At 44.1% G+C, this 288,358-nt stretch overlaps 1 protein-coding gene across 1 annotated transcript; it reads left to right on the plus strand.

Moving 5' to 3' along the window:
* The first annotated feature begins 19,570 nt into the window (after positions 1 to 19,570).
* TNFRSF19 (TNF receptor superfamily member 19) lies at positions 19,571 to 231,795 on the plus strand. Its single transcript, XM_078657098.1, has 10 exons — positions 19,571 to 19,681; positions 60,490 to 60,583; positions 70,795 to 70,905; positions 118,127 to 118,305; positions 131,418 to 131,503; positions 196,577 to 196,738; positions 199,816 to 199,941; positions 222,805 to 222,907; positions 223,450 to 223,849; positions 230,677 to 231,795. Exons 2-10 carry the CDS (start codon positions 60,515 to 60,517, stop codon positions 230,683 to 230,685), a joined length of 1,245 nt encoding a protein of 414 aa, XP_078513224.1. The 5' UTR covers positions 19,571 to 19,681; positions 60,490 to 60,514; the 3' UTR covers positions 230,686 to 231,795.
* The last annotated feature ends 56,563 nt before the right edge of the window (positions 231,796 to 288,358 follow it).

The following is a 288,358-nucleotide window of genomic DNA, read 5'->3' on the forward strand; positions in this document are numbered from 1 at the left end:
CAACAGGTGCAGTAACACCGAGACCCAAAGCTCTAGGAACCCCTCTAAACACAAAGCATTGCAATATTTTACCGCTAAACAGGCAGTCACAAGTGCAGTTACCTTACAGTCAATAGGGTCATGATTTGAATGGTGCAGCAGATGTAGTGGCACTGGGGCAAAAAGTTGTCAGAACTCCACTAAACACCAAATATTGCTATAGTTTACTACTAAACAGGCAGTCACAAGTGCAGTTAGCTTGCAGGCACTAGGGGCATGATTTGAATGGTGCAGCGGGTGCAGTGGCACCAGGCCCAAAAGTTGTCAGAACTCCTCTAAACACATAATATTGCTATTGCATCAATGATTTCTATTATTTGCCTCTTTCATTTCATTTTTCAAAATGTTGCTATTACTTACCTGCACTATACCACTAGTAACAGCACAGTGTAGTGCCTTTTTGTACATAAACAAGTCATAACACCTCAACAGACTTTCTGTAACTTATATTGTACACCTACTCAGAAACATACAACTTACAACAAAAAAACTGCTTGTTGTTAATCACATAGGCAAAACCTAATACATTTACCAATGCTTGTTACAGATTGCTACTGTGACTGTATGATCAATTACTCGATTTATTGAGACTCGGATGATTTTCATGAACTACTATTTATGGGGATTCTGCTATTTAAAATTTGGCTTTGAGTTTTATGCTCCTTAATCTCACTCTTTTCGTTTTGAACTTGAGCTCGTCATGGGTTAATCTAACTCTGAAAATCTGGTCAGAACTTTAGAATAGGGTTTATTTCTTTATGGAACATGCTTGATGCATTATTTTTTCTATTTGGTCCTAACCACACTTTTTATGAGATTTCCGTAAAGTTACTAAAGATGTATTGACTAAAATGAAAAAAGAAAAATAATAAAAAGACCACTACTAAAATCTTAATGAAAATTAAACTTTTTAAATGTATCCAAAATGCTCATTATTGACTAAACTGGTAATAGTATTTGGAATTTGCTTGTTATGCTGAAATAGCTCTTTGAATCATAAAACAGTGCAAGATTTGTCGTCGTCTCGAAAGGAAGAGACCGGCACGGGGATGGGGCTTAACTCTGTAAGTGATGGTATTTAACCGCATGCGTGCGGGCGGAATTCCGCCCGCACGCTGGGTTTTTCGTAATCGCACTTTACGTGACGAGCTGGGCTCGTCATGAGCGTGCGAGGAGGCTACGCCATGACGAGCCCAGCTCGTCATGAGCGTCGAAGGGGTTAAAACAGTGATCAATACACTTGAGGGCTTGAGGAGTTTTAAGGACCTGCGTGAGCTAACTCCCCACCAGCTTATGTAGCATGCGAAAAAAGCCACAGGTCCGGATTGGGAGGAGGTTAGTATGTCATGCAAGGAGGGGGATTCCCTTTTCAGGACAGTTCCCCTCACACACCAGAGGTGTCATGCTTCATCATGGGGGTGCCTCCTCACACGAAAGACCTAACCTTCATGTGGGCTTCAACCCCCTCCCTACGAGGGAGGAGCTCAGGGATGTTTTTTGTTGAATCAGGCAGGGTGTACTAAACCCCTATGTGAGCTGGTGTGTGTATGTGTGTGTGAAAAAAGAGTGCATTGCTGTAATGTGAGAGGTTAACACTGGCTATAGGTTTAGCTATATTGTAACTTTATTCATCTATCTGGTGTGAGGATTAAAAACAGTGAGGAACTGATGACACAAGTGCCGACATTAGAGACAAATGTGTAGGTAGACCAACATGTTTCAGCCAGGAGGACCTAAATAGTGTTGCAGCCTTCTTCAGGGTCAATTTGTTGAGCTACTGCAGATATAAAGTGTAAATACGTGAAAAAACATAAAAAACACATGAATAAATCAAAGGTTTGATACTGAACCAGTAGTTTGACTGTTCAGTATGGACTGCATACAACCTATATTAAAGACACAAAACCAATGTATACATAGCATGAGTCAAATATACAGTTACTAACTTCCTACATTATATCAATTTTAAAACACATAAACATTTTTGATCAATGTGTAATTTACAAAGACGTGTGACTCACCGCAGTGGGTTGCGCAATTCACTATATCTGTCCAGGCGTATTAGTCATGTGGTACGTGCACCAAAACGTGCCAAAAGAGGTATATGGTTTGTTTTAAACACAAGAAACCCCAAGGGAGGGATTAAAGATAGAGCAAAAGTGCGACTTAAATTATGTCAGATGGCCTGTCAATAGATTTTAGCGAAAAAGTGGATCCAGATTCGCTGTCATTGGGTGTCATAGGTGTGGCTATAACTGCAGACTAGAGTGAGAGCCAACAAAAAGCATAGGGCGTCTGACAGCACTGGGCTTCTTTTGTAGACTGGCGGCAAGGACCTAACAAAGACTGAAGCACAGTTGAGGGACCCCAGGGATGCGTGGGATAGTGACAAGAGGACGATTGAGGGCGCCACACACTGTTGGATGATAGCCAGAGGGGCCCGGTATAGAACTTGCCAGAGCTGGAAGAGGCCAGGGTGGTTGCAATCCAAGGTGTGCCAGGTGTAGTGACACACGGCGTATGGGCCTCTGTGCCACAGCCTGCCAAGCGTGAGAACCAGTGGGTGGGGCGGACTGGTGAAAAATGGGTGAGCGCATCAGTGCTTAGTGGCGCTTAAACAAATGTGCCTACCGGACAACCAGCAAGATGTGGTGGCCAGCAGGCGGGGTGGTATGAAGGTCAGCGATTGCGAGGGGGAGAACCGGTGTGTGACGCGGTGTCTCCTTGAAAGGCGTGTGGCAGTAGACACCAAACCCGGCGTATCAGTGAGGAAACTGCGGGGTGGAATGGATCGGCGCTTAACCATATGTGCCTACCGGGCGACGAGCAAAGTGGTGATGCCCAGCAGGGGGGATGGTTTGGAGGTGAGCGACTGCAGGCGGGAGTGTGGAGAACCAGTGTGAGATAAGGTATCTCCTGAAAGGGCGTGCGGCAGTGAACGCCAGGGCCGGCATATCAGCGAGGAAACAGAGGGATTGGACGGATCAATGTCCCTCCTCAGTGATTTGCGACCTGGTGTGGCCTGACGAAGCCTGGCCTGGAGTGTGGCGGACTCCCGGAGGACTTGTGGATGCCTACGGCTGTGCAGCTACTGGAAAAACTAGTGTGGAGACGCTGAATCGCTGTGGTCATCCTGCGGGCATTCGCGGATGTGATTGCGGGTCGGCGGAGGAATCCGAGAGCTGCCGCGCCGTGAGTCTGGCTGGGGGAGATGGGTGAGACGGCCCTGCGGAACTGCAGTGGTGAGTGGAAGCGAGAGAACGCGATTGGCGGGAGGTGGTGCGGGGCGCAGAGTGGCTGACTGCTCCGAAGATAAGAGGACCGTGTCATCAATCACCGACCCCCGGGTGCTGGCTGCATAATCGGACACTGCCTGTCTCACTGTGGGCAGGCGGCCGGGGTTTGCCTCGGGCGGCCGCCATCTTATGCTGTGCACGGCCGTTAACCAGAGCCTTCTTCGCGGCTGCTGCCTGAGGTCGTAGCGGTTGGGGGGCCCGCTGTGCACCTTGCCGCACAGCATCAAATTTATTGGCCAGAGCTGGGTGACCGTGACTGCGGACTACTGTGGCATTGGGCCCCCGTTGAGGGCGGTTCCCATCCACTCCAGCGCTTCTCCTAATCCTGGGAAGGACTACAGCCCGCTGCAGGCTGCCCGCGGGTGGGCACGGCAGTCCTGGGAGGTGAAAACCCAGTGAGGCGCTTGCCCACGAGTGGCGCTGCAAAGGTGCACCACAGAAAGAGCGCTTTGATGGCGCTTTTATCAGGAGATGTGGCCGCACTGAGTGGGTGCTAAGCAGACAGTTTGGAAGTGTGGAGGTATACTTTATGATATCTTCGGACTGAATTCGGTCCTCAATGTAACCTAGGGAGTTGGGAATCCGACCTAAGTCGCATAGCTAAGTGAGAGCGTATATTGTGGCAGAAGTTAGCCGGATTCACCGAGACACGCCCCACATCTGAGCAGAATTGGACGATCCCACATGCCTTGGTGACTCTGGTGGTATGTGCCAACACTTTCTTGCACACCTGAATATCGGGAACGCGGAGGGACATACAATTGGAGAAAGATAGGCGGGGGCAAACCATACGGGCCGTCCTTCTTGGTAGTGACGACGGAACAACTGGGTCACATATAGCGTGTCGCAGAGCCCTTTTGCTAAGACTGCTGGTCGTATTGTTTGTTAACACAAAAGTGCAAGCATGGGAAAACCGGGAACACGCCAGCCTAAAATAACCTTTGACAAGAAGACTAACAAAACTGGTGACGCAGATGGAGGACAGCGGGACCAACCCACGGGCTAGACGGTGCCACCACCGCCTGTGGACGACATACGGACAATGTTTCTCAAGCTTAAATCAAGCCTACAGGGGATTGATAACAAAATAGACTCCCTGGCTGAAAGAATGGATGGTATAACTCAACGTATGGAGAAGCAGGAAGGTAGAGTGAGCGTACTAGAGATAAGGGTCACGGAAACTGAGGAAGGCCAAACGGAAATGGAATAGAAGCTGCGAGGAATGGATGGTGTGCTTCACCTCATAAAGCAAAAGAGCGAAGATTTAGAAGCGAGGTCGAGAAGGAACAACATCCGTATCACGGGAATTGCAGAGTCCACCGACATACAAAATATGGAGAAATACATTGGGGGGATGATGCGGGACCTCTTTGGGCAAGACCTATCACAGATGTTCCTAATAGAAAGTGCACATCGCTGGGTAGGCCCGTGTCCGAAGCGGGGAGCTCCAGCAAGACGGATACTGGCAAGAGTGCTCAACTACAGAGACAGGGACACGATACTCAGACTAGCCAGGGAAAAAAGTGATATCCAATATAAGGGCAACAACATAGCCTCATATCCAGACTTCACTTTACAGGTGCAGAACGCCCGCAGGGAGTTTCTCCCAGCCAAGAAAATCTTTCAACAAATTGGAACTCGGTACGCCCTAATATACCCTGCCAAGTTGAGAGTGCAAGGGCATGGAAAACCTCTGTTCTTCCCGGACGTTAAAGCTGCACTCACAAAAGCAAAGCAGATGGCGAAAGAACACAAACAGCGTGAACCGTCGCCGGACCCACTGGAGGGAAGGACACTAAGTGATGTTGAATAAAGTGCTAGATCCTGTACGCTGGATACCCAGATAAGTACATATGTGTTTGCACTGATGTGATTGGGGGAGGCAGAGGTGGCCTTTCGGTCAGTATGTGTTAATGCCTTAATTTACTGATTTGTATGCGGAGTCGGCTACGCTATATGCTATTATTGGATGGGCCGGTCTGGGTGCACTCGCTGGGCCGGACCTGGGGTACATGTCGCAAAGTCGGCCACCCTGCCAAGAGTGCAGGGGCGTATAGCCGGCAGACCTGCGTATACCCCTCCGGTATGTTTCCCACAAATTCCCCACAGTGGACAGTTATGTTTTGGGTAGTTGGTAGGGGGGGGTTGTCGACACAACCTGATTGGGTGGTTGGTGTGGGTGGGGGAGATGGGGGTATGTATTCTTTCAAATTTAAACTGGTACACACTGCTTTGAAATGTATGCGATTGATACAGATACGTGAATCTGCCGTGCCCACACGCTGGTACCACATGTACGGTATAGATGCCTGAGAAAACTGACACGACTGGACATTCCACTCGTGTTACTCCACCTACATGTATGTCCTGGAATATACGGGGTTTGAACGATCGGAGGAAGGTCAGACTGGTTCAGTCCTATCTCTTGCGAAAGGAGGTAGATATATGCTTACTCCAAGAAACACATTTGCAGGATGCAGCGGCGGGAGTTCTCAGGAATAACAGATGGGGTGAGATAGTGACTGCAGGCTACTCGTCCTATTCTAGGGGTGTTGCTGTCCTGATCCACAGAGGGTTTCATTGGAAAACACACCAGACGATAATTGATCGGGAAGGGAGATTTATTCTACTCCAGGGCCTACTTTATGGTACTCCAATGCTGATCGTAAATGTCTATGGTCCAAACACGGACAGCCCCGACTTCTTTTACAATATCTGTCAAAATATACAAGCACAGGGACCAGCGGAAATACTCTGGGGAGGTAATTTTAATGTAGTACTGTACCCAACACTTGATAGGGTGGGAGTGTGACGGAAGCATCACCCCAGAGCTGCAGAGACTCTATTAGACACCATACAAGAGCTCCATCCGATAGATTCATGGAGGACATTGCATCTCACAGTGAGGAAAGGAACATGTGTTGCACACCACAGAAACTCTTGGTCGAGATTGGACTACTGGTTGCTATCAAAAGATTTGCATACACGGGTTGTCAGTGCAGATCATTACCCACGCACTTTCTCAGATCATGCACCCGTGGTGGTAAAATTGCACATACCCGAGCCATATATTACACCATTTGCTTGGAGATTCCCATTGAGTGCTCTGCTAGATCGGGTCTTCCGCGAAGGGGTGAGAGAGAAAGTGGACGAATACTTCACACTGAATGAGGGCTCTGTTGAATCACCTGGTGTACTTTGGGAGACATTTAAGGTAGTTTTACGGGGCAACTGTATGGCGTTACGGTCAAGAGTGCTGAAGGATATTCGTGCTACATTGGGGAAGCTAGAAAGGGAGATTGGTTCATTAGTGGGACTACCAGGCGCACCCATCCCCTACAATTGCAGCTTTTATTAGGATTAAACTGAGAGCATTTCAGGAGGAAGCGGAAAGAGAAACTGCCTATTTACATAAGTACGCACAGGCAAGGCGTTACAGGGAAGGAGACAGGGCAGGGAGGACATTGGCGGGACTGTTGCGCGTTCCGAAAGGCGCAGATTATATCACTCAACTACAGAGGGTTGATGGAGGGATAGCTCGGGCACCACAGGATATCTTGTCTGAAATGGCCTGTTACTATCAGACCTTATACTCGACTAGCACGTGCCCATCAGAAGGTGACATAGGGGACTATTTAGACACAGTGGAGCTTGCATGGTTTAATGATGGGGAAAGGGAGTATATGAATCTACCAATTACGGTGGAAGACATACGTCAAGTAATTAGTAGTATGCCGTCGGACAAAACCCCAGGGGCAGATGGCTTGACAGCTGCATTTTATAAAGAATATGTGGATCTGTTGGCCCCTCGTCTGTTGCAAATGTATGTGGAAGCCATGGAAACGGGCACGCTCCCCGCCTCCCTTAGGGAGGCTATGATCATAACATTGTTGAAACCGGACAAGGATCCAACTTCCCCTGATTCCTATCGACCCTTGTCGCTCATCAATCTAGACGCAAAAATATATGCGAAGGTTCTTGAGAACAGACTGCAGCCAATGCTCCCACTAATAGCACTACCGGACCAGTCCGGATTTATATCTGGCAGGGAGACGTCGCACAACCTACGTACGTTGTTCGGTGTCCTGCATTATCTAGCGCCCCAAGTTCAGGCAGTGGCGGCACTTTTGGATGTCACAAAGACATTCGACTCACTGGAATGGAAATTCCTCTTTGTGCTATTGGCTCGGATGGGCCTGAGCCCCCTCTTTATACAACAAATTCAAGTCTTATACGTCAATCCGAGGGAGAGAGTGAGGGTGAATGGACAGGTGTCTGACTCGTTCGCCATAACGCGCGGCACGAGGCAGGGATGCCCGCTATCGCCGATACTTTTTGCTATCGCTACCGAACCTCTAGCGGCAAGATTGCGTCAACACCACACGCACAGGAGTATCAGGTTCACCTCCAGGGGCCTACTGATCTCCATGTATGCAGACGATATGACCATCTATATGGTTGACCCGAAAGACAATTTCAATGTACTCATGAGAGAAGTGATCAGATATGGGGGCCTCACTGGAATCCAGGTAAATTGGTCTAAATACACGATATTGCCACTCACAGACGAAACTGTCCCATGTGACACAAACTTTCCTATCCAGTGGGTGACGTCAGAGACACGGTACTTGGGTATTGTCATCAGCAGATCCATGCAAGACTTGTGGTTGGCTAACTACGGTAGGGTTATAGACTGGATCGGCACCAAGGTCCAGAGATGGAAGCACCTTCCACTTTCGCTACTGGGGCGCACAGCCATTACGAGGATGGTACTGCTTCCTAAATTGCTTTACCTCTTCGTGAATATACCAATGCTGATTAAGAAACATTTTTTCAGGCAACTCAAATCGGCTGTTCTCGAATTAGTATGGGCAGGCAGACAGCCTCGTGTTTCCTGGAGCTTGTTGACACTCCCTTTTGAACAGGGTGGGCTGGGAGTCCCTGATTTTGAATTATATACATATAGCGCACAGGCGCAATTCCTTCATTTCTGGCAGCACCCGACCCCGTTCCAACCGCACATAGCTATAGAAATAGATAGAATTGCCCCGATTCCATTTAATGCAGCAGTATATCAGCGATATCACAGAACTCATGGTGAAATAGACACGGTTGAGGCGACCAGATGGGCATGGAGCGGCATTGCGAAGCGTGCGGGTGTGAAAGAGTTATATGCACCATCTATGCCTTTGGGTGGTAACCCGTTGCTAACCCCTTTGACAGACAAGGCGATTGCCTTGCGGGCACAAGCACACGGATTGGTGAAGGGCGGAGATCTTCACCCTGATACCACATTCTTGACTCTGCAACATATGTGCAATGAACAACCACCGACACTTTCGGACACACTACTCTATTACCAGCTTAGGGCGGCCTGTAAGGCCTGCTACCCTGACTACCCCCATGAACCGCAAACTATTCCTGCGTTAGAAAACGTCCTATCAAACTGTTGAAACTAATTGGGGGGCACTACCAACCAGAATATAAGATCCTTAAGTATTGCCCGGCGGTGTCGCCTCTTGAACCCACAAAGAAGTTAAACTATTGAAGAGGCAGGCGCTGGAGACTGGAAGGCAGGAAACAAGGTTTTTATTCTCTCCGGAGGAGAACACAACGAAACGGACAGAAGGTATCGTTCTGAGGTGCTCTAACTGCATCCCTGAGGCCTGGCCTCTTATACACAAGTTTATGACTTTATTGTACATTACACATTCATGTTAAAGCTTTGATGTATGAAAAAGACATTCCCGGAACTCCCTTTGAGCCCGTTCCCACACGCATTTACAGTCGAAGTCCCCACCCTAGTCACAACAGGTGATGAGTATCACGCAGCTGGATATTCCGCCGATTCACGGAATGTGGGGGTTTGATCGGATCTCATGGAGTGGGGGCTTTGATCAACCCGGGGATCCTTTGATGGGGGGAAGCTTTCTATTGTACGGGGAGGGGCAAGGGATGGTATCGGCAGAGCTGGGTGTCGGCCTGGGAACGGGGAAGACAAAACGGGCACACGGGGAAAAAGGGGGTTTGCATCTAAGGGCCGGAGATCATGAAAGGGAAGCAGGGAGGTGTCGCGCTGGGAACAGGATGAGGGCCTGGGGCAGAGCAGCGCCGAAGAGGGGTTTATGACTCAAGGCAGGTGCAAGCAGGGGGTGGTCAGCGTGCAGGCTTAGTGAAGGCGAAAGGCTATGTCAGGGGCCAGCGGCATGCAAAAGGGTTCGTTCTGATCGGGGCATCTAACAAAATGGCGGGCGCGCGCGACAAAAGTGTGGCATCAGGGGGAGAGGCAAGATGGCGCAGATAATGTTCACCGAAACGTACTAATTTTCAACAGTCCTCCCTTTAACATATTCAAGACATCTTGCTGGTTCATTTTCTACTCGGTTCTATTGTGGTGGGCATGAGAAAGAAAACGGTAGGAACCCTAGATGAAAAGAGTCGTAAACAATACATTTTAACATTTCTAGTTTTTAGGAGGTGGGCCTATTTGATAAACTTTGATCAATTTGTCTAGCAGGAAAGTCATAGAAATGCAATACAAAAACGATTCTGTAGCGTGAGCAGCAAGTACCTTTCATACTGGCAGGTGATTACATATATATCAGGTTCGGATTGGAGCATGATCAATACAAGGGCGGCTGGGAGAGAAATGAGGTCTAGCAGAAACGGCGATTGGGGATGTCAAATGTTCTTTGCTGCCTTTCGTTGGCGCTGTTGAGCACCGGCGGTGGAGCTACGAGTCCAGCTCGGTTCTAAGTTCTGCGTTGCAGGGCACGACCCTTTCCTCGCGTTCCTGGTCGGAAAGGTCCCTTTCGCCCTGTGTCCTTTGAGGTGATTGTCAGAAAGTTCAGATGGAAGAAGAGCGTTCAAAACAGTCCATAGGGTAGGTCAGAGGAAAAGGGGGATGGAGCAAGGCCAAATTAGGAACAAACTAGGGGAACGAGAGACTTCCAATAGGCGAGCGTGTGACCGAATTCAGAGAGCGGGGACTTGTCGACAGACACTGGACATCGAGCAGGGGCATCAGGTCGACCCTTTCTTCTCATGTTGTCGAAAACAGTGCCTCGTCCTGCAGCTCTTTTCTGTCGTGGTCTCGCCTTGGCTAATGTCGCAGGTGTTCCTTAGTCTGCAGTCAGGCCTCGTGCTCCCACATCCGGTCCTTCTCTCCTCCAACAGCAGTACCCTTAAACAAGTTTGAAAAGACAGTCTTTAGAGAATTTGCAGATGAAGATAATCAAAAAGTCTATTTCTCTCCCAGCTCCAGGCAAAGAATGAAAATGCCCGTTATATTGGTGTTCACAACTGGCATATGAATGACCGGAGACGGGCTTGTTGGATTTACTATGACTTTCCTTTACAATTATTTACTACGCAGGTATTTTGCCGGGAGACGAACATGGCTAAACATTTCCTTTCTATTGATGCATCCTGCTTTTCAACTACTACGGGGTTCATTTTGCTGATTTCTTTACCTTGGACTAGTCTGTTAACCTTGTAAAACATCATTCTGGATCCTACGTAACCTTTTACAGCCCGATTACTTAATTAGGAAGGACAGGGGTTTTATGGGAAACAACCAGGGACATAGGAAACTTGTGGTAAGGGCATAAATCGACCCATCTCTCACAACCGGAAATGAGGGGTAGTTTCATAATTCCAGTTTTTGGGTGGCTGATACAGGGGAGGTAACAGGGGTGATCATTTTTCCGGTTTTGGGTATTGCGACATTTCGGGGAGGGGAGGGTCGCGTATTCTGAGGTCCTTGTTTTATACCATAGGAGCCGTTGACCTGTAGTTCTCTTATTTCGGGCCAGATTAGGGAACCTCTGTCGCCTTACCTGTCCTTTCCCTTACGGCCCAACCTCGGTTCATTGGCTTCTAGCGGAAAAGGAGAGGTAATGACGCGGTCTCAGGGTGATTGTATTAAAGACAAGTTTTTGTGCAAATACTGACGGTATTTGAAGCCAATTAGGTGGTGTGCTAGGGGTGGCAGTCTGCCAATTTCGGGGCTAATCACTCGGAAGAGTGGGAGTAAAAAAATAGAGGGAGAGAGAGAGAGAGAGAGAGACAGAGAGAGAGAGAGAGAGAGAGAGAGAGAGAGAGAGAGAGAGAGAGAGAGAGAGAGCGTAACGGCAGGCTAAATAGTACACGTGCAACAGAGAGGGTGGCAGTGTATTCAAGAAAGGCTATTTAGTGCATTACGCAGTAAAGGGCATTCACGGGTCTGCGTTAGGATCTTGTAATCATGCAGTTTGAGCATTAGACAGGGTAGAGGGGACGTGCTTTGAGAAAAAGGAAAGAAGAAAGGAGGTACCATGTTGTCGCACTTCTCGCATTCTCGGTCCTTCGACCAGTTGGGTCGACGCCTCAGTCACACACACACATTCCCTCATAGTTTCGCATCATACGTGACATGGGTTCATTCGTCCAGTCTGGTTTAAGGGTGATCACTTTTTATCAGGTTGTGCTAATTTTTCGGGTTTGTTCGATACGTGAGTAGTTTGCAGGCGTGCTTAGACACCACCTTGCGGCGCTAGTCCGCTTCGTGTATTAGACATGGCAAGGCTTCGGATCTTCGCCACACCTCGGCTGTAATTTCTGATGTAACCTGCAGAGGGAGGGAAAAAAAAAAAGGGGGTGGGGGAGACAGCGTTCGCGCACATTCAAATACATGGATTCATAAGTCCTTTACTTACCTCTTACTCGTCTTTCCTCCTCGGGGCAGGGTCCCCGGGGATATGGTTTCTGGAGTCGGGGGGGGGGTAGTGTGTCCATACAGGTCGTGGGCGGGGAAACGTAAAAAGGAAACCAGAGGTGCTTAGTGCGAGGTATCTAGTCAAAGGATGTATCTCACTATCGGGATCCTTAAACCTCTTTCAACGTTGTGGCGTTCTAAGGTTTTTCGGTTCTTGGGTCAGCTCCGTTCCCTGGTACTTTGGAACGTTGTACTTTATAACATTTACATTATTTCATTTCACCCTCCCTTTACATTCCTTCATTTACACCGTTCGTTTTACCCATCCTTGGAGGTCAAGGTCTTCCCCTACGCGAGAGTTCATGGGTCAGTCGCGTACTTTGAAGGCGGAGTGTCGTGTTGTCGATCCGATCCGTCCTCCAGGGCTGGGCAACCATCTTCTTTTAACCTTAAAGAGAGAGCAGAGTAGGGTGCACAGAAAAGAACTTTCCCACCGATCCCACATTTTTAAAATAAAGCATGCAATACCCGTCCATAGTTTCAAAAACTTTATTTTGCAAAATCATTTCAGCATGTGGATTATGAGGGTGCGGTCGTATTTGGCCGGTCGTGGCAATGGCTAAAGTGCGTACAGTGGGGGGTGTCGTTTGCGGCAAAAAAAACATCGGAAAGTTTGACTCATTCATTTGTAAGAAACTAAAACGTCTATTAATTGGCTGGGGGTTCGGGGGCATTTATTTTCATAATTTAGAAGCATAATCATAATGGTTGTAATCAGATTTCCTATATGCATACCGTACGTGTACGTCGTAAATGAGGTTTACATCAGTTATAAAAAAATATAATACATTTGTACATTTGTAATCAACATTTGTAACGGGGATCCTTTCATACTGTTCGTCGAGTGAGTTCTCCTTGTCTTTTCTAGCCAAGTGTACAAAGGATCATATAAAATCTCAGAACATCAAGTTTATATCAGTGCGAAGGAACACCACGAGGTGTTCGTAAGTTCCGATTGATACCAGCGCCATTTTGGGCGGGGCCGGCTCAGTCCGGAAGCAGCATCAGGGGGAAATGTTTCCCATTACTGGCAGTTTGGACCAGAGTCCTTTTCGGCAGTTCTAGAATTCATGCTAACAGAAGGAGTGGCAATGTCATGTTTGTTTCGTTGGCGATCAAGGCAGCCGTCCCTTACCGGAAGCCTGCAAAGGCCGAAGGTTCCGCCGGGGACCTTTGTAGGATCTTCAAGGCTGTGGAGATGCTGTCGGAGATGGGGGCTCGTGCTCCAGGGGGCAAATGTTCGAGTTATGTTGCTGGTCAAAGTTACTCTAGTGGCCGGGGCCCGCCTTCCAGCGGACCCAGACGCCATTTTGAGGCCCTACAGGGGCCACTCTCGTCGAGTTTGCAAGAGTGGGAGAGATCCTTCGGAGTGAAAGGAAGAGGTCTCTGTTTTGTGAAAGCGGGACGTTCGGCTGGGGTGCAGCTGTGATGCCCCCACCTGGGGGGGCGAGGGAGACTGGTTCGCATCGTCTCCTTCTCCCGGTGCACTCCAGGCCGCTCCTTTTCATCGCCCCGCATGAAGGTTTCTCCACATCCGGTGTTCCCCAAGACCTGTGCTCGGTGCTGTGGGAGTATGGCCACCATTGCACGTTCGGTGCTGTGGAAGTATTGGCACCATCGCCTGACTGGGGGTGTTCGGCGTCGGGCCGGGGGCTGGGAAACCTCCTATCGGTGGAGGTGGGAGAGGCTCGTCCGCGTCGCCTCTCCCTCCCAGCCCAACTTGGACAAATTGTTGTGGAGGTACGTGCAGGACATCCCGCCGTCCAGGGCTGCTGCGGCTGTGACGGAAGAGAAAAGGAAGAGGTGCCTCGTTCTTCTCTGGACATGTGGCGGGACTGCTTAAGTCTATCCAGGCCCGTTGCGGCTGGCCGAGGAGACATGTGGCGGAACTACCTACAACTGCCCAGGCTGCTGGCTCCTGCCTCTCCTCCGGCTCCCCCATACGTTAAGATCTCCTGACCAAGAGTTGGCGGCCGGGCCCGCCTTATATGGGTTGCCGTTGGTTGGGCGTAGCCGTAACCCTGCCCTACTTTGGAAGGTTCCAGAATGGGGGGGGGCGAATGTTCTGTTTGACTTTCATTTTCTACAGTTTACCGTTATTATTCCTTGTTTGTTGTGTTAAATTAAAAGTTCAAGTTCATTAATGGTCTACGGATTTTGTTTTACCATTTCTTTCTTTTCAGGTTGCTTTTATGCTAAGTTTCTGCTAACAGAGGTTGAGTAACACGGAAACACGTGTAGAGGGATGACGCAGATTTGTACATTACATACACACAAACTCAGACGGGGGACAGTACAAGTACGACATACAAAGACCCAAGACGAATATAAAACAGTTATTGGTCATAATTATCTCTTTCCGTCTGTGAATTTGAAACGAGGCTGGGTTCCCGTCTTGACGTTGCCCGATCTAGGAGAACTTGAGCATGCCGCTGAAATTGTCCTGGCGAAATCTGTGCCATCGGGCATAATCAAACGTGGTGGTTCTGTCTGGTCTGTCTATGTAAGTCGGGTTCTTCTTTGTCTCGCGCTTTTTCTCGTACTGCCGGTCTGTCGTTCTTGTCGGCCCTTTGCCTTTACTCACGCTCAGTAGAGTCGGGCATTGGGCTTTCCAGTGTCCGACATACCTACAAAAAGCGCATTGGTTTTGCCCTAAGTCTGGTCGTCTTTTGCATAGTGTCGGGGGATAAGTTGTGGGTAGCGGTGTCCTGGGGTTGTCCTGTCGGTATATTTCTCTACTTGGTTTGTCCTCGTCTTTTCTCTGTCGTTGCATAGCCTCTCTGCGCCACATACCGAGACTGTCGAGCATAATCGGCGTTGTTTTATTATTTCGAAGGGCTATTTCTAACGTTTCTATTTTATCAAGGTCAAAGGATCCTGCCAGTGGCCACTGTTTGTCTTGACTATCTTCGGTATACCTGTGCCACAATTTATTATAGGCTATGGTGACTAATCCATAGTTTATGAACATGTCCTTATTAGGGGTGCCTTCTAGTGGAGCTATATGGTCCACCTCTAATACACGGTCCGGGCTAAACAGGCTATTAATCAGTGGGGAGAAGACAGGCATGACGGCTCGTAACGAGGGACTAAAAAGTCAGCACTGCCTATCTTATCACTAGGTGCAAAGACTGGACAGAATATTTCTATTCTACGTTGTTTGCAGGCAGTGAATACCTCATGGATCAAAATAACAAAAGACCAATAAATAACAATGGGGAGAATGAGTAGGTCCGCAAAGATCTGCGTTACCTACCCTTTTCACTATCTGCAAAAAGGGTGGTCTCTTCCCTGTTTGCAGACAGGGAATCTCCAGGAAACAATAGTTTGCGAACAACAGTTCAGTTTCAAGTGATTATTGAGTGGGGGAGAAAAAATAAGCACGGCTGTTGCCCTACCTATCCTCCACTGCTTGCAAAGAGAGAGCCCGTTGTTTCTCCGTTTGTAGACAGTGAATCTCCAAATAAATAAAGAGCAATACTAGTATTTTTAAACAATCAAGCAATCAAGCAATTATTTCGCAACTTGTCGTGATTACACGACCTTACCCGGACCATGTGGACAGTTTCTCGTCTTCCGAATCCAGCGCCCGATCGTCCTCTTTTTCTCGTATTTCTCACGGCACTCCTGATGGTCCCCAGTCAGGACCGTAGATCACTCGAGAGAGGTCTGTTCGGAACTAGTGAAGTTCGGATGATCGGCTGCCAGACGAGGGTCTATTGGGCAAGAGCTCTCCCGATCGTTGCAGTCGTTCACTCTGTCGTCGGGACCTCTCCCACTGGATCCACGAGTCGCTGATGGGCCCCACGCTTGGGACGCCAATTGTTGAAACTAATTGGGGGGCACTACCAACCAGAATATAAGATCCTTAAGTATTGCCCGGCGGTGTCGCCTCTTGAACCCACAAAGAAGTTAAACTATTGAAGAGGCAGGCGCTGGAGACTGGAAGGCAGGAAACAAGGTTTTTATTCTCTCCGGAGGAGAACACAACGAAACGGACAGAAGGTATCGTTCTGAGGTGCTCTAACTGCATCCCTGAGGCCTGGCCTCTTATACACAAGTTTATGACTTTATTGTACATTACACATTCATGTTAAAGCTTTGATGTATGAAAAAGACATTCCCGGAACTCCCTTTGAGCCCGTTCCCACACGCATTTACAGTCGAAGTCCCCACCCTAGTCACAACAGGTGATGAGTATCACGCAGCTGGATATTCCGCCGATTCACGGAATGTGGGGGTTTGATCGGATCTCATGGAGTGGGGGCTTTGATCAACCCGGGGATCCTTTGATGGGGGGAAGCTTTCTATTGTACGGGGAGGGGCAAGGGATGGTATCGGCAGAGCTGGGTGTCGGCCTGGGAACGGGGAAGACAAAACGGGCACACGGGGAAAAAGGGGGTTTGCATCTAAGGGCCGGAGATCATGAAAGGGAAGCAGGGAGGTGTCGCGCTGGGAACAGGATGAGGGCCTGGGGCAGAGCAGCGCCGAAGAGGGGTTTATGACTCAAGGCAGGTGCAAGCAGGGGGTGGTCAGCGTGCAGGCTTAGTGAAGGCGAAAGGCTATGTCAGGGGCCAGCGGCATGCAAAAGGGTTCGTTCTGATCGGGGCATCTAACAAAATGGCGGGCGCGCGCGACAAAAGTGTGGCATCAGGGGGAGAGGCAAGATGGCGCAGATAATGTTCACCGAAACGTACTAATTTTCAACAAAACCCCTCCCCCAAAAAACTGATCACACGCATATACAGCGCCACACAAAAGACCTCTCCCATAACATCATATAAGTCTAGAGAGGGCTGGAAAAGAGATATCGCAACACCGATCACGGAACAACAGTGGTCATGCTGCTGCTTGCAGCTGGAGCACCTGTCACCGAACTACCGACTTCGGTTAATACACTTCAACTTTTTGCATAGGATGTACTGCACACCGACGCAGCTGCATCATATGGGTCTCCTCACAGACACACACTGTTGCCGCTGCGGGCATTCAACTGCATTGTTTGCAAATTTGGCATGGTTCTGCAGGCCGATAGCTAACTTTTGGCTGGAAGTGTTCAGACACATAGGAGAAATTGTTGCCACTCAACTTCCACTCACCCACTCACGGCGTTGCTGGGGTATATTCATGAGGTCCCTAGAAACTCCCGTAAACTGGTGGCGATGCTATTGCTCTTGGCCAAGCGTCAGGTGGCAATACATTGGAAGAGGAAAAGGCCGCCGACGGATGCTGGTTGGTTGGGTACCGTAACCTATTGTAAAGATCAACTGACCAGGTACTGGGAACTTCAACCGAGTCGTTCCAGACCGGTAGATATATGGGAGCCCTAAGTGTCATGGATGGCAGCGGGGGGCGTAGATCATGGTACGAACGTAAACAATTGAACTGTATATTTTCTGGAAGAGTGGAGGCAGGTTATGAGGCACGGTGGTGTAATTTGAAAAATTGGGGTGTCGTCAATGTTCTGCACAACCACCCCCTTGACCTGGGTGCCGGTATGTGTTATATGCGCTGTGGATGTTGCGATCTGTGTCATACTGTATAGTTATGAGTAATTTGGGCAGATGAGTGAAGTTTGGGAGGGTGGTGAGGGGTATGTATATGGTTATTCTCCTGAGTATGAAGATGCAGCAAAGATATTTGACATTATTTGCCTTATTTACCCTTTTCTTTGGTTCCGGTGACGGCTTATGAAGTTGTGGCTATGATCTAGTTGCATTCGCTGCCGAGCCCCCGGGATGTCTGTGTAGAAGCTGTGTAATTTACTTTAGCCGAGTACTGACTAACGCCTGAACAGATGTAGTGAATTGCGCAACCCATTGCGGTGAATCACAAGTCTTTGTAAAGTACACATTGATCTAAAATGTTTATGTGTTTAAAAATTGATATAATGTAGGAAGTTAGTAACTGTATATTTGACTCATGCTATATATACATTGGTTATGCATTTGGTGACATACATGCCTTTCTGTCTTTAATATAGGTTGTATGCAGTCCATACTGAACAGTAGGCTACTGGTTCAGTATCAAACCTTTGATTTATTCACATGTTTTTCATGTTTTTTCACGTATTTACACTTTATATCTGCAGTAGCTGAACAAATTGACCCTGAAGAAGGCTGCAACACTATTTAGGTCCCCCTGGCCGAAACATGTTGGTCTAGCTACACATTTGCTCCTCACTGTTTTTAATCCCGACACCGAGTAGCTGAATAAAGTTACAATATAGCTAACCCTGTAGCCAGTTTTAACCTCTCACATTACGGCACTGCATTTTTTTCCACACACACCCACCAGCTCACATAGGGGTTTAGTACACCCTGCCTGATTCAACAACAAATATCCCTGAGCCCCTCCCTCGTAGAGAGGGGGTTGTAGCCCACACGAAGACTAGGTCTTTCGTGTGAGGAGGCACCCCCGTGATGAAGCATGACACCTCTGGTGTGTGAGGAGAACCGTCCTTAAAAGGGAATCCCCCCTCCTTGCATGACATACTAACCTCCTCCCAATCCGGACCCGTGGCTTTTTTCGTGTGCTAAATTAAAACAGTGAACCATATTATTTAATTTAGGCGGCAATCTGCGCTATCTTATGTTCAGCCAACATTTGTTTTGCCAATATACTTGGGGCTCTCTTGAGGCTGAAAAGGTTGTTGTACAAGTAAGAATAAATTTACAGTCAAGTTGAGGCAATAAAGCTCTTTGCACAATATGACTTAAGCAGAGCACTGCAGTTCACTCCTGGGACACCGCAAAAGTGAAACACACAGAAAAAAGGTGAAACTCGAGGAGTGCTGCTGGCCTAGTCCTGGGACAAAGTAATAGAAATATTCACTTCATTCCTATCTAAATGTTTGTGTCACTCAAGCTAAATAATGCTCAATATACACAAAAATGTAATACGGGAAATTCAACTCACACAACACTAGACGTGATTTCCAGTCATAGTGTACACGCCATCGTGTGTAGTCTTTAGACAAACAGACAGGGGGAGGAAATCCATATCCATTATTTGGTACAAACGAAACATCGCAAAAAGTCTCAAATGCAACTACCATCACACACGATCTCCCACTTCCTCGCCAAAATACAACATAACGTGTGTGTTTGCAAAGAACGCATTCATCCTTGGGTGTGCTAAACAGCAGATGTTCTCTACGTCACTACCCCACATAGCGCTCACATGGAAGATAAGTTTTGGACAAAAGTGCTCGCTGCTTAAATTAAATTTAAGTCGGAAGCGGACCCCAGGGATCAGGTCTCCGGCGTCCTTCCCCCTTTCAAATGCTTTCCAAAGTACTCCCTTAGATTAGAACCTCCGCTTACACACTGTGATGAGCCGGTCGGGGTAAAATTCGGCTCGGTGGGCGTGGCAGATCGCTTTGCTGGCGGTGTCAGTCCTAAACGGGACGCCGTGATAGGCGGCTGCAGCGGGCAGGAGGGGCGGGGCAGTCTCCAGGCAACGGAGCGCGCGGCTCAGAGGCAGCATCAGCGCGAGGAGTCAGTTCATAGCTGAGAGCGGGGAGGCGCTGTCACCGCAGCAGCAGCAGCAGCTCCGAGGACGGCAGCACCGCCCACCCCAGCAGCAGCAGGTGAGAAGAGCGGCCGCCCGTGCATGCTAGGGTCCGGGAGGGACCGTGGGCGCAGCAGCTGTGTGCCAACAGAGTCCCTGCTGCTGCTGCGCCCGCTAGAGAGGACACAGCCCCATGGATAGAGCGAAGCGAGCCACGAGACTTGTAGTTAAACTCCGCTCTACAGAGAGCTCTGGTCCTGTGAAGTAGCGAGCTGCACAAGCAGCTTCAGCACCCCTGCTGCCAAAGTTCCTACGTTGACTGACTTAGGACACCAATGCGCTTCAGTTTTCCAAATCGGTGCAATCTTTTTTTGGCAGTCAGTGAGCACCCACGCTCTTGCACTCTGCACATCGGCGCATGCTCATCTGTGGCACCCAGTGGGCACCCACTCGGTTGCATTCTGCACATCGGTGCGTGGTCCTCTGCGCTACCCAGTGAGCACCCACGCTGTTGTACTGTGCACATCGGTGCATGCTCTTCTCTGGCACCCAGTCAGCACCCACGCTCTTGCACTCTCCACATCGGTGCATGCTCTTCTCTGGCACCCAGTGAGCACCCACGCTCTTGCACTCTCCACATCGGTGCATGCTCATCTGTGGCACCCAGTGGGCACCCACTCGGTTGCATTCTGCACATCGGTGCGTGGTCCTCTGCGCTACCCAGTGAGCACCCACGCTGTTGTACTGTGCACATCGGTGCATGCTCTTCTCTGGCACCCAGTCAGCACCCACGCTCTTGCACTCTCCACATCGGTGCATGCTCTTCTCTGGCACCCAGTCAGCACCCACGCTCTTGCACTCTCCACATCGGTGCATGCTCTTCTCTGGCACCCAGTGAGCACCCACGCTCCTGCACTCTGCACATCGTCACTACTTTTAGTTCCTCATAGGACTATGCATGTCCTCGGCCCCGAAGCACTTGCATGACTGCAGTTCTCCCGAGGCCTCTCCAAGGACAGTCCCAGCAGGGATAAACATGCCCCAACATCTGCCAACATCTGGCCCTCTGCTTTGGCTGGGATACATACAGCGGAGTTGTCCTTTCTCCCCTCTCACTGCGCAGAAATCATAGGTGCCCACAAGCGTTGCTACTCTTCCCGCGTGCATATGCCCTCACAGAGCATCTGAAGTGCGTGCTATGTTGTGGGCACACGTGCCTTGGCACCACTACGACTGACCCCAAACTTGCATGTGAGAGCACCCGCTGGTGGAGCCCTTGCATGGCCGACCTGCCCTGTCAGTGCTCGAGCATCTACAGGTGACTCAGTCAGTCAGTCAATCTTTATTCGGGTACCACAGTACCCATACAAGCACAATATAAAAATACATTACATACATATTAAAAATACAGGTGACTCATGCCCTGGTACCCTTACACCTTCTAGAGCCCTTCAAAGGGCATGTGCCCAATGGTCTGATCCACAACTGGAACCACCATAGGGGTGGGCACACATGCCTTTACACTTCCATATGGGCCTAAGTTGTCCTCCTGCTGCTAGAGCACCTGCAGACGAAACTAATGCTGATCAACAAAAAGTATACACCCCTCATATGCTATGCTATCGGTGCCAGGCTACTCAGTGACGAGCTGGCTATACTACGCCAGCGGTCGCCAGCTTCAGGCGGCACAGCTAGTGAATTGTTCGCTTGGGCAAGTGAGTTAGAGCGTGCCCTGGTGTCTCCGCCAATCAGGCCGCGCGCCCCGGAGATGCTCTTAATTGGCAACTCGTGACCCAAAAGATTCCAATTAAACGTGTTCGTGTCCAGTCTCCTTTCTATAATCGCTTCACTCGTTTCACGTTTCTTTGTTTTGCTAATTAGATAGAACCAGGCTGCCACAGTTCGCTGCATGTAGTTGTTGCTGTACGTTTTTGTGGTTTTTTTAAAGTATTTTTTTCAAACCATTCTGGATTGTTGCTGTAATTGGAGCTACCGTGCTATCTATGTTTCCTTCGCCGGTCGCAGATTTTAAGTGCTGCTTCATTATTGTTTATTGTTTGCATTGTATTTTTATAACTAAGGCAATTATTCATTGTTTAATCAGTCAAGTTGATGTTTTGTGAGTTGTGGAACCACTAGTTAGCTTTTCTTTCTTCCGAGGAGGATACATTGAGTTTCAGTTGGATAATAGCAATACGCTTTATTTATGGCTTTTTTTCAAATGGGTGAAGTTTGCCTAAAAGTGGTATATAGTTATTATAAGTTCGTATCAGTAGATAGTAAAAGATTTGCTTACTTTTTGTATGATGACTGCACAATCGTGTACTGTTAAATCTGGTGGCCTTGAGGTTGTAGTTTGTGTGTTTGCACATTTGATCAACTTCATATATAAAGCTCATATTCACCTTCTTTTGTTGTGGCCTGCACCAGTAATGGAATTAAAGGTAGCACTCCATGGAGGTTCACCTTAGGTTAGAGGGCTTAATCTCTAAATCACATAAAATGCTGGATTGAAGAGGAAAAAAGAATGTCCAGCTAAACAGTTTTTACATGTGAGCGGAATTTCCCTGTCCTCATTCACATAATTCGGATCCACCATCTTTTCCACTCGTAGATCAGATATACTTTACTTCTGCTAGTTTTTCTTACTGTCTTAAGCTTCAAACAGGCGAGAAAAGGAGCATTTCTGGATGATTGTACTGATAATTGTGGTGAACCTTCACAAACTTATAAGGTAGTGGGCATTTACAAACATTTTGTAGGTCCTTTCACATGTTTGAAAGTTACTCCTGCAAAGAGTTAGGAGTAAGCCCCTTTCGTAGGTGGAAATGTAATGGGAAATTGGCATTATTTTATGGAAATGCATATTTGCACATTTCAGCTTTGCATATTGCAGCAGTACATATTACAAGGGACTGTCTGCCGAGCAAATTGTTCTAAAGGGTCAAGAAAAGTGGACCAATAGCATGCCTGCAAATCTAAGATCTTCATAGATTTGCATGGCCTACTCATTTGGCTTCTGTGAAATAGCTGAAAGTGTGCAAGTCTGTGCAAATTGTGGGCATAACTCTACAATGCTTTAGTTAGATGTATGCACTTTGTGGGATTCAGGACCAGTGAGTTTATGATGGCAACACCCTCTTGTCTCACTTGCTTGTCCCTTCCTTTACTTATAGACTATCATCCTCTATAATCAAGGCCCAGTCTGCAGCCAAGGTCTATTTAGATCTTTGTAGTTCCTCTCCGAGGCTTACAGTCTGACTCGTTTATGTAGTTGATATTTATAGAGCCCACCATCTGCCATTAACACATCCTCATAGCGCTGCTGCTGTTCAGAGATGCTTCAGCATGCAAGCGTGGGGTTTCCATTACAGACGGGGATCTGAGAACCCGAGTCGCCTGTGAAGATAATGTTGCAGTTTTAGTTCTCTGGTCCAACTTTGTTTCAGTAGCGGTGTCATGTTCCATGAGCTGTGGTGTGTGATTTTGGTGTCCAAGAGGTCTGTCAAGGGCAATTAACAGTTGCTTATGCACAGTGTTTTAAATGGGCTGGTACTGAGTACCGGCACTTTTTTATTTTGAGAGGGCGAGTACCCGCACTTCTCAAGAGAAACTAAATACTTTTAATTGGAGAGTACCGGCACTTCTCAGAAACAAGCAGGTAGTCTGATACAGAGTACCTGCACTTCTATTTTTCCATTTTAAGCACTGCTTATGCATCTGTTAGGCAGGTAAATTGCTCTCTGATGATTAGGGATACCCTGTGCCTGGTGCTCCTGGCTTAGAGGTAAGTGCTGTTGGGACCACTGTGATATCCTTCGGTGGGGCATGTCAGCACTGTGTTGGATGGATATCGACTATTGTGTCTCACACTTAACCCTCTCCATCCAACAAGTGGCAGTGCTACGGATGACTAATCAGTGGCTTCTCTCAGCAAAAGTTCTATTTGACCTTCCAAAGGAGCCTTGTCTCCTCGACTGTCACTTCCGTACCTAGGTCTTCTCCTTCCAGCTCAGGAATGTCAGCAATACACCTCCACTGTCTGATAAAACAACATCCCCTCCATCATGTGCACAGGAATAGGCCAGAGGCTTCCAATGGGATGGCCCTAAACACAGCCCATGTACCGCATTGGGCAGATACACAAACACTAACAGCTAACACTTGGGATTGTCAGCGCTAGCTACCTTTGTATCTGTGGTTAAAAATAACCTAGAATGTGATTAGGTGACATGAACCATAAATCTGACCTTGCTTTGGCTCTCTGCCAGTGCCAAACAACTCCTTTTAGGGTGTCAAACAATCTTTTAGTGCAGTGGTGTTAGAAAAACGAGAAAAGATCATTACATGAGATTTTCCCCTAAAGAAGGAATCTGCACCTCCTTCTCTTGCACAGTATATGGAGGCCCTGTATCGAGCTTGGGATACTCCAGGCAGTTTACAAGGTCTGCCCTAGGCTTGGCACACAACAAGCTCAGGCTGGTAATGTTTGAATGATTTGCACACTCGGACTCGCACGTTTAAGTAATCTTCCCTTACATAGAGCACAGCTCAGTCTTGTTTCTTTATACCACTTTACGTCAGACTGCACGCTATCTCAGAAAGGCTCTTTCTGCTATATTCCTAAAACGCTGCTTGAAAAATGTACTTTAACTTACAACTCTCGATTGATTCCTCTGCCTCATTTCCTCAGTGACCCTTTCCTGCCTTCCATAGCCATCTCTCAGTCGCATGCCTGTCTGCCTTTATCACGGTTATTGTAGGTCTGCAAATGGCTCACACTTAAGTTACTAGCGGCCACATGCATCATTACACCCGTTTGCGATTCCTAAATTGCGAAAATTAAGGAATCGCAATTTAGAAATCGCAAACTGCAATGCATGAAAAATTCGCATTTTTTTTGCGATCCGGTATTTTTCCTTAATTGCGATTCACAATTTGCGAATCGCAATTAAGGAAAACCCTTCCCATTGATTCCTATGGGCCAAAAGGCCCATAGCAATGAATGGGAAGGCATTCACATTTTGCTAATTTCAAATTGCGATTCGCAAAATGTGAATGCAATTTCAAGGGTGCAGGGTGGTCCAAAGAACCCCTCCCTGCACCCCTGAAATGTAACTTTAAATGCAATTTACACACACACATGCCCCAAGGGCATGTGTGTGTGTAAATTAAAACTTTCAAAAATGCAAATTGTGCATATTTGTAAGTTTTCGGTAAATTAGAATGAAGGTCAACTTCATGCTAATTTACCACTTCCAAATTGCGAATTCGCAATTAAAAAATGATCATGCATTGCATTTAAGAAATCTGAAATTGCGAGTTCTTAAATGCAATCGCAATTTTAGAAATCGCAACATGGTTGCGATTCCTAAAATTGCGAAATGCATGATGCATTCCAAATTAGTCAATTGCAGTCGCAAACTGCCGAAAATTGCGATTCGCACCGTTTGCGACTTTGATGCATGTGGGCATTGATCACAAGCTCTGCTTCTTTAAAACCCCATCTGTGCAACCTAACTATACCTAATCAATGCTAGCCTATCTACTCATTGCACCATCCATTTTAATGAACCCACATAGACTTAACCAACAATCGTACCTAACTCCTAGTAACTTAAACTACCACAAAGAAACATGAGTAAATGCGTGAAATGGTTTCCTGAAAGCAGACGACTAATCCTAGGAACCAACAATAACCACTTTATTAACCACTAACCTTGGGTTCTGGAGTAGTAGCTTGCTATTCTCCGTAAGCACTTCAAGCCTCGCCGGGGGTAGTACGGGCTATAGAAATACAATTACGAAATACAGTTGGCTGTGTTTTTGTGGTTTCATGGTGGCGCACGTTTGGATTATTCACACTGGATTTGCCCACGCAGCACAAACCAACTCAAAAGGCAACGTAGTGCTGCCCATGAATGCACTAAAGGATCAAAACCACAATAGGCCCGTTCCATTAGTCCAGATTATGACGTGAGAAGACACCTATGCAGCCTTTGCAAGGGAAGGGTGCAGCCTATATTTCTAGAACATTCCATGCATTTGTGGACATGTATCCTAATCAACACAGGTAGCTACAAGGGTGAAGTAATAAGGATTGGGGGTATTTTCAAATATGTTGGTGGAAATGCAGGAATTTTGTGGTAACGTGCCTTTTTGTTTTTTTTATCTTCAAGTTGCGGCCACGGTCGTGAAGTACTTAATTTGACATTCCATTTTTCATACATATGGATTGTTGCTATAAAGCCCAGATGCCATGTTACGCGATGCCAGTCACACATATCCTGTGTATTTAGTGTCTATTGAAAACAGCTGTAGCAGAAAAAATGATGTCATCGTTCTCGCTTTCCCTTTCTCATCTGTATCTCCGACTCTCTCGTGCCCTACTCCCTTCATTCTATTTCTCCTTTTGTATGTATCTCTTTCTTCCTGTGTCTATCTTTAGCCATCCCTTCATCCATGTCTCTCTTGTCATTCTTTCTCTCTTTCTTTTCCTCTCTCTCTCTCTCACGTCCGCCACGGCTGGCCTCGCTTTGATGCCCATTTCGCTGCCATGGCTTTCCACCCAGCGGTATAACTCTCTCGGTGCGCCTGTCATCCTGGTTCATTTTCCGTCCCATTGTTTGTTGAGGCGGGCGGGTTTCATGGCAGATTTAGCAGTCAAAACACGCTGAACATCTTTTAAAAGCCTGCTGTTTGATTGTCTCCGTGTATCTGGAAAAATAAGCCTTCCCTATCCGACGAGCAAATATTTGAAGTCGGGCAGCGCAGATAGAGAAAGGGCACCATTTATCTGCACCAGGCGCACGTGCAGCCAGAAGGGATGGACACGCGCCAGGTGGCACACTTCGAAAGGCAGGCCCCAGGGCGGCGGGGCTCTTTCCAAGAGACTATGTTCAGCCAGGGGACACCAGGTCATCAATGGTCGCGTTTTCAATAAACATTTGCATGGCAGAGAAAGGCTTGACGCCGTGATAGGTTAGCCTAAAGTACAAATCATTTTGAAACCTTATGCTGGACTTTCTGAAAGCAGTGAGTGTCTAGCAGTGCACACTGAGACGTGCAGAGACGGGTCAGGTGCTTTCTCGTAAGATACTACTTCCCTTTACCCAGGGCTTTAAGTGGGATGAAAAAACTGGGGGGGGGGGGGGTGTCTCTCTCAAGGGGGCGTGGCCAGTGTAATTAAGGTCGTGGCTTAAAAACACACAAGCTAAAAATCTGTGCTTAGCGTAGTGTACCGCCCGACTGGTATTTTGCTGTTTCTGTTATTGCATCCAGATATATGATACAACAAGTAACATCATACCTACAACAAGTTAGGACTATTGGCTTTGTCAATGGTTGTTAGTTGCATGAGATAAATAAGCAGCTACTGTGGCTTGTATATAATATTGAAAAAGCTTACACATAAAGCCCCGGTGACACCACGTTGCTGCCCCTAAGCTCCGAAAAGAGAAGAGAAATCCAGAGAGAAAATGAATCTTTAAGGGTTTCCCTTCCCCTCGGAAAAAAACGAACCGCCTGGGCCAGGGCACAAAACAGAGCCCGATAGAGACCCGTTTCGAGGCCTCCTCAAAAAAACTGCCAGTGCTCAGACCCGGTGAGACCCGGTGAGAACCGGCGAGACCCGGCCCACTTAAAGCCCTGCCTTTACCTCAGTCGGCACACGTTATTTATTTAGAATGTCAGTGTGAAGCCTCTTCATTGCGCTTTGTTCGCACGTGACTGCGGGCGCAGCCGACTTTTGAAGTGTTATTCTTTCAGGAGAGAAGTAAACCTAGACTGGCCTGTACGCTGATTAAGGGCAGAGTGAATGTCGAGACTCTGCATATTACAAATGGCTGCACACGTATATTTTTGGGGCTAATAGTTTGTCCCCTCTCCCAGAGTTGGGTAGCGCCTATTTTAGTGCTCGTGTTATTTTTAGACAGCACCTTTCCCGCCAGGGAGCTCCCAGGAAGCGAGGGCCTCTGCCTCCCGCAGGCCGCAGAGCCGGGCCCCGGCTTGGACAGACACCGAGGCCTGGAGGGCTGGCGCGGGCGGCCGCGGGCAGGCCCACGCCGGGGATCGGAATGCCGGCCCATCCATTGAAGGCGGCGCGGTGCTGTGAAGTGAGCGCCCCAGATGTTCACGGCTCCACGGCGGGGGCCGTCAGGAATGCGTCCAGGCCAGATGTGACCAGGAGGGGGCTGTGCTGTTGACGGGGGCAGCTACCATATAAGCAGCTAATCCAATAACCTTCCAGCAGCCTTTACAGAAGTTTAATCAAACCAGCCGGACAGGGGAGCTGCTTGCGGCGGGAATGCATTGCGGGGTCACCTTGCGTCTATGTGGATGGAGACTGGTTTGCCCCAGGACAGCCTTTTGGCTGGTGATAAACTGATACTTGTAACTCTAATCACTAGTATATGCAGTAGACCTTTGTACTCTCTACCATCCCTATGTGACTCTTAGAGTATATCCATTTGTATCTCTTACTTGAGTGACTCTACTTTTTGTACATTTGCAATTTTTCTATCTGTTTGTGTCTCTTCCTTTTGTGACTTTACATCTTGTACATTTGCAATTTTTTCTGTTTGTATCTTTTATGTAACGCATGTAATCCTAAATCCTTATGTTTTGCAACTGGTTCTTATGTAAAGCGCTCTAACACCTTTGGGTAAAGTTTGCGCTATATAAAATCGCATTAAATAAAAAAAAATAAAAAAAAATAAAAGATACACTATTTGTATCTCCTAACACTAACTCAGAGGAAACCTTATCACCAAAACGCTTCTAAAATTAAGAAAAAAAACATAATCCCTATGCACTCGTGCAATGGCTACTTCACATTCTCAGTCATTAATATGGCTCGTGCAGCAAAGTATAAAATATAAGCTGTGAGAGCAAGAAGTATTAAATACGTAGGGCCTCATTTACAATGACTTGGAGTTGGCGCATTGCAAATGTTTTTGCGGCGCTGCCCTATGCCAAATCGAAAGGGCATGAATGCACCGTATTTTTGAGATACAGTGCATCGTTTCCTTTCAGCCAGTGCACAATAAGGTGCTTAGTGCCAACACAGGCACCCTGGGTGTCTGCTTTGTTGACAGGATTGTTTTTGTATCCTTTCCTGCACTAAAACAATCTATGGAGGTGTTTTCCCCTTTATGTGTGTGCTGCAGAGTGCAGCACACACAGAAAGAGGAAAACACAAGGACAAAGAAACATATTTCTCCCTGTTAAGCATGCCCTGGCAGTGGCTTAGCTAGGGGGGGGGGGGGCAGGGAGTGGCCTGCCCCAGACGGCACTGATTTTTGGGGGCCCCAGAAATGAGCAAATCATGTCTGTCGACTGCCACCAAACCCAGAGAACAAGTCTTCCGTCACCAACCAGACCACCTGCCCCAGAAGGAAAAAGTCATCCATCGTCTGCCACTCCCTCCCACTCTTACCTGCACTGGGCTGCAAACTTACGGTCCGCCCCCTGTGGCCGTAGGTCTAGCTGTGCCACTGTGCCCTGGGGAGGCATACCGTTTTGACGCATTCCCGGTTTACAGATCCTTGTAAATCTGGTAATGCGTCAAAATCCATAGGTGTTGCATGGCAACACCCACCTCAATGCCCATGGAACGCCTTCCTGGCACAGCATAAGGCAATGCAGCGACTTGCACTGTGTTGCCTTACCCTATAACCACGCAAAGTGGCTTTGCCTGGGCTCGTAGATATGGGTCTGCTCTCTGCACACCTGGAGCATCACACAAAGTGATGCACCAGTGGCACAAGGGGCTTGTGAGTAAGCCCTGAAGGGTATTTATATTAACATACTCAAATCACCAGAATAGTGTGGCAATGAAGGACCAAATTATGCACCAGGGATGACTAAGTGGCAAGAAAGACAAGTTCACCAGTGCTTAATATTTGTGTCTTACATGTAAGAACATGCACGTCCTTTCAGTAACACCGCCAGTCTACCTTTCAGAGTAAATTAGATCGAGTGAAGAATATATAGTATCGCGCTGAGCAGAAACATGGCTGCCAACTTGCACATACTTTTAGTAATAAATGGTGTGCCTCATTTATTGATCGCATTCCAGCTTTGTCATTAACTTGTCTTCAGTTTTATGTTTGCCGTGCATTAACTAACATAAGAACATTGGAATTTTGAGCGCTCCATTGAAGACAATGGAGTGGCTCAGGGATTATAATGGCTGGTATAACCCCTCTCCTCCAGCATTTCAACGTTTGTCCTTCTCTTTATCCTCTTTTAATTTAGAATGTTTTACCATTACAGGGTGGAATGTTTTAATAGCTTTATAGCCCTTTTTGGCTCGAGCTATACATGTTGTTAATGTATACCTGTACACTCTACTCTGTATGTATATACATTCTCTTCCTAATAAAATCATTTGAAATAAAATTAAAATAAAAAAAAAGGTGCTCAATCTCGTTATAGGTCCCGCCTGCGGCTCGGGCCTATAACTTGGGTTCAGAGCCTTTAACAACTGGTATGGCCCTTGGCTGTGGGCTATAAGGCTGTATTATAGGGCCTCCAGAAGCAGCTTCATCTATTAAGAAAAAGTCCCTGGCAGCAGTGTAGCACATTTATATTTAATTCTTCTAAAGCCTGACTGCCATCTTGAAGTAACACCTACATTTAGAACAGTGTGGTGTAAGCTTGAGTTTGTATGTACGCGTGGTATTTATGTAGCACAGATCTAGCCGAAAGACAGGAAAGAACTGTACATTGTCAAAGGCAGAGATACAGGCAAAGGTTGCTTGAAGGGCTAGCTCCGGTCTGAGAGTAGAAGGGACTGCTAGTTGTGGTGATTTCGTGTTCTTTAAAAATAGAGATTTTTTGGAATGAAAATGGAGAAATAACATTTTTTTAAACATTACTTGCATTGCATACAAGTAATTAAGGTTTTTGTTTATTGCTTCAGACAGAAGCCCTCCCCCAGTCGGCCAGACGGGGATGTTTACACAATCTGGGGTAAAATTGGCAATTCTTGAAATGCCCAGGTGCAGCAATTAACAAGGACGAGTAGTAAACTTTTCCAGTGTCAGTGGGGTTTAATTTAGATTCCCACCCAGGTGGAACACACTACAAAAGGCAGCCACAGTGCAGGGGAGATGAGCTACCCTATAGGCGACTGATACTTTTGGCTCCAGGCAGAACACGCTGTGATGTTATTAAACACCTGCAAGGGAGCCTGACATTTGTTTGTTTCCCTTTGATCGTTAGCAGCTTATATTACAAACGCCCCAGGCTGATTTTCGGTCATTTTATTGCAGTGACTGAGTTTCAGAAGCTTGAACGAAAATTTCTTTTTAAAGAGCAACATATTTGCAGTGTTCAGTGTTTTTCTACCTGACTCCTTGGCGTGGACGAGGCCGCTCTTCTCATCAGAGCAGACCTTCTTGTTGATATTAAGTTTAATGTAATAAAACAAATCATAAATAGATGATACATAGAGACGGGCATCCAATCCAAAAGGACGAAGGATTAGGTAATGGCGTAGAGCTTCCACCTCAATTCTATATCACACTAGGGTTCTCATCACTTTCGTGATGCCCACGTTCTGCATGAAGGCATAGTCACACTCCTTAATTCTTCTCCAATAAGTTCATGCAAATAAGACATGTATGAGTAAAGATTGGTTTGGGTCAGCCTTCTCCATCCATTGGTCCATTTAGCTGTCATTCACATTTTGCTTACACCCACCACAGCTTACACCGTGGAGCAATGGGTCATCTCACTCAGCCACTGGCTCTTTTGCACTGTGAATGTTGTTTTTTTTCTGATCACAGACGCACATTGATTGAAAAAGAAGTACGCTTCACTGCTATGGCTGGTGGACTAATACATTTTTTCCATCCTTATGTTCTTAGTTATTGTGTGTTTAAAGTATTTCTTTAGCTTACAGTAATTCAAAGCCAATAGTACATTTTCTATGACCAATGAGAATCATATTGTCCTATGACGTGCATTAAAACTTACATTTTTTTGCTTGTTATGATTACTCCTTCTAAACTGTTCTATTAAAAGTCTCTGCAAAAGTTATTTTAAAAATGTTACATTTTTATTGTCCGCTTAAGGCTTCCACGTTTAGGCAGCAGTGTGTTTTCTTAGTCGTCTTCCTTTATTTTTTTGCCATATGCTTGGAATACATCTTTTTTTTAACGGAAAAATAGCCATCACACAAGCTTTGCAAGGTCAGACCTTTTGGCTTTGCCAGTACATTTTTTTTTTACCCAGGGTACATCCACAAATTACTTGTCCCCTTAGTATGTGTGTCACTTCAATTCAGCCCTGGGGAAGGAGATGTTCGGTAATATATATATATATAGTCAGCCTCGAAAATGGGCTGCGCGGGGCGCAACAGACTTTGCATTTTGAGTAACCGGGTTTAATTTAACTTCAACGATGTTACCCAATGGAGGGTTGAAAAACCATGACAAATGTGAACCACTAAGACCACAATACATAGCGCGCCAAGAAAAAGGCGGGGACAAAACTTTAAATAAAAGCACAAGCAATGTGGTTTCACAGGAATTTGAAGTGACGACATACCTTTGAAAAAGTTCGAGTGTGAACGAAACATGTCAGGTGGACCGCCGGTTTGATTAAACAAATGCAAGCTCCGTTGCTGGTGTGCGGCTGATTTCTTCTATAATGAGGATGTTTTGGTGATGTATTTCGGCGTGGTTCTGCCGCAGCGACGCACCTCCAGACAGAGCGCCGTTGCCTTCCCGCATTGAACCCAGGTGTGGATTTCGTGGTAGCGGAGAAGGGAAGGCTGGTGAGCGCCAAAGACTGTCTTTGGTATGGACCCCGAGTCAGCCTCGAAAATGGGCTGCGCGGGGCGCAACAGACTTTGCATTTTGAGTAACCGGGTTTAATTTAACTTCAACGATGTTACCCAATGGAGGGTTGAAAAACCATGACAAATGTGAACCACTAAGACCACAATACATAGCGCGCCAAGAAAAAGGCGGGGACAAAACTTTAAATAAAAGCACAAGCAATGTGGTTTCACAGGAATTTGAAGTGACGGCATACCTTTGAAAAAGTTCGAGTGTGAACGAAACATGTCAGGTGGACCGCCGGTTTGATTAAACAAATGCAAGCTCCGTTGCTGGTGTGCGGCTGATTTCTTCTATAATGAGGATGTTTTGGTGATGTATTTCGGCGTGGTTCTGCCGCAGCGACGCACCTCCAGACAGAGCGCCGTTGCCTTCCCGCATTGAACCCAGGTGTGGATTTCGTGGTAGCGGAGAAGGGAAGGCTGGTGAGCGCCAAAGACTGTCTTTGGTATGGACCCCGAGTCAGCCTCGAAAATGGGCTGCGCAGGGCGCAACAGACTTTGCATTTTGAGTAACCGGGTTTAATTTAACTTCAACGATGTTACCCAATGGAGGGTTGAAAAACCATGACAAATGTGAACCACTAAGACCACAATACATAGCGCGCCAAGAAAAAGGCGGGGACAAAACTTTAAATAAAAGCACAAGCAATGTGGTTTCACAGGAATTTGAAGTGACGGCATACCTTTGAAAAAGTTCGAGTGTGAACGAAACATGTCAGGTGGACCGCCGGTTTGATTAAACAAATGCAAGCTCCGTTGCTGGTGTGCGGCTGATTTCTTCTATAATGAGGATGTTTTGGTGATGTATTTCGGCGTGGTTCTGCCGCAGCGACGCACCTCCAGACAGAGCGCCGTTGCCTTCCCGCATTGAACCCAGGTGTGGATTTCGTGGTAGCGGAGAAGGGAAGGCTGGTGAGCGCCAAAGACTGTCTTTGGTATGGACCCCGAGTCAGCCTCGAAAATGGGCTGCGCGGGGCGCAACAGACTTTGCATTTTGAGTAACCGGGTTTAATTTAACTTCAACGATGTTACCCAATGGAGGGTTGAAAAACCATGACAAATGTGAACCACTAAGACCACAATACATAGCGCGCCAAGAAAAAGGCGGGGACAAAACTTTAAATAAAAGCACAAGCAATGTGGTTTCACAGGAATTTGAAGTGACGGCATACCTTTGAAAAAGTTCGAGTGTGAACGAAACATGTCAGGTGGACCGCCGGTTTGATTAAACAAATGCAAGCTCCGTTGCTGGTGTCCGGCTGATTTCTTCTATAATGAGGATGTTTTGGTGATGTATTTCGGCGTGGTTCTGCCGCAGCGACGCACCTCCAGACAGAGCGCCGTTGCCTTCCCGCATTGAACCCAGGTGTGGATTTCGTGGTAGCGGAGAAGGGAAGGCTGGTGAGCGCCAAAGACTGTCTTTGGTATGGACCCCGAGTCAGCCTCGAAAATGGGCTGCGCGGGGCGCAACAGACTTTGCATTTTGAGTAACCGGGTTTAATTTAACTTCAACGATGTTACCCAATGGAGGGTTGAAAAACCATGACAAATGTGAACCACTAAGACCACAATACATAGCGCGCCAAGAAAAAGGCGGGGACAAAACTTTAAATAAAAGCACAAGCAATGTGGTTTCACAGGAATTTGAAGTGACGGCATACCTTTGAAAAAGTTCGAGGGTGAACGAAACATGTCAGGTGGACCGCCGGTTTGATTAAACAAATGCAAGCTCCGTTGCTGGTGTGCGGCTGATTTCTTCTATAATGAGGATGTTTTGGTGATGTATTTCGGCGTGGTTCTGCCGCAGCGACGCACCTCCAGACAGAGCGCCGTTGCCTTCCCGCATTGAACCCAGGTGTGGATTTCGTGGTAGCGGAGAAGGGAAGGCTGGTGAGCGCCAAAGACTGTCTTTGGTATGGACCCCGAGTCAGCCTCGAAAATGGGCTGCGCGGGGCGCAACAGACTTTGCATTTTGAGTAACCGGGTTTAATTTAACTTCAACGATGTTACCCAATGGAGGGTTGAAAAACCATGACAAATGTGAACCACTAAGACCACAATACATAGCGCGCCAAGAAAAAGGCGGGGACAAAACTTTAAATAAAAGCACAAGCAATGTGGTTTCACAGGAATTTGAAGTGACGGCATACCTTTGAAAAAGTTCGAGTGTGAACGAAACATGTCAGGTGGACCGCCGGTTTGATTAAACAAATGCAAGCTCCGTTGCTGGTGTGCGGCTGATTTCTTCTATAATGAGGATGTTTTGGTGATATATATATATATATATATATATATATATATATATATATATATATATATATATATATAGTTAGGATTTTTTCTCTATGGGATTTTTGAAAATTCTATGTCTAATAACTTTGGCGTTTGTGGACGGAATTGGCTGAAATTTGCAGGAAAATGGAGCATTTTGTTTCTGAGCAGCCCCTGAAAATTTGGGGGGTTTTCGTCAAGGGGGGGCCGAGAAAAAAGGGGGGTCCCAAAACGCGTTTTTCCCATTCATTTTTCCCTAGGGCGGTTGGCCTCACTTTTAGCCCGAACGGCTGAATGGATTTGCACGAAACTTGGCAAAATTGTAGGGACTGTTAGCCCGATGTGCCTTTGCTAGGTCTCAATATATGTGCTCCAGTGGATTTTGATAAATTAACGTTAAAAAAAATATATATCTGTAACAGCGCTCCGGGTAGCGCTCCGGTTCGCGTACTTGACGCGTAACGGAACTTCGCGAAGCGAAGCTGATTGGCTCTCCGGTGTCTGTCAACATTCTAAACTGTCCGGAGCGGCCGCCATCTTGTCTCTCGGTAGGATCGAGAGACAAGAGGAGGCCAAAACAAAGGGGGAAATGACCATAAGGGGGCATAGTAGATCCTCCCTGACCCCCTAGGTTTGATGTGGAGGCTTTAAAAGGGCCCCGCGGCAACAAAAAAAACAAAAACGTTTTTTTTGCGTGGGGAGCGCCCGGTACGCTTTTGTGCAATGGGCGGTGGTAATCTAAATGATGAGGGGGGGGGGGGCAGCGTTCAAAGCACATCAGCGTGCATAAACACGAAAATGTTAGGGTCAAAAGCCAGGGGTATAGGAGTATGTAACAAGCGAGCCATTTAATTGAAAAAACTAAACGTGACAAACGGTTGCAGGATCAGTGAAGGTTGATTTTATAATTGAAAGTATAACAGGATCAGTTACAATAAAATCGTCCATACGCACACCATGGGCGAGTATCATGGGTAACATTACTTCGAAGCTTTATTAATACAATAATCAATAATGAAAAATCGACATCAATAGGGTTGTCCGTATTCCCAGTCAGTACCCTTCCCCGCCCACCATGTGCACAAAGACCGCATACATCCCACATAACGTCAAGGCTAAGTAAGTAGAACGTCATAAGGAGTTGCAAGTCGTTCCCATACTGGCGCCATTTTGGTCGAGGCCAGGCAGGTCCAGAGTATAGTTCAATGTCTCCAATAAGTAGCGGCAGGACCAGAATCCCTTTCGGCAGTTCTGGCTTCGTCATTACGAGCACTAGAAAACAAGACATTCTGGGCAATACCACTCTTGACGCAGCCCTTTATTCTACAAGATGGTGTCTTTCAAAAGCCAGGGGTATAGGTGCCGCTGAAGCGGTGAAGCTGGTGCCGCTGAAGCGGCTGGATCTGCGAGGAGACGCGAGGAGAGGACGGCTGCGGGCAAAATGGCGGCCGGAGCCCTGATGAGAGCGCCGATGACTTCAACCCTCAGTGGGAGGTACGCTTGATGGGCGAAATTTGAGGGATGCAGGGGCTGCCTCTAGTTGAGGATAGTCTCGGGGGGCCTCTGTAGCGGCAAGACACCGGGGGCGGCCCCCGTCACAATCTGCCTTCCCACGCCTGCCTGACCTTAAAATGGCGGCTGGGTGTGACATGCAACTATCGGTCGGCGCCTCTACTTGACCATCTGGCCCCAGCGCTTACTGCCTCTCCCATAGGCGACCCCGCAAGCTCTCTCTGTGTCTCATACCTGAGGGGGTGAGCCCTCCTCAAGGATCCTTGGCGGTGACCCTTGCCTGCATCTACCTCTGCATCTACGATCTACCGGACATTTGCAGTGCCTTATTGTGAGATGCCCACCCGACGATAACAACCCGGGAGGTAGGGTCGCTGGCTGTTCGCTGATTCCTAGCGGACCCTCCCGCTAACATATCGCACCAACAGTGTCAACATGGACTTCACCACCTGGCGCAAGCTCACCCCCACCGAGCCGGTTGACCGCAAGCTCTCCAAGATGGCGACGCGCCTGCAGCTGGCCTCCAGCTTCATCTTCCACCTGGACTCCCACCTTCTCTCCTGGACTTCTTGGTCTGTCCTGGCTGACACTTTGCTGCTGTTTTCAGACAGTTTTCTCTGGACTATAGCCCTCCTTCCATTCCGTCGCCCTTTAACCCCTTATCCCCGTGGATGATCCTCAAATGTTTTCTCCCTTTTCTGCTTTCCCTTCTTTCCTTACCCTTGCATCCCTCCCACCCTCCCTTTTTGCTGTGACTGCATCCACACCTTTGGAACTCTGCTCTGTGATTCATTGAAATGACTCTAATCACTGGTAAATGCAGTTGACTCTTAGAGTATATCCATTCATTTCCCCTCCCTATGCATATAGGGATAACTCCAATCACTAGTATATGCAGTAGACCTTTGTACTCTCTACCATTCCTATGTGACCCTTAGAGTATATCCAGTCATATCCCTCCCTATGTATATAGAGATAACTCTGACTAGTCTCCTATGTGACTTTTAGAGTATATCCATGTGTATCCCCTCCCTATGTATATAGAGATAACTCTAACGACTAGTCGCCTATGTGTCTGTTACAATATATCCATGTGTATCCCTTCCCTATGTATATAGAGATAGCTCTAATCACTAGAATATGTAGTAGTCCGCGTTGCTCTCTACCATTCCTATGTGACTTTTAGAGTATATCCAGTCTTACCCCTTCCCTTTGTATATAGAGATAACTCTAATCACTAGTTTATGCAGGAGTCCGCTGTGCTTTCTACCATTCCTATGTGTCTCTTAGAGTATATCCATGTGTATCCCCTCCCTAAGTAGATAGAGATATCACTAGTATATGCCTAGATTTTATCCACTTGTATCTCCTCCTTGTGTGACTTTATCTCTTGTACATTTGCAATTTTTTTCTGTTTGTAATTTTTTATAAAGCATGTAATCCTAAGTCTTTCTATAACGCATGTAATCCTCAATCCGTATGTTTTCAACTGGTTCTTATGCAAGTCAACAATTTGCAAATTCTTTTTGTACCGTCAGTCCTTATGTTTGAAACTGGGTCCTATGTAAAGCGCTCTGACACCTTCGGGTAAAGTTCGCGCTATATAAAATCGCATAAACAAATAAATAAAATAAATAGGAGTATGTAACAAGCGAGCCATTTAATTGAAAAAACTAAACGTAACAAACGGTTGCAGGATCAGTGAAGGTTGATTTTTTAATTGAAAGTATAACAGGATCAGTTACAATAAAATCGTCAATACGCACACCATGGGCGAGTATCATGGGTAACATTACTTCAAAGCTTTATTAATACTATAATCAATAATGAAAAATCGACATCAATAGGGTTGTCCGTATTCCCAGTCAGTACCCTTCCCCGCCCGCCATGTGCACATAGACCGCATACATCCCCCATAACGTCAAGGCTAAGTAACTAGAACGTCATAAGGAGTTGCAAGTCGCTCCCATACTGGCGCCATTTTGGTCGAGGCCAGGCAGGTCCAGAGTATAGTTCAATGTCTCCAATAAGTAGCGGCAGGACCAGAATCCCTTTCGGCAGTTCTGGCTTCGTCATTACGAGCACTAGAAAACAAGACATTCTGGGCAATACCACCCTTGACGCAGCCCTTTATTCTACAAGATGGTGTCTTTCAAAAGCCAGGGGTATAGGAGTATGTAACAAGCGAGCCATTTAATTGAAAAAACTAAACGTGACAAACGGTTGCAGGATCAGTGAAGGTTGATTTTATAATTGAAAGTATAACAGGATCAGTTACATTAAAATCGTGCATACGCACACCATGGGCGAGTATCATGGGTAACATTACTTCGAAGCTTTATTAATACAATAATCAATAATGAAAAATCGACATCAATAGGGTTGTCCGTATTCCCAGTCAGTACCCTTCCCCGCCCGCCATGTGCACAAAGACCGCATACATCCCCCATAACGTCAAGGCTAAGTAACTAGAACGTCATAAGGAGTTGCAAGTCGCTCCCATACTGGCGCCATTTTGGTCGAGGCCAGGCAGGTCCAGAGTATAGTTCAATGTCTCCAATAAGTAGCGGCAGGACCAGAATCCCTTTCGGCAGTTCTGGCTTCGTCATTACGAGCACTAGAAAACAAGACATTCTGGGCAATACCACCCTTGACGCAGCCCTTTATGCTACAAGATGGTGTCTTCCATTCAGAAAATATTGTTGGCAGCATTTTGAAAGGAAAGATAAACGGCCGTTCTCCTAGTGAGTCTCACATTGTTACATTTATGAAGAATGTTGAAGTTTAGTATGTTGAAAATCTGAAGCCATCGTTCTACAAACTCTCAACCAGCCTTGGATGGAAAAATCCTGAAGAATGTACAAACTGAACCAGTTTTTGTCTGCATAGCATCAGCAGCAACACTTGAGTCAGCTTTGTGTGAAGCCGCCATCTTGATCCAATCAATACCGTCCCCCCGCACACATTCAGGGACCAGGCCGCATTGCGAGGGCACCGCAGGACGTGTCTTCAGGTCAAACGGATTGTGGGACAAGGTCCAGAATGGAAGAGTCACCAAAAGGCTAAAAGTTCCGCCGGACCCCGGGAGCCGGCCGCCTATGTCGGGGGCGATCTCAGGCCACACCAGGGCAACAAGACTTGGGGAGGGGGCAGGAGCCAAGCGCCCCCTCCGAGTCCGCGCCACCACACCGCCCCTCGGGGGCCTCCGTCAAGCGGCTCAGGGAGGCACCGCAGGCAGCGGTTCTTCAGATCAGTGGCTCTCACCGGCAAGGCTCCCCTCCGTCAGCAGCGATCGTTGGCCCTGTGGTTGCGGCCGGAGTCCCCGCCTAGTCAATGCCCCGGCCTCTCCATCTCGTAGGCCGCAGAGTAGTCGGGGAGAAATCCCGGGAACGGCGGCATGCATTACACATCACTAAGATGGCCGGGCCTACGATCCTGGGTTTAAGAGTCTCATGCTCGATCGATTGAGCTGGCCGGATCAGGCAACAAGAAGGTGGGGGGGGCACCTCTTGCTCAACCACCACCTGAGGAGGTGGTCCTCTCTTCCTAGGAGGTGGTGGTGGGGATGCACCAGCTGAAGCTACAACACTTGCCATTGCTAAGTCATGAAAAAAGGTCTTCCTCTCACAAAGATGAAAGTCAGAGTGAGGAAACAAGGAGGGGTTTTCATCATTTGGGACAAAAAATAGTTCTAAACCAATGAAAAGTGTTATTTTTAGGTCACATGACCTAGCCTTACATCATTAGGAACCCAAAAGTGAAATGAACCAATGAAAAGTTTTATTAACAAGTCACATGACCTGTTATGCTTACGTTACGCGCTCCGCGCCCCGGATCGCTTCCGGGAAGCTGCGCTTTGCGCCTCGCGCACCGGAGCACTTCCGGGTGCGCTAACGCGGCGCGTCATATGACGCATTACGCGACAACGCGATATGTCGCGGTTACGCGACGCGTCACGATGTTGTTTTCTAACGCGGCAGTTGCGGAAACAGAACATTTATCGGCCGGGCATATGGAATACATACACATTCACATTCCCAAGTCTGTGGAGCCGACCGCCATTTCGTGAGCTCCGTGGCAGCCGCCTGTCGCTGTACCGCAAGAGTGGGTGCAATTCAGCCGGATGGCGGGTGAGACGCTGTAATAGCAAGAGCAGGCGAAACTCAACCGGCCGAGTGAGGCACTGTGCCGCAAGAGCGGGCGCAACTCAGCTGGCCGAGTGAAGCGCTGGGGTGCAGCTGAGAAACCTCCACCTGGGGAGGTGGGGGAGGCTCGTTCGCGCCGCCTCTCCCTTCCAGTGCACCCCACGCCGTCTCCTGGCGCAGGTATATGTGATGGTCGGACCAGGGCACCGCAGGACGTGTCTTCAGGTCAAACGGATTGTGGGAGAAGGTCCAGAATGGAAGAGTCACCAAAAGGCAAAAAGTTCCGCCTGACCCCGAGAGCCGGCCGACAATGTCGGGGGCGATCTCAGGCCACACCAGGGCAACAAGACTTGGGGAGGGGGCAGGAGCCAAGCGCCCCCTCCGAGTCCGCGCCACCACACCGCCCCTCGGGGGCCTCCGTCAAGCGGCTCAGGGAGGCACCGCAGGCAGCGGTTCTTCAGATCAGTGGCTCTCACCGGCAAGGCTCCCCTCCGTCAGCAGCGATCGTTGGCGCTGTGGTTGCAGCCGGAGGCCCCGCCTAGTCAACGCCCTGGCCTCTCCATCTCGTAGGCCGCAGAGTAGTCGGGGAGAAATCCCGGGAACGGCGGCATGCATTTGGATCGATGTTGCAGCAGGCTGCCATGTAAATAGTTATTTAATAAAACGTTTTACCCTGTTACTTTGCTGGTGTGTTGTATATATTTATAATATTTGCATAGGGTTTGTCGTTATTTTGGGCGGGGTGGGCGGCGGAGCCGAGCTGTCTTGCAGCCATCATGGCGTCGAGCTCGGTTCCTCTCACTAGTTTCATATTTCTCATGAGGGGTTGTTCCTAATGTTTCTATTTTAGCGAGGTCAAAAAGAGATCCCATTAGTGGCCTACTGATTTTGCTTGATTCCTTTTGTTTTTTCTGATGATTTTTCACTATCTGTAAAGACTAAACAGAGTATTGCGACTCTGTGCTTGTTTGTAAATAGAGAATGAACCAAAGAGAACCAATTCCAAAACAGTAAATGCTTGGATAACAATCAATCAAATGGAGAGGGAAGCAGGCACGACGGATTACAACGGGGGCAAAGGCCTGCGTTACCTACCCTTCACTATCTGCAAAGAGAGAATACTCCTAAAAGAAAAGAGGGGGGGGGGCAGCGTTCAAAGCACATCAGCGTGCATAAACACGAAAATGTTTTTACCTACCACGTACTTGACATTTTAAAGCTTTTGATATTTGCTATTAAAAAAACATTGAAATTCATTGAAAAAACCATAGGTTATAGACCATATATAGTTAGGAATTAGCATTTACAAAACCTTGAAAATTCACTGAAAAAACCATGGGTTATAGACCATATATAGTTAGGAATTAGCATTTAAAAAACCTTATTTTACTCACACAAAACCATTTGAAATTCCATATATAGTTAGTTGCACTAACTATATATCGCGCACCTGCAATCCACTGCTGATGATGTCACATATTACATCATTCATGACATGGTCAGTGACATCACTGATGACATCACTGATGACATCTCGAATGACATCACTGATGACATCACTGATGACATCTCAAATGACATCACTGATGACATCTCAAATGACATCACTGATAACATCTCAAATGACATCACTGATGACATCCCTGATGACATCACTGATGACATCACTGATGACATCTCAAATGACATCACTGATGACATCTCATTTGACATCAATGGTCACATCACTGATGATATAATTCATGTGACAATACAATGCATCTCCTCACACTTTAATATAACCTCTGTTACACCCAGTGTTAAATACAGAATATCATTTTTTAAACCATTGACACACCAATACTAGTTACTACATACGCACTCACTGATTCCTATGTCTACACACACATTCACTCATTCACCCATACAATCATTCATACATACAATCACTCATCTTTACAACACTATCATATGCACTCATACACCTATACAGACACTCACACTCTGCCACTCATCCATGGAGTTACTCACACACCTAGTCAGTCCTGTAAAGAATCAATCACACTTCCATTTTCTAATCTATACAGTTAAACATAGAGTACCTTACATTTTCAAACATATACTAACACATACTTACTCTCTTATACAATCATTGATACAAGAACACATTGATCTGCACAGAGTCACACATCTCCCAGCCAGCCACACACACACTCAGTCTCCCATACAAATACTTGGACAATCAATCAATAACCCATATAGTTACTCATATAGCTACTGATCAACACATGCAGCAGTTTACAGAACAACAGACATAATGATGCACAAATTAAGACAGTTTAGTCACTAACCCATGCAGACACATTTAATCACTCACTCATACAGTCAGTCACGCACCTACTAAATCCTTCATCCAGACACTTCTACATCTACTCATTCTTGAATATGTAAAACATATTTAAACTTTACAGAAACACACAGTCACTGGATGATGTCATCAGTGATGTCATTTGAGATGTCATCAGTGATGTCATCAGTGATGTCATTTGAGATGTCATCAGTGATGTCATCAGTGATGTCACTGACCATGTCATGAATGATGTAATATGTGACATCATCAGCAGTGGATTGCGGGTGCGCGATATATAGTTAGTGCAACTAACTATATATGGAATTTCAATGGTTTTGTGTGAGTAAAATAAGGTTTTTTAAATGCTAATTCCTAACTATATATGGTCTATAACCCATGTTTTTTTCAGTGAATTTTCAAGGTTTTGTAAATGCTAATTCCTAACTATATATGGTCTATAACCTATGTTTTTTTCAGTGAATATATATATATATATATACATACATACATACATACATATATATATATATATATATATTGCATTTTTAGATTATTTCTGAACGACTCAGTGCCCGGTGATCCTGGCATTTCTAGCTGGTGTTAAACACTGTCTGGTTATGCTGTGTACATTCACAGACGTGTACATTTACACATGCCTTGCAACCTCCTCCCTCAAGCTAGATTTAGTATATCACCCAGTCCAGTCCCGAGCAATATGCGCACCACAACATGCTTACTTATGTTGGACGTTTTTTTTCAAGGCCTTTCGACTATCACCTGGCTTGCTTCCAAGGAGACAAGCACACTTTTTCATTTGGTTTTCCTGGTATGTCAGTTGACCGTTTATGTCAGAGCCTGCTTATGTCATGTGAATGCATGTGTCTGACCCACTTGATTTGCATGATCCATGTGACAGGGGCTTTGCCCTAAATTTTCTAGCACTGGATTTAAAGTAACCATTTTTTTAATCGACTACTGGGACCACCTCTGATCTTCAATGAAGGACTCAAGATCATCCATATTTGAACCTACAGCCTCCCTTGTCATACTCCATGACATGTCAAACATTGTTGGAGTAGCAAAGCACTGGAGATGGTGGCTAATGGCTCCTATGGCAGTAACAGGAGTCCATACGCTCAGGAGACACACAGCGTCTAACTTGCCTACTCATTGTGACTTACTCAACAGGTTAATGGCAGTGGCCTCTCAGGAGAGGTCAATTTACACATTGATTGATCAATTGATCAGATGACTATTTTTGAATGTATATGAGGACCTTTCCTTTCGAAGGGCCCAGATAATTTAGGCTGATCGCCTTTATGAACTCAAATGAAAAGCAGGTATGTAAATGGCAGTAAATGGATAACAGTGCTAAATCTGGAGAGGGACACCTGGTCTTTGGCCTGATATTCCATCTTCTCTCTCTTTCCCATTTCTATAACTTCTATTTCAGTTCTTCCTTTAATTACAGCCTCCTCCACCTTGTACTTTATTGTTATCTGCATAGTCACCCCTTATCTCTCACCCTTCCCATTCTTTGCTTCCTTTAAATAGCTCTGTTGTGTTGCTTGTTGTGAATATTTATTCGGATCAGTTACGGTACAGTTTGTACCCCACAAATGTGTGCAACCACTTTTGTGAATTGAGCCGTTTGTATCAAGGGCAATGTGCTTGTATATTTGTGAGGAGCATAAGGAAGTGACTTAGAAGTTTCTCTCCTGATGACACTCTACAGCACTACATCTGCACAGAATGTATCCCTAACTTTCAGGTACCGGCTGGATGGATTAGGAACACAAGGGTATATTAAGTAATTTGGATAAGTAAAGACATATAAAAGCAAGCCATAGCAAAGGCAATAATTCTGGCATTGACTGTAAACGTATTGGCTTTGCTAATGTCAGTTTTGTTATGGGTTCTATAAAACTCCTTTGTTGAGTGAGCTGCCATGTCCTGGCCAATAGGATAAAAATCTTGGGTTAAAGTAAAATTATTGTTTTGGTGTCAGATATCGCTCCTCACCGCAGCAGTACCTGGTACTCAACGGAACAACTTTTTTGTGTGGACGCGCTCCTTGTGAGTGAGCGGAACACAATCACTCACAGTGGAGTTAGCCAGTGACTGATGTGAGCTGACCCAGTGCCCCAACCTACATAATGTTGCTGGTGGAAGATAATTGTGAATGAGATAACAGCAGACAATGAATAGAAACAGACTAATGAGTAAAATAAAAAGAAAAAGAAAATAAAAATAGACTAATTAATAAAATAAAAAGGTCGCTGCCAAGAAATTAATTGATCCGTGAATGTCTAGAAGTGGAACTAGCCAACCACATAGCAAGAAAAGTGTAACTTTTTCAGCGATTTGCTTTCGATTCCTCACTTACTTGGCAGTGTAATTTGGGAAATTGTAATGTCTCCTAAAGCGGAGGTGCTGCATCTATTTTGAAGGAAATCTTAAGGGTCAAGCTAAACACTGGTTAGAGAGGCAATAAATAATGCAACAATGTTCTTGTATCTACATATCATTAAGATTCTACATCTATGGTAGTAGATTATTTGCAAAAGTAAGAATTGTCTAAAGTTCCATAGTTCTATTCACAGAGGAATCATTGTGTGGTCATATTGCTATAGCATTGCGTTGACATCCTTCATGCTATATATTAAACCTAAAAACTGCGGAACTGTCACAAGGAAGTCAAAATCGGTAATGCCTACATATTGCAATTTCCCTACGCTGTTTGAGTCAGTGCCATAAAGTTTGTGTAAACGTTTGACACTAATATAACCTGATACAAAAGAGGACTCCATTCTGTGCAATGACTTCACAAAATGTTGACCTCCATGTTTTGGTCTTGTCAGTGTTTTGATTTTCATAGCCCTGTGCGGAGAAGCCTATTCACTAACAAAATAATGTTTTGGCCCATCAAGACAAGTGTAGTCACATCAGGTTTATTTTCACTATGTTTCATACCTACTGTAGAGTATTGCTGCATATTACATGGTATTTGCTGCCCCCCATAATGTCGTAGGGAAAAGAGCAAGGGTTCAAGTCCAGTCACATATGGTGGGTGAATTTCTTATTATGCTGCCCTTGATCGTATTGAAAATACTGTTAGAAGATGAATCTGAGTAATTCAGTTTCAGCACTTTTCTTAATGGCGTGTTGGGTTCTGAGCCAAGGAAATGTTGAGGGTATTTCACAGCCTTGGTTGAACCTTGTACGCCAAGGGATATGCTTCTGTGCTTCGCCCTTTTGAATTAGTATTGCTTAATCAAGTTGGCAAAAAATAAAAGGAGGCGCCTTGTTGAGGTGTAGTACAGAATTACAATCTGTAGATAGAATCTGTAGATATTTTAGGCCTTTTCCCCAGAAGGTGCTGTCGGTATTCAAAGTACCTTGACTATGATCCTGGCTTCAACTGGCAGCTGGTGGAGAGCTTTCAGTGCAGGCTGGTCTGTGGAGGCTAAGGCACATTATGTCTTCATGGTTCTGAGCCTTTGGAGTCTGGCATATAGATGCTGAAGTCACTACCTATGCCTCCCAACCACAGCCTGCCACACCTCCAATACCCTCACCCCTCGCCCACAAACACGTCCACACCTTGAATACCATCCCACTCACTAGCACCGCGGAACCCCTCAACAACGCTAGTGTACCCCCCCCCCCGATACCCTGCCTCCTCTCCAGCTCACTACTCCACCACTCACCAACGGCTCTCTCCACCAACACCTTCCCCAATGACCCTCCTGACCTGACTTTATCCACCCTCCAACAAGTCAAAGAGGAAATCTTACAAATCAAAAAAGACGTCCATGCAATCAAAGTCCTTCTCTCCTCACAGCCCAGTCTACCTCCCACCACCCAACTACCCTACAAACGACGCACCCTCCCTACATACCCTCGCCCTCGACGACACCAGCAATGGCCTACTATCCCCGTTCGCAATAATTCCCACCGCCCCCGTCGTGTTCTCAACCCCTTGTCGGACCGCGACCTATGCTCTCTCCTACGCTCTTATGGCCCAGGTCCGGTAAAAGTCTTTCCCAACTCACACATCCCCATACCCACAATTCTTACTAACCCTCTGAGGCTCCCAACACTCAACAACAGAGGCTCCGTCCCTAACAACCTCAGAAAAGTTCCCCTCACACTAGTAAGCTCGACCACCCTTCTCTCTCCCAAACTCAAATGCATCCTACTAAACTGCAGATCGGCCCAGAGACATTCCTCCGACATCGCGGATCTCGTCTCAGAAAGGGAGCTGGACCTAGCCATTCTAACGGAAACGTGGCTCACTGAAGCCTCTACCCCGATTATGGACATACTAGTCCCCCCCAACTATCACATCATTAGGCTGGACAGGTCTCCTGGCAAGACGGGCGGGGGAATTGCATGCATTTTTAGAAGCAACCTTTCCGTTACTCAAGTCACCTCCCCCTCCCTTTCCTCCTGTGAACTCCTCTGCCTCGACATCACTAGTGAGGGCAAACAAGTCTGTGCTTTACATCTCATCTATCACCCGCCTGGTGACAATCTCATATTCACCCAACAATTCATGGACCTGATCACTTCCAATGCCGGTCGGCAGACCACTCAAGTATACCTGGGTGACTTCAATCTCCACTGGAACGATCAGAAAGACACCGTGGTGAATAGTCTCAAAACTTTCCTCAATGCGCTTGACCTCACCCAACTATGCGATAAACCAACACACGACAAAGGCGCGATACTCGACCTCATCATTGCCAAAGAGAACGCTATTCAACTGGAGGCGATTCTACCCTGCGATTGGTCAGATCACCACATTATCACCTTCTTTATCAACGAAAAAGTTAAACCTAACCCTACGCAACCAATCAAATCCAAAACATGGAAAAGGGAATTGAAGAATCTTAACCCCTCCACACTACCTCCCCACATCGGCAACCTCCTCCTTCCCCCTTCAGGTGCCTCAGATGTTCAATCACTGACTGACCACTACCTTGACTCTATGAATACAATAGTCAATGAAGTCGCCCCTCTGCAACTGAAGAGAGTCTCCACCAAAATTTCTAACCCCTGGTATGATGACAGGCTCAATGACGAAAGGCGTAATATGCGAATGGCAGAGCGCACCTGGAGATCGGACCCTTCAGCACTGCATCTCAAAAAGCTTAAGAACAAGAGAAATGCCTACTTTAGGAAAATAAAGCGCACAAAGTCTGACTTCTTCAGCCGCCAGTTGGACCAAGCGAAGAACAGGCCAAGAAAGCTGTTCGAGCTAATCAAGACCCAAACAAAGGCACAACCCACGCAATCAAACAGCACAACAAATGACACCCCACACTGTGAAGCCTTCTCTGCTTTCTTTAAACTAAAGACTGACAACATAAGAAATGACCTCATCATGGATGTAAGCCGATACCCCAACCACACCAGAAAGGCAGACACTCAACCTAAAAACAAGGCATCCTGGCAGTACTTCGATACCTATTCGGAAGAAGCAATACACAAACTGCTCTGCACCTTGAAGCCCTCTAATCACCTCACAGACCCTCTACCTGCTAATGCTGTAAAAGACTTTATCCCCCTGCTCCTCCCTCTCTGGACCAAGATCATCAACAGCTCTTTACAACAAGGCCACATTCCAGACTCCCTTAAGGTGGGGCAAGTCACGCCTATACTCAAGAAACCTACAGCTGATCCGTCTGACCTAAACAACTATCGGCCCATCACCAATATCCCCACACTGGCCAAACTGCTGGAGAAATGTGTCCAACTCCAACTAACAAAACACATTGATCAATTTGACCTCCTCAACCCTCATCAATCAGGCTTCAGAGCGAAACATAGCACTGAAACAGCTATGACACACATAATTGATGACGCCCTCCAAATTCTGGATCGCAATGAGTCCTGCCTCCTCATCCTTCTTGACCTCTCGTCTGCATTTGACACGGTCAAACATGAGAATTTGCTGGAGCTGCTAAGTACTAGAATGGGGTTATCGGGAACTGTTCTCAAGTGGTTTTCGTCCTTCCTTCACAACCGGTCTCAGAGGTTCAAGATTGACAATGTGCTATCTACACCTGTGCCTGTAGATCTAGGTGTTCCACAAGGATCCACCCTCTCCCCTACACTGTTCAACCTCGTTATGGAACCGCTCGCCACCTTGCTTCAAGCATCCAATGTACAATTCCATATGTACGCCGATGACACACAACTCTATCTAAAGTTACAATCCCCGGAAGATATCAAACATCTGAACTCCACGCTTATTAACACCCAAGCTTGGCTGGCCGATAATCACCTCAAACTAAATGCTCTGAAAACTGAGTTCCTACTCATCTCACCCCCGGCGAAAATCTCCACCACCCAAACCTGGCTCAACAACCTAACAGCACTCAATGTCCAACCTACCATCGTGGACTCGGCGAAATCCCTAGGCATCACACTCGACGCTAAGCTCAACATGCAGCAGCCCGTCAGCAAAGCCACAAAAGCAGCTAATTTCCAAATTAACACACTGAGGAAAATTAAACCCTTCCTCCCGGCCAAAGACTTCCAAACTGCTGTACAAGCTTTAGTCATCCCTCGAATAGACTATGGAATTGTGGCCCTCAGCGGTCTCCCGCTATCAACAACAGCACCCTTAAGAGCCTCCCTGAACGCTGCCGCGAGACTCATTACTGGCTCTAGAAAGCATTCGCACATATCCCCAGACCTAAAGTCTCTAAAATGGCTGCCTTTTGAAGCCAGAATACAGCTAAAAATTGCAGTTATGACACACGCGGCCGTGCACCACAAGGCACCTAACTACCTCGCTCAAAAGCTGTCTATATCAGGAGGTTCGAGATCCAATAGGAGCACAAAAAATCTTCTCCTGAAACCCCGTAGATTCCGGAAAGTGAAAACTTACAAGCGCTCCTTCTCAGGGATGGCTCCCCGGATCTGGAATGCGCTCCCTCCTGAAACCAGGCTGATCTCCTCCACTGCACTCTTCAAGAAAGAGGTGAAAACCATCCTTCTGGCCAAGATCTCCTGATCGTTATAGATGTTGGTACAGAGACTCTGCATTGCTGTGTATCACTGCTCACCCTATCCCCTGGCACTATATTCTACTTGTTGGGGGCACTACTACGCTACTCTCTTACTACCGACCAAGATATGATACACATTGGTTTACTGATCCACCTGTACACCTCTGTAGTGTGATCAATGACCTGTGCTGTTCCTATATTACTCCCTTACCTGATTGTATATGGATTGGTTTTATGTATGTTTTTATTATCCATGTTATTACCATGTTATTGCCTATTATACTGTCTCCCATTATCTCTGTTGACTCCTACTGCCCCTTCCCTGTCTTTGTGAAGCGCTCTGATATCTGTAAGGATCCTGTTCGCGCTATATAAAACTTTGAATAAATAAATAAATAAATAGATGTATTTGGGGAGGCCAATGTAAATGATCATGGAGTAGACCAGGCCTTCTGGGAGTGAACTGGGCAAAGATGTGATTATTCCTCTTACATGCAGAATCTCCAGGTCAAACAAACATCATGAACACCCACCATGTCAAGGGGGAGTCCCACACATTTTGTTATCTGGACATGAACGTATGCCATCCTCCCGCGATCTCCTTGAGGGCAACCTGATGAAAGTCCTCTCTTTTCTCAGGCCCTAAGTTGCATTTTGGCATTCGTTCCCTTTTACAGTACAGGGGAGGGTTGGGTTATTTAATATGGTAATGCTTCAGAAGTTGCTTTATACCTTTGCAAATGTAACGATCCCCATTTCCCGCAGGGTGTTCCTTTTGCTAGACGGAATGCTCGCGGATCTGATCTGGAATAAAGGGAGACACAGAGTTTTGCTAACTGCAATTTCCCACAGTGGTCAAGGGCCTTTGAACGTTACTGTTTAGCAGCACAATTGCTATGGCTAACCCGCTGGCTGCGGGGATGAATTTAAAATAGGTGACGGCAGTGTTTGGCAATGACACCTTGAATAAAGCATGGGTGTTCCTCTCATGAACACCCTAACGGCCTACTCCGTGTAGCTTACATGTGCTATAGCAGAGCCCTGAAATTCACTCCGGGCACACTTCTGTACACACTGGACGCCCCGTTGAGCTCCCTGGCCGTGTATTAGGAGGTGGTAGACAGGGAAGAGATGGAAACATATTAGAATGCAGGGGTAGACACACACAGAGCTTTGTTCCAAGACCATATGCTGATCCATTTTGATGTATTGTTGAGACAAACGGACTTGCCATCGGGACAGTTTTTAATGCACAGGCGCCTGACTGTCACGCATCCACTGATGCAGATACTCTTCACCCTGGGGACTGGGTGACAACACCTTTTCTCATGGATCGTGAGAGCCGTCCCTGATAAAACAATAGATCCCCTTGCTGGCCTAAGATTTCGGTGGGAACAATATCTGGGACTCCCTCTGACTCCCACGGAATGGAAGAGGGTGCGTAAATATTCATGCATGGCCTCACGCAATATTCACTTCCAATACATACAACCCAATATCCTACACAGAGCCTACTTGACACCGGCCAGGCTGCATAAAATATATCCCAAGATATCCTTTGCATGTGGTCGACACCCTCAGGCAGACATACTGCACACATTTTGGGACTGAACTATAATGCATACCTTCTGGTACACAGTTTGTACAGTCCTCCAGAGAGTCACAGGTTGTTCGGACCTGAACAGCCCAGACTCCTGTCTCTGGGGCCTCCATGGCCATGAAAAGGCGGGAGGAGCAATTACTCAATGTATTGATCTGGTACTTTTGATGGCCAGATGCACACTTATGATGAGATGGAAACCTGCGTCTCTCCCAGGGACCCCACAGTGGTAAGCTACAATGTTACGTTGGGCTGCAGTGGAATCCACGGCACTGCTTAAGGAGGAGCTACGGGTCCTACTGAGGTTGCATCCTGGACAAGTAGCTGTGCTAGGGGCATATACTTAAGAAAAGCATGATCCTTAGGGGATACTGCAGGATATCCTGTGTCTGGATGATTCTCCTATTCTAGTCCTGACTTTTTGACTGAAGTTAGAAAGAAAAGATCAGACGCAATGTGTAGTCGAACCAATATTCTCTTCCATTTGCCTAGCCTTTCCAGCAATAGTTTGTCATCAACAGTGTCAAAGGTAGAGAAGACATCTGTAATTGTGAGGGTTGTTTCCTTGCCTTTGCCCATTGAATGGAGGAGCTTTCTTTAATCTGCAGTGGCTGTTTTGTGCACCTCAAGGGTCTAAATCTAAGCTGTGGTCATGGATTAAATGCGTTTGTTCCACATAGTCTTAGATCTGCCTAGTCACCTTCCTTTCCACAAGCTTCCTGAGGAAGGGGAAATTGGGAATGTTTCTAGCTCAAGTGTGGAGACTATGTAGTCACACAATCCATGTCTTACCAATGCCTTTGCTGTTAGGCGGTCATTGTCTTGCACAGCATATGACTGTACCCATTAAATACACATACCACATGATGCAATATCATTTACCGGGAGCACGACTACCTCCACTTTTTGATTTCAACCCATTGGAATGAGAAATACAACCGAGCCTCCATATATCCAGAGGTTCGTAAGATGATAAAGTTAAGACTAAGGTCCTTAGTTAACAGTTTGGCGGAGAGGGTATTCTGTCAAAACGTGGTGAATGTCCTGTCTGCCTTATTCAGAGTGGGATTGACTATAATGCACGTGTAAAATGGTGGACTGGACATCTGCTACTTTTTTAAAGAGAGTACCTTTTACGTAAAACTACAAATAAGATCCTCAAGTTCGTGAGGGCAAGAACCTTTGAAAAATGTTCACCCCAAATGCCGTAACTCAACTTTTCTGTTTATTTGGCTCATAACAATGCTGATAACAATATAACATTACATTGATCCTGTACTGCATTCATCAGTTATCACCAAACTCCCCCGTTTTTGGTAAAATATGATGATAATTTCAACATTAATCAGTGTTGAATAGGAATGCCTTATATTTACAGGGAGAATCCATTAAGTTCAGTGATGTGTGTGGGTGGGGCGAATCTGAGACGGATCCATTGAGCAGAAAGGGGGGAAGAATGCAAGCCCCATAAACCATTCCCATTTATAGCGTTTGGGGTTCCGCCCCCTCCACCCAATTTGTGTATCACATATTTTGAAAAATGCAACTTTTTTTTACCTTATGTGACAAAATGTTTTTTCATAGTGTAATTAAAGTCTTTCATGCCCCCGGACCCAAATGGTACATCTAAAATTTATAACCGTAATTCTTCAGAAGAACGAATTATTTCCGTAATTAGGCTAGCAAAATTATTTATTTGCACATTTTCCTGGCCAACAGATCACTTCGGCAGTCTCTTTAATGAACCTTTTTCAGAATAATCAGTGGCAATTTTAATAGGTCTGGCTTATAACTAAAAGTGCAACGTTAGTCAGTGCAGAGTTAAGGTACTTACTACATGCACAGTGTTACTCAGCCTTGCACACGTGGATCCATTCATCCACCCACTTGCTCATTCTATTGTTAAAACAGTTCGTTATCGATTTTTTAATGTCATACATGGTTAGGCATTGGTAATAGTGTAACATATTATATATCATGAATATATAGCATATATAGTAGAAGGGAGAGGGATGGCGAGAGTGTCCTTTCATATATCCGAATGGTTGAATACTGGAGCCATACATGTGTGGATGTGAAATTCAAACCACCCATGTTTTCTGGTGTGTCCAGGTCTGGAAAGATGATAACTTTGTTCAATGTAACTGATATGATGTTCTGCATCATCTATATATTGTACACTAGTATTATGTAATATCCTATAAGGGAATTTTTCACAGGATGCCATTTGAATTAGTTCATTTAACCACTCCGCAGGTATTCTAGACTTCGAGTGACACAGGGGGCATATATTTGCCACTGTCAATGAGATGGCCACCCATTTTTGCCACAAAGTGGATCTTCCATTTGCTCATTCTTGCATTCATTCACTTATTCATCCTCGATATAAAAAGACACACACACAAAATTCAACAGGCACATGAAAGGTAAATTAAAATAGTAAAGTAAAAAAGAAAACATTTATCCGCCTAAATGTGGTCAGCATATGCTGCAATAAATAATACAATTATAAATAACAACAGGTGGCTGCCTTGCCATTAGCATATAATTATTTTCAAATTTCAACATGGCTGTCAGCTTTATAAGCCATTTGTTTCACCATCTTGAAGTGATAAAACTATGATAGACAGTGCAAATAGGATTCCAGAATGCTTGCTCTATAACAGAGCAGTGGGAGCCCCTCTTCGCATGGCATTGGGCACAGTGCATCATTGTTGCCGATCCCAGATGGCAGACACAATGCTCTTAAAAGTGGCAACCATCTTGGAATGGTAAAACAATAATACCGTATGGACAAAAATAGCCAAAGATGGCTAGCCGGTATAGAAGCAGTGGTCATGTGGAATGCAGTGCACTGCAGATGAAATGAGTGGCAATCAAACTGCCTGGTTGTGATTAACACAAAAAGAGCTTTAAGAAACACTATTGAGAGAGGGCCTTTTGCTTCATCCACACGTTTCTGTGTGCGCTTCAGTTGAAAAAAAGTTCATGTAATTTAGTTTTTGATATGTGGGAAAGTTTATCCTTATGCTCAACACAGCTGCTTGAGTTTGTTATTCTTACAGGCGAATGATCAAGGACATAGACATAGTCCATTCACAATGAGATGTTGGTCAGTAGATCTGCACTCTCTAGGACATCTACACTTTTTGGTGCTATAGTAGAGAACAGTAGCATAGTCCAAATGTGCTTCTCCTCCTCCTACCATGACGTTTTAGATGCTTTTCTCTTGATCCTTTACAGGGTTCTTTCTACGGAGACACATTTTTGACCCAACAATCACTGCTCAAACATTTACCATTTCATTACTGCCTAGATTTTTTTAAATAAAGCAAATCAACTCAACTAACACATAGATACCCATAGCCCACTCGATCCACACCAGGGATGCAGCACGGAAACAGCGATGCTGAATATAACAGATGACATACACAAATCCATAAACACAAACAGATGGTGCCTGCTCATCCTCCTAGACCTATCAGTGGCCTTCAACACGGTGGACCATAAGCTATCTTGGACTCCCTGCAACAGCGCTTTGGAACCGATGGCACAGTTTTGCAGCGGTTCTCCTCATTTCTGCACAACACCTCACAACTAATAAAAATAAACAGCTCCACATCGGATTTTTTTTACCATCACCCGAGGTGTTCCCCCAAGGCTCAGTCCTCTCTCTGACACTCTTCAACATCTACATTGAGCCCCTCACTGCAATACTCAGACAAGCAAAACTTGCCTTCCACATTTATGTGGACGACACCCATCGTTACCTAGAAATATCCTCTTTAAATGATTTATGCTGGCTTAATGCTACGCTCATAGAAGTTCAGACCTGGCTATTGCACAACCACCCCAAACTCAGCCAAGAAAAAACTGAAATTCTTGTTTTATCCAGCCACGGCCGATCACCCCAGACCCAAGAATGGTTAAATAACCTGGACACTCTGAACTGCAAGCTGACTGTAGCACACTCCGACAAATCTCTGGGGATCTCCCTGGATTCAAGTTTAAACATGAGCACACACGTAAGGTCCACAGCGAAGGGTGACTTTTATAACCTGAAGCTCCTCAACCAAACTAAGCCTTTCCTCCCATCAAATGACCTAATATAGCCACACAGACACTGGTTCTATCCAGACTAGACAATGGGATGCCTCCCTCACAGGCGCACAGGAAGCATACTTAGCCCCCCTGAGAGCCACTCAAAAATTAGGAAGGTCACTGGAGCAAAGAGATATGATTACATCTCCTCCTCTCTGAAAAAGCTAAAATGGCTTCCAATCGAAGCACAATGCTTCTTCAAAACTGCTTGTCTCACCCACAAAGCTCGTCACACTGTTAACCAGACTACCTAACATCTAAACTCACAAAAAGCAGGCCAAATGAGAAATCTAAGAAGCTCCAACACACTTCTTCTCATTCTACTGAAATAACATAACCAAAAGGCCCTCTATCACTCTTTCTCTGGCATTGAACCCACAATCTGGACCACTATCCCCAGTACATATCAGAACAAACTCCTTCTTCATGAGCTTCAAAAGACAATTAAAAGATCTCCTCCTAAATCAGCACCTCAAACCTATGGGAATTGACTCCTAACGCACACTGGAAAGCGAACACATTATGCATATCTCGCCCAAGGTCCTTACTATGTTTTGAGACTCGTCACTACAAATGTACTGTATTGTTATTGATTGATGATGATTGGACTCCTGACACTACAATTATACTGTATTGCTAATGACTGCTAATGCCTTACGATGTTGTAAAGCACTCTGATACCCTGCCAGTGCTATATAAAACTCTCTAAATTAAAACTTCAATTAAATGTGTGTGTTCATTAGTTCAGACACCACATAATTTGCAGGGCTATCAACACAGTGGTTAAGAAACTCTTAACACAATCGGTCCCAGTTCTTGAAAATAATAGACATTATATGTTTATTAATATATTATAATGCAACAGATAACACCCTTTTCCTTTTTGGGGAGTTAAGCGCTTAAATCTGACTGCCAGATCTCTTGGAGAGGTTAACTTATTCTCCTGTCTGTGTAACTCAAGGCTCAGAAATTAGATGATGTCAAAGTGTGTGCTTTACAGATTTTCTCTTTTCATCTACTTAATCATTCCTTGCTTACACAGCGCCTAGATATGCTTCACAGACTGTGGACTGAGGACATCATGATTTCAGTATTGAACAAACGTGACACATTCTTCACCAACTTAGATCGTTTTCAGCAGACTTGCTCAGACCAAAGTAATCATGAATTTATTTATTTTTACAATTTATGAGAACTACTACTTCATAATTGATACAACATGGAGTTTGACGTAGGTTTTCGTGCTCTTTAATTTGAAGGCAAAGTCCTTCAAGTAACCACATCGTGTCATCAGGTTTTTCTAAAACAACAGTGGGTTTAGGAACCAGAGGATGTACTATTTTAGAAAAAAGATGAGCCGATGATGGGAAAAATCCATCCTTCCGCTGTTGGTTCTTAGCGCAGCCACACTCTAAGTACTAGTCTGTGGTATCCAACAACCTCAAGACTATAAATATTTGCAGAGTTAAAATAACGTGGGCTTGACTCACCAAGTGTTTTACATATGTAAATGTTACTTAGCCCAAAACAAGTCAAATTCCAAGCACCTATAATGTTAGAACAATTCACATCACTACTTACTTCAAGAAGATGTAATTTACATTTGCATAATGTTTGCAAATTATCATAAATTGGACACTGGAGCATTTAACTTGGGTGTGTAGAAGTTGTAACTTCTCAAGGGAGCGTCCAATTGGTGGCCTGTGGCATGCATTGGAAATTGGCTGCACAAGCAAAAATAATTCACAGAACTTAACACATTCGTTTACAATACTTATCTTATCATTTAACATATAAGCAAATGGACGTAAGGGGTGCAGATAGAACAATAAGGTGCACGGATCTCTGCATGTTTTTTAGGATGTTTGAGAAGAGGTAGCAAGTATAGGAAAATTATTACTTTATCAAATAAGGCACTTAGGAAGAAAATTGTTAAAAAATACTCCTTTTGTGTCAATGTATTCTGAAATATAGAAAAAATCGAATTGTGGGTGCTGCAGCAACCCCATTGTGAAAGTTTGCGGATTGCAATTACAGGACCACAATCTGCAGTGTAGTGCAATTATTTTAGCATCCTTGTTTTGCAAATGTTCTTCTTTATAAAACCGTTTTTTGCAATTTTAAGTCCCACACTTGGATATGTTAAACATTTTCAGTTGTTTTGACGCACTCTCATTGCTCCATTTTTGAACTAGACTGTCCACAATTAAATTAGAATATGGTTATCACCTGGCAGCTTCACAAAAGAGCAGCAGGAAAAATAATCTATCTAGTGTAAAACCATATCCAAGATAAAATCTTGGATATAAAAATACTGACAGGGATGGAAAGCTCCTCATTGTGCCAAGGTTGAAAAGAGAGAACACTGTTTACAATAGATTTACAGTGAGAACTAATGGAAGTCACTTGTAAATAAAGATTATGAACTAGAGAGTTAAAACGAGATAGACATTCTCAGAATGATTGTAAAATATTGATCTAACCCCAATCCTATAAGACAACTGCTGTATGACGCATATAAACCAGTCATGAGGACTATGGTGTAACAGGGATTTAAAATCCTGCAAACAGTTTTTCTGTTCTTGATGTAAGATTAGCCAGTGGTATCAGATCAAACTGGAATAAGATGCACGGGATCCATTGAATAAATCCTTTATCCAAAATATGATAAGATTTTTAAAGTTTGTCAACAGAAAGGGGAACCTTTTAATAAAATCACCAAAACTCGGATGTAAACTGGCGAAAGAGTGTTTATCAACTAATACTGCTCTGTAGTTTTGTTAATTTGCAGCATGAGTGTATGAAACTACGATTACTAAACAAAGAGTGACTTTATGGCCCAGATTCCAATGATGAGTTAATTATCAACAAGGAGAGTCTTTTAGATACACCCAATATAGAATTCAGGTATTAAAGATAACAAAGTCAATTATATATTTATCTGATAATAAGGCTTACAGAACAGTATAAAGTGCATGGTGTTTTGGGGTGAGAAGGAATCACAACTACAGAGTTCTAGATCTTCAACTTTATTCCAGCACTGGGATATTACCATTATAAGGCGTGGTTCAATCATCACACATGATTTGAGTATAACATAGTCCCATACAGAGGGTTTACACAATTCTCTAATTTCTCTCTTTTCTTGAGCTAGGGCCAAGTGATGGTTTTTAACCCATTTTAGGTCAGCCCAAACAATCTGATCAGGAGACACATACAGCTCTGGGCGTCCTATTTCTGTGAAGGAGAATTTAATGTACCTTAACCATGGAATAATACCAACCTTATCTAGGTTCAGACATTCCTTCATTATGGCGGATTAGCCCCAGCTCTGTGTTTGACCATACCAAAATCCATCTGAGCAGGTGCCGCATGGCAAGTCGATCTGATATATATCAAACCACAAATTCCTTGTAACTGATACAAGAGGGGATAGAGAGTGGTATGGCTAATAAATGTCTCATAAACCACTTTTTTATTATTTGTAGCTCAGTGGTATCTTTGTATCCCCAAATGTCACTGCTGTAACTTTTCGTTGAAATACATTTGGCTTGATAGATTTTAATCAGAGCTTCAGTTGGTTTTACACTCATTCTGGAGGCAAAGTCAAACACAGACGTAATCTCCTTAGTTATTGAATTTACTTTACCCGCTACTAGTGGCACCCCTGACCCTCTTTTGTGAAACAAGACACCAAGATAAAAGAAGGCCTTCACCCTGGAGATCTCAGTCCCCTCCATAGTGCACCTTCTCTGTCCAGTGCCCCAGGTCACATAACCCATATATGATCTAAACTTAGATGTCACTGGAAATACATATTTAAATCACTCTTTCGATGTTTAATAGCTATGTCACTCGCCCTGTAGAGGTAAACCCTTGTAACCCTTGACTCCCAAAAACAAATAGTAATATATAGTGTATTTGCCTCCAAATCGCTATACAACTCTTTTGACGTAGTTAAGTGTTTCAATAACTTGAAAACACTAACAAGAAATTACATTTTCACTTGTCCTCACTTCCAGATGCATTCACTTCAATTGGAAGAATGCCAAGAAAGTATCACACCATTATATATGGTCGTGGTTTACTGTTCACACCAGTGAAACACTAATATCATGAATGTCCCCCATTTGAAAAACATTAGAGGAAAGAAACTCCTGAATAGAATGGATCTCTTCCACCAACAATTGAAACCACCTTGAGGTCTTTCTGACCATTCCTCAAGCCCAGTCTTGCAGTTTCATCCTTCATATTAGGTATCTACATACCACCTAAATTAAACCATCCCTACTCTCTTCTTAAACTGTGATTTAGTTAACTGCATATGCCTGCAATAAACTGACATTCTATAAGATACAAAAAAGTACTGGATCACATATGGTAAATACAAACTTCATACCCCTCCTAATATCTATTCTTTTTTTCTTCTCTTTTTATTTCTTTCTTTCTTCCCTGCTCCTCATACTCTCACAAATGTTACTTCGATTCTCTTCACTGACATTTCTTTTTTTCCTTTACTGGGCAAAATGCATGTTTATAGAGTTTCCAGTGACTGATAGTAGTACTTTTTCTCACAATAACATGTGTTTGACATCGCATTCACTTTATTTTAGAAACCAAATCTTCACACCATTTTCCAGTCCGTTTGGACAATGTTGTGAAGTTCCTAGACGATATCTAATGCAGCACTTCAATCATTCTATCAAAGACAATTTTGAAATGCTAATAGAAACGTTCTTTATTTTTAATATATGCCCCTTTGCTTTAATTTAATTACAAATTCTTCAAATTAGAAAAAAAATGAGTAGCACAAATACTTTGCAGGGAACATTCTAATTGTGATTTGGTGATATTTTCTAGTTGCAGATAAAAAGTTAGATTTACAATTGGAGTTTTACCAGACGTCTGCTTGTTAATTGAGTGTTCTTGAGTATGATTTGGGTAATTTATAGTACGCATAAGCTCTTTAAATCTGATTGTAAACTTTTACAAAACATTGATTAGGTGCACTAATGCTCAACTCTAAAACTCAATTTCCATTACTTTTCTTTGTTTAGCTCCTACAAATTCTGCCTGAAAAAAATGGACTGTGAAGCATTTGAACGCAAAGGTCAAATACTGAAGCTGTTAATATTGCTTGTTGCATATATGGTAAGTGAACATGATCTTATGTCTTAATTCCAGTTAATGTAACATTTGTCCTTCGTGATATACGAATTGTGTTTTTATTGGGTTAAGTCATCTATTCCCACATCTGAAAGTTGCCTTGCTACTCTTCTTTTTCATGCCTCTCATCTTCTGCATTATTTGTTTGTAATATATACTAGATAAACACACATGTATATAAATATACATATGTATTGGACATATTGACTGCAGTTGAGGTATATAGAGTATGTCAGTGAACCCAGAGGGAAGTCAGTGTTTATATATGATAATAGTGATCTCCAGTGAGTCGATAAATGTGCAAAATGTATCCACAAGTTCAGTCCCTATTAAATTAGATTGCTGAACAGTACATATCCACTTTATTTGAGTCAGTGGCTGTGCTGTTGAGTTATTGTGTTGTGATGTGGTGGTTTAGGTTTCTGTGTCTTTTTTTTCTTCCTGATTGTTTATGTTTTTGTGTTGTATTGTAGTGTATTGCTTTATTGTAGTGCTGTGGGTTGTTGTTGATATTTCCTCGTGTTTGTTTGTGGTTTTGTTAAGTTGTTTGTGTTCTGGTGTTCTTTTGTTGAGATGTCATGCAATTGTGATGTCTTTGGACCTGTCAGGCACCAGGGAAATTCCTAAGGGTTTGAATTTTGCATTGTTGCCGACTGATCCATTCATGGTGACGTCAGTTAATAGGTCTACACTATGTCGCTAAGACAACCACACTTTTTGCTACTCTTGTAATAATGGCACTCTCACTGATACAAACCCAAAAAACATCAATGAGAGAGAGAATGAGAGACGGAGGGAGGACACACAACTGGTAGCCATGTACATGGTCGTATATTGCAGTCGAAGAGTTCTGGTGACATTATAAACTGATAATTGCGACATTTCTCCTACAGCCTTGTATGGCATTATTGAATCATAATACATGCGGAACTCATTATTTATTTTTGGCACTGCATGTTTATTTGGGGATAGCTAGCATGACAATTGTGTTTTATAGCAAACAAGGAAATGTTTATTGAAAACAGTAAGTGAAATGCTAGTCTTTTTTCCAGTCTGTGGTAACGAGTAGAGAAAAATATTCCAGTATGGCATTCTGGAACTGTGGGTCTAGTAAAAAGAAAAATGTTATACATATATTTTTGTAAAACACATACTGTATGTTGAAGTGAGAGATTTGTGGAGCTACTTTCTGCAGAGTAGAGCTAACAATAAACTCTGAAGTTCAGATTGTATATGCCTTTAATTAATAGAGTTCTGAATAAATAAAAGGCAATGGTATAGAGCTGTAAGTATCTAAATCCATTGTTATGCTTGGAGTTAATTAGCTACAGATAATTAGCTAGAATCATGGAATTCAGACCTCCAACGAATGAAATCTGTATTTCACTGAATTGATGTCACAGTGAGGACTTGACCAGTATTCCGAAGGGATGAAATCTTTACAGGAGTGGTGTCATGTCTATGAAATGACATTCCTTGCCAGCAAAATATAAGCTCTGGATCTAATGCTTTTTGTGCAATAAAAGCCATCAAAAATATAATATACAGACACAAAATGGCAGTTAAAAATCCAATTATTCTTGGATATCACATATCATTTCCACGTTCCCTTACTCATCACAAATGGCCTCACAAGTGATCTAATTTATGTCATCACTGGTGACATCACATTTTACATTATCAGTGTTAATCGAAATGGAACCCCTAAGGAGACATGCCAGTCAGTCAGTCATGAATCCTTTTTTTGTGTGATTAATTAAAATCATTACAATGTTTATAGAGCAGAAAATTATTTACAATGAAATTATCTGTGCAAAAAGTGGATTAAATGTGTTCCGTTTGATGCTCTAAAAAAATAAAAGCCTTGGGTTTCCATCAGGCATATAAAGTGCTCGGCAGTGCAACTGCAAGTTACAACAGTCATCATAAAGTGCAAACTATCTAAACGGAGCCTGAGACCATATCAGCGGGTATAGCCATCACACAAAAAGTAAAGTGCCTAGTGGTGCCTGAACATCTTATAGTGTACGATGCATAGTATTGCACAATTTCAAAAATGAGTACTGCTTTCCGTCGAAGGCTTACTTTGGTAGGGTTTGACTTTCCAGGCTGAACTTAGCCTGTCTTATAGAGTTCTTTAAGGAGTTTCTGTATTTATTTGGCTGATAAATTTGCCAAATTTGGCCAGGTCGTGTGTCTCCGTATTGTGAAGAAGAAATTCTCGGCCGCATTGCAAGTTCTTTTTCTATGGGTTAAGAACCACAAAGCCTGCAGTTCACAATCATGGAAAGGGATGGCCCTTTTGGTTTCATTTCTTTGATCTGGTGGCCCATCGACCTTGCAGCCATGATCTATTCAAGGCAAGCTTTCCCAAATGAACACTGAAGGTATGGTTGTGGTCTCAAACAGGGTGGTTGCTTGTTGACATATGAGAGTGCCTCTACTTCTAGTATCGGTGTTCTCTTCAGTTTAACCATATCGCTGAGCATTGACACTGATTTTGTCTGTTTTTTGAAGATAGTTTTAAATGCTGAATGCAAGAACAGGAGTTTATTCAGTTCAGACAGATCTAGTTGATCTGATTCCTTTAGGTATTTGGTCTAGGGGATCTTTGAAACCTATTCTCCGGCACATCTTCGAAACAGAGTGTTGGGCACGGCCTTTATGATCCTGTAGTAATATTTTGGGAAAGCATCCATATTAGCCCACACTTGGCCCTCCAGGCCGAATTCAAGTCTGATCAAACAGCCTCATATATTGGGGCATGCGAAAGACCCTCTTGTACGCTTTAAGGTGCAGTTTTTCCATTATTTTATTGAATTGCCCCGGGATAGCTTTGTGACCGTAACTGATCGCAGATGGGAGGGTTGCCCTGAGTATCCATCGTATTGGGACTGAAGAAGGGCTTTCTAATACTTTGTTGAACTGACAGAGTCTGATGGTAATTAGTTCAGCATCATGATGCACCTTTGAAGTGGCTCAAATGATTTTTTATTCTGCCATTTGTGGGCAACATGCCCCGATAGTTGTATGATTTTGTCCCTTTGATTTTTAAAGTGCCCAAGCTCCTGTCATAGGTTAGGTTCTTGGTCTCCCTCTCGAAAGTTATAACTTTTGTCTTCGCCTCATTTGCCGTCATTTTTTTATCTCGTTGTATTTGTGGGGGGCATTTAAAGCTTTCTGGATCCCAATTCTGGAGTGATCTTGAAGGACAATGTCATCTGCATATTACAGTATGGTGACATTGACATCTCTAATTTTTGGCGGGATCAGATTAGCATGTTTTAGAGCCAAAGACATATCCACACTTTATGGATTAAATAACAAGAGATCAAGGACAAAGCCTTGCTTTACTCAGTTGTCCGTAGGAATTTTCCTTCCTATGACCGTCTCAGATTGCTTGACCCTCAACCAGGTTGAGGAGTATGGTGATATTATTTCCCTCAGAGCAAATTGTTTGGAATGCCCCAGTCCTGTAATTTCCTCCTTAGGGTAATTCTGTCTACTGAGTCGAACGCGGCAGAGTAGTCGACAAAACATTCATAAAGGAGGGATGACTTCTGACTGTCAGCTTGATGTATTAGATAGGAAAGTGAGACTATATTATCCATGATCGAAGAGTTTGACCTAAAGCCAGTTTCGCAAAATGTAACCATCTCATTTGCCACTGTCCAAAACTCCAACTCTTTTAGGAGGACAGAGGCGTATACTTTAGCTTCAATCTCAAAAAGGGTGATAAGGCGATAGTTGGCTATATCCTACCTATTTCCTTTCTTGAATATAGGATGCACGATTGATCTCCTCCAACTTTCCGGTCCCTGACAAGTCACTGAGCATGTGTGATACAGTGGGAGGGGTATTGTGAATCAGAGGTTGATGTCATCCTTAAAGACGTGGGCTGAGATGCCGTTTGGGCCCGGAGCACACGTTGCTCTGAATTGACGCAAGGTTTTTTAAATAATATTGACCGTGAACATTAACTCTTGGTTTAGGAAGTCAGCTGGAGCACATGATTTTCTTGAGGAGAAGACATTTGTTGTTTTTGGTATGTATAACTTATTTACATGCCGTGTCCACTGAGATGCATCAATTACATTCATTCTTGTCCTTTCCTGACACATTTTAATTTTTAATGTATCTCCTTAAGTCATCCTGACTACGTTTGCCCATTAGTGGATATATGTGTAGCCAGTCTTTGTACTTCTGTTTGCGTTTTGTGGACCGAACCAGTTTTATTATGGCCCACAGCTTTGACCGCAGCTCTGTTTTGCAGATTTTGTGTTTTTGGCTTTTGTTTCTGAAGCCTGCGAATGTTCCGCTTACTTTTCATTGTAGGAATGGATGTCTTTGATAATGGTCTCCTAGTTGGCTAACAAATATTTACAATTTTGAATCATGAGGGAAGGGCAGCTGATTGATTTAAAAAACGTTAAGTTTTTGCAAAGAGACTGGTCCCCAATGTACACCATAAGCACACTGCTAAAACACCAGCGGGATCGCCCCTAAGGACCATGGTAATTGTAGTTCCATTTTCTGCGATGCATCTTCTTTCGAAATCTAGCGTATCTTCAAATCTGCGCCATCCCTGTACACGTGTTTCGGGGTATTTACCCCTCATCAGCAAGGATTAGGCTATCTTCTGGGGTTGCTGCGGGCCGCCAAATATTACCAGGTATAGTACCACACAAAGGCGTGCAGGTGCGGGGTCCCGAGCTCGTCAGCTCCAAACTCCAAGGAGCATAAACATTCACCATATGGGGTCGCACACTGCTAAAACACCAGCGGGATCGCCCCTAAGGACCATGGTAATTGTAGTTTCATTTTCTGCGATGCATCTTCTTTTAAAATCTAGCGTATCTTCAAATCTTCACCATCCCTGTACACGTGTTTTGGGGTATTTACCCCTCATCAGCAGGGATTAGGCTATCTTCTGGGGTTGCTGCGTGCTGCCAAATATTACCAGATATAGTACCACACAAAGGCGTAGATTAGGTGTAGATTTTCAATGTCTTTTGAACCACCCAATAATTTATGACATTCACGCTTAGTCGAGCATAGTTTCAGCACTGTGCCAAGTGGAAGATGGTAACTCTGTTGGAAGAATTTCAAAACTTTTCAAGTGCTCAAGATTTTATCCCAGAAAAACACGCAGTCAAGAGAGCTTATTCCCTTGAATGTTTTGGGAAATTTTGAGACTACAGATGTGTTTTCAGTTGTATGTTGAATGGACTTGAGGCTGTGTTTGTTTAGCAAACTTTGGAGCAAGTTTCAAAGTCACTCTCAACCCCCTACCCCCCTCCCAGGCAACAGCATCCATGGCCTTGATGGTCCAGCAGCGTCCTCCTCGTGACCCCCTCCTTTTGGCATGCTCCTCCTCGTTGCTGACGTCTCACGTCACGATCCACAATCAATGAGTGTGCATCTGTGTATATGTGCTCATTGTACATTTTAACATCAATTGGCAACATTTATAAATACTTTTTTATTCTCACTATAATGTCAGCAAAGATACCCTGTTGCTGACGGTGGTACTGCAGCGTCACAGCGGCATTTGACACCAAGGTGTATTTCTTGTAAGTGTTTTAATGTCTCTTCTCTGTGTTCTCTGTTCTATAGTACATCTAGTTGTTGACAGTGATTTTGCTCTCCCTGACACAGTCCCCATAACCTTCTACCACCGCATTCATCCCCATCCAACAGGCATTGGACAGGGCTTGGCTGTGTCGTTTCCCTGTCCTCCTATCACCAAAACCCGGTGAGCGCTACTGGCGGGCAAACTTCCTCTGTCATGCCTTATGCTGACGCTGCGTTTCTCCGAGGTATTTCTGCATCACCTCAGAGAAACATGGTGGTGTTCAGGGACGCCCTCCCTCTGCAAGGAGAGTTCACGGTGGCACACACACTCGGCTGTGACGGGGACAGTATCTCACAGCCCTCCCCGCTGCTCCGAAGGCTCTTAGCACACGCTGGCACTCGCACTCTGTCTGGCAGCGTGTGTAGAGGGCTCCTATGATCCGGCGAGCTGGAGTCTCTCTCCTGACTATCGGTTCCCGACGACCATCTTGATGCTCCTGAACTGCATCAACGCCGGGACCGCACACATCGCTCGGGTCCAGCCGGGGGGAGGCACTTGATTCTGTCACTCACCCGCTACGACGTTAAGCCATTTGGCCCCGTTCTTCCTTTTCCGGCTGCATCCGGACCCTCTTTTGTTTCCTTTGCACGCTCCCAACGCCTCCCAAACAATGTCGCCGGCTCCCGGGCACCCCCGCAGGAGCAGCACTTTCCCTTTGACCCGCTCCCTCCCTCCCGCTCCGTGGCAGCCCATCTCCCTCCCTCCCTCCCTCTTATGGTTGAAAAAACGGAATAAAGGAGATTTATAAGCTGATTATGAAAACAGAAGGCGCCACAACTGGAGCACGGGAGGTTCCAAGATATATGTTTTTTTTAAAAAGTAAAGCACGCGGTTTGGTATATGCGGCCACGCTCGGTATAAAACGCCCCACTTTAGTACCTTACAGGTGGTGTTTCAATTCTATGTAAACAAACGTTGAAGTGCAGTGCGATTAAGGAGTGCGTTTTTCGGCGAAGCCACTGGATGACATGCGCAAAGTGCCTGTTTAGGTAAGGCGCACGTGCAAGACAATTTGACCTGCAGTCGAGGTGACAGAGAAATGCAGCGCGCGAAATGCTATGGCTTGATGTCGGCGCAGTGACGTCAGAGTTGGTGGACGCTGTTTGTTGTGCTCCGGAACAAAGAATGGCAGCCCGCGGTGGACCCGCAGCTTCATCCGCGCTGGGTGCTGCACCTTCCCACTTTTCAGCTCTCTTGCTTCAGTTCACGGCAATTACAGGTGAGCCAATGATTGCGGGGGAACCTACGTGTGAAACTGGGTGGGGGGAGCAGATGAACAACAGTCTTTTTGAGGAAAAGTATTATTTGAACCCCTAAATAATGAGAGAAACGCGAGCCACGCGGAGAAGCGATGGAGATGGAGTCTTATTTCTGCCAGGAAGGAACGGAGAAACATCTGCAGTGTCAACAAAGTGGAGGGAGTTTGGAAGAAACTGTTTGTGTTTAGGAGCTAATTGGAAGGTTGTTCTGTGGGGAGAACAGCAACATTTGGAAGGGAAAGGACAGCACTGTCTGTGTGTGTGTGGCTCTGTCTGTGTGTGTGGCTCTGTGTGTGTGGCTCTGTCTGTGTGTGGCTCTGTGTGTGTGGCTCTGTGTGTGTGTGTGTGGCTCTGTGTGTGTGTGGCTGTGTGTGTGTGTGCCTCTGTGTGTGTAGCTTTTTTTGTAGGTGGTTCTATGTGTGGGTGGCTCTGTGTGTGTGGGTGGCTCTGTGTGGGTGGCTCTGTATGTGTGTGTGGGTGGCTTTGTGTGTTTGGCTCTGTGTGGGTGCAAATGCAATAGGTCTCGCATTTGCGAGCGATTAAGCTATTGGCGTTGTAAATGACAATGCCATTTATTTATGTTTTAAAAAACAAAACATAAATACAAATAATGTCATGAGCAATGCCAATAGCTCTAACTTTAACAATGCCGAGACCATTGCATTGTAAATGCTTGTTCTAATGAGGTGTTTGTGATCCTTGAAGTTAAATATGTCCCTATTACTTTCAACAAAATGGCCGATCGGGTTATTTGTTTTCTCTTCCAACTTTTAATACTGTTATTTTTGCTGAACCTAAATGGGTATCACAGCCTGTGGCTGTCAGTTAGCTTCCTCCTATCAGGTTTCTTCTGCAGAGAGCTGGCGAGGGGGCGGGCTTTCTAATGCTTCTAATCTTTGCTATGCCCCATAGCTATGCGCGCCTTTATGTAGTATTTATTTTTCACTACCCTGACCTCTTCACTGTTACTTGATCTCTTGACCAGAGCTGCATTCCAAACCAAGTGTCTCCCAAGTTGGGGTTGAAATTATCTCACACGCCCTGGTCAAAAAATAATAAAGGCAGCTGACATTTCTAAGTCGCACAAGCTTACGTATCCGGGTACATTCTCCGAGAGCCTTTGCAGTGGGCGCCTGTCTCCATCGTTACAGGTCCCACAGCACCGACCCTCGGCGGCCAGGACACCTTGCAAAGCGCCAAAAATGCCCTGGATTGGCAGCTTCTGAGCGCTTTTTTGCATACAGTACAGTTATACATAAATTCAGTGGAGAAAAACAATGCGTGGATTAATGTAAACCCATATTGGTAACATAGATTGCATTTAATTCAGTTCAGCTGGCCTGATTAGCGCAGATTTAGAACATGCTATCCTATTGAAAGTCAGCAGGATGAGTCCGGGATGATATCTAGAAGTGCACCACTGACGTGCTGATTGGCTGTACATGAGAATATCATGGGGAAAATATTGATACACGAAATATCCTAGCTTCCCCATATACTTTCCTTCATAATAATTTGTGTACTCGTGATTTAAGCTACAGTATTTTTTCCTATTAATATTTTGTTAGAGAACTGAGATCTCCCATCGGTGTAATGCGAGTGCCACATGTCACATCCGCAGCAGCCCAGATTATTTAAGTGTCCTGGTCGTGGCCACGAGGTTTCCATCAGTCGCCTCTTCTTTCAAGCACTTCTCCCTGGTGTATGCATTAAGCTGCAGTCTGGTGTTGTCATCAAACTCCCACTGGCTTCACAGAATTTAATTTGGCGTTGGACTTTTACAAAGGCTGATAAAATACCCTCAAACATTAGGATGCCTTTTTAAAGTATTGTATTGTCCTAATTCACATATTTGATTCGATCATTTTCAGGGCTTAGAAACAAAGGTGAACGCTGGTAGCCTTTTTTAAACTAATATCACATATTCCGGCTTTAGGTATTTTCCGATATATCATGTCCCTTCCACAGTGCTTCCCTTCACTCGAGGAACAATGTGTTGGTGACTGGTTGCATAGTTGCCTAGTGGCCTTAGTACTCAACATTCTAGGCCATGACCTTTCACCTTTCCCAGTAGAAGAATCGACCTCCAGTGGCACAGTGAAGGGAAAGCACCTTTGGCTTAAAGGCCAGGACGGGCTGAAGGTGCCCTTTATGACATTAGGCTATGTGAATTCACCAAACTCGACGTCTTGAGTTTCCTCTTCATGTGGCATACCATACGGCTGTCAGGAAAGGTGCAGCTAAATTGTTGAACCCATCCCTATATAAAGGCTGCTGTATATTATGTCTCTCTACATTGGTCATTGCACTGTTGGTGTTTGTTAGCCAAAGGGGGCGTCAAAAACAAAGTGATGGATGGAATACATGAACTAATCTCCTCCACTGGCGATTGTTCGTGGCCGCACCTCAGTCCACCCGGGCGATTGTCAGTGGGCGAGATGAATTCAAGCATTCCATCCATCCACTTATTGTAGTTGAGGCCTTCAGTGCGATGGGTATTCCCACACGTGTACCCTGCTCACTGTTCCATTGGTATCAAGCTGCTTCTGGTTGGTGAGCCTTTATAAGGAAGAATCCGGTGCTAGGTTGCTTGTATTCCGGTGCAGGGAGGACCTGGCCTGGCAGTTCGGGCTGGACTGTTCCCATTGGAGCATGGTCAAGACTGGTTTACATATGGCTGGGTCCAAACTTATGTGGCATGGTGGGCCAAAAACAATGGATTGGAAACCGTCCAAGCGATTCCTAGTGGTTGAAATTAATTCAAGCATTCCATCCATCATCACCTTGTTGTTGTTGGCATTTATTAGCCAGAAGCATAAATAACATCAACTAAGGTTTGAAATATATGAAACACTTAAAACAAATAACTCTTCTTAAACCATTAAAGGCATTTATGTATTACAGTGAAAGATTTTCCTACTCAGTAAGACACTTCTGCTGCTATAGAGCACTTTACCGACTTTATGCACCGTTAGGCACTCTTGTGCCATTTCTATGACAATAATAAAAGTAACTCATTAAACTTTTTTCTACTCAGAGGCAGTATTCGTCAGTCGGACCAGGTCTGCTGGCCTGATTCTCAACCTTGGCTTCGAGTGGCGGGCAGGTAGGCCTGTTGCTTGGTGGGAAGTACTTGGAGCTATAACTTCTAGGAGGTCATTCACTTTGTCAGGGTAGAGCCATTTGTAGGCCAGCTACCTCTTACTGTAACGGAGAGCATTTTTAATGGTAAAATATACTGTTGGAAGGTTCTTCACAGACCTATAAGTCTAACTACCTTTTTCGTTTTTTTTCCCCTTTAGTCATGTACAGTAAATTGCGAGACTGGAGACTGCAGGGAACAAGAGTTTATGGACCATTCAGGGAAGTGTATCCCCTGCAAACAGTGTGGACCAGGCCAGGAGTTGTCTAAGGTAAAGTACATTCTAGTTCATTTCCTTTCTATTGTTAAGCTGTATCAGTAAACTCTAACGCACTGTTTATATATTTTGGTTTGGCTCTTCTGTGACAAGTTTTACCCATAAATTATAACCTAGGCTATGTGGGCAAGTAGTTCTGCCCAGAAGTAAACATTCTCCTCATTGGTTCACCAAATGTTTACCTCAAGTGTGTCTGGCATGAGAAAGCCTACCAGAAGACCTACTCTACGATTGTGTTATCAGTGAACCTCGGTCCTGGTATGATTGTGCAGCAAAACTCTGCATTGTGAAATATGCCAGCTGGGCAGATAAACTCAAGATGGACTGAGATGAAATCCATCTTGTTGTGGCTGCACCTTCCTTCAAAAGAAGAGGGAGAACTTGCCAATGCTTGGCCTTGTCCAGATTTACAGATTAATTCATGAAGAACTTGTATGGGTTGCGTGTCTGTAGAAATGACATGTTATCACTGCATGGATCCCCACTGTCCCTTGGTCCTGCCAGTGTGCATATGTGTGCTGGACATCGGCGCGTGTCTTCCATGCTGCCCACCACCTAGAGCTGGGTCAGAGCCCCTTTGTCAGTTTCAACCATAGAGGCACAGGTTTATTCCTGAAGGGCAGCTGTTGTATGCCTCATGAAACCTTTGGGAATATTAGTAAATTGTTCTGGAAAACACTACTACTAGTTGTTTTAAAATGATGTATCTATTTAAATTTGTAGAATGTTAAAAAATATCTTTATCGTCAAGAAAATCTGACCAGTTTATTTATTATATGCAGGGAATTACTTTAATCACAAAGAATAACCCTAAACTTTTGTGCAGTTATTGCAGAGAACTAACATTGGAAATCTAGACCTAGCTATTTCGCAGGTAGTTGTAGTTCTCCCTATGAGTGGTCCTCTCTACAGAATCACACTTTAAAAACAGCCGTCTAGCTCTGCATTTACGTGGAAAGATCTCTGGGAATGATTGGCTCCAGAATCTTGGTGCAAGTTGATTTCTTTCTGAAGGGAGGAACCTACCTGAGGCATGTGCACACTGTTTGCCTAATTTCAGTGGCAGAAGAATGATGATCACACAATTTGATAAAACAAGTTTCACTGGACTGTATAAATAGCAAGTAAGACAATAAAGTGTCTCACAAGTTTAAAGGATGTCTAGAGCAAATCAACTTAAGAAAAGCAGGGTTAGAAGATTCTGCTTCACCAGTGTAAACTTAGAAACATCAGGTTTGGCAGTAGCGTGGTATGGCATAAGCATTTTCCTGGGCATCTCTTTACCCTACAACAGGGCACTGTTCTAATACTTTATGGTAGGATTCCAGAATCTTATTTCTGGTGAGTTGCATTCAAGAGTATGGCCGGGTTGAGCTCCCTTCTAGGTAGAAAGCAATAGTACACCTCCATATCTTGCTCTTTTGATGTTTACTCTTAACAAGCCGTTTAAATCTGTAATATGTCTGTTTAGAAGGTGACCATCAATAACACAGCCCATTTTGCACCACAAGCACACGAATCATTGCTTTAATGGATGGGTTGACAGTAAATGAGTAATGACTTTATTCTGTGATTTAGTGAGTCGAACCACTTCAATAGAACATACTGCAGCCTGCATTGAACCCTGTATTTACACCTTTCCACTTTGCTATGCACACATGCCTTACATACCATTTACAATCCAGTCTCTAATCATTTAAATCGAGATCTTGCTTGATTTGCAAAATATGATTTGGTACATAGCCATTATTATAAATTCCAGGTAGATTTGCAGTGTCCATTTCATTTTTTTTAAAAACATCTATATATATGGACAAAATGTGTATTATTGATTTTTTCTGTACCAAATAACATAGTGTAAAACCACGTAGTGGGAAGGATGTTGCGTGTCTCTAGTTCAGTAAGGGGTCCACTGGTGTCTCTGCATCTCCTATGGTATGCGATCAAGAGCATCTAAGATTCTCACTGTTTACACATCGATACGCACTTCTCTCATGCCTTTTGTCTTGGACTGCATGTCCGGGTAGTGTAATAGTCTTGGCTTCCCTGGCATGGTAATGAACATTGATTTACCAAAATGCCGGGGAAAGTGAAAATGACACCCCGCCCCATCAGGCTCCAGTGAGGTGCTGCTAAGGGTGTAGCGCAAGGTTCCCCAAAGTCGGTCTCGAAAGGCCAGATCCATGCCAGATTTTTAGCATATCCCCATTTAGATAAAATGTAGTTATCTTAAAAACCTGGCATAGATCTGGCTTTCCTGGATTGACTTTGGAGAACCCTGGTCTAGACCAAGGGTGAGGAGGGTGAACAACCTTTACAACGCAACTTTTACAACGTAGTGCCTTTACAACGCGGTATTTACAACGCAAACCATTCCAACGCATTGCGCTGGGGGGCGCTCTAGGATAGGGAATAGATTTAATTTACTATCCAACACCTTCCCTACTATCCACCGGGACTGGAGTTGGAATAGTAAATTAAACTATTCACTATCCAGCGCCCCAAAGCACTATGCGTTGTAATGGTATGCGTTGTAAAACTCGCGTTGTAAAAGCATGCGTAGTAATGTCATACATCCGTGAGGAGTGGAAATAAAGAAAGTGAACATCGCTCGTACCTTGCTACCTTTTTTTAATGGTACTATTTAATTTGATAATTTTTAGGCCACGTGCGGATGCCAATGCCTCCCTGTTGGACCTAGATTACCCAAGCCTACATATGGTAGCCTGGCACAGTAGTGGTCTACAGCTAACTCAAGGCGTTGGCTAAGTACTTACAAGTCTTACTCACAGTAACACAGTGATGAACCACTAAAATAAAGACACAACACCTCTGTTTGGAAAAATACCGTTACCTTTTATAAAAATAATATACTTTCTTGTTCTTGTTTAGAATAAAAGCAGTGTATAATTAATTTATACAGTTCTCATAGATTTCAAATCACATTCAATACTTTTCCAGGTCAATATATGAGATTCAAAGGTACATTACATTTGTGATAAGTGGCTATCTATGGTACAAAACACTATTCCACTATGAGGTTACAGATAGGAGATTGCACTCTACAGTTTCAATATGTTATTTAACCACTCTTAAGCAGGTACATTACCCCTCAGCTCTAAGCCTTCTTCTCAACTCAACAGACCTCTACCACAGGGGTGGATCTTCTCAGCATAAACCCCCAACCATGTGGCTAAAAGAAGACAAAGCAGAATCAACAAGGTTCCCCCCTGGTCAATTCACCGGCTGCACCTTACTGGTGGAGGTTCTACTTCTTCAATTAATAACAGGCTATAAGGGTTTTTACTAGTGAGCCTTGTAATTTTCCCTGCACACCGCTCTCCCCCTCTTATCTAGTTAGGAGATAGATTTTAAGTGGTCTGGGCAGTTCTGTAACTCAGTTCCTCGTATGTAGTTCTGGCGGCTTTCAAGTCAATTGCCTTGTTTTGAAATCCCCCGCTTTGATGTCTTTAGACACCCGATGCTTCCGCCTCCCGCTCCCTCTCTACCCGGCTTACTTTTAGGTTCTGGTCAATGCAGCTGGTGTTGCCCGGGTCACGCGGTGCCAGGGAAGTCTTCCCGCAGATGTCGAGGCGTGTCCGAGAAGCCTACCTCAGACCGAGGCGCTTCACAGAGGTGACCGATGCGGCGCTTCTGCCTCTTCGGTGTTACCGCTGGCTGGAGCTTTGCCTTGACGCACCTCCGATGACGCGACCGACCTCTCCTGACTCCGCCTAGCGCCCGCCTCTTCCGACGCGCTGGGTCCTTCTTGCCGGTTCCGGCTCTGCGCACCTCGTCCGATGCGACGGCGTTCCTCACCACCTCGCAGGCGATCAGCTGGGCTCTGCTTCGCTTCCCGCCTCTTCCGGCGCCTCAACGGAGCTCTTCAAATGACGAGGCAAGACAGCTGGGCTCTCCCTCTTCCGATGCCCTCACGTCAGGAAATGCTCTCGGCGGCAGCGTCGCTTCCAGGTAGGGACGTCAGCTGGTTCTGCCGCTTTCACCCACAGGGGAGGGTGTTGAACTGGAGCGCTGCAGTCACGCGTATCTTTGTCTGTTACCCCCTGAATTTAGGGTCAGTTAGCTTGGGCTGGGTCTCAATTGAACTCTATACCCACGACCTTCAGGATGGGTGGAACAGGTCCCTGGTAGCCACACTTCAGGGATGTCAGTCCTTAACGGACTCGTCGCAGAGTCTCTGATAACTTGAAGATGATTGCTGAAACAGTGGGGTTTGGTCAGCCAAGGTGGGGGCACTTCCCAGTACAGCGACAGCCGGCCCCGCAGGTCGATCTTGTCACAACTAGTGCACAATCCTCCTCCTCCAGTCGCCTCTCTCCACACTGGTCATTCCAAGAAATGCACAAAATGGCTGCTGGTCACTGGCCTTTTATAGGGTGGCCTGGGACCTGCAGAAGTCACTGGTTGCTTCTAGAAAATTCCCTATGTTAGCCTATGGCCTGTTTTCCAGTAGTGTCCGTTATGGCAGTTGGTGGACACCATTTTAGGTTTCTGGATGTCCCTAGATTTTCAAGGGGCCTGACTAGGCCTCACAGGTTATAAGGGAAAAATGGCGTCATCGCCAAGGAGCACCTAGCCCCCTGACAGCATTGAAAACTCCTGATGGACACATGTAAAAATAAAAATAGAAACCCTGGGAGGCTAAGGGGGACAAAAAAAAAATAAATCATGGTGGTTAGAGTCTTCCCAGAAGCAGACAGGTCTAACACACGTCCCCCCCAGCTGAAAGTGGGGAGAACTACCCAACCCCTTGGGAGTCCTCATCACTAAGGCGGAAATACCTGGATAGACCGTCTGCGTTGGCATGGTCCGCCCCAGGTCGGTGTTCCACCCTAAAGTCCATTCCCTGTAGGGAGATGGACCACCTTAGCAACTTGGGATTCTCCCCCTTCATTTGCATCAGCCAACGAAGGGGGCGATGGTCAGTCTGAACTAGGAAGTGCGAACCAAACAGGTATGGTCGCAGCTTCTTCAGAGCCCAAACCACCGCAAAGGCTTCTCGCTCAATTGTACTCCATCTCCTTTCCCTGGGGAGTAGTCTCCTGGACAGGAAGATCACGGGTTGATCCAGGCCCTCATCATTTAGCTGCGATAACACTGCCCCAATGCCATGTTCTGACGCATCCGTTTGGACAATGAATTCTCTAGCAAAATCAGGGGCCTTGAGAATGGGAGCGGAACACAATGCTTGTTTCAAGGTCATGAAGGCTCGCTGGCAAGCCTCCGTCCAGACTACCCGTCGGGGTTGCTTCTTGGAAGTAAGCTCCGTGAGGGGGGCCACGATAGTGCCATACCCCTTCACGAAGCGACGGTAGTATCCAGTGAGGCCCAGGAAGGCTCGGACCTCTGTTTGAGTCTTGGGGGGCTCCCAGGCGATGATAGCCTCAATCTTTGCCTGGAGGGGCTGCACCGTCCCTCTGCCCACCAAGTGACCTAAGTACACCACCGACCCCTGTCCGATCTGACACTTGCTGGCCTTGATGGTCAATCCAGCCTGTTGCAGGGCATGCAGAACAGCTTGCAGATGCTGCAAATGGTCCTCCCAGCTGCTACTAAAGACAGCAATGTCGTCCAGGTAGGCAGCAGAAAAAGCTTCCATTCCAGAAAGGACCCTGTTCACCAACCGCTGAAAAGTGGCAGGGGCATTCTTGAGCCCAAAGGGCATCACCCGAAATTGGTAGTGTCCCTCAGGTGTAGAGAAGGCTGACCTTTCCTTCGCCTCCTCGGTAAGGGAAATCTGCCAGTACCCTGAAGTTAGGTCAAAGGTACTTAAGTATTGGGCAGCTCCCAGCCGGTCAATAAGCTCATCCGCCCGTGGGATAGGATGTGCATCTGTTTTAGTCACTGAGTTCAAGCCTCGGTAGTCCACACAGAATCTCAATTCAGGTGTGGTGCCTGGTGGGGCAGCTTTTGGTACCAAAACCACCGGGCTAGACCAAGGGCTACCAGAAGGTTCAATCACCCCTAGTTCCAGCATCTTGGCGACTTCACTTTTGATGTTGGCCTTCACCTTGTCCGACAGCCGGTAGATTTTAGATTTCACAGGTGGGCTGTCTCCTGTGTCCACGTCATGGGTACACAGGTGGGTCCTACCTGGGACAAGGGAGAACAGGGGAGAAAATTGCTCCAGGATCTGGCGGCAATCATTTTGCTGTTCAGAAGTCAGGGTTGGCGAGAGAATCACTCCCTCCACTGATCCATCTTTTTCTTTGTACGAGAGAAGATCAGGGAGAGGTTCACTTTCTTCTTCCTCGGCTCCATCGGTCACCAGCATTAGGACAACCTCGGGCCTCTCATGATGTGGCTTGAGACGATTGGCATGCAGCACCCTGAGGGGCTGCCTCGGGGTCTTAAGATCCACCAAATAGGTAGACTTCCCCTTTTTCTCCAAAACCTCAAAGGGGCCTGTCCAACGGTCCTGGAGGGCATTTAGCTCTCCAGGTTCCATTACCCACACTTTCTGTCCAGGCTCCAGTTCCACTGGGTGAGCGTTGTGGTCATACCACTCTTTCATAACGGCTTGGCTGGCCTCCAAGTTGTCTGAAGCCTGCTTCCACAACTTAGCCATTTGGCTCCGGAAGGCCAGCATGTAGCTCACCACATCCTGGGGAAGCTTCCTGGGAGTCTGTTCCCATCCGTCTTTCACCAGGCTGAGAGGTCCCCTTACAGGGTGCCCATACAAAAGTTCGAAGGGGCTGAAGCCCACTCCCTTCTGTGGCACTTCCCTGTAGGAAAACAAGAGACAAGGTAGGAGGATGTCCCATTTCTTCCGTAGGCTCTCAGGAAGACTCCGTATCATACCTTTCAAGGTTTTGTTAAACCTTTCCACAAGACCATTGGTTTGTGGGTGATAGGGAGTAGTAAACCGATAGGTAACGCCGCACTCCTTCCACATGGCCCGCATGTATGCTGAAAGGAAGTTAGTCCCCCTGTCGGAAATGACCTCCTTGGGGAAACCCACTCTGGTGAAAATCCCCATCAGGGCCCTTGCCACTGCAGGTGCAGTGATGGTCCTCAGAGGTATTGCCTCTGGGTACCGGGTGGCATGATCCACCAAAACCAGTATGAACCGATGTCCAGCTGAAGTTGGTGGATCCAATGGCCCTACAATGTCGATGCCCACCCTCTCAAAGGGGGTGCTAACGACGGGTAGTGGTTCCAGGGGAGCTTTTAGCTTCACCCCAGTTTTCCCACTGGCTTGGCAAGACACACACGTCCGACAATATGTATCCGACGCCACTTTCATTCGAGGCCAGTAGAAATGGGGGACAAGCCGGGCAAAGGTCTTGTCCTGTCCTAGGTGTCCTGCCAATGGTATCTCATGAGCCAGTTCCAGTAGAAAGGCTCTAAAGCATTGAGGGACCACCAAGGCCCTGGATGATCCATGTCCAGGTGCCTTGGGCTCACTGTAGAGGAGTCCATCCTCCCAGTAAATCTGGTAGCTCCCTGCAATGTTTCCTGCTGCCTGGGCTTTGGCCTGTTGCCGCAGCCCCTCGAGAGTAGGACACTCTTTCTGAGCTTTGCAGAACTCTTCCCTGGAAGGACCTCCCTCCACATGCCATTCAGTAGGGATGGGTAGGTTTTCCAGGGAAGCAACATTCTCCCCTGTGGACTCCAGATCCACCTCCGCAGGTGGTCCAGTTGTCTCACGAGGTGGAGATGTCGAGGCAGGGTCCTCCGGCCTCCTGTCCTTCTCCTCTCTGGCAGCCGGCTGGGCCATTGTTCCAGGCTCCAGCGTCAATGAACTCCCCCTTCGGGCAGTCGCGGACCTTGTGCTGACACAAGTCCAGTCAGGGGGTCCCAGCATCTCAGAGTGAGTCTGGTATTCCACCCTCCTCCAAGCATTGTGCTCCATATCATTCCCTAACAGGCAGTCAACAGGCACGGCAGGGCTTACGGCAACTCGAAGTGGACCTGCAACCCCTCCCCACTCAAAGGGAACCTCAGCCACAGGATAGTGGCCCAATCTGCCGTCAGCCATTACGGCGGGATGGAGTACATCTGGGATGACCTGCTCCGGAGACACCAGCTGACTCCTTACCATAGTCATGCTGGCTCCTGTGTCTCTCAGAGCCTCCCCTCTACGGCCATCGATGGTGACCCACTGCTCATACTTAATGGTATTAGAGGGCAGCTGGGTCTTGGGAACCATCTCCTTATCTCCCAGGGACACTAAAGTGACACCCGCCCGCTCCCCTCCATTAACCAAAGGCATCTCCTCCCCGAGCACTACACTAGTGATTCCCGGGGCTTTTCCTCCAGTGGGAGGGGGTGGTCTTTTTGGGCATCTCACATCTCCTTTATAGTGTCCCACACCACCACACTCAAAGCAATGAACAACCCTTGGCTGCTGGCTTTGGCCAGGGGTAGGGTTGCGAGGGGGGTTACTCTTGGGGATGAATCCTCTGCCCCTTCCTTGCGAAGTATTTTGTGGCCCTTTTGAGAACTCCCTCTTAGTTTCCCCTCCCTCTTTCTTCTGGGGGGCGCCCTGTCCTTGCTTCTGGGAATTCCCTCCAGTCCCCTTAGTTGACACCCGGGTACTAACCCAGATGTCCGCCTCCTCAGCAAGCTTCCTGGGGCTGGTCAGCTTGCTGTCCACCAGATGCTGTCTTAGTTCGGGAAGACACTTCTCGAGTAGGTGTTCCTTGAGTATGAGGTCATATAGTCCCTCATAGTCTCCTACTTCGCTGCCTCTTACCCAACCCTCCAGGGCCTTCCTGGCGTAGTCCAAGAAATCTACCCAGTTTTGCGTGCCCAGCTTGTAGCTACCCCGGAACTTTTGCCTATATTTCTCAGGGGTCAACCCAAACTTCTTGAGCAGCGCTGATTTCATAGCCGGATAGTAGGTCTGTTCACTCTGGTCAAGAGCCAACAAAGTATCCCTGCCAGTGGGGGGCATGTATTTGTATAACCCACCTCCCCAGTGGACTTCCAGAACCCCATGGGCCCTTAGCGAGACCTCGTAGGCGGCTAGCCACTTAGCAATGTCGTCACTGGGTACATAACAAGCCATAATATCTTTTGGTAGGTACGGTCTAGGTTCTTTGATGTTGGTCTGGGTATCGCTGCCACCATTCTCTGATTTGGGGGATCCTCGGTTTAGGGCTTGTAAATCCATCTCTTTGATGGTTCGCTCATGTGCCAACCTCCTATCCTCCCTTTCCATGTCCATCCTGGCTAGTTCTATTTTCAACCTCCTCTCCTCCCTCCTATCTTCCAGCTCGGCTTCGGTTAAGCCCCTGTCTGAAACACTGCTGCTTGCCCTGGAAGGTAGCCTGGGACCTGTCAGAAGATTCCCTCTCCCCATTTGGTTCAGCAATGCAGCCTCAGTAACAGTGTCCCCATCACCCACTTCCATTTCTGGTTCCTCCCTTAGGCGAGCTTCTAACCATGCCCTTATGCTTGTCAGCAACTCTCCTTTCTTGGCACCTTTATTGAAAAATACCCCGTTCTGCTGACACCAATCCCTGAGTTGGGCCACAGTATTGGCTTCCAACTCTTTAAGATTCACCCCTAGCTTTGCCATGGTATAAAATTACTCACAGGGGAAAACCACGAAGTGACTTGAGGTTAACCTCCACCCACCACCAGAAGTAAATTTAGAAAAATCAAAAAGATAAATTAGGAGGGCCGCAGGGAGAAAACTCCAGGTGAGGTCTCGTGGTTGGCACTGCGTTACTAATAAGTGAGTGTAAGTACAAATCCGTGATCCCACCGCTGAAACACCAATTATGTTGGACCTAGATTACCCAAGCCTACATATGGTAGCCTGGCACAGTAGTGGTCTACAGCTAACTCAAGGCGTTGGCTAAGTACTTACAAGTCTTACTCACAGTAACACAGTGATGAACCACTAAAATAAAGACACAACACCTCTGTTTGGAAAAATACCGTTACCTTTTATAAAAATAATATACTTTCTTGTTCTTGTTTAGAATAAAAGCAGTGTATAATTAATTTATACAGTTCTCATAGATTTCAAATCACATTCAATACTTTTCCAGGTCAATATATGAGATTCAAAGGTACATTACATTTGTGATAAGTGGCTATCTATGGTACAAAACACTATTCCACTATGAGGTTACAGATAGGAGATTGCACTGTACAGTTTCAATATGTTATTTAACCACTCTTAAGCAGGTACATTACCCCTCAGCTCTAAGCCTTCTTCTCAACTCAACAGACCTCTACCACAGGGGTGGATCTTCTCAGCATAAACCCCCAACCATGTGGCTAAAAGAAGACAAAGCAGAATCAACAAGGTTCCCCCCTGGTCAATTCACCGGCTGCACCTTACTGGTGGAGGTTCTACTTCTTCAATTAATAACAGGCTATAAGGGTTTTTACTAGTGAGCCTTGTAATTTTCCCTGCACACCGCTCTCCCCCTCTTATCTAGTTAGGAGATAGATTTTAAGTGGTCTGGGCAGTTCTGTAACTCAGTTCCTCGTATGTAGTTCTGGCGGCTTTCAAGTCAATTGCCTTGTTTTGAAATCCCCCGCTTTGATGTCTTTAGACACCCGATGCTTCCGCCTCCCGCTCCCTCTCTACCCGGCTTACTTTTAGGTTCTGGTCAATGCAGCTGGTGTTGCCCGGGTCACGCGGTGCCAGGGAAGTCTTCCCGCAGATGTCGAGGCGTGTCCGAGAAGCCTACCTCAGACCGAGGCGCTTCACAGAGGTGACCGATGCGGCGCTTCTGCCTCTTCGGTGTTACCGCTGGCTGGAGCTTTGCCTTGACGCACCTCCGATGACGCGACCGACCTCTCCTGACTCCGCCTAGCGCCCGCCTCTTCCGACGCGCTGGGTCCTTCTTGCCGGTTCCGGCTCTGCGCACCTCGTCCGATGCGACGGCGTTCCTCACCACCTCGCAGGCGATCAGCTGGGCTCTGCTTCGCTTCCCGCCTCTTCCGGCGCCTCAACGGAGCTCTTCAAATGACGAGGCAAGACAGCTGGGCTCTCCCTCTTCCGATGCCCTCACGTCAGGAAATGCTCTCGGCGGCAGCGTCGCTTCCAGGTAGGGACGTCAGCTGGTTCTGCCGCTTTCACCCACAGGGGAGGGTGTTGAACTGGAGCGCTGCAGTCACGCGTATCTTTGTCTGTTACCCCCTGAATTTAGGGTCAGTTAGCTTGGGCTGGGTCTCAATTGAACTCTATACCCACGACCTTCAGGATGGGTGGAACAGGTCCCTGGTAGCCACACTTCAGGGATGTCAGTCCTTAACGGACTCGTCGCAGAGTCTCTGATAACTTGAAGATGATTGCTGAAACAGTGGGGTTTGGTCAGCCAAGGTGGGGGCACTTCCCAGTACAGCGACAGCCGGCCCCGCAGGTCGATCTTGTCACAACTAGTGCACAATCCTCCTCCTCCAGTCGCCTCTCTCCACACTGGTCATTCCAAGAAATGCACAAAATGGCTGCTGGTCACTGGCCTTTTATAGGGTGGCCTGGGACCTGCAGAAGTCACTGGTTGCTTCTAGAAAATTCCCTATGTTAGCCTATGGCCTGTTTTCCAGTAGTGTCCGTTATGGCAGTTGGTGGACACCATTTTAGGTTTCTGGATGTCCCTAGATTTTCAAGGGGCCTGACTAGGCCTCACAGGTTATAAGGGAAAAATGGCGTCATCGCCAAGGAGCACCTAGCCCCCTGACAGCATTGAAAACTCCTGATGGACACATGTAAAAATAAAAATAGAAACCCTGGGAGGCTAAGGGGGACAAAAAAAAAATAAATCATGGTGGTTAGAGTCTTCCCAGAAGCAGACAGGTCTAACACTCCCCCAGACAGGGCGATGGCACAGAGCAAAACAGGGGTAGCAGCTTTTACACCCGGTTTCCCTTAATTGACACCCACAAGCATACTAACCCTAAACATAGTTTCAAAGTGCGGACCGCCGCAAGGGACAGCTAGACGGGGCAGCTCAGGAGTCCATTTCTAATTCCATCGAAACAAGAGATGCTGGCTGGCCGTGCTTGTCAGAAAATAGCAGCGACAAATTTACAAAAATAGACCTAGAAGGGCTAAGGTAGAGGAATGGAGGAGATGTAAACAGGGATTGAAAGACTGAAAACAAACACCAGGGACTCGCGGAATGGAGACCTGTAGCCAAGAGGAGAAATAGTGCCTGGTGTCACTGGGGAAATCCGACGGCCACGAACGGGGTGGGGTGGGTGGGATGGGGTGATGGCGTGGGGGGGGGAGGGGACTCTTCCAGCAGCTGCTTGCTTTCTTTCAGAGCTTTATGCATTCATTGAGCTTGTCCAAATTGACTGTCAATTTTCAGTGTATGGATTTGCCTGTATCATATTCTAGAAATCAGTTCTGCATAGCCCTTCTGGTTCTAAGTGAGTTATGTCTTCCGGTCCTTTCATGGATATTGTGGGTGACTGACATGTGGTGGAAAGAGTTTGGATTGAGTTGGCAGTCTCACCAGCCCACGCCTCCTCCTTCGTCACAGACTCTACTGCACCAGCTGCCAGTGGAACGTGGCTCAGTTAACATTGGCCTGAAACACTAGGAAATAAGGACTATTTTACAGTTCTTTTAATTGATTTTGTCCTATACCTGGCATCATTCGTAAGTGGAAACAGACTGAACCAGATAATACGTGTGCAAACAGATTCATGCTTTGAAGGCGCCCTGACATTTTCACATTTAGACGGGATAATGTTTGGAAATAGTCAAAAAAATTGAGAGAATGTGGTTATTTTGTGTTACTTTGTATTTTTACAGCATAATTCTGTTTGCTATGGCCTAGTTGCGGTGTAGGCTTTCTCAATGGTGTGTTTCTGCTGGGGTGTTGACATTGTAGCAGAATACAATTTATTTTGATAGGACAGTGAGTGTGTTTGTATTTCAGTGCCTGTGTGTTCCAGGGTCTATTTAGCTACTTTTTATGTCTTCTGTACAGTTTGTATCTTGGAATTTATGTGTGCTCCATTGTGTACTCCATTGCCTTTCTCTCCCAGAGTCTCTGTCTTCTAGTGTGCAGCTGTTATCTATCATTTATTTATTATTTACCATTTATCAACTTTCAGCTGTTGACTTTTATCTCGGAAAGAGAGCTAATCTCTTATCCTGGACATTCTTGCTTACAACCACAAAAAAGCTTCCCACATTATCAACCCACCAGCTACAGATCAGCCAACTCACACGGTGACACACAGGTGCCACTGGGTGTCACGATTACGTGTCCCATCACATGGTCACGCGATGAGGAGCCGAAATCACATAATGACAGGAAAAACAAAATGAAAACCACTGTAAACGGTAGATTGCCAGCTCATTTTCGGAGGCAGTATCCATCGGATGTTCATTAATAGGTGTGAAAACACCCCAGAACATCGGCGATAGCCTCAATAACCAGTTGTTAGGTTTTTTTGGGAGGAGTATGGGGGTTTAGGTAGCTCTCCATATGAGGTCCCGCCCCCGATGGTGACATTAATTTGTAAGTTGGCAGGTATGTAAGTAACAACTTCGCACTCGCCATCACCCAAGAAACAAGTTCTCACCCGCCAAGATTCAGCATCAACTTTAGGTTAAGATGGCTTCCATCTTCCTTCTCCTACAGCCAGAACTAGCCCCATCATCCTTAATATCAGACACGTTGCTTAACTGAACCATTTCTCTTCCAACAAATGCTATCTACAGTCATGAACCAATTATCCAAAATTCTACAACTATCTGCAGTCATGAACCAATTACCCAAAATTCTGCAACTGACAGTGTGGGCTAAGAACAAGGGCGCACTGGTGTAATATCAGGACAATTCAATTAGCATACTCTCACACTCAACTTTAAGTGGTCACACTGCCCCAGGGCCACGCTCATGTAAAATCCAATTCTAGAAAAAAAGGAGCTTGTAAAAGTCCATTCTTGATTTGTCTTGCCAAAATTTAAAGAATAATACTGTTCATTCCTTAATTATCATCATAATTAAGGAATGAATAGTATTATTCTTTGAATGTTGGCAAGACAAATCAAGGATGGACTTTTACATGCTCCTTTTCTTCTAAAATTGGATTTTTCATGAACCAATAATGTTTGTTGAATGTTCTGTAAATTTAACAGGGCTGTCAATTGGCCACTTTGGTGAAGTGGTGTGGCTCACTGGTTAGAGGCGGCAGACCCGGAAGCAGAGAACGGCCCGGGACCAGGGTTCAATTCCCGACGCGGCAGGGTCGTGGACCAGGGTCAGCGGACTCGACAATTCTCGCCTCGGTGCCTACTCTAACCAGGGATCACACTCGGCAACTCTGGGCATTAGCTTGCCTCATCTCTACAACGGCCCCCCACATTCGCTGGGGATGCCTGGTTTCACCTTGGAGATACCCAGTAGGGACCATCTCACAGGGATAGCCAGGACGGGTTCCCCAGTGGTCTACAGCGCCAGGACGCCTCAGGGCAGCAGTGCGCTTTACAAGACACATACATTTACATTTACATTTACTTCCTGCCATGGTTGAATTAAGCTAACCAATGCACACAAGGGGCATTTTCGGGGTCGAGGGGTTTACGTGTGTTTCTCAAGTGTCTTGTTTTATAAGATACTTAAAGGCATCCTAACAAGTGCTTGGAAGAGGGTTGCTCAAAACCACTTGAATGCTATGGGGATTTTTCCCCTGTGCTGGAAAAGCCAGAACATCATTGTTCATGACGAGCTGGGCTCGTCATCAGTGTAGCAAGAGGCTACTGCATGACGAGCCCAGCTCATCATGAGCGTGGAAGGGGTTACTCAATGCAAAGACGGTTCTTAGGAACTGCTGTTAGGACATTATGACTAAAATATAGATAATCTCACATTTGATCTTTATCCATACTTTTATTTTGATTTCTTGTGTCCTAACCCACTTACAATTTCCGGCTGATTGGCTTCCACACGAGCACAGCATTGTGGGTATACATTTCATCTCATTTGCAGCCTGTTACAGTGGATAGCCAGATCATTGTCAGATAAATGTCACAATGCACGGTGTCAGAGTGAAAGCTGAAATATGATACGTGACCCTTGCCCCTTAACCTGTCGTTCCTTTCAAGTCACCCCTACGTGACAAGGTGAAGCAGCAGCCGTCAGCACTTCAACGCCGCAAGCTAGGACAGGTGAAAGGTGACAGCTTGCACCTGCACGTCACACTGCCTTAGTAATTCAACCAATTGTCTACACGTGGCTCTGCTTAACAAACACATGGCAGGGTTCCTAACAATGTCTGTCAGTCTGGTTTATAATGTGTTAGTTGGATTGGAATATGTCCTTAGAATCACAAGAACCCAGTAGGAATACTTGTGATATTCCGCTAGTCTGCAAAGATGGCTTTGTAAGTTAAAAAGCTCATTGCTGACATCTGCTGTGATCTGCAGATCACAAGTTCAAATCCTCACATTGTCAACGCAGCTTTCCTTACTTTAATTGTCAGATTGAGCGCTAGAAAACTATGTATATGTGCTCAGAGTGCGTAGAAACGATACTGCGGGAATGCAGCGCTATGTTTATTATACAACAACCAATACGCCTATAACTGACCAGAAGTGAGATCACATTGCCCTGCTGTGAATTGATAGAGTAATTCATCTCATCCCCGGCCGTCTGCTTACAAGTTGCAGCTTTTACAGATACAAATCCAGCATAGGCCGAAGTGGGACAGGCCCGGCGGCCGCTCCGAGGGCAGAGGAGGAAGGCCGAGATTGAAAACAATTCCAACAATTGTTAAGCAGAAACCCTTCCCACTCTCTCCTTGCGAGAGCTGCTGTTTCTTTATTTACTCTTGCAACAGATGCTCGAGGCACTGTTACCAGGATGGAAAGACATTAACACTGTGCACTCAATCCTTTAAAGTTCCTAACGAAAATAGTGTGAACAGCCGTAAGAACCGACTCAAACTCGCCTCTGTCCCTGCTTCCAAACATGAACATTTTTCGTCACAGTTCTGAGTTAAAAAGATATGTGTCCTTACTCTTCCTTTACTGCTTTTGACGAATTATCATATTGTTTTACGTACTCTGTTTAAAGTGTATTTTTCGACCAAATCTTAAAATGGTACAACTCCCGAAGCTGTTTCCAAATGTTATTTATTGTAGCTCTGAAATAATGACTCGTGCGTTTTGCTATCAGGACGGGGCAATCCTTTTAATCCGCCGGGCATTTCCCCGGTGGGCTGGAGCCTTTAGAGGCCAGTTTTAAGAGCCCATGGCCTGCTGGTGCCTCTGTCACTTCCCCCAGGTCCCTGAGGCTAACTGCAGCAGGCACGGGGAGGGTTCAGGAGAGGGGGGTGGGAAGGTAGGGGAAAGCAGCCAGAGAGAGAGACAGTGGCATAGCATGATGACACAATGGGAGTGAGCCTGGTTTGAGCAGTAGTGTGGGTGGGGCCACAGGGGCAGTTGCCCCGGGCGCAAATTTGTAAGGGGCGCAAAAATATAAACATTTCCATAAAATCTAATAGATGTGCTTGGGGTTGAGGGTCTCCATACTAGACTGGTGGAAGGGACTCGGGAAGTGCTAATAGTCCAACCCACGCAACGCCGCTGAGGTTGAGCATCTTTGCCAGTGTTGCTTCTGGTTCCCCCTCCGGCCCGGTGTAATTTTCAGCCATGGTTCGTGCTGCTGTGAATAAGATCGCATTGGAAAGGTGCGACCCTCATGTTAAGGTTACAGAGACCCTGCCCAACACGTTGTCTGGCCCATGCATTTCAGTGTAGAGTTTAGACTCCCAGAGGAGCACAGGGCGATGGGTTTGATGTGCACTTGGAATGTTTCCCAGAAGTGATGACCTCCCACATGACTGCTTAAAACGGCAACAGTCAGGTGTTGATTTTACTTCCTGTGTGAACACCTGCAAATGTTAAACTTCTTAAAGATGAAATGGAAGAATGTGAAAAATGCCGCGTGTACAATTCCGAACAAACACTCCTTTAAAGTAGAGTTTCTGGTGAAAGCCTGATAGTTCCCTTTCGGGTACCTGCTAAAGTTCTTGGCAGAATGTTATTTCATGCTGCCCATGCTCCAGCATCTCGGATCTAGGAAAAATACTCTGACGCATCGGTGCACGCTCTATGAAATGTGTATTGCATGTTTGCTTTACCACTTCATTGACTGTGGGGCAGATTCACAATGACCCCCCATTCTGTGACTTGCTTAGATTGCCAACCCCTTGCGGATTCACAAATCTGCCCAGGAGTGTGCATGTAAACCACAGCAAATTGTACATTTCCAAGCCTAGCGCTGATGCCCTATACTCACTTCAGTGGATTGTCAGGATACTGACAATTGCAGGACCAAATATTGTGGAACTGTGCAGTAGTATTTTCTTTTCTTCCCTTGTAGAAACCCATTCACTCTCCCTCCATGAAATATTTCTTGCTAAATATTTTCATTTGCATACTGACAATCACTGTTGCTCTTGCATCATAGTGCATTCTCTATTCGGGTGCCCCTTTTGGGCGGGTCTGGGAAGGATTGTGTACGCTTTTCTATCCTCAAAAGTCACCTTTGCCTCTCTTGTGTATGGATAAACATGCATGAGTTTCAGAGAGGGAATAGAAATGGAAAATCTTTGAATGCCTACAAACGTTTGAGTCTTCCAGGCTGTTGCAGGGTTTATGCACGGTCACTTATGTTCCCACTACTAATCCTGCGATGGCTACCATAAAATCAGGCATAGACGCTGATATTACTCACTAGCGTGCAAGATTTGCGGTGAGAAAAGTTCGCAATCCTGATACATTGATTTTAAATGCATTCAAGTAACGCCTTAACTGAGTGAGCAAAAATGTTTGAGGAACCTAGCTATTTGTCATCAGCTTTTCCACCCCCAGCTTTCCAGTTAGTTTGAAGACGACTAATCAATGTGTTTTCTTGAGCACACAACAATTCCTAATGTACTCCCTGATGCTCAAAGTAATCGCTAACCTCATCCTTATTACTCTTTGGTACCCACTTCTTTTAGTTCATTCTGTGGACTGAAAATGCACTGGTTGACTATCCTTTGTCAATGCTCTGATCCTTTTAAATGTATCCACATCTGCCTCAATTGTACCAGTGAAAGGCCTTTACACTACTTTTGACTCGTGCCATTTACAATGGCGCCTTTATATATTTTTTCATTTCACCAGATTTTGGCGTATAAGATGCCATGTACTGTGTGTGCGCACTTTGTGGCAATGTGATGTCTTCTCTTGATCCTGAAGGACAGTGCTGTTTGAAAAGAATTAACAACACCAAAGTGTTGACCTATTTTCGCCAAGTGGCTCTTAAAATCCATGATATCTTTAGGAAGAGAGCAACGGTTAAATTGCAGTTGTTATCAATTGGTGGTCTCCTACTAATTGAAATGTAAGTGTTGTCTTAATGCTGTGTGCTAAAAAATCTAAAGTCCACAGAAGGCAAAAGTAACCTTCAAAAAATAGCCAAGGACAAAAAGACAGAAATCACAGACCAGAGTTTTTCTGCAACAGGTGATCAATAACACGGACCGCCAGGCCTCTGTTCTTTCTATAAATCATTGCGAGTCAACTTTCCTTTGGATGCTTATGCGAAAAATAAATGATTCCTGTTTCTCTTCCCTTTAGTTTAATTATGACATATTGCTGTGTATGTCTTTGAAACTGTTTCTCCTCTGGTGTTTATGTGCACTTCTCTGATGTAGTGCTGTCTATGGTTACAGAGAGGTCCCCAAATGATTTTAAAACCTCCAGTTTGTGTAGAACGTCAACTTCCAGAGAAGCAAATGAAGCAGTTTGCAATGTGACTATGAAACATTGCACTACGAGGAATATGGTACAGCAGCATATATGCAAATGCAGCATATTATGGTTTTATATGTAAATAGTTCCATAGGAATGTTCCAATCTACTATTGAAGAGTGCTGATTGTACAGGGTGGGAGATGGACGGATGAGGAAGTAAGGGAATGAGGCACTTCTGGGCACCTGGGGGCTACTAAGAGGTTTATTGTTAGGAGCAGTGTCCTAATGCTGCACCCGCTACAGTCCGAAAAAAGTTATCAGACATTATTGGAATAGTGTATTGATTGGGACAGCTGAATATTTTATTTAGAAGCTCTAAGGCCGTAGAATCTCCTATTATTAAACATTTATCAATGTGAAGTACACATCAAAATAAAGTCCAAAGAATATTTGAGGAGGGTGGTCAGAAGAAAGACTTCCCTGATAATTATTCAGGTATTTACCTCAAACCTCTTTTAAAAATGCATCTCTGTCTCCCACAGCAAATGTGACTCTTCAATGTTGCTAAATGTCTTAGTTAATTTATCCTGTCGTCAATTTTAGGAAACACTCTACTTTGTCACTGTTGTAAGAAGATCTCCTTTACATCATGGTCTTTTGTGTCCACAACCCTACACCATAGTAGGTTATCCCAGCTTCCAAGGTATCATTAAAAAGAAATCCTGTTGGACAACATTTGAACTCCACAAAATTGGTAGGTGTATTCTGTCAAGTATCTCAGTTTGTAGACGTGCGAGTGTGTTGTAGTGCACTAGCACAAGGGAATAAGACCCTACCTCTGCCTTATTTCACATTCTATCCTCTCTAATTGTTTCATTTTCTTTTGAGGCCACTGTTTTTATTAGGACAATCATTTGCTTCAGGGTGGAAGTGAGAAATCTTTCAATTTTTAGTTCAAGATATCGGGTCTTCTCTCTTCAGTTTTGACACCCCAGGGTGTGGGGGACTCTTCCACTTCCAGGGATACTTTAGCACTTGCAGCTGTGGAGGTTGGTAGTGGTTTAAACATGTGTGCTTTTGGTTGTTATGTTGACATCCCTCAAACATCCATGACAGTCCTATTGAGTCTAGCAAGTCATTAGACGTTATACGCGATCTGTCTACATGCCATCTTTGAAGTCAATGTCGACCATTGTATTAGCCTACACCGAAGAGGGTTTTATTGCAGAGGTATGGAAGGATTTCTCAGTGAGTTGAGCTTTGTTAGCAGCAGTGATCTGAAAGGTTACGAGTTTGAATGGCAGCAAGGCAAACCCCGCCTTTCGTTCGACCAAAGTTATTAAAATTGAGTACCATTAAATTTGGTATTAATGACCTCAGTTATTTATCGTGCCTGGAAACAGCAGAAGTGTTTTAAGACACAGCAAGTAAAAAAACATATTGTTATAGAAAACCTTTTTTCATATTTGATGGCAGTTCGATTTCCTCAGAGAAGGGATACAATATCAAAAAGTCAGATATCTGTGTGTGCTGAATGTCATAAGCTGTCAATCAGATTAAGTACCTTTAGGCACACTGACACGACTGCCAATAAAACAAGAAAATACCCTACTATTAACGGATTGGTGACACATAACTCAATTCTGCAAGGTTTAATTAAGCGTGTAAAAACAAGTCTCAGTGCAGTCGGACGCGAGTAGGCGGGAATCACACTGAAAGCACGTGACAAATTCTATAGTAAAATGAATTTGGCTATGAATGGATGTGTTAAAGGGCCATTTTTAGCATTCCTACCTCTGTCCAAATCTTTGCTTTGTAGATGTATACTGTTTTTACAGATTTTGCTGTAACATGGCAAAATATTGCTCAGTGTGTAAAAGTACCAGGAAGCTTCAAGTGTGGAAAATGGAAATCTGGTAACCTGGGATAAAGTGATTCTGTTACATTAACTAGAAAGAGCTGCTTTTAGCTGAATCCTTTATTTATTTATATTCCTGTTGCGTGTAAATCACGACCTCTCAAGCACCAGAGCACTCTGTACACCAGTCCTATTAACTAACCACAACAATTGTTAACAATACTTACATGATGAGCAATAACTCATCTGAAAAATTGGGGCTTAGTTTGAAACGGAAACTTCACTAGTCATACATAAAAATATACTGAAAAAACAGCACAGCTAAGAGCAGCATAGGTGCAAAATGTTACACTGCGAAATAGCTGACACGTGTAATTCTTAAAAGATACAAACTTAGATTGGAACTCTCGTGTGCGTATTCCGGTTATAAAAGGAATCCCCTATGCACAGGCTTTTATAAAGTGCTTGTACTAAGGAATATTAATGACTTCCAAACCGTGTTGAGCCTATCCCACTCAGACTAGGTGCAGTGGATGAGGATAGGATGATGAAGCATGACACTGGTGGTGGGTGAGGATCCTACTAATATATCCATGTGTTGCAAGAGTCGCACCGATTCACCTGGGTGCAGATCCCTTTCCACTTTGATATGTATTGACACCAGTAGATTTGACCTCTTAAAACGTTAGGAGTTCATCAGTTGTGAGGCTTTCCCTCTTTTGTGTACTTTTGTGTACTGATTACAAGGTTTAACCCCTTCGGTGCTGATGACGGCTCCCGGTCATCATCAGTTACGGTGGGCGTGTGCTGATGACGACCGGGAGCCGTCATGACCACGCCCGCGATCGGAATGTGCCGCACAGCCGCAGAATTACGGCCGCAGCCAGGGGGTTAAGGGAGGCTGAGGGTTGACCCAATTAAGCTTCCCACCTCCCTTGTTTTTCTACATAATGAAAATACATATACTTACGTACAGTCTGTCAGTGAGCCCACTTTATTCATTGGTCTGACGAGATGTCATTCAGTTTTTGCTTCTGCCCATTATAGCATACAGTGAGGGGCAGTGGGTGACCGTACTTCAACCATTGGCTGTCGTGCACTGTGAGTGACGGCATATTACCTGATCACATGTACAGAGCCTCCTGAAAAGGAGTGCACTTCAGTTCCAGTGATAGTGTTCATGACCCGCATATTTTTGCTAATGTTTATTTTTTGACATATAGCATATCTTTGCAACAAAATGCATGCTTTCCAAGACTAACCCAGACCTTTTGGCTTTGTCAGTGCTTGTTTATTTTGTGATGTGGACTGCAAGAAGCCACCACTTGCCTTACATCTTTACTCCTAATTGTATTTCTTTGAGAGACGGCAGAATGAATATTTGCATTTGTTGTACCCAACAGTGCAAGTACCCCAGTGGATCATGGATATAAGCCGTAGATGTTAAATGTAGTTCCTTTAATTATTTATTGGGGTCAGCAATGCACTAACCTGATGTGAACATTTGGGTGCATATGAAAATGTGTCTAACCTGGGCTTTGTACTTTACTGCAATTGTGCAACTCTAGCACACTCACAGTAGTACAAGAATACTGTGTGTCCAATGGGAAACGAAAGTGCAATCTAAGTCATTTGACTTTTTTCCAGTGTCCTTCTCCAGTTCTCCTCCAGCATGTCCCATTTACATGGTTTCTTGCGTTTTGATGTCTCTCTGCCCACTCCGATCCCTGTTTCTTCTGCTAGGCACATTCGCCCAGGAACCCTCACGAGACTAGAAATGTATTGGTTGTCACCCTTGTAGTGAAGGCCAACACTTATGGGGAATTCCAGAGGTAGCTAATCATCTGTTTCAGAAGTTTCTCTGTCTACCTTCACAGGATTCTACTTCTTTAATAGTTCCAGGACTTCTTTAATAGCAACTTATGAAAAGAAGCCACATGCTAACCAGTCATGCTAACCAGTCTTTTTGAAATAGCCCCATTCTCTCGGACTGGGATTTGCTTGTCATTGCTTTTCTTGGTTTACATTAGGAAAATAGCTGGCTTGACCATTTTTACTGCCTGCTATTTAAAAAATGTACAGTTAGCTTAAAAAAACAAGAGCTCGCTTCCTTGCTATTGAACAAGTCTGAGGTAACCGTAAACTGTGGTGTTTACTTCGACAAGTGGTATATGATCCCTCAGAAAAGATGGAGTCTCGTGCTGTCACCCAGAAATGTGATATGGTGAAGATGCGAATGAGTTTGCACCTTGTGTGATATAATTATGGGCAAATATATGTCTTGACTGGTGCCCTGGAGCAGGGGCGTAATGTACACAGGTCCCAGCATCCTCTTGCGTTCCAGCCTGAGGCCTTTGTATGGGAGTGAGTCAGCCAGCATCGGTTACATTTCACACGGGTCCCCATCTTTGTTTTATACCTTTGCCACGATCTCTTCTGCTATCAAATGTCCATACCACAGACGCTTTTTGGGAGATCTGAAGCAGCCAGTTTTACAAAACAAAGGCCTGCATGCTGGGCCTTGCTGCATGCAGCAGCACCAGGTATGGGTTAAAGAGTGTCTGCAAAGTGTACCCAGCTTGTGATGCATGCTTCAGGCATATGCTAACAGCATTAAAACAAACATCCTAGTGATATTTTAAATATATTATTTTTTGAATAAATATAATTCCTGAGTCACAAAAAAAGATGTAAAAGTCCGGGCACAGTTCTATGGTACAGCAGGAATGTATCTTTCCACTTTTTGCGATTTATAAAATAGGTGTGATGGTAAATTTGGAAAACCTCACAATGTGCAGGTTTCCAGATATACTGTTGCATCTGCCAATGTGACTTTCAAAGACTCCCCTATTACCTTGGTGTATATTTGTACATATCATAAATTTCACTTAGTGGACAGGGCTGCTGAATAGCCCAAACCCTTTTTTTCCCCTCGGTTCTCCTGTCCAGCTTGCCCGCAGTCTGCTACCCACTGCTGCCTTAGGTTCGTGCCTCCTCTGCTCATTTTCTGCTTCCTTTTCAGTCGCTTTCTGCTTGTATTTCTGCCCACTTCTACTCTCTACATATACCTCATTTGCTCATTCTGCCTTAATTTTTTCTGTTTCTGCACGTTTCTGACCTTTTATTTTTCCTCTTTCTGCTAGTTTCTGACCTGGTTCTTCGACAGAGGCGTCACAAATACAGCACCCAGATACCGCTAGGCATTACAGTACTGCGCTATACAAATACTGATTGATGAAAAAAATCCCCATGTAGAAAGCTCATCACCTTCACCTAGAGTAACCCTAATAAATCTGGGGAGATTCCTTTCCCCTTCATGTCCTCGAAGGTGAATCTTTACAGACCTTGGCTGAAGTAACTTTCTGACCACTTCTGGGGTGGGAAAGGACTGGATCAGAGTTTGTGAATGACCACAAATATACATGATTTTGGGTGTTCGAAAACCTACGAGTCAAATAATATCCAGGGGCGTAGTACAGGGGTGGTATTTGGGGTGTTGCACCCCCAGTAAATGCATTCTGTAGTAAATTGATGGGTACAGGTGCTTTAAGTCGAGTATTGTGCAATCTTTGTCCGATTTCATATGGGATTTTTGCATACACACACAGCCAAAAAAATACAGCCTCTCCTCTCTGTTTTAAAGGTCTTAAAATTGTTTTCTTTTACAAAACGATTGAGTTTTAAGTACCCCTAACAATCCACACTACTCTTCCTTTCCACTGCTCCTTAACTCCTAAAGCCCTCCTCATGCCCTGCATCTCATATCATGTATTTTAACCACTTTGATTGTTGGGAAATCTGACCCCCAATCCCCCAAATCTTACTGAAAGCTGTAAACAAGGTATTTACGGCCATGAAGATACATTTTCATCTGACAAAACACTTGTGAATTGAGCATAATATGTCTAACATCTCATTTAAAAAACATTAATTGGAAAGACCAGTGGGGGCTCCTCCACTAAGGCGGAGGGCTGTCGCCCCATTACTTTTCAGCAGTGTAAAAAAGTAAAATAAAATGATAATAACATGATTTTATTATCATTTTATGTGTTCCTGCTGTGGCAGCTTTACAGGAGCGGCGGAGTGGGCTCCTCACACATGAGTAGCGGGAGGAGTGGTGGGCACACTGTAAGTATGCATGAATGTTTGGCAGGCAGTCTCGGCCCAGCCAAACTTTCATGCGCACTTTGCATGTTCCCCATCCAGGCTGCATTACAGCCTGGGTGGAGAACGTACCTAGGCTTCCACTGCCTGTCTGAGCGCCGAACCACAGCGCTCGGACCAATCACAACGCAGCTTTGCAGCATTGTGGTTGGCTATGGGGAGCCTGGATGCTTCCTGCTTACTGTTCCGGCCAGGAGAGACGACGGAGGAGAGACACGGTTAAAGATAAGTGCATATTATGTTTTCTTTCTCTCCTCCCTCCAACCCCCGCTCCACCCCCACCCACAATCCCTGTCAGCCGTCGCTGGGAAAGACAATCTTGACTTTAAAAAAAAGTTTCTACTTTTAATATGTACAGTGAACCTTTCAATAGCTATCGATCATGTGCTGTTCCTTGGAAATTGTGAGATTTGTTGTGTCGCTCACTATCGTGTTTTCCCTTTGATGCATTTGGAGTGCAGGGTAAAAACGTATGACTTGCAACCCTGAGTTCTTTCAAATGGTTCTGCAAAGACAACTCTTGGTGTTATGTTAAGTACACAATTAGGATTCTCTTCGCTTCTTTTTTCTCAAAATCAAAGGTTGCTGGAACATAGGAGAGATAAATTAGTTATGGATTTTCTGTCAGTTTTGCTACTGAAATAACAGCTGAAATACAAGAAGCAGGCAGTATTTTTTCAGCAATGTTGTTTTATGAGCAAGGAAACTTTACTGACTGGGATAATGTTGGACGGTTTGCATTGTAATAAGTGATGTATTTTGATATTAGCTTGTTGCAGCATTTAATGCCATTTTTTGTGTGGAATAGAATGGTTATATGAGGGCTTTCCAAGGTACGAGTGACAGGCTTGTCAATAGGTGGTTGATGTTAATAACGTTTCGAGATTGGGATGTATTTCAAGTCAAGTGTATGCTGGCGAAAGTTAATATGCCACGCATTTAATGTTGCCATCCAGGTAAAGAGTGTCATACACTGTTTATCACTAGGTATGTGCATGTGGATTCTTTTTCTGGTTATTCACTTTATGTGTTGAATTGAATCAGGATCTTTTCATCCATATGTTATATGGTCACTGAACAAGAGTATATGGGAGAATTGTGCAATTTGATCTTTAAGACTGTACCTTTTTCATGATGTCTGACATCTGGTTGACCAGCTGGTACCCTGAGGCGGAAAGCCGGGGTGACTGGGCTGCTACTAAACTTCATGTAATTTTTTAAAAACTTTGCTCATTTGCACTTTGTACTTGTTTTTATGCTGATTGATCCTTGCCATAACGCACTTTAACAGCGCCTGAAAGGGAAGACCTCAATTTCCCTTTTCAGCGTCGCTTCACCACGTGACACGGGGCCACGCCCACCCTCGTTAGCCACGCCCACTCCAGGAAGTATATTTTCACCGCGCTCGTCTGAAGCCGGTGTTGACCAGCTGGTACCCTGAGGCGGAAAGCCGGGGTGACTGGGCTGCTACTAAACTTCATGTAATTTTTTTAAAAACTTTGCTCATTTGCACTTTGTACTTGTTTTTATGCTGATTGATCCTTGCCATAACGCACTTTAACAGCGCCTGAAAGGGAAGACCTCAATTTCCCTTTTCAGCGTCGCTGCACCACGTGACACGGGGCCACGCCCACCCTCGTTAGCCACGCCCACTCCAGGAAGTATATTTTCACCGCGCTCGTCTGAAGCCGGTGTTGACCAGCTGGTACCCTGAGGCGGAAAGCCGGGGTGACTGGGCTGCTACTAAACTTCATGTAATTTTTTTAAAAACTTTGCTCATTTGCACTTTGTACTTGTTTTTATGCTGATTGATCCTTGCCATAACGCACTTTAACAGCGCCTGAAAGGGAAGACCTCAATTTCCCTTTTCAGCGTCGCTGCACCACGTGACACGGGGCCACGCCCACCCTCGTTAGCCACGCCCACTCCAGGAAGTATATTTTCACCGCGCTCGTCTGAAGCCGGTGTTGACCAGCTGGTACCCTGAGGCGGAAAGCCGGGGTGACTGGGCTGCTACTAAACTTCATGTAATTTTTTAAAAACTTTGCTCATTTGCACTTTGTACTTGTTTTTATGCTGATTGATCCTTGCCATAACGCACTTTAACAGCGCCTGAAAGGGAAGACCTCAATTTCCCTTTTCAGCGTCGCTGCACCACGTGACACGGGGCCACGCCCACCCTCGTTAGCCACGCCCACTCCAGGAAGTATATTTTCACCGCGCTCGTCTGAAGCCGGTGTTGACCAGCTGGTACCCTGAGGCGGAAAGCCGGGGTGACTGGGCTGCTACTAAACTTCATGTAATTTTTTTAAAAAAACTTTGCTCATTTGCACTTTGTACTTGTTTTTATGCTGATTGATCCTTGCCATAACGCACTTTAACAGCGCCTGAAAGGGAAGACCTCAATTTCCCTTTTCAGCGTCGCTGCACCACGTGACACGGGGCCACGCCCACCCTCGTTAGCCACGCCCACTCCAGGAAGTATATTTTCACCGCGCTCGTCTGAAGCCGGTGTTGACCAGCTGGTACCCTGAGGCGGAAAGCCGGGGTGACTGGGCTGCTACTAAACTTCATGTAATTTTTTTTTAAAACTTTGCTCATTTGCACTTTGTACTTGTTTTTATGCTGATTGATCCTTGCCATAACGCACTTTAACAGCGCCTGAAAGGGAAGACCTCAATTTCCCTTTTCAGCGTCGCTGCACCACGTGACACGGGGCCACGCCCACCCTCGTTAGCCACGCCCACTCCTCTTTTTCCTATTACTATGCCCACTACCCGACAGCGCTGCGGTCGAGCGCAGCGGGCACACCTTCAGCACGCCGAAGACACGCCAAAGACTAGCCCGTCTGTGCCCGTCCGTGTCAGGACGGGGCACGAGGCCGAGGCTCTCACTCCCACTGCACCTCCCAGATTGGTAAGAACTTCCTCCGCTTTGAGAGCGCTGCGCCCTACCCCTAAACCAAACTGCTCTCTGTCCAACCTTCATATAGTCGGAACCCATGTTTGCTCCGAGTGTAAACTATCCACTGACGTCCGGAAACCCTACTCTGACCCACCTAGGAGACGCAGGAAATGTAAAATCCCACGTAATAATGTACAGCCAACATACGTATTTTACAGTACAAACTGCAGATCATTGCCCAAGCACAAGCATGAAATCTTTAATCTCCTCATTGAAGAATGTCCGAGTGCCATCTTCCTAACCGAGACATGGTTACATGACAGTGCTGGCCCAGACGTTGCTATTGCCCTCCCTGACAATTACGCCATTGCCAGACTCGATAGGGAAAAACAGGTTGGGGGCGGGATAGCCATCATTTTTAACAGAGACTACAAATGTACTTTGGAACCTGTTCTAATTCCAGATTGTGAAGCGGGTCTTTTTAAAATTACCTTGAACCCCAATTTCACTATGTCAGGCCTTCTGATATATCGTCCACCAGGTAACCCCTCTCAATGGGTATCAAACTTCGCAAATCTTATTACCCCCTACTATATGTCATCTAGCAATTTCTCTCTGCTAGGTGATCTAAATTTACACCTGGAAGATCCCACCATCCCCTCATGCCATAATTTTCTGGAAGATCTAGCTGCATTGAATTTATCTATTATCAACTCCAGCCCCACTCATACAGCTGGCCACTTGTTGGACCCCATAATAACTAACATCAGTGAACTCACGTACATCGCCACCGTACCTTCTGGTTGGTCCGACCATCACCTCATCAGCTTTAGCATCTCTTTTCCACCCTCCCCTAGAGCGAAACAAAATACTACTGCCACTAATCGAAGGAATTGGAAGTCAGTCGACATAGACGCCTTAAATGAGGCACTCAAACTAAACCCTCCTAGCCCAAACTCCAACATGGACCACGTAGCAATTGAGACACAAAATTGGCTAACATATGCCGCTAATAGCTGTCTGCCTTCTACTCAAACCAAAGGGAGTAGACATCGTCCCCCGGCTCCATGGTTCAACGACAGCCTTAAAACCGAAAAGTCAAGATGCAAAGTATTAGAACGTAAATGGCGTAAAAAGTACGACCCTTATGCCAAAAAATGCTATCATGAAGCCAGAAACCACTATCACGCGGCATGTACAAAGGCAAGAGCGGCCTTTGTCTCAAAGGCAATCACCGAAGCAACTAACATGCCCAAAACTCTTTTTACCAAAGTTAAGGAATTGGCGGGCGCACATACTACAGCCGCTGCACCCCCCTTAAGCGCTCAACAATGTCAGGCATTAGCTTGCTTCTTTACTGAGAAAATCGACAAAACTATCTCAGACATCAATACTAAAATATCTAATGATGATCCTCCCCCTCTGTCTAACCCCAGCCTACCTCAATCCACTACTGTTGGCAACAACCTGCTGGAAGCCTGGCCGAATCTCTCATTAGAGAATCTCAAAGGAATCCTAAAAACTGTTAAATCCGGTTCCCCTAGGGACCCCATCCCTATTAAAATTATAAAACAATTGGATGACCAGTCCCTGAATATCATTGCCAACCTCTTAAACTTGTCCCTCGACCTCGCCACTGTCCCGGCCTTATGGAAGCACGCCATGGTGACACCCCTCTTGAAAAAGCCTAATGCTAACCCAGAAATACTGGCCAACTATAGGCCTATATCTCTGCTTCCTGCTTTTTCTAAGTGCCTCGAGAGACACGTACACTCCACGCTAGCCACTTTTGCAGAAGAAAACCTCCTACTCCACCCTTCGCAATCTGGTTTCAGGGCTGGTTTCTCGACGGAGACCGCCCTGTTAGGTGTCACTGAAAACATCCGACAACGTCTTGACCAAGGCCAAACGGTAGCACTTGTGCTGCTGGATCTAAGCGCGGCGTTCGACACCATCTCCCACGAAACGCTCCTTAGAGAATTACACACAAATGGCATAAGAGGAAAGGCTCTGGAATGGATCAAATCCTTTCTGGCAAACAGAACCTTTCAGATCGCATCAGAACAGGCCGAATCAGACACCTTACCCGCAGCTCATGGAGTACCACAGGGGTCCATTCTGAGCCCTCTGTTTTTTAATATCTATCTCAAACCATTGGTAGAACTTGTTGAGAAGCTAGGGCTCACACTCATGAACTACGCTGACGACACCCAAATCATTTTTTCATTGTCTAATTCTTGTCCCCACTCCCCGTCACTACTCAAGGAAGGATTACTAAAAATACTGAACTGGATGACAGCAAACCAGTTAAAACTGAACGGGGACAAGACGGAAATTCTGATTTTGGGAAAAGACAAAGATCTCTGGAACCCCGCGCATTGGCCAGAACAGATGGGCATTCTTCCTACCCCGGTGTCCCATGCTCGAAATCTGGGTTTTGTACTAGACAACGCCTTATCCATGGATAAGCAGGCCAGCAAAGTTACTGGAGTGTGTCTCACCATAACCAGATGGTTGAGAAAAATCCTATGGATGTTGCCTATGTCAACTCAGAAGACCGTAGTCAATGCCCTTATCACATCAAGGCTTGACTACGGCAACATCCTATATTTAGGCGCAAATAAATCTGTCATTGGACGACTACAAGTGGCGCAAAACGCTGCGGTTAGACTCCTGTGTAAGATTCCTAGGAACGCTGGTGTCTCGAACCATCGCCGAGACCTTCACTGGCTCAGGATTGAGAACAGAGTTCGCTTCAAGGCCTTGAACTACATGTTCAAAATAAAAACAGGAGGAGCCCCAAAATACCTCCAATCCCTTGCTTGCCTTTACACACCTAAGAGAAACCTCCGGTCCCAGACAGCAGCACGGTTCTGCATGCCAAGGTTCAAACGTGTAAGATCAGGGGGCAGATCTTTTGCCTATCTTGGACCCTCCCTGTGGAACACGCTTCCTCCAAGCATTCGGAAGGAAGATAACTACCATAGCTTCAGAAAGCTTGTAAAGACCTGGCTGTTCGAACAATAATCCCTCAATGTTCCCTCCGTTTCTGTCTCTTCGCTTCTAGCTGTGTCTAGGCGCCGGGAAACCCTTCTTGGGTAGCTGTTGCGCCCTACAAATTGACAAAATAAATAAATAAATAAACATCATGTCTTTGTCAGACATGTAGAGAATGGCAGAAATGACTTGAAGAAAAGAAAAAGGTTTGTGATAGCTTTAATGAAAGATTTTCTAGGAGCTTGATGTTGGCACTGACATATAATGAAGTTGCCGAATGCCAAGGCTGCCATGGTGTCCCACACTCCTCGGCTGTGATTAGGCTTGAATCCCAAAGCATTTTAGAAGGGTCTACAATCAGGATTTACTGATTGTGCTGAAATGAAAGCATTTCTGATACATTACAATGGGACAACTAAGGAGCTGTGAATATATCAACAGACACACAAATTGAGTGTCCTTAGTGTTAGGTTCTTGATAACAACTGTCCTATTGATTTCCAGGAATGATAGTATATCTTTTGGAGATGTGGCAAACTACTGACTCAGACAATGAAAAGCGGATTTTTTCAGCCATTTAAGGAGATAATACAAAACCGTCTCCTCCCCAAATATAAAAAAGTTCTATTAGCAATCAAGGCACATCTTAAAAGAAATACATATACTTATTGCTCGGATATTATGTATACAAAGACATTGTGATTCTTCACATGTATGATAACATATTGTAAATATATGTTTGTATATATTGTGCATAATTTTGATAGGAAATCTAGAAAGGTACAAAGTAACTGTCCTTGATAGCTTCGCATCTGACTTCTCTTTATACAGTTTGGACATGTAATAATGGTGGCTCTAAGAAGTTAACAGGTGACAATTAGTGCAAGCTTTTATAGACAATCAGTTGATCGATCCCTATTTGACATTTTTCACACTTTAGAAATTGCATTTACCCTGTTAAGATAAAGTAACAGGGACTACCCTATGCATATAATGGTTCCAACTCATTCCTCTTTCTGCCACCATTCTACACTTCATGTCTCTTCACTCATTCTTCTAGGTTTATTTTTCGATCTTTGTCTTCATTGTTCCTTCTCACTTTTCTACTTTTCTCTCTCTTACTCTGGGTCAAAGTCTCAGAATAAAGTATATATCCCAGGTCCAAATCACAAGTTCCTGTTCCACTTACAACCACCAGCATAAATTAATCTCGAAGGCTCCCTGTGGCACATCAAGTTTGAATCCTCCAGACTGTGCGGTAAAGGGGATTGAAGTATTAGTCCAATAATTGTTCAGCTAGTCATGTGCATGAGGCGAAGAGCACTCGTAATATATGCAAAAATAACACTATGCAGTTTGACACATGCTTTCATAGATCATATGTTCTGCCACTTTGAGAAGTACTATTGGGCAGAAGTGAGCAAGATTAACCTGCCCAACAGTATTTCTTATAATTTAGCTGGAAACAAGGTTCAGGAGATTGTTGATTGGCAGCAATAACACTCCAGATGCTGGGATTGATTTTGGCAAAAAGGGATCCCTAAATTAAGAGTAAAAAGTTAATTAAGGGGCACACGGAAGTTGATTACTGGAAGTGCAAGATGTTGACTCATTTTGGGAAGAGATTGGTTATTAACAATAAATAAATGGCTAATTTGCCTTATGTTATATACAATTTGCAGTTTGCAGCGGTGTCTCTTAAAGATATATATTTAATGTAAATAATATAACCCTAAGTATGTTTATGTTTTGCATTCCAGACATTTTATGAAGTAGTGTCTTTGAGGCGATGGTGGGTGACCAGGTCCTTTTGCCTACTTCATATTGGCTCTGAATAGGCAGTAATAGATCTGGAGACTCATGAAATATCTGCTGATTGTCCATTGTGATCTTGTTGGGTGGACTATCCATAGATGATGTGTCTGTAAAATGTATTGTACAAGAGTTAATATATTCCATCCCCAACATATGATTAGGAGGGATATTAAGTAAAGGCGTATGCCCGCTATCTCGACAAGGACTTCAGATATGGCATGAATAGTATGTTCACATAGAAAAGCCACATGAATAAGAATGATTTGAACATGAACATTATCTAGATGGGACTGTATATCAGAATATCTATAGTAAATAATGGCCAAATTATTGTTAATAAAAATACAGATCAATCAATCAATCAAACATTTGTAGAGCGCACTACTCACCCGTGAGGGTCTCAAGGTGCTAAGGGGATAGGGGTGTGGGGGAGGGGGTGCTGCTACTGCTTGAACAGCCAGGTCTTGAGAAGTCTCCTGAAGGTCAGCAGGTTCTGGGTCTGTCGCAAGTGGATAGGGAGGGTGTTCCATGTCTTGGCGGCGAGGTGTGAGAATGATCTGCCGTCGGTGGTCATTCGGTGGATGTGCAGGATGGTGGCGAGGACGAGGTCAGCAGAGCGAAGCTGGCGGTTCGGGGGTAGAAGGTGAGTCGTTAGTTGAGGTATGTTGGTCCGGCGTTATGGAGTGCTTTGTGAGCATAGGTAAGGAGCTTGGAGGTGATCCTCTTGTTCTTGTCCTCAACTTCTACGCTCCCAAGCGCCACCTCAGATCAACCAGCCACGCCCTCGCCGCCGTCCCACGCATCCGAAGAGCGACAACAGGAGGAAGGTCCTTCTCCTACCTGGCCGCCAAGACCTGGAACTCCCTCCCGACCGACCTGCGCCTGACCCAAGACCACCTCTCCTTCAGGAAGAAGCTCAAGACCTGGCTGTTCGAGCAGTAACGGCACCCCCCCCTCCTAGCGCCTTGAGACCCTACGGGTGAGTAGTGCGCTCTACAAATGTCTTGATTGATTGATTGATTGATTGATGGCGGAGCCAGTGCAGGTTTCTCAGGTGGGCAGTGATGTGGCTGTGGCGGGGGATGTCGAGGAAAAGGCGTGTGGAGGCATTCCGTTTGCGTTGAAGTCTTTTCTGTAGTTTGACCATGGTTCCCGGGTAGAGGCCGCTGCCGTAGTCCAGTCTGCTGCTGACAAGGGCTTGGGTGACCGCCCTTCTGGTTCTGTGGGGATCCATCTGTAGATCTTGCGAAGCATGCGGAGGGTATTGAAGCAGGAGGAGGAGATGGCGTTTACTTGCTGGGTCATTGATAGTGATGAGTCCAGGATGAACCCCAGGTTGGGTGCGTGGTCGGTGGGTGTCGGTGCAGCTCCCAGCATGGCCGGCCAACAGGAGTCGACCCAGGCGGAGGGAGAGGAGCCAAGGATGAGGACCTCCGTCTTGTCAGAGTTCAGTTTCAGGTGACTGTTCTTCATCCATTCGGCGGCGGCCTTCATTCCTTCGTGGAGGTTGGTTTGGGTGGTGGCGGGGTCCTTGGTGAGGGAGAGGATCAGCTTTGTGTCATCGGCGTATGAGACAATGTTAAGGTTGTGTGATTGCACGATGTTGGCAAGCGGTTCCATGTAGATGTTAAAAAGGGTCAAGCTGAGGGATCTTGGTGGCTTTGGACCGGAATGGAGGGAGGCGGACTCTCTGGGTTCTGCCGGTGAGGAAGGAGGTGATCCAGTCCAGGGCTTTGTCGTGGATCCCTGCGTCGTGGAGGTGTGTGCGTAGGGTGTGGTGGCATAAAGTGTTGAAGGCGGCCGAGACGTCTAGGAGGATGACGGCCGTGGTTTCGTCATTGTCCAGCAGGATCCTGATGTCGTCGGTGGCAGCGATGAGGGTGGTTTCGGTGCTGTGGTTGCTGCGGACTCCGGATTGGGGCGAGTCCAGGATGTTGTTCTCCTCAAGGAAGCGGGTCAGTTGCCTGTTGACAATCTTCAGGATGACCTTCGCCGGGAACGGGAGCAGGGAGATGGGCTGGAAGTTCTTGAGGTCCTTTGGGTCCGCCTTGGGTTTCTTGAGTAGGGTGTTGATCTTGGCGTGTTTCCAGCTCTCCGGGAAGGTGGGGGTCTCAAAGGAGCTGTTGAGGATCTTCAGGCGTTGGGGTGCGATAATGGAGCTTGCTTTGTTGAAGATGTGGTGAGGGCAGTGGTCGGATGGTGAGCTGGAGTGGATGGTGTTCATGATTTGGATGACGTCGTTGACGTGGTTCCAGGAGAGCAGGAGGCCGGTGTGGCTGGGGGATGGTGAGTCTGAGGTGTTGGCGACTGTCGGGGAGGTCTGGGTGTTGAAGCCGTTGTGGATGTCTGCGATCTTGCAGTGGAAGATGGTGGCTAGAAAGTCACAGAGGTCTTGCGACTGCAGGATGTCGTTCGAGCTGGGGTTGACGAGTTCCTTCACAATGTTGAAGAGCTCTTTGCTGTTGTGCGCGTTGTTGTTGATGCGTCCCTTGAAGGAGGTCCTTTTGGTGGTTCAAATGAGTTGGTGGTGTTTGCGGCTGGCGTTCTTGAGGGCTGCGTGGTTGTCCGGTGTCTGTTCGTGGCGCCACTTCTTCTCGAGTCTTCGGCAAGTCTGCTTGGATGCCTGGAGATCGGTGGTGAACCAGATGGCTCTTCTGTCGGTGTGTCTGTTTGAGGGTTTCTTGATCGGGTGAGAGTGTTGGCGCTGTCGTCGATCCATTGTCTGAAGTTGCGGGCGGCTGTGTCTGTGGGGTTGGTTGATGGGTCTTGGGCGAGGGTAGTGATAAGATGGTCTTTGGTGACCTTGTTCCAGCTGCGGTGGGGGATTCATTGTGGGTGGTTGTGCGTGGTGTGTCTCGAAGGAGAAGTGGATGCAGCGGTGGTCGGTCCAATGGCGTTCGGTGGTGTGGCTGAAGGTGATCTGGTTGCTGGTGTAAAAGATGGAATCGAACGTGTGTCCGGCGGAGTGGGCGGTTGTCGTGACGAGTTGTTTGAGTCTGAGGTTGGCAAGCAGGGTAGTGGAGTTGCTATCGTTGGCGTTCTCGAGGTGGAAGTTCAGGTCTCCGAGGAGGATGTAGTCTGTGGATGCAAAGGCGTGCGTGTGACGATGACGTCGGTGATGGAGTCGCTGAACTGTGGCCGGGGTCCGGGGGATCTGTAGACGATGGTTTCTCTGAGGGTGTTGTTGGAATCGATGTGGATCTGGAAGTGCAGGCGTTCGGCAGCGCTAAGGGTGTCTATTGGGATCTATTGGGTGTAGCTTTTCTAGTATTAACTTTATGGGGTAGAAATATTTCTAAATTATATTTAGGACTCAGTATTGTTGTACTATACACTAGATTCATATCCTGTGAGTTTTTGAGACCTATCACATTATATCATCCTCAGAACATGTTGCTTTTGGGAAAATGTATTGTATTGACAGACTTTAAGTTGGAATCTTGTTCCACATGTATGCTGCGATGTGTGTTCAGTAATGGGGCTGGCAGTGGGCTAGTGCATTCCCACCTTCTTAACATGAACTTCGCTATGGTGTATTCACTGATAGAAATTGTGGATATACTGTAGTATGAAGCACTTCTAGTCTGCAAGTGGTAAACAGCTTTTGGTCTAACGGGTTTCAGGATTGGAATGGAAAAGTACACTTTGTATAGTGCTATAATAAGGTCATATTGACGCAAAGAATTGGTTACCACAGGGGAGAAAATAAGAACAGAACAAAGTAACCAGTGAACAATTTGTAGAAACAGAAGTTATTTATAACTTTTTTGAATCTGAGAAGATTCTTCTTTCTTGATATTAAAGGAACTTCATTCCTCCAGAGTGCACCTTTCATTCAAAGGATCATTTTACCCAGTATGGAAAGGATAAAAGGAGCGACAGCCAGTTGACCATCGCCGTCCCCAATTTTGCTTCCTTATATTTACAGATCTTAAGCTTGCTTTTGACCTAGCCTTTTGCCTCGGTTTGCACTGTAGAAATACAATATAGATGGATATACACTTACAAGGCATGCCAGGGTCCAATCAGAAACAATGCAATTAAGGTTTGTTTCATTCATAATCTTTTTTTTTTTTTTTTTTTTTTTTTAAACCTTTATTGAAAAAGAAGGGTAGAAGTACAAGCGCTGGCCTACAACCACAGGGGCCGGCCGCAAAGTCAGGAGAGTCAAAAAAGAAACATAGCAATGTATACGACAGGATGAATACAGGATGAATACAAAAATCACGACATCGCCAGCGCCAGGATATAGAGGTTTCATTTTACATTACTTAAAGGAGGTAGCAACCATATCTACTAGCGCGTCATGCAACATATATCGAAAAGAAAAACGGGGGGGGCGGGAGGAAGCAGCCCCCCACGCAAGCAGATGACACAGTAGGGCAGAGCCCAAAGACCACACACGCCCACATCAGGAGCAAAATAGACAAAGAATACCAACAAACAAATAAAGTGGACGCCATACGTACAGCCCACCCGCCCCGAAAAGGAGAAGGTGCAGACGCTAACGAAGAAAGGAGCGAACAACAAGGGATACAGCCCACCCCCTAAAGAAGGCAAAAAAGGGACCATAGAACAAAACAAACTAAAACAACAAACACCCCCCCACCCTACATCACTGTAATGGCTACGGTCTACCCCATTGAACAGCGTGCCTGTCGCCCAGATTCACCCGAAATATAGAAAAAGAAAAAGAATAATAACGAGAAGAGAGAGGAATAAGAAAAGGAAGAGAGAGTAGACATCCAGGAAAGCTGAGCCCATACAATTACATCACAGCGTGAGCAGGCAAGAGCGTATCAGGAAACCAAGCGTTAAAGCAATTCCAGGCAATATGGCGGGTACGAATAAAACAACAAAGTCGCCAGTATAGCAATTCCACGCCATGTACAGAGCAGCCCACTCCCTACACGTCCCTATCCTGGACCAGAGCAGAAATTAGATAAGAAAAGCGCAGAGAAATAATAAAAATAAGGCCCATAGAAACCAACATGAGAACTAAAACCTACCCCCCACCCTACACCATCGCAGAGGCTACGGCCTACCCCCCCCCCCGCAGTGTGTCTATCGCCCGCTAAAGAACCCGAAATATAGACAAAGAAAAATGAGAGGGAAAACCCTAAGAAAAGAAAAAAGAAAAAGGTCACTTTTTGGAATTAGGGAGAAAGAATAGAAAATCCTAATCTATAACTCCCAAGAAAGAAAAAAGTGTGGGGAGGAGCCCATTAAACACCGAGTCTCTCGGACACCCCATCCATGTAGCAACTCCCATCCTATATATCACCTAAGGAGTATAATTTGTGCAGTATGAAACAAAATAGGGAGAGATCACACGCAACAAAGTAGTACGCACATAAAGGGCGTCTCATCCCGAGGCCCCACCCGCCTAACAAGTCTAGTCGTCCCATCCCCCATGTGTACCAACAAGAACAACGCAAGGAGAGTTACAGTCGCATAATGCATGAATCATTGCAAACCGAGATGTAGTCAGCCAGGAAGACAAAGTCCACCAAGAAAGTCCGCTAACCCTGACCAGTACGTATTCGCCCCCACAGCCAAAACCCTCGCATGGCAGTCCAGACGGGCTGAACAAAGAGACAAGATGGCCGCTCTCGGCAGGAAGATGGTGGTCCACAACAAAATGGACGGGTCCGTCCACGATCAGTTCCATGTATCCCACTAGACAGCGCCAATGGTTGCTCACTGGACAGCGAGAGAATGAATAGCAGCAACAGGGCCAGATGAACATGGGCAAGCAGATCTGCTAGCTGCCGCGCCCGCGACGGCATCACCAAAGGTAGCAAAGTCTCGAAGGAAATTGTGAGCACTGGTGGAGGTAGCAACATTGTAGCGCCGGTGAAATAAATAGGCATCAATTTGTGTCCGCCAACACTGCCGGGAAGCTGAAGGAGAGAGCAATTGTTCGGCAACAAAGTAGCCTGGACAGGAGTAACGACAGACACAGCTTCCCAGTGAGAGAGGCAGATCGGTGATGTGCAGGTCACCACGGGCGCAGCAGCCCCAAGCCTCCCATACAGTGATAAAAAGCCTACACGCATCTCTGCCCACAAGTCACGGACAGCAGCAAGAATGGAGCCATAAGTTGGGGCCGCCGGGGGTTCCATATGCGTCTCGATCACAGGCGCCTGACCCCAGACAAGACAGCGTCCAGGGGACCTTAACAGAGTCCAGGGCTTATCCGAGGCAGCGTTAGCAGGAGATGCAGCCAGGTTAGCCAGTGCAAGAGCCCCGCCGGGGGAGCAAAGGGGCGCAGGGGCGCAAGTGCCACAGAGAACACAGGGATGTAGGTCGCTGTCCGAACGCAGACATACAATCAGTGGGCGACCCGCGATGAAAGGCTCACGGTGGTCGGGATCAGGCTTGAGGGAGAGCTGCGGTGATTAAGTGTCCGCCATCATGGGGGTGACGCTGCGTACCTCACTTGCAGAGCTCGGCAGTGGAGGCGCCCGAGGATGTTCCCGGTCGGCAGGCACTCCGTGCATAAGTGAAGGGCAGGCGCAGATAATCGCAGGTAGAGGCGCCAGTCAGGGCGCTATAGGCACTCCGCCTCCATAGCCTCGGCAGCTCCGGCAGCCGCCATGTCAGCGCGTCCGTCTGGGTCTCGGTCTCAGGGTAGAGATGAGCTCCGCAGTTCTCTCGGCCGTGCAGTGGGTTCCAGGCAGGTAGGAACAGCGGGAGAGCACCAGTCAATTCCGCACACCGTCTCCGTCCCCTCGTCAGCGTTTCGCAGCAGGATAACGTCAGGATTTCGGCGAGAGGAACAAAGGATCGGGGAGCCGAGAGACTTCACGTCCGTTCACATCGCCATCTTGGCTCCTCCCATTCATAATCTTAATGATAAACGTGTGCAGCTTTCATGAATCACTAATACCACATTAAATGGAATTCCCACAGCAACTGACAATCAGTGCAAGACTCAAGACACCTGCTTACTCAGGCTTCCAATCACTTATTACTACATTTCCAGCCTGCTGGAGGGACATAGATGTATTTGGTAAATCAATAAAACATTGCAGTAGTCAAATATAATCTATCATTGTTTCTGCTACTGTGCCCTTGTCTGATTTAGCAGTGAATAGGAAGATTTTATTTTCACAATGAAGTTGGAGATGCATTTCATTCATTAGGCTCAATGTTAGCATAAAGAAATGAATCTAATAAAACATAAAGATTGTTAGTCATTTATTCCATTTGTCACGTCTTATCAAATAAACAAGTTAATGGATGCTTTATATGGGTTTATGATGTTTGTCAACAAGTCTGATTCAATTTAAATCCAAGCAAGATGTGAGTGCCCGATATTAGGGGTAAGCTATTCACTGCCAAGTCGAGCCGAGATTCATTGTCGTACAAATGGCGACCCAGCACTACATTGATGATCTAATCTGGTAGTAGGACCTTGTAAATGTTAAATACTAGATACATTGGTGATTGGTTTAATATGCTGTTCACATATGCTTTGTTCTGAGACAAACAATGGGCAGATAGTGTGACAGAGGCGTTTAAAGGTATGCGACCTGGGACCTTGTCTTGAGTAAATGGATTGTAAAATGTCTATGTTATCCCTCCATCCCTTTTGTACCCTGCACCCAGCCCCCTCGCTGTTGATGATACACTATTATTTTGTCATGCCTTTTGTACAACTCTGCGACTCTGTAAAGCGCTCTGACACCCTAACGGGTCAAGTTTGCGCTCTATAAAACACAAAAATAAATAAATAAATAATAAATAAATAAATAGCTCTGTTCTGTAAGGAGTATTCCTCTGATGACCTTGAGCAGTTCTTAAACAGATAGCTTTAAATACTCTTGTCCTTGATTTTTTTATGTGAGGGATATGACCATGCTATATCCATTAAAAAGCTTGTTTTAGACCCCAACCGGACCTTACATAGGACGCGGTCATAATGATTATTTGCAATAATATTAAAGCGGTGATGCTGCTTTATAATATTGAAAAAAAAAACACATGTCACTATCCCTGAATATAAGATGAAAAGAGATTTAAACCGGATCATTAATTCGAAGCTGTTCTGAGCAGGGGCCCGAAAATACCTTTTGCCAGGGCCCCCGAAATCCTTAAAATGTCCCTCCCTGTTGTGTGAGTGTGTATACAGGTGTACCATTTCCACATGTATGGTGGATTTTTCCCATTTCCCCTTATATGTTAGAATATTAACATATTTATATATTAAGTGATCTTAGTAAACAGCACAAAGTCCAAAAAAAGACAGGCCACAATCTTATTGTAAATCATGAAAATCACTATAGTGAATAGAAAATATGATAATTATGGTACCTGCCTCTTCTGTTGCATTGCTAAACCGTGGATTCAAATGATTGTGCGATCCTTGAAACACAAATGAACTCAGATATTTATGATTATCATTTTCATCTTGTTTTGTTTCACAAGATCATCAAACAACTGTGTTTCTGTGACAACGTACTCTGGTTCACCCAGGTTGACTTTTTCCAGACAGCACTTCATTCTTTATTAAGTCCTATCAAGAACTGACTTGCCAATCTCAACATTCCATTAAGTTTCATTTTGGATTGAAAAATAAAACTAGTTTTAGAATCAGCTTTCTCTGATTAACATAGTTTAAAGTTTTTAAAAATACCACAAAACACCTATTTAAAATGTGATACCTATCAGATACCACAAAACACTTTTTTAACGTTTGATAGATTTTACCGCAAATAAAAGAAAAGAACTTCAGAGCAGACTACTTTTCCTTGGGGCTGCTGTGTCCTGGAAACATGATTCACTATAATGTGCAGTTTATGAAAGGAAGTTTGCTTTTTCAGATTATTATTGGATGGCTTCCCTGAAACTAACTGAACCTTTGGCAGCACCCACTGTAATTTTGAAGGTTTGAATGAAAAACATTGCACCCTATATTTAACTGTTATATATGCTTTGTAGTGGATGATATTAGGCAATAACTGAATTTAAATGAATAAAGAAAACATGAAATACTTCCAAGTTTCATCCAGAACTAATTGTATGGCTAGTATTTGCAAAGAATCTCTTTAATATTTAAAACTCTTTTAACATTTGGAACAAATTTCTTCATTCAGTGAATGCTAAACACATTTCTTGATCGCTATTTGTTTACTGTCCCCGTCTATGACAAGTGCAGTCAAAGTTTCTTTCAGAGCTTGTGGAATAATATTAAAACCATACATCCGCAGACTGCGCAGAAATGTAGAACATAAAGGGCCCTATTTGGAGTTTGGCGGATTAGGACATACTCCAAAACGTGACAGATGGGGCCATCTGCTATGTTAAGTGTGTATTGTCTTCAGTGACATTATAAATATGGTGGACACAACATCCACCACTGCTTGGTGGATATTGCGATCTGCCAAACTCTAAATAAGTCACTGGTGTCAAACGTTCATGCCTCATATATCTTCCTATAGTGGTGCGAGTCCTTACTAATTTCTGGCTGGTGGTACACCACTGCTGAGAAAACAACAATATAGTGAGTATTGAAACTATCTGAAAAAAGCTGTGACTGGCCTCCCTGGGTAATTTCATATTGTATATGAAATTGTCTTTACGTGGCCAAAGTGCATATATTCCAGAGAAATTCCTTTCCTCATAAAACGCCCTGAACTTCATCTTTCTCTTCATCATTCTCGTTCTTCTTCATATTATTTCTCTCAATATGAGATCTTTGACTAGAGCTCATCCCCATTATTTCCCTAGAGAATTACTTCAAGGTATGTATTTGGCATTTGTGCCATTTTTCCACACTTCTAAGATTTTTCTGTCTTACTTTGACCAGTGAATGCATGGCTGGATGAATGTGAGTGCAGTGAAATAAAAATACTTTACAACACTTTATGCATTAATGATGTTGAGGGGAACCTAGATATGTTGTGTACTTTATTCAGAATAGTAAGTAAAACGTATTGTGAGGAAACATTTCTCTTTTCAGTAAACTGTTGTGAACTTGTCCATTATTATGTTTTGATCCATGGACATTGAATTATATTCTTGCCTGTGGTCTATTCAATTGAAAACAGTTTGTAAATAAACACAACAAAAATGTAATTGGCGAAAATGTTGTGTGACACAATCTTGTCCTAAACATTGTTTACAAAAATATCATCCCATTTGGTGTAGATCATCTATTATTGCGCTCCAGAGGCAATATATCTCTAAAAAACATGCTTGGTCCATGATTCTGGTTCTGTATCTTGTAAATTACCTCCTATTTTGGGGCTGGAGTATTGGAGTCATTTATGCATCCCTCTCAAGATTTTAAGCTTGACAATGAGGGTTGGAAGCACACTGTGAAGTAAGGCCAAATTGTGTAGGTTGCTGTATTTTTTCTTTTTTTGTTTTGAAAATTCATGCATACTTACTTTTAAACAAACAAAATATGTGTCACATTAATTGAGTCTAGAAACTTCAGTTCAAGGTTCGTCTCATAACAAAACCTAAGAATCCAACAGAACAAAGGAGGTGGCAAAAAAAGTATTTCCAAAATTGCCTGACAATTTTCCAAGTCACAAGACATGATACATTGTTCTACTTGAGTATTTCATTATGGTAGCTTGAATTTTTCAGGCAAGCTTGCAGTTTTGTAATTAATTGTAGTACCACCTCCTTTAGTTCCAGAGTATTCTTATAGTTTTTATAGATTCTTCAATCGTACATCCCTGTAAAGAAGTTTTCCTAACTACTTCTCTTCTCAGTTAGGTCTAATAACTAGAAATTGGCATACCTCCCTCTCAGGGACATGTCAGTTAGAGGAGGAGCTGTAATCTTCTCATTGTGCCGGCCAGATTCAGCTTGCCGCATGGGATACCGAATGAACAAATCCCTCTTCAAAGCTCCCAACTACTGATTAAGGTCAGCTGATTTTCAGGAGACCTCACATAGTTCTGACAAAATTCAGAAATCTGGAGGAAAGATTTTTCATCTTTCTCTATAGGCTGCTTCTCGTGACAAATGTTGTGGGTATGGTAGGCTGATTATAAAGTTATTGCCTTTGGGGAATGTTTGGTCTGATTTTGTTTCAGAAGTGACTATAGATTTTTTGTGCCTCAGGATTTTGAGCATTGAAGGGGAATTTGAGACCTTGCAAATGTCTGTGTTTTTATACCCACAGTTTAAGAATCATGCAGTAGGTGGTAGGTTCTAGCAGTGTTGAATAATGGGTGGTGTAGGTGGCATCCATAATGCCGGTGTGCATAATCAGTTTTGTATATGAATGAGAGGCGCTTGTCATCATACTCTCTACTGGTGAGATGCGTGTAGATTAGGTTGGGTTGGAGGCACATGAAGGAGGAGTAGGCAGTGAAGGTGGTGATTATGAGGTTTCATTATGGGGTAAGGCGGAGCAGGGGGGTACGTCTTTTATTTCATTCTTCTAGAGGCAGGTAGGGCTACCCTCCCTTTCTGCACAGAATATGTCTTCATAGGTCTAAAAGCACTTTTCTTGTGGGGTTCGAGTGTTGCAGAACCACCAATCAAATTGAATTTTTTAAATCAATTTACAAATACTAAAATGTCATTGGCCAAGACGGTTTATAGCAATAATAAAGGTAACATCGAAGAGGCTGGACTCCCTATTGTGTGTCAATGACATTAGATATGTGTTGACTGGCATGTAGATAGAGAAATGTTGGTTTCTAGGGATGGCTTATGTTAAAGGTCAAAAAATAGAGTTTGAGAGTGTTTTGTAATTCTTCCTAATGCGTTCTCTTGTTCCCTGTCTTTCTCGATTCTTTGTGCATGATTGCGGTGTGGTTATTAAAGATGGATGCTATTTTGTACCTTCAGGAACAGCCTAGTTGCATTCCTCTGCATCTGCTGTGGTCATGGAAAATGCTGTTGGAGCCACTCATAGAGTTATCTTTCGTGTTTTTCTTCCTTTCTATAAAATGTATTAGAAAGATGAATAACTTTTAAAAGTGTCGTCATGTGGATATATACAACATATACATTGTCTATCACAATTACAGGATATTCATTGTGGATATCTTTAGAAAAGTAACTGCCATGGAAACATAAAATAGCTTAACAATCTGCGAATGCACAGGGCCTTTGTGAAACTGGGGGGAAAAACTGTATCTTTTTGCATTCTTTTGAATGTTACAAAAACATATTCTATAGAATGTTAAAGTCAAGTGTTGTTTGTATGAACAAAGCTAATGTGGGCCATATGTACTAAAGCATTTTCCCTTAGGGTCTTAGGGTTCCTAAAACCCTTTGAAACATCTGGCCCTTACGTTGCTAACATTTATTTCTCATCAGTGTGAAGCTGTGGGTACCCTCGGGTCATCAGTGCTGCGTGGTTGAGAGTGATCTGAGAATAGGGATGTTCATTGGAGAGTTAGTTTTTATTTTTGTATTTAGTTACCCTGCCTAATCCCTTAATGCCCCAAGGCACTTGGGGAGGAGGTGAGGTCTTTAAAATAAATGGTGTGACCCAGGGTCAGGATACTCTTCTTGAGGTATGTATTTAGACCTTACAAAAATGCACAGAATGTCAGTGAAATTTAATTAAAAGCTATATTTCTTTCTCGTCCATAAGTCTTGCAGTAACCGGATAGGTACTTTTCAAGTTTACTGTGCTTCAAGTTCGTACATGCATTTGTGTTTTTTTTAACTCCTCTGTTAGATTTAGTTGTACATTTTGGTTTTGTTGACACCAGTTCGAGTTTATTGACGTATGAGCCCGTGGCTCCCCAGCATGGCACGAAAGAATCGTCCTTCCCTGTTTACAAATGGGCAATAAATTTCGTTGCCACTGTGAGAGACAGTACACTTGGGCAAATATTACACACACTTTGAAACGCAGCTCTGAAAAAAGGAGACCAAATAGGTTTGTCTGATCTTGTGATAGGGACTGGAGTAAACAGATTATGCTTCACTGCATAATACAAAAATGCTTTTTGCAGAAGGGTAGAAATAAAGGAATGGGTTTGAAAGCAGCTTTGGTTTCACACGTGTAATCGAGGTTTTAACATAGAAACTCAACTCAATTAAACGTCTTAAACAAAATACAGCACTCCTACGGTGCGGTGTTTTTACTAAATACATAGCAAAACTCTTAACAAATTCTTGTTTTTCTCCATTCCTTATTAAGTAAATAATGAAGTAGTGGGAAACCAGTTTGCTCGATTTTTGGCTTTGCTGCAAAACTTTGTTAGGGCGTATACTGTTTGCTCCATTTTACACATAGAGAGGGTATGGTGTAAAATGTTTTGCTTCATTATTGCGCTGGTGAATACCTGCACATAATACATCCCACAGAGTCATAATACATCCCACAGCGTTTTGAATAAGCTCTTTTGTTTTTACAGTATATTTCATAGCTCAGACCATGTCCACAAAGGCATCAGAGCGCTGAACAGGAGAATAGACATGGAGTTTGATGCAAAGGATGCCAAACTGCACAATTGCAATTTTAACACATCTCACAAAAGTTCTTATAATACATTATGTAACAAGAATTTAGGTTGCCTGGTATAATTCTCAGAATTCTAATATGCTGATTAATAGAGTTATCCTCCAAAATGCAATTTACTTGTATTTGGCATTTTCTTATTCTCTTAATTAAGATTATTGGTTACTCAAAATCATATATTTTTCAGTATGAAATAAAATCGTAAAATATAGTTCATTTGCTTTGCTGCCACCAACAGGCCATCTACACAGTCTAAATAACACATATAGGAAGCACTAAAAAATCTTACTGAATAAAAGTAAAATATTTTAAAAAGGACCGGGTCACAGTGTTGAGTTAGGCCAATATCATCCTGCAACATTATTATAAAATGCAGATTTCACCCTTTTTACATCCTAAAATTAATCACTGCATCTGATGTTAAATCACAGATAGGGACTGATTGTAGTATCTGTGTGCAGGACCAAGTTACAATGATACTGATGATATTGCGATATGCACAGAAGGTAGGCAAAGATAAGTTTTCTCACTGAGCAAGGTTGAGTTAGCTGTCGCTATCACGAGTTCAAATCCTAGCAAGGCAAACTCACGCTTTCCATTGTTCCAAGGTATGTAAACTGAGTACCATACAATTTGGTAGCGTTTAGAAACCACAGAAGTGAGTATGAGGCACTACATAGTACAAGTTCTTATTAAAGTTTACTTTGAATAGATTGAAGTTAGGCAGATGCATTTGGGCCATTGAAAGACCTTGGGTGGAAGTCTCTAGATTGGGTTGGCTCTAATTAGGTTTGCTCTTGGCAGCCCACATTTCCAACGCTGCCTTGTTAGTCAGAGCAAGCAGGATTACTTTGCATGTGATCACTGTGCTTCAAGGGCCATCAATGCCAGGGAGCTCTTTCCAGCAATTAACTTTGTTCAGCTTAGCCATGGACCTTAATATCAAAGTGCACCTTGGCTGTTTCTGCGACTGAATGGTTGTCTGAATACCAGGCTTGCACTGGGACTCCAAACATTCACATGACTGGTTTAATTGGAAAACAGACAGCTCAATAATTCTGCCATAAGCTTGTAATAATGCAGCCATGGGGGGCTCCCGGGGCTTTGTTCACTGAAGCGCTGCTTGCTTTCTCGAATAAAGTGGGTGACTCGAGTGGTGCTTGATGAAGTAAGAGAGATGATTAGCGGTGGGGGACACATTTGAACCTGAAGAAAGGGCGCCTTTGTCTCCTGAAAGGCTCCGCCGTGGTTTCACCGGCTCTTCATTTCATACAGGCCCTTGCTCCCCATTCAAGCTGTACAATGACCGAAGGGCTTGTTTAATCCCTGCAGGAATGCGGCTTTGGCTACCAGGAGGATGCGCAGTGCATGACATGCAGACCAAACAGATTCAAGGAGGATTGGGGCTTTCAGAAGTGCAAGCCCTGCCAGGACTGCGCGCTTGTGAACCGCTACCTGAAGGCCAACTGCTCCGCCACCAGCAACACGGCGTGTGGGGACTGCTTACCCGGGTGAGTCCAGCCTCCCTGTTCAGAAGGAGCCATTGCTCTTTGTATGGTTAACGTTTTCTAGGTTGCCTTGGTCTGTGACATGTCAACACCACCAACATTTTCATCTTTTAAGTGTGAGCAAAGATCTTAGCTCTTCATCATGCTCAGTGCACTAGATATGGATGTCAATTATGAGGAGCCAGGGGTAGTGGTTCAAACTCATGGTTTGCAATATGCTACCACAAAAATTGCATTTGTTATTCCTTAGTTTGGTTATAAACAGTGGTGGGCCTGAGTTTCTCAATTCATCTGTGGAGCAACATTGGGCAAATGAGCTGAATGTGAGCCACAGATGAATCATGAGAAAAGGCGGATTGCAGGCATTTTGTGTGGTTCGTGTGCTTCTCTTTGGCCAGCAGACATGGGCCAAAGAGGACCACATACACAACTGCAAACCCATGAACCAGGCAGTGTCTCAGTTGAAGGCAGTTTGTTGGCTGCCTCCCATTTATTGTAGGTCTCGCTACCAAATAGCTTTTAACTCTCTATATGCAAAAGCCTTTTAACTCTATATGCAAAAACATACCAAAAACGTACAGTTGACTTGCTTCTTGCTCTCTATTGGTTGGCTTTATTGGCACACTTATTCTCTTGTTTCTCATTCGATGGCTTGTCTTCCTCTTCTTGGGTATGTCCCACCCCTGGAGCATAGGCTCTTTACCATCCTTCATCCTTTTGATTGCCTAACTTGTATCCTTCCACTGCTCATATTTAGGGAACTTATTGTTTTCTTTTTCCTGAAGCCCTCCATGAAAGTTCTTATGTTTTACAGCTCTCTAACTCGTGTGCTTCTCCCCCCAATTACTCATTTCTTCTCACTCCATGTTGCTCTCTTCTCCCACAACTTGCCCTTCTTTCTGCTTTCTCCCCCACCTGGCTTTTTCTTATCTTTATCTAATGCCCGTATCCACACCCCCCTACTATAACCTCCTGCTCCTTCATTGCTGCCCCACACCTTGTGGCGGTTTTTCTTTACATTTTGTGGAGGGCCTAGCAGCTCCCATTTGCTGCAGGACCGCTTTCAATCAATTGGCATTTTCTAAGCGGTCAGCTGCTTCAAACAGACACGTTCCGGTGCTCAAGCAGACAACAGAGAGCCAACCGTATTATCTTAATAACTAGGCTGCAACAAACAACCATGCTTTAAGTTTTCTTTTAAGGGTGGCCAGCGACTCAAACAGTGCAGTTTAGGTGGCAGACTGTTCCATAGCACGACGGAAAGAACTGTGAATGATCTTTCTCCGTGGCGTGTCTTCGAGAATTTTGGTATTCGCATCAAGTTGAGGTTATTAGACCTTAGTACTGTCTCTTGAGTATACGGGGTCCATCTATTCTTCAAATAGCCGGGGACAGCTCTGCTGAAAGCTCTAAAGGCCAGCGTCAGAGCTTTAAATTGAATGCTCTGTGCTACAGGAAGCCAGTGCAACTGTCTTAAATGGGAATCGATATCTTGACGTGGGGGACTCTCCGTACAAGACTGGCTGCTGCGTTCTGGGTTAACAGTACCCTGTGTATCAAGCTCGCAACTATGCCGAGGTAGAGACTGTTCGAGTGGTCCAATCGAGAAATTACTATAGAGTGGACTACCGTTTTACGATTCTCTTCTGGGACCAAATGAAGGAAATTCCTTATGGTTTTCAGTGTCAGGAAGCAGACTGAAGAAATCTGTTTGATCTGAGTGGCGAAGGAGGGTGTTGCATCAAATATGATGCTGTGATTCCTGGCAGAAGGTGTCAGTATTGGGGGGGATTACATTCATCGGGCCTCCAGAAGTTGGACTGCGGCGGCCCTCCTTGACTGCAAGGCAAAACTTCTGTTTTGTCAGAATGTAGTTTCAGACAATTTGACTCCATCCAAGTCGCAACTTCTTCAAGGCAATCTTTGAAGTTGTAAAAGGCTGCCTCCGAGCCATCTTGAAAAGAAAATAGTAATTGGGTGTCGTCTGCGTAAAGCACTACCATTACACACCAGGTTTCGATGAGATTAGCCAGCAGGATGAGGTACTATTTCTATAGAAGCGAGGTGACGGCTGATCCCAGTGGTACCCTACTCTCAGTGGTTTAGATTCTGAGGAAAAAGAGTGTAGGCACACACATTGGTATCTGCCGTCTAGGAAGGCTTTGAGCCACAAGAAGGCCTTGCCCTGAATTCCTGGATGAGTGAGTCTGTTCAAAAGGATGGAATGGGCCACCGTGTCGAATGCAGCCGACAGGTCAAGAAGCAACGTCATGACAGTTGTGCTAATATCATGATTCTCCCTAACAAACTCTGCATTCGGCCTTTTAAGATGCTGCAGAAGAGGACATGTTTCCAAAATGTAGGGAAAACACTGAACGTCAAAGAGGAAGTCCAGATTGTATTACGGTAAGGGTTGAGATACTGGGCCATCATCATATAAATGTGCAGAAGACAGGAGTTATCTGGGGAGCCTGGCTCACACTTTTTAAGTTCATTTAAGGGTCCCATTCCGTAAAGAACTGAGACTCACAGGTGCGATGGAGGGCATATCCCCCTTGTAAGACGGAATGAAATCCTTGTCCCCTTTAGATGCCGCCCGGAAGGTGGCATAAAGATTCAGAATTTTCTCATCAAAGAAAACCGAGAGTTTATCACAGAGTGCGGCAGAAGGAATGATGGCAGTTTTAGCTGCCTCAGGCGAGATGAAAGATTTTGACAATTTTGAACATTTTCCTAGAAGAATTAGCATCTGTCTAAATACGAAGTGCAACATAATCTGTCAAGGTGTTATGCGTTTTCTTGCGGTATCTGCTTTACAGAGCTTTATAGAGGGTCTTAGCATTGGGGTCATACCGTTTCCTCCAATTACGCTCCAATTAGTAGAAGAGGCTTTCTCAGGCCTTAGGGCATGGGACAACCAAGGGGCTGAAGGTCTAGATCTTTTCGCCACATGCTTTTTCAAAGTAGCTAAAAGGTCCAAGGAGTTTGTGATCCATTCATTGAAAAGAGTGAAATCCGAGTCAACTCTCTCTAGAAGGGTCGGCGAGGAAGACCTGATGCACTGAGCAAAGGATTCTTCTGAAAGATTCTGCCATTTTCTTTTCATCTCCGGGGGTAGAGGGGAGGAATGTAAATGAGATAATATAGTGATCAGACCAGATGCTCTGGGGAGTTAAACTACATACTGGGAAAATTAGAAAAATTCAAATCCAGCCTATGTCCGGCTCTATGAGTAGAGGCATGGACATGTTGTATAACATTCAAACCAGCACGCGTTTGAATACGCTGGGTGGCTTGGGCACAGTTGGGGTCATCTGCCTGAACATTAAAATCTCCCAAAATGGTAAGATTAGGGCACTGCAGGGAAGATTGTGCAATGCTGTTAAATAGTGCGGTATAGCAGCTGCTGGGGTAGTCGGGAGACCTAAATCCCAGAAGGATAGAGAAATAGAAGGAGGGTGTCCATTTAATACTGAAGATAAGACCCTCAAAATGTCCACACTGGCTTAAAGGTGAGGTGAACGCTACAAATTTACCCCTGTAAACAATTGACACCCTACCACCCACCTTGTCCCCACATCGGTTGGCAGACAGACTAAGGTAACCTTGCGTAATCGCCATGGCCAGGTCCAGATTAGAACTATCCCATCAACCATGTTTCATTTAGGAATACAAAATCCCATGTGTTGTCAATCAAGAGGAAGAACATTTCGTACATATGTTTGGGTAGCGACCTGTAGTTAATGAGGCATGTCTAATATCCTGCAGGGGCTTGCAATTCAGAAGCAGTGAGGGAACTCCAACCTCCCGGGTATTCGGCTCCAACTCAGCAGTTCCATTAATGTTTAAACGTATGCCACAGACCTCACAAGAGTAAATTCTCTGAACCCCACAAAATGGAGAGTGCATTCTGAGAGCAACAAGGATTGACATTTTAAGGTGAGAAGGGAATCTCTAGAATGCATGCTGACCTGATGGGTGGAAGATTGGGCAGCAGGGTTGGCGCTGGCTGCGTTCCAAATGCCAACGGGCACAGACGGGCTTGCCTTTGGCGCGCCTGTAGCACGTGTCTACTTCACAAACACAGTATATCATCTCTTATATGGAGAGAAAGGATCCTAACGAGCTCTAGGGCTAGAGCACGGAACCAATATAGTGCCTCTACGTGGCCCGAGAGAAGAAGTGAAAATGGCGCTCCTCTCTCCGAAAACTGTCATGTGATTCAGAATTTCAAGTTTTGACATGGGAGTCAATTTCAATTTTGGCAAAAAAATAGCCATTCCCCCAACCACCAATACAGTTGCGCCCCCGGTGATAAAGTGCATTGTGCAAACAGCAAGGAAGACCTAGCTGAAGCTCTCTTTAATAGCAGCTGGAATGTGGTGATTTTTACAGAGCTTTCAGAAATGTGATTTCGCGTATGAGAATAGTTTTTTCTATTTAGCACTCCAATTGACGTCCGCCATCTTCAATCAGTAAATAAAGAAGTTAATAAAATGGCGCCTACTTCATTCAGTAGACATGTACATCTGTCATCACTCGTGTAAGCAGACATGTCATTGAGCGTGTGTGTGCGCTTTGTGAATAACACAGTTGCCAGCAGCGTTATGACTCAGACGTGCTCGTGTGCACATCATCACATTTTTATTCTTTTTTTGTTTTTTACCAATGCTGTAGAGCATTGGCAAAAAACATAGGCAAAGACAATAGGTCACAAATGCCAAAACCCATGGCAGGTAGAAGTGAATCAGCAATATACTTCAGAATCCCCAACCAGTAGCTCGTGAGCTACTGTAGCTCTTGAGCTAACTCTGAGTAGCTCACCTGTGTGCAGCCCAGCTTATTAAATTAGAAAGATTTTGCTTGGTTTAATTAATATACATATAAAGAAATTATACTACACTAATAATATTAGTAGCTGTTAATGTGTTTTATTGAACATAAGTAGCTCTCAATACAGAAAAGGGTGGAGACCCCTGTCAGATTTACCTTCAATAACTACAGAATGAAAACACAACATTTTGCCCAGCCTGCAATATCAGAAATTATATAGGACTCTCTGAGTCATCTTTACTTTCTGTTTTTCCCAATGCATCCCTTTTCCCCCTTATCCCTTTTGGCAGAGGTTAAACAGCTAAAGCTGGGACAGTGGTCCACATTTTTATGTTATAAAACTTAAAGGGTATGTAATGTCTGCCACTTCTGTCAACTCTTGATGTTTTGATGAATTGGCCTTCATGACTGTACCATCAACCTATTTGTGCAGTCATCTCACTAGCTTGACGTTTACAGTGCTTAATTTGTAATGAAGTTAGTACAGGTGCTCAAAATATACTAGAGGCACTGCCAAAAGCCAGGGTTGCCAAATACCAAAGTTAATTTAGGAAACTGACTCTCTATAAAGTGTACTAAAAATAAGTATACTGTGTAGAGAGTCCAGTGGGTCCCCAATTGTTTACAGAGGCTAAAGTAGATAATACTAACGCTCTCTTTTGTGGTAATGTGGGCGAGCAGTTAGTTTTATCAGAGGGTAGCGCTCCGTGTTGAGAGCGGCGCCCCACTGCTTTTGAGCAGTGCAAGAAATAAAAAATAAAATGATAATAAGACAATGTTAATATCATTTTCTTTTTCTGTGCTGAAGCCAGTTTTGGGGAGAGACTTGGCTGTCATCACAGCCAGCAGGGGGAGGAGTAGTTGGCGCACTTAAGTGCGCATGATGGTTTGGCCGGCCATCTTGGGGAGGCCAAACAGTCTTGCGCACTTAGCATATTCTCCATCCGGCTGTACTTCACAGCCTGTGTGGAGAACATGCACAGGCTCCTACTCTCTGTCTGAGCGCCAAACCAGGTCTCTCAAACCAATCACAACGCTGCTGTCAAACTGATGACAAAATATATACAAGAAGACCCGGAATCCCACTTTTCAATATAATGATAACAACACTATATTCTTTTGTTGGTTAGGCTATATTCATCAGCCTTTTACTTTTTAATTGTTCAATGTTTTTAAATAGGAAAAAACTCATCAATTCTCAGAGCCACATACAATTGATACAAACTCAACAAGAATTCAAAACAAATACATACATTACAGCGAAAATAAAATAGACATCAAACATATACAGTGTACATCAATTGTTCAATTGCTCCAAATTTCAATGTGCAAGCGCTACTCAACATATTGTTTCTCAATAAAAAGTGTACCTACAATCTGCCTATTTGTAAGGTACTAAAACAACCGAATTTGTTGTGAGTATACAACTTTTTGAATCAATATACAAAATTTAATTGGTTCCTGCACTTCCACATATCAGAATCTGCCGACGCGTTTCCAGCACCGTATAACCTCTTCACGGGCTTTCCTCAGGGCTTCTTACTAATGGTAGACTTGGTGATCTATGAAGCAAATGAAATTTAAATTAACTATTCTGCACACCCTTCATTACCCTTCTCAGCTACCATCAAGTGTGTAAAAGCTCCTACCTTCTTGGAGCGTCTTAATCTATGGGACTTTCTGGGCGATTGACCATGTCAGCGACAACCTGAAAATTGAAAAATCCTACAATGACTTCTCGTATCCACCATACGGCGAGTGAATCCGCTATCTGTGGACCAAAAGGTGTAGCCTACCTTGAACGACAGCTTGTTGCAACCAGCGGTAGAATTCCAAGATATTTACATGACCAATGGGGGGCACTGTAAAAACACAAGCCAAACCAAATCTTTGTGGATCTACTCCCAATGGACTTCCTTTCTCATTTACTCAATGATACAGGCACTGTCCTACCTTAACTTGTTTACTCGAAGTTCGTGGACCCTACTGCCATCCTCATGCGATCGGTTCTAGTTCAAATGGAGATGTTGGATATTCATAATAATATTAAATCTCCCTTCACTTGCCGCCAACCTACCATTCGTATACCTGGCGTGCCCTCACCTTTAAATAGTGCAAGACGCCCCTGGCGCCTCTCCCCGTACTTTTGCTCCACTGTATGCACTTAATGCAGCGCTTCCCCGCGATCCTTCATTGCCGTTCTGCAATACAACGGCGTCATAATCAGTAAGTGGCTCACGCACGCAAAGCAGACTTTTGTATGTCCGTTTAAAATCTCACCATACCTGAGCGCTTCTAGCCTTCCTCTCCGCGGTCCTCAGCCAGTTTGTGAAGAACCCGGAAGTAATCACTAACTATGTAGGTTTCTGTGCCGCTAAGCACACTGGGACATGTAGTCCCGTGGTTTGTCGTACTTCACTCGCTTTTGCCCGTATTGTCCTGAAAATCTCCAATTTCAAAAAGAATCCCACTAGTTTAGTGCAACAACATGAGGCTTTTAGATAGCTTAAACGTTCGATTATTAATAAGACCCACACAAGGTAATATGATCTGATCAAATGAAATGAAATGCCGCCGAATTATGCAAAAACCACTTGTATTGTACTGATTATGACCTCTCCATTTGAACTAGGACCGATCGCATGAGGATGGCAGTCGGGTCCACAAACTTCGAGTAAACAAGTTAAGGTAGGACAGTGCCTGTATCATTGAGTAAATGAGAAAGGAAGCCCATTGGGAGTAGATCCACAAAGATTTGGTTTGGCTTGTGTTTTTTACAGTGCCCCCCATTGGTCATACCTTTTGGTCCACAGATAGTGGATTCACTCGCCGTATGGTGGATACGATAAGTCATTGAAGGATTTTTTAATTTTCAGGTTGTCACTGACATGGTCAATCGCCCAGAAAGTCCCATAGATTAAGACGCTCCAAGAAGGTAGGAGCTTTTAAACACTTGGTGGTAGCTGATAAGGGTAATGAAGGGTGTGCAGAATAGTTAATTTAAATTTAATTTGCTTCATAGATCACCAAGTCTACCATTAGTAAGAAGCCCTGAGGAAAGCCCGTGAAGAGGTTATACGGTGCTGGAAACGCGTCGGCAGGTTCTGATATGTGGAAGTGCAGGAACCAATTAAATTTTGTATATTGATTCAAAAAGTTGTATACTCACAGCAAATTGGGTTGTTTTAGTACCTTACAAATAGGCAGATTGTAGGTACACTTTTCATTGAGAAACAATATGTTGAGTAGCGCTTGCACATTGAAATTTGGAGCAATTGAACAATTGATGTACACTGTATATGTTTGATGTCTAATTTATTTTGGCTGTAATGTATGTATTTGTTTTGAATTCTTGTTGAGTTTGTATAAATTGTATGTGGCTCTGAGAATTGATGAGTTTTTTCCTATTTAAAAACATTGAAAAATTTAAAAGTAAAAGGCTGATGAATATAGCCTAACCAACAAAAGAATATAGTGTGGTTATCGTTATATTGAAAAGTGGGATTCCGGGTCTTCTTGTATATATTTTGTATTTCTGGCCCTACCTGGTTCCCGTCAATGGGCTAAACGCCTTTTTGGTCAAGCTGATGACAGCAGCATTGTGATTGGCTTATGGGAGGCTGTGTGCTTCCTGCTTCCAGGAAGAGAAGTGGAGGAGAGACGACAAAGGGGAGATGGCGGCCATGCAGAGTTAAGTGACATTTTTTTCACCTCCCCTGCCTTGCCTCCCCCTTTCCGTACCAGCCGCAACTAGTAGTGCTAAGCAGTTGCTGTACTCACGGATGCAATAAATGAGACACACACTAACATTTTTTATCTGATCCCAAATTAGAAAAATAACACTTCTTTTTATATATGTTTTAAAATCAAGAAGGGGAGTAGTACGTTATTGTAAATATGAATTCTTGTTATTTATCTTTAAATCCTTTTTTTAAATTAAATAACTAATTGGTAATTATTTAATAGAATGTTATATGTAATTATTTTGATCTAGGTCGTAATCTTTCAAGTGTAATTTATTTTTTAAGCAATTGATGAGTAATTTGTAGTCTAGTAGCAAATTGTTGGATTGTATGGGATTAGTATGGGAAGCTATTTTTAGCTTTTTGTATGTTGTTTAAATCATTAATTTAGTATATCAGCAACAAGAGAGAGAGGGTATGAGTAGACACTCCTAGACCCCGGGCTAATTCATAGAGAAACAACAGAGGAGTGACTTCACACAAGAACCTAAAAAAGGCAACCTCGGTTCCCTTAATGTGTGGTGATGGTTAAATAAACTAACACCCCTTTGTGTACTGTGTCTTAATCTTAAATAACGTGGTACTACCTGTTCCACTAGTATACCAACTGGTACATAGCTCACCCTCTAAAGGTAGCAATCTGCAGTGGAGGAGCTCTATTCTTTAGAAGGACCCTCACTCACCACTAGTTGGTGACATGCTTCATCATCGGGTCCCCGCTAGGGTGACCGAGTATCACCCTAGCGTGCTACAACGCCTGACTACAGCGGAGCAGGATGTGGTGAGTGGAACAGTGCCCAAATTAGAAGTGACTAAACGTGTAGTGTTAGTGCAGTTTAAAAAATGCGTAGGTTGTAACCAGGTCAAAAACGTTTAATGATGGTCAACCCGCATTGGTTAAAAATTAGTGAGTGGACTGAGCAAGGTTCTGAGTTAGGGAACCCGAGTCCTAAAAATTGGTCGACATGTTTCTGCTGTTTTTTAGTGCTTTTTGCTCAGCATTCTTCAGGACCTAATATCTAGTCCTCCGGTGGTGTGCGCGCGCTAAGGCGTACCCTCCCGAGAGGCTCTAAATGTGAAAAACAAATTAAATATAAAAATGTGTGAAAAAATCATCACACATCAGTAACCATGTTATCTCATGCCATTTGCAGAAACAATCATAGCAACAAGAAACGGGACATAAACATGCCCCTTCGGTGAGGGTGGCGCGGGTATACTTCACGTGGTGGCTTTTTCTGCACTCACGGCTCCCCGCCCGTAACCTGCTTTCTGGTCCAATCCCTCCCGGAAACGATAGTTATATTTAATTTGTTTTTCACATTTAGAGCCTCTCGGGAGGGTACGCCTTAGCGCGTGCACACCACCGGAGGACTAGATATTAGGTCCTGAAGAATGCTGAGCAAAAAGCACTAAAAAACAGCAGAAACATGTCGACCAATTTTTAGGACTCGGGTTCCCTAACTCAGAACCTTGCTCAGTCCACTCACTAATTTTTAACCAATGCGGGTTGACCATCATTAAAAGTTTTTGACCTGGTTACAACCTACGCATTTTTTAAACTGCACTAACACTACACGTTTAGTCACTTCTAATTTGGGCACTGTTCCACTCACCACATCCTGCTCCGCTGTAGTCAGGCGTTGTAGCACGCTAGGGTGATACTCGGTCACCCTAGCGGGGACCCGATGATGAAGCATGTCACCAACTAGTGGTGAGTGAGGGTCCTTCTAAAGAATAGAGCTCCTCCACTGCAGATTGCTACCTTTAGAGGGTGAGCTATGTACCAGTTGGTATACTAGTGGAACAGGAAGTACCACGTTATTTAAGATTAAGACACAGTACACAAAGGGGTGTTAGTTTATTTAACCATCACCACACATTAAGGGAACCGAGGTTGCCTTTTTTAGGTTCTTGTGTGAAGTCACTCCTCTGTTGTTTCTCTATAAATCATTAATTTGTCATTAGTTGGGTAAAATATTTAGTTTATTAGTGCTTAATATATTTGTTTAGTCTAGTGTGTGATTTGTATTTTTTTATTTAAATTTTCTACAGTATTTTGTAATTTAGTAGCAGGTCTTTGAGTTTGTAGGGGATTACTTTAGGAACGGATTGAAATTATTTATTGTTTTTTATTTATAATGAATTTTCTGGGGTAGTTAAAATATTCGTTGATGATTAATATTGTAATTTATTTGATTGATTACATTTTATGTTAACTAATTGACAAAAAACAAATATTTAATAATTCTATTTTATTCAATCTTTTTTAAATGATATGTATATGTATTGTTTAAATGTTATTTGTTTTGTTTTTATAACTGATTTAAGAATAATAATGTTTTATTTATGATTTTCATTTACCTTTTTAGTTTTGTGGGTTTTTAGTAGTCGGTATGGAAGTGTATTTATTTTAAATATTCTTTTTTTAATTATTGTTGTATTATGAAATACATTACATGTAATTGTATTTATCTATATTGCATATATTTAATTTAAGTGTGTTTAAATATTTTTATTTTGTTATGTATGTAATTTAAAAACAAAATGTTCTGCAGTTGGAATGGTAAAACTCCTCCAAAGCCCAACATTTTACCAACTGTTGGTTAGATTGGTCTAGGAGTAGTAAATCTAAACCCTCCATAGCCCTACACTTTGCCTAATGTTGTATAGATTGGATTGTGAATAGTAAATCTGTCCTTCTAAAGTCTAACATTTTCCCTCCTGTTACTTAGATATGAATGGGAACGGTAAATTTGACCCCTTCAAAGTCCAACACTTTCCTTACAGTTTCATACAATGAAGTGGAAATAGTAAATACAACCCCATCAAAGTCTGCCGTTGTTTAGGAGTGGGAATAGAGTATCTAAGCCCTCAAATGTGCAACTCTTTCCCTATTGTTGCGTGGATTGGAGTGGCAATAGTAAATCTAACCCCTCCAAAGTACAACACTTTACCTACTGTTGCTTGGATCAGAGTGGGAACATTAAATGTATCCCTCCAAATTCCATTGCTTTCCCTACTTTTGCTTAAATTGGAGCTAGAATAGCAAATCTGAATCCTTCAGAGTCTAACACTTATGCTAGTGTTATTTTTATATTTTTGTTTAATTGTTACATTTTTTATAAAAGAATTATATATTTTTATTTAAATATAATTGTTTATGCGAATTGAATTTGCTTTTATTATTTTTTAATGTAATGTATTTCAATGTTTTATTATTTATATATAAAAGTAATTGACAATAATTCAAAGTATTGTTTATATTAATTTTATTGTTTAATGAAGTTTCATATGTTTTATTATATGTTTGTTAATTTGAGTTCTTTTAAGTATTAATAAGATTAGTGTATCTTTATTGTTTAAGTATTGTTTTTGTATATTTTAAAGAATGTATATATTACATTTCTACTCCATGTGCATTTTTTTTATTTAATTTACATTAATGATAAAACTATTTTTAAATATATTATTATTGTTTGGTGTAATATTTTAAATAAATTACATTTAATGCTGTGTCTATGAATCCTTCTTAATGCTTGCTTTTTTAAAGATAGTCCGCGCCTTGTATTTTTGACACAGTATTTTGGTAGTTTACATACAGAGTGGCGTACTACGATGTAGTGCGGCCACCTGTGCAGATACGGGTCCGACTGACCGCCTAATCACGATTACGGTCGTAAACTGGCCTTAGCACAAGCTCCCATAGAGAAATAGGAGGTTGTTTTTATCCCTGCACCACGTGGCAGGCACCTCATGGTGCCTGCCACACAGAGAAGGGTGCAGGTTTCAACAGGGGGTTACCATCAGTGCCCCCTCAGCCACCAACTGTAGGCAGATGGTTGAAGGGAGACCTGGTAGGTGCCTTCAAATTCGCTTTCCGACAGGCTTTCCAAGTCGGAAAACCCGGCATGGAAAGCCTGCCGAAAACTGAGCATTGTAATCTGTCCATATGAATTCCGGGCTGATCCCCCGTCAAAAGCCAGCAGGAAGGACTGGCCGGTTTAGCTTCCAACCGCCTAAATTGTAATTAGGTGGTCGGAAATGAAACCATCGATCTCAGTCGGAAAGCCTTCGACTTAAGGTCGGAGTCTTTCCGACCAAGATCGTAATCGGCACCAAAGTAAGCAACCCTAATATTTTTGTTGAAAATATTTTTGACACCATATTCTTGTGTCACAAACCTTTGATAAATTATATTTTGTCAAACAAATATGGGGTTTCAGGCTAAGGGTACACCATAAAGCTGTTGTAAATAATGAAATTGAAGAAAATGCAGCACTTTAGTTTTAATGAATTGTAAGATCACTTTTTGCATCGTGTTACCAAAGCTGACATACTCAATTATAAAAATCCCAACTAAAATAATATTTTTAGATGCATTGGTAAAGAGAAAAACATGTTCACAGTTTGAGCCATATGTTGCTGCTTTCTGTCTATGTGGTAGAATCTGTGTCGTGTGAAAAGGGAACTTCTGAAATGTTGTGATAGACTTGTTTACTGCAGCTGTTAACTTGGCATTGCTCCATCTCCCTTTAGCTTTTACCGAAAGACAAAGTTGGGTGGATTTCAAGACATGGAGTGCGTTCCATGTGGTGACCCGCCTCCTCCTTATGAGCCTCACTGTAAGTACATGTTGATATTATGAATGTGTATCCCTTTTGTATAAAGAGCTTTAAAGCAAAGGTGATTTGTTACTTTCCTTTTTGTTCATAAACAAAAGATGTCCCATACATTGCCCCAGTTGTCTGACAATGCATTGTTGTTTCACTTGCTATAAAGGCATAGTGTACACTTAGATGTACTGAGTGTGATATGCAAGTAATGATCATTATTGAGTGTAGGAAGGGTCTATGTCTTAAAATGCATTACCTTTATTGGGTCATAACACCCCTCAGCAATGGTAATTACATATTACTCTCAGCAGATCCGAAAGTATGGATTAAGTTATTAGTTTTCATGTGTAGAAATTGTAAACAGAGGTATTAACCTTGAGGAAAAGGAGTTACCTTTGTGCTTTGAGGTAAATCTCACTATATAGGCCAGGTAAGCATGGTAAAATGATTTTAACTGAGAATGTGTGAGTCTGTAAAGAGTAATTTTTTAAGTTAGTTAAGCTACGCTGTGGTAGTGACATAGAATTTGGTCTTTTAACTATAGTAATAAATGTTTTAATGTATATTTAACAGTGATTTGAGCCAAAGAAAATGATTTATAGGAATGCATTTTTCCTCTTATAGCACAGCTGTTTTGTGCAACTCTACAACGACTTCTTGATGCATAATGTGGCACAATGCTTGCACTTATATGTTTAGGGCAATTGTGGTAGAGATGATAGCGAACACCCCTAGTATAGCTTTAGATTTGGGGAAATGATTTTTGTCTTTTATAAAGAGAACTATTGTATTTTATTTGAGATGTACCTTGCATGATCAAAGAATGGGAAGCTAGATGTTCAAAGGTCTGCTTATTACAGCTTATTCGTTAAAACTCTATGCCTTTTAGCTGTCAATATGTAACACATTTGACTATTTCATCTTATACCTTGTTCATATGTTTGCATTCCAATGGATTTTGCACAAACAGATGATTACAAATTGACTGATAAAGTGCAGAGTGTTAAATAACAGTGCGTTCTATTCATTGATCTACCAGCAATGTTACACATTAGTCTTTGTAAAAACAGTTCAACATTACCTCATTACATAGTCTAATTTTTCATATCTTAAGGATTACACAATACTGAATTATAGCAGTGACAAGGACTTACAGGTTATCCATAAAAAGTGCAAAGTGTTGGATAGGAGCTTAGTGCATTTTTTTAGATTTGTCTTAGATCCTGATCATATAACTAGCCAACATCTATTAACAAGAAAATACAACTTGTCTGGTAAGGAGCAAAGTGTCTGAAAACTGGTTGTTCGAATTTCAAAGTTCACTTTGGATCATGTTCCTATATCTAACAAAGAACTTGATTGATAGTTCTTCATTATTGTTAAAACAATATAATGCTGCTTTATTGCATGTTCGTATTTTTTTTATCTTGATTATTGCAATTAATAAGATTTTTTGTTCCCACGCAAGTTTTGGGCAGTAAGTGGCTAGGTCCCCTAGGCTTTTTCTATAATAATTACAAAATCTGCTGACTGAATGGGGTCGTAGCTATTTCCATATTATTTTTATTTTCCCCCACCAAAAATATAGGGCCTATTTAGAGTCTGGCTGTGTTTGACAGCCAGACTCGCGGTGGCTGTCCTGCAACTGCCATATTACAAGGAAGATTTTTGGACCGTCCACTGCTGTGCCAGGGAATATCGATTCCCTGGCGGGTGGTGCAGCAGACAGGCCTATTCAATAGACAAGGCTCGACCACCGCAGACTGCCGAGTATTTATAGTGTTCGAGGCATGTGGGCTGCTAAATTCATATCTTAGCATTAGATCGCCGCCTAGTGTTGGGTCCGGATGATCGCACATTGTTGTCTTGGAAGAGTCTTCGAAGTATCCTGAGATAGGTGACTCCTCCCCTGGACTACAGTGCGCATGGGCATCGGCTCCATCCCCAGATTGTTTTTTTCCGCCATTGGGTTCGGATGCGGTCTTGACGTCTCTCTGTCGGAACCGAGAAAAACTAGCTTTTTTACGGCCAAAAGGCCTTATATTCTTTGCGTCGGTATTGTTTGCGCACGGTCTCGAGTTCTTCCGTCTCTTGGAGTCGGAAGCAGCGGAGTAGTTTCACTCTTCGGACATCGAGGCCCTCTCATCGCGACACGACCGCAACTTTTCAGCATGGAGCGGAGTCCGTTTAAGAACTGTCCGCTCTGTGGGTCCAAATACCCACATATAGACGTGCACCCGGTCTGTAACAAATGCCTTTCACCAGACAATAATGAAGACAACTGCATGGCCTGCGCAAGATTCAGGTCCAAGAAGACACTCAAGCTTCGGCGCGCGGTGCGCCTTGAGGCCAGACAAGCGGCCCCGGATCCAGAAAACATCTTCGGCGACCAAGAAGAGGAGGACCAGAGCCATCATCTTCAAATCTCCCCGCCCGGGACGGAGGTCGAGGCAGATCCGGAAGACGACGACGGAGTCGTGGGTCAAGGCCTTGAATACGTCGACGAGGTAGGGGACGTCGAAGAGGTTTATGGGGCCGCGGAAGATAGCTCAGGGGACGAGCTATGCCCCGAAGGTTACGAAGATCGAGATCGGGTCACGGGATCGCCTGTCGGCCTTACCCAAGACCCCGTACCGCAAGCCACGGCCCCGCCTTCAGGCCCGGCCACGGACATACTTGCTGCGCAGCCAGTATCGAAACCGAAACTGAAACCTACGGTATCGACTACACCTAAAATGGCCGACCCAAAATCGAAACCGAAACTTATGGATTCGAGCGTCCCTAAGATGGCGGCCGTACCACCAAAAACGGCTAAACCCGCTGCTTCATCGACTCCGTCGGCCTCCGGTCCACAGAAGTCGAAGAAATCTGTCGATTCGAAATCGGCGCCAGAGGAGGGATCCTCTAAGAAGGGTGGTCGGCACGGGTCAACCGCTGCGACGCCGGCAAAGCCCGCCAAAGCCAGCGACACGGCTCCGGTTCCGACTGGGACTGCGTTAGTCGGACGCGTGGTGGAAACGGAGCCGACAAAATCACAAGGATCGAAGGCTGGAACATCTGCGCATCGGTCCAAGGACCCTGGGTCGGCGGCTGCGGCATCATCGTCCAAAACACAGAAGGGCCGACAGGACGTCGGATCCGAGGGCAAGTTCAAGACCTCCTCGTCGGTGCCAAAGGCCACTGTAAGTGACGCGTCCCTCATTGCCTCTTCACTACAGAGAATCAGGGAGAAGGCCTCTGCTACGTCGGCTCCGATGCCATCGCCACAGAAGCCGATGGTCGTTCCGGTGAAGCCTGCGGGTAACCTTCTCTTCCTTCTGCCGCCAAAAGAGGCGCCAAAGGCCTTTTCAACAAAATCGATGCCTAAGAAGTCGGATTCTTCAACGGCAGGGGCACTTTCAAGTCGGGTACTCGACTCAGAAGAGGATTCTGAGCGTTTTATCGACGCAGACACAGGCAAATTGACCCTTTACAAGAGGAGGATCACTTCACAGCCAGTGGACTCCTATGTCATCCCCCTAAAGAAGAAAAAGCTTCGCCAAGACGCTTCAGGCCTCATGGAACCTATCCAGCCTCCTCCAAGAAGGAGCCCAACTCCTTCTCCAGAACACTCTGAGGGTGAGGGATATGATGAAGATGACCAATACACTTTCCCCATCAATGAACCAGATGCACAGCCAGATTCATATGATGACATTGGTGACCAAGGCACCCAATATGTGGGGCAAGACCCACAGCCTTTCAGTGCACGTGCATCCCCTACAGAAGATTCTGCAGGTTTTCATGCACTCATTGAGAGGGCAGCTGCTAATCATGATGTGGACATGCATGCTGACCCGGTAGAAGAAGACTTTCTATTTGACACTTTTTCAGTCTCTGAAAGGACAGTAAAGACACTGCCTATGCTCAAAGGGGTCCTCAAGCATGCTGCGGACATCTTTAAAGAACCTACCAGGGCGAGAGTGGTCAATCCACGTATCGAAAAAAAGTACAGACCAGCACCTGCAGACCCTGCATACATTCGGGGACAGTTGCCGCTTGACTCCCTGGTGGTCGCAAATGCCCGCAAAAGGGCCAACTCCCAAACAACGGGTGAAGCTCCTCCCCCGGATAAGGAGTCCAAAGTGCTAGAGGCTGGAGGCAAAAGAGTAGCTGCACAGGCTGCCAATTTTTGGCGTATTGCAAATACACAGGCACTCTTGGCACGTTACGATAGGGCGCATTACGACACCCTAGAGCAAGTTTTACAACACCTGCCTCCGCAGTTTCAAGAGGGCACCAAACTGCTTATAGAGGAGGGAAAATTGATCTCCAACGCAGCCATAAAGTGTGCACTTGATGCCGCGGACACAGCCGCTAGGGCCATTAACACTAGCGTCATGCTGAGACGACAGGCGTGGCTCCGCATATCGGGGTTTAAACCTGACATTCAAACAACCATACTTAATCAGCCAGTCAATCCTGATAGACTGTTTGGTCCAGATGTTGACACCACCTTAGAAAAAATTAAAAAAGACACCGAAACTGCTAAGTCTATGGGGGCCCTACAATCACAACAGTTTCGTGGCAATAATTTTCGTCGCTCAGGTGCACGTGGAGTCACCAGAGGACAGATGGGTCAACAATCACAATTCTCTAGAGGTGGAGCACAATCCTCGTTCCCCAAACAGAACAAGGGGGGTTACCGAGGAAACAGCACCAGAGGACGCGGCAGAGGGAACAACAACTCCCGCTCCTCTACCCCAAGCAAACAGTGACTCTCTGTCACTGCCCCCCGACCACTTAACACCTGTCGTGGGGAGACTACAGCAGTTCCTGCCCGTCTGGAGAAACATCACCACAGACAGGTGGGTGCGACAACTTGTCCAGTACGGTTATTGTCTAGAGTTGAAATCCACTCCACCCAACATTCCACCAAGGCAAAGGCCTATGTCCGCAGAGCACTTGCACTTATTGCAGCAGGAAGTGGTGGTGATGCTGCAAAAAGGCGCAATAGAGCTCGTGCCAGTGGGAGAGGAAGGCACGGGGGTATATTCCCTGTACTTCCTTATTCCAAAGAAGGACGGATCTCTCAGACCCATTCTGGATCTGCGTCCCCTCAACCTGTATATACTGTCAGAACATTTCCATATGCTTACACTGCAGCAGATTCTTCCCTTGTTAAACCAAGGGGACTTCTTAGCAACCTTAGACCTCAAGGATGCTTATTTCCACATTCCACTACACCCGTCCCACAGGAAATACCTCAGGTTCACTATCCAAGGCAGGCATTATCAGTTCAAGGTCCTACCCTTCGGAGTCACCACAGCCCCAAGAGTGTTTACCAAGTGTCTGGCGACAGTAGCAGCGCACCTCAGGAGGCAGAACATACATGTCTACCCCTACCTGGACGACTGGCTCGTTCAAGCCAAGTCGGAACAACAGTGCGCCGCGGACATGTCGACTACCATTCACCTCCTTCACGATCTAGGTTTCTCGTTGAACTACCCAAAGTCGCATCTTCAGCCGGCACGTGTCCGGCAGTTTCTAGGTGCGACGATCAATACCCTGACGGCCATGGCTCAACCAAACCAAGTCAGGATAGACAGCATGCAGTCTCTAATCCAGAAGTTCAGACCACAACACTCACTTCCAGCGAGAGTGTTCATGCAGTTGATAGGCATGATGGCCTCCTGCATCTTCATAGTCCCTCACGCACGGTTACATATGCGCCCGCTCCATGAGTGCTTAGCAAATCAGTGGACACAGGCTCAGGGACAATTAACAGACCTAGTGTTGGTTACCAGTCGGGCATACGACTCTCTGCATTGGTGGAATCCACACAACCTTTGCAAGGGCCGACTGTTCCAGGACCCAGTGCCACAGATTATCCTGACAACGGACGCATCTCTCCAGGGATGGGGAGCTCATCTGCTCACTTACACAGTGCAGGGACTATGGACGACGCAGCAACAGAAGATGCACATCAACTATCTGGAACTGATGGCAATCTTCATGGTGCTCAAGTCCTTCATTGTACATCTGTGCAACAAGGTAGTGTTAGTCCGGACGGACAACATGACCGCGATGTACTACATTCAAAAGCAGGGGGGCACCCACTCGCCACAGCTGTCTCATCTGGCTCAGGGCATGTGGCGGTGGGCCATTCAGAGGAACATCTTCCTCATGGCAGAACACCTCCCGGGCAAGGACAATCAGATGGCGGATCTGCTCAGCAGATACAGCCATCAAATGCACGAGTGGGAGTTACACCCATCTGTACTCCACCCGTACTTCCAGCAGTGGGGTCATCCGGAGATAGACCTGTTTGCAACAAAAGAAAATGCAAAATGCCAACACTTTGCCGCCAGGTTCCATCACCCACAGTCGCAGGGGAATGCGATATGGATGAACTGGTCAGGCAAATTTGCGTACGCTTTTCCACCAGCCCCTCTGATACCGCTGGTGGCAAGAAAGCTAAGGCAGCACGCGATGACTCTCATCCTGGTTGCTCCAACGTGGGCTCGCCAAGCATGGTACACCACGTTCCTCGAACTCTCAGTGGTGCCGCATCAAAGACTGCGCCTCACGCCCAGACTTTTGACGCAGAACCATGGAGAAATTCAGCATCCAGATCCGCAACAGCTCAACCTGGCGATCTGGCTCCTGAAGTCCTAGAGTTTGGATACCTTAACCTACCTCCAGAATGCATGAACATCATCAAAGAGGCAAGGAAGCCAACTACCAGAGCATGCTATGCTGCAAAATGGAAGCGTTTTGTCATTTACTGTACAGCCAATGACATCAACCCGCTAGATGCATCTATCCCTAACATCATTTGCTATCTGCTACATCTTTACAAGTGCAATCTAGCGTTCACTTCTATTCGGATACATCTCTCCGCCATCGCAGCTTATCTTCAGAATAGGCAGCATCTCTCTGTCTTCAGAGTGCCTGCCATTAAAGCTTTCCTTGAAGGTCTGAAACGAGTCATTCCCCCAAGAACACCGGCAGCTCCGGTGTGGAACCTCAATGTGGTCCTCACCAGACTGATGGGACCACCATTCGAGCCACTGCACTCGTGTGAACTCCAGTTCCTAACGTGGAAAGTAGCTTTCCTAATTGCTATTACGTCACTGAGGCGTGTTAGTGAGCTGCAAGCGCTCACAATCCAAGAGCCATTCATTCAGATTCATCCAAATAGGGTAGTGCTACGTACTAACCCCAAATTCCTTCCAAAGGTGGTGTCACAGTTTCATCTCAACCAAACTATTGACTTGCCGGCATTCTTCCAAAACCCACAAACGGTGGCGGAAAGAATGCTCCATACGTTAGACGTACGGAGGGCGTTGATGTACTACATAGACAGGACACAACCCTTTAGGAAAACAAAACAACTTTTTGTTGCCTTCTCACCACAACACAAAGGCAACCCTATTTCCAAAGCAGGAATAGCCAGGTGGATCGTTAAGTGCATCCAAATCTGTTATCAAAAGGCCAAGCGCACTTTAACAATACCCCCAAGGGCGCACTCCACACGCAAATTGGGGGCATCCATGGCTTTCCTAGGGAACATTCCTTTAGAGGACATTTGCAGAGCAGCCACGTGGGTTACACCACATACCTTTACAAAACACTACTGTGTAGATGCGCATTCCAAGCAGCAAGCTGCTGTAGGACAGGCTGTTCTCAAGACACTTTTTCAGGTTTCTGCAGCTGGCACGGGCAACCGCCGCTGATGGAGGGACTGCTATGTATTCTATGCTAAGATATGAATTTAGCAGCCCACATGCCTCGAACTAAATATGCTACTTACCAGTATGCATCTGTTCTTGGCATGTAGGGCTGCTAACATTCATATCGCCTACCCTCCTCCCCGGTGCCTGTCCCAGCTGCAGATATACTATTGTATTCAATCATTAGCATGGACATCCTTTACACCTTTCACTCCATCTTCTGCCACAATGGCGAAAAACAATCTGGGGATGGAGCCGATGCCCATGCGCACTGTAGTCCAGGGGAGGAGTCACCTATCTCAGGATACTTCGAAGACTCTTCCAAGACAACAATGTGCGATCATCCGGACCCAACACTAGGCGGCGATCTAATGCTAAGATATAAATGTTAGCAGCCCTACATGCCAAGAACAGATGCATACTGGTAAGTAGCATATTCATTCCCCACCGCTAGCCTTTTCATGGCAGGCTCACCGCCATGAAAAGGCTCGTGCTGGGGAAACCACCATGGGCATGTGCCCCCCTGTTTGCATGCACCCCAAGCTCCAGTACAACATTGACTTCAGTCCATGCCATGCTGGAACTTCTTTTGCATTCCCATTGCAGTGCCCGTTTTCTGGTCACCGCCGTAAGAACAGCAAAAAAAACCTTCCAGACACGAGTCGTACTCGAAATTTGGCGGGCGGTCCCTGGACGTCTTTGGCAGTGCTGTGCAGCACCGCCAAAGTCATAATCGGGCCCTTTGTTCTTAACGCTCATAGGATTGAGGCTGCATGATGGGACAGTAATTAATTATTAGAATAAGAGTCTTTGAGCAGAAATAATCACAAGAACTGAAGGTCTATAGTTTGACAAAGATGGAAAATATATTTGTTTAGGGCAGTCTTGAATAAAGATTTTGAAAAAGATTGGTCCTATTGGTGTTCCATATTCAACCGATTTAAAAATGTGGTGCGATTTAAATGTCACATTATATTTCCTTGTAGTATTTGACTATCAAACACTTGACATAGGAAACCCACAAGAATACTGGAATCTGCCTTCTTCATGTTGAACCAATATCGTGCTAGGGCTACAGTTGCTGTCAGGTGTTGATCAATACCTCAAAATGCTAAACGAATTTGGGCTGGTCTAGAATATTGTGGAAGATTGCTCTAAACTATTTGCTGTGCTCAATAGTAAACCAATTATTAGAAATGATCCGGAAACCTTATTCCCACAGCTTAATGCCAGAATAAATGTAGTCTTGATGACAATATAAAAGGGTGTAATTGACGGCCCATGTACATTTTTAGATAATTTTAGCAACCCAGACCTGAGAAAAATCGCCTTTTTAAAGCTTTAAATTCACCTTTGGTTTGGAGGATAACACCTAGATAGGTGTAAGTATCAACATGTTCCAGAATTTACCTTCCCACATGCCAAGAAAGTATTTTATTTTTTTGTGAGGCAAAGGACATTACTTTCGTACTTTCATAATTTATTTCTAACTGGTTAGTGTCCCAGGATATTCATAGATTTTTTAAGACATTCTGGAGACTGATTCTTGTATGATCCAGGAGTACTGTGTCATCTGCAAAATGAATGATGGAAGTTCAATGTTGATGTTGAGGGGACAAGCCATTGAATTCTTCAGGGTCTCCTCAGTGTCACCTAACCTTTAAGTTAAAAGTAGTAGGGCAAGAACCCAGTCTTGTTTAAGGTCGTTCTTGACTTGCATTTTGCAGTTTCCCTGGGACCCAAACAATATTTTACACAGTAGACCCCACTGTGATTACTGTGCCCAAAGCAAATCTCTAGTAATGGAGTAAAACTCTTTTTTTAAATCAATAAAACAGGCACACAATGTACAGCCTCACTACGATGTAAAACAAAGTCTTGGATTCGGGAACCAACTGACTCGCTGTTGGCAGTTCTGCCCCACTGATTATGACGCAACCAAACAGTGTTCAGTCGGAGTCCCATTGTTTCCTGTGGGAGCCCGTGTTCTGCCCTACAGCACAGGCTCCTATGGAGAAATGGAGTGTGTGTGTAAAGCCCTGAACCCTGTCACAGGCACCCCATTGTGCCTGCCACGCAGTGCAGGATTTTATTAATAGTATTATTACAGCTTATAGAGTGCTCGGCTACCTCCAACGGAAGTGCCCCGATGCTAGCAGCGGATACAGTAGTAGTTGTAGTTTCCTGATCAAATATTCTGGGAGACCCAAGTACAGGCTGTTAGCATAGTCCAGCTGAGACGTGATCAATGTGTGGACCACCGTTTCCTACAATCCATAGGCAAGAGATGGAGGAATCCTAGCAATGTTTTCAGTTTCCAAAAGCATGAAGAGGAAACTTGGCATATCTGGGCTTTGCCTGAGAGGTTAGAGCCAAATTTGAATCCAAGATTACTAGCGGAAGCAACTGGAAGAGAGGGAGGATTAAGCTCCAACAGCCACCAAAGTTCGTACCGTGGGGGAGTAGGTTGATTGAAAAATAGAACCTCATTTTTTTCAGTGTTCAGCTTCATGTAGGTGTCAGTCATCCAAGTTGTGATGTTTGTCAAGCATTGCTTGAAATTGTGAATGCTGCCTCGGTGTGATCCCTAAAAGAGAACACAAGCTGAGTATTGTCAGCATACGAGACAACCCTTACACCCCATTGCTCGACTAGCGAAGCGAGGGGAGCGAGGTAAACATTAAAAAGAGTCGGGCTCAAGTGGTTCTCGTCACTCCCATCAGCTCGAGTTTTTCTAGAAGGATCTGATGCAAAACTGTGTCAAAAGCTGTGGACAAGTCCAACAACAGCACTAGCATTGCACAGCTACCCTGGTCTACAGTACGCCGTATCGTTTCCGCCACTTCAAGCAGAGCTGTCTCTGTGCTGTAGCCTGATCTAAAGCCCGACTAGGAGTCATGGAGATAGTTGTTAGACTCCAGTAACTCAGATAGTTGTCTCTGAACTTCCTTCTCAAGGATTTTGGCCGGCGCTGGCAGGAGGGAAATAGGCCTAAAGTTCTTAAGTTCAGCCGGGTCTGCGTCCTCTTTCTTGAGGATTGGCTGGACCAATGCATTTTCCATTGGGGGGGTAGGTAATGGTGTAGCTAGTGAACCTATCAAGGTAAACGAAGAGTAGATAGCCTGAACTTTCCCCTGGAAGAAGATGGAGAGATCTTCCTTCACACAGGGTGACTTAAGGGGCAATAGTGCTCTAAATAAAACCCTGAACAATCTTAAAAACTTCTTTAGCAGAGGATTTAATTTGATTAGCAACATAGTCCCTGATGGTTTTGCGCTTTAGCCCATGGAATTTTTTTAGTGCTGCTCTGTAAGCGCACTTGGCCTCTGAGTTATAGGTTTTCCGCCAGGCACGCTCAAGCTTCTTGCAGAGGCTTTTCTCCAAGCGGAGTTCAGTTGTGAACCAAGGGGCATGGGTTTATTCCTAGCCAGTTTCATGGTCTTAATAGGGGCTATTCTGTCCAGGGATGAAGTAACCCAACAGTTGAAAGGGGGGTCACCTAGGTACCCCCTTGGCTCCCAATCAGAACCCTCAGGATTCAGGGTCCCTGCTATGGGCCCCCAAAGTCTCTTCGAACAGCCTTTTTGTGTCGGAGAGGACAACTCAGAAAGGCTGTTGGAAATCTACACTGTAATCGGTTAGTCGTAAACGCTGTTCATTGAGTTACACGATGTGATTCCGACTGACACGAATACTCTGAGAGCAAGTCAAAACCAATTCCGAATATCCTTTCCAACCACAAACATCGTAATCAGTCGGGCGGAATGTAAAATAACCAAGTCGGTCGGAAGGGTTCTGACGCGGTCTAGGAAATTCCAACTGTTGGCGTAATGAGGCCCATGGTGTTTGTTCAATTTGATTTGTAAATTAAGAGACTGAGTGTTCCTGAAGCCAGTTTGAAACTATGAACTTATGTTTTTTTACCTCAGCTCACAAATTTAAGTCCTCAATCCAACTACAAGTGTATCACCTCCAAAAGAACAGTATGCCTTGTTTGCCCTTCCCTCGTGTGCTGCTGGGATGGTCAGTCACAAATGTATGTCCTGCCTTAGATGAAAACAAAGACAAGCAGATAAAAGAGCAAATACACTGCCATGGCCCTGTGCAAATAAAACCTGCCACCTTCAAAATTAGAAGCTAGGCTTAGAAGAACTGGTCCACGTATGAAACGGATGAGGTTTAAAAAGTGTGTCCAATCAGGTTGCTGGCAGTGCCTCATAATTTCGTCGGGGTTGAGACTCAGCTTGTGTCATGAAAGGTATGCTCCCTTTTCATCCGGGTTGCTTGCTGTTGTTAGTGGATTCATCACACTGGTGTATGCTAACATACTTGGTGCTCCTTAGCAGCTTGTGGTACACATAAGTGTGGAGTTCCCATATCCCCATAAATAGAGAAACCGGTGGATCACTGGAAAGTGAACAGACCAGAGCATGTTTCCCACAGGCTCTGAGACAGTGGAGTACCCTATGCTCACTCCATTCAAGGGATTGTTTGAAATTGTTCTCAAATGAAGCTGTAGGACTAGACAACAATATCCAAAGCTATTCAGAAGAGGTAAGAGGAAGAATTGAATAAATTAAAGCATTGAAAAAAACTGCCTGGGCAAACTAAAGCCTAGAGTCCCATGCCAAACCCCTTCCGGCAGCCCAGACGTAGGCGTTCTGGCAGTAACTACAGACAATTATGTTAATAAGTTAACATAGTTTTCAAAGCAGTCTCTGGGAAGAATCACACAACCAAGGTGTGTTCATTAAAACCAGTCTAATATCACCAAGGTAAACAAGAAAGAAATTAAGGAGGAGACTGCAAGCAGATGTAAACAAGTACCGGCAAAACCAATTGGTCTGCCATTGACTGTCAGCAGATGTAAAAAAGGAACTCAGATAATTTGCATTAACACACAAGGGAAAATATAACTTAGGTTTTACCTAACATTACTAAGTCTATTCAGATGTGCAATTAGAAGTGTGTAATTTCAGCAGGCTTTTTAGATAATATCTATAAACTGGTTGTGAGTGAAATTGGAGTCGTTTGTATATGTTGCGGTAACGCTTATATGACACTGAGCTCTTTTGTATACTTTAGGTGTAGCTCTTTAGTTATGATATGGATATGAGCTGCACCAGCCCCAAGCCATTTCAAAGAAACCATGCCCAACCCTTCCTCCTCTGCTTTCTGCACTCCTGTCACTCATCAGAAGCTCATTACAGGCGTGTATTTTCCTCTGACCTGGGTACAGCACAATAACTTGCGTTCTAAAGCAGAAGCTGTATTTCCTGCTGGCAAGTGTAGCTCTTGTGGGGCTAAGACTAGCACAAGGAGTGGTAGTAAACACCACTCAGCTTGATGGCTAGTGATGGCTAGGCAACAGTTTCTTGGTTCTTGGTAATTTCACAGGAAAAAGTGCACCAACACATACACTTGTATGGATGACTTGTGCATTTCCCACCAATTTTTTTAATAGCGGGTCTCATGTGACCCCTCAAATACAGGTCAGCAGCCCAGTTGCTACCCTCACAGCATCCTTTTCTATTTTCTGCTGCCCACCTCCATTTCCTCTCTTTTAATTTCTGGAAAGAGCATCAAACTGTGACAGAGGTAGTGGAGGCAGGGAACAACGTCACGTGAGCGGGTACTGAACAAAAATGGAGCCGGGTTGGCTCTGTGACCAGCCTCCAAGTTGCATCCCACTTCCTTTTTTTTCTACTTCTGTTTAGTTTTCTGTGATCCATTTTATTAATGGGGGGTACTCCCTCCTGTTGGGCTTTTTTTGGTCTTAGTTTTTAAGGGATGATGCATCACTTGTTCCCTACATCTTTTCTCATGCATTTGATGAGTGGTGTCGAAGGTGGTGTCAATGAGGTTTCCCTTTAGAATACAAATGTTAAAAGGCAGCTTTGAGTATTGATTTGACTTTTATACCGATTCAGGCCCAGCCGGGTGGTAGGCTTATATTTTTTTGTTGGTGTGCAGTCTAGATCTTCACCATGTGGATAAAGCATACCATGTCTGTGGTCATTTTACACACCCTACTAGTACAAATGTATGCTCTTCAAGTGTTGGGTATGTGAGTAGTATGTTAATTTCCAGTTAGAGATGTGACCAGTGGCTACCCTCCGTTGCCTTTTGTTGAAAGTTCTGGGTGGTGATTAATGTACTGGTTATGTCCAGGGAGCCACAAAATGGCTTCAAGCTGATATTGTGTCTTCTTGGTTTGTGGTCTGTTTTTGAAGCATAAAATCACATGTTGCAAACAGCACTTTATTTATTTGAATTTAAAAAACGTTCCCATATACATGTGTTTTTTTTTGCGGGGCTCCATAACATTTTCCATTCAATGCAGTCTGCTGTACTTTTCATGAATGACCAAATGTGGGTTGATTGCAGGAGATAAAATGATAGCTTTCAACTTTAGTGATATTGTTGTTATGTCTTCTCATTATGCCATGTTCATTGAAAACTGCAATCCCTATCTGTTGCTTCGCATTCACCGAAGTAGGTTATCGCTTACATGCTTTCTCATCTCCTGTAACAAGAAGCTCCTTTGTCTATTACATGTGAGGTCCTGGTGGGATATTTGGGAATTCCCCGTTCAAACAATGTTTTAGTTGTGACATGCCAGGGCATGTCTGATGACGTTGTGCATTGCTTTTTGTGCACCAAACTTTTGTAAGCTGAGTTGCTTATGATGGATAACTGATTCCGTGGTCCTCCTAACAGGTTTTTAATAGGATGTGGAACGCAGGTGTACAGTACAATAGTTTGATGAGAAGATACTCTGTTTTTTGTAAATGTGGGGTGTGCACGACTTGACACTTGTACATATCAGCTATGCATATGAAAGACCCATACTGTCGGCAGCACCCTCTTGTCAAAAAAAAATACATAGTGGCGAAGACCATCCATATTAGTACCCTACTAACACATCTGAGACAGTGTGATGTGTCCCAGACATGGAGGTGGTGTTCCAAGAGGTCGAATATTTAGTTTGAGTATAATAGTTAACAAATCTAAAACTGGTACTGTTCTTGACAGAGGCTTGCCCTATCCATTGGCAAGGCTGACATTATGTGACTAGGAGCAAATGAAAACAGGTGCTGGCCTCCTTATACCTTAGTTGTATGAAGTGTGACCCACAGTTTCACCCACTTCTCAACCTTTTAAGCTTTCAATGAGATTTGGGATTGAGTGACTCTTCAGGGGGATGCTATTGACATCAATGGAGATGAAAACATTTCTGGAGAGTAATCAAGGCTTTCACGGAAAATTACCCCATTGAAGAGCATGGGAGACATTTTTCTTGTGTGGAGTGTAAAGAAAGATGAGTCAAAATCATATTTTCACAGAATTAGGAATACATGGCAACTCTCTGTTCAACTGCCCTTAGATTTTAAGTCTTGCCTTGTATGTCTGCCAAGTTTGGCAGGAGGTTTATATTCCTGCTGAAGAAGAAGCAACAGCTTTAATAGACATGCTTCTAACTTTCTTTGCTCTACATTGTAGTAAGCCATGATACTTCATACACTTCCACCAAATTTGGACTATTCACACAGAAAAGGGAAGTAGGGGCGGACATGCTTCTACCTAGGCATATTTTCCTAATTTTCTTTTCTATTTTGCAAGCATTCCAAAAGTGTGCTTAGAAAAGTGTGACAGACATACGTAAAAGTGTACCAGACATACGTTTCTAGGCATCCGTCTTGGAATATAACATGATTTTCTGTGGAAATATATCCTCCTGTGCAAATGTGCTTTATAATGTTTTTTATCAATGAGGAAAATATTCTTCCCAGTGGAATAACCCTTCTCCCAAACACCCACAGCAAATCTGGGACTGATGTTTTCTCCTTCCCATGCACTGGCTGGAGTAAATCTCTAATCATTTTCAGAGTGGAAAGGGGAAGGAAGAGAGGTTTGGGAAAGTTTACAACCATAAAAATGCGCTCTTGCAAATGCCATATGCATGCCAGGAATACCTTCGTGTCTAGCATATAAAAGGTACATTTGGTGGCAAATATAATGTTCATGACCGAATCTACCTTTGTATACAGGGTCAATTGAGATCAATGGATAAATCAAAGTTGTACAACCTTTGTTAATTTGTCGTATTATTTGAAGCCGTTCCTCTTTCTCAAGTACAGTGAGGGGTGCTACTATTGGAAAAGAGGACAACTGCACTTACTGGCTTGTTCAATAAATAATTAATGTGCAGCAACATGTCAGCATGGGTGGTCAATTTAGGATTGGCGTTCTGTTAAAGTGTCAGGGGATTTTAGAAATGTTTTAAAAAGCCCTGCGGATTTTAAAAAAAAGTGAAGTTTCCTATTAATTTTCAGTTTTTCCCTCGATTTCTAAGCAAACCAGAAGTCTACAAACACTTCAGAGTGATGGGGAGGTTGACTGGAGTCTATGCGGCAGTATATTGTAGCAACAAAAGATCAGGGCTGACCGAAATGCATGATAGCTCAATAGTTTGCACCTGCTGAGTAAGTCTCTGCAATGAAGCTGTCCGGTCAGAGTTTCTCACTATTCCTTGTATGCTCACCTCTATACCTTATGAATAAATGTGGTGATGTGTTGTGTGATCTCACGGCAATATACACACACAGGTATCTCGGGCAAGGTGGCAGAGAGTGGACTAACCCTGGCAACAGGAAAGAGAGGTAGAAAGGATATGTGGTGGAATGCAATAGAGACTTTGGTATCACGGCACACAAAGGGATGTAGAGCCATTAGTCAGTGGAAAAAAAAGACCATACTTATTTTGATTAGCAAACATCAAACAAAGTTGAAAACAACTCGCTACGCTGAGTGCAGTTTCATGCAATTTGTATGATTTATTTTTGCTGCTATGTTGACATACACATTTTCACTACAGTTTCTGCAGCTTTCTTTGCAGAGTATAAGCCTGATTTAGAGTTTTCCGGATGGGGTACTCTGTCCTAAATGTGACTGATATCCTGTCCACCTTACTATATCAATCAATCGAGGTCTTGTACAGCTTGACTACTCACCCGAGAGTGTATCAAGGTGCTGGGGGAGGGGGGGTTGCTGGTCGGACTGGGTGGAGGATTATTCGAAGAGCCAGGTCTTGAAGTCCTTCCTGAATTGGGCTAGCGACGGAATTGCCGAAAGTGGAGGGATGGAGTGTTCCAGGTCTTGGTGGTGAGGTGGGGAAAAAACATTCCTCCGGTTCTGTTCTTGTGGATCCTGGAGATGGAGGCAAGGGCAAGTTGGGAGGATCGGAGTTGTCTGGCGGATGCGTAGTTTGTGAGGCGGTGTTTCAGGTATGCTGGTCCTTCGTCATGTATCGATTTGTAGGCGTGAGGAGCTTAAAAGTGATCTCTTGTTGAATGGGAGCCAGTGGAGTTGTCAGAAATGTTGTGTGATGTGGCTGTGGTGGGGGATGTCGAGTACCAGTCTGGTGGCGGCGTTTTGGACGTACTGAAGTTTCTTGAGCTGTTTCTGGGTGACACCGGAGAGGAGTGCTTTGCCGTAGCTGAGTCTGCTGGTAATGAGTGCACGGGTGACCATCTTCCTGGATTCTGTGGGGATCCATCTGAACGTCTATAAGTGTATTATATCCCATGGCCACTGTAATGAGGCAAATTAGATATCTGTCACTTTTGTGACAGAGTAACCTGCCTGCCAAACTCTAAATCGGGCCATATATATTTACTTCCCACCAAAATTTGATAGTTTTGACAGATTTTTTATATATAGTTACATGGGCTTTAAATGCCCCTTGCTATTACCTAACTCTTGTGTCACTATTGTCGCTTTAAAGATTTGTTTAGTTTTAAAATATCTTGCGCTTCCTATAAATGTGCATGCAATTGGTTTGATGGGGCAGTAACAACTGGTCTTTGGAACGGTTGCAGATTATGGTGACTCTGCCCGAGATATCAATATTTTCATTAACTTGAATAGGTAATTTATTTTTTTGGTGCATTTGTGTATTGCTGACATATTGTCATGTGGCCATTTCAGAGAATTAGGCTACGTACTGAATAATGTGATGAGTTAGTGTTGTCTGGTGATGTGTGTGATAAATTATGACACAATGTTGATGGGTATGACCAAGGTTAATTAATTCATGCAAAGGGTTAGTATTAGAGTTACTATTATTGTACTAAAAAGCAACGCACAGCCTCAATACAGATTCCACTCTTCATCTGAAATTGGGAGTAAAAGGTGTTTGGGCCTGATATCGGATTATGAGTTGAGTACAGGTTTTTCTGGCTCCTGGATTTTTAGCAATGGAAATTGGGGTTAAAAAGCGTTTGGGCCCAAAATCGCATTATGAGTTGGACTCAGATTTTGCTGGATCCTGACGTTTTAGCTATACAGATTCTCCAGGTATACCTAAAGGAACTGGCATGGACAAAGCAATGAGGAAGATGGAATACCATGAGGTAATAGCAGCCTTGAATCCATAACTGCATGCTGTATCCCAATCTCAATGGGAAAATTTGGAAATGTGTGCAAAAAATGTGCAGGGAAATGCTATTACTGTTCCCAGGCGGATTTTGTACCCAATTTCACCATCCTACTCAGATTTAGGGTCTTATACTTAATGTGACATGTAACAGGCCAGAGGCAGATAGATTCCTGTCCAAGGCAGAAATGGGTCCCTTGCTATTATAATTATTATTTGAATTTATATTGCGTAACAGCTACCCACAAAGGATTTCCCGGCGCTAGGCAGAATTCCATCACGGCTTCCTGCAGTGTAACTGTGTGCGGTCTCCACTCTAGGACAGACTGACCGGGCATGAATGGGAAGATGGTTTGCCAAGTCCACTTTCTTCGTGTCTTTCTGTAATGCCTAGCTCGCTGTATACAGGAATTTGGAAAATTCATATATTTTTTACTTACAAACCAAAATGTGCTTTACAGGAACTCAACAACTGCTGAATTACTTTATTAAAAATGTGGGGAGTGACTCACATTACATAAAAAATAGTCTAGAATCGACTGGCCCTTTATGAAGGCGTTTTTTTTGTTGTTCTTTTACGTCCAGCAAATACAGTGATTTGAATTAAATATCGTTTGGGCAACCTAAAGTCGGGGATTCGTTTTTTAGGCTTCTTTTTATTTAATACAAATCTCTTGCTAGTTTTTTCTCTCTCAAACACAGTACCCAAAAACAGTAAAGTCCATTTTGCAACAGCTGAATAATTAAAGCAAAGTTTATTAACAGGCTGAAAATCTAAGGAATGCCTGTGTTTAAATAGATTTTTTTTATTGCACTTCGTCTTGGCTTCCTCTTTCTTTCACAGCGCCATATGCCTTATCCATTAGGGCCTAAAAACGAAAGACAAATATTAGTACACTGTTGGCTCTGGTGAACTGTAATTGATGTAAGGGGGCAGTTTCAATCTTTGGGAGGCCATAAATTAACAGTGTCTTTTGTATCAGTGAGATACTGTGGCAAGTTTTTGTTTGCCTGTGAACACTGTCGAGAGGCCGTGAACTTCCTGCGTTAAACACTCCCATTGAACAGCCAGTCAATTAAGACTTTGATCCGAGACTTCTGAGAACTGGTAGCAGTTGATTATTATCCAGTGAGCCATAAATCTCAAGTCCTCTCTTTCATCCACTGCCTTTCCCAGATATCAATTTAAATCCGGTCTCATTAGAAGGAACATCAGACTGGCTGGGAGAGTTAAGTCTGGAAATTGGAAACACGAGGAATGGGGGTACTTCCCTTAAATGAGAAGTAGTTGATATGATCACGGGGATAGTTCACTTTTTTATGTTTATGGTGGATGAGGAGGAAATGTGACCTAACGCCCAGAGCTGCTGACGAGATCTGGAGAGCAAGTCCCGGCGTTGGCTCAACATCATGTGATTCTGGGCAAATTCCTTAATCTTCGCCTTACTTAAACAAGCATTTACAATGCAACGGTTCCGCCTTTGTAAAAGTTAGAGCTATTGGCATTGTAAATGACAATTTTTTTATTTATGTGTTGGTTTTGAAAACAGATAAATTAATGGCATTGTCATTTAGAATGCCAATAGCTTAATCTCTCGCAAATGGACGATACCTTACACGTATTGTTTCTAAGCACTGTATTAAAGGTAGAACGATAACAACACATTTCACGAGCACTTAGATACATTTGATATATTGAAAACGGTTGCTAACATTTCTAAGACAACACGAAACATGTATTCACACAACTAACACACAATAGATCGTTTATAGTAATCAAATGGTACATATACTGAGAAAATGAGACATTCTACAGTCAAATCTTTGACACTTTGAGTGACCCTTACCCACTACTGTATGCATACAATCAGTTACTTGCATTGATAAAGTGCTTTCTCAGTCGCAGAAGGGGACATCATAGCACCACAAATAGACAAGTCACCAGGCCCTACTGAGCCAAACAGGATTCAATTATGTTTCTCTCTCTTTAAACACAGACGGACATCTGCAGACAGACTGAATTAACCAACTGAGGTTTCACAATGAACGATAGTATTTTCCAAGGATTCCTTGAGCTTGCATTGATCTTTCATTTAAAGTGAGGGCTTGTTTTAGATACCTAAAAGCAAAAGACCAATGAAAATACGTACAGAATAATGTCCTTTTTAACCACGTCTTTGACCCACACTCTGACAATGCCCACATCGTTGCTGGACTCACCTTTGCCAACCAGAAATAACGGACAGGGAAGGCTGAGTCAGTAGAGAACGTCTTGGAAGTGGGATAGCAGGTCCTGGAGGGAGGTGGGGGCGGGCGGCAGGAGGCATAGTTTGCGTGTGCTGCCCTTGAGGGTCATGCTACACTGCAGGCTGTTTCTAGTGCTGCTGCAGGCTCAGGTGAAGTCACAGTAACACTCCAGTGGCTGCTGCTGCTTGGAGGATGATTTATGACCGCTAGAGGCTAGGCAGACTGACTCACCCTTTTAAAAGAGTGTGGGCACTGGCATGGGATTGGACTACCACAAGCCCACACGTGGCTGGAGAGCAGATGAGACTTAGCATTCTACCTGCCGTCTGCCCTCCACACATGTGAATAGTGGTGCGGGGGGGGGCTGCTCAGGTGGGCTGTGGTACAGGACTGGCAATTGGCGGGCCCCCTGTGGCCGCAAGACTCTGTCTCTCACCGCAATCATCATTCTGTCTAGCACTGATAACCATCAGCTGCTGCTGCACACGCGCTGGCTGTGGTTGAGTCAGGTTGCAGCCACCAAGGACGCGCAAGCTCTGCCATAATTACCATTACTATCGCCTATTGCCCAGGCAGCAAGTTCGCAAGGGGGCCGGTGGTGTCGGGTCCATCGTGGGATCACATACTGCGTGGCAGCCTGAGGTGCGAGAACGACCTGCGCTTCCATAATTACACGTTGCACAACAATCATTGCAGCCAATAAGAGAACTGTGAGGCACACGCCCGCTCGTTCCGCATGAGGCAGGAGTCGGACCCGCATACACATTACATCCATAACTCAAATTCGGTAGTGTCCATTGAAGCGATAAGCAGTCACGGCTAGAGGGGGTCGGGGTTGGGTGTTAATTTAATTGAGTGCGATGGACGTGAAGCAGGCATCCAGCAGTGGTGTGAGACCCACGGGGGCGAATGAGGCGGCACCTGACAGCCATGATGCAAACAAAGCATATTACTCAAAGCGCCTTGTAACGATTAATTGTGCGCCTCACATCCGCGTCAAATCGGGATAAAAATGAACTGACACAAAACCACGCATCCGAGAATTGTACAAATTCGACAAAGTATAACCTTGATTGGCGTCTTGAGCGCAGCAAATGAAACGCACAGAAATGTGCCCATAATTTACAAGTTGAGTTACAAATGCAAAAACAACTCTGGAGACAGACATAGCAGGCATGCCAAGATACAGGCAGAACATTCCGTTTCTAGCGCCCCGAAGGCGAATGAGGGACTTCGAGGTGCTGCAAAGCGCAGGACATAAAGGCGGCTCCGAACCGCACAACCCACAGCAGACAGCACTTTAAAGATGCAGGCCGTTTGAAACGGAGGAAGGATTGCGTCATCACAGCGGGGGGGTTCACACGTACACCTTCCTTGAGACCCGGGGGGGGGGGGGCAGGGTAGTCAGTCCCCTGAGCCGCGGGGGCTGCAGATCCAGGGCCGACACCCCGTGGTCCTGATGAGCTGACGTCACCTGCTCGCGCACTGCCGACCCTTCCCAATGAGAGGCCTCGGGGGGCATCGGAGACTCCTTTCAGGCCTCTCTTGGGCACTGCTCAGGGCCCCACATGGATCAACGGACAGGGGCAGTGAGCCCTTCATAGCAGAGACACATCACTACAGACACACCCGCTGAGGAGCCTGGCGCCGCTGAGAGGCCAGGTTATGGAGCAGGGGATGGATACACCGAGCCTGGCGCCGCTGAGAGGCCCCGTTATGGAGCAGGGGACGGAGACACCGAGCCTGGCGCCGCTGAGAGGCCAGGTTATGGAGGGGGACTCCGAGCTGAGAGGATCCTTTTTAAGAATTCGAAGAGGCCCCCCGGTGGAGGCCAGACCCCAGGATAGGACAGGGCCCCCAGCCCGGGGGGCTTTTATTGCATCCAGTCTGAGACGAGAGAGAGCGCAGCCCTAAGTGCGTCCTTCAACCAAAGCAGACTTAAGTGCCTCCGTCCTGGCACGCCGGAGCGGCCCTGTTTGTCGAAGTTTAACCAAGCTTGTGTTCAAACAAATGCGCTTATATAGTTTGTTAAATAGCCTACGAGCGGTTCATGCAGGCAGGAGGGCGGGAGAGGACACGGTCGGCGGGAGGAGGGCGGGAGAGGACACGGACGGCGGGAGGAGGGCGGGAGAGGACACGGTCGGCGGGAGGAGGGCGGGAGAGGACACGGAGGGCGGGAGGAGGGCGGGAGAGGACACGGACGGCGGGAGGAGGGCGGGAGAGGACACGGACGGCGGGAGGGAGGCGGAAAACGTGCACAGGACAGCGAGGGGGCGGGGAGGCACACGGAGGGGGCGGGAGGGGAGGGAACGGGAAAAAACGTAACTCCGCCCTGGGAAAAAATCTCGGGAACGCCCCCGAATCTGGTCCGGCCTTGACGGACAGATCCGGCACTCAATGGCTAGCCTCCATTTATGGAGCTAGCCAATGAGAGCCGGGGGACGTTCCCGAAGTGCTTAGTGTCGACATAGGATTTCACCTGCGCTGAAAAGCTGCGCAGAGCGCAGCCTTTCGGCAGGCGAAACCCAAAAACAAAGCGCAAAAACAAACTGGCCTTGTGGAATGTCATCTGGTGCTTGTGTGTAGCCTCTGATGTCTAGTTCGAACTATGTAAAACTGCAAAAGAAAAAGATATGAAGCGTATTTGTACAATATATTTTTGTGTGTATTCGGAATATGCGTAAACTGTGTAATTCCACAACAGCTAATCAAATCACTCAGTCCAATGGCTAGTAGTCTTGTATGTGCTGTATCCTAGACAGTAACAGCAGGTGACCAGGTACAGCTGAAGCAGTCAAGACTTGTGTGCACAGATATTGCTCATCTATTCATTTGCCTCATAAGCTATTCTATGTTAAAGGCATAGTTATGTCCCATAGGCCAGTCAGTGCCTCATGCCTAAGTATACCTCCTAGAAAAGTCAATAGCACAATAGGCCCAGGTCAGGCATATGGGGTGTAGCGGTGCAAAGGCTCTAAAGCGTAGTTTTGCTTGCTCTTCCTAGTATGAATAGTTATGCTATTACTTAAAGATGCCATTTAGCACCTTCCGGGAAGGATATTCAAACTGTGTGACAGTCAGTTAGCCTGGACTGCTAGACATTTATGAAAGCTTTGCGTTATATTTCCCTATTTTTATCTTTTGGGGTAGCTGAGTTTCTTTTTTAGCAAAATGAGACCATATTTCAAGGCCACTAAACTTTCTTTCTAAGCCTACTGTGGTCCAGGAAGCAGAAGCCCTTTTTAGGTCTCGCCTGCTACAAGGCATGTATTGCATGCGCTCTCACTTCTGAGAGATATTATATACAACAAGGGGCTTGCAGCCTGCCCATTGCTTAACATTTGTTGGCTTAATTGTCACTCTTATTTGCTGCCTTCTTATTGGCCAGCATGTGTTGGCTTCACTTCCTCTTCTTTCGGCTGGAGCATGGACCATGTACTGATTGCTTGAGCTTGATTGCCGTCCTGCCGATCGAGCTGTGATTGAGGTACTCCTTTTATTTTTTCTTCTTCCTTGTTGTCCTTGTTGAACCTTTTGCTGATTGTAGATTGTTTTACTATGCCACACTCACTTCAAAGACGTTATCTGCGTTTATTTTGACACCAGATGTTATCTGCTTCTAAATGTATTTTCTCCAAAATTAGATTTCGCTGCAATTGCTTTATTTATGTCATAGGAATTTTTTGCCAAATGACATATTTTCTTTTTGTCATGCCTCTGGAGATTAACTGATTTGCTCAGAATCACAGAGGCGTTTTGTGCTGAGACCGAACAAGCAGTGGCAAAGTCAATAGGTCTCACCATTGAGACTATTGGCGCTTTTTGTTTCTGCTGTACTGCATGGGCACTGTCAACTTTGACAATGATTTGTAGCCTTGCTGTATACCTACGTGGTTGCTGTGCAGCATGACTAAAAAATGATAATAAAAAAGGACTATGATGCATCCAGCGCTAATGCACTGAAAAATAAAAGTGCATTAGCGCTGGGTGCATCATATCGTTTTTTAAATTAGTTTTAGCCACACTACAGATAATCCGCACTGCTGTGTAGCATGTCTACAAAACCTTGCCAAAGCCAATAGTTCTAATACTCGAGGCCTATTGGCTTTGCCATTGCTTGTTTCAAGATGCAAGAATATTTTCTTACCATTCTGTACAAAAACCTGGACTGTTATGTTTGTAGAGAGACTTTCTACAATGATAACAGATGGACAACATCACTCAATTATCACAGCCTATCTTTGTTTATATATATTTTGAGGGTTTCAAAAGTTCAAAGGATTTAATTCTTTTTTTTGTTTACTGGAAATTGGTATTAATCTTCCTTTTTTGCCGAAAATGCATTTGTTTCTCTTTCGAATGCAAAATGTCAGTCGCATGAGTTTGTTCAATTCATTTCTAAAGATTTAAGTCATTCAAAACATGAGCATTTATGATATCCTTGTCATTCATGTTTGCATCATGGGACACATTTAAACTGGCAAAGTAATTCAGGAGGTATTCCGGATCAGTGATATACCCACACGCTTACCAATTTCCAAAAATAAATGGGCATGACTTATATTAGTAATGTTTATTGCAGTTTTCTGAATTCATGTTAGTAGTAGCTACCACCAGATTTCTTATGGTGTTATTCTCCATTTTTATGTGGAATATTGTATTATCGCAATGTGGTATTACCACATCACTCTCATTCAGCGGAATGCAATCACTTACAGGCATTCAGTTGGCACTCAAGTTAATCTCATTATATGGGCATTCTATATTAGGCCCTTAAACTTTTTACACATCTTCGTGTGTGTATAAAGTACATCTTTCCCTAGCATTTCACTTTGCGGTGTTACGCTTCTGACTTGTCTCTGCATGTCTACCCATAAAGGTATTTATCTCATGTGAACTTATCTTGAGGCAAAACTGAGTGCTCGTTGTTACAATTATGTTAATCTTCACCCCCCCCCCACCTGTCTGCCTCCCGCTGAATGCTCTTTAGCACTATAATCATTTTCTGTTTCATTTCTCTGATTATTGTTTTTCTGAGCCTTTGTACATGCATGCTTTGTGCTGGTTAGTATGTAAAGTTCACGATGTGATTGTTCAAACATTTGTGATATCTTCATGAGGAAACTGTAATGATTTGGAAGGGAACCTAGAAACCAAACCAGTTGAGTTATCCCATGCAAACTATGACAGAAAATATAGCTCACTCTATTGTGTACATTTACCAAAAAGCATGCTTCTTTCCTCCCCAAGGACACTTTAGTTGGGGCATTTACACTAAGTCAAAGGATATAGAAAACCATAGATTTCTGCAGCCAGGCTTAGTTTTTTTCACTGAGAATCGGGTTGCCGTTCTGTAGTAAAGTGTCACTTTGCTGAAGTACAAAATCTTTTCATTGATATACCACCATCTAATTCTAATTCTGTATCTCAAATATAGATTTTTAACAATAATCCTTAAACCTCAATGAAATAGTTAGTGTGTCATATTGCTTTTCCTTGCCATCACACCCTAGATTCCTTTACAGTTTCCAAACCAGGTGTGGCATTAAGTAGGCTGCAACAATGTATAAATATGTTAAGGTTCACATAATTTTGAGCGGATCCGAAAGCACCTTATTCTAATCTATTGCTTAGAAGCTAACAGGAAGGATCTCAAAAACTATCATCTTTTCTTCAGATGGGAGCCCAGCATAACACGTGATTAAGGAGGATCCCGAGGCCCACCATATGTTATCAAATTGACAGTTCAAGGAAGACTGTGGGGCATATTCACAAGGATTTATCTCTTAGTTATCCCCACTTTAACGCATCAAAAGTGGTGATAGAATTAACACCCCATTCACAAGCTGGTGCAAACTGCAGACAACACCAGTATTCCCGCGATAACTGCCCCCAAATTTATCTCCAAGGTGGACTCCACCAACTAACACTAATGAGATGCAGAGTAGGCGTTCCCGTGAAAAAACACAGGAGAAAACCACAACACCACATTCACAACGAACTGCCAGATCTGCGAAGCGAAGCAAAAACAGGGGATAACCCACGGTAGCACCAGGGATTTACACCTGCCTTTTGGTGGTGTTAAGCAGGACGACTACCTGCAGCATGGAAGGGAACACAGCCAGGAGCCTTTTGAGATGCAGGTATTCCAGATGGAAGGTGTCTGCCTAAGTTAGCACCACTAAAATGACAGTATTTTTTATTAAAACAAATGGTCAGAACGTCGAGAAGCTGATTGCCGCGGTCACCATGCTGCCAGTCTCACAGTGACACCTGGCTTCCAGCAGGGGCATTGTTGGGCCGGGAGCTAAAAGTAGTGATAATGGGACTTTTCAGCCGATTATCGGCCATTCACAACGTATCGCGGCTAACGATTTTCATTTGCCATCGCGATGAATAGTACGCGAGTTTTGACACCCCTTCCCTGTTACAATCACCATGTACCACGGGCTTGAAAATACCCCGCTAACATGGTGATATTAATCGGAGTTAGGCAGCGTTAACTTTTCTTGCGCTGACTGACGATGGCAATAGTTATCGCCCGTCTTCGCGAATATCCCCTAAGACTTTTTCAGACCAGTGGTGAGTGAGGTTAGGAAACCTCTCAATTGTCAGCTATTGTAAATTATGCACATACATTAATGCATTGAAACTGATCGAAATCTTTGATCTGATGTTTGTGCAGGACGCACCCTTTCCAGCACCCACTGTTCTGTTTCATCTATCGCCTACATATGACTTCAAGCTGATTCAGTTCTGGCCGATTAAAATCTGTTTAGTCAGTGGATCAGGTTCTGGCACTTTGATTGTATTATTTCTTTAGGGAAAATGAAATGAATTGCAGGTGTGGCTACCAAAGACATGTCTGTTTTGATTATTGCAGTTATGAGAACCATACCATAATTTATTCTAGGCCCTGTCACTAGTTTAGATGCAACCTCCCTGCCCCTGGGGTATGATTTGCATTATATTCAAGATTTTGGATCCATGGACAATATTGTCATGGAAGATGGCCACGGGCCAAGTAAGAATAGCCCTATGCCACGATAAGGTAGGGAATTTCTACAAATCCATGAAACTCACCACCACTAAATGTCATTCTCTGTTCCAAGTCATGACGCACTTTAGCCTTAATTACCAGGTGCCCTCGACACGAATCAACAGTTCAGCTCCCCTCTGCACTTCTCCTTCTTCAAAGCCCTCCAGCTGCAATTCCTTCTGTAGCACTGTAACAGTTTCCTGTACTCTTTACCCTGCTCATGAAGCCTACGCCAGTGTTGGCAGGAACCCTTACATTGTTTTCACTTTTTGGAATAAGTATATACTTATATTACTTACTAAGTCTCTGTGGTGTATTGTAGGGCACACCCACCATGTAAAGGCTCTGCAAAGCTCTGATGAAGCTGCACATACCTTGCAAATCTGAGCCAGAACAAAATGAACCTTGGATGAATTACACAATGGCTTTGATTCTGTAAATACAACATAAATCTGCAGATGACTTGAGAACCACTTCACTCATTGATTACAAACCATGTGCTAGCTTTTATGTGGATTTTGGAATGGGTGCAAGTGTGTTAGGAAACCTTCTTCGGGAACGGGAATTATTTCCCTTTCAATTGATATCATTTGATCTATACTGGGAATTTGAATGTTACAAACTTTGTCCTCATCTCATTGATTTCACTTTGACACATGCATGCATGTTTTCCATCTTGGAAATGCAGTCTGGGAAAATGGGAAAGCAATATCTTCTATATAACTCCTCAGCAATAACAGAGCCACAAAATAGGACAGTAATGGCCTCAAAATAAGGTGAGGCGTGGAAATGCAACGTTAACTTAAAATATTCTTGTTCTTTTGCTCCTTCCTCTCACCTAGAGTATAAAACACACAAGGAGCTTCATTCACAATCGTTTTTAAAGGTAAACCTTTTTGTTATAGGTCTGTTATTGAAGCATTGGAGTGGTCCTCACAAGAACACTGTTTGACTGATTGACTCTCATCCCACCCGTTCAAGCAAGCCAGCATGTGGACAGTTTTGGGGCAAACAGAAGCCAACTACATTTGTTGCGGGCATATGTCCATTTTCAGAGGCAATCCAGCAGTCAAACAGTGTCTTCTCCTTGGTTCTCGCTGTGCCATTGGCCTAAGCCCAGTTTCTCTCATCCCTTCAGAAATTATTGCTCTACTGATTTTTCCTAAACATTCTGGAGCTCTTGCGTTTCTCCTTGCATGAGGGAGAAGACGGCAGAGAAGATTTATTCTCAACCAAAGCAAGAGCAAACTGGGAATCTGCCTTTGTCACACCGCATGAGCTGTTGGAGAAGCATACATGACGACATCTTCAAACTGGGATGTGGGAGATTTTGAAAACAAAACCGGGGGAATGTATTTTCCCAATTGGCTTATATTGAAGCAGAAGCAATCTTAGGTGGGAGATACCTAAAATAAAGCCATTTTTGACTTAAAAATCCAGTCTCCCGCCTGAATCTGGTGTATTCGCCTGTCTGGAGAAGTGCTTTGTGGGGATGAGACTGGTTGAGGAAGTTGGAGTTTAGTTTCCATGAGCCATATGTGGATGTTTTATGGCTGATGTAGATGAGGGTTTATTGCTAATGTCTATTTCATGACTCATAGGGATTTCAAAGCATTTGGGTTGATTTCATGTCTTAAAAGTAGGTAAACTAGTTACTCCTTTGGTTGGTTTTAAGACTGTGTAAGATCAGTTTCTTGGCTTTTGTGCCAATGTCATCCTGATTGTGGAAAGAATTACATTTTCATTATGTGTAAACTTTGATTATGTGAGTGGAGTTGTGCGTCATTGATCCCATTCATCTAAAAATAGTTCCTTTCTGTTCAGTGACAAAGCTGGGTCATAATTTCTTATTTGATAGTATTCAATTTTTATATCCACTTTAAATAACGGTTATTTATTTTACCTGCACTTGGGATGCTCGGTTAGGTGGTGATTAATTTTCCACCTTGTGTTTTGATAGTTGATCTTATAAAGTGCTTAAGTGACATTGTAATATTGTAGCTAGATGCTTGGCTGTGGCTCAGCTCGAGGTCGTCTTAGAATTTCGAGTCCAAAACAAGATGAGCTTTCTCTGCCGAACGTAGTGTGGGGGCGCGGCGAGTGCATCATTCCTGCTGATTGGCAGCAATGAGGAGTGGCCCCTTTGTTTGAAGTGATCATGTAGGTTTGTCCCGCTACAGCCAGGCTGACGTGGGCAATTCAAACCTGTCCAAACCAGCTGTCTTAGGCAACTGGAATGGAGAGCAGGTACAGGCCTCCAGTGCCTTTTGGAGCGCTGAGGCAGCCTGCTCCATCCAATGCAGATGCTTCACAAGTACAAACGAAAGGCTTTTTTGTTTAAAATAAAAAAAGCCACATCAGTGAGAGCTTTTTAAATTAAATGTTTTATTTCAAGCATTTGGTGGCCATGTTTAGGTTATGTCATATATATATTTTTTTACAGCGTTTTATATAGCGTGAGCTTGTCCCAAATCGGGTATCAGAGTGCTTTACATAGCACCAACTGCATTACATGAGGACACATTAATTTTTGTTAGGCCCAGGGAGATCAACTGATTTGCCCAGAATCACAGGATGTTCAGCGTCATTGCCGAGACTCGAACCCAGTTCCCCATATTCGAGGCCCACCGCTCTAGCCGTTAGGCCAACTCTTCTCCTCTCTCTTTTCATATTTGTGGCATAGGCTTGCAAGCTGTGTCCATTCTGTGGACAAACACAATGTTTGAAAGAACCCCTTTGTGTCCTACTGACCCACTCGACTGTGTTTTTATTGATCTTAGTACAAAAGGCACAAATGTAATGTGAAGCTGGACAAAGAGCGCACCGCCCTAGCCGTTAGGCCAACTCTTCTCCTCTCTCTTTTCATGTTTGTGGCATAGGCTTGCAATAAAAATTAAAAAAAATTAAACCCTCGAACTAGCTTATCAAGTGCAGGTTTATTGGTTTTGTCGATGCTTGTTTCACCAGTAAGCGGTTCCATTAGAGATCGCTTCAGCATCTGTCATGGGGCCTAGTGATATAGCTCTGCCTTCTTCCAGATCGCCCTTACCTCACAAGCGCCTGCAGCGCCTACTCTGTAGTTTTATTTTTTTCTCTGCACACAATAAGTATTATCTCACCCAAAACGCTTGCCCTTGCATTGAAAACTCTCTCACGATGTGTATGTGTCTCTGTTGCCTCGTCTTCTTTAAATTAAACAATATACATGTCTGTGCCTTCAGTTTAAGACAATGCTACGCTTGCTGAGAGAGTAAAACTTACCTACCCCCTGGAGAACTCCGTTTCCAGACAAGCGTGGAAAGTTTCTAGTGCTTGGTTTTAAAGGCTCGAGCCTGTGACGCGCAGCCGTAGATCTGCCCTCGCGCTTCAGCTCTTTACTTGTATGTTAAAGAATCGCATTATTACGTAAGATGTAAATACATTTACATCGTTCAAGACCCATTTAAGAGGATCCCTAAGTAGTGTGTGGTCTGTGCCAGAGGAGAATGACTCCTGAATTCTTGCAGTCGAAGGGCCTCTCTGACTCGCTGCAGACAACTTGGGCACAATGTAGTTTTAATCTGCCAAAATAAATATATCCATGAAATGTTCTGCTCCCCCATGCTCCCCACCCCCCAATAAAAGGCATTTCCTGTTGTGTTTTTATTTCCTGGAAAGCCTAAAGCCCACATGGTATTACTTAAGTAAAGCATTGTGCGCTTCCGGTCTGCTGTTGTCACTCTTTAAACAACTCTAACAGTTTTAAAATGAAGCATGTTGTGAGGGCGTGTAATTAACAGTGATCAGCTGCTCTTCTTTGCAGGTACGTGTGCATCGACAGTGCTAGTCTCTTCTAATGTGAAGTGAAGATCATGGGCCCTGTCGTGAATAATTTGCACTTGTGCAAAAATCGGTTTGTGCCGTGGCACATGTTCAGCGGTGTTTCTGTGATTTATTTGCCTAATGTTCGGGTTATGCACGTGCCCTCTTTTAGGATTAGCACAGATGCTCGGTCATATTACATTTCCCATGAGTTCGTACATCACATGCACCTGTGCAAAATGTATTTAAACGTGTGTATGCCCCTCCGTTTGCATACGTTCAGCTCTGTTTCTGAACTTTATGAGGCTACTCATCAGTGTTCACCATTGCCTTCCGTAGCGATTAATGCAGATGTGTATATTATATTTTTCATGCACTCAAGCACATTTTATGAAGATATTTAATACATTCTCAGCGTTAATTTAATGCTGAATGTTTCCGTTCAGAATAATTTTTAATATGTAAAAACATATATGAGAGGCTACTATACTGAATAAATGGCCCAGAGCAAAGCTCATCATTTTATCTTTTTAAGGCAATACAAGACTGCATTTTTATATACATAGGGACCCAGAGAAAAAAAACAAATTTCATCCTTCTGTTCACGAGCATTTCCAATTAAACAGTAAACAAAATCATCTCCATCTCTGTGCTCCTGCTTTGTGTCCAGGGACAAACTATGGTTTACACCTGGTCATCACCGTTTAACTTTTATTTTGATCTAACGTGACCAAGAAGTTATCCTCTTCAAATCTGCAAAGAACATTTTGATATCTTTTTTCATTACTGACTATTGTACAGATCCGACCTGTAACATTTTACTTTAGTCCTCACTGGACTTTTTAAGAGTGTCTCAGAAGACATCACCCTGTCTATGAAAGAGTGCAGTCTTTATTCAGATCGAGCCTGTAATCTCGAATTGGGTTTGCAGTTTGTGCACAATTATGGCACAGACCTGACTGTTTTTTTGCCCCATGAAGATTTAATTAGGTTAAAATGAGTTATATTTGTGAGAGGGATAAGCAGTAATAATCAGAGTTCCTTAGCACAAAATGAGGAAAATGCTTGGAACTGTGAGTATGGGGCACTATCACCTAGGGGAAAAACTCAACCTAACAACTATGGATTTTACCAGGTTGTATTACCACACCAAAATATCGACCTTTAATCGTTGATCAAGTTCTGACTTTAAGGGAGAACTTGCACCATATAATTTCTATTTCATTTTCCTCTCTTTCCTTAATTAATTCCTTAATTCCCCTCCCATTTCTGTGGCACTTTGGTTTCTTTCACATCATTATTTTAAGATTGTGCTTGGAGAAAGTAAAACGAGGCGCTTCCCACCAGCAGTGTACACTCTCTCTCCATTATAGTCTGTGTTGGGCTCAAGCTGTGTCCTTTCTGTGGACAAACACAATGTTTGAAAGAACCCCTTTGTGTCCTACTGACCCACTCGACTGTGTTTTTATTGATCTTAGTACAAAAGGCACAAATGTAATGTGAAGCTGGACAAAGAGCGCGCCAAGCATGCATAATGCGCGGATAGGTTGGGAGGGTTCTGCATGGATTTCATTTGGTCAAGTCCTTTTACTGTTTCCATGGTGCACTGTGGAACAAAGAGAGCCATGCAGTGGCGGGGTGCCATCCCTTTGTGTCTGTGCATGACTGCAGCTACCGTAGAGGTCACAGGGGCCGAAATATGACTTCTTAACACGCACCAGTGATTTTTTTTAGGGGATTTTTTTCAGCTTCAGGCTACCTTCCATGTTCTCACTCACACACTGAGTGCGTTTGCGTAAGTAAAAACAAAAAAATGGAGCCATGTCGAGTAATGCTTAAGTGTGGATGCATGAGGACTCCAAGGCGTTCTATTTACAGTGGAACTGTCGATTTCTGGTGGATACCGTGTTACCCACGACGGTCAATGCGTCAGAAAAACACCTGCAAGAAAAAAATACATGAGATTAACTAATTGAATCAATCTGTGTGAGAAGTATGTTGGGCCAGCAGTGCAGATTTTACTAAAACTGTGGCAAAATAAAAATGTGTGAACGTTTTTGGGGGATTAAGGAAAAGTACAGGGATACCCCCAAATCAGCATTATGAATCCTAAATGAGAGTTTATAAATTGAGAAAGAGTACAAGTGTCATATAATGTGGTGTCCACTGAGCCAGGTTTTTATAAATAGAAAGCACTCCATCACTGTTCACAGGAAGGGGTTTACAGCCATTAGTGGCAAAAGTTCATGATAATTCATACTCATGTAATGGTGAGTCATAAGCATTTTGACTCATATGCAATTGTTTTAGGGAGACTTCATCAAAGTCAAAGGGGCAAAAAAATCTTTCACAATGAGTCCAGTATCCATAAGAAACAGCCTGCAACCAGCAATCAAAACGAAAAAGGTAGAAGCAAACACAAATTAGGAGGTGACCTGTGCAATTGTTCTCAAGGAGCTTTCTGCTTAAGTAAATAAGATCCACCTTTGCACATTAACTGGAGAGCTGTATTATTTTGCAATTACTGCTTTCAAAGTTACAGTTATCATGCACTAAATCTGCTCAGTGCCATGCAATTACAAGTTAAACCCCATTGGGGATTACCTTGTGGACCTGGTTTTTCCATCCATAAATCCACATAGAATTCCCAATTCCATGGGGTTTAACAGATACGTATATACACATGTCTGGTGCGAGCTCTATGTTGGGTGGGGGATAACGGCGGGATGTGGTTGAATAGAGGATGGAAGAGGACAAATATTTCTAGCAGGGGGAAGCATTATATTATTCCAATGTTACAATAAATAGGAATGAGACTTGCTTGCTATTGCAGGCAAAGTCTCATGCAAACATCTGCCCCGTTTACCAGCCGAAAAAAATCCGGTCAGGTTCTTCCACACCCAGTAAAAACGGGTGCAGAAAAATCGAACTACTGATAATTGCGAGGAACTAAATTATTACTTTAAAGCGAGCATTATTTTTGTTCTGCCTTACTCGTACTAGGGCTTTTAATGTGTTGTCCTTAATTGTAAAAAGGATCTTTATATATGAATTATATTTGTCAACATCAGGCATTTCAATGCATTGAAGTATTTCGTTGGTTACTTAAGTGTCATATTAGTATAAAGCAAAGACTTGGAAAGCAATAAAAATATTTATTTTATGTGATAAGAAGTTTCATTAGGATTTGAATAATATATGTGTAGCATGTGTCTGTAGGTGCATATGCTCTGCATACTCCTGTCATCTAGTGTTGTGCTGGACTTTACAACTTGTTTTTCTTTGAAGAGTATTAGAGTCACAGGATATGCCGTGACTTTACCCTTAGTTCACAATGTCCATGGCCATCAACTCCACATAAGATTGTGATTTTTCCTCCATGGGGTTCAGAAGTGTTCAGCAACGGCTCAGAGATCGATTTGTTCCTCGCGGCCTATACAGACCTGACTGCTCCACTCTTTAAAACCAATGACTCGGAAAGCCATCACTGCACGATCGACTCTCCTTGACATTCCTCCCAACCGGAACACCACTCAACTCATACTGACTGCAACCTCTTTACTGCTCCCGATCTCTGACTCGGTCAAGTCCTCTTTGATCTCCGCAGAGCTCACCCCACAATATGCAGGTAGGAAGGGAGTGATGGAACATACGTCATTCCACTTTTGTCCAGGGTGCAATGCAAATTACCTGTGGCACAGCTTTTCCAACCTGTGCTTCTGACCTGCCACAAGGAAACTCCCTGTGTGTTTTCCCTCACCGTTCAGTGTAAAAAGATCTTGAAATACTAAAAGTAAAGTCGTAGGGTCACACTTGAAAAAGGCAGTAGCAGTCATACTTCAAGATTTTCGGTGAGGAAGGCGCTCTTGGTATCAGATAGGAAGAGGCAGGAACCTCGGAAATCCCTGTGGCTCAAGTAACACCCAGCCATGAGATGTTGTCCTCAAGCACCTCAGAGGAAGACGATCAGTACAACGCATCTTCAGTGTCGACACCAACAGTGCCCCTCAGCAAGAAGATAAAGAGGGAAGTCAGTTTTACTCCAGCGCAAAACCAGAGGCTAAAACCCTGCTTACTTTAGATCCCCTATTCTAAGGCAGATACCCCTCTAGCCTGAATGGCACCAAAGGCTCCCATCCTGGAGAGACTGGCAGAAGAATTCAACATTATTGCTCCCTACCACAAAAATACCAGCTTGTCCTCCATACACAGCTTTGCATCTCAGGGTCAAACTGACAATTATGTGAGAACACCAGAAGTGGGGCTTTGGCTCTGCCCACATGTTAGGAGCCAGAAGTATATGTTTAGATTGGGCAGATGTTGTTGCTGCCACAAAAAGGTGGTGCTCTCCACACAGCTGTGATCATGTTGTTTTGTTTTTTATCCAGCTGCCTGAGGTTGAACTTCCAAGGGTACACACATGCTGTTAAATTGTCTTACATACCTAGATAATTTATTGCGATTTTCTCAGGCAACAGCACCTTTGGGAGGAGGACAGTCATTAACCTACATATATTTTAGTCTGGCTTGTCAATACAACTATCACCTGGTCTTTTAACCTGCATCAATAACATTCTACACAAATACATATTCGTTCCCGCGCTATCTACTTGTTATACTTACTATATAGCATTCTTTTAAAACCAGAATTATTGGCATTGCCAATGCTTGTTAAATACTGTTCCAGGGAAAGCATATCTCAGCCAGCAAATGGCGATGGCATTCCAACAGCTGCACCTCTTTTGTCGACCCACCCACTAACTATAAGAGATGTAATGAAGCTCTCGGGTGTGATGGTATCTGGCGTAGCAGTTGTGCTGCATGTCAGGTTACACATGTCCCCGCTCCAACAGTGGTATGTGACGCAATGATCACAAGCAACAACAACACAGCCAGATCAGGCATCCAGATCCTAAGAATCCCAACCTAACAATCTGGCACCTGAGGCCATAGAGTTTGGCTACCTAAACCTCCCTGAGGAGTGTATGACCACACTGCACGATGCACATAGGCCATTACATGTACATGCTATGCAGCCAAGTGGAAGAGGCTAAACCGCTTCAAAGTAAAGGTTGAAGACGCCATGTTTAACCCTTTACTACTACTCCTCTCTCAGTCCTGCCCTACTCAGTGTCTGGATACCCTTAGGATGATTAGCCCCGCTCTACAAATTCACACAACACAACAGCTGCAGAAGGCAGGTCTTGCATACACCTCTGTAAGCCTCCATTTAGATGTGGTTGCTGCATACATGCAGAACAGAGAACATTATTTCCTTTTCATGATTCTTGTGGTTAATTCCTTTATGGAGGAACTCAAATGGGAGATACAAACACTCACCATTCAGGAACCATTCATTCAGGTGAATGCTGCCAGAACCCAGCTTTAGTGCGAGAATTTTCAGAACCCAGGGCAAAATAATATTTTACCGGGTGGATACACTCTTTTTCTAGTAATACGTCTGTTTGCTGTCCTTTAAGACCCCCATTTTAGTTCCTTCCTCTTACCTGTGCAGCATGACTGCAAGCTGCTTTTTGTTCTTATTTGTCTTCAGTGATGGCTATTCATTGAAGATATACAACATGTAGTTCTGGTGAAAGTGTCTGGGACCGGATAAGCCAGACTAAGGTACAGAAAACACTCTAGGTCGAAAGGTGAAGTAAATTGAGGCTAACACATTCCGAAAACAACATATAAAGTTCCTCCATTGAATTCATATTTCCGAAATCATGGCAAGTCCCGAGGTGATGGTGACATATTCAAGAGGTTTGGGCAGGACGTGGGAGCAGCAGTGTGCTTAGTTGTAAATGTGTGCCACAGTAGCTTTATTCAGATTGCAGTCACTGGGACCTTTTCCTAGGCCTGCCTTGGCCGGCTCCAAAGGGGAGTCTGTTAAATAACACAAGTGCCAGGACTGGGGAACTCAAAAGGTTAACTGGAGTCCACGCATAGTGATAGCCAGGGCAGAGGTCCAAGTTTCAGATCTTTGGTCCTGCTACTAGCTGGCACTGCTCCTGTTTCCTAATCCGAGTGGAAAGTTAGCTTGAAATACAAAACTGCTTCTGAGCTTATGTCTTACTGAGGTCGACTATCTTGGGCTATAATGGCACATTACTTTTAGGAATCCGAGTTCTTCAAGGCCTATTCGTATAGACTAATTTAGGAACTTTTATATATGTTGCAGAATGCAGGCACTAAACGGTAAGGCTATTAAAATACAAACTCATTCCTTGGAGTATTTTGCTAGCATGTACTAACTTCATTGCAAAATACATAAACGATCAGGCTATGAAATTGGTATTAAAATAGACATAACTTGTGCAAAGGTTCATAAGTGCATAGAAATACAATATTGCTGTATTCATGTTAGTAAAGGTGGAGAATGTATGTAGTTCACTGCATCTGTGGGGACCTTTTGTGACCAAAATTGCAATCTTTGTTTGAACTGGCCCTCTGTGGTTTTTTAAACCCATTTAGGGTTGATACACTGGATATTTTCAGACCACCTATTTCATTGTTACAAGCTTGGTTGAAAAACATCCATTGGCGAAGAGCAAATATGGAGATATGGATTCAGCTTAGAACTTATGTAAAGCATTCGTCTATGTAAGAATGAAAGAGGTAACATAGAACTAACCTATATTTAAAAAACAGGTGTAAATTCTATTTACGCCCATGTTAGCACTGATTGCACTCACCTTCTTCCCTCTGGCTTACCACCCTCTATTTAGTAACTATTTAAGATCATTTTCAGTCTGTGAAAATAAACCCTAATTGGAACTAAAAACCCACATGTATCACCCTTTTAAAGCTGTAGAGATGTGCAATTTTTTTTGCTAGTGTGAGTCAGTGTTATGTACAGAAAAATGTGAAACGTACATGTGCATTGATTATCCCTTATCTACAAAGTTGTAAGCACAGGTGTAAGCCTGTAAAATGTGAGTGCAATTGTTATACACTTGGTCGTAAATTTCTGTCTCTTGATTTTTTGTTACATTTGTGGATGTCTCTAGGGCTCTGTCTGAGGAATGGTTAGGGAAATCCAATGCAAATGTAGTGAAGACCCAGAGACGTAAATGAATTGGTGGTCATAGCCATTTGTAAATGTATTCACCACAATTTTCTTTGTGTGAGTTCCACATGAAAGATCCAGGTAAGTACCGTTCACACTGTGGAAAAGTGCACCAATTAGACTTGTCTTCCCATGTGGGTGGTAGGGAGGAAAAGAAAAAGAGCCATGTTAAAAAAATATTTGATTTTCGAAAGATAGATGATTTCAAAAGATTATGCCCAATTATGATTTATTCTCCAGGAATGGAGCTGTAACCACAGTCGCACTTAGAGCGAGTAACCACTAAGTTATTATTCATTCATGGGGCTCAATGGGAGCGATCACTGGAAACCACTCTGATTTGATCCAACTCCCAAAGGATTGACTCTGCCTTTGAGTGATAGCATGACCTTAGTTCCCACTCCCTCAGTCAAAGAATGATACAACGTGGAGATGCTGTCTGGGATGGATTCCTGCGTATATGGGAAGGGCTTCACCAAAGCAACCAAGGGGTCTAGCAAAAGTTTCTTATTTAGACACAAAATCTATCCAAAGTAAACCAAAGTCCATAGTAAAACTGTGCGCTCTCTGGTACTAAGAATGGGCACCACATCTGTAGCGGTGTTAGGGAGGCTGTCTAGTGTCCTTGAGACTTAAGTCTTCTGATAATGATGAGGAAGAATGTAGGTGGTAGGTTTGTACTCAATGGGGCCCAGGAGACTCTTGGGTTTACATAGTGGTCAAAGGATACAATCGATAATGCCAAGTTGTGCCAGAGAGTTAACACCTTGCCATTGAAGGCTGTCAAGTAATTTTAAGATCTAGATTACTACAGGTCACCCTCAGGAATTTCTAGTGCCGTGGCACCTAGGGAACCAAGTTCAGTCAGTGGCATAGAGTGCAACCCTGAGGATAGGCAGACGTGTGTTTTTTAGGGATGTGATGGCTTCAAATCCTCCACTGGCAATAACTCAGGGATTTTAGGAGTATCTGAGCTATGTACTGAATGGCATTCTTTTGGCAATGTTGCAGGAAGTTCCTGGGGTGCAACAGGTGTGTGTGCCTACTTTGTGTGCCCCCAGAGCACTTACAGAAGGGACTGCAGATGCTTGCACACCCAATTCTGAAATACACATTATACCAGCCCTATATGAGTGTGGCGTTGATCCTGAGGGGAAGTGCACATATTTGCATAGGATCGTGTCCCCATGCAAATAAATACATCGATTGTTATTGTGCCCACACCACAGATGTGGGGGCAGAGGCAAAGAGACTGTCATGAGGAGCACTGACTGTGCCACATAGAGGTGGTGCCCAGTTAAAGTGTTTCCCTTAAGTATTCCGCTTCAAAGGGGGTTGAGGGAGTCCCAGGGACCCCAGGCATCCCCAGGAGTCATGTGTGGTCATTCTTTGCATCCACCTGCAGAGCAATCTTTGTCACCCTTTGAAATACAGACCTGGTTCCCACCTGTAGTGAAAGGTGGACCAGCAGCTTCAAACAGCCGGACCTCCTTTCATTAATGTTATTTATATTGCAGGCACCAGTTTGCCCCTGCACTAGGAACAGCACTTTCAGTGTAACAGGGCCAGATGTTTTGGGAAGAAGGGCCAAAGCTAATGTTACTTTTGGGCCTGACAGCTACAGATGCAAGTACCCCAGTAAGTCAAAGAAAGGTCACGCAACCCGGATGACATGGCAGACTCAAGAGGAGGCTATTGGCCCCCCTGGCCACATACATTTAACGCCTCTGGAGCATGAGCGCACAGTTCTTTAGGAGCCTCGGATAGGGTAGTGTCCTCAGCAGATGTCTGGATGAAAGATAGATAAGAAGGTGTCTAATGTAGAGTCAATGAATCATCACACCTGAGGAACGTGTGTCAAATAGATGATTCCTGATATGCAGGCTTGCCGGTGATAGGGTTCAGATGCTTGCTCTTTCATGAGTAAGTGCTCCACACATGCTGCTTATATGGGACTTGTCTCTGTCCTCAGGGGTCATGGACAGCACTATTACAACAAACTAGCTCCTTTCCTTTAGTGCACACCTGCTTTTGAGTATTCCTCATATCTTTTGGATTTAGGCCTTCCCTTGAATACAACAGCGTTGGAGTTCCATTCTTGGCAACCCCCCTTATCAGCTGGGCCGTAAAGTCTTCTGATGAAGTTCAAACAAGTACAAAATGCTGTTTCTGGAAGACTGGTATTTATTCTGAACTTCGGCCACTGCCCGGAAGGCAGGGCCTAATCATTTTCTGTGCCCCCTGTGAATTCCTGCTGGTGCATCAACCACAACAGAGGTTTATTTCTCCGCTTCTCCTCAGCATTCTACTCTGGACGCAGGTGAGGAATGGAGGAGAAAAGCAGATAAATGAAAAAGTATTTTTTGGCTATCCCAACTGAAACATCAGAAAAACAAACATGAACTCCTAGGTGAAGGTCCTAGAGCTGTTTGTTGTGAGATCGAAGCGTATCTGCAAGTAGTCTACAATCAAACCCCAGCAAGTGAACAGAAATGTGTCTCCCAGAAGGAGACACGAGGGGCAACAACATTGAAGGAATCAACATATTCTGTTACAGTCACTGTGTTCTCACAAAGGATGCTCTGTTCACAACACACATACTCTCCTCATGTAACACACTTTCCACAACATAAAATACAATCAAAGTGTTCAAAAATCCCAATTATATGTGTCATTCCCAACACAAGGTTTACAGATTCACCCTTTTGTGGAGGCTCAATAGTGGAAGACTATTGCTCTAAAACTACATTGACTGTGGTGATGATAGTAAATCCAGAAACAGTGTATCAAATGCATTCCGCAAAATCTTTTTTCTTTTGTGATTGGGATTGACACATTACAAGGGCTATCTGAAGGGTTATACTTATTTCTAGATTAAGTAATAAGTGGGTTATGGGTTGAGAGGTAAACCTAAAGTAGACTGCCTTCTTTACAATTGTAACCAGTTTTATGGTGTCATCCACAAACCAATATTGAAATGTGTATTAAATGCTATATATAACTGTGTATTTAAATTAAATATGAAAAATATCCACTGTAATTTTTAGTATTAAGAAAACATTGCCAAGCCCTCAATGGCTGTTACCCTCCAAGTGCCCTCCTGTCCTTAAGTCAATGGGTTCATTCCTAGAAGAAAGGCACAATCATTACATGTTAAAACAAATCCAATGCAGAACTATTTGTATGCTTCGATACTCCGAGCAGAAGTTGTGACCATGCCCTACGACAGTTCTAGTATCAGTGCAGCTTTATAAACCAAACCATGATCTCTCAGAGATGTTCAGAAAACACAGATCCACTTTCTGTCCTTTTTGGAATCATCATGTGACGTGTCCTAACTAGCTACATCATTTCTTGCAGTAGTCTCATGATAAAGCCCTTTCTTTACACAATGTTTAGAAAGATTGTTTTTAAGTGCTTTCTCATTTCGTTCATAACGTTTGACATTTACTGAGACATTTGGATGAGAATTACATACAAAAAATTATCATATTTACAATTCCAGTCATACTTGTTTTGTGATTATTTGTAAGTGCTCATTTGTAATTCCAGTAAAAACCTGTGGAGCCTTTGATCTCAAAATCAGTTCTACAGTTTGCATCTGTTTTTGCCAGAGGCTGTCTGCATAGTATTAATGTGTATTCATAAGAAATAAGTGACTCATCATTCCTGTATGGAAGAGGTTTTATACTTGTGTGCTGAGAAGAAAATGCCTGGCAATGCTACCCGTCTTTTGAAACCTTTGCGTAAATCTTTTTCATTAAAGACATCTTAATTAAATATCAGTCATGTACTAAGGCTTAGTGAAGCTATTACTCAGTGTCCTGGTTTATCATGTCAATACTGTCTCTTGATGGCATTTTAGCATACATACATTTTCAGTACAAACATGTGTGATGAAGAGATACACATTTACATATGCTCTGATTTGGATCAGAAACGCCATGAGGAGGCTCTGAAATTGATTGTTGTCACAAGCGATTGACACATTCATCCAAGCATTCATTCAGCATAGGTTGCTTATTTTTCTCCCCATTCTTATAAAAGTTCCAAGATGAACTACAATCTTCCATCCTCCGACATTGAAGACATCGAAGACATCGAGACTGAAGGGAATTGGGTTACAACTTTTGGCATTTTGGGCCCTTTTTGCTAGGTCTGAAGCTTCATGATAAACCTGTCAAAAGATTATTGAAACTAAGCAAAGGCCTTGGTGTCTGATGATGGTGGCCCTCTGCCAAAGGGGGAATGTAACAATATCCTCTCTGGATAAATATGGACAGACTTATCTCTAAACAAATTACACACTGGGGCATCCTTTCTGCTGGGACCCATATAAAAATGATGCCACATATGCTCAAGATATTCAAAATGGTGGACATTGAGCAACATGTCTTAAAAACATCAAAAGGGAGCGATTCATCAGGACACACTATGAAGATGAACTGGCTTGGGCAACCAACTTTGTATGCATACAGTATAGAATAAAGTAAAATAAATCACCAGACTTGACTTAATTGAGTGAATGAATACATTTTTACATTCTTTTCAAGGGACATCCTTTAATGAAGCAACCAAAGTTTAAAATATTTTGAACCAGAACCCTCATATTTTCTACTCAAAATGGTCGCAAACATTAATTCTTCAAGCAGAAAATACATTTTAACTTCTTTCCTTCTCTTTTTGGAAGAGAATGTAATTTTGTTATATTATTATATGCTTTGGTAGCAATGTTGCAAATGCTAGCACCCTGACTCCCTTGTCACTTGCTTTGATTGGAGTTTCCAATAAATGCTAGAAGGCAGATTGATGATCTCTTGCCAATCCAGACCACCCTTTTCTATATTTGGGAATGGTTTTGCTTATCCTTTTTTCATGTCCCTTGTAACCAGGATTAGAAGCAAAGCCTCACTTCAGAGGACAGGGATTCTTTTAGCAAAATCACAATATCACTACTGGATATCTGGAGAAGAAGGTTGGGGTATGGGGCATCTTCCCATTCAGAGGTCACGCTCCACAGAGAAAATCACTTGCAGTAAATATTAACATATATAGGGATTCCAGTTTTGAGCTAAAGCTCAATATAACCAACTATAACCAATACAATATTACCAAAAGACTATTTACTTTTCAGTGGAAACAGGGAAATCCCATATTATGTGGCACTTTTACCACTTTGGCACCATCTGATGTCAAACTACATACGTGCAGTTCCACTTCCAAGCTCTCTCCTGTGATGGATGCACCCACTGTGACTCACTTAGGCCATGGTAAGCCACTTAATATGCTCATGTGACTACCCACTAGGTCCCTGAACTCCCAGGACCTACATGACTCCAGGTTTTGGAGCCTGGATCATCTCATGTTGCTTCAGCTCACTCCTCACTGCATGTTGCTATGTAGTGAACAGCAGGTTCACAGCTGTACTCTGAGCAGCTTCTCTGTCCAGGGCAAGGGGAACCTCCATGTTGCTCTCCTTCAATGAGAGCATTAAAGAGTTTTGCTTCCTCAAAGCTCTGGTATCAAGATTGTAGCAACAAAAACCACTGTGCATTGCATAACTCCAGAATCAATTTCCTCCCAAAAACACTGCACCCAACACTCTTGTTTCTAGATTTACTTGATGATGATGATATAAAAAGCATGCCTATGCGAGCCACATCCTTTCGTATAAAAGGATCAGGGGCCATATCAATGAGCATCTTCAAAGCCAATGGTCATGGCCAGCAGGGGTTCTTGTCTCGATTTTCCTAAAAAGTTGCTGGTTTAGCACAGACTTGAACTCAGGAAAAATTCAAGGAAAGGGTACAAAAGGATCATCAGTGATGTCATTTGAGATGTCATCAGTGATGTCACTGACCGTGTCATGAATGATCTAATATGTGACATCATCAGCAGTGGATTGCGGGTGCGTGAAATATAGTGAGTACAACTAACTATATAGGAGCAATTTCATTGGTTTTGTATGAGTAAAATGTCCAGCTAACTATAACACCACTAAAACTTATAGTTTTTTGAGTGAATTTCAAAGGTTTTTTAAAAACTAATTCCTAACTATATAACTCCTGAAACCTATGGTTTTTTCAGTGAATTTCAAAGGTTTTTTTAAATGCTAATTCCTAACTATATAAGGCCTGAAACCTATGGTTTTTTCAGTGAATTTCAAAGGTTTTTTTAAATGCTAATTCCTAACTATATAAGGCCTGAAACCTATGGTTTTTTCAGTGAATTTCAAAGGTTTTTTAAATGCTGATTCCTAACTATATAAGGGCTGAAACCTATGGTTTTTTCAGTGAATTTCAAAGGTTTTTTAAATGCTAATTCCTAACTATATAAGGCCTGAAACCTATGGTTTTTTCTGTGTTTTTTAAAAAAAAAAATTGATTGGTTAACTGGCTTATTAAGTGTATCTTAGTGAATGCATATATTAGCGAGTAATGTTTAAATATTTAAATATATGCATGAGTGATGTAATATGTGACGTCATCAGCAGTGCATTGCAGACGTGCTAGTTATAGTGAGTCCAACTAACTATAACATGGGAATTTCAATGGTTTTATGAGAGTAAAATTTCCAGCTAACTATAACTGGTGTGAAACCTATGGTTTTTTCAGTGAATTTCAAAGGTTTTTTAAATGCTAATTCCTAACTATAACTGGTGTGTAACCTATGGTTTTTTCAGTGAATATATATATATATATATATTTAAAATTTCTATGGCAAAATGAAACCCCTCATTTTGTTCCTTTTCAAATTAAATGTATTAAGTGTTACCACTTTATTCCAATCAAGATGACTTCAAGTGTGCCATACTTTTGTCATAAGTAAGACTGTTAGCGTTCTAGTTGTTCTTTAGAACACTCTGGGACATTCTGTCATTGGGCTATAGTTGGGCTACATCTGGCTGATATTTGGGCTACATTTGGGCTCTTTTGCCTCTGGTGGCCATCTTGGGAGACTGCATATCAGAATTTGTTTAATGAAATATAAGAGGATTTGAGAAGTCACTCAAAATGTGCCCTAATTTTTCTTTCTTCAGCACTAATCATAATTTCTATGGCAAAATGAACCCCCTCATTTTGTTCCTTTGCAAATTAAATGTTTTAAGTGTTAACACTTTATTCCAATCAAGATTACTTCAGGTGTGCCATACTTTTGTCATAAGTAAGACTGTTAGCGCTCTCGTTGTTCTTTAGAACACTCTGGGACATTCTGTCATTGGGCTATAGTTGGGCTACATCTGGCTGATATTTGGGCTACATTTGTTTTTTTTGTCTCTGGTGGCCATCTTTGGGCTACATTGGGCTACATTTGGGCTCGAACATATATATATAGCCCAATGTTGCCCAATATATATTTTTTCCTAGTTAATTTTCGTAAAAACCACTGGAGCACATATCTTGAGACATAGCAAAGGCACATCAGGCTACCAGTCCCTACAATTTTGCCAAGTTTGGTGGAAAACCATTCAGCCGTTCGGGCTAAAAGTGAGTCCAACCGCCCTATGGAAATTAACATGGGGAAAACACGTTTTGGGACCCCTCTTTTATCTCGGCCCCCGCTTGACGAATCCCCCCCAAACTTTCAGGGAAGGAGCGGAGCGCCGGGAGGCAAAGTTAAGGAAAATTTCAGGAAGATTCCTCAACCGGCGTCAAAGTTATTCCCAATAGAATGTTGCGATTTCCCTATGGAAAACAATCCTAACTATATATTCCTACTGGCTATCGCCAGTAGGTAATATATATATATATATATATATTTATATATATGATATGTATGTATCATGCATATATACATATCATGTGGCCAAGACCTGTTTAGGACAAATCGCGTTATCCTCGTTTTGCCGTAATAAACAACTAATGAAATTGCTCTACCAGTTTGGCATGATTTCTTCCGTGGGACGATGCGAGATCTACTTGGTGTGTATGTATATATGTGTATATATATATATATATACACACACACACATAGTGTAACAACATTATTAAAAGATATATTTAACGTTATTTTAATTAATATATTTTTAATAAAATATAAAGTTTAAAATCTCAAAAAAGACATTTACTAAAATCATTGTAACAATGAATATATACAATATATATTTTTTTAGATAATTGCCGTTTTCGTGAGACGCACTCGCATTGTGAAAAGCATAGTACCACTGAAAGGCAGCTTGTAAGGTGACGTGCGCCTCTGGCTCCTGCCAACACATTTTGGGATTTTCCGAACACGCTTGGAATCGTGGGACCTTTAACATTGACATTTTCGAGGCAGTAACCCACTGGGGAAGCCTACAGGTCTCCAAGCGTGTTCCATTCACCAGAGTAACCTTTGGTCCTTGTCTGCCTCCTGACTGCGGTAATGCCCTTGAAGAAGGGGAAATCCCGAAACGCGTTGGCAGGAGCCGGAGGCACACGTCACCTTACAAGCTGCCTTTCAGTGGTACTATGCTTTTCACCATGCGAGTGCGACTCACGAAAACGGCAATTATTTTTTTATCAATGTGTGTCCTTGCCCGGGCCATGAGCCACACCGCCACAAGATCCTGGTGGGTCTGCTGCTGATATTGGGGCAGTAATTGCGGAGCAAGGTGAGGCTGTCACTGGTGGGCGTTTGGTGGCACGACTGTTGCCTTTTTATTTTTAACATTGAAATTCTCAAGGCAGTAACCCATTGGGGAAGACTACAGGTCCCATGCTTCCAAGCGTGTTCCACTCACCTGAGCGCTATCCTTCCGTCCAGTGATGGACATGTATAGAGAGAGTACACATCTAACTTTCGGCCTCCCTGCCTTCTGAATTCTATTGTGGACCTGGATGCGTTTTGCATTCATGTGGTACCCATGCCCTCTCTGTTAGACATGCTCTCTATGCAGCTGAACAGGAGCTTGTTAGTGGTTGGACATCATCACTGTGCCCAAGAGTCTGCACCAAACAACTTTATCAATATGCAAAAAGTCAGTTGTGTTTTTGCTTTTATTTTATATTTTCACTGCAGCTGAAGAAACTTTGTTGAAAGTGTGCTTCCCTCTCTATCTTTGTTCTGATTTCAGAAGAAACTGCTCAAACCTCTGGTTAACCCACTGATTAATGCTCCAAAATCAATATTTGCGCAGACTGAACTCCTTTTTTTCAGCTCGTGGTGTTGCAGTAACCTTGGATGTCTTTTAAATCAAGAATTAATCGCTAATCTAGGTTTAATAACTTCTTATCAACATCATTGTGTGCAGTTTATTGATTGTGCTGATAATTTTCTGGCGTTCGCTGAAAATATTGACTTTGGTTGAGTCATTTATATGGAAATTGATAAGATAAATTCCCTTCAAAGGGACCAATTCGCCCTGAAACAGCGTGGCTTCTTTGTGACAATGAGAAGTAGGTACTCAGAACAAAAGAAGCATAAATTCATATTATATTTGTGCCGGTCTCTTTTTCCACGTCAATATTTATGTTGGGCATAGATATATCAATGTCTGAGTGTTTAACCATACACATAGCAGTACAGGCATTAACATTTCCAGTATTAAGAATATCTGAAGTGTTATGCTTACCTTTAAGACCTTTCATGTCTCTGAGGTTTTAAGACTCCCTTAGCAAATGGAACATTGCATTACAAGATAGGCTCAAATGTAAGTGGCCTTTAAACTAGATGAGTGTTCGGTAGCTCTTCACCCTCCATATTGCCATTATAGTAAATGCTCTTGAATATCTATGTAGTCACTTTATGTTAAAAAGCGATGAGTTCCTTTGTGTTGCCGAGAGAATTGTGTTATATCACAAGTCATTCTATAAACATATTGATGCGGAGTTCTTTTTTTTCATATTTGTAATTGCATTTGCGAACTAATAAGTGACTTCATAAACGAGAATTCTGGTGCCGAAAAAACAAATGTCCTATTTTTTTATATATTTATTTATTCATATGTTTAGTTTGTGAAAGGTTTCTTGTCACTGGGGTTGCTTTGTAGCCCTCGGTGTAATGGTACATGCCACCTGTAGGGTTCCAAAGATCACATGCGATTTCGGGAAGTCGCAGCAATACCAAGATCTTCCTCCATTAAGATCACTTTCTTCCTCTGCTCTTGACTCTTCGATACACTAGCATTAATGTCTTTAGGTCTCTTTGTGGTTCCTTATCCTGCCAGATTCTATGCCGGTTCCCCTTCATAATGTCCCATCACAGTCCAAAGAGCGACAGCTGTGTGTCTCTTTCCCACTGCATGCAGCCTCTTCATCAAAAAGAGAATTTTAGGTTGTCAGATAGACCTGTTTATTAAAAGCATTAGGTTGTTTTGCAAAGTTCAAGGTGTTATTTTGGATCCATGGACAATACATTAACACCTGTCAGTAGTTATCACTGTGATTGGTCAATTGCCTTTTTATCTCAGTAGGAAGATCTGACACTGTGGTGCGGTGTTAACATGCAGTATGACAAAGGGTTTGTGCTGCATGCTATTTGGGCTTTGTGGTCTGGCTTCCTAAATTAGTTGTTCAGTATTTTGAGGTCCTACCATTGGAGGAGATTCGATGATTATGTAGAAAAATGTGCTTGAACTACATTTTGTAAATGGTAATAGAGACTTATACATTTTAATTTTTTTCTAAAGTAATTTTCAATATTCTAGGGGCGGGTTTCACAAAGGTAACTTACACTTTTGATCAATTTACACATTTGAGTAATTTGAGTAAATTTACTGCATTTTGCTATTCATAAAATCAGTGTAAAGTTACTACTAAAGAAAAAACAGTAAGTCCAGCACCACACATGGCCCACCACCCTACCATAAAACAAGCATTGGAAATGCAATAGGTCTCGCATTAGAAAAGTTGGAGTTATTGGTCTTGTAAGTGGCAGTGATCCTCCTTGATCTAAGTGCCGCCTTCGATACGGTCAGCTATACCACCCTGCTAGACCGCCTTTATAACATCGGAGTTTCAGGTGACGCTTTAAGGTGGTTTGACTCCTTTCTGTCTGGGAGGTCGTTTCAGATCTTCGACGGAAAGACAGTATCCTCCAGGAAACCCTTGAGCTGCGGAGTTCCACAGGGCTCCTCTTTGAGCCCGGTGCTGTTCAACGTGTACATGAGGCCGCTGGCGGGTGTTGTCGAACCATATGGCATCAAAATCGTGTCATATGCTGACGACACCCAGCTTGTGGTCTCACTGGCCACGGAGAACAGCACTCATTCTCCAGCAGACCTGCTAAATTGCCTAGAGGACGTTAAGGGATGGATGACCAACTCCTCCCTTAAACTAAACGGAGATAAGACGGAGCTCATGCTCCTAGGCCCAACCTCCCCTGCGGCTTTCACCTCCTTGTGGCCCAGTACCCTGGGCTCTCCACCCGCTCACAAGGAAAGTGTTAAAAGTCTGGGAGTATGGCTAGACCATAAACTCTCCTTCTCCACCCAGGCAAAAAAGCTGTCTGCCACCTGTTTTGGCCTACTTAGAGTTCTGAGGAAGGTGCTCCCGTTACTTCCCCTGGAGGCCAAAAAGGTGGCAGTACAAGGTCTGATCCAATCCCGTCTGGACTCGAACAATGCGCTACATTTGGGGGCCCCAGAGATGACCCTTAGGAAATTGCAAATTGTTCAAAACTGCGCAGCACGCACCCTGCTGAAAATTCCGCGCACCCAGTCGGCCAGACCTGCTTTAAAGAGTCTTCACTGGTTGCCAGTGAGGCAGAGAGTGGCCTTTAAGGCGCTATGCTTGGCGCATCGCACTTTTTGGAAAACGGGCCCTGCCATAAACATCAGCCTGTTTACCCCCTACCACCCTAAGAGGAACCTTCGGTCGACGGAGGCATTCCTCGCCGTTGTTCCCAGAGTGAAGCGAGCTAGGTCTGGAGGTAGGTTGTTCTCCTTGAACACCGCCAGGCTCTGGAATGCTCTTCCTATCTCACTCCGTTCCAACCCAGACCTACTTGCATTCCGGAAAAATCTAAAGACATTGCTGTTTGCTCAATCCTATGTACCTTAGCTCCCTCCAGTCACTTTCCCTTCAACCCAGCGCTTGGACGCCTGTGGGCAGCAACCGCGCTCAATAAATATTTTTACAATACAATACAATACAATTTTATTTATTTGTTGGTTTTCAAAAAATTGCTAAATTGATGGCTTTGTCATTTACAATGCCAATAGTTATAACTTTCGCGAATGTGACACCTATAGCATTTGGAATGCAACATGTTTTGTATTTACGTCACTTAGATGGCAGCTCTGGTCGTTAGGCCACATCTCTAGAGAGCAGGAGAGTGCAGCAGGGGAGAGAAGCACAGCAATGCAATAGGTCTCGCATTAGGAAAGTTTGAGCTATTGGTATTGTAAAGGACACATTTTTTATGTATGTGCTTGTTTTGAAAATAGCGAAATTAATAGCTTTGTTATTTACAATGCCAATAGTGTTATCTTTCGCAAATGTGACACCTATTGTAACACAATATGTGTTGTGAGGGTGAGTGAGGGTGAGGGTGAGGGGTTGAGGGTGAGTGAGGGTGAGGGGTTGAGGGTGAGTGAGGGTGAGTGAGGGTGAGGGTGGGTGAGGGTGAGTGAGGGTGAGGGGTTGAGGGTGAGTGAGGGTGAGGGGTTGAGGGTGAGTGAGGGTGAGTGAGGGTGAGGGGTTGAGGGTGAGTGAGGGTGAGGGTGAGTGAGGGTGAGGGGTTGAGGGTGAGTGAGGGTGAGGGTGAGGGGTTGAGGGTGAGTGAGGGTGAGGGGTTGAGGGTGAGTGAGGGTGAGGGTGAGTGAGGGTGAGGGGTTGAGGGTGAGTGAGGGTGAGTGAGAGTGAGGGTGAGTGAGGGTGAGGGGTTGAGGGTGAGTGAGGGTGAGGGGTTGAGGGTGAGTGAGGGTGAGGGGTTGAGGGTGAGTGAGGGTGAGGGTGAGTGAGGGTGAGTGAGGGTGAGGGTGAGGGTGAGTGAGGGTGAGGGTGGGTGAGGGTGAAGGTGAGTGAGGGGTTGAGGGTGGGTGAGGGTGAGGGTGGGTGAGGGTGAGTGAGGGTGAGGGTGAGTGAGGGGTTGAGGGTGAGTGAGGGTGAGTGAGGGTGAGGGTGAGGGTGAGTGAGGGTGAGGGGTTGAGGGTGAGGGGTTGAGGGTGAGGGGTTGAGGGTGAGTGAGGGTGAGGGGTTGAGGGTGAGGGGTTGAGGGTGAGTGAGGGAGAGTGAGGGTGAGGGTGAGTGAGGGTGAGGGGTTGAGGGTGAGTGAGGGTGAGGGTGAGTGAGGGTGAGTGAGGGTGAGGGGTTGAGGGTGAGTGAGGGTGAGGGGTTGAGGGTGAGGGGTTGAGGGTGAGGGGTTGAGGGTGAGTGAGGGTGAGTGAGGGTGAGGGTGAGTGAGGGTGAGGGGTTGAGGGTGAGTGAGGGTGAGGGGTTGAGGGTGAGTGAGGGTGAGGGGTTGAGGGTGAGTGAGGGTGAGTGAGGGTGAGGGGTTGAGGGTGAGTGAGGGTGAGTGAGAGTGAGGGTGAGTGAGGGGTTGAGGGTGAGGGGTTGAGGGTGAGTGAGGGTGAGGGGTTGAGGGTGAGTGAGGGTGAGGGGTTGAGGGTGAGGGTGGGTGAGGGTGAGTGAGGGTGAGGGTGAGTGAGGGTGAGTGAGGGTGAGGGGTTGAGGGTGAGTGAGGGTGAGGGGTTGAGGGTGAGTGAGGGTGAGGGGTTGAGGGTGAGTGAGGGTGAGGGGTTGAGGGTGAGTGAGGGTGAGGGTGAGTGAGGGTGAGGGGTTGAGGGTGAGTGAGGGTGAGGGTGAGTGAGGGTGAGGGTGAGTGAGGGTGAGGGGTTGAGGGTGAGTGAGGGTGAGGGGTTGAGGGTGAGTGAGGGTGAGGGGTTGAGGGTGAGTGAGGGTGAGGGGTTGAGGGTGAGGGTGAGTGAGGGTGAGGGGGTGAGGGTGAGTGAGGGTGAGTGAGGGTGAGGGTGAGTGAGGGAGGGTGAGGGTGAGTGAGGGTGAGTGAGGGTGAGGGTGAGTGAGGGTGAGGGTGAGTGAGGGTGAGTGAGGGTGAGGGGTTGAGGGTGAGTGAGGGTGAGGGGTTGAGGGAGGGTGAGGGGTTGAGGGTGAGTGAGGGTGAGAGTGAGTGAGGGTGAGGGGTTGAGGGTGAGTGAGGGTGAGGGTGAGTGAGGGTGAGGGTGAGTGAGGGGTTGAGGGTGAGTGAGGGTGAGGGGTTGAGGGAGGGTGAGGGGTTGAGGGTGAGTGAGAGTGAGGGTGAGGGTGAGGGGTTGAGGGTGAGTGAGGGTGAGGGTGAGTGAGGGTGAGGGGTTGAGGGTGAGTGAGGGTGAGTGAGAGTGAGGGGTTGAGGGTGAGGGGTTGAGGGTGAGGGGTTGAGGGTGAGTGAGGGTGAGGGTGAGAGGGTGAGTGAGGGTGAGTGAGGGTGAGTGAGGGTGAGTGAGGGTGAGGGTGGGTGAGGGGTTGAGGGTGAGTGAGGGTGAGTGAGGGTGAGGGGTTGAGGGTGAGTGAGGGTGAGGGGTTGAGGGTGAGTGAGGGTGAGTGAGGGTGAGGGGTTGAGGGGTGAGGGTGAGTGAGGGTGAGTGAGGGTGAGGGTGAGGGGTTGAGGGTGAGTGAGGGTGAGGGGTTGAGGGTGAGTGAGGTAACCTGGCATGGTAACCTGAAAAAAATGTGGGTGTGAGCCATGTGAAGGGGTCTGCGGTGAGTGTGAGACCCGAAAAGGCAGAAGTCGGGAAGGAGAGGCTGCGGGTAAGGGTGTGCACGAAAGTGAATGTGCACAAATGGGGCCATGCGGTGGGCGACCAAAGCAGAAGCGGCTGGCAGAATAAGCGGGCCAAGGCCGAGAGTCCACTGGGTGCACGCGTCCTACCCGGAAATGACTGGGGGATAGGTGGGGAATGGCATGGTAACCTGAAAAAAAGGTGGGTGTGAGCCATGTGAAGGGGTCTGCGGTGAGCGCGAGACCCGAAAAGGCAGAAGTGGGGAAGGAGAGGCTGCGGGTAAGGGTATGCACGAAAGTAAAATGTGCACAAATAGGGCCATGCGGTTGGCGAACAAAGCAGAAGCGTCTGGCAGATGGAATAAGCTGTGCACATGTCAGGCCATGCTTCGAGTAACTTATAGAGATGCGGCTGACAGGATAGTAGGGTTGAGAGCAAAAGCGCCGAAGGGGCGCCTGTGTATATGCTGCTAATAATTAAAAAATGCATATGAGAACTGTATTATCGAAAATGATGCAAAAGATATCTCACCTGAAAGAAAAACAAGAAAGGAAACAAGACGGAGGGCAGTGCTGTGGGGGAGGGGGGGGGGGAGGAGAAATGCACACGGCGGGCAGGGGAGGGGGCGGAGCGGGGAGAGCGGCATGAGGGTGTGAAGCAGCCGGGGCCTTTGAAGTGAAGCTAAGCTTCACTTCAAAGGTGTGGGAGGAGTGCGGCTGAGGGAACAGACGGCGATTTGGTGATGTGCACGCGCATTTTAGGTCAATGCGCTTGCGCATTGACCTAAAAGCCACGGGCACAGCACAAAATCGCCACAGTTAGGTAAACTTTGTTTAAAGCCCTATAGTCTCGCTTCTCTCAATGCGCATGCGCATTGATAGGTCACGAGACCTAAAAATGGATGGAGGGAATTTAAGTAAAACCCCATAGGAGATAAGGTTAAATTATTGGAACAATAATTTTTATTATAAATAATGAAATTAATTCTATGCGTCTAAATATCCGAGGATGTTGCATTACCTGTGGTTGGCTGTGTTTGGCACTGGACTTACTACTGTTTTTTAGTAGTAACTTACACTCTGATTTTCTAAATTTGAAACAATGTTCTGCATTAAGAACGTTTTTTTCATAATACTCCCAAACATAGAGCACGTTTTCTTTTTCTGTAGAATTTCTTAACAGATCTCGAAAGTCCCTTTCCCTGTTGGTTCCCCACACTGTGTTTTTCGGTCGGCTCTTGGAGCAATTTTGATTCCTGTGGTCTGACATGAACCCTTGGCTCTGGTCCACGCATGCAAAAAGTTATTTTAAGGCAGACGTTGGAAGTTTACTGCCAGGCCTTCCTTTTACCCTAGCCTTTAATATTCACGTTTGGTCACAATTTCTAAGATCAGCACTGACAGGGCAATCTGACACATGGAAGGAGTTGAGAGATGTGGTTTTTGGGATTAAGAAGTGATTCTTTGAACAGTCATACTCCATGTGAAATGTATATCTAACGCTGCCACTCCTAGGTTTTAAAATGTGAAACAAACAAGTATGTGGAAAGAATGACTTTATACTTCCAGGAATATGACAGGGAGACATACAGAAAGTATACTAATAGATAGAGAGCCTAAGAATGGTATGCACTCCCAAGTTCTCCAGGTGAAGATCAATTATTGAAAGTCACATACTCATAACATTAGTAATAATGCTGCTGTTGCTGATGATGAGCTAATTACACGGGAGATAAATGTCCCATAATTGTATTTCCGGTACAGATCTCAAAGGATTGTGCAGTAAATCCTGTCCTAAGTACTACCTCGTTTATGAATGAATTGTGATACCACATTTTATTCCCAGCTTCATAAATGAAGTCTGGTAACCCCACTTGTATGAACAAAAGAATAGTTTAGGGATTGGCACAGTGGAAATGTACTTTCACCCACATTCGCAGTTGTGTTGTATGGTAGACTGCTTCCTTATGGGATTCTAGGTCATCAGTGATTATTTGGTTACCACAGTGAACTTAGGGGCTCATTATGATGGCCGGAGGATCGCCACTGCCGAGCTGGCAGTGGTGATCCCCCCGCCATCACAATGGATTCACCCACCGCCAAATTAGAATGGCGGTGAGAATCACATTGGTTCCGCGGCGGACAGAAAGTCCGTCCGCTATAGTCCCCCAAGGCTGTCCTTTTCCGCCCACCTTTGCGGAACCCAGAACCATGGCATCATTACGGCGGAGCCGTGCAGGCACTGCCGTAGTGATTAGGATGAGCTCTTCCACCTGTCGTATTGTGGCGGATATCCCACCACAAAAAGACAGATGGAGACTGGCTTTGGGGGCCCGTTGCGGGCCCCCTCTGGGAGGGGCGGGGGGTGCACTGTGGGGTGCCATTTCCATGCATAAGGTGGCAGCACCGCGTGGTGCCTGCCACGTGGTGCATGGAAATGCACATTGTGGCATTTTCACATTGCGGACGGTGCTGTGCGCCCGCCAGTGTGGCGGGCTCATCCTAATTGGGTTGGTGGGACCGCCACACGTCTGGCAGGCGGTCCCATCACCGTTATGATGGCGGGCGGTCATAATGAGCCCCCTAGTCAGCTGGGGCTCTGTTGGCTGGCTAAAGAGATCTCCTTGTGTGTGAATAAACCTACAGTCTCTGCCATGTGTGTCTTTTATTATATGTACTTCGCAGAAATGTCCAAGAACACCTCAGGTAAAATAGGATTCTTTGGTCTACCCGTGCTGTATCCAAATTTATTTTCAAAAAGTTATTCATTTTAGAAATTTCACAAACTAGGAAACCCGTTGTGGGTTCAGCAACTTCAAAGGATATAAATCCATATCCAGGCCTTACATTGTTATTATTTTACTATTTTCCACTTGAATTCTTGAGTTGTTACCATTTAGATTTTCTTTAGTTGAAGGCCCATCTTAAATCTCAGTTTTCTGGAGTTTTCTAAAGTGTAGGTGGTTAAGGTTGTACCGGTGAATACTATATAGTACAGTATTTTCCTGTACAGTCAGTATAGGAGTCAAAGCTGATCTCATTTTGACAAAGGCCATTTTTGCATTCTGCAGCGCATGAAAATGCTAAAAATCCATTTATGACAAAAAAGGTTCTTCCCACCTCGAACTAACATGCTCAAAGCACGCCATGGGGATTCATTTGCTTCAGTCATTGCTTGTGTGCCACAAAATATCTGAATAACATACTTGAAGTCATCAGACTGACAATAAAAAAGATTATAAGTATTCCTTAAAATCTTAATCTGTTCCATCAAACCTTAAAACTGTTGCTATGAAATAAAAATCCCTTTTTGGAATAAAATGAGTCTCCCAAATTCCAGCCATTTTTAAAATCTCACCCATCTAGTCTACTGAAATGTATGCCTACTCAGCCCTAAGGTTAGCTGAATTAAATTCCTTTCTGGTGGCTTTTCAAGTGAGCTTTTGCTATGGAGAGAAATTATACTTTGTTCTTGCTTGGATGGATAATGTTAGGCTTGCAGCTGGTTTACATTGTATCAGCAGACGCCGCTTACGTGCCAAGTCCCCACATGTCTCAACCTGGGTTCCATACTTTTTTAACATGCAGTTGTAATCTTACTAATAACTTTCTTGGTTTACATAAGTCTGGCTCTCTTTGTCCATATGAGACATGCTTTTCTCCAAAGAGACCTTTTGCAATTATGCAAATGAGGGCATCGGTTATGAAATGAGGCAGCTGACAGAGTGCCTAGAGAGTGCTTAATGTAGGGGTGCAGATGGCCCAATAGGTGATATCCTCCGACCGGAACTCTTGTCAAACATGTATTTACGAAGCCGGTCCGACCAAGCACCCAATGGGGCCAGTATATACTCCTAGTTGGGGGTGACCAGTGTGTCCTCCCGCAATTATGAGTGTGTGCATGTTTTTTTGATCCTTTGATACAATAATCACCAAGGCAACATAACCCATCTGAGCAACTCAAGATGGGCGTAACATGTAAACCATGCAAAGGACGTACAAGTGATTACTGCCCATCCACCTCTGTCCTACTATAGTACTGCTTGTTTTTAACTTTATCAGGATGACCATCATGAAATAAATGTATATATGGTTACATCCTAGGTAATTTTGTCTCTTCTCATCCCTACAATATCTAAGAGATTCCATTTCACTGGTGACCCCACTCTAATGCGGAGTCAGGCATAGGGTGAGGGTACAATGATGAAGCATGCGAGAAATTTCATGGGTGAGGTCTCTCTAATACCATCAAACGTTATGTAAGCAGGTTTTTGGAACTTGAATCTTTAGATTGAATTAACTTAGAGGGACCTTACCTCGGTTATTCGATTGATCGACCACCTCCAACATGGGTTGTTTGCCTGTTCATGCAATTTCCCCAGTTCATTAGGTTGCAGTTGACACTGCAGTGCTTTTATATGCCTAATGTTGCAGCATTTAAGTGGCGTCTTCATTGATGTTGGTCGGAGACGTGAAGAAATAAAAATAGGACAATGGCACGACTTGTTACATAAAATTTGATTGATCATTTCCCTTTATTATTTTTGTTCAGCCAATACATGAAAATCCGCCAAGCATAGCCATCCTAACACATCTTGAAAATAAGTTTTATTGACATAGCTGGGATTAACCCTGTAACATTGGGTGAAATTATCAAGAGAAAAGTGCGAGTTAAGGAGGAAAAAATGCCCATGCTGCTGAAGTGAAGCAAGGAAACTAAGAATTTTGAGAAATAGAAGCATCCAATCTAATTGGCTCAGTCGAATGGGTGTCACTCTGAAATAACGTATCCATGACGGTAGGCTAATGATGAACATCTAAAGATACTTTGGCTTTCCTAGAAAGGTTGCCATAGAAGACAGGAATGGCTTCCAGCATTAGTCATGGTGTAAGTAACGGAAGGTTCTCTATAACAGGAAGTCATCTCAGAAAGGAAAGTCTACCATACTTGAAGGCAGTCCAATACATTTTCTGGGGTTTGCGATCATAACATACTCATGTTCCACTTTAGAAAGTCCATACACAATAATGTTGCTACATCAGTATGGTGCTCTAAACATGTATCTCCAGAGCACAACCATTTGAAGACAGCGATGGCTGATGCACACGCTATAGATATTACTTTGTAACAAAAAAAACTTCAGTTGATGTCATTCATAACATGAGATATTTGGACACTGGGTGCAATATTTTCTTGATGGTAAGCAAAACACTAAGTTGAGGTCGAAAATGTGTCTGACTCGCCTAGGGTAAACACAACCAAAATATCACTGATCTCAGCCAAACTCAAATATTTGTGTAAAATGTTTGTGGCACACAACGCAGTCCTCCTCGCCAACATGAAAGTGTGCTCTCACTTAACTGATGTTAACTTCTGATAGAATAGCAGAGGACTTTGGATTCAGATAAGTTTAATGTAGTGATCTCTGGCGCAAGGAATGGGGGCTAAAAAAGAGAGTGAATGAGATAGCTCATATGTGAATGTGTGTTGCAAACTGAAGTGGGATTTTACCCCTATATACTATGGTAGAGTTCCGGACTTACCTCACTTACCAGCACTGTGGCTTGTTTTGTGTGTAAAATACAAAACATCTTGCAAACAAAAAGAATTCTTAAGCAATGTCACCTAGTGAGTCACAGTATCGGTGCTTTGTTTTTAGTATACGATGTTTCTATTCACTAATGAAGCATGTAGTATTTTACAAGAATTCCAATAACTGTACTAGCTGCTGTTTTTATATAATCATATCTTATCAGGAAATAGGTCGGCTGGCTGAAGGATGATGTGTGTAAGAAGTGAGGGGGATGTTTTCGGAGTCTACTGGTACCGGCCACTGCAGAGATAAGGGTTTTATTGTTGCTCTTGACAGACTGTCTTTCATTTAATAATAAGCTTTTGACAGCCCTTCAACCTTCTGGTGCTGGTGTCAACGTCTACAGTGACCCCCACATTACTGGGCAGGAGGCTTGAACAGGCTGATACATTGCCCTGGCCTAAAACCCAGGGACTCAGCCGAGGGCCCCAACCCCCTGAGCTTCGGAGGGGGGTGGGCGGGGGAGGGGGTGCACACGGGATCCTTGCTGGAATTTGCAGAGCAGCAGATGTTGTCTGAACTCTGCTCGGGGCACTAACTCTGGCCAAGGGCAAAGCATTGCTGTGGCAGCCCTCAATTACATCTCGCACAAAAGCAAAAAAAAACGAAAATATAGAGAATGATTGTTAATAATTCCTGGATCAAAAATAGAATTAGAAACCACCTGAAAATCTTTGCTTGACCATACTCGAATTGTTTTAGTTATTAGTTATAAATATGCGAATGTTTCTCTTTTGAAGTTTTTGGAACAGTGCTTTTAGTCTGGGTTAAGATTTGTTTCTTGACACAGTAATGCTTCGAATCCAAAGGTGGGATAACACCATTTTAGGCTGTCCGACTTATGTTACTATAGCACTTCCTACCTAACTTTTTCCTTTTCGAAGCAGTGTGAATAACAAAAGCTACTATTACTAATAATGGTGATCACTTGACTGACCTTGGAAGGATGAGAGGCTTTTTCAATGGCGAACGTCTGACTAAGGCAACCACAAGCTTTTGATTTGTGTCCCGCTCCTACCAACAGTCTCAGGGGTCTGAACTTGAAGGCCTCTGCTTCCCAGCATCAGAAAGCGGTTTCATCCCCTATTTTGACCAAAGAAGGCTCCTACGTCCATCCCTCACTCTCACCCTACTTGTGCAGTCTGCCCTCTGCAGCCCGTCTCCCTCCTCCACCTATTAACCCCTTTAATCACTCCAAGCGGGTGCATCGGATGCAGTACTCACACCACAAAAATGCAAGAGCATTGGCCAGCCTACTACCGCCCCCAGTGGCGGTGGATTGTTTTACAGGCCGCACCCGTCTCTGGTTCCAAGCCCCACCGAATGCTGGTGCATAGCTTTTGGGAAACAGCAGCCACATTCTTTACTGAAGCTCTGTTTCTAGCAGCTGCAGAGATACGCAGATGCTGCTGGATTTCTGTCCTGTTTGGCAGCCTCTCTGAATACCGGGATAATTGCTTCAAGTTTTCATTCATGGGGAATATGGCAGCCCATTGGACATGATTGAATTTAAAGATCTTTTTGCGCTAATCTGGTGCAGACTTTTCAGTCTGGTTCGCAGGGACGTGCCGGCTCACTCAGAAATGGATGGCAGATGGTTCACACATGGAAAGGAGCTGTTCTGGTACTCTAATTACAAATCATGTTTCTGCCATCAAGGCTGTGAAACAGTCATGGCCGCAATAGACCGTCTAAAGTTTTACAGCTCTCCTTATATTTTTCTGATGAGTCAGAAGGAATGGATGAAAGGAAACTATTGTTTTCTTCTAAATTAAAAACCATAACCAAATTTCTGAAAACCGCTTACAGTAGCAATTGTGCACATAATTAAGGCGATCACAGTATGCAGTTGACGTCCACCCCTGCTATCCATTGCAGCCGGGAGGCTTCAGACATGTATATACAGGTAAAAACATAGTATCAACCTGTAGAATGCAGTGGAAATATATGTATCTTTTGCAATTGAAGCCACGTGTTCCCCCATGGACCTGAATGTGTTTTTAATTATGTGGATAGCGACACCTGATCATATCACGATGGTTTCCCGGAATTTGCTCTGTTATTGTCTGATTGAAGACAGCTCAGTTGTTGGTATTCACCACTGACAGAATCCGCCAATTTTAATTGTAAAATCCATTTCATCTGACCAGGTGCACACAGAGGGCCCGGATGTTCGTTAAGTCCCTTCCAGAAGCAAATGTTGCCGCCTGCACCACATTAAAACGCTAGTACATTAACCATGGTGTTCCAGCCTGTCCTCAATAACAATTTCTTGAGTGGGGGTGCTGCCATCAATGTTACATCACTAAAGTCGTAGGGAATGTGAAAACTCCAAAGGTCACACAAAGAACAAGTGTAGGAAAATAGTCACACCCATTCAGAAGGAGAGTGGTTCCGGTAGTTCATAGTGCATTTTGGAGCACACTGTTGCAATTGTATTGCTAAATCATGGAGTGGTAGCGCATTGTTGTATACAGACAACACATTTCCTATTCAAATGACCACTAAATTGACAGAGATTCAGTTGTCCAGATAAAAATATACAGTGCACTATCAAGATTATTTGAAAGTAGGGTTTCAGCAAAACTGTACCATTGGCACATCACCAAGAAAAGTGTCTTGATTTGTTTTGATCCTAATAAAATCTTTGATCACTGCACAATTCAGAATTACAAAAGCAGACGTGCCCCATGTGTGCCTTCCTAATGACTGATATATTTCGAAATACTTATACAATTAATTTACAGGTATTTAAATGTTGTTGTGTGTTAGAATAAAACTGACATTCCAGAGGCTTTCCTTTCACATTCCCTGCACCATAGTACGATTGTCACATAGTTCACTTTACAACATCCTCTGACTTTGCAATAAGAAAAAAGAAAATTAAACTCCAGTGTCCATGTTAAAAGATTAAGATGAAATTTGTTAGAAGACATAGGCTGACTTTGAACAGACAACAAATATGACAAGATACAAACAAAATGTAACAGCCTCTTTATTGCTCATTCACCTTCTGAAATCCAGCCATGTTCTTTTGGGGGTGTTGCAGCACCCCCTTCACCCCTAATTCCAGCACCTATGGTCAACAACATTTGAAGTTGTTGCCTTGCTTCTCGAATCGATGGTTCTGTATCACCGTTCGATCTACTGTTCCGAACCTGAAGAATCCTTACATATGTTGATCCTCCGATCACTGCAAATACCATTCATGCTGCTCTGTTAGGAAGCAATGAAAAAAGTTCTTCCTTAGCACATTTTTAAAGGATAAGTACTGTGTCTCATGCAAATATACTTCCTCTGTATTAGCTCTTAATGGGTTTAAGGTCATCTACTCCCGTTACTTGTATTTTCTGTCTTCATAATTGGGAAGTACATAGGTGGACAGAGCATAATCCAACCAATTTTCTTAAAGATCAACCGTTGCATCTCAAAGCTTCCTTCAACACCGTTTTTGGTCTTTCTTTGCAACCTAAAGTAACTTTCCTGTTGAAAGAAGAGGCTAAAGCCCAGTGACGGACTACCATAAAGGGCGCCTGGGCTTCGCCGCCTCCCTTTTCCATAGCACAATGAGTGTCTAATCAGGCTGGGAAGAGGGCAGTCTGACAGACACACACCATGTCAGGGTCAGGCTGCCAGGTGCTTTACGTGCGCTAATGTGCACATGCCTGGCTGAATGAACAGGCCTGAGGGCACTGACATCATCAGCCGGCAACGTTTTGCGAGGATCCTCACCCTCTTGACGAGGGGAGTGTTATTGATAGAGTCGGCCGTGGATGCTTCATGTTTAATCCCTGAAGTGCCCAGGTCTGACTGTCTTTCAGTGACACCTCATATCACCTTTCCCTAACTCATTACAAAGTGGGGTGGAATCAGCAAGTGTCATTGACCCCCACCCCACTAGTTAGGGAAGGTCCTCCTCTTATTGGCTAGTGCGGGTTTGTGTATGTATGTGCTTGTGAATGGGTGGGTGTGAGTATATGTACATGCATATATGCTTGTGAATGGATGGGTGTGATCAGTGTTTAATTTGAGCCGGGGCTTTCCGGTGCTAAGCACCCTGCCTTCCCATCCATTCCTTTAGCTTAGGGGACCTGAAATAATCTGAATTGTCGCATTTACATGCGAGAAAGAGGATTAGTCGTTGTTTTGGCAGCGATGACAAGGGCGATGGGTGTTGAAAGCTGCAGTGGCCTCCAGGTCAGAGCCCTGGCACTTTATATTTTACAAATTAAGCACTGGGTGCGAGTATGCATTGAGTGCATGCTTGTGAATGGATGGGTGTGAGTATGTGTGCATGTGTCTGTGAGTATGCGTGTGCATGTGTGTGGTTGTGAATGGATGGGTGTGAATGTGTGTGCTTGTGGATGGGTGGAAGTGAGTGTGCGCATGTGTGCCCATCCTACTCTGTCTGCCAGTTACCAGTCACTCCGAAAGCCTCCCCTCAACCACTACCACATTTTCTGACATTAAACCGGTCTAGTATTTTGAATGAATGAACATGTAGCAGGTATCTTGTTAGGATGTTCTGTACAGTCGCTATTCTGCCTTCTATATTCAGTAGTACAATCAGCATGAAATGATCAGTGGCGGCTGGTAGGCAACAGGGGTGGCCGGGAAGGGGGACAGGTGGGGGGGGCAGTGGTGTAACGAACCGTGAGGGGCCCCTGCAGGGTATGTGAAGGGGCCCCCTCCGAACTCAATCTAGAGCTCCCCAGCAGAAGTGCGGTGCTGACCGGGCCCCCTGCAGGGTGAGGGCCCCCCCGCACCACGGGGGCTGCAGGGCCCTGTGTTAAGCCCCTGGGTGGGGGGGGGGAGTGTTTGAAAATATTAAAAAAGAAAACGTACCTTTTCCTATGCCTCTCCTTCTCAACTTCTCTTCTCCAGTCTGGTCCGGAAGAAGAAGCAGGAAGCTCTCGGGCACACAGGCTCCACTAAGCCAATCACAATGCTACTATGCAGTGTTGTGATTGGTCTGTGCGCCGTGGATCGGCGCTCCAATCGGGACAGGAAGCCTGTGCATATTCCCCACCAGGCTGTCTATTACCGCCTGGTAGGAAATACGTAAAGTGCGCACAAGCAGTCATGCACACTTAGGCCCTCATTAGGATAGCGGTTTTTCCGCATCCTCCGAGCCGGCGGAAGAGTCCGCCGGCCCGGAGGATGCGGAAAAACCGCTGCGGAGCCTTCACAGACCCCCCCGACAGATTAGGATGGCTGGGGGGTCAGGAAGACCGTCCTCAGCTTTTCCGCCGCGGTCGCTTTCCGACCACGGCGGAAAAGCTCTAACATGTCTGGCGGTGTCTATCAGACACCGCCAGGCATATTAGGATGTCAGCATTTCTATGCCTTTCCACGGCGGCATTTCCGCCGTGAAAAGTCATACGGACTTTTGTTTGGGGGCCCGTTGCGGGCCCCCAGGGGTGAAGGGGGGGTAGGGGGTGCACATGGGGGGTACCTATGGTACCCCCCTGCATTTGCGTGCACGAAGCGGCAGGCACCTCGAGGTGCCTGCCGCTTTGTGCATGCAAATGCACTGCTTTCATTTTTAACCTTGCGGCGGGTGCTGTTTGAAGCAGCACCCGCCGCAATGTTAAAAATACAGGATGTGACAGCCAGGGTGGCGGTCACATCCTAATTGCACAGGAGGGACCGCCGCTGCCCCTGCGGACGGTCCCTCCTACTCTGGGGTGGCGGACGGACGCAGGTCCGTCCGCCATCCTAATCGACCCCTCAGTGTGCACAGTTCATTTCTCCTCCCTGAGCCACCAGCCGCGCCCACCCTAACCCAGCCCCACAGCAACTAAAAATAAAATGAAAACTTTTATAATCTTATTTTGCCCTCTTTCACTGCTCTAAAAGCAGAGGGACGACACTCCTCCTCCTTAATGGAGGAGCCACCACTGGAAATGATTGTGTGTTTTTTTTAAATGTTTTAAATTGTAATCTATGTACAGAAATGTTAATGGGTAGAACTTGTATTTAACCATTACATTTAAAAAAAAAAAACAATGAGACCTGTTCAATTTAAAGCTCTACAATTTAAGTTGGAAATCATTTTCAGAATTTTTGCAAACTAGGTAGTGGCTCCAAGTTAGCCTGAGCAAATTAAACATGTCCATCATATTTCACTATACTAATTCACCACTAATCCTTTATGGGTTCCGGAGTAGCGTGCTACTCGCCGAAAAAGCACCTTAACATCCCATCAGGGGTAACAAGCGCTATATATATGCAAACCTTTGTCCCTCTTCTATCCCTCTGCTACCCTTCTCAATCCAAATAACTGACTAACATATCCACCCCTCATCAGGGGTAGTAAGCTCTATATAATTGCAAATACAATACAATAGCCAATTATTTGCTTACCTGAGTCCTACAATCATTACATTAAATTAACCCGTTCCATAAATACAGATTGTCGTGTGAGCGCGCGTGCGCACACGAGCAACTTAAAACACAATTGCAGTCTGAACTATAAGTATAAATGTATGGACAGCTGTTTGTTCAGTCACTCTAACAGGTCTGTTTTATTCTTCAAGGTCACACCAAAGTGAATCTAGTGAAGATACCCTCCACTGCCTCGAGCCCACGTGACACCGCCCTGGCTGCTGTCATATGCAGCGCCTTATCCACTGTGCTCCTCGCCCTGCTCATCCTGTGCATCATCTATTGCAAAAGGCAGTTCATGGAGAAGCCCACTTGTAAGTAGTTCATGCATGTAACCTCTGACTGTGCATTATTCTAGATTGGCGGGCGTAATATTCTGTGCTGTCTTTCTGTAAAGAGGCACATTTGGATGTATTTGCTGGTGGTAAGTGCAGTCTGGCATTGTCCCCTATTTCCTGCACAGTGCATCGAATCTGTAAAATCTGTTGGAAAGTCTGAAATTACCTTGCTACCCTGTACATTTACAAGTATTGAGTTGGAAACAGTGTAGTTGCTATGCATTTAGTGATTATTAGCACATTTTGGCCATTTGCATTGTTGTCTCAAATGTGTTCAGTAAAACAGATTAGCGATTTTGCCAGGTAATTCTGTCCCTGCGTTTCTTACAATGTACATAATTATCTGTTCACCTCAATAATGTAGCTGGCAGTGTTCCAGCTTTCTGGACAGTATGTTTATTCAGAATAGGGGTGTATTATTATAATGTCCATTTTGACAGTGACCTGCGTTAAACACAATTTATCACACAGTAGAGATTACTCATTTTAGTGTGCTAAGGGAGGTTTAGCACGTAGGTCTATTAGCCTGCAGAACTAGGTTTTAAGGGATTATGAGATGGAAGGTAAATAGGTGGATCTAGGTTACAAAAGAAATGTTATATGCTTGTACTTTGAAAAGGCATATTGATAGAGTGCAAAACAAAGTTGGGTTTTTAGAATAACGCCTAATGGGAATTAGAGATATTTTGTAAAAAAGAAAAAAACCACCAAACTACCTTTTTGGTTAAAGGGCGGGCTTTAATAGTTACAAATGTTTGAACAGTTATTCTTTGGTCTGGTAGATCTCCACCTGAATCTATATGTTGTTGAGTGATGAGTATCTCTTATGGAATGCATATATAGCTTGTCAAAGAGCAGCAGATTGTGCCTGGGCAGCTACATGAATAGAAACTTTAACTGTGGTGCTGACAGGCTTGGAGAAGGTGAAAGAGTATAAAACTAAAAAGTAAACTGGGCACTTAGAGACACTTTTTAGATTTTATGTGTATGTTCCTTATGCCAATCATAAAAAGTATATTATACTCTAGACTTACTTTAAGGTGCGTTCCTCCCTGGAAACGTCCGCTGTTGACTTGAGATATTGCCACTGATATCTTGGATCAGCCCACAGGACCATTCTAGTCCTATTACCTCAGTTGTAATACACGAGGCACCATTTTATTTCTGAAACCAGGCACTGAGCGGCCCAGCAACAATGAAGAGGGATCTTGGGCCAAAGCTTTTGAAAATGGATGCTACAGGAAGAAAGAGTTGGTTTATTTTTGTACCATCTATTTTCCAGATGCCTTTTGTTAGCACTTGTTCCCCAGTGCTATAGTGTCACACTCAGACTTATTATAAACAATATGACCATTTTGCAACAGCATTATACATCCTCTATTATTCCTTTGTTTCCCAGATTGCCACCACCTTAATAATTGGTTGGTGAGTAGCCCAGTAGCAATGGAGACAGAGTAGTGACAGAAGTCTCTGTACAGTAGTTTTGACCTTTGTATAACGTGTCCACGCCCAATCCCCACAACACAAAAATTAAACTATTGTGTTTCCCAATGCTTGTTGTTCTCATAGCGGCCTTCATGACTCCCGCGATGAGGGTTAGTAAAGACTGTACTAGGTCTACCAAAAGATAAGTCAGGGTTTGAAGTGACTGCCTGTTGTCTACCTCTAGTTAGTGACCATGAATGTGATTGAAATAATGCCATGTACAACACCACGTATTTGTCCATGGTAGTACATATATATTCCATAGCAGTTTATATACATTGATCCGGAAATTGGGAAGTAGGTCGTCTGGCTGGCTTGATGCCTTGTTCAGCAGGGCCACTTTGAAGGCATGAGGAAAGGCTGAGGATCAAACGTTGAAGAGCATCTGAGAGAGGGCTTGGGGAGGTTGAATGGCCCACATCTGGGTAGGCAGAAGAAAGCTTGGATAGAGAGGAGAGTGGTAGGTCGGGAATGCAGAGCAAGGTGGCCAAGTTGAGGAAGGGTCTAGGCCTTAGTGTGCTTTACAGACCAGAGTGAGGAAATTGTGGAGGCATCTGTTGTGGTCAATGAGTAATTTGGAATAATGTTTAATGGAGATGGTGGGGGAGAAGCTAGGAGGATTCCGTAATAACACTTGAACAAGAGTCAAATAGGCAGTGCATTAGAAATGGAGTATCTAACTAAATATTAAGGGATTATTTGACCAGATATGGGGAGAGTTGGTTCTTCTCTGGTGAGCCCCTTAACAAACAGAGATCAGGGGTCTAGTCATTTAGGGGTTAAAGTGGAAAGAATACATGTAACTTTCAGGAGATAACAAATTTAGATGTACAGAAGGCGTGAACGAGGAGTGTCCTAGACCTGTGTGAATAACCATATCTGATCTGGGGAAACTCCCAAAGGCATGATCATAGTGTGATCCTAATGATTATTGCATGCACAGAGAAAACAGCATGGGCCTTCTAGACCCGTGTGGACACACAAAAGTTGAACTGATGATGTTATCAGCTGCCAATAGAGAAAGTAGTGCTAATAAGAAGGGGGAGCCAAAGGTCATTCAATGGACTGTGAACCAGCTGTACGGCCTTAAATGTGATCCGGTGGAAAACTGTTGAGTAATAAACTTGCGAGACAACCAGAGCCAAAATTCAATCAGCTGAATTCGGAGTTTGCTGACATCTGTTGAGCAAACACAGATGCATATCTAGGTAGAAACTGAGCTGGGATTTGGTGTGTTACATATGTTTAAAAAGGGCAGTAGACCTGTTTAGTCACAAAACCGTACAACAAATGTTCTAAACTATCAGCTCAGTAAATACTTGTGTTTGCAAATGCTTTATTTTAAATTAGAACACCAAAGCTTGTACCGCTTATAGTTGCATACATAAGGGTTATATAACTGACTTGCACACACCAATTTCAGCAATGCGTGCTGGTAAGACTCACCCATGCTGCTTGTGAGAATGAAGACCTGAACTGTGATATCTTGTGTTTCTGTGAAACGCGATTGAGAAATTTCAGAAGGAGGTCAAATCTGATGTCTACTTTTCCTACTGTCTGATGCTTAGGGTCTGCGAGAGCACAAGACGTGCAGTGCAAAGGGGCTGAACTATCCTGCTTTGACAGACAGCGGATTATTCGGTGCAGCCAAAGGCCATGCCATCAGTGCCCACGAGACCTGGCTCAAGCATGTGGTGAGTGAAGCTTCTTCCGAAGCACATCATGGGATGCACAGGGTACTCTGCAATAAAATATACATACCAAATTGAACATTCATGCAGCAATTCAAGCCTGGATGCCTCGATCTATATAGTTCTTTACATTGTGGTCCAATTATTCTCGACTTCTTGTGGGTGGATCCCTACCTTCCTAGAATGGTCAATCTCCAGGTGAGTAGGTGCTGTTGTTTTGAGTTTGCTGATCTCATTAAAACAAACTGCCAGGTAGGATTATTACTTGATATCTTCCTTTCTAAAAACCTGTAATTCAGAGTTACTATATGACACAAAACATTCCTATCAATCGTGGCGTGGTGCTATGATTTTAAAGGTGGTATGTTTTAGCAATATTCATTTTAATAGCACAATTAACAAATGAAGTTTTCCCCACAGTTAGACAAGTTCTGTGTTTTATGTTGTTGGTAAATTTTTGATCTTGTTGAGTAGACCTCCTTAGTCAAAGCAGGGCTGTGCTCAATGATTCAGCTCATAGAATTGTTTGTTACAAAACATTGTATAACACACACAAAAAGATGACTGTAGGTGTTACTTTTTCATTTAAACATTGAAGCTTGCTTAATTATCTGTCTGCAAGGTAGATATAAAAGGGCGAGACTCAAAAAAGCACCCCATTCACAACCTATATGATATCCACCTCCAGAAGTCAAGAGACCTAAACTCAAAAGAGTCTTCCTGTTTTTCCCTTTCTTCAAGTTATCCTCATATATCTACATGGTACTGAGCTATTATGTATCCCCATTGAGTGCTAAATTAACACCAAATTACATTAATGCTTTAAAAAAAAACGAGATATACATATATACATTGGCTCATGCAACCTGCTTGCTCTGCACCCCCCACAAAGGAGTTCAGTAATAGGGACACAACTGCTTTGTTTCTACAAGGAATCTATTAGAAATGGAATGGAAAGCAAGGCCACATTTCTGCAAGTCATCAATCGTGACTCCCTCACCTCAAACCCAGTAGCACCTTTTGACCTATGATTGGGAATATTCCTACTCAGTAAGCATGTCAAAACTTAGCTTCCATTCCATCTCTCAGCATTTACCAGTCAAATTCATGTTCATCGCCCAAACTCAGTTACCACCATTCCTACTAATGTTCTTATGTAATGTGATGATTTTGGGTGTAGACCATCTGGCTCAGGGCAGTACTACTGCTAATTGACTCTCTCATCTCATCTCATGAACAGCAGCACTGACATTTTCTGTGTTTGCCTTTATTTATTTTATTTATTTATTTTGAAAGTTTTATATAGCGCGAACAAGATCTTTGCAGATATCAGAGCGCTTTACAGACGAAAGGAACAACGTGTGAGTAAATAGCAATTGGGGTGGGGAAGATACATGTGGGAGCATAGTCAGCCAGATACATCAATCATGATACAAGTACAAATAATTGATAGCGTAAACACTCAGGCAGGTCAATAACGCGCGTCATACAAAAATGCAAAAAAGATTAGTAAATCTGAATGGTACAACGTCTGTAAATATCATCCCCAGTAATAATTCAAGTGTATTTAGCCATGAGGATAGCTTTTACTTCTTTCTTAAAAAGCATGGTAGAGGAGATGAGTCTGATTTCAGGGGGGAGTGAGTTCCAGATCCTGGGTGCCATTCCTGAGAAGGAGCGTTTATACGTTTTTTCCTTGCGGAATCTTTGGGGCTTTAGCATGAGGTTGTTTGTGCCTCTAGTGTTTCTAGAGCATCCGGAAATCGTCAGCTTTTGGGCGAGGTATCCGGGTGAGCTCAGGTGGACAGCCTTGTGCGTGATGCAGACGATTTTCAGATGAATTCTGGCTTCAAAAGGCAGCCAGTTCAGGGCTCTCAGGTCAGGGGAAATGTGTGAGTGTTTTCTTGAGCCGGTGATGAGTCTCGCTGCAGCGTTTAGAGAAGCTCTTATGGGTGCCGTGGTAGTTAGGGGGAGGCCGCAGAGGGCGATGCTGCCGTAATCTATTCGAGGGATGACTAGAGCTTGTACCGCAGTTTGGAAATCTTTGGCTGGAAGGAAGGGTTTGAGTTTCCTTAGGGTATTGATCTGGTAGTTCGCCCCTTTAGTTGCTTTGTTGATGTGTTCCTGCATGTTGAGGTTGGTGTCAAGTGTTATGCTTAGAGATTTTGCTGAGTCCACAATGGTGGGCTGAACATTGAGTGCGGTTAGGTGTTTAAGCCAGATTTGAGTGGTAGTGATCTTCGCAGGAGGTGAGATCAAGAGGAACTCTGTTTTAAGAGCATTGAGCTTGAGGTGATTAGCAGCCAACCATGATTGGGTGCTTCTGATCGTTGAATTCAAGAGCATAATGTATTTGGGTGATTGTACTTTGAGATAAAGTTGAGTGTCATCGGCGTACATGTGGAATTGAACATTGGATGCTTGTAGCAAGGTGGTGAGAGGTTCCATAACTAGGTTAAACAAAGTTGGGGATAGGGAGGATCCTTGTGGGACACCTAGCGTTACTGGTATTGGAGAAGACATCAAGTTGTTACTCTTGAATTTCTGCGTTCTGTTGTGTAGGAAAGACGTGAACCACTTGAGCACAGTTCCAGATATACCCATTCTTGTGTTTAATAGATCAAGTAAGTTCTCATGTTTGACGGTGTCCAATGCAGAGGAGAGATCAAGAAGGATAAGGAGGCAGGTATCGTTTTGATCTAGGATTTGGAGGGCGTCGTCAATTATGTGTATCATAGCAGTTTCTGTACTGTGGTCCGCTCTGAAGCCTGATTGATGAGGGTTGAGTAGATCAAACTGATTAATGTGTCTAGTCAATTGAGTTTGTGCGCATTTTTCGAGCAATTTGGCAAGAGTCGGAATGTTGGTAATGGGACGGTAATTATTTAGATCAGAGGGGTCGGCTGTAGGTTTCTTTAGTAGAGGTGTGACTTGTCCAACTTTTTGGGAGTCGGGGATGGTCCCTTGTTGAAGTGAGCTGTTGATAATTTTAGTCCAAAGTGGGAGGAGCGACGGGGTAAGGTCTTTGACAGCGTTGGCAGGAAGGGGGTCCGTGGGGTGATTGGCTGGTTTCACAGTACTGAGCAGTCTACCAATTTCTTCTTCCGAGTAGGTGGCAAAGGATGACCATGTAGCATTGTTTTTTGGTTCAGTGGGTGCTGTGCAGAGGGGTTTGGGGTAGAGACTTACGTCAATGAGGAGATCGTTCTTTATGTTGTCTGTTTTTTGGATAAAGAAAGAAGCGAAGTCTTCACAGGAGGGTGCTTCGCCCAGAGTACTGAGTGGTTGGAGTTGTTCCTTGGATTGTGTTCTGATTAGCTCAAACAGCTTTCTCGGACGATTTTTGGCATGGTCGAGCTGACGGCTGAAGAAATCTGATTTTGTGCGTTTTATTTTCCTGAAGTAGGCATTTCTCTTTTTATTCAGCGTTTTTAAGTGCAGTGCGGAGGGAGCTGATCTCCAGGTGCGCTCTGCCATTCTCATTGCCCGTCTATCGTCATTGAGACTCCCGTTGTACCAAGGATTGGACATTTTTGTGGATGCTCTTTTTAGCTGCAGAGGTGCAGCTTCATTAACTAAAGAGGTCATAGCGTTGAGATAGTGATCCGTCAAGGATTGGACATCCGTAATGCCAATGGGAGGAAGTAATATATTGCAGCTGTTGGGGGGTAGAGAGTTTGGGTTGAGTTTTTTCAGGTCTCTTTTCCAGACTTTGGGCTTGAAGGATTGAACCGGGTTAAATTTGACTTTTTCGTTGATGAAGAACGTGACAATGTGATGATCTGACCAGTCACAGGGTTTGATAGATTCGAGTTGGATAGAGTCTTCTTTGGAGATGATAAGGTCGATGATAGAGCCTTTCTCGTGGGTCGGGCTATTGCATATTTGGGTGAGGTCAAGGGCGTCGAGGAAGTTTTTTAAGACTATTTACCACCGCGTCATTGTGATCGTTCCAGTGGAGGTTGAAGTCACCAAGGTATATTTGTGTGAGTTGTCGCCCTGAATTGGTTGTGATCAAATCCATAATTTGTTGCAAGAAGGTAAAGTTGTCCCCTGGTGGGTGGTAAATGCCGTGAAGAGAGCAAATCGGTTTGCCTTCACTGATAATATCAAGGCAAATGTATTCACAGGAGGTTGGGGAGGGTAGGGAGGGAGAGGTTACTTTCATGACAGAGAGGTTACTCCTGTGTATACATGCGATTCCCCCACCTTTTTGACCAACCCTGTCTAATCTGGTGATGTGATAGTTGGGGGGAACCAGTATGTCCAATATGGGTGTAGAAGATTCAGTTAGCCAGGTTTCAGTCATGATGATGAGGTCAATGTCCAGTGATAAGATGAGATCAGCGATTGCAGAGGAGTGCCTAGAGGCCGATCTGCAGTTGAGGAGGGTGCATTTGAGACGGGGTGTGTCGAGGGTGGAAGGGGCTTTGAGAGAGAGGGGGACTTTTCTCAGGTTACTAAGGATAGAGATTCTGTTGTTTTGCGTGGGGGGTCTAAGGGGATTTGGATGAATCGTTGGAATGGCGCGGAGGGTGGAGGGTATGTTGTTAGGGGGAGCTGGGTCGTAGGAGCGGAGGAGGGTGACTGTATCGAGGTCCGATAGTGTGTTGCAGGTGCGATGGGGACGGTTTTCCCGATTGCGAACAGGGATTGAGGTCCAGTGCGGGGGGCGTTGAGTGCGAGAGTCAGCCGACCAAGTGGAGGTCCTGTTAGGCAGGGTGGTGCTGGTGAAGGCGGGTGAGGGGTGTCTGGGATGTGTGCAGAGTAATTGTTTGATGATGTGGATGTCTTGTTTGAGCTTGAGGAGGGTGGTGGGTGAGGAGTGACTGGAATGCGAGCAGAGTAGTTGTTTGATGATGTGGATGTCTTCTTTGAGCTGGAGGAGGGAGGCCATAACGTAGTCTAGTGTGGGATTTGTGTTGGTGGTGGGTATTGGAGGGTTGGGGGAGGATGACATAGTATGGAGGAGGGTATTGGTGGTAGGTGGAGAGTGCATGGTGGAGGATGGGCGTATGTTAGTGGTGGTGGGGGCGCATGAAGGGTAATGGGGGGTGAGAATGGGGGGGAGTGTGATTGTATGTGGTTCTCTTTTGCGGAGGCGGAGTTGTATTGATAGAGGCGTGCTCAGTGTGGTTAGTTAATGTGTGGAAGTGGGGGCTGAGAGTGGGGGGGATAAAGGGTGGGGATTGTCTGTGTGCGTGTCGGTCTGGTGCTGAACTTGGTTAGTCGGATTGTGGGTGAGAGCTGTGGTGTCATGGATGAAAAGAATGGGAATGTGGGCTGGTGAAAGGGGGGAGGGGGTACGGTTGGTGTATATGGGTGACAGATCTATGTCTGTGATTGAGGGGTGTGAGGTATCAACCGTAGGTGGGTGTATGACTAAGGTACTGTTGGTAGAGGAGAGGTGTGTGTCCTTTTGGGGCTGAGGTATGCTAGAGGCGTTGTGGTTGGGGGCTGTGGTGACAGGGGTGAGAGGAATGGGAGTGGTATGAATGGAAGTCAGGGTGTTGGTGGGACGGGAGGGGGTGCGGCTGGTGTATGTCGGGGAGAGATCTAAGTCTGTGATTGAGGAGTGTGAAGTGGTTGCAGTAGGTGGGTGGATGACGACGGTGCCGGTGGTGGAGGAGAGGTGCGTGTCGTTTAGGGACTGAGCTGGGTTAGCATCGTTGTGGTTGGGGGCTGTGAGGTCAAGGGTGGTCGGACTGAGTGGGGTCCGCGGATTGGAGAGGTGCTGTAAGAAAGTGTGAAACAGGTTATCTAGTAGTTCCAGGTTCCTGTCTGTGGATTGGATTAGGACAATCCCGTTGTTATATATAGTGATGGAGGTTCTGCCTGGGAAGAGTTGGGATGGTGTTATGGAGAGTGTTTGGCCATGAGCGGATTTCCTGGAATTGGATACGGTGAGTAAAGAGAGGAACGTTTTTCTCCATTGAGCTCTGCGTGCGGTGTGGAAGATGATATCAATGTTTACGGCACCATTGAACGGTGAGTAATAGGTGTCTGCAAAGGGTATTTCAGGGTGGGACCTCAGTAAGTTGTGTTTACAGCGTTTAGCGGCTTTTTTGGTGAGTGCGGGTGGGTAGTTGATTCTGTATGTGTGCTTGCCGATGAGCTCCATGTTGGGGTGACGGAGTCGGTAGGTGTGGGAGGGTGCTCAGTAATCGCCGGTTGCATGGAATGAAAGTGACTCTAGCGGGCAGCCAAAGTGTATGCGGTAGTAGTCAATGCAAACAGGGATAAGATCTGTAGTGGGTGCGTGTTGCACAGATGTAAGGTGCACAATAATGATAAACTGGAGCAGAATACAAACACATACACTAATACCCAATTGCATGTAACAACAGTGGCATTAATGAGCAGCCAGAGTGTATGAGGTAGTAATTGGTGCATAAAGGAATGAAACTTGAAATGGGAGCAGGTTACATAAGTGTAACAGGTCAATATGAGCAATTAATCAGTGCATTACATTGAAGTCATAGTGGGTTACAAACAAGTACAGCATAGGATATAGGTATAATACTGATGATATACTAGACTGAAATACCAATGCAGATAGTAAAATACCTGAATCAAAAGTGACAATAGTGAATAGTCAAAAATGGGTGTTTCTAAATAAATGAGGTGCATGAATCAGTAGCAAGATAAAGTTGCACCAGAAGTTATATGCTATATAACAATAGTGAGTAGTCACAAATAGATGAGGTATATGAGTCAGTAGCAAAATACAATTACAACCAAGAATTATATGAGACCTAAAGTGACACTAGTGAGCAACCCAAATATATGAGGTGGCAATTGGTGCATAGGGTGAAGAAAAAGTGGGATGTGCAGTATAAATGAGGTACAAGAGTCCGTAGCCAAAATACTGAGTAGTCAAATAGTTTCAAATAGAAGTCAAATAGTGAGTAGTCAATAACAAATGAGGTACATGAGTCATTAGACAAAATACAGTTGCAACCCAATTATATGAGACCAAAAGTGCCCCTAGTGAGCGGCCAAAATATGTGAGGTAGCAATCGGTGCATACAGATGAGGAAGAAGTGGGATGTGCAGGATAAAATTAGGAATATAGACATATGAGACCAACAGTGACCCTAGTGAGCAGCCTAAATATATGAGGTAGCAATCGGTGCATACAGGTGAAGAAAAAGTGGAGTGTGCAGGATACAATTAGGAATATAGACATATAATACCACTGTAAAAGGCAGACACCCTGTCTTCGTCTGGCGTGTAAACATATGATGTATATATATAAGGTAACATCGGTGCATTACAGGTGAGGACAGAGTGATATGTGCAAGATCCAACTAGGAATATAATGCCCCTGTAAATAAAATACCACTGTAAACATATAATATAATAACATATAGTATAGTAACATATAGTACCACTGTAGAAAGGCAGACACTCAGTCCTGAGGAATGACTAGCGTAAATAAAATACAACTGTAAACATATAATATAATAACATATAGTATAGTAACATGTAATACCACTGTAGAAAGGCATATAGTATAGTATAGTAACATGTAATACCACTGAAGACAGGCAGACACTCAGTCCTGAGGAGTGATTAGTCCATGATGGTCGCCCAGGATAGACAGTCTAAGATGGCCGAACCGTTATGGGAGATAGGGGAATTAGTCCTCTGTCTGCTGCTATTACTTTGAGCACAGGGAAGGGCAGTTTCACTTTCCATTAGAGCAAGCCCTGTTCATAGCATGATGGGAAGGAGGCTTATCTCTACTTCTGGTAGTCTTGTGTGGGGGAGTTGAGCTGGGAGCCTCGTGGACATCGGAGGCATGAGGGGGATTTATTGCTACAGTTTTATGGCGCCAGCCATTTTGAACAAAGGAGATAGCTTAGAAAATGTGAGCAGGCGGGTGGGGTGAAATAAATACCTTATGTGCAAGCTGCACCGTAAGCCTGTTGAGTTTGCCAGCAACGTTTGGCAGTTGTAGTCCTTAATCAAATCGTGTACAGGTCTGGATGGGGGCCTCTCTCAGCCCACAGATGTCGCTGTCACCTCCAGCCTCCACTGATCCGGCGTCCCTCCTGGTCCCTCCCGGTCCCGTCAGCCTCCTGATTGTCAGCCTCCTGATTCTCACTCCTCACAATTCTCACTCCTCACAATTCTAATTCTCGCTCCTCACAATTCTCACTCCCGTCAGCCTCCTGATTCTCACTCCTCTGAGCAGCGGTGCCACACAACTACTGCAAAGCTAGCTGGAGGGAGGGGGGGGGGTCCGTAGTCATGGCCGCGGCAAGATGTGGGCCGGTCACAGCAACCGTAACAGCAGCCCTCGTCTCTGCCGCTGTCTGTCTCTGGGGGGGGGAGCTCTCTCTGACCTCCGATGCCGCCGTGACTCACTGCTGCATTCCCTCATTCCCTCATCCATTCATTTAGCTACATTCCCTCTTGACCAGTCACTCATGAGTGGCGCATTTCCTGATTACCACCTCAATCCCCTTCCTAAACCATGTTCTGTCACCTTCTTTATCAAAATGTAGGTCTTGTAGGGTGCTTGAGTTGGTGACTGGGTGTCATTGGTGACTGCCCTATAGATGATGAACCAGACCTTGATGGTGATGTTGGGTGGTAGATAGAGTCAAAAGAGTTATATGAAAGTTGGTGTTATCCTACTAAAACTTTGAAGACCTTAGACGAGGCTAGCTGCAGCTTGAAGATTTCTCTTGAAGGGTGCGGTTGAATCTCTGGAATAATTTATAGAGTATGATCTTCATTGATATGTGATAGGACTGGAGCCTGAAAGGATTATTTTGTTGTAATCTTCTGGCAGCAATTGTTTAGCTCTATGGAGCAGTGTTAGTTGATACTAAGTTGCCTTTGCTAGTGTGTGCTATATCAGTCTAGAAGTTAAGGTAGACGTCAACACATAAGCCAAGGGGATTTAAAGTTGCATCTTGGTGGCGACAGTGGTCAGGTTTGGCTGGAGACAGGCGTCGGTCTTAATAGGCCTAATTAATGTTTTTAACAATATGGAAAAATATGTTGGTGTACATTCTTTACAACTTCATTATCATGTCAATTACTCATTAAAAATGCACAAAAATGTGATGGGTTTATATGCACCAGGTATAGTTATTGGTACACATATATGAACTTGTCATGTTGCTTGGATTTCAAGTCTCTGCCAATAGTATCTGAACATATAGAAAAAAGGAGCAGCGGGCCCTCGATGCCACACCTCAATACCAGTTCCAATAATAGTTTAGAGTGATTGTGCAAACAGCCCCTGCGTCAGCTGCTGAGTGACGTCACTGTGCTCCAGATCACAGGGGATCTATGCGCAACGCTATGCTGCGCCTTACTATTGATGTCCGGATTGATGAACGTATTGAGACACCACGTCTTTAAGAGTTATTTCCTCCTGTGAACTGCCGGCAGGAGATCACTGAGTTGTGCTTGCTACTACAAGCCCTCCGCTCAGATTGCGATATTACATTTACCCTTTTGGACCTTTTATGAGAATTTTCTGGTGGTCCTTGGGCGAAACTAAGAATTGAAGAGGACCATACTTTGGGTGTTTTACATACCGCTGAGAGGCCTTTCCTTCAGTTTGGAGGCTTTTTCAGTTATACTTCGAGAGGCGTGGATCCGGAGACCATAGACCCTTTGCCTCAATTTACATCTGTTTCAACTATACGTATTGACTATTCATTTCCTACAGGACGTTTTGGAGCAATTTCGGGTTCCCGCTACGTTGCCATCCTCTGCACTGGCAATTCCAAGAACTGGATTGTGTTCTCACCATTTCGGATCGACCAAAGTATTTGTTATTATTCGCCCTGAGGAAGCTCTCAGTGTGGGAGCGAAACGCGTTGGCCGATTTTTGATGCAACTGATTCGTATTTGAAAGAACTTGAACTTTTTGATCAAAAAAAGTCCAGGCACAATTGTTGTTGGTCTTCCAGTAATGTAAAGCCCTCTTTGCTGCTAAAAAGCCGGTTAGGGTGGGTTCTACCCAGGATGAGTTTCTACCTTTTCTTCAATTATGAATTGTTACTAGAAAGAAATCCAATTCTGAGCTATGACTGGCAATGGGCAGAAGGCACAGGGAACAACTGTATGACAGATGTAAGACTTTTTTTCCTTTTATCATGAGTGTCATTTTTAGGTCTTGCAGACCTAGCGCTGGTGCACGCATGCGCTCCTCGCTGTGCGAGGCTTATTTTTATCGATACACTTTCAGAAGGGGACTTGAAGCCCCACCCCGCCCCTTCTTCCCATTGCCTTGCGTCATAGTTCAGGCTAAACACTGGCTTTCTGTTGTGAAGGAGGCTTTTTAGTCCCTCCTTGTTACCGCCCTGTCTCCTTTTGGCTCCGCCCATCCGAACTGGATCCTTTACTTGCGGCGTTATACTGTCTCACTTCAATTAGTGGGTAAGCACTTTTTTTTGTCCGCCTTGGCCTCGCTTATTTATTTATTTTGCTTTTAGCCTCAGACGCGCTAGTTATTTTTTGCTTTCCCCCTCCGGCTTCGTGTTAAGAGCCCTCCCTCTCCCCCGCTACGAGCACAAACGCAGTTCCCCTCCCCCACCCTTTTCGTGTGCATCGAGTGAGGCAGAAAGAGACTGGTGCTCCCGCTCAGCCCTGGAACACTTTCACTGCGCTCAAAGAACTGCAAAACTTTTTTGTAGGTTTCTCAATTGTGCCCTCTATTAATGGGTCAGCAAAGCAGGGGAACACCAATAACAGTTTCATACCAGACTGAAGAAAAATAAAACATGCGGCGCCTACTTCCGTCCACCCGCCTATAAGATGTGATTGCTCTTTGTACCTTTGATTTGTGGCGCAGATAGAATCCTGAGGTAAATAAACTGTAAAGGAAGTTCGTTTTTGTTCTGAGTGGAGGTATAATTTAGTTGCGAATTACAGTGGTCCATTTCCACCTAAGACATTCTATTGTGTACATTGAGACATGGGCGCCATTTTGCATATCTATAGGCAGGCCAACCTTTCTCCTTTCAACCCCGTCAGACTATTTTTCAACATCACTTTAACCAGTCTGAGTAAATCCTTCTGGATGTTCTTTTACGTTTGTGTATTACTGACTGGGTGATTGCGGTGGGCGATTCTCTGGAGGTTCAAAGGTCACATTCTGTCTGCTTGTGGTGCTTAGATACGTTTAACACTGTGCCTGTTATAAGTCACTATTTATTAAATCACCAATGCCCTAAGTTTGCAATAATGTCTATTTAAAAGAAACCATGTCAGTCATCAAAATCAAAGGTGTGAATTAATTTCTCCTGTTGTCATTGTTATCGGAGGGAGCATGATGTCACTTCCTCTAATGCAGTGTTTCGATTATGCCTCTGACTTTAGAGGCTGCCCCCTCCGGGGTGACCTCTGCCCTCTGCAAATTTAGGTCACCGAAAGGATGAGGACTGAGCCACCTTAGAAATTAGCAACAGGAGACGACAAGCCCATTCACGTAACTGTGAACAAAAATCAAGCCTGCGATCTTAAGAGCAAAATTTAAATCGGAGCTGTTGACAAATAGCAAACTTGTGGGTTTTTTTCTCTGCCGATGGCATGTTAACTTGTGCATTTTAGTCACATTATATAGGGTGTTTAGAGCACCAGCGCCAACAGCTCCTTTAACCCCTCCCATGCTCATGACGAGCTGAGCTCGTCATGAGCCACGGCGCTCCGGTGCTCATGACGAGCTCATCTCGTCTTGAGCCGTGGAATGCTCGCATGCGGGGAGAATTCCCCTGCTGTGCTGAGCGTTCCACGGCAGGTAATGCACCTGTGACGAGCTGAGCTCGTCATGAGCACAGGAGCGCCATGCCTCATGACGAGCTCACCTCGTCATGAGCATGCGGGCGCCGTGCGCGCCCCCATCCCCCCCAGCAGAGCGGGGGAATAACCCCCGCAGGGAAGGGGTTAACACAGACATGTGGTATTCAGCCCCATCTTACACTGATCGCCCCCGTGAAAGTTGAGTTGTGTCAGGCCTTTCCTCGCGCTTTCGCAGCACGAGTGCCTATTACACAAATATATTTAAACAGGGAAAGCAAATTTCAAACTCTGAAGGAGCGCTTAGCAAAACACATTATGTTCAATTTACGGAACTCTGAAAGGTTACCTGATTTGGCAGGCTCAGCTCAGCACATGATATATATAAAGATGTTCTGACGCTAATCACCATATTTCTTGGATGAAAGATTTAGATATATTTAGATTTCTCTGTGCTGTGTGCCACTGAATTATACATTCTTGGCCACTTGAAAGTCGAGTCTACAAGCAAAGTATTGAAAACTTCATAAACTGTTGCATATGTTACATAGCTTTTCATTTAACACATATGCCAGTATTAATAGGTATAGTGTGGCAGTGTCCAAAACCTCATTATAGAGCAAAGAAAATGAAATACATTATTTTCTTTAAGATGTACTTAATTACAAACACGCTGAATGCTTGGATTATAAATGTACCCAAATCTGGCAATCATATGTAATAATTGGCTACGTAGCATGCAAGTATTTGATACAAAGGTGGTCTGCAATAAGATTAGCACTTTTTTTTAGGGTTGTAGTAAAAACCTTCTAGGTTTTCTTGCTGTGCTTGTCTTGTACATTAATTGAATTCATATGTGGCCTTTTTCAGTATTGATTGTGGTCAGCATAAGAGAGAGAGAATTTTTTTAATCATACTTGCAAGGCAGAACTAGTTCAAGTTATATTTTCCATCATATTTTTACTTTAATCTAACTATATTAATAATGGTTTTCATTTCCTGTGTGGTTCCGTAGGTGTCCTTCTGATGCACTCCATTCCAAATCCATCCACTTCACCTCACCCAACACCAATCCGCCCCAGTCCACCCCAGAACAATGCAATACACACCACTCCTATCCAGCCCACTCAACCCAATCCATATATTCAAACTCCATAGTACACAATCCCAATCCACATAATTCCAGTACACTCAATACCACATAATTATTATCCACATAATTCTGCTGCATACCATGCCACATAATTCCTCTACACAAATCCACTCCATACCACACAATTCCACGCCACACAATTCCACAACTAACAATTCCAATCCAACCCACATAATTCGACTACACATTGCAAACATACACTCCATAACACATAGGTAAAGGACATTGCCATTTACAATGCCAATAGCTTTAACTCAAGCAATTGCGAAAAGTATTGTATTTTCAATGCTTGTTATGGTTGGCTTTACAGTGCTGTTGTTGCCAGATAATTGTGTGAGTATCACCGAGACAGGGGCTGTAACTCTGCCCACATTTTGGGAGCCAGGAGTACATGTTTTGATTGGGCTGAAGTTATGTGCTTCCACAAAAAAGTGCTTGCCCTTCACACAGCTGTGTTCATCTTGTCTATTTTTCCAGCTGCCTGAGCTTGATCTGTGAGAGGCACACATGACATTGCAGTGCTATTAAAGTGTCTTTGATAACTCGATAATTGATGGTGTTTTTCTCTGGCAGAAGCACAGCAGGGCAGTCATTAACCTACATAGATTTTTATGTCGAGCCTGATAGTGCAACTGTCATCTGACCTTTTAACCTACATCTTTTAAATATCAATGCCCATGCTATTTACTTGTAATGCTTACCATTACCATACGATATTCCTTTAAGGCCAGACCTTTTGGCATTGCTTGTATTTACTGTGAGCAAGAAAAGTACATTCAGCACCATACATGGCTACTCACTGTAACTGTAACATTTTTCCATTGAAATCAATGGAGGAAGGCACTTCCTCCATTGATTTCTAAAAACAGTACATATTTAATTATAACATAATTTACAATAGAACTAAAGAAAAATGCTATAGCACTATTAACTTACTTTTGAAAGAAATCTTTTAATTAATGTAAATATATTAAATTCAATTTAAATTGTTTCTTAAAATAAGTTCCCACCTAAAGTAAAAAAAAAGAAAGATATTTGGTGTGCATTAATAATATTATAAGGGATGTACATAACTAATTAAAAGTAGAATGAAAAAACATTTGGTACATTGATTTTCAATTTTAGAAGATATTAAAATATGTTATAATTAATAATAAATATACACTATTTTTAAATATGTGTTTTAAATTAAATTATCATGTATTTCTATTTTTAACTATTTTAACAAATTTGCCATTATTTCCTGTTGGATTATATTTTAAGCCCTACCTCCCAACCATTATTTTCTACTGGTGAGCATTGCTGTACTAAGTGTGCTGCTGGACTTATTACTGTTTTTGTTGAGTAGAAACGTACACCATTACTAACATGATAAGTCGTGTTTCAGGCACACATCTGTTTTGTAATTTTCACATACACTTTTGGTATTGGGCGTCTCTCAGGCTTCATTAATATCACTACCAAACTCAAGCAATTGTGAAATTCATTCTTGATGGCTGGCAATAATTGAATCGGTCTCAGGTTTCGCTTGTCGTATTACTTATGACAGTGCTACAGAATTTGGGCTGTATCCTGAGCGATTCCTTAAATACGAGAGGGAAAAATGAGTTTTCCTTCCTCAGAGAATGTTTGTTGCATTCTCACTACTTAATTTTATTCTGTGGTTTCAAGGTAAAACTTTGTTATGAAGGGCTTTAATTTTAAAAAGTCCACATACACGCAATGGCCACATATGGGTCGGGCACTGCTATAATGCCATTTAATTTAAAATAAAACAACAACCTATTCTTTTTTTACCTTACCCTATGATGCCCCACAGCAGCAGATGTCAAAACACATCAATGGTCAATTGATTTACCTTCCAAAAATTTGACATTGCGACATTGCTTGGTGGCTGGATGTCCTGCAGGTCAAACTGGGGAAACTGATTTATTACATTTAAATATCTTTGGCACTTTTATTCTGCGCATTTAATTGAAATCAATGGTGCTAAAATGTCGTTTCTGAGAAAATGCATTTAGGACTGACTGCTGCTTCTAGTTTTTTCTCATTTTCATTTGGAATGCATTAAATTATTTAGGGATGGGGGGAACTGTGATTTTGCTATCGGACGTCAAAGCAACCCCAGCTTTGGTTGACTTTCCCTGTCACCTAAATCTTGTAAGTTTCAAAAGAGCTACCTATGTGTTCGCCAATTCATTTAAACATCCTGGTGTGACTGAAATTTGCGGCCCGCTTTTAGATATCTACCTGATCTATATACAACTTTACAATACTTGGAATGGCATAAATAAATAGATATTTAGGGTTCAATTCCCACCTGTCTCTGTAGTTGAAGTCATGCATTTTTTGCTCCATCTCAGCCATTATGGGCCTGATTCACTGCACTTGTGGCTGGCGAAGGCCCACATTCATGGAGGAGTCTCCTCACATGGGAGAATTCTCATAGAGGAAATTCCACCCCCAGTAGGGGGTACAACTGTGGGGCACCATGAGTGCGAGGCCCTTTGTGAATCAAGCAACTGAGTCCAGCATGGATCAGAGGTGCAGGGGCGGGGGGAACGCGGGAGGGAAGGTGGAAAAAAAAATAAAACAAAAACCTGCCTTTTCGTCTTTTCCTCACGGTGTCTCTCCTCCATAGTTTTCCCTCACTCGACCACAGGAAGTACACCCAGGCTGGTAGTCAGCCAATCATAATGCTGCCTTAGCAGCGTTGTGATTGGTCAGAGCACCGTGGTTCAGCGCTAAGATGCTGACTGGAGGCTCAGGCATGTTCTCTACGTAGGCTGCGATGCAGCTTGCATGGAGAACATGTGAAGTGTGCAAGACTGTTTTGGGCGGCCCGAGAGGGCCGGCCAAGCAGTCCTTGCGCACTTAGAAGGGTGCTTCCTACTAATCCTCCCCTGCCCCGCCCCCTCAACCAAAGCGGTGTAAGAAGAGGAAAGTAAAATGATAAAAATGCGAGTTTTTATCATTTTATTTTCCCTTTGTTTCACTACAAAAAAGCAGTAGGGCGACGGTCCTGCGCCACTGGAATCAAATCCTGAGTATTTTTAGCCTCTGTTAATTCAAATATCAACATCATTTGAAAAACTGGTTGTAAAACTTGCATGTTGACTTACTGACATTTTTATTAGTTCCATTTATTCGTGGACTGCCAGATCTGGAAATGTTGTTTTACTTCCATTGTAGTGACCAGAGGACATTTTGCTGCACTTCATTAAATCAACATACTTTAGTAGACACGCTTTGATAACTTGATGTATTAGTACTCTGTGTTCTTGTTGCATTTCCTTCTCTTCATTGTTTAATTCTTTTTTTTTATTGGTATGACTTTAGTCCAACTTATCATGTTGCAACATGAAGATGTCAAGAGAGAGAGAAATGATCTTTTTTGTTCCAAGTGGGATTTTTAAATACACAGTCCAGTGCCTACAATCCTGATTGTTGTAAATGCTAGTATTAATTCTGAATTTGCATGTGTTAGTGCAGCATTCTACATATTGCTGTCTATTGTACTACCATGGTTGTTAGCGGTCACCGATTTTGGAACCTGTCCAAAAAGATCAATGAAAATATGCTCATTATTCTCGCACTCTGGCACTCCTGCCTTTGAGATGCTCACGTGCTACTGTTTGTGCAGCTGCTTGTTCATCCTGAATAGAATACTGTGTCCTCTCGAAGGCACCAGGGATGGTGCGTCGAATTCCAAAAAAGTTCAATTCAAAAGTTATGCGTTGAAGTTTTCAATTTTTTTTTTTTATTCATTCCATTTTGAATTGAACTTTTTTGGAATTCGACGCACCATCCCTGGTGCCTTCGAACCACACAAGTGTGCCCGTAGCAGGGATATGCCTACGCTCTAGTAGCATACTCAACTTTGTTTCTATCTCAAGTCGCACTCGAACAGTTGCGACACCTGCAGGAGCACCTCAAAATCCTCTGAAACACCCACAAATTTACTCAAAGAATCAACAACATCCGCTGTGCGCCCAGCCCTAAACTGCCAGACTTATTACGACAGCTTCCCCATTAACCAGGACAAAACATAAAAATTGGGCCAGGCCTTTCTGTTTTGGAACATAGGGGGTCATTACGATGGCGGAGGGACCGCCACCGCTAGCGGCGGTCCCTCCGCCATCGTACTGATGTTTTCCCCTAGCCATATTATGATGGCGGGGGAATTTTGCAACAAGGCCTATTTCTGCTCCTCTGTTGGTTCTTTCTGCACATCTCTTCTTCTTCCTGCATTTTTCTTCGTCTTTCTGGACTTCTGTTGTCTCTTTCTGCATTTGTCTTGCTTCTTTCTGCGCTTTTCTTCCTCTTTCTTCACATGTCCTACCTTTGTAGGCATAGTTAGAAATTAGCATTTAAAAAAACCTTTGAAATTCACTGAAAAAAACGATAGGTTTCAGGCACGTTATAGTTAGAAATTAGCATTAAAAAAAACGTCGAAATTCACTGAAAGGTTTCAGGGACGTTATAGTTAGTTGGAGATTTCACTCATATAAAACCATAGAAATTTGGCGTTGTAGTTAGCAGACCTAACTATAACTCGCGCCCTCGCAATGCGCTATACGTTATATAACTATAACGTCCTTGAAACCTATGGTTTTTCACTGAATATATTTAAAGTATTGCTCATCTTTTCCCTGAAGAAGAAGGCAAGACCTTCGAAACGCGTCGGACTATATTCGAGACGAACTTTGGCCACTGAATACATCAGAGACTTTCTCCTGTGCCTGCAAGCTATCGTGCATGCTGCTGTCAATAAAGCACTGACCTGGTAACCCCCATGAGTGAGGTGCGTTCTTTGAACGAGGGAGCTTTCATATATATATATATATATATATATATATATATATATATATATATATATATATATATATATATATATATACACCCACCCCCCCACACACCCCCCCACACACACACACACATTTATCGGTATATAATGTCATATATATGCTATCATATATTCAAAGTGCTGATTTATTCATATGTTAAACTGTTACCCACCATCCTCAAAGGGTACTTATCTTACAAAAGGTTTATCTACAATATTGCTTGCTATTCTGATTCAAGCATGTGCATTTATGAAAGATCCAATACTTGAGAAGAAAATTAGTTAACTGACCAGTAACTGCAGTTCTCCAGTATTTGGTATGTTTCATAGATTCACAAGCAACCCACCCTCCTCCCCTGAAAGGTCATAGATAGGCTATCTAAGTCATTGTTTATTACCATTGTAGTCCAATATCATGATATACACTGCTTCATTATGGTACAGTGGAACTCCCACTTCGAAGATGGCTATTGATTCAAGCATGTGACTCTATGAAAAATACCAATACTGGAGAACTGCAGTTACAGGTAAGTAACTCATTTTCTTCTTCCTCTTTCTACCGCACACTGCATGGGGAAGCCCAATTCATCCATTGGCTAACTTCACTGTGAGTAATGCATTCTGCTCTTTAACAAAGAAAAGATCAGCTCATAAAGCAGTTCCTGTCAGGAACTATTATGACAATGTGCGTGTTTTTTAGTGGTGTTAGCCAAGAGCTTTTGATTTTACTTAAATAATATATATAATGTAATCAATGTAACCATATTACTGGGAAACCGGTATGGGAATAGTCTACAGGTTTGCAGTTAGAGCATATCAGGCAAGAATAATGAACGACATGTAATTACTGCATTAAACAACAGATATTATAGTTCAAATATTCTTTATTCTTTTTTCTTCATCTTTAAAAGAAATGTCGTGGATTAAGGAAAATTATAGTCAACGCGTTTCTTCCTTTCTCGGACTTCTTCAGGGCTCCAAATTGTGTGTCAAACGTATTCTAATCGTTATCCTTTCAATCGATATAGATATATTGACGAATTGAATCGCGTTGTTGTTTTGCTGCATGACAACGCGAGGGAGACTGAAGCGTTCTGGGCACACGGACCCAATTTTGTGTTATTATACAAAAGGATTCGATTGGTAAAAATACCTATACTGTTTGAAAGTTTGGAGAAGGATTTGATTCGTCAAAATATCTATATTGATTTAAAGGATAACAAATAGAATACGTTTGACACATAATGTGGAGCCCTGATGAAGTCCGATAAAGGACGAAATACATTGGCTACGACTATCTTTAATCCACAACGTTTCTTTTAAACATGAAGAATAAAGAATATTTGAACGATAATATCTGTTATTGAATGTAGTGATTACTTGTTGTTCATTATTCTTGACTGATATGCTCTAAGTACAAACCTGTGGACTATTTCCATGCCGATTCCCAGTATATGGTTATATTGATTACATTTTTGTGTGTGCTGGACCATTAGGTGGATATGTTAGTTTGAAAACTTGTTTTCAATTTGGAGTAGAGAAGGGTTGTGCTCCAGGTTCTTTGCACCACATGTGATTTACATTTTATCCAATCACTTTTGATGTGTGGTGTGGTATTGTGTACCTCGACCCTTCTAACTTTGTTTCTCAATATATGTAATGTATTTACATATAGGAGCTTTAAACCAATCCTCTTCATTCAATGATCTTCTGTTCATTCACATTTCTCTTGCACCCATTAGAGCTTACAGTATGGAGCAGTGGGGCAGCTTAATTCAGCCATTGGCTAACTTCACTGTGAGTGATGGCATTGTGCTCTTTCACTAGAAGCCCATCCGACACAGAGTAATTCCCTTAAATGCAGGAACTCTTTTGACGTGCGCTTTTTGAAATTAAAAAATATTTTGCTTTGAGCTAATGTTTATTATTTTTTTAAATATTTGGGGGGCCCCATATCCTCCAACAATAAAACTTTTTAAAAAGAAAGCAAAACAAAACAAACATTGTCATAGTCAAAAGCCTGGCCACCAAGGCCAGACCTATTGGCTTTTCCAATGCCTGTTTCTACTTACCAATTCCAATTATTCCATTGCCTACGGTTCTATGTGTGCAAAGATCTGGGGCCTTGCCATGCTCCTCTTCTCCTCATATTGATACCTACATTTTGAAAAGCTGGCAAAAACCTTCATCAGTATCCCGGTGACTAAACTACACTGGTTTCCTGAAACCTTATGTTATTACATTTGCTTATCTTAGATCTGTCTTGTCAACAGTATAAGTTTTATGTTATGGAAGGCTTTCTAACATCCATGATGCCAACACATACCACATAAAGATAGCACACTCCTGACTCTTTGCTATTTTACCTCTTATTTTAAGCATATTGATAAAATTCAGTAACATTTTCACTGGCTTCACAATCAGTTACAGGTCCTATTCAGTATTTCAATATTGAAATCACAAGTCGTCAAGACCACGGTTTTTCTACTTTTACAAACTTAAAACCCTAATTCTGGGGGAGTCAATTCTGAATGAGCCCCTTCAATTGAATGAAGGATATTGCATCTACTTTCGCCCCTTTAAATGAAACAAAATATGTCTCCCTTTCTCTTTGTCATGGGGCTATTGGGCTACCTTGCAATATCTGTAGAGGGTATTGTTGTTCACCAGTGAGATCCAAGTTACTGCTGTGAGATCTTCGCTCTGTAGGGATAACAAAATCAAGCAGATAGGAATTATTCTAGGAGGTGGCTGTGAGTAGTACAACTCGGATTCAGCATGACATAATAAAAAGTATACCTTAAACTCGATCAGCTTTTGCTTAGAAGCTAAGGGCCTAGTTCACAAAGGTAAACGTACGCTTTTGTGTATGTTTACTATTTTTTGGTTATTTACAAATTGCAAGTATATTTTTAGTAATATTAATTTTACGACTGTGGATACTCCACATATAAAAAGATAGGCCTGTCCTTTAACTTTTGTTGCATGCTATGAACTGCATAAGGATTCAATAGGATCTACAAAAGTGCCATGTCCTCCTTAGCATGCAGGATGGCTTGCCTCTCTCCACATGTCAGCAAAAGACTCACAGATGATGGACGGAATACAGAGCAAATCAAACGTTCTCCCCAGTCAATAGATCTGGGTTAATCCATCGCTCTTTTGCTCACAATGCCACCCCAGTTTAGACCCAGTCATATGCAAATCACTCTTGACCCTGTGCCTCATGGGAACAGTCTAGACTGAACTGCCAAGCCATGTCCTCCCTGGACCGGAAACAAGCATCCGATTTCGGGGCATCACCCCTCATCAGCCAGGCTAGCGTAAATCCAGTGGCACATGTGGGTAGATTTTAATTTCTTATGTTTTAGGTCGTGCACTGTGTTTCTTGTTAATGTTCTGCTTCTCGCCGTGCTCCTTAGGAATCACTCCCCACCTGGAGTGTAATACCAATACGTCAATGTGTAGCCGTCCTATAGATACTAGGGCGGTCTCCTCGGGCACTGGGTATGTGCTGTATACAAACAGCTTAACTTTACTCAGAATGACTTTACTGCACTCGTTCTGGTGTTAGTTCAATCTTCATTTTATGTATTCATTTTGACGATGTTTTAATCACATCCATTATAACTTTTGTTTCATTATCGCTTTATATACATGCATTGTGCTTATTTGCAAAATTCAATTCCATTCCAATGCATTTCGGCGTATTCGCCTTCATCAGGGAAAGGTTCTACAAAAAATAAAATATAAACATCCCTTAGTAACTAATGGTGTCCATGGGTGTATAATCATACAATCAATTAACTACGTAGCTTTTCATTCTACCTTGCGGCTAACGGTTCTGAGAACTAGTGTTCAGTGTATATCCGCCTCTCGTTGAATCTTAATGCTCCCTTGGCTATTGTGCGTTAACGAATGTCTTTTGTACTCATACCGTTTAATGCGAGTAACGAATCACATAATTCTACGTCTATAGCTCGTGTGGTTTAATGTTTCTGCTGTTCGTGCTAACCTTCCTCGTTGTGTGCCCCGTTACGTTCGCCTCGTTCGGGTAATCGTTCGGCGTTCGTTCTCTCGTCTATGTGTCTGCGCATGCGCGCTGTGCTTATCACTTCTTAAAGGGGATGGTACCTGTTTCAAAAAACGTTATTGTTCCCTCGAGCTGTTAACGCTACTATTGTGTTATCTACATCGCTGTGGTGTGTGCGTCAAAATGTGAGCAACGTAATCACATTTTGACGCACACACCACAGCGATGTAGATAACACAATAGTAGCGTTAACAGCTCGCGGGAACAATAAAGATTTTTGAAACCGGTAACGGCCCCTTTAAGAAGTTATAAGCACAGCGCGCATGCGCAGACACATAGACGAGAGTACGAACGTCGAACGATTACCCGAACGAGGCGAACGTAACGGGGCACACAACGAGGAAGGTAAGCACGAACAGCAGAAACATTAAACCACACGAGCTATAGACGTAGAATTATGTGATTCGTTACTCGCATTAAACGGTATGAGTACGAAAGACATTCGTTAACGCACAATAGCCAAGGGAGCATTAAGATTCAACGAGAGGCAGATATACACTGAACACTAGTTATCAGAACCGTTAGCCGCAAGGTAGAAAGAGAAGCCACGTAGTTAATTGATTGTATGATTATACACCCATGGACACCATTAGTTACTAAGGGATGTTTATATTTTATTTTTTGTAGAACCTTTCCCTGACGAAGGCGAATACGCCGAAATGCATTGGAATGGAATTAGATTTTAATTTATTTCCCCATTAGCCCATTCGGTGCAGTGAGCAGATATTAAAGGCACTATAGTTACGAACAATGTCTTTACAAGGCACATGACAAAAAAGTCTCAAATATAGGTCTTGATGTACAGGTGATCCACAAAGTGTTGGGTACATTACTTTCTAGTATTTGCATTTCTAGATTGTACCAGCTCTTTGCAACTGAACTCATGAATATACACATGTATATAAAAGAAAAGTAATAGTAGTCTAGAAAACAACTTCATTTGTGTGTTTCTTTCCAGTAGAATAAGTGGAGATGTGTTTATAAAGTATTGTGGGGTTTTTTCTACAGGGCCTGTTCATTTGATTCCTTCTCTCTTGTGTGAGGAAAGCTGTAGCCTTCAGCACAACAGGACTTGCTGCAGTTTTCACTCCGAGAGTACTCTTCACGAAAGGTAAGAAACTAGAATCTTAATAGACAAAAGATGTTCTTTGGAGTTGGTAGATGGCCTCTTCCCTGGGTGTACTTACCTTTTTAATGTTTTTTGTGCTCCATTACCTGGATTCCATTTATCCTTCCTTTGTATATGTGCAGGGCTAACTTTCAGGACTATCCAGGCCCTTTTAGAAGAGAAGGCCTGTTCGGTCTTAAAAACTAGAAACTTGCCGTTGTATTATAAAATTATCCTTGCAAATCTTTAGTGATTCAATTTGTATTTTCCTCATTTCAAGTAATCAATATTGTTCAATGCCCCTCTTTCTTTACAATGGGAACTTTCAAAAGTACTCAAATAATTATTTTTCAAGATGAAGCCTCCCTTTAACCACTAGTAGATTTTGGTCATTTCTCCACCCAAAAAGTATCCTTGTTGATCGTAATTATTGAATTACTATTATGTACCAACTTGCTTTTACTGGGCAGTCCTTTATGTCAATGTGCTTCGAAGAAACCACAGAAATGCCAAGCCTTCGCCAACTTTATTCCTTGTTTTTACAGGAATCCAGATTCCCTGGTAGAAATGATCCCACCATTCCTAGGCTCTACTTCACACTTTGCCCGCAGAGAGCTTGCAGAAATTTGGCCTCTCATGGGGACGCCATCTGACAGAGATGCCACTCCCTCCTGTGAGTCACATGAAGAATGTATTGAAGAACCTGGTAGTCATGCCAGCATAGAGAATGAAGACGCAGCCACAATGAGCTTAGACTGTGACCAGACTCAAAGGGCAGGACTCAGTCCAGCTTTATCCTATTCAGAAGAATCCCTGGAACCTGCTGGTACACCTGAGGACCATGAATATCAGGATACACCACTGCAGACAGAACAAGCTGTTCAACATCCTTCAACAGAAAACTTCGAAGCAGAGGTCAAAGTGAGCCAGAACAATGATAGCAAGGTAAGATAGCAAGGTAATGAGTCTAAGCAGCATATTTCTGGAATCCTAGTCGATGTTAAAAGGGAAGTATTATTGAAATCCAACAGAAGGGGCATTTCTGGGATGAATGTAGAGCGGTACATGCAATATAGCATATGAGCTACTCATTGAGGAAGTTGTGTTTCAGAATGGAATGTCTATTAAAGCAAGGATTGACCATCAACAGGAAACATAGAGGCATATTACCAACAACTAGCGATAATTATCGCTGTGTTGGCTTAGCGGGAATATTTATATCGCCGCCCTTCACCTGTTTTTATCGCTGAGATCTTGCTATTAGCAAGGTTTATCTCAGGAGCAATATAAATTGGCGAAATGCGTGAATATCGCTGTCAATACAGTGATATTCAGGCATTACCGTGACAATGCTCTTAGCCATGTTATCCACCTCTCATTGGATAACATGGCTAAGAACTGGTCAGGGCAGGCGTTCGCTATTGGAGATATTCGCGCTTAGCGCGAATATTTCCAAAACTACGCCTGTGTTGATCATAGGCGATAGCGATTGCAGCAACTGTTTTCAGTCGCTGACATTTTGGCACGCCCACTTTGCATGTAATTAGCGATAATTATCGCTGACATGCAAAGTGGGCCCCAAAATGCCCGCTTTCGCCTACAAGCCGACAGCTTGGTAATAGGGCGATAAAATTATCGCCGCTTCAGCGGGAAAAAGTCCCATTAAAGCGGCGATAATGGCCCTTGGTAATATGCCCCATAATCTTTACAGCGAAGCAATGCATAGTATTTCGTTCACAACATGTCATTCTCACCCAGTCAGAAATGGTCTTGGGCAACTAAATGTGCCAACTGAATAGTGTATAGCAGCCCCAGCCACTGGGCTTCCCAGCGCTGAACCTTTAACAGAGATACATCAACTAGGTACATCAAAATGAACGGGTAAGGAGGAAAGCTAGTTGGAAAAGATCCAGGTCTTGAGCAGTTTCCCAAAGTGCAGATGGTTCTGGTCTTGAGCAGTTTCCCAAAGTGCAGATGTTTCTGGGTTTTCCTGCGGGAAAGAGGAGGTTTGTTCCACAGAATAGGTGCCAAAGCTTAGAAAGAGTGGCCTCCAGCTCTTGCCTTCTTTTCTTGAGGATTAATAGCCAAGTTCAGGTCGACTGATTGGTGCAGTCTGGATGGTAGCTAATGGGAGTGAAGAATCTTGTAGGCTATGTACAGGGCTTAAAGTGTACGTGCTTGTCCAAAGGGAGTCAATGCAACTTATGGAAACGCTTAGAGGCGGAGTAAACTTTTGAGAGGGACAAGTGCAACTTTGCAGCTGCATTTTGGGTATTCCAAAGTCTTTTCACAACAGCTTTTTTAGCTCCTAGGTAGATAACATTACAGTACCCGAGCCCATGATGGGTTTCAGGCTTCTCAGGAAACCGAAACAGATGCCAGTCAGTGGTTTTGCTTGGGCCTCGAAGGCAAGAGTATCGGCTATCCAAACTCCAAGGTTTTTAATAACTGGTTTGCGCTTGGGGGGGGGTGGACCAATGGTGGCCAGCCACCAATGTTCTCACCAGGAGAGAGAGTGTTTACCTAACAAAAGAATTTCAGTTTTGTTGACATGTAATCTCAAGCAGTTGTTGTTATTTATCCACTTAGCAACCGCTAGCATTCCTTTCTGAATATTGTCCATGTCTTGCTTTGTGTTCTCAGAGAGTTAAAAAATCAGCTGGCTATCGTTGTTATACTATACCAGTGCGAGTCCAAATGATTTTACAACCTGTGCATTTGGTTGGATATAGGTATTAAATAAGATCGGACTCCGAGAAGTACAATGGGGAACTCCATAGTGTAGGGATTCCTGGTGGGACGCAAAAGGGGGAGAGATTACCTGAAAAGAGCACTGGCTCAAAAAAGAGGAAAACCAGGTCAGAACTGACCCTAGTAATCCGATGTTATGTAAGCGCTATAGTAGTGTTTTATGTGCGACCGTGTAGTAACGTGGTGCTTAACCCCTTAAGCGCTGCCGTCGGCCAACGGTCATCGCGTGCACTACCTCCCCAGTGCTGCGCACGACCGTTGGCCGACGTGCCAGCATTCGTTATTCGAACGTTCAGCACTGGGCGCTGAACGTTCGACGCTCTTATGAGGTTAAGTCTAGCAGGATTAAGGCTGATTACCTGCCCTCATCTTGCAATTTGCGGAGTTTCTCTGTTACTGCTAAAAGGGCGGATTCAGTTCTGTGAGAAGGCCTAGAGCCTTTTTGAGAGATATCCAAAATATGGTGTTCTTCCGTAAACTCTGGCAGAACGCTGTTGGCAGGTTTCTCTGTTACCTTAGCCAGGAAAGGTAAAAGGGAGATGGGTCAATAATTTTCCGGCTTCGTGAGCTCCAAAAAGGTTTTTTTAAGCAGGGAATTACTTTGTCAGGCTTCCAAGAGCAAGGCACTGAGGCAGATGTAAAAGACGGATTAATAGTTTCTAGGAAGGATGGGAGTAAAAGATTCTGAAGTTTTAGAATTAGCCCTGGTCTGATGGGGTCGTTGAGTGAGCCAGATTTCACTTTACTGCAAAGGGCTTGTAAAGAGGACAAGCTTAGGGGAGGTAGAGTACTCAGTGTGGGCTTAGGACTGATGTTCTCTGATGAAGCAATACAGTCAGACAGATCAGAAGTCATGTTAGAGGAGAAATTAGAGTAAATGTCCTCAATTTTGCCCTAAAGATAGTCTGCTAGCTTGTCACAGTGTTCGTTTGATGCTTCTATGAGTTCAGCCGATAGAACTGGGTTCAATAGGCTGTTGACTACATTGAAAATGTCTTTGGCAGGGTTGTTGATGTTACAGATATTGTTATAGAAAAACTCAGCCCTAGTCTTCTTAATCAGTTTGTGATATGCTTTAACAGCTGACCTTTACTGTGGTTTTGCGGAGGAATCATAGGTTTTCCTCCAGGCTCTCTCAAGAACTTTATAGTGTTTCTTTAGCAGTCACGAGGGTCTCATTGAACCAAGGGGCAGAATGTTTCTTTTTGGCCCGAGCCTGGCCGGTGGGAATGAGAGCATCAAGATCTGAGGTGAGCCATGATTTAAGCATATTATAAGTGGTCTCCACAATGGGGGACGGCTAGAATGGATTAAAGTGCAAATTCCTGCAAGTCTAGTTTTTGCAAAGGACGTTTCAGGAGGGTGTCAAGCGCCTTAGTGTAGTCGTGGCGAGAGATGCAGATGGACATGGGGATCATAAAGTGGTCAGTCCATGTCCTAGGCCAGGGAGACAAGACCCATAGTTGCTTACCTATAACTAATTGGGATAATTGCGTGGCTGAAAGGTCATGAAGAAAATCCTAAAATTCGCCATCATTGATTGAATCGAAGGAGAGGTTAAGGTCACCAATAATATTGAAATTCGCATATTTTATGATTAGCAGGGGTATGAAGTTTATAAGCGCTTCTCCAAGCAATTTGGATGGACTTGGGGAGTTGGGAGGGGGAGGGGGGCAATAAATTAGCAGCACACATAAGGTGAACTTGATATTGAGAAATATTTTTAAATGGGCTTTTTCACAATCTTTAATGGTACACTGGTGTGAGGCTGCAGCCTACCGTTGCTTTGTAAACATTTTGTATGCCGCCTCCTCTGCAGCTGGCTCTATTACAGTTCTTAAAGTTATACAAGGGGGAGTGCTAAAGCAGGTTCTGTTACCATAGCCTGCCCCAGCCAAATTTCTGTGAGAAACAATATGCCAGGAGAATGGTACTGGATAAAATCTAAGATGAGAGCGTGATGGTGAACCAAACACAGGCAATTGATACTGACTATCTTAAACATGATGGAGCGTGGTTGAGTGTGAGGGGTAGGTTTAGTGGTAGATCTAAGGGGCATATTATGAAGAAAGGCGATAAAATTATCGCCACTTGAGCCCAGGTTAACACCAGAACCTGGGCTGCTATGGGAATTCACAAGGACATATTATCAAGCCCATTATCGCCGCTTTAGCAGCAGTTTCCTACCGCTAAAGCGGCGATATTTTATCGCCTTTCTTCATAATATGCCCCTAAGTGTGTTGGGTTTGAACCCACAAGTCTTGCATCGAAAGGAGGTATCCGCGGGGTCCTATCTGGTGTAAGCAACTATTCTGTTCAGCGTGATTTAAAGCATGGAGTTTAGGAGAGGGGTAAACTAACCTGCTTGAGGATGGAGGGGCATGATTCCTGGCCCCTGAGCTGTCCGGGCACGGATGGGCACAGACAGGTTTGGCTTTGGCGCACCGGCAGCGCGTCAGCACATCCGAGCTCATTATATAGCCGATGCCTAAGATTGAAATTGGGTAAGTGGCGGCAACTAGATTGCTAACGATAGTTACCCTGGTGGCCCCACTAAGAAGGTCGACCACGCACCACAGCTAGAACAAAAGTGCACAGTGTTCACTAGTATGGGACAGACCTGAAAACTTTAAAATGGTCAAACTAAAACAGTCATAACAAGCCCAGTCCACCATCCCAAATTCTCCAAGTTGTGCTAATCCTTGTAACAGAATACAGTGCAAACTCACTGCACATTCAATAGCAGCAGTTTGGTAACTAAAAGTTTGAGATATTTTCTAAAAACTAGCAGCAATAAGGTAAGCAAAGGTCAACAAATGGGAGGGACAGGGTTATCAAGGTGAAGGATCATCTTGCACCATCAATTACAAGTGGAGCATCTGCCCATCGGAGCTCATTATATGGCCGATGCCTAAGATTGAAAGTGGGCAAGTGGCGGCATCTAAACTGCTAACAATAGTGGCTCTGGTGGCCCCAGTAAGATGGTTGTCTGCGCTCCTCAGCCAGAAAACAGTGCACAGTGTTCGCTAGTTCAGGACAGACCTAAAAACTTTAAAACAGTCAAGCCAAAACTGTCATAACGTGTCCAGGCCATCCTCTCAAATTCCCTAAGTCGTGCTAATCCTAGTAACAGAATACAGTGTAAATTCAACAACAGCATTTTGATGATGAAAAGTACGAGGTATTTTTTTTCAAATAGCAGCAATACAATAAAAAAGGTTAATGAAAAGGAGGGAGGTTGTTATCAAGGTAAAGGATCAACTCAGACCAACAATTACAGGTGTAAACTGCACTAATTGTCCTCACTGAGGTACCTTTCTGTGACATCGTTTCAGAGAAATGCATTTGATAAAATCATGCTACTTGAAATATTTGGAACAAATGATAAATAATAGGAGAAACAATGGCATATAAGCCCATTGATCATTTTTTTCATGATAGAATGCCATTCTTCTTGGCAGCAGTCAGCCAACACTGTTCACTATTTTTGCAAATCCTTTGGCAATACTTATTTGCCATTTTGGTTTCCTGATCTCTGGCTTGGGTGATGATGGCATTCAACTGTTAGTGAGGTTAGATGGCAATTTGGAGCAGGCGGAGAAAAACCTTCAGAACTGTATGATAGCAGTTGCAGACTGGATGAGAGACAATGAGCTTCAGTTTAATACTGAGAAGGAAAAGATCTCGGTTTTAGGAATCAGTCAATTTCCTTTTGCTAAATTTGTTTGTGAATTAAATAACATATATCATCTTTTGTGTATTTGTTTGGTGAATGCTGACTTCTGTATTTTTGTGTATTATTTTGCGGTACAAATCATCAAAATTGCATAGCTCAGTGTTACTGGATTACAATAATGACAGAGGGCCAGATGCATGAAGAAATCGTTTTGCGATTTCCTAATTGCGAATCCTTGCGAGTTGCAATTAGGAAATTGCAAAACGGCATGCATGAAAGTGTGTTGAACACTTTTTGCAATTCCTTTGGGATTGCAAATGACCTACCTAATGAATATTAATGAATTAGGTCGCAATTTGCGACCCCCTAGGAATCGCAAAAATCACAGGGATGGTGGCCTCCTGGGGTCAGCAGAACACCATGTTTGTGATTGCGCTTAAATAAAGCAATTTTTTTTAATGCAGCCCCTTTTCTTTAAAGGAAAATGGGATGAGTTTTTAAAACAAAAATTAAGTTTTCTTTTCATTTTTAAGAGTAGGCAGTGGTCCCAAGGGTCCACTGCCTGCTCATAAAAGACACTGTAACAAACATTCACAAAGGGGAAGGGGTCCCATAGGGACCCCTTCCCATTTGCGAATAGGTTACCACCTACTTAAAATGAATAGGACAATTTACTCTGCATGCATTAGCAATGCATGCCATTACTCGTGTTTTTTACTCCGCAAAAAACTTTTACAATGCAATACATTACAACACATTGTCTACTACAACGCAACTTGCTATTCTAACTCCACCGGAGCGTTGTAATGGGAAATGCGTTGTAATGGTTTGCAATGTAAAGCCCTGCATTGTAAAAGTTTCTGCGAAGTAATAAATGCGTGGTAATGACTTGTGTTGTAACGCATGCAGAGTAAAGGATGTTTCCCACTTAAAGTAGGTGGTAAAATGTGAATGTTTTGTGACCGCATTTCGGTCTCAAAACATTCCTACATACCGATGCGATTCGGTATTAGGAAGGGACGCCCTAAACACGCCACTTCCTAATAGCGAATCGCAAACCCATTTTGCGATTCGGTAACAGGTTACCAAATCGCAAAATATGGCTTGCTGCATCTGATTTTTTGCCTTTGCAAACGGGCCGATTCTGCAAAGACAAAAATGCTTGATGCATGTGCACCTTAGTGTTTGTCCCTGGAATCCAATAATGATTTAGTGGGGGGGGGGTTTCTGGATTCCAGTAATGATTAAGTGGGGATCCACAGAAGTCAAAAGGTTAAGAACCAGTGATCTACAATGCAGATGTTTGCTTCTGATTTCTAATTGTCACTTTATGTCTTTTCTTTAGGAACCTTAAAATATTTGTTAATGTTACCACAAGAAGTCTTCTGTTCTCACTGCGGCTTATTAAAGGAGCAAAGCTGTATTTGAATCAGCAATGCTTAGAAACAAAGGACACTCTGGTTCCCTTTAAGAAGCTCTGTATGATTCATGGCAGCTGTTACCAGATGTCTTTAGGAGCAACTTGAGAGACCTTATAAGAGAAATGACTTGCACGTGCATTGCTTTACCGCTGTGCCAGGGCAACACCGCTCAATGAATGTACAGAACAATGGTTTGAACCCACAGCCACGTCCAACGTGTAAATAGTCAAGATACAGATTTGCAGCTGTGTCTTCGGACTGAAGCTTGGAATTGGAACACTTCATGCAGCTGCTTAACAAAAAACACCATGCTTGCCAAGGAACTGCAGATAGTACGTCTTCTGCCTGGACTTCAAAAGCTATTAGTTCAAGCTTTGTGCTTTGGAGCGAATTGAGCATAAAGACATACAACTTATATGAAGGCCTTTCATCAATTGATATCCATGCTTTTAACACACAATGAACTCAGTCTGATAGCTGATGCTAAAGGCCTAGAGCTTTTCATGTCACAGTATAGGATTCAGCATGAGAGTGATGTGTATAAAATACTTCTATGAAGTTTGGTGTGCCAATACTGTATAGAAAGGTACCCTGTGCACAGTATTGTAATTGATCGTTTTTATTATTTCTGAAGTTATTAGTAATTGGGAATGCGAAGTACATTTTAACCTAACATCTATATGATGCACTTTTTCAGTTTTGAAGTAGCAGTGCTGGACTTTTATATAAAAGAAAATGGATGGTAATTGCAAACATTCTGCTGCATTAGTAATTGTTACACAACTATTAATCCACATTTCTGTAATATATGTATATGTAATATATATTAGTAGTGGCATGTACTCTGTGTGTGTGTGTGGGTGTGCATGCGTGCGCCTGTAGATGTTTATCCAAACCTATGAGGACCACACTGGTCCTCACAGTGTTAGTAAACCCTGAAACACTATCTCTGTGAGGACCAGCGTGCTACAGAGGACTGGTTCCTGTAGTGTGATAAGGTACTTTTGAGTGAATGTATTAAAAAATAAAAGCACAGTAATGTTTGCTTTCGTCAGCTTTATAACTTTTTTCAGAATCAAGGCGTGTGTGGAGTTAGAATGGTAAATACGCACTCCATTACAGTCAATGGAAGGACATCATAAAAATAGGTACGTCATGGCGTGTGAAAGATGTGTTTAAATGGTGTTTAGTTTTTTCCCTCCAATTAAGTCAGTGTTCTTTCTGAACATATCCTATGATGCTGAAGGATGAATGTTCATGAGGACTTGAAGAGGAATGACAATGTTAATGCAATAAAGGTTCGATGAGAATAGAATTATGTCTCTGGATAGGAAAGGCCACAGAGAAATACTTACCTGTGTGCATTTCCAAACTTGGTTTCTCCAGACTGGGACATGTGTAACCACCTTTAAACAAGCAATGATTTCAACAGGGGAAACTATCCATTCAAGAGACCCCTAAGTAGATATTATAACAAACTGAGTGCCTGTCACACCATACTATAACCACACCAATTGTTTTTCCAGTATTATGTTTTAAATGCCATGTTTGATGCAACATTTGCAAAGATCACAGTCACCCACCCATTAATTTTCATTGAGAACAAGTGATACCCATTTGCCAGTTTAGGAACCTCTTGTATTACGGTAACTTTCCCCAGAGTACTTGGACAGTTTGTAAAAAGTTTATGTTCATGACTTTGGCCTTTATGAAAATAGTAATGTTAGATGGCTATTGCACTAGTAGTTATCACAGTTATGTGGAGCCACCATGATACTTCACTGGGACATGGTTATTTATTTATATGAATCAATTTTTTTAGCCCATGTTAAGGGGAGTGTCACAAAAAGTTCAGGTCTGTGTATAGATGTTATAGCAACATTCTTGTTCTCTTACTCATACTTATTATTCAAACTGTGAGTTATCCTATGTCAGACAGGCAGGTACCTGCTCCCTTTACTAAAATAAAAGCTAGACTTAATCACAATTTCATAAAATCCTAATGGAAAGATGTTCAATGAAAGGCCGAGCAGAAGGAGTAAGACTCATAAAGGGTAGAAACACACTGGACAGCTGGTTCATGGCTGCAGCATGTTCCCAGTTCTGGAGTCCATAGTTCAGAAGCCCACCTGTAAAAATCTTCCCACCCCTATCCAAATACTATCAGATTGAGAGAAGGTAAAGAAATTTCTGCAAGGAGTTCAAGCCAACGTGTATGCATACCAATTAGTAGTTGATCCTGAATATCAATTATTTCAGATTACAATTCAGTCAGTGGTTTGTGCTTGCAATGGCCAATTTGCTGTACGATGTGAGCAACCACATTATGGACCAGCTAGAATTTGAATACTGGTCTCAAGTGGGAAATTTAGGAGCGGCTAATGGAATGCAGCCTAGTAAGTATGAACAGCAGCTGTGGTGCTGCTAGGGTACATACACTATATTCTTCACAAACTGCTATTGCTTAACCCCAGGGAAAACAGGACCTCACTGTCCTGTAAGTAGGAACGTGCAGTTGTTATATAGCTAGTCTTGTATCATCTTGTATCGTAATGTAAAATGGGATTTTAAAAGCACAGTGCTCAACCAAGCCTGGAGGTGCTTAGGGTTCATTTCCCACTGAATATATGTGAATATTTTTGTTGGTGGTCCTCAAGACAGATCTCCAATGCCTTGACTCTTTGAAGAGTAATGTCAACATCTTTATAGTGGACTCCCTATGCTTGGAAATATTATATATGCTTTGTCAATCAAATATTTTCTCAAGCGTACATTAGGTTGTTAAAAAGCATGTGAACAGCGCCCAAAAGGCACAATATTATTCGGTTCAGCATGCGCTGTCTCTTCGAGACCATTTGTTTTCTGTCAGAAGGCTTTGAGAACACTCGTTTTTTACCATTGGTTGGCTTCATTGTCACTCTCATTTTCTTGGTTCTCTTTGGTCAGCTGCCATAGGCTTCCTTCATCTTTATGTGTTTGTCTCTTGCTTTTGTTTTGGGCACTACTTTTTTCTTTCTATTTAAGCACTGTACCACATGGTGTCTTTTTTCAGCAGGCCCCTCGTGTTTTCCCTCCTCCATGTTTATCTCCTGTCTATCTGCTTGCCCCCACCCACCCTCCTTCTTTTGTCCATGTAGGCTTCCCCCAACATCCCTCCCTCCATTCATGGTGTTTGCTTGACCCCACTCTTCCTCCACTTATTGACCTTGTGAGATCGGCCTCCTCCCACCCTTCTTTTGTCGTCCATGTTGCCTTCCCCATCCGCCATCTCTCAAATCATTGTCCAAGTTGGTTTGCACGCATCCTCCCTCCCTTAATTTGTTGTCCATGTTGGATTGTCCCTCCCCCACTGATTATCCCTCCTTCTGTTTCTGTGTTGCACAGACCACTCCCTCCATCCATATTCCATGGATACCTCCCTCCCACCATAACAAAAAAAGTGCTGTGATGCAGACACCGCTTTTTTCCCCACACCCTCGATCCTCCGTATTGTCTTCTTACTCACTTCTTGTTACCTTCCGCCTACCAGCAAGAGAAAATTGCTGTGAAGCAGTCAGCGCTGGCTGCATCATATTACTTAAAAAACAAATTTCAGCTGTGCTGCTGTAAAACATGGCTAAAAAGTATTGACAAAGCTAATACTTACTTTATTGAGTAGCTGTGTCTTGCTCCTGTTTTCGAATCATATACCTCCTAAATATTCAGGCCTGATTCACCAAGCTTTTTCTGTGAGTTGCTATGTCTTACTCCAGGCCTAGGTGTGACCTAATCATCACCCATTTCACAAAGATTTTTTTCCCATGATTATGCATGTCTAACTACTGGAAATTCATGACTTAGTCACATCTAAGTCATGAGTAAGAAGCAACTACTTGCAGAAACAAACTTTGTGAATCTGGTTCCTGTGTGCTGTTCACATTCTTGTAAGTAATGTAATGTGCACTTGATGAAAGATCTGTTTGATGTGCCAGGATATTTGCATTTTCAGGTTGCTATATAAACTTTAAGAATAACATCAGTCCGTTTCCATTTCACAGTGCTTCGGAAAATGTAATTCTCTAATAGGCTGAGCAATTAATATCACAGTTCATCAGACTGCCTGTGCCAAAAACTGCCTTGTAAAATATTTACCTACCAAAATGTGCGCTGCTGTGTATTTTGGAGCAATATTATCCTCGCCTGTGGCAACATTTTCCTTCATCAAGAAATAATTGTGAGAAAAAATAGAAGCTTTTCACAGGTGGATGTATATATATATATATATTTTATTTAATCTGATTAGAATGCCCTGCATTTATTCTGGTAATACGTGTTTGCACAAGCCAGGAGAATATTTACACCACTATTCACATACCTGCATGACAGCTAAGTAGTTTTAATTATTTTCTTTGTATTTTGTAAATATCCTATGTAAACTGTTTTGTGTGTTTGTGTGGAAATAAATTGTGGCAGAGTTGTTTTTGCATTTAACACTAATGTTTGTGTCTTTTTTCTATCCACTTTGTTGTCCACTAGAAGTTGTTACAACATATCTGTAGGTGTCTTCCTATACCAAGCTTGTAAGGTTTATCCAATAACTCAGCCACATTTCTGCACTATATTTTTATTACCCTGTGCAATCAATTGCATGCCCCTCTGGTACATGCTTAAGATAAATACAGTGATGTGTACTGTGAAGAAGTGCAGTTAACACGATGAGTCTAAGGGACTCGTTTAGAGTTTTGCAGAGCAGGAGCTCCACCATACGTTGATGACTTCCCTGCCCTGACAAACACCTGCCTCGCTCCCTTCATTTAGAGTCAGAAGAACCAATGGAATCTCAACTGGAGACACAGTTGTTTCCCTTGACCAGGCAACCCAGAGAAAAACAAGAAATAAATGCAGAGTGAGCCAAATAATCAATGGCATCTGCTCAGCATTCATCTGTGCTTTTGGTGCATGCATCTGCCAGGCTGGTGGATGCTCTGGAGTTGCAGAGAACCCTGCCAAGCAGGCGGGGGTCTCTGAAACCTGCCACGGCATAGGATGCCATGTCTGTCCACAAACTCCAAATGAAACTGTAAGACTTCTGATTGGTAGAACCATTGCCACCACTCTATTGAGCGGGCGCATCCTCACCATTCACATTCTTCCTCTTTGTATACCAGTGACCTACTCCTACTGACCTGAAGTTATTTCAATGAATCAGGGATCCTAATAAAGCCTCTGAGCTCTAATAACGGTATAGTTACACGCAAACACATAACACCCTTTGACCTCTATCTACAGCTTACAAATGCCTCTGGTTCACTGCTCTTATCTCTGATCCCTGGGTGGTTGTCAGTGATGGAAGCAGTATATATGCTAGATCCACTCATTGTGGCTCACATAAAAGAAGCTTAATTGCACTTTAACTTCACACTCCCAATTACATTCCAAAGAACAAACTCTCGTTGCAAACACATAACTTTCGGCATTATATTGAAATAGCCAGAATTGAAAGTAGTTTCTCGATGGGAACTTACATATTTTATATATTTTATTAAAGGTATCTATTCTTTGTCTGCACTTCACTGGGAAACAGCCTTAACTCCATGGCTCGAACCATGCTGTGCCTTTACAATGTGGTTCGAACCACAAAAACGTCCTTGCAACTTGTTCATTTGCTCCGCAAGTCGTTACAATGACTTGCCTTAAGGGAAACGTTGTTGTATTGATGTTGGACTTTAAGTTTATCACTTTCCCTACTGTTGCACAGACTGGACTTGGAATAGTAAATTATACTGTTCCAACTCCAACGCTTTCCCTAAGGCAAGTCATTGTAATGACTTGCGAGGTAATGAAACGCGTTGTAATGGCATGCGGAAAAAAGGCCTGCGTGGTTCCAACATCAATCCCACCTTGGAACTATTTGCAGTCTTAAGAATGGCTACTTTGTGCCTGTGTTGCATCACTCAGCAAATGAGGCTTTTCTGGCCTCGCCATCATCATGTTGTGGGTTTTACGGCAACACTAAAGAATGGAAGGAGCAGAGGTGATGTGGCAATGGATTGGGACAGAAAGCAGGAGAAGAAGTGAGGGGCATATTCTCAAGGACTTATCGCCGAGTTAGTGGCACTTTATCTCAGCCAAAGTGGTGATAAATGTATCGCCCTATTCACAAGCTGATGCTAACAGCCGATATCACCAGTTTCCCTGCGATAGCAGCCGCACAAAACATCACCAAAGATGACAACGCCAACTAATGCGATGCAGAGTAGGCATTCCCGTGCAAAAAGCTGTGATAACACAACTTCGCAACATTTCCACCGACCAGCCAGATCGGCGATAAGATCACAAAACAGGCGATAAGGCGTGTTAGCAGCAGGAATTTAACATCTGTTCTTACCTGGTGTAAAGTCGGACGACAACCTGCACCATAAAAGGGAGCCCAGCCTAGAACCCCACCTGAAGAACAACAGATGCCATGGAGACACTGATCATGCAGCCCGTAGCCCAAGAGGGCCACAACACCCACCGCCACCACCCCCAGGCCTGTCCCCTCCCTCCCCCCGGGGCCCTACCCCGGGCACCCCCCTGGACAAAGATATTGCACATCAACTGTATGAAATCATGAACAAAACAATTCGCCGGATGTCACACAATTACAGCAATTAACATTCATATGTGGTCAGAAAAAGGAGAATCATTCATTCATCATTAAAATTCCAAACAAAATAATTCATTCAAATGTAACTCAAAACAACTATTTTGAAGAGTCATGGAGGGTCTTCCCTGGACAATCTGTAAATCACAGCCTGCAAGACAAAATAAGAAGGTGTGTCATGCGCTCATCAAAGGACAGAGAGAGAAAGAAAGACATAGAGACAGAGAAAGAAAGAGAGAGAGGGAGAAAAAGAGATTGTACAAGGAGCGCAAGGCCAATCGGCCTCCTGGCTTATTCATATCAACTGTTGTGTGTGCATCACAATTGGTGCACCATAAGCCTAAGGCCTGGGATCACTTGCAGCAAGAAGGCCACATAACATTTCCAGAATGCAAGCAGTAGTCGGACTAACATTTGGGATGAAAGCTCCTTTGTCTCAATACATAAGGCGGACGGACATCTGCACCTCCGACCTTGGTCTTGAATGCGGCTGACACCCCCTGAGAGAGATACCACAGCAGATGATGACGACTCCCACACCCTGCACAGTGCTAATGAAAGGCCAACGTATCCACACTCCACACACAGACGTCCCTGCTTCAGCTACTCCTACATGCGATGGCCTTTACACTTACGTACACAACAACCCATACGTCCAAACGTTGCACACACATAAGACTTATTGCTCCGAGCCGTGGCATATCAGCCACATAACTGCTGCAGGTCAGAAGAGTGCTGGTTCTACGAGACACACCAATGCAATGGCAGGACCTCCTGGGCACATAAACAACCCCTGTCACGTTCAACTGTACCTTACATGTATGCTGCATTTGGTGGGTGCACTGCCACTGGCAGTGTTGCACATCAATTACCGTCTGAGCTTCCGTCTTGTGTACGTCACCTGCATCCAGCCCTGGTTACTCTGTCGATCATGCATATTCGAGTGGCCCATGGATGTCTGCCTATCCAACACAACGGTAGCTGAACTGGATTATGATTTGTTTGTGCGCTCCCTGTTGGCCCTCCACCAGGAGTGTAACCGTGATACCCGTCCACAGTCATCTAATTGGCCATGTGGGTCAGGGTCAAACATACGCATTGATGTCATTTCCCAGGGTGTACCTTTTTGTGCAATCAATGTCCCTACATTTATCCATACTTTTATACTTGATTGAACATAGACATGACACATCTGTGTGATTTGGAATGTTTTATTCACATTCTGTGGAGTGTCGGCCTGGAGCAGTACATGGCCATGCAAACCCCACATTACATGGTTGTCCAGTGGAGGGCCAACCAGAGTCCTTTGGGGAATAAAAAGTTAATCGGAAGAGTAAGAATGCAGTTCGCAGCCTGATTGCTGTGTCATTGGTAACCAGAGCAGATATGGCAGTCCAGAAACTGGACTACTCATGTTCTCTTACGCTGATGATTCTCAGCTTCTTTTCTCTCTGTCTTCTGCGGAACCTGACAATCCCTCCTCCCTTAAACTTGGATTAAGTAAGATTGCGGAGTGGATGTGTAAAAACTTTCTTAAACTCAACGGTGAGAAGACCGAGTTAATTGTCCTGGGGAACAACAAAGAGCATTGGGGACCCCAACATTGGCCAGCCGAAATGGGTACTCCCCCGGTTCCAGTCAAACATGCTCGTAATCTAGGTGTCATCATTGATGACTCTCTCAACTTGAACCAGCAAGTTGTGAAGACTTAGGCCACTTGCTTCGCAATATTAAAATGGTTAAAAAAAATCTTCTGGATGCTGCCCGAACATACTAAGAAAACAGTTATCAACGCCTTGATAACCTCTAGGCTTGATTATGGTAACGTGTTGTACTTAGGGGCAAAAAAGGCCACTATCCGCAGACTGCAGACAGTGCAAAATGCAGCAGCGAGACTACTGTGGAAAATTCCCATCTCCACATCAACCTCCAAGTACATCCGGGAGTTGCATTGGCTAAAAATTGAGAATCGGATCAAATTTAAATCCCTATGCTTCATGCATAAGATCTCCACTAATAATGCCCCAAAGTATCTACAAAATCTTATACGTCCCTATCGTCCATCTCGAACCCTTCGATTAGCTACGGCCAACCATTTTGTAATTCCTAAAATTAGGCTGTCACGCATGGGTGGCAAATCCTTTTCGTTTCTTGGACCCTCACTCTGGAACACTCTACCACATACATTACGGAATGAGACAAGTTACATGAAATTCAGAAAAGCCTTAAAGACCTGGCTGTTCAACATCTAAAAGACCTGTTTCTAATTATACTACTAGATCATTAGCGCCGGGAAACCCTTTGATGGGTAGCTGTTGCGCTATATAAATAAATTAAAATAAATAAAATTAAAATAAATGTCGGGGTCCAGGTGAATGTCGCAGAGTGTTTCGGGGGTCAGTGGAAGGTGTTGTTCCAGGGCATGATGCAGAGGGCTGAAGCAAGCAGGAACAGGCCATATGGCGGGGATGAATGATGCAACCTCCTTTCTCACACAGTCATCACCATCCACATCTTGGTTCTCTGATATGTCTTCTGTGTCAGGTGTGTGTGGTGGTGTTATGGCTGCCTCACTGTGTGCCACTGCCACATCAGGGGGCGGAGGTGGTATGGCTGCCTCACTGTGTGCCACTGGCACATCAGGGTACGGAGGTGTATGTGTGTCGAAGTTCCTGCACCAGTCATCAGGGACAGGCTCTGTGGTAGCAATGGCAAGATGAGGTTATGCAGGGAATGGAAGATCCCAACTACATCTGGCTGGTGTACAACCGTGGCAGCCATCCTTCCAGCCTGCATACGCTCCATGTTCTCCATTGTCCTCCGCATGTGTCCCGACTCCCGGCTGACATCGCTGGAGCCTGTCTGGCTAGACAGTTCTTGTATCAGAGTAATGGCTCCAGCGAGGTCAGCCAAGGAGTGTCATAGAGCATGGAGCGGACTGTGGGTGTCCGTTAGGGACTATAAGTGGTCCCTGATAGGACTCATACACTCACGTATGGCATCAAGTATGGCTGCCATGAGGTCAAAACCCACCCGCACCTGTTCAGCCAGCCCTCTCTGGCAGGCTAACACACGTCATTGGAATGCCTTGTATTGTTCATGTGGGTCCTGGGAGCCACACGTGGTGATGGGTGCATCCTACTTTGTGGGCTGTGCAGGGGGTGGGGTCACCCCGATGCAGCTGGGCTGCCCTGCTCCTGGAGGAGGGGTGCGATGGCTGTCCACAAGCAGTTGGAGGGTGATGAAGCTGATGGCCAGGGGGTCCTCTTCATCATCACTGAGGAGATGTCTGGTCTGCTCTGCAGGAGGTGTTGATTGTACCTCTGCAATGTAAAGGCGAGGTGCAGGTTAACAGTGTGTTCCATGTGTGTTGACACACTGTACATTTTTACATACAGACTGCATGACAATGTACATTGTGTCTGTTTTGGAGGAGCTGGCTATTTGATAGTAGACAGTGACATTTTGACTACATGGCGTATGTGAGGTTTTACTCGTACATTATCATCTCACATTTTCCTGCTATGCCAGATGTGATTGACCAGTTTCTATGCACAAGTGGCACCAGTTGTGTCCTCTGTTCTGTAGTGAAAGTATAGCACTTTGTACCACATCGTCAGCAATGTTGATGTGCTGTGATTGCTATGTGTGTGTGCTGCATTGTGTCAGAATCACCCCTGCAGCTATGATTTAGCGGCCCCTTATCCCTTTGAGGTGGTGTGCCTTTGACCTGTGTGCTTTTACGGTGCTGAGATGTTAGCGACTTGGGTCATTTGTGCTTTTTGACGGTTTTTGTACTTTTGTGCATTGTTTGTCTGCAGATGTGTTGTTGATGTTAGGGGTTGTATTTGCACGCGGATGTGTCGGTGTGTGACCTGCTCCTTTGAGGATGTGATCCACACTGGGCCACCTCGGTATTGTGTCATGTATTTCGACTGCAGCCATGCTATTGGTCCTGCAGTGTCACTTGCATTGTCAGTGTGGTTCACAGAGCCGCTTCTTTGCAGGATTCAGATCATGTGCATGGGTAGGTTGTGAGGTTAGTGGTAGGGCGGGGGGCCCTTTGTGCACATAGTGGACGGAGGCCTACTTGGTGTTCCTATGTGTGCTGCAGGGTTCCAAGGGTATCGGGGACATTTTCCACAATCATTGTGGGTGTGCAGTGTGCTACACGTAATTGTGCATGTGTGCCATTGTGCCCATCTCCCCCTGTCCCCCCAGTTCCTGGTCATTACCCTGTTGCTGTTGGGTCATGTCAGGTTGGGCTGTGTCAACCTCCAACTCCTGCCACAGTCTCCAGACTGATGACTCTGGCCACCATTTCCTCCAGCTCATCCAGCTCCTCCTGGGGCGCAGGTCTCCCACCTCCAGTCCTTGACACTCCGACTGCATTCACGTTGTTCACAATGGACTGCCATATTTCCGTTTAGGTTGCCAATGACACAGTGGAGGTGACGAACAGTTGTTGGTAGTATTCTATCACCTCTGTGACGATGATCTGGTTTTCCTGCAGACTGAACTCCGTCTTCCTCTTCCTCTTCTCCTTGCCCTTCCATGGCCATGGGGTTCCTGGCTGGCCCTCCGTGGGGCTTGTGGGGTTCGAGTTGTCCTCTGCACTCGGTCCGGGTGCATCCATGGTGCTACTCAGTTTATTTTGGTTTGTGTGTGTTTTGTGTGTTGCTTTTATAGTGCATTTTTTTCGCATTACCATGGGAATTGCAGGCCTGTTGTTGGTTATCGATGATTGTTGTATCGCGATTTGGGGCATCGCAACTTATTTTGCATTTTTTCTGCCTCGTGTTGGTTTTAACGCGGTCATTTGGCGCGTTGTCGTGAGACTATCGCATGTTGCCGCCGTGTTGTGAATACGACTTTGACACAGAGTTAGTTTCCCGCGATAGACGGCGATATGACACTTTGCGTTAACCAATTTTGGCGATGATTATAGCACGTTCTTGAGAATATCTCCCTGAATCGATTGTAGAGAGATATGGACCAAATTAAATGGAAGTTGGGGGCAGCCAAGCAGAGGTTCTCAACCAAATGTTTTTAAAACTCATATTTATTGGCATTTAGAGTATAAAATACATGTACATGAGAGCATTTCTGTATACGGGAAACAATGAGGCTATCTTAGCGTAATGACAGGATGTAGCGAAAAGTACAAATATTTGTTAGATATGATTAGGATTCTGAACTCCATTTTAATATGACCCAGATGGTCTGTAGGGAATCCTTTAAAATGCCAACACGACGATATCAAGTTGTTTCAGTTAATAATTTCCTTGATTTGTTCTGGGTGTTAACCATACAAACTAAATAAACCTGTTTCATGAACTCTCGAGCATGGTTTTGATTGGAAGCCACGTTATACTGTTGTTGTATATGAAAGGCTACAATCTTTCTCTCTTTTTTGCATGTGTGGTCAGGCAGGGTTGGCGAGCAGGGCTATAAAGTTTAATTGCCTCTGGTTGATTTCTTGAACAGATTGTTGTGGTGCATGTGTACAGTGTTGAGTATTCTCCAACTCGTTCATAATCGGCAACAACTTCCCTTTTAATAGCAAACAAGTCTCAAAAAACACCATAATTCTAGGCATGATGTCTAGATGCATAGAAATGACGAAAGGTGTAGTTGGGAATATCGTTGTATATATGTGTACAAAATGCTCTTTGGTAGAAGCAAAGTCCCCCCCAAAAATCTGGAAACATCTTGCTTTGACGGCATCAACTCTACTTTGCAACAATGTTAGCATATATTTTGAAATCCTTTGGGATTGAGTTTGAAGCACCCATCAACCAGTACCTACCAGGGTTAACATAAATACGATTTTAATGTCAATTGTTTGTCAGTTCGGTAGTCACACTTGTTCTTTATGCAAATCAGATCGATAACAACCAGCAGCCTGCGCTGCGCTCTGAAAATATTACAGCTTTTCACTACCCAGAAGTTCTGATTTAATCAAAATTAACTACACCAGGATTCTCAACAAGAGAAGGACATTGGGAGGTGTGGCCAAGATGGCAGCGGAGGCGGTTGCATACTAACCATGCTCCACGGGGCCCTCCGAGTCTGACTGTTATCCATTATTGCAGCCTGACCTATACCAATCTCCTGGACTCGTCTGGGGTCGTCGCCATCACTTTTCTGCCACTGGTGCTCACTTAGCTGTCGCTGGGTACAGGGCGGCTGCCTGGAGCTGGGATCCGGATTGGTGGTCTCAGTGGTGGCGTAGCCTGGAGAAGCTGGCCCAAGATCTGGGAGGTGGAGAGTCGGGTTAAGCAACTTCCTCCCATGGACAGGTGATTCACAGCAGTGTGAAGGAGGGGGCCCCAGGGCATATAGCTGGAGGCTGTTCACGCCCCAAGTGAAACTGCTGGTCAGGGACGAAAGGCGGGGTTGTGGTCCTAAGGTGGCGTGGATGGAGGTGATGCCCTCTCCTGGGGTATGGTGCTCCTGGACAGGACAGAAAGGGAGGATAGGCTCACCCTCTAGGAAGGCATCCACAGGGGTCCTATGGCTGGAATCAACAGCTGGAACCCCTATGTGCATCATACATGGCTGTCCGTATTCTACGCCACAGCTGTGATGGATACATGTCTGGCAAGGTGAGATGTATGACCGGCAAAGTGCGAGGGTGGTGGCCATTATCATGAGGATCACACTTTCCTCTTCCTCAAAATTCAGGTGGCATTTTTTTCTGTGAGAACCCTTACCCAAATTGACTGGGACATCGTCACAAGCACAGCTAGTGGTGGAGGATGGGCACCCCCTGAACCTCTGGCCATGGACAAACTATTGATGTTGAGGCTAGGCCAGGTGGGGGAGGGGACCTGCTTGAGATAATAAAGGATTTATGTGTCCGACACCACTGTATGAGGATGAGGTTTCAGTGAGGGGAGATTATTATCTGAAAGTATACCACCACAAAAACCTGCTGGCACACCCGGGGGGGGGGGGGTTGAGGGGCACTTGCTAAGCAGCTGCAGTTGCCCTAGCTCGGGCACACTGTGAAGGTTTGTGGTCTTAGCAGCGCTGGGGTACTGCACTACAAGATATAGGGGAAAGTACTTGCCAACAGGCTCCTAACAGTAGTCAGTGCAATATGGCATCCCGACCATAATAGTTTGTGCCTGGGAGGAGTATGTTCCTTAATTTGTACCACCTGTTTAGTCTGGCAGACAATGCCTGAACATCCAGCTCAATTCAAGCGGTTCTTTCTCTTGATATGGAAAAGGCCTTTTTACACCCTCGGGTGGCGGTATTTAATGATGGTCTTGGAAAGTTTGGGGATCGGCCCTTTCTTCAGATAGTGGCTCCAACTACTGTACCCCCAACCAGTGGTATGAGTAGTAGGGGAGCTAGGTAGACGGGCCCCTTATACCATTTCTGCTCTTGCTGTGGAGTCCCTAGCCTGTCTGTTGCATAGCAGGGAGGCGAATTGAGGAATACGCATAGGAGACCAGTGGGTGATCGTTTCCCTTTATGCAAATAATGCTTTAATCTATCATAGAGATAGCTTGGAGGCACTGCCAGAGGTGGTGGAGATATTGAAAGATTTTTTTGGGACGATTCCTGGTTAAAGATTAATTGGAACAATTCTTGCTTTTTCCTTTTTCGATCCTTACTGCACATCTTTGTGGCCTGTGCCAGCACATGAGTGCACAGATCTGGGTCAAAGGACAGTAAAATCATCTGTCATCCCATCCTGAATGCAAAAACTGCGAAGAGTGAAAAGAAGTCAGTAATATACTGGCACTCACTACCTCCACCACTCTCCTTTCCACCCCCCCAAGAGGAGTGCAACAACAGAGGCTCGAGAGACACTAACGTATCAATCTTCAATATACCTAAGATGCAGGGCTCCTCTCAACATGCAGCACACCAGTGAAAATCAACGGTCTCCATCTGGTGGGCTTGGTGGACAATTGTGACCCAGCTACCTCCGTGGTGTCATGTCAGCGGAGGTGTTAGGCCCACTAGAGACGCTAAATAGCATACCACCGCCGAGACAGTACCTACAGCATGATTGTGCATGGTGTGGCATGCACCATGTCGTGCATGCCACACAGTGCACAAACGTAGGTGGTATTCTAAGGAGGGTGCAGCATGTGCCCCTCTGCATGCACCCCCATGGGCAGAATCACCTGGGGGCCCGCATTACCCCACTGTGAAATGGGTGGTGGAAATGCATGTCGTAATATGCTTGGCAGTGTCGGCAACGCCATATATACAGCCGATTCCACACCACCACCGCCACACTAGACGGGCAACCATCTCTTGGGAATGAACCGGTTAGCATTTTTGGAACTAATTAAGGGTCCTTACATGTTTTGTGTTTTCAGACTGCTTTGGGCGATTGGTTCACCCGCGATTGAGTAAATCCACTTTGTTTTTTTGGCAGACATAACAAATCAAGGTTAAAGGATATTCTGTACTACACCGCAACAACTGAGTGGGTAAGCCAAAGATTTTGGTTCACTATTGTCAATTACATCCTTTTGATTAGGATCAGTAGTTTTTATGTGCACCTCCTTCTTACAGACTACCCACCACTGGGAGCTGTGATCAGGCCACCCCACAGGCACCTACGTATAGGTCAGTAATGCAGGCACATTTTTGGCCTCTATTTACAGATTATTATTATTTTGCGGCACTGAATCCAACTCTATGATTATACCCTCAGGTTGTCTCCCCTCCCTTTGTCCTGAGGAAGACCTGTGAGCTGAGGATATAACTTACTCTCCATGCGCCAGGGTCGAAACGTCGACCTTCTTTCTCAAGTGGGCCTGTACCCTACGCCACCCTTAACCTGCCCAACCTACAGATGATAACTCTCTGTTTCTTCTTTTTGATAAATTGTGAACGATAACAGGAATGAATCATGAGGGGTAGGCCCTGATTAGCTGTTCTTGATGTTACCTATAACCAGTATTTCATTGTTTATAATAAATGTAATCATTATTTTTGAACGGGGAACAGCGTTTACAACGCAACTTTTACCGCGCACTACCTTTGCCACGCAACTTTTACAACGCAAGTCGTTACAACGACTTGCGCTGGGGGGCGCTGAAGGATAGGGAATAGTTTAATTTACTATCCAAAACCTTCCCTACTATCCACGGGGACTGCAGTTGGAATAGTAAATTAAACTATTCACTATCCAGCGCCCCCCAACGCAAGTCGTTGTAAAAGTTGCATGGTAAAGGCATGCGTTGTAAAAGCATGCGTTGTAGTGACATACATCCTTTTTTAACCCATCTTCACTCTGATATCCCTCTTTTTCACCTTATCTGTCTCACACATGAGCACGTTTCTTCTCACCTTCCTTTGGAGCAACCTCTCATCTTGCTATAGAATATGGTAATATGTTTACCTACATGAAAAGTGTCTGTGAAATAAAAACAGTTATCTTTTCAAAGAAGTAATGGGTCCCATTTTGTTTTGAAGGTGCGCAAATTTGAGACCTTTATACGTATTTGTTACTTTATGCTAATCATACGCATATATAAATTGTATTTCAATTCATGAACATTACTACGACGCAATTGCATTATAAATGAGTCTAGGACCAACTGTTTTCTATATCAATCGATACCCAGGTATGCAGACAGTATTTGGGTTACGCCATTATGTTATAATGGTAGGCTGTATGTTAGCATCACACATCTGATGTGTTTTGGCTAATTGTTTGAACCTGCATACCACACTATAACACACACTCCATTTCAGACCATGATATTTTGCCATTCCACAGCAGCACAACATTTGAAAAGGGAAATTTGGTCACTGAAGTCAGGTTATTTTTTTGCTTTTCCCGCTTCCTTGTCCCATTTTCTTCTTTCATTTATTTCCTTGTGGTTAATTTTTTTGACGGCCCTAGTCCTAAATATACTCCTATCTCAAAAAAGGGAAATGTGGGCCAGAATATTGTCAGGGCAAATGCAGTAGTAAACAATCTGCACACACAGGAGGAAATTAGGAAGAGTCATAACGTCCTGTGGGAGAGAGTGCACTCCCAGGCCTGCAAGCATCACCTGGAGGCCCAGAGGACTGGTAGTGGGTCTCCCAGCCCCCCCTTACAACTATTTCCCTGGTAGGAGAAGGTCTTGCAGATCCTACATTCTGAAGGCTTGACAGGAATCCCTGGTGGGTGGCGTGGAGACTGGTAAGATACACTTTGCAATATGTCTCTAAACCTAAATGTCCTGTTTGCTTTGAAGTTAGCTGTTGCTAATGTGCTCAGCACAATTTATTTTACACAGAAACCTAGATATATCAGTAACATCTTGTTTTGCTTTTCTGTTTGAAGGTATTGAGATGCATTTAAGATAACAGATTTGAATAGCCATTATATTTCACATGATGTTATGGTGTCTGTAAGTGTACGTACTCCAAACAACAAACAACATATGTGTTTCACATAGTTAATGTCTGTTCTCTTTTAACTGCAGATTTACCCAAGGTATGTTTAAGTTACAATTTTGCAAGTGTAGTGAATATATCATTGAAATAACTATCACTAACATGGTGTCTTGTTTCTGTTTTGTGAAAATCATATTGCTATGTAATTTTGCTCATTCTTTCTTTTGAAACTTCTTTTCACATATTGCAACGTGTCATTTATTGATCAATACCTATTTAACGTTTTCTACTGAACACTGTGTTGAAGTTGTGTAGGCAGTCCTTTTCTTGTCATGTAATTGAATAAATGTCATGAGTTACAAAAATCAAAGTTTGTGGACATAACAATTTTATTATTGCAAATTTGTATGCTGAATATTAGTGGTATCTGTGATGTTAATATGATGATTAATGCTACACATCCATCTAAGTTGTGTCAATGTCTGTTTTGTGGCCTGCTAAGCCTTGGACTGGTTAAATTTCACAGCTCTCCTCTCTACTGGGTTGTGTTGAATTGCTGGTACATATCATGTATGGTTACTAATGTTGACATTTCAGGATATCCGCTTACATTTTTTTTTTAAAGATGTTTTGTATGAAATGTGAACTGTTTGTGTAAAGAATTACAATTCCACTAAAAGGCATAATCATGATATTGATTTTCTTTTCCCTTTTAGGTTGCAATATTTCTCCTTGTATGTGTAATCCACACTTTTACAATGTATTCATATTTTTACATTCCTAATAGGTCCAACAGCCTGAGCACGTGGCCAACCATCTGCCACTCAGGAACTCTCCACACCAGCCCTGGATCAACCCTCCAGGGATGACTACACTCCTGCAAGTCTGGATGAAGAGGAGTGGCCTGGTCCATTTGGTCTGCCTGGGTTCCCCTAATCCCCACATTTTTTATTTGAATACCAAGTAATGTGTCCTACGAATAAATGTATAACTACATGGGAAACTACATTGGTTTTTAAACTCACTACTCACGTGGGCCCCCAACTAAAAATTAGAAGTGCCTCCCTGTCTTCAGGTGTAGGCCCGCTCTCTATCAAACCTTTATAAAGGAACACCATTTGTGCAGACAGTGAGCATACATTATGTAAATCGATAAAGGTGTACAAATAAGACCAAAAAAATAACAATTTCTTTAAAAACATGTGAATGATTATCATACCGGGATTGAGAGGACAAAGCATATGTCAACACTCGTGTCTCTTGTATGCCTTTTAGAGGTACGTGCACTGTAACATAAGTGAAGCAGAGTTCAAACTACAGAATAAGTAATATATCAATGGATTAATTAATAAAAATGCCAAAGAGTAAAACAGTGGATCTGAGGTGAATTAAAAAGAAAAGTTGTTGATATCAGTGATTTTCCACATATTTATGGAATTTCCTTGTAAACGCAACTGCCAAAGCAGACTTGTACTACCTCTCTTGAGATTAAAAGTGCTTTGAGGCCGAGTTGACAACTTCACAGAGTGAAGACATTGTAATGTGATTCACTCAAAGAAGTGCCAGACAGAATATAAACTCAGGTAGGCAGCCTGGGATGAAAGTGGGGTTTAGCAGAGGTAAAGCCCGCGCTCCTGGAAGCATTATCTTCTCAGCACATGATCCAGGCGCGCCGCTTACAGTTCTGACTTGAACTAAGTACAGCTGTGAGACTCTCAGACAGGCAGGATGTCAGCACATCCAATTTAATCCACGGGCTGAATGTCTATCTGGATGGCTAATGCTCTCTGCTGCTGGCTGCACGCGCCACAAGAAAGGCATCATCAAAGTAAGAGGCAAGAAAATCCTGAAATCCCTTCTCACATCAAAAGCGGGAAGTCTGTCGCTTGCCGTTTGAACTCTCTGGCAGTCAGAAGGAAGGTCTTATAATGTTGTGACTTCGAGGGAATAATTATGGGGGTGCATGGTTCGTGGCCCCCATTCTGCTGGGAAGATTTCGAGAAGACATGTATTAAACATTCCTACCACCACCACAGCCCAGACCCACACACCTGCGCTCTTGAAGCAATGGGAAGAGACACTATTTAGACTACTTTTCGCTGACACATCTTTCTACAAAAGTTCACCTAGATTGTTATCACTTCCTTACATCCCTACCAACCGGTGTTTGGGGGCTACTCTAAAGTACAGGTGCAAAAGGCCATGAAAACTGGAACACCTAATAATATTACACCGGCACCTTTTAAAGTTTCACAGGCTGCTGTACCGGAAGTCATGTAAGTCTCTGCTAATGGTGTAAACCTGGTAAGATGAAAGGTCAAGTCAATCCCAGCAGAATCCAAACCTCCACATCTGAGGAAGCATAAAACTATACGTGGCACCTTTACACCTGAGCAAAGATTTTCCCCAGGATTCAGTAGTGAATGAGCAGTATTAAGTGATTTAGAATAATTATGAACAACACACACTTTCCTTTATCCATTTGTATAGAATAAAAAGCATTGTCCTAAGGATTGTTTAGCTTTTCAAACGGGTGAAATAAGTGTAAGGTACAAAACAGAGACTGAACAAGGAAGTATATGCACATGTCAAAGCACTCGTGTACATAAAAACATGTATGTATTTATTTATGCTTTTTTATGTAGTGCGGCCATTACCCAAAGTTGTTAGGTTGCTTTACAGTAGACGTTACATGGATAATTACTTAGAGTTCAAAATTAACAAATATTACCAAAAGTAATTACATAAGGTTCAGAATTATAATAAGGTCAATTATTGCAGAAAAACAAATTGTACGAGTATATACAGCAGTGAAAAGGTTGTAAGCGCCTGATGAAATAGAGGTAGTGAGGTTGTGAGTGCCAAGATTAGCTGCAGTATTTTAGCTAAAATATTGTTGAAAGAGGAGGGCTTTCACATCAGTGGCGTCTGGCAACATTGAAATATGGTAGGCTCAATGCCTAAAAATCTCACCATCTATGTTGCTGGCCCTCCTTCCCTCCAGTGCGTCGCTCCTCAGTGGGATCCTTGTGTCAGCAGGAAAGGGAAAGATGATGGCAGGAAAAGGAAGGCCTGCCTTCCTATCTAGTGCAAAGCGAATCCAACCAATCCTCAAGCTGTTCTTATACTGTTTTCAGCATGAGAGCAGCTACAGGATTGGTTGGAGCAGGCTAACACAGCACTTATTTTGAGGCTGGGGGCCTGTGCCAGCAATCCCCCGGCTGTTTCACAGCACTGGGATTGCTGGTTCTGAAATGCTATATCGGGCTAGCCATCGCAAGACAGCCGGCCAATCCAACAGGTGCACTGGCAGGGACAGCAGTCATCCTGCAATTGCAGGAATCAGCCCTGCCCCCTGCCCCCTGCCCTCGCACTTGCGCTGTAACAGCACGAGCTGGCAACAAATTATAATAAAATAGTTTCACCATGTTTTTGATGTGCGTTTACCTGCTTCGCTCGCAGCAGGCGAGGAGCTGCTTCCCAGCCCTTTAAGAGGAACTGCCACGGTTTCAGAACTTTTTGTAAAAACATTTTCTTAAGAGTAGTTTTATATAGCGCGAACTAGACCCGAGACATTGGGTACCTGAGCGCTTTACGTTAGCAATAGTTTGGTTACAGACGCACACATTCATTTTTGTTAGGCACAGGAAGATTAAGTGATTTGCCAAGAATCACAGGATGTTGAGCCTCGTTGCCGAGACTCAAACCCGGTTCCCCAGCTTTGAGATCGACAGCTCTACCACAAGGCTACACCCTCTCCCCTAAACTGTCTTGAAAGTCGTCAGCAAGGTGATTGTATGTAGGTTTGGAGGTAATAAATTCCAAATTCTGGTTGTGTTACCCAAAAAGAATTGTGGCAGGACTTGTTCCTTTTTAAAGGTCGAGACTTCTAGCAGCATTGCTGAGAGGGGTTGTGGGACCGCGGCCAGGGGGACTGACGCCGGACGTTGGGGATAATGGCTCGATCCCCGGCTCCAGCGGCAGGGGTCTGCCCAGCACCATGCGACTCTGGGCAATAGCTCGCCTAATCTTCCCAACGGCCCCCAGCACCGAGACACCCCTTTGGGGGTGATTCGTGCGCTATACAAGTACTGGATTTTTATTTACATTGCTTCGCATTTCAGGATGGTCTAATGCCGCCTGATAGGTTGAGTTTGTCCACTAAGAAACTAAAAGTGGAGGCTTATGGGTGTTGCAAGCAGTCTTGTAGATAGTCCTGGCTTCAATTGGCATACAGCGGAGAGTGACCAACATAGGTCTGATGTGGTCATTCCTTTTGGCCCCATAGACATAGCGTGGTTTGGAGTGTATTTTTAATTTCCGGGGGTGAGATGGGTTTTGAGGTGGCCATTCAAGAGAGGGTTAGGATAGTCGATCCCGAAGAGCGCCAGTGTATGAGCACAAGATTTCAGATCTTGTTCTGGAATGTAATAGAGGATTTTCCATAGACGACGTAGTTGATAGCATGTGATTCTAGCCATGGGGGTTGATTTAATAGTCTAAGATGAGCCTTTTGGCAAGAATGACTCCTAGGGATTTGACACTGTCAAAAATAATGGGTTTACAGTTAAAGATGTTGTGTGTCCATCCAGGAATGCAGCGGTGATTTCAAAGAGGAGGTGAGAAAGAATTCAAATCATAGCAAGCGTTATAGTAACCTGATGGATTACTTGTTAAATCCTTTGTAGATCAATGACAGCTTCACAAGTGTGGACTTGTGCTCCAGAGAACTGACTGAATGAATGCATTTGTAATTTGTAGAGTGTTGTTACGCAAAAAGGTTCCCTGGTGCTAAGAAAAGAGGATCAGCCAGGTGATAGATGGAAAAAAGGAGAAAAGAATACTATAGTAGTAGGAAAGAGAATAATGAAAAGTGGACTGACTAGGCTGTAGTCGCAATGTCAAGGGCAGGAAGTTACGGTGCTTAGCTATTAAATAGGTGAAAGACTGTCCACCCATACAAGCTTTTCAGATGACAGGAAGTTTGATGAGGTGCATGTCTTGATCCATGACATAATATTGTTTAAAACAATAATGACTCACAAATGTATTGTCAAAATAATATTGTTGACAGAAATATTGTCATTTCTTTCTTAATTAACAAAAACTCAAATATTGTTTCAGGGCTGTGAACATATATACAAAGATATTACGTCAGAGAATGTACACTAACAAAAACACTATTTACAAAGACATATTAAAAAACACTACACAAGAGTATAGCTTTCCCTCATTTCCCCAACACCATTAAAAACACACAATGACCCAATCGGGAGTAATGTGCAAGGCACCCCCAATAGAAAAAACACCCCACACAGACACCCCCGTGTGCCATTCAACGTGTAGCCAACCCTAATCATGAGTATCACAGCTCTAGTGCAACACAAATTTCAAACATGAATTATACATGGGAGGAATAAGTCCAGAATCAAAGTGACAATTAATTGTCCCAGAAGCATTGTGTATATATATATATTCACTGAAAAAACCATAGGTTATAGACCATATATAGTTAGGAATTAGCATTTACAAAACCTTGAAAATTCACTGAAAAAACCATAGGTTATAGACCATATATCGTTAGGAATTAGCATTTAAAAAACCTTATTTTACTCACACAAAACCATTGAAATTCCATATATAGTTAGTTGCACTAACTATATATCGCGCACCCGCAATCCACTGCTGATGATGTCACATATTACATCATTCATGACATGGTCAGTGACATCACTGATGACATCACTGATGACATCTCAAATGACATCACTGATGACATCTCATTTGACATCAATGACCACATCACTGATGATATCATTCATGTGACAATACAATGCATCTCCTCACATTTTAATATAACCTCTGTTTCACCCAGTGTTAAATACAGAATATCATTTTTGAAACCATTGACACACCAATACTAGTTACTACATACGCACTCACTGATTCCTACGTCTACACACACCTTCACTCATTCACCCATACAATCATTCATACATACAATCACTCATCTTTACAACACTATCATATGCACTCATACACCTATACAGACACTCACAGTCTGCCACTCATCCATGGAGTTACTCACACACCTAGTCAGTCCTGTAAAGAATCAATGACACTTCCATTTTCTTGTCTATACAGTTAAACATAGAGCACCTTACATTTTCAAACATATACTAACACATACTTACCTTGTTATACAATCATTGATACAGTTACACATTGATCTGCACAGAGTCACACACCTCCCAGCCAGCCACACACACACTCAGTCTCCCATACAAATACTTGGACAATCAATCAGTAACCCATATAGTTAATCATATAGCTACTGATCAACACATGCAGCAGTTTACAGAACAACAGACATAATGATGCACAAATTAAGACACTTTAGTCACTAACCCATGCACTCAGTGAGACACATTTAATCAGTCAGTCAGTCAGTCAGTGGAGCTCTCTGGGGGCCTAGCAGAGATACAATACGGTTTCAGGGAGAAACGGGGTACACTAGAGCAATGCTCGAACTTACATCTACTAATATCCAAGTATACAGTGGCTGGGGAGGGTTCACTATATTTAGCTTTTATGGACCTCTCCTCGGCCTTTGACTTGGTCAATAGGAGCAAGCTCTGGGTTATACTCCGTGAGCTCGGCATTGAGGACTCATTGGTGGCCCTTATAGCTAGTTTACACCAGGGGCTTTTTGCGAAGGTCCGGGTTACCAGGGAAGGGCGTTGCTCAGATAGCTTCAGGTCAAAGAAAGGGGTTCGCCAAGGTTGCATCCTGGCCCCTCTTTTATTTACTATTTATATAAATGACCTAGGGAAGTTTTTGTCAACAGGCAATGCAGATGTACCGCGGGCAGGTGGGAAACAGATTCCGGCTCTCCTTTATGCGGACGATGCCGTTCTCATCGCCCGCACGGGCATTGGTTTACAGACCCTTTTAGAGCTTTTTGGCTCATTTATGGTTAACTTAGACCTAAAAATTAATGCAACTAAATCACACACAATGATTGTGGGCCCACAGAAAAATAAATCATATACTAAAATCTTTACATGTAAGGGTAAGGTTCTCTCCAGGGTCCCTGTTTTCCCATATTTAGGGGTCCTGTTCAATGAGAAAGGTTCTTGGGCTCCGCAGATTAAGGCCAAGAACATTTCCTTAGCTCGGTCCACAGCAGCCCTGATGGCCTTTACGAAAAGATTAGGGGCTAAACCAATGGAGGCTGTGTTAAAAGTTTATAAAAGTAAATGCGTTTCCATTGCTTCATATGGTGCAGCTCTGTGGGGATATGCTAACTTGGATAGCATACAGAGGGTTGAAAACAAGCTTATTAGAAGAATTTTATCGGTCCCAAATTCTACCCCCACCTATTCCATACATGAAGAAGTTGGCCTACCCTATATTACAGATGGACTGAAATTGGCCCCTTTACTTTTCTGGGCCAATACCTGGTTAAACACAGAGTTGTCTTTAAACCATATAATTCTTAAAGACGTGATTGCAAGGGAGGGGGCAATGAAAATATTATGGTTGAAATATATAAAGTCATCTTTCACTGCCCTCGGGAGACCAGACCTATATACAACACCTTCAAACATCAGGAAAAGGGACATTGCTTGGATTAAGAAAGAATTCCAGGGGAGGATACGTTTAGATAGAGAGGAGTTGGAAGTCAAGAAACCATTAGTAAGAGCACATTTGGTCTTGTCCTCTTCCCCCGCTATGGAACCATATCTGCAATTTGTTACTAAACCCCTGCATAGATTTTTATTAACCAGATTTAGAATGAACTTGATCCACTACTCACTAGGCTGTTTCCCCGTATGGGGAAAACCTGAGCATGCACCACCTTGTGAGTGTGATCAGTTCTCTAATCAGGATACTCTCCATTTTATGTTTTTTTGTGGGCTTTACAATTTGGAGAGGGGAAAATATCTACTACCTCTCTTGAAAACCATGGGCTTTATACAAGTGAGACCAGCCTTGCTTTTTCTTCAACGGTTACCAGACGCACATGTCACTTTCTGTGTTGCTAGTTTTTTAACAGCCGCTTATAGAGGAAAAAACAAAAGAAGCCCGAGAACTGTATTGTTCTAAAATAAAAGTGAACCTCTATATATTAATTTTAACTTTAACTAAGTGACCTTTTTAAGGATGCTGTGTGAAATAAATGTTTTGTGGGTATTTTTAAAATGTTTTGAAATGTTTTAAATGTATGTATTATTCCTGCCTTTTATGATTTTAACAAAAATCGAATAAAGTGTATTTTGACACATTTAATCACTCACTCATACATTCAGTCATGCACCTACTAAATCCTTTGTCCAGACACTTATACTTCCACTCATTCTTCAATATGTAAGACACATTTTAACTTTACAGAAACATACAGTCACTGGATGTTGTCATCAGTGATGTCATCAGTGATGTCATTTGAGATGTCATCAGTGATGTCATCAGTGATGTCACTGACCATGTCATGAATGATGTAATATGTGACATCATCAGCAGTGGATTGCGGGTGCGCGATATATAGTTAGTGCAACTAACTATATATGGAATTTCAATGGTTTTGTGTGAGTAAAATAAGGTTTTTTAAATGCTAATTCCTAACGATATATGGTCTATAACCTATGGTTTTTTCAGTGAATTTTCAAGGTTTTGTAAATGCTAATTCCTAACTATATATGGTCTATAACCTATGGTTTTTTCAGTGAATTTTCAAGGTTTTGTAAATGCTAATTCCTAACTATATATGGTCTATAACCTATGGTTTTTTCAGTGAATTTCAATGTTTTTTTAATAGCAAATATCATAAGCTGTCGAATGTCAAGTACGTGGTAAGTAAAAACATTTTCGTGTTTATGCACACTGATCTGCTTTGAATGCTGCCCCCCACCCCTCATTTCTATTAGGAGTACTCTCTCTTTGCAGATAGTGAAGGGTAGTTAACGCAGGCCTTTGCCCCCGTTGTAATCCGTCGTGCCTGCTTCTCTCTCCATTTGATTGATTGTTCTCTTTGGTTCATTCTCTATTTACAAACAAGCACAGAGTCGCAATACTCTGTTTAGTCTTTGCAGATAGCGAAAAATCGTGTAAAAAAACAAAAGGAATCGAGCAAAATCAGTAGGCCACTAATGGGATCTCTTTTTGACCTCGCTAAAATAGAAACATTAGGAACAACCTGTTGAAAATAGCAATGTGTATGTACATAAGCGGCGTTCATTTGTGTTCACAGTACCCCTTGTTGATTGTTTGAATCGAGCATTGAATTGTTCGAAGTTGGTTCTCTTAAGGATCTTCTCTGCCTGCAAACGAGGAAGAATAGGAATATTCTCTCTCCCTTTGCAGATAGTGAAGGGTAGGTAACGCAAGCCTTTAACACATCGTACCTATTTCATTCCTCATTGATTGATTTATTGTCCGAACATTGACTGTTTGGGAATTAGTTCTTTTTTGAGGTATTCCCTGTTTGCAAATAAACGTAGGAAAATCTTTGCAAGTAGTAAAAGGGTACGTAATGCGGACCTTTCTCCCCCGTTGTAATCTGTCATGCCTATCTACTCCCCACTGATTGATGCACCTGTTTCACCCGGACCATTTACTAGAGATAGGTCATCTGGCCCGACCAGAGAGCACCCCTAGTGAAAAGGACATATGCAATAATAACGAAGTGATCACTGTATCCTGTTAACAGAAACTTTAGCATGAAACAACCTGGAAAGAAAAGAATAGGAAAACGAAAATCAGTAGGCCACTGATGAACTTTTTATTAAATAACAAACAAAGAAACGATAACAATACGTAATGATAAAACCTATTATTGTCCTAGAAACAAGAAACGTTAGAAGTAAGCCCGTAATAAGAAACCTGAAAACATCGCCCCTCACTGCCCCAAAACGTGTCTGTCCCACCGCCTGCCACGGCCAAATAACAGCAAACTGGGAAAGATAGAAGTCAGCAGACATCCGCCCCATTCTAGAAACTTCCAAAGGGCAACAGGTTTTCGGCTACGCCCAGCCGGAAGCAACACATATAAGGCGGGTCCTGCTGCCACGCCTCGGCCAGGAGATCATCACGTAGGGTGTAGCCGGAGGAGAGGCCGAGGCCAGCGGGACCCGGCCAGGGGGATTGACAACACTGGAGAGTTTCAGGGGGGGGAATGTCCGTGTCCTCGACCCTCCCCTCTCTCTCCCAGTCCGGCCGCGGTGGCCCTTGAGAGTTGCAGGTTGTCCCTCCACACTCTCTCCCGGTCCGGCCACCAACGGCCGGGGGCTGGGGCCGACGGGATCCGGCTGCAGCCGATGAGCCAAGGAACCCGTTCATGGGGCCAGAGCAAAGGGCGTCCGGCCGCCATCCACCGGAGGTCCGGCCCAAAGACGGACGGGACATTTCTTCTTTCTTGAATAATTGCTGCAACAACCCTGGGGGGGGGGATGTCTTGCACATGCCTCCGACCCCCCCCCCCCTCTCGTCCTCATCGCCTGGTCCGGCCATAACAAATCTCAAGCGAGACGCCGTGGGGTGCACTGGGAGGGAGAGACGGTGCGAACAGGCCTCTCCCGCCTCCCCAGGTGGAGGCTTCCCAGCTGCACCCTCAGCGCTCCAGGCGCCCGGAAAAGGGTTCTTCCACTGTGGCGATGCTGCAACGTCTCGCCCGGCAGGGTGGAGCCCGTCCGCTCATTTGACCCCGCGATCGCCAGTAGCTACCGAACTCTCAAAATGGCGGTCGACCTGGCAAGAGCGGGCCCAGCATAAAGAAATGGCCCGGTCACTGGTTGACTCCACCACCGTAGTCCTCCACGACCTTGAAGATTCTAGAGGAGCCGCGGGAGTCCCCGACCCCCGCAGACACCCCCGATGGGGAATGACTGCCATGATCGCCCGTGGAGTGACGAAACTGTAGCCGCGGGACGTCGGCGCTCCCATGCTGGCGCCAGCCTCAGTTTGAATGACTAGAATCCTGCAGACCTCAGTTCCGGTGAAAGCACAGTGTGACCCGGTAGGAAAAATTGTTGCACCCCCTCCCCTTTTTGACTGATGGTTCAAACCACCGATCCTTTCCTTTGCCCTTTTAACGGAACTTTGGACTGCCTTCCCCCCTCCCCCCGCGGCGCCCCACGCCGTTATTTGCTGGGCGGCAACTTACTAGACATCACCTTCGTGACATCCAGATTTCAGCGCGTTCTGCTGCCTTGGAACTATTCGCACAACAGACCGCTACTGACAACCCACCCCCCGGGACGCCCCACGCCGGATACCCAAATCAGTGCGGCACCCAGGCAACATCTTCTGAATTTTCATAATTTGAAAGAACTAGTAACATGTCCTCATCAGGAATTTCCTCTTCAATCATCTCATCAGGAATTTCCTCATGAAAAGTCTGCAATGATGATTCTTGTAACTCTATGGTCTCCAAACATTCGATAAATTCGCCATCAAGACATTGATCAAAAAAATCATTCAAGTCATCTCCTCCTTGTGAGAATATTTCATTATTGGTGCTGTCAATTTCAATAAATGTAGTGGATAATTCAAAAGAAATTGCCACGGTCTCTTCGTTGTTTAAATGTTTTTACTGTTTTTGTTTTGTTGTATATATTTATAAGTTATTAAAGTTTTATATTCCTACTACTTTGTTGGAGTGCTATATATTTTTAATGTGACACATAATTGTAAAAACTTTGATGTACAAAGAGTCATCCCTGGAATCTTCCGCTTCAGGCTCGGTCCCCTCCCCAATCACAATACAGGATGGTTTTCAGATAGTATGAACACGTGTGGTGTGACGGATCTCATCGGGTGTGGGCCTTGATCTACTATAACTCCTTTGAAGAGGGGTGATTCTTTACAGCTGGGGCCATAAACTACATCTGCAGGGCTAGCTGATAGCCTAGGACCGGCCTGGACAATCGGACACAGAGGAAGAGGAGTGTCAGAGGGTGCGGTAGTGAATAGGGCGAAAGGGAGGTGTCGGGCGGGCACAGAGTGTGATTCTCAGGGAAGAGCAGCGCAGATGGGGGGAGGTTTATTGCCCATGCATAAGACAGAGAGCGGGGGTGAGCAGCGCCTGGGGAAGATGCTTGCGAGGGTGGGGAGCCATGCTACGAATCGACAGCGTGCAGAGAGTGGGTCTGGTCAAGGCATCTAAAATGGCTGCCGTGCACAACAAAAGTGTGGCATTTCAAAAAAGGCAAGATGGCGCAGACAATATTTTTCAACACTTCCTCATTTCCTTCGAATCGAACGTTAACAGACGTTGGTGCATATTGCCAAAGTTAAGCGATATTTATCGCTAACGATGCTTAGCAACGAATTTTTTACCGCTAAGCATCGTCAGAAATTATCGAAGATAAACCTTGCTATTATCAAGGTTTATCGCAAATGCGATAAAAAACGGCCGCAATGCATGAATATCGCTAAAAAGTCAGCGATATTCATGCATTACCGAGCTAATGCTCTTAGCCATGTTATCCACCTCCCATTGGATAACATGGCTAAGAACTGCTCAGGGCAGGTGTTAGTTTTTGGAGATATTCGCGCTTAGCGCGAATATCTCCAAAAGTTGGTAATAGGAGATAGATATCTTGCATGTTGTAATGCAAGTTATTGTGGTATATGGAACTCATACCATAATCTCTCAGGAAAGCAGAAACTGATCCTTTTGGGACCGCCTGAGAAGGCCTAGGGGGTGAGGGGTACTCTACTTTGCCCCCTTTTCACGTTCCGAACTATTTTATTTTACTCTCTTCTGTAATTACACACAATGGCAGCGATAAGATGCATCAGAGACAGACAGTGAGAGAAAGGAGGCCGGAGATGAAGAAGAGATGTCAAATACACATTGGAGATAATATAGTGGGAGAAGGGAAGTAAATATGAGTAAACTTACCATGTAACATAAAAATGTTCCACTCTATACTATAAGTCTCATTTTATACTACAATCACTTCGCTACAACCTCATAAATTAAAAATAAAAATGAATAATGTCTCAAACAATTTTTGTATTTCAAAATATAAATTTATTCTTCTGAATTTTCAAAATTTGAAAGAACTAGTAACATGTCCTCATCAGGAATTTCCTCTTCAATCATCTCATCTGGAACCTCCTCATGAAAAGTCTGCAATGATGATTCTTGTAACTCTATGGTCTCCAAACATTCGATAAATTCGCCATCAAGAGATTGATCCAAAAAATCATTCAAGTCATCTCCTCCTTGTGAGAATACTTCATTATTGGTGCTGTCAATTTCAATAAATGTAGTGGATAATTCAAAAGAAATTGCCACGGTCTCTTCATTGTGAGCCATTTTATTTTGAAATTGCTTGCTGTAAATTGCAGAAAAAAATAATCACTTTCATTTATCGTTTTTAGTATTTAGTATAACAGAAGGACTGTAAATAAATAACAGAAAACATTTTTCAAATTATCTTAAAGTGTACAACATAGTTCCCCTTACAAATTAACAACTCACCTTTTTAAAAGTAGGAGAAGTGTTAGTACTGTGTAAACCAAACACCAGAAATTGAGCACCAAAAATTCCTCACAAATGTACCTCAGACAGTAGTATCACAAAATGGCTGTGGTTTCCTCTCATTTTAGATATATACATAACCAATTAACTTTCATCACACACAAATACAAAACCAAAGTAACATTTTAATTGGTTCTAAATTTCAACACTTTCAAATGTGTTTTCCCCATGCAATTTTCCATAGGACATTTAGATACGTCTACAGCCTGAATGGCTGAACGGAATTACACCAAACTTGGCAAAATGGTACATCAAACCTAAGAGGTCAGGGAGGATCTACTATGCCCCCTTATGGTCATTTGCCCCTTCGCTTTGGCCTCCTCTTGTCTCTCGATCCTACCGAGAGACAAGATGGCGGCCGCTACGGACTGTTTGGAATGTTTACAGACGCCGGAGAACCAATCACCTTCGCAAAGCTCCGTAACGCGAAAAGTACGCGAAGCGGAGCGCTGTTACAGATATATATCTTTTTTTGAACGTTAATTTCTCAAAATCCACTGGAGCACATATATTGAAACCTAGCAAAGGCACATCGGGCTACCAGTCCCTAATATTTTGCCAAGTTTCGTGCAAATCCATTCAGCCGTTCGATTATTATTATTATTATTTTTTTTGCCCCGCGGGGCCCTTTTAAAACCTCCACATCAAACCTAGGGGGTCAGCGAGGATCTACTATGCCCCCTTATGGTCATTTGCCCCTTCGCTTTGGCCTTCTCTTGTCTCTCGATCCTACCGAGAGACAAGATGGCGGCCGCTACGGACTGTTTGGAATGTTTACAGACGCCGGAGAACCAATCAGCTTCGCTTCACAAAGCTCCGTACCGCGAAAAGTACGCGAACTGGAACGCTGCCCGGTCCGCTGTTACAGATATATATCTTTTTTTGAACGTTAATTTCTCAAAATCCACTGGAGCACATATATTGAGACCTAGCAAAGGCACATCGGGCTACCAGTCCCTACAATTTTGCCAAGTTTCGTGCAAATCCATTCAGCCGTTCGGGCTAAAAGTGAGGCCAACCGCCCTATGGAAAACTCAATGTTAAAAACACGTTTTGGGACCCCCCTTTTTTCTCGGCCCCCCCTTGACGAAACCCCCCCAAATTTTTAGGGGCTGCTTAGAAACAAAATGTTCCATTTTCCTGAAAATTTCAGCCAATTCCGTCCACAAACGCCAAAGTTATTAGACATAGAATTTTCAAAAATCCCATAGAGAAAAAATCCTAACTATATATACCTACTGGCGACCGCCAGTAGGTAATATATATAACACCCATTAGGCGAGCGAGAGAAAATTGCGTAAACCTATACAATTTGTATTGTTCATCAAATTTCACCATCAAACTCATGTTTGATATTTGTGTTGCACTACAGCACAGATTTAAACAAAACCTGCAAGGAACGAAGTTCTGCCTGATTCCCAGGACAACAGCAAAGAGAAAAACTGCAACGAAAAACAAGCATTTACAATGCAACGGTCTCGCCTTTGCAAAAGTTAGCGCTTTTGGCATTGTAAATGACAAATGTTTTATTTATGTGTTGGTTTTGGAAACAGATAAATAAATGGCATTGTCATGAGCAGTAGAGAGTGAGTAGTAGAGAGTGAGTAGTAGAGAGAGTAGTAGAGAGTAATAGTGAGTAGTAGAGAGAGTAGTAGTGAGTAGTAGAGAGTGAGTAGAGAGTAGTAAGTGAGTAGTAGAGTGTGTAGTAGAGAGTAGTGAGTGTGTAGTAGAGAGTAGTGAGTGTGTAGTAGAGACTAGTGAGTGTGTAGTAGAGAGTGTGTAGTAGAGAGTGTGTAGTAGAGAGTGTGTAGTAGAGAGTGTGTAGTAGAGAGTGTGTAGTAGAGAGTGTGTAGTAGAGAGTGAGCAGTAGAGACTAGTGAGTGTGTAGTAGAGTGGTGAGTGTGTAGTAGAGTGGTGAGTGTGTAGTAGAGTGTGTAGTAGAGTGTGTAGGAGAATGTGTAGTAGGGAGTGTAGTAGAGTGTGTAGTAGAGAGTGTGTAGTAGAGAGTAGTGAGTGTGTAGTAGAGAGTGTGTAATACAGAATGTGAAGTAGAGAGATTGAAGTAGAGAGATTGAAGTAGAGAGATTGAAGTAGAGAGATTGAAGTAGAGAGATTGAGGTAGAGAGATTGAATTAGAGAGATTGAGGTAGAGAGATTGAAGTAGAGAGTGTGGAGTAGAGAGTGTGGAGTAGAGAGTGGAGAGTCTGTAGTAGAGTGTAGTAGAAAGTAGTGAGTGTGTAGTAGAGTAGTAGAGAATGTGTAGTAGAGTAGTAGAGAGTAGTAGAGGGTGTGTAGTAGAGTGTGTAGTAGAGCGTGTGTGTAGCAGAGTGTGTAGTAGAGTGTAGTAGAGTGTGTAGTGTAGAGTGTGTAGTAGAGAGTGTGTAGTAGAGAGTGTGTAATGTAGAGTATGTAATGTAGAGTGTGTAATGTAGAGTGTGTAATGTAGAGTGTGTAGTAGAGTGTGTAGTAGAGTGTGTAGTAGAGTGTGTAGTAGAGTGTGTAGTAGAGTGTGTAGTAGAGTGTGTAGTAGAGTGTGTAGTAGAGTGTGTAGTAGAGAGTGTAGTAAGTAGTGACTGTAGTAGATAGTGTGTAGTAGAGAGTGTCTAGTATAGAGTGTGTCGAAGAGAGTAGTGGCTGTAGTAGTGAGTGTGTAGTGAGTGTGTAGTAGAGTGTGTAGTAGAGAGTAGTGACTGTAGTAGAGAGTGTGTAGTAGTGTGTAGTAGAGAGTAGTGACTGTAGTAGAGTGTGTAGTACAGTGTGTAGTAGAGAGTTGTGACTGTAGTAGATAGTGTGTAGTAGAGAGTGTCTAGTATAGAGTGTGTCGAAGAGAGTAGTGGCTGTAGTAGTGAGTGTGTAGTGAGTGTGTAGTAGAGAGTAGTGACTGTAGTAGAGAGTGGGTAGTAGTGTGTAGTAGAGAGTAGTGACTGTAGTAGAGTGTGTAGTACAGTGTGTAGTAGAGAGTAGCGACTGTAGTAGAGAGTGTGTAGTAGAGTGTGTAGTAGAGAGTGTGTAGTAGAGTGTGTAGTAGAGAGTAGAGTGCGTAGCAGAGAGTAGTGACTGTAGTAGAGAGTGTGTAGTAGAGTGTGTAGTAGAGAGTGTGTAGTAGAGTGTAGTAGAGAGTAGAGTGCGTAGCAGAGAGTAGTGACTGTAGTAGAGAGTGTGTAGCAGAATGTGTAGTAGAGAGTAGTGACTGTAGTAGGGAGTGTGTAGTAGAGAGTAGTGACTGTAGTAGAGAGTGTGTAGTAGAGAGTGTGTAGTAGAGAGTGTGCAGTGATTTGAGTTTTACATCAAATTAAAAACGGGAACGGAACAAACTCATCCTATACATTATTGTGGTAGGTGCCCACGCATATAGGGTTAAATGATGCGTTAGATGCCACAGGTCCCACCAACACGCTTCCTTTATGATAGGAGAATGCCCAACATCGCGGAGATTTGCTCTCTGCTCTTCCCGGATATTTGTATTTTCAAATGTATAATGTTATCCTGCTAAACGAAGACGATGCTCAAACTATAAAAGAAGAGGGTTTCACAGATATGTTAGTCCTTCCGGGCAAACGAAATGACCCAAAGAAAGATCAAGTGACAGTTTAGAGCTCCAAGTGAGTCTTAATAAAATCAGTGTCTGGAACGCATAGCATAAAAAAACGAGCGGGGCATCAAACTGCAGTGTCATTCAATCAAAGCTTCAAGGCTTCTGAGCGCTAGCCGAGAATTATTTTTTGTGAAGCACTAATCACTGTGGAAGGTGCCCCTGCTATCCCAGATGTGAGAAGTCAGTCTGATATGAAAATAAGCAGTATTTGGAATGAATGTATTTGGCAGGGGGAAGGTGGGGCGGCGCAAGACCGTACTGACGAGTGAACAGGAGCCATTTTGTACCGAGTGATTCTGCCTGTGTGCATGTAGACAAACCAGGCAGCAGCATGAGCATGTGATTCGGTAAAATAACAAGCATTTACAATGCAATGGTTTTGCCTTTGTTAAAGTTAGAGCTATTGGCATTGCTCTTGACACTCTGAAGCTCCACTCTGCACTCTGAAGCTCCACTCTGCACTCTGAAGCTCCACTCTGAAGCTCCACTCTGAAGCTCCACTCTGAAGCTCCACTCTGAAGCTCCACTCTGAGGCTCCACTCTGAAGCTCCACTCTGAAGCTCCACTCTGAAGCTCCACTCTGAAGCTCCACTCTCCACTCTGAATCTCCACTCTGAATCTCCACTCTCCACTCTGAAGCTCCACTCTGAAACTCCACTCCGAATCTGCACTCTGAATCTGCACTCTGCACTCCGAAGCTCCACTCCGAAGCTCCACTCCGAAGCTCCACTCTGAAGCTCCACTCTGAAGCTCCACTCTGAAGCTCCACTCTGAAGCTCCACTCTGCACTCTGAAGCTCCACTCTGAAGCTCCACTCTGCACTCTGAAGCTCCACTCTGCACTCTGAAGCTCCACTCTGAAGCTCCACTCTGCACTCTGAAGCTCCACTCCGAAGCTCCACTCCGAAGCTCCACTCTGAAGCTCCACTCTGAAGCTCCACTCTGAAGCTCCACTCTGAAGCTCCACTCTGAAGCTCCACTCTGAAGCTCCACTCTGAAGCTGCACTCTGAAGCTCCACTCTGAAGCTCCACTCTGCACTCTGAAGCTCCACTCTGCACTCTGAAGCTCCACTCTGAAGCTCCACTCCACTCTGAAGCTCCACTCCGAAGCTCCACTCCGAAGCTCCACTCCGAAGCTCCACTCTGAAGCTCCACTCTGAAGCTCCACTCTGAAGCTCCACTCCGAAGCTCCACTCCGAAGCTCCACTCTGAAGCTCCACTCTGAAGCTCCACTCTGAAGCTCCACTCTGAAGCTCCACTCTGAAGCTGCACTCTGAAGCTCCACTCTGCACTCTGAAGCTCCACTCTGAAGCTCCGCTCTGAAGCTCCGCTCTGAAGCTCCACTCTGCACTCTGAAGCTCCACTCTGAAGCTCCACTCTGAAGCTCCACTCTGCACTCTGAAGCTCCACTCTGCACTCTGAAGCTCCACTCTGAAGCTCCACTCTGAAGCTCCACTCTGAAGCTCCACTCTGCACTCTGAAGCTCCACTCTGAAGCTCCACTCTGAAGCTCCACTCTGAAGCTCCACTCTGCACTCTGAAGCTCCACTCTGCACTCTGAAGCTCCACTCTGCACTCTGAAGCTCCACTCTGCACTCTGAAGCTCCACTCTGAAGCTCCACTCTGAAGCTCCACTCTGAAGCTCCACTCTGAAGCTCCACTCTGAAGCTCCACTCTGAAGCTCCACTCTGAAGCTTCACTCTGCACTCTGAAGCTCCACTCTGAAGCTCCACTCTGAAGCTCCACTCTGAAGCTCCACTCTGCACTCTGAAGCTCCACTCTGAAGCTCCACTCTGAAGCTCCACTCTGAAGCTCCACTCTGAAGCTCCACTCTGAAGCTCCACTCTGCACTCTGAAGCTCCACTCTGAAGCTCCACTCTGAAGCTCCACTCTGCACTCTGAAGCTCCACTCTGAAGCTCCACTCTGAAGCTCCACTCTGCACTCTGAAGCTCCACTCTGAAGCTCCACTCTGAAGCTCCACTCTGCACTCTGAAGCTCCACTCTGCACTCTGAAGCTCCACTCTGAAGCTCCACTCTGAAGCTCCACTCTGAAGCTCCACTCTGAAGCTCCACTCTGCACTCTGAAGCTCCACTCTGAAGCTCCACTCTGAAGCTCCACTCTGAAGCTCCACTCTGCACTCTGAAGCTCCACTCTGCACTCTGAAGCTCCACTCTGCACTCTGAAGCTCCACTCTGAAGCTCCACTCTGAAGCTCCACTCTGAAGCTCCACTCTGAAGCTCCACTCTGAAGCTCCACTCTGAAGCTGCACTCTGAAGCTTCACTCTGCACTCTGAAGCTCCACTCTGAAGCTCCACTCTGAAGCTCCACTCTGAAGCTCCACTCTGAAGCTCCACTCTGCACTCTGAAGCTCCACTCTGAAGCTCCACTCTGAAGCTCCACTCTGAAGCTCCACTCTGCACTCTGAAGCTCCACTCTGAAGCTCCACTCTGAAGCTCCACTCTGAAGCTCCACTCTGAAGCTCCACTCTGAAGCTCCACTCTGCACTCTGAAGCTCCACTCTGAAGCTCCACTCTGAAGCTCCACTCTGCACTCTGAAGCTCCACTCTGAAGCTCCACTCTGAAGCTCCACTCTGAAGCTCCACTCTGAAGCTCCACTCTGAAGCTCCACTCTGAAGCTCCACTCTGAAGCTCCACTCTGAAGCTCCACTCTGAAGCTCCACTCTGCACTCTGAAGCTCCACTCTGAAGCTCCACTCTGAAGCTCCACTCTGCACTCTGAAGCTCCACTCGGAAGCTCCACTGTGAAGCTCCACTCGGAAGCTCCACTCGGAAGCTCCACTCGGAAGCTCCACTCGGAAGCTCCACTCGGAAGCTCCACTCGGAAGGGGCAAAGATCGGAGCATCACGGAACTAAAACAAATATAAACAAGGCAGTGAGTGCAGCACCGCCTTAGCAGTGGGATAGCAGCCTTGATAACATCGGAGCAGCCCCTGCGCCCGGCCTCAAAACAATAAAGGCAACTCTAGAATGCAGATTTACCTGTATCCCGCAAGTGATGTACGCAGATGGGAAAGAAACAAATAGCAACCTTGGAGAGCTGGCGGGGCAGGCAAACACAGCATCGGGAGACGCAATATAAATAAAATAACAGCTAGTATCAAATTATACAAAAGCCCAACGTAACGAATTGCTCAAAAAAGTCAAACATCATGTGTACATGAAGACGCAATATAAATTAAAAAAAAAAAACAGCCACCAACAGATTAAAGAAAAGCCCCTCCATAGCGGATCGGTAAATAAACTCCAAACGCATCTGTTTATGCAGCATCACACAACCATCGGGAGACGCAATATAAATAAAATAACAGCTAGTATCAAATTATACAAAAGCCCAACGTAACGAATTGCTCAAAAAAGTCAAACATCATGTGTACATGAAGACGCAATATAAATTAAAAAAAAAAAACAGCCACCAACAGATTAAAGAAAAGCCCCTCCATAGCGGATCGGTAAATAAACTCCAAACGCATCTGTTTATGCAGCATCACACAACCCACATGCCCGTAATATTAAACAAACAAGTGATAGCCGCAAACCTTATCATTTAAATTAGTTAAAAAGCCGTTGTCCGAGCACCCGTGAATTGCCTGAGAGCTGGGGTACAAGCCTTCGCCAATGCAGAACGGGCACAGAGAGGCAGCCTGCTGTGGCGGAGCGCAAAATGATGCCCCCCCTGCAGAATGCGAAGAGGCCCCGAGGCTCTTGAGTATAAAGCATGCCTCGCAGATATGTAATGAGCTTGGGCTGAATAGGATCCCCCCGAAAGGCTGCAGGGTTTCTGCATGTTAGCCCCTAAAGAGCGGTAACATTATTAAAGCCGGTTTATGAGGTAATGGACAAAGTAAATGACTTCAACTAAAAAGGGTGTAAAAAAGGGCCGTGTCTTGATTTCGAGTGCTCGATCGGTTTATGAATTATGTGATGACTCGGTTCAGATATGGGGTCCAGGATCAGTACATATCCAAACGCCTTACGCTATCGGCTTGGATAGAAAGTATTGTAACCAAACTCGAGGGGACTTCAGAAGTACAGTGCCATAAAATTCAGCCATCAATGTTTAAAACTAAATAAAAAGGTAGCGTCCCAAAAAAATAAATAAATAAATAGCGCCTTCGGGTAAAGTCCGCGCTATATAAAAATGCATAAATAACTAACTAAATACATACCGCAAATCACTGCCGTCACTCTGCCGGCCTGCGACCAGGAAGTCAGGCAGGCCGGCGCGTCAACAGGAAACAGGAAGTAGGAGGGCGGGAGCCTACCCCGCCTCCCACGGAAGAGCCGCGATTGGACGGAGCCGCCGTGTTTGGAGCACCGGAGCAGGCAGGAGCCTACCCTGCGCCCCGGTGCAGAAGGAGGTAAGAAGAGTCCTGCTGCCGGGCCCTGCAGCTGAGGAGAGCCGCCGCACGAAGGAAGCCGGTGAGTGCGTTGCTGAGCGGGGAAGGGGGAGGCGGGGGGCGCGGGGAAGGGGGAGGCGGGGGGCGCGGGGAAGGGGGGGGCGCGGGGAAAGCATGTGCGGGCGGGCGGGCTTTGTATGTATGTGTGCGTGCGTGTGACTGTGGGGGAGGGGGGTGTGTGTGTGTGAGCGAGTGTCTGTGTGCCTGTATGTGTGTGCCTGCGTGTGCATGCGCTCGCCTGTGTGTGCGTGCGTGCGTGCATGCAGAGGGGTGGGGGCTGCCTGCCTGCGTCTGTAAAAGCAAGGGCTGTGAGTTACTCTGCGCATGCGCGGGGGCAAGCCTGTTCATTCCAAGCCAGCCTCAGCCAGCCTCGGGAAAAACGAAAGTAATAAAAAAGCGAAACTGACACTGCCACTGCAGACAATGCTGCGCGCTCCCGAGGTGAAATCCGGCACTGAAAACGCTCGTAACACTTTGGTGTCCACTCTCCTAAAAACGGATCACATTAGTTGTCGAGCTGACAGCATTCATGCTTCGCATGAATGCTAACGTCAGCTCGACCTAAAAATGACCAACTACCTTATGAAGGAAGTAAAAAACGTGTAAACTGATTCAAGTTAACTTAAAAATTTAAATGTATAAATAACTAAGCAAAGTCTCTGTCTTTATTTCTCTATCAATCTTTAGATACTAACCTCCAACTGCAACAAAAAGCGCTGCACAACAATTAATTAAACTCCACATTATAACACCTGGACAAAAGCACAGTTAAAGTATTTAAAATTAAGACATTTATAAAAATCATGTAGCACCATACACGTAAAAAATAAACATGAAACCCCTGCAAACAAGCCAAACTTAGGGGTCCATTAGGATGTAGGGCGGATCGCCACCGCCCGCATGGCGGTGGCGATCTGCCCTACATCCTTCCCCGCCAGCCACCAATTTCTCCCGCCATATTAGTATGGCGGGGGTACCTCGGCAGACGGGAAGACCGCCCACCGCTTTTGGACGGTTTGATATCGTGGCAGTGTCTGCTAGACTCCGCCATCCATATCAGGATGCAGGCGAGAGGCAGCCTTTCCATGGTGGCATTGCCACCACAGAAAGGCAAGCGGATTTTGAAGTTGGGGGCACGTTGTGGGCCCCCAGGATGTTGGGGGAGTGAAGGGGGGCACATGGGCGATACCTATGGAACCCCCCCTGCATGTGCATGCACAACATGTCTGGCACCATGTTGTGCATGCGCACAACATGCATTTTGGCATTGCGGCGGGTGCTGCTAAAAATACCGCCCGTCGCAATGTTAAAAATGCAGGATGCGCCCGCCAGTTAGGCGGGTGCATCCTAATCACCCCCCACGAGACCACCGCACTTATGGCGGGCGGTCCCTTTTCACGTCAGGATGGCGAGCGGACATCCTAATGATGCCCCTAATGTTTAAATGTTACTGAAAGACATTTTTCCCCAACAGAAAAAAAGACACCTGACACAAATCTCAACAACTTCAACTGAAAACTGTAAAAAGAAAACCTACAATGACAATGTTCAACACCTATGTATGGATAAAATGTACAACAATTGAAATAATGCTTTCTCTACTTTAACAAAGTAAAATTACATTTATAACAGAATATTTAACTAAGGGCCTGATTAGGATGGCGGTCTGACCGCCACCGACAGGTAATCGGTGGTGATCCGATCGACATCCAGCAGAGCTGTCCGACTTCGGCATTATGATGCGGTCGGTTCAACCACTGAGGTCGGAGGGCCCGCCCGACGCATCCGAAATGCTCAAGGAGCCTGTCAGGCCGTCGGTTGAATCGTATTCCCTACAATAAGGGCGGTGCCTACGCAAGCACCGCCGTAGATATTATGATATCCCTTTCTGACAGCCTTTCCATGGCAGTCCAACATCCATGGAAAGGGACTTTGGGGGCCCCTTTATCCAGTGGGCCTCCAATCTGAGGCCAGGGGTGCACCTGTGGTGCCCCCCCAAACTTCCATGCCCCATTTGCCAGGCACCACATTGTACCTGACAAACCGGTGCATGGATGTTTCAAAACATCCCCTATTCCACAGCGGCTTGTGCTGTGGCACTTTTCCAGGCCGCAGCATAAGCCGCAATGGAAAAGGGAATGTTTCCGACCGACTACACAGCAGTCGTATCTTAATTTGGCGGGTGGAACCACCGCCTACTTGTCGGTCGGTTTCCAACCCGCTGTGAGGGCGGTCGGACACTTGTCCGACCGCCATCATAATTAGGCCCTAAATTATTAAACTATTTTCATATAAAATTACTGAAAGAGCAACATATATTACATCACAGAAAGGCAAACAATTGCTCTTGCGCATGGGATACACTTACTGCAGTGTTTGGACAGAATATCAGAAAAAAATATTGTGATACAAAACTATCATGTCAAGAATATTGGGACATCAAAATTATCCTCAACAGGAATATCCGAGGTAAAAATATAGGGCTCGATTACGACCCTGTCTGACACACCACCAGCCCCGTGCGGCGGCTTTCTGAAACACGTGGTCAAGCCGGTAACATCCTGACTGCCACATTGAAACATTACTGTTGGTGGTGCAGTCATGGCGGAGGCATGCTGTCGCCCTAGGAAACAGCCTGCAGTCAATGCTGTAAATGCTGCAATGCCTCCAGATGGTCGGGTGCACTGTTTCCCTGCAGCTTGATCTGCAGGAGAAACAGTGCATGCAACAGTGCATATGGCATGGGGGCAAATACATCTGACACCACTAACATGTCTCATGGGCACACTCCCCCTTTAGAAAGATCACCAGGGTTATAATTGGACCCACAGTTTTTAGTGTTGTTTTTAATATCATTGTAAAAAATATCATTGTAGAAAATATAATTTTATCTAATATTGTGTATAAGTGTAAGGTAGTATATAATTTCCTGTATTGTGTTTTTATGTATCTGTTTATTTTTTGAGATTTGATATGTAGTTGTATTAATATATATAAATATATATATTTTTTTTTAGCAGTGGGATATTGGTTTTTTAGGGGATAAGGTTGGTGACATTTTTTAAATATTTAAAATATTTTTAATAATTATGAAAATATTCAAATTTATATATTACATTCATAAAAATATTTTTTTAATATTTAGCAAACTTTTCTTGCATTAAGATATATATTAATGGTTACAAAAATATTAGGTTTTTGGAAAAGTACAAGTTTTTTCATAAACATAATATTTAGATGCATTTTATTTAACAATTATAATTTGCAATTTTAGCATTTTTTTACCAAAATTGTAGAAATACGTAAAACATTTTAAAATTGTCATTTTTCTTTTAAAAATATATTCAAAATGTATAAATATATTAAAAAAAAACACTGTCTCGTTTGATGATTTGTAATTTTGAAATCGTAGTTTATTTCTTATTTTATGGTTTATAGTTTTGGAAAGGTTGAAAAAGAATTATATACATATTTAAATATTTTAATTATTAATATTCATACGTTTTCACAATTTTTATATTTTAGTTTATCTATATGGGTTTGTAGTTTAGATAAGTTTGTTTTTAGATTGAATTATGTTTTAATAATTTTTTTGAATGATTATGGAGTATTGATTTATTTTTTAAATAGTTTAATTGTATTAATTTCTGTTTAAAAAACATTATATTGAGAAGGTAACCGTGACTCGCTCACAAGAAATCCACCTCAAAATGCCAGTATTAGACTACAAAATACAGGTAGAGGTATAAAATAAATGTCTGCTAAAAGCCAATCCAATTGTGGAAAAGTAAATTTTGCCATGTTCTGTGTCCCTACGCGTCCTCCATCATATGTTATATGTGCATGATTAATATGCATATGTTATTCCCCATGTTCGATTAAAGACGCAATTATAGTTGTGTCCACCTTTAGTATGTCAGTTTCCAGTTCTCGTGAATACTACGAATATCAGGCCTATGTAAAGCTACGTTGCCACGTTTCTCAGTGTGCACGTTATTCCATTGTAAAGTCTCCGTTTCTAGGCCTCAAAAGGGCCCGGACACCAGATTCAGCTCCTGTCTCCTGAAGCCTCGCTGAGGAGCGATACAGCCCCCACCTGTATCCTCGACCCTTCACTTACTTCCTGCCTCGCAGTGCCCGGTTCAGCCTGGCTCTGCCTCTGAGTCTGCCAAGAGTATGTTATGATTCGAGTTATCAGTACAGCCCTCCTTCTCTGCATTCCTAAAGCTACTGAATCGCATCAATAGTTTCCGTCATTGTCTAGCCTTTACGTCTCCATGTAAGAGAAATACTGCATTTAATGGTCATTTAATATTCTTCATCACGCACTACATGTAGAATAATGCATGCTCCAGTCTTAGAGTCTGTTCGCCTTTACTCCGATAACTTTTGGATTCCATCAACATGTTCTCTAAACATCAGATACTAGATACTGCTTAGGTACATGTCGCCCTGACTCTCCAGACTTCAGTCTCTGCTCCTAGCACAGAGTTCATAGCCCCCAGCTTCTCCTAGTAACACGTCATTGCCAGTTTGCGCGCACCATCAGGTCAGAGGTCCCGGCTCCTTAGGTAGCCCCCTCCATGGTTTCCACCCCATTCATGACATATTCTGTTACGTTTGCATCACATGTCTATGTATACGCCCTGTTACACCTCTTTTCACCCTTATCTTTCGCGACTGCTACGCGTCACGCCTATTGCTCCACCCACTGCTACGCCTATTGCAATGTAATGCTATGTGTTTGCGTTATGTATATATGCTCATGTATCTGTTATTAAATACCACGCTAGCCATTCCAGATCCTGACCCCGGCAGCGCTGCCAGGGCTTGCCATCCTATTCCTGTGCAGGTTGTCCTGTCCCTGTCTTTGTGCTGTATTAAACCTGCAAAACTCCTACTACCTCGAATCTTGACTCTTATTTATTGAGCTATCTGTTATTCATTTATGCATTCAAAAAGAGAGGTATTATTTATTTATATACCACATAATGGCGCCCGAACAGGGACTTGCCCTTTCCCCACGCGCCGGTGAAGCCACGCCGGCCCCCTGACCCTCTGCAGCCGTGACGGACCCATACCGTGCACGTGCAGATATTTCTGCTTCAAGTATCCCTCAGGCCCACGGAGGAGACGGAGGAGGCGGTCCAGCATCCAGACGAGGCGGTGGAGGAACGCGGCGAGTCCCGACCAGAGCCCAAGCCGAGAGTCCAAGGTCCGAGGTATCCGGAGGTCCACCCGTAACTGAAGTCCGAAGTTCGTCGTCCGTCGTCGTAGCAGTCCAGTCCAGTCCGAGGCCTTCCGTTCTTGCTGCCCGGTGAGTACCGTTACTGGGGTAGTATCTAGACAGGGTCAATTTAATTGACTCTGGTCCGTGGGTTGGTGGTACACAGACCCACAAACGAAGTGTCCACTTCGGTGGATGCGGGTCCTGACGTGTCTCTTTATGAGACCGGTAAGTTTCGTACTGTTTCAGCAGTGCATCTAGTTTCTGTTCTAGTCAGTTCTGTTCTCGAGAAAATTCATGTATTCTGTGTTCCGTATTCCAGGTTGTATTCTGTTCGAACTGTTATTCTAAATGTTCTTCATGTATTTTGATGTTGTGGTATGAGTGTGAAGTAATTATCGTGTTTATTGTGTAATTACGTATTGTGTCTCAGTTACAGTTCAGTCATGCCCTTGTTTTCTAAGTTACGTCAGTTAAAAACTAGAAAGGGTCTGCTGGAAGCAGCAGTTCCTGTCCCGCCTAGGGACAGTCCAGGTCATTTTATGTATCAGAAGCATGGCATAAGTGCCATATTATATCTAGATTTATGGGTAGAGTATACCAAAGAGTTAGAGGAAAAGTATAGATGGCCTGTGTCAGGCACATGGGATGCCGAGTGCATCATGAGAGTAGAAGAAGCATTATGGAAAAAGAAAGCCAGACAGTCACAGAAAGATGCCATCGAGTTATGGCGCAAAGAATCTCATAAAAGAACCGAAAAAGAAATCAGAAAGTCAGAATTAAGTAGAGAATCCTTGGAACGAGCCCAAGAAAAAGAATTAATTGAGATTGGTGAACGAGTTAAAACCGAACAGTCAGACAGGCAGAGGCATGCCCTTATTAAGGGTATGTATCCTCTTCTTGCCGAGGGCTTGCCAAAAGCGACCCCGGAGGCATCCAGTAACTTTCCGCCACCATTAGTTCCGACCAAGCTACGTCACAAACCGACCGCAGCTGATATTTTCATCTCGTCCTATTTGGACGACACAGTCCCAGAATATGCAAATCCTGTTACTACTCCGCCAGTCCCTGTAAATCAGGCACTTCCCGCTCCTCCAGACACCGGAGTACCTATTACGGTACCCCCGGTCCAGCCCGCCATACAAGTCCAGTCTGCATTTCCATTTCCCACTCTGCCAGGACGAAGAGCATCAGTAGACGACTCTAGTTTAGGGGCCGCAGGGGGAGGTCCTCCTCAAACCCCGCCGCCACACAAGCGCTTAACGTTAGTCGAATTACATGCTCAAGCGTCACAGCGTACACCCAGATATCAGTCTGTTGCAGAAATAAGGAAAGCCCTTAATGAATGCGGCTATGATCCAGTCCCAGGCGAGGATAATATGGTTTTATATTCATTACGCGTAAGAAAGGTGGCCGAGTATCTAGTCACCCTACCGAATATGAAAGAAGATCTAGACAGAATATATCGTTTCATCCGTACAGGGGATGATCCAGAAAGCATTGGCGAAGTCATGTCTCAAAGGAAAGCCGAGATCCAGCTCATGATACTAAAGTTTTTGATTAATTGTTTAATAAGAGAACAAGATTACCCGACCAAAGATCAAGCCGAAATGAGAACCCTGACAAAGTGGAGTGATAATATAGCCGAGGGTAAGCACAAGACCATCAGTGCTATGGAAAGTATGTACAAGAAAATCCGTAAAGAAATAATAAAGTTACACGAACAGCGTAAAGCAGCACAAGTAAGCGAGAAAGAAAGTAACTCTGATACTGAAGAGGTAGACGACGAGAATCCCGCCAGAATAGCGTATGTAGGAAAATCTAGATTTCCAGATCGCCATTTACGCCTAGAACACAAGTCAACTTTCCATCATCCAGCACCAGAACAAGGTTCTCTAGAACAAGTATTTCAAGCTACCGATCACATTCTGAAATCACGAATCGGTTATAGCGAGTTAAGTACCATGCATGAACAAGAACTAGTCCGATCAGCAGTCCGATGGACTACTGATTCTACCACTTTTCCAGACGAAATAGTGGCACAAATGTTTCTGAAAATGCCCCCAGCCGAGCAACGACTGGCGGGTATGTATATGATTCAGCACCTCATTACATTGTATGAGGGTCAGCACTCTGATCCAGGCCCGTTACATGATATCCTGAACGAGTTACTCCAGTATAGATGGAAAGGTTTAGGTACCGATTTAATTAGTGTCATTCTAGAACAGCGTCACAAATATAGAACGTTTTTGAACCCGCATTTTGTTCATGTCTCACCCCCAGAAAGTAAACCATTTTACATGGGGAGACAGAATCCGTTACGAGAAGTCCACCCAGTTAGAGGAACGGGTGGCGAACTAGAACGAGTGTTTGTTTACACCCCGATCACAAAGATGGAACTCTTAGAGATGAAAAAATTAATTCCCTGTCACGATAAAGATCCAGCAGGGTTCCATCGAGAATTAAAAGACATGCTCCGTATGGGAGAATACACGTATCCAGATATAATTAAAATGCTAAAGGTTCTGCTGCCCGCAGGGGTGTATGAAAAGCTCAAGGAAAAAGAATGGGAGGTGGGAGAGAAAAAGATAGATTGGGCAGTTCTAGAAGCTGAAGACAAGGCACGAGTACCCGGTACCGGTCTTGGAGCGAAATGTAAAGAATTACCTGAATTATTGATTCAAGTTTTACCCAGATTGTTAACAACGAAAAAGGAAGACTGGGATGCAATCTCAGCCTGTAAACAGAAACAAGACGAAGACATTAGTGATTTTTATTCTAGATTTGAGAAATGTTTTAGCATCAACAGTGGCCTCAAGACAAGTAGTGAGTCATACCCTCACCTTTTTGTTACTAAATTAGTCGAGAATTCAAGTCCACCAATTAAAAATCGAGTTTTGAAAGTCGAAAGTACCTGGCAAGCTAATACCCCGTCCCAGATGTTACAGATGCTCCAATACCACCAGAATAGAATCAGGGAAGAACAAGAACACGAGAGAAAGCGTATGAAAGACACGAAAATGAAAGTACTAGTTGCACAATCTATTCCACAAGACAGCCAGAAGAGGGGTCCGAATCAAGCCAGTCATCCTGCAGCTCCCGTTAAAGGGAACTGCAATTATTGTAAACAGCCAGGTCATTTTATAAACGAGTGTGCAGTTCTGAAACACAACATAGCTACTGGTAAGACTAAAGAAAGACCACGTCCACCTAGACAAGAACAAGTTTCACAGACTCCTCAGCCACAGAATGCACCACAGACAGTTACAGCACCGCAGCCCATCGCTGCAACACAGCATGTTACACAGCAGATGTACCAGTATGCACAGTCCGAGTATCCAGAGTATCAACCGTATTCATGAAACAGCCTAGAGAGGGAGGTAGGCTTGCCTCTCATCGAGATACCTGTAGATCAAGAAGGTCCCTATGTTCACAGTCAAGTATTAGGGAAAGACAGAAAGTTTCTGATTGATACAGGGGCAAGTAGGACCACTATAAGTCACGCCGAAGTTCCAGGGGCTCCGCTCTCAGGCTCAAGAAATGTTTCCCTTGGATTTTCAGGAAAACCCATTGTAAATGAAATATCAAAGCCAGTTACTCTAGAAGTAGGTCCATTGTCCCGCACTACTGACCTGTTACTTACTAAGTCATGTCCAGAGAATCTATTAGGTATTAAAACACTGAAAGAGTTAGGTGCAGTTATATGCTGTTCCCCAGAGGGAATACGATTGTTCCTGCGTGACTTTAAGGGTCACTATGTATTACGAGATTTTGATCCCAGATTGTCCAATGTTCCGCAGCATCTATGGGCGCAAGGTCCAACTGATGTTGGTTATATGCAAATCACACCCCATCGTGTGACTCTCAAGCCAGGTGTAGTGTTACCACGAATCAGGCAGTACAGATTGCCACCTGAGGCTGTAGCAGCCTTATCCAAAATTATTTACGAGCTCATCGCTCAAGGAGTGGTTGTAGAAACTGACTCCAATGTATGCAACTCTCCGATCATTCCAGTCATGAAACGTACTGATCCAAATGCACCTCCAGTATATCGATTAGTGATTGACCTACGAGAACTTAATAAATGTATTATTCCCCAGTACCCAGTTGTCCCAGATATCTCTTCCCTATTGACAGCCATTGATTCAGAAGCCTCATTTTTTACAGTCATAGACCTCAAGAACGCATTTTTTAGTGTCCCCATTCATCCAGACAGCCAGTTCCTTTTCGGATTTTGTTTAAATGGAAGGAGCTATATGTTCACACGAGCTCCTCAAGGTTTCACAGAAAGCCCTAGTATTTACAGTCAAGCACTTAAGAGACAACTTGATAATGTTCACATGCCAACTGACACTGCCCTGCTCCAGTATGTCGATGATCTATTGATCACAGCCCGTTCTGAACGTGCTTGCGAGCGAGCATCCCTCACAGTTCTGTATTTCCTAGCCGAGATGGGGCACAAGGTGTCCCCTTCGAAGCTTCAATTCTGTGTCCAGCAAGTGGTCTACTTAGGACACTTACTGTCCAAGAGGGGTAGGCAGTTGACACCTGACCGTATCCAGTTAATAGTGAGTCTTCCTCAGCCCAAGACCCAGAAGGAGGTACGTGCTTTTATCGGCCTTACTTCTTACTGCCGACAATGGATTCCGCAGTATGCATTTCTAGCCAAGCCACTGATACAGTTAACGACACAGGAGGCAGCCGTGTCGACTGTCCTCCCTTGGACATCTGAACATACACTTAGCTTCAATGAGTTAAAGAAAGCTTTATGCCAAGCTCCAGTTCTAGCTACACCAAACTACAGTAAGCCTTTTACACTTTTCGTCACAGAACGCGAAGGTACAGCATTATCTGTCCTCACACAAGATCAAGCAGGACAGTACAAGCCCTGTGCTTATTTTTCGAGCACATTAGATCCTGTAGCCCAGGCTCTGCCTGCGTGCCTCAAGTCAGTTGCAGCCACAGCACTTGCTATCAGACAAAGTGATTCCATAGTATTAGGACACTCCCTGACAGTACAAGTCCCACACTCCGTGGAAGTTCTTTTAAATCGAACACAGACCCAGCACTTGACAATTGCACGTTTAACAGGTTATGAATTGACACTGTTTCAGCCACACATAGAAATCAGACGCTGCAACGTTCTCAATCCTGCTACACTGTTACCGTCAGCTAATCCAAATCCTGACACACATGACTGTGTGGAAGTAGTTAACATTACGACAAAGCCAAGACAAGATCTGACGGATATTCCATTACCAGATCCCGACCTGACACTTTATGTGGATGGTTCATGTATGAGAACTAGTACAGGAGAATTAGTCGCCGCGTATGCAGTGACTACTGACACTGAAGTTATTGAGACACACCGCATTGACACCCTGTCCGCTCAAGCAGCAGAGCTAGTTGCTCTGACACAAGCCTGCATACACGCCAAGAACCTGAAAGTTAATGTTTACACCGATTCACGTTACGCATTTGGAGTCGTACACGACTTTGGAGTGCTCTGGCAGGAGAGAGGTTTCATGACTTCTCATGGAACCAAGATTCAGCATGGTCTCCTCATTCAAGCTCTGTTAGATGCAATACATTTACCGACATCCATTGCTATCATGAAATGCAAAGCACATACGAAAGTTACTGACACTATTTCCCAAGGTAATGATCTAGCAGATCGCACAGCCAAGCTTACAGCTCAGACTCCAGACATTCCAGCTAACATGACACACACTCCAGATCCGACTACATGTATGACAGTTAAGGACCCTACTCAAGATGTCATAGATATCCAGTTACATGCTACTCCCGAAGAAATCAAGAAATGGTCCGAACAAGGAGGGGTCCAGACAGATCAAGGATGGGTGACGAAAGGAAAAGCCACATGGTTTCTCCCCGACTCTATGGTTCAAGTCATTATCAATACTGCACATAGTCCAGCACATTTAGGAGAAAAAGCTATGTTAGACAGTATCCAGAACATTTGGTTCAACAAGCATTTACGAGCTGCAGCCAAGCAGAAAGTCCGTACCTGTATGATATGTTGTCAGTTTAATCCAGGTAAAAGTGTCCCGGTGGAACAAGGGGGATTCCAACCTCCTGACCACCCTTTTGAAGTCCTCCAGATGGATTATATTCAGATGGAGCGATGTCGATGTTTCAAGTATGTCCTCGTAGTTGTATGCGCTTTGTCCAGGTGGACAGAAGCATATCCAGTCCCAGATTACACAGCCGCGACCACTGCCAAGCAGTTGGTTCGTGAGTTCTTCCTCCGTTATGGACTCCCTAGGGTCGTATATTCTGATAACGGCCAGCCATTCTCCTCAGAGTTAATGAAGCATGTTTCCCTTTTGTTAGGGTACCAGTGGAAGTTCCATTGTGTACGCCACCCTGAAGCAGCAGGTCCCGTAGAGAGACATAACCAGACCCTGAAAATCCGCATCGCCAAAGTATGTAAAGAGAAAGGTGTGGACTGGCTAGTAGCTCTGCCAGTCGCTTTGTTCTATATGCGCATGGTCGCACATTCCAGATCAGGTCTGTCCCCGTATGAGGTCGTTTTCGGCCGCCCCCCTAACATGTGGGGTACACCCAGACCCCGAAGTATTACCGATGTTTCAAGTAATATGCTGACAGATTACCTAGCTTCCTTGATGTCTGCCCTCAACTCTTGTCGTTCACAGGTTGCCGCCGCATTTCCAGACAATACCGAGGTGGCACCGCATGAAATCGTTCCAGGATCCATGGTCCTGGTGCGAAATTTTGACCGCTCAAGTCCGCTAGAGCCTCGCTGGAAGGAGCCCCGACAGGTCCTCCTCGCCACCCGTACAGCCGTGAAGTTGGAGGGACGCAAAGGCTGGGTGCATCTTTCACATATAAAGAAGTTTTATGGACTGAAACCAGTCTCAAAGAACATTTCCCAGGATTCTAAAGACTGCCAAAGTACTATTCTTAAGGACTGTCCCGCAAAGAACAATGATACTGCACCCTCCCTGTTAGAGAAAACTCCGCAGCAGGAGTATAAGTTGAAACTCCGGTCTAGAAAAATAAGTCAGCCAGTTTGATTGTCTAAGTCCTCCCCTAGGTGAAACGGTTAGACTGTTTCTGACATGTATAAAATAGACCCCCATAGTGAGAGAGTTAGTCAAAACTCAATCCGATGTATCGTTTTTCTATGTTTCATATTATTTCTCAGCATTATGATTTCCTGCACCAGTTATGCATTTTACCTGTATTTTCCAGTTTCTCATGTAAATAAGTCTGCTAATGTTACGGTGGAGCACACGTTTAGTGATCTGCCTCCTCATGAACTCTCTTACCGCCTCGCTATGCGAAATAATTCTTTTATCCGCATGTTACATTATTCACACCAGACCAGCAATGCCACTAATTGTTGGGTGTGTGGTCGACTCCCCCCTTTTCAGACACCGAAGGGAGTTCTGCCACTCTTTCCTTATCCTTTTTCACATAATGGTTCGTGTGGAGCATGGTCCACGTTAACGTCATCCTCAACAGATATGTCTTTTCTTAACAGTACATGTTTTCCAGACAAGCAAGGTCTCCCCCACAGAACCGGGTTAGATCTAGAAAATGAAGTGTATAATTTAGGTAATTATTCTTCGAATTTCATGGTCCTGAATGTTCAGTCTGATACTACTCCAGACTTACCTGCTATTTCAGTACTACCAGTCAAAGGTGAATTATGTGTCCGAAATAATGGTTCCGTACATGTAGGACATAGTGATTGTACTACTATTGTCAAGTATAGTGACAGTGGGAAATCTATTTTCAAAGCTTCACGTCATTCTTATTTTATTTGTGGTCAGACCGCATATGTTCGTCTGCCCCTCGATTGGGAGGGAACCTGTTATATTGCCTTCCTACTGCCACCAGTTTTTCTAGCCCCACCCGACTATCATAGGAATTCCCACCTAGTACATACTAGACACAAGAGAAACCTCCCGATTGTCGATTATACTGAAACTACTCTAGAACAATATATAGATATCAATAAAGGTGTCTTTCCTTATTTAGGTACAGTTGTGAATCGTAAACTGATACGTAGATTAACCAGAACACTCGAAGCAGTAGTAATTGAGACTACTTCTGCTCTAAGTAATTTAACCGAAGAACAATCCTTTATGAGAATTGTCGTGCTCCAGAATCGTCTCGTCCTTGACGTCATATTGGCCGATAGGGGCGGGGCCTGTAGAGTCATCGGATCTAGTTGCTGCATTTTCATTCCAAATAACGCGCCGTCTGTTTATTCAGCTATAACCAGACTCCATAAAATTGCCCATCTGTTACACCAAGATCCAGGCACCTGGACATGGTCCGGTTGGTTCTGGAATATAGTTTCCGCTTGGGGATGGAAAGTCTTGTCCTTTCTAGGTATTGCAGTAGCGATCATATTCAGCTGCTGCCTCTTTATACAATGTGGCCCTGCGATTTGCGGCATTTGTGCTACCTCTTGTATTCCTAGTCCCAAGTCCCGTTCTAAAACCCGTTCCAAGAAAATTCGAGACGAGCAAATGATACTGTATGAAATAATAGATGGTATCATGAATATTGATGTTTCCTGAAGGAAACGTAGTGACAAGGAGGGAATGTGGAAAAGTAAATTTTGCCATGTTCTGTGTCCCTACGCGTCCTCCATCATATGTTATATGTGCATGATTAATATGCATATGTTATTCCCCATGTTCGATTAAAGACGCAATTATAGTTGTGTCCACCTTTAGTATGTCAGTTTCCAGTTCTCGTGAATACTACGAATATCAGGCCTATGTAAAGCTACGTTGCCACGTTTCTCAGTGTGCACGTTATTCCATTGTAAAGTCTCCGTTTCTAGGCCTCAAAAGGGCCCGGACACCAGATTCAGCTCCTGTCTCCTGAAGCCTCGCTGAGGAGCGATACAGCCCCCACCTGTATCCTCGACCCTTCACTTACTTCCTGCCTCGCAGTGCCCGGTTCAGCCTGGCTCTGCCTCTGAGTCTGCCAAGAGTATGTTATGATTCGAGTTATCAGTACAGCCCTCCTTCTCTGCATTCCTAAAGCTACTGAATCGCATCAATAGTTTCCGTCATTGTCTAGCCTTTACGTCTCCATGTAAGAGAAATACTGCATTTAATGGTCATTTAATATTCTTCATCACGCACTACATGTAGAATAATGCATGCTCCAGTCTTAGAGTCTGTTCGCCTTTACCCCGATAACTTTTGGATTCCATCAACATGTTCTCTAAACATCAGATACTAGATACTGCTTAGGTACATGTCGCCCTGACTCTCCAGACTTCAGTCTCTGCTCCTAGCACAGAGTTCATAGCCCCCAGCTTCTCCTAGTAACACGTCATTGCCAGTTTGCGCGCACCATCAGGTCAGAGGTCCCGGCTCCTTAGGTAGCCCCCTCCATGGTTTCCACCCCATTCATGACATATTCTGTTACGTTTGCATCACATGTCTATGTATACGCCCTGTTACACCTCTTTTCACCCTTATCTTTCGCGACTGCTACGCGTCACGCCTATTGCTCCACCCACTGCTACGCCTATTGCAATGTAATGCTATGTGTTTGCGTTATGTATATATGCTCATGTATCTGTTATTAAATACCACGCTAGCCATTCCAGATCCTGACCCCGGCAGCGCTGCCAGGGCTTGCCATCCTATTCCTGTGCAGGTTGTCCTGTCCCTGTCTTTGTGCTGTATTAAACCTGCAAAACTCCTACTACCTCGAATCTTGACTCTTATTTATTGAGCTATCTGTTATTCATTTATGCATTCAAAAAGAGAGGTATTATTTATTTATATACCACAGACTTTCCCCAATAATAAACAATAGAATATAGCTGAATATGTAAATTCTAAATATAATTTAAATAGCACTAGAAAAACATAACCTAATATGATTTAGTGCTAATTGTTATATACTAAACAAAGTATACTAAAGCTGCAAAAATACAAACTTTTATGTGTAAGAAATGTTTATGCTAAAAATAATAAGGTACCCCTTTTGTACAAATGTTTACAAATGCAATTATGTTAAAACTGTTTAAAAAATACATTACATGTCTTAATTTATAAAACAAGTATAATAAAATGTTATACCCCTATAATAATGAAAACAAATGTTATTGAAAAAAAGAATATATGTTAAAATAAATGTAAAGATATCCTTAAAATTAAACATGAAAAGCAAAATAAATTGCATTGCAAAAACCATAATATGCTTTGCTTACTTTACAAAACAATTCACAGCACAAATAAAATGTTGGATACTAAAGAGGTTAGATTGACTATTCACACACCAATCTAATGTATTTCGGGAACACTAAAAGGCTCTTATTTACTACTCCGACTCCTATCTAATTAGCTTTGGAGAATGTGCTGTACCCTAGAGAGTTTGCCTTTACTATTCCCACTCCAATCTAAACTATTTTGGTGAAGGTAGTGGACACTAAAGGGGTTACATTTACTATTTCCACTTCCAATATACACCACTTTGGGAAAGGTATTGCACACTAAAGGGGTTACAGTTACTATACCCACTCCAATCTAAAACAGTATGGTGAAGGAGTTAGACACTAAAGAGGTTACATTTACTATTTCAAACAAGTAAAGTGATGGGAGCAGGCTTGCAATAAGTCTAACTACTGGGAAAAGCCCTTCAGGTAGCTTTCCAACCCATTGGTCTTTTGCCCATCATGCTACCGCAGATTAGACCCAGCTATATACATATCAGTCTTGACCCTACTCCAATACGAACAGTTCTGCCTGAACTACCAAGCCAGATCCTCTTCGAACCAGAACACAAGCAACCCAAGAATCTGTGTCGTTCTGATTGGTTATGGCCATTTCTGACGGTACACCAAATACACAGATGATGATGGGAGGATTCTTGCAATAAGTCTGACCGCTGGCAATCGCTGGGCCTAGCATTTGCCCACCATGCGACCTCAGATTAGATCCAGCTATATGCGAATCAGTCTTGTCCCTGTTCCAATAGGTATAGTCCAGCCCAAACTGCCAAGCCAGGTCCTCCCCGTTGGTGCCATACTCATTGTGCCACTCGAAATAAGCTACACCCAACTGAAGAGCCCCAATCAAGGTGAAGCTGGTCTTGAATTAATTATGATCCGGTTCAGAGAGGATCTGACTTGGCAGTTCAGGCTGGAATGACATAAAAATAACTTCTTACCATAAATACATATAAAGCCAAAGATTTTCAATAAAAATTACATAAAGCAAATTATAAACACAACATGAATACCATACAAAATGATATTGTATACAACAATATTTTTAACTATATATTTAACAACAATATCAAAAACAACACTCTGTCCACAATATTTAGGACATCACCATATTCCTGCAACGATTTTCTGTAGCACAATATTATGTTGTCCAAACACTGCATAGGCGCTGAACCCAGATGTTGGAATGGCATACAGCAATAGAAAAAGCACTGAAGGCAGAGGGCAAGATCGAAGTATGGTTCTGTGAGCCAGGCAGAGGGCATAAAAAGGACCCAGAGTGTGAGATGAAGCCAGTGAAGAGACGCAGCTCACCCAAGATAGAAACATGATGTAGGATACCAAAAATGAGGTATGTTGCTGCATTTTGAACAATTTGAAGGCGGGAGAGATGATAGTTAGGGAGGCTCAATAAAGAGAGCATCAGTGGGCCAGGAAATATAAGATGATCCAAACAACTGATTTCTTGGTATCAAGAGGAAGCATAGGTGAGTCTACTGAGCATCCTAAGATAGAATAAGCACTGGCTACTGTGTGGGTGATCTGAGTGAAAGGATAGCACATTGTTCAAAACGGAAAACAAGATTTCTAGCAAACTTACGGTGTACAATGGGTATTAAGATTAGAAGGCAGTTGATGGAGCAAGGTGATGAACAACATTTTGTTCAAACTTGCAAAGTTAAACTTTCGTAATAAATATAACTGAACTAACAAGCCTGTGGTGAAATTATTAATCAACTTAGTTTTAAAATGCATTTATCAGAAAAAAACGTGGGATTAACTTGTGTGCTCTATGTTGCAAATGCGAAGAGAATAATAAACTAACCTTGTCTATTGTCTTTGTCAGTATTAAATGTGGCTGTTTAACTAATGGCATGTGCTTATTTGTGTGCTTATGTTATGTCTTTTCTGTGACAAAAGCTTGTGGAGAATCCTTGCAGTCCAAAAGAAGAAGGTAGATATAAACGCTGCTTTGTGTGCTTAGCTAGGTAACATAAATTAATGGGTTTTTAATTAGCAAAGGGGGTGGGTAACAGAATGGGTCTCAATTCTTTAATTAATTGATGTCTTGTGTTTGTTTGAATAATAGTTTCCGAGTGAGGCCTAAGGCATGCAAAGAAATGGCTGATAGAGATGCAGTTGTGAAAACTTGTCCAAAGTGGAGCCTTGCACTTGCGCAGAAGTGGAAACCTTTACCACGTTGACATCTTTGACAGAAAATGCGGTCTATTAATTGTGCTTATTGTGCTCTTGGAAAAAAAGCCTCAAGGACAGGAAACCAGGCGTGACTGCTAAGGTTAGGAAGTTGTGGTCTGTAACTCGAGAGAAAAGTATCTCTTTTGAGGAAGCCAAATGATGCGAAAGCAAAGGACAATAGGGCTTATGTAAAAGCCTGAACTTGGTCTAGAATCGAAGATGACTTAATGTGGACTGACATTAGACAGCCAATGAAAGGTCTGGATTTCTAAGAAAGTATACAAATGTAGAAAGTTTAGCTAGATAGAAAGGTATAAAACCTGACCTCATGGGCAGGAGGGTGCTCCTCACTTTCCGGGTCCTGATTGACGTGACATGCTGTCGGACTTCTAGCTCACGTAAGGACAGCAGACTTAACTGATTTTTCCTTTCTAGGTGGAGTGAGAATAGTCAGGGAAATAGATTTAGGGAATGGAAACTGTTATTAACTAATTTTCATGCTTTTTGATTTTGCCTTGAGAATGTCAGTCTAATTGCCTTATTAAAATGCTGCTTTCTTATTTGCTAATAAAATAAAAATGTATTATTGAAAATGCTCTTTCTTTGAAAAATAAATTGATAAAATTAGATTTGAAAAGACAAGCTGGTCTTGTTTATTCATGGTTTAGTTGCCATCAGTTGATCCATTCGCCTTAGTGACTTTATTAAAATGATATATGTTTAAAAACCATGGTGAGAAAAGATAAACTGCAGTTGTATATAAATATGTAAATAGTTTGTGAATAGTTCTGATTAATTAGGTCACATGATTCAGTCGCTCAAAAATTGTCTCGTAGGTTTATATGGGCCTGTGTTAATGATTCATGATTAATGGTGAGTATTGTGGTGATAGGTAGCATTGGTGAGACAGTTCTTCAATCAGAGCGCTGGATCAATAACTTGGTAGCAGAGTCCGGTTACTATGGTAACTGACATGATACATGGTAATTACATAGAATTGATGACTAAAACATGTTAAGTTTGTTCAGTTGTTATATGTAGTTGTCGAAAGGTTTTTTCCAGCAGTGTGAAAATTCCTGGTTTGCCGGCAAAAGTGTAGTGTAACAGGTGAAGTTGCACAGTGCATTTGTTCTGTTTCAAAATAGTGGTATTGTCATATATCACTGGTGTTGTGGACGTACAGCACAAGTTAGGGATTTTAGGTGTGTAAGGTAAAATGTATAGTGAGTATTGTCTATGAAATCGTAGCTTTTGAGTATAGGGACCGGTGTCCTGTTTTAAAACTCACTGTGAAAAGAGTAGTAGAATTTATCCAAGCTAGAGTGAAGGGTAAGGAAGCGCTGTCTATCTTACTGGCGAGTGAGGATTTATATGGTGGG

Source organism: Lissotriton helveticus, chromosome 8 (genome assembly GCF_964261635.1).
Source record: "Lissotriton helveticus chromosome 8, aLisHel1.1, whole genome shotgun sequence".
NCBI classification, from domain to species: Eukaryota; Metazoa; Chordata; class Amphibia; order Caudata; family Salamandridae; genus Lissotriton; species Lissotriton helveticus.

What these genes read in the sequence shown, in the direction of transcription:
- TNFRSF19 (XM_078657098.1), top strand. Translation starts at nt 60,515, where the DNA reads ATGGACTGTGAAGCATTTGAACGCAAAGGTCAAATACTGAAGCTGTTA. An exon ending in TATTGCTTGTTGCATATATG is followed by an intron (nt 60,584 to 70,794) that starts GTAAGTGAACAT and finishes TTTCCCCTTTAG; the next exon opens with TCATGTACAGTAAATTGCGA. An exon ending in CAGGCCAGGAGTTGTCTAAG is followed by an intron (nt 70,906 to 118,126) that starts GTAAAGTACATT and finishes TAATCCCTGCAG; the next exon opens with GAATGCGGCTTTGGCTACCA.